This window comes from Ursus americanus, chromosome 9 (genome assembly GCF_024610735.1).
Source record: "Ursus americanus isolate L20-20 chromosome 9, mUrsAme1.1.p, whole genome shotgun sequence".
Taxonomy (NCBI): domain Eukaryota; kingdom Metazoa; phylum Chordata; class Mammalia; order Carnivora; family Ursidae; genus Ursus; species Ursus americanus.
This window is the reverse complement of record NC_142135.1, coordinates 14,751,471-15,020,180: the sequence shown is the minus strand read 5'-3', so window position 1 is coordinate 15,020,180 and position 268,710 is coordinate 14,751,471. Positions and strand designations below refer to the sequence as shown.

Below are 268,710 nucleotides of genomic sequence, written 5' to 3'. Positions count from 1 at the left end.
CGGCGAATCTTATGGTGCATAAATGATACAAACGAGCTGATTGGGGATTGCTTTACAGGACAGGGAGGAGAGAGCCTTTCTTCATGGTTGTGGTCACGGTCATGGTCATGGTCCGGAAAGAGCGAGCAGCCGAAAGAGCTATTGGTGCCCTAAATTCAACCGGTCATCAAACCTCTATCAATACTCTCAGAAGTGCTTTTGAAGCTTAATCTTAAAGATTAGAGTGAAATAAGAACTCTATTCAAGCCTCAATCCCTAATCAGAGGGTTAAAAGTAGCAGTTACTAACCAAGTGTTAAGGGGCGCCTGGCTGGCTCGGTCCGTAGAGCACACACCCGTCGCTATCACGGTGGTGAGTTCAAACCCCACACTGGGTGCGGAGCCTACTTGAAACAATTTTAAAAATAAAGAACTGTTCAGGGTTGATGAGAAGATAAGATTAAATAGTGACTGATAGCTCTAACGAACTTAATTTTACCTATTTCTATTTCTTTATGGCCCGCTTGTACGTGCATTTGCTATGCAGTGATCACCAATAGTTCTAATTAACTACTTGTGGTTGTTGTTGTTAAGTATGATGGGGTGAAAATTCTGGCCATTTCTTGTCTCTGTTCATCCTGCTATTGGGAAGGAAGAAATTCAGTCCCTAAAGATGACCTCGTAATGATTCAGTGGACGGCAGAACGACCCAATAGAACAGTAGAACAATATCGTAAACATTCATGACCACAGAAAGGAGCGTTTAGTGGGGACTTTGTTTTTTTTAAGATTTTATTTATTTATTCAACAGAGATAGAGACAGCCAGTGAGAGAGGGAACACAAGCAGTGGGAGTGGGAGAGGAAGAAGCAGGCTCCTAGCCGAGGAGCCTGATGTGGGGCTTGATCTCATAACGCCGGGATCACGCCCTGAGCCGAAGGCAGATGCTTAACCACTGTGCCACCCAGGCGCCCCTAGTGGGGACTTTTTTTAATGGACAAATTCAGAATCGGTCTTAAAAACAAAAAGAAAAAGCAAGATACGGTTATGAAAGGAAGCAACGCAAAGACCACCCTTCGTCATAAACAGAATACAAACCAGAAGTGGAGTGTCGTTAAGAAGGGAGTCTGACTGCTGCCGGAATGTACGGGAAAGGCTGGCGTTCGCAGTCCGGGGTCCTGGGGCCATCAGGCTCCGAGTGGGGGCCTCGAGCTGAGCTTCTAGGCTACTTATGGTCACCACGGCTCCCAAAGAATGCGGAGACTCTGATTCGCCCAGAGAACAGCAGCAACAAGGCTAAGGGTGATGAAACATGGATGCTATGCTGAAAGGAATTGGAATGTTCTCGCCACAGAAAAAAAACGGAGCCTTCTGTTTTGTACAAAACATGGGAACTCTGTGAGAAGACGCTGCAAGGCCGTTGGCCGTCAGAGCCACAGGGGGGCCAAGTGGAGGATCTTCGATACTCAGAAGAAAAATTACTGTTAGCGTCTTAGCGCAAAGCTCTTATCCGGGAAACCATGGGCCCGCAGGGGACTATGGATAAAATTCAGAAGGTTTATGAATTCGTATGGGGGAAAAAATCGCATCGTTGCTTTTACTAATCTCTAATTGGAACTTAGTATTTCCTACAGTTATAAATGTGGGCAACAAACTACAGCCAGATTAGCAGTCCTGCGACTTTGTCAGCTGTAAAAATGATAAATATTTTCATGTTGCATTCCTGTTGCTGTAAAGGTAAATTTACACTCGCCTCTGAAAGTACAGGCTTCCTTCCCTTCTGGCAACGATGGACTGACAGGAATGGGATTTGCCCTCTCACCTTTAACGAGTAAAAATCTGGACAACATGTATGAAACGGTGGTTCTCAGACATTAGACACCAGGAGATTGGACATGGCCCTTGCTTAGCACCTGGAGAGTTCTCAGGTGTCCTTAGAGGGTGGGGGCCGAGCAGGAACCTGGTGGTCAGTCTGAATCAAGAAGACAGAGCTGAAGATTCAGGGAGGCAGAATTTGCAGAGCAGAGGACTGGGAAGGAGACAGCTGCCCAGAGAGGGAGCTCTGGAGATGTGCAGAGGGTCCCTCCGGAGTCTTCAGTTAGTCATCACCCTCCAGCCAGTGAGGAAACTACCTGAGGCCAGGAAAGAACCTCCCAGATCAGAGGGAACAAAAATGTGAACTCACAGAGGCCCTAGAATGTTCCTTCTCCCACCAGCCAGAGTGGGGCAAAGTTAGCCCTGGACTAAAGGATGCTCTCATTCTGTGTAACCATACTTAAAAGCAAGTTTCAAAAGCAAGTGTAGGTCAATTTCTATGGGAAGGGGCAGCCATGGAATATTCTCAGCTTTGTGGAAAAGACATTCCTTGTTGCAAGTACGTAACCGTAGGGGTAGCGTGAGAACAGCACAGACAATATGGGAACAAACGATGGCAGCTGTGTTCCAATAAAGCTGTATTTACAGACACTGAAATTTTAATTTAACATAATTTTCACATGCCACAAAATACTATTCTTCCCCCCGCCCCAGTACCCCTCACCAGAATGAAAGGTAAGATCCTCCATCATTGAGGGGTGCCGGGGTGGCGCGGTCAGTTAAGGAACCCGTTCTTGGTTTCAGCTCAGGTCATGATCTCAGGGTCGTGCGGTGGAGCCCCACGTTGAGCTCCCTGCTCAGCGGGGAGCCTGCTTCTCCCTCTCCCTCTGCCTCTCCCCCCTGCTTATGCTTTCTTGCTCTCTTTCTGTGTTAAATAAATAAATAAATAAACTCTTATTAAAAATGCAGATGCCCAGGCCCTACTCCAGACCCCCTGAGTCAGAATCCTGGGAGGCAGATCCAGCAGTCTGCATTTAACTAGTTCTCCAGCTGATTCTGATTCACACTCCGTGTGAAGACTGTATGCACCTGGCATGCAAAGAAAAGCCCAAAGGAATTAATGTTGAGTTCATAAAGCCAAACAGAACAACATATATATATATGTGTGTGTGTGTGTGTATACACACACACACACTAGAGTTACAGCTGTCTACATATCATATTCTTAGGTCAAAAGCTCCAAAAGATTGTAGATAATACAAAGAGTTGCACATCTTTTTCTTTTCTTTTTAAACAATATTCTGATGAGTCAAAACCTGATGACCCACTTCATCCCAATTCCATTCATCATTCCCTCCCCGCCTTTTCAGATTTCACTTCATGGATTGTTTTTAATTACCCCATTTGGCAGCATCTCTTCATCTCCAATCCCCCAGGGCCTTGGATATGCTAAAGTCTCAATTAAAATAAACCAGAATAAAAAACCTCTCATGCACCTTTCCCTTTCCAAAAGTTCATACACATTGGAGGCATGGAAATGGACTGGTGTGATTCCCGAGAGATCTCTAAGAATCCCCCTTAGCTGGATCTAGGTTCAGTAGATATTTTTGGCATGAATATTGGATTCTCCAAGAAAGTAGTGTTTCTCAAACTCCAATGGTTCAAACTCCCTCATCCGAGTTTTTGCCGTATCGACTTGTGGCCTGTGTTATTATTTGCCTAGTTTTTTACTTTAATCAAGTCACTTTAAAAAAATGTTTAGTCTTCTCCTAATTATGAAATTACATAATTACATGAAATTATAGGTTAGATGGGCTAAGTATATTTTAAGCATATTAAAGTAAATGTGTAATTACTAAAATAAAAGAAATAGATGTTCTTGAGGCACCTACAATCCTATTGGGTGGCCTTTTGGGAAACTCCTGCATGGAGTCCTGCTAGGGGTCCAGGCCAGCACCCAAAGCCTTCCCACACTCACCAGGTTCTCTTAAGAACCTCCCTCCGCACACTGTCGGCAGTGAAATAAAGAAGTCCCTTGAGAGTGCCTTGACACCAGCATGAAGCTGTGGCTATTAATCATCAAGGCACACCCGCCCGCCCCTGTGGTTGGGATTTCAGCACGGATTGGCAGAGAGAACAGGCCCAGGAGGGGGTTTGTGCTGACCAACGATCCAAGTTTCACTTGGGAAGTGTGAGCTGGGGAATATTCCTCAGCCTCCGGGGCTGTCTGTCCCGGTTCACGCCCACAGCACTTGGCCAGGCATTCCTCTTCTCCCCTGGGTCAGTAACCCTGAGCTCACCAGCATGTCCCATCTGTTTCCTTGAGGCAGGTGACATCTTTGTCAGCCATGGGAGCTTCCCAGGGAGAAGTCAGCTCTTGGCATGCCACAAATCGATTTTTCCTGTGGGTCTGTGTTTGCCTTTGAGGCAGTGTCCTGCTTCTAACCACGTGTCCCAGGTGACTATTTTATGCCAGCAAAAGAAAACAAGCTTCACACCCCACGGAGCTAAAGGTGAGGTGACAGCTGGCTGATGGTTTATGATTCACCCAAGTGGATACCGAACCACAGGTGTGAAAGGGGCTGCCACCCAGGGCACGTATCAAGTCACGGAGGAGCACCGGGTTTGGCTACTTGGAGCGTAACAAGGGATTGCGACATGTTTTTAGCCAACCTCAGCTCTGCAGAGCCGGGCACTCGGCAAGGAAGGTTTAGGGAAGTCAAGCGTCCTTCGCTGCTTTTCCCAGAACAGCTGGGCATGTCAGAAGACAAGCGTTCCAATTTCACTCTCTTTCTTACTAGCTCTGTGACCCGACGTGACCCCATTACTGTCTCCGCACCTCTGCAACTTCACCTGTGGAAAGGAGGGATCACCCCCTACTCTGTCTGCCTCCTGGGGCTGCCCAGATCCAGGGGGACAAAACATGAGGAAGAAACTGAGCACTGAGAGCAGAAGCCGGGCTGGGCGCCTCGGCCCAGGTTCCTGCTCTCGAGGCAACTGCATGTTATTTGCATACGTGCGAATACGTGGGAATTAAATAACCCAGCAACGGCAGCGGAACTCAGAGTGAGCTACCTTGGGGGTCGGCGGTGGGAGGTACCAGGTTTGAGGGTGGGGCAGTTCATTTTCCTAAAATGCCTATTCACATCTTTACAGTTAATTTCATCTTTTTGAAAGTGATCACACAGGGGTGAATGACCCAACCAGATGGTGAGGCAGGCTCAGTCCTTCAGGAGGGAGGAGGGATGAGAGGGGTGATGGTGCTCAGAAAAGATTTTTATTGCCTGAGGATACTTGCCTTGGGCAAGGAAGAGACCAATTTGGGCAAATGGGAGGGAGAAAAGCCATTCTCCCAGGGGACCAGTGTGAGCAAAGATCCTGAGGCCAGTATGCAAAGGAAGGAGTGAAGGAGAGGGGCAGTCAGGCAGAGGAGAACCCAGGTTCATACTGGGGATTCAAACACACAGAGACACACTGGTTGCCAGGTCACCATGTACTTACTGTCCGAGTATGCAAGACCTGTAGAAAATACTAGAAACGTTAGCACTTGTTTCACTTAAGAGACAATTAAGAAAGAAAGTGCTCAGATTTAAAGAGGGGGAGAAAAGCCAAAACCATAAGCAAAAAGACCCAGGGAGTGTTAAGCCACAGAAAATGTAGAAAGAAGCTGTACTCAGGGATTTAATAAAATTTCCACACCTTCAAAGTGCACTGGGTGGAGTCTGGGAAGTGAAAGAGGGAGTCATTTGTATCATCCTTTTCTTCCCCAAGGAAGTCAACCAAGAGCCACTCAAACTGTGGGCTTTGGCTGATGGAGGAGGCAGTGGGGGAGCCGCACCTGTGCCGGGGATGAACTCTGACCTCTCCCCACCCAGACGGAGGAGCTTCACAGGAGACACACTTGGAGCTCAAGACCAACAGCTTCTCACCTTCTCTGGATGCCACTCCCTCCCAAACTGCTAGGGGACAGACAGGGTTGAGGGCTGGCTCTCTGGGCCACAGCCTCCCTCTGCCCCTCAACTCCGGAGCCCCAAGACTCTCCGTGGGGTGAGTCCCTGACCCCTCTCAGCCTTGGGCCTCCATCCCTTGGATGAAGGGACAGGGTCTCTTGGACCTTGGAGTCCTGGTGGGGAGGGTGAATGAGACCGAGCCTCAGGCAGGGTACTACTCTTTCTCTGTCCGGGCTGTTCGTTCACAGCGTGAATAAGAAACTCGGGGGACGCCTGGGTGGCTCAGTCGGTTAAGCATCTGCCTTCAGCTCAGGTCATGATCCCAGGGTCCTGGGATCCGGCCCCACATCGGGCTCCCTGCTCAGCAGCCTGCTTCTCCCTCTCCCTCTGCTGCTCCCCCTGCTTGTGCTCTGTGTTAAATAAACAAATAAAATCTGTAATAAAAAGAAGAAGAAGAAGAAGAAACTCGAATGTGGCAGCAGCCAGGAGAGCGGGTTCCTAGGGAGAAAGGAGGCTTCCTTTGTCAGGTCCCCGGCAAGCAGCCTCCCATCTGGCTCTCCCGGACTCCTGGCCCCACCAGGCAAAGTGTGAAACTCCAAGAGCGATGCAGGGGTTAACACGCTCCCCAGGCTGGCCCACCCCACATGGGCTGGGGGAAAGGGCACCCATTTCCAGGAGCTCCCCCCCAACAGATTTACTGACACACTCAGGATCCACGTGTGTGAGATGGAGGTTTATGCCAGTAACTCAGCCAATGCCATCACTTTGGATTTGCAAATTTGTCCTGTGAATTTGAGCATGCAGTTGTTGGAATTTGTTTTTTCCAAATGTGTGTGTGCACGTGCGCATGGGGTGGGGGGCAGAAATATCTCCCCTTCTTAGATACCGTCAACTCTTGCAAATGCTGAAGCAGTTTCCAGAAGAGACCTGGCGGCAGCAATTCCCAATCCAGGGGTTGAAACCCCAGCTTTGCCACTGGCTAGATGTCTGCTTGGGTTTCTTTGTGTCCCTTGGCCTCAGTTTGCTCATCTGTAAAGTGGGGGTCATTGTGAAGATAAAGGAGAGAACGGACGTTAAGTATGAAGGCAGGGCTGCGTAAGGAGGAGTTGTGAGCAGTTTCGTCCCATAAACACGCACCGAGGAGCTACGAGGTGCCCAGCATCTAGGCTGTAGGGGATACAGCAGTGAACAAGACAGATAAGAAGTGAGGGGAAACAGATAACAAACAGACAGATGAGAGAATGCAGGGGCGTGGGTGGTGACAAGGGCCAAGGAGAAAAACAGAGCAGGCAGGAGAAAGAGTAGACATTGCAAATCGAGTAATGGGGGTGGGGGCGATGCTTGCAAGCAAGCTGTTTAGGCCAAGACCTGAAGGGGGTGAGGAAGCCCTGGCCATGAGCATACGAGGCTAGCAGGTTCCATGGAGAGAACCCCCCAGCCCCCCAAATGCTATTGCTGTTGACTCTGGGCCTCCATTCCCACTGGGGCTGGGGGAGACTGAGTGCTGCTCTGGACTCTTCCCGAAAGGGCTTTGTCTTAGCTAATATTTTATTCCCCACACTCTCAGGGCCCCTGATTGTGCCTGAAGACGTCTCTGGTCTTGGCCAGCACCAGGGGCTCCCGACCCAGGCCCTGCCATTCTGTCCACTCCATCCCATCAGCCTCGATGTCCCCTATCGCTCTGCCCACGGGCCTGACGCAGCACCCAGCCTCCCCCAGAGCTCTGGGTCCCTAGCCTGCCTATGGCTTTTGCAGGTGCCATTCCCTTGGCCTGAACTGTTCCTTGTGCCCTCAGCTCCTCCTTTGACAGGGCTAGGTCCCCCTCCTCATTCAGGGTGTCAGCTTAGCCCTCTTCTCCTCCTCCAGGCCTTGCGGACCCGCCAGCCCCCACCCCACAGTCTGCCTTAAGCTCTTGGTCTCTTGGGCTCGCACCACAGCCTACGGGAGCCCCATCACAGCACAGAAGATGACACGTCCTTCGGCGCATAGCAGGTGCACCACGGGTTTGCATTAAAGGAACAGGTGGGAGTGGAAAAGCTCTCCTCCCTGAGGTCCGTTCTCCCTCCAGCCTCTCTTGGGATCTCTCTCCTGACCACCCCGGCCGGGGCCACTGATGGCATACTGTGGGGTACTTCCTCTTTCTTGGGAGTCTTCCTGCTAGCACGGGTGAAGGAGGAAGCCAACCTTCCTCACGGGGCCAGGCGGGCAGGGCAGGAGAGGGGTCTTTCCTGGGGCTGATCAATTATCTGGGCCACAAGTCCGCCGAGGGGTTCTGTCAATCACTGAGGGTGACATGAAGGAAATCACCGAGTTCTGGCATTAGCTGGTCTTTCACTAATGTCAACAGGAACCCTGAGATTGGTGAAAATGGAAGCATACGCTCAGAGCGCATCAAGTGAGAAATGAGAGGAAGCCCTTGGGAGAGCCTGTGAGCTCGGAGCTGGAGCATTTCTTCATCTTTTGATCACGTGTGTGCTGGCGACCTGCCTCGTGCCAGACCCTGTCAAGGCCCTGGAGACATGGAAAGGTCCCTGTCCTACGGGGGTGGGGTGGGGGTGGGGGGGGAGGGTTGAAGCGTGGATCCAAGTGGGTGCTGGCAAGTCTTGTAAAGGGCCCAGAAGGAGAGCTTCTAGATGGCGATGTTGCACTGACAAGATCTTACTCTGTCCTGCCGGGGGAAGCCAACAGTGAATGGACTCGCAGCCTCACAAGGGACATCTGGAGGTATGTTCCTGGTGTTCTAGGTTGGAACATTCCATGGAACAGTGAAGAACGCAGGGAGGGTCCAGAACAATCTTAGACCTAGCCGTGGCTGTCTGGTGCACCTGCCGCGCACACCCTGTCCGGGACCAAGGCGCTCCTTTCCCCAGCTGCCAGGAGTGCTGGCCGCTGGGAGCTCACAGCTGAGTCCCTCTGCCTTCCTGAGGGGCACCTCCCAAAGAATGACTGCTTGACAGGAGATTACCATGGGGCCAACGCTGGAGGGCCAGGCCAGCCCAGAGCCGAGATGGGCTGAGGCCTCCGTTGTGGCTGCACTGCTGATCAATGTTCCAATCTGCTTCCTTCCCCCCACCCCTCCGATGCTGCCCCAAGAGCGCTCTCAACACCTTCATGCCCATCTCCATCTCAGAAACTGTTTTCAGAGAACCCAACACACAAAAAACCCCTCTATTTCAGATCTGCTATGTACGCTGTACATCAACTCCTTTGTGGGTCCCCCTGGCAGCGTGGGCTCACCTGGAAACCCCCTGTGACAGTCATCGTGCACTGGGAGAATGCATTCAGAGGAAAGAGAGAGTCAAGGCCATCGCTATTCCTTGCGGAGGTGTGGACCTCAGGATTTCCAGGCTGGAAATGTTCTCATTCTTTTTGGCAATTTCACCCAGGGCTTGGTTGCCTCCACCATCTGGAAGTTCTTTCTTACTTCAAACTGGAATCCTTCCTTCTGTGATGTATCCCCATTTCCTCTCCCCTTTCCTCCGTGGAGCTGTATCCTTGCCAAGAAAGAAAGTTAAAAGGGAACAGAGACATATGGTTTTCCTATTAAGATTGACGCCCACATTTTAGGAGGAGGGAGGAAAGCATTCAAATGAGGGCAACGGAAATACATTTGCATGGCACCAACATTTGGAATTGTTTTTTCTTTTTTTTTTTTTAAAGGCAACCCAAACAATGAGTGCCTCTTTTTGTCCAGCTCACTAAACTTTCAGAGTATTAAGGAGATCCTGGAGACCCCTCCTCGGAGGCAGGGTAGTATGGAGAGCCCTGGATTTGGAAACCTGACATCAGGCATTCACAACCTGCTTCTGCCACTCACTAGCAGGGCGACAATGACAGTGTGACTCTGGGGAATGCACTTGGCCTTCAAGGCTCAGCTCTCTTTATCATACGAAGGGGAACACTGGCCACCCCTGGCTCCGTCCCAGGGTTACTGAGAGTTAATGGGCAGACATGAAGAAGCCCAGCAAACCATGAAGCACTGTCCATAACACGTTCCGAGCAACCACCAGGTCCAGAGTCCCACCACGTTTTTTTCTTTTAGAGAAATTGACACACCGATGCTAAAATTCATCTGGAAATGCAAAGGACCTAGAACCGCCAAACAACTTTGAAAAAGAACCAAGTCGGAGAGCTAATGCCACCTGGTTTCAAGTCCTGTGGTAAAGCTTGGTTTGGTATTGGCATAATGATAGGCAAAAAGAGAGTCTAGAAACAGACCTACACATCTATGGATAATTGATTTTTTTTTTTTTAACAGAGGTGCAAAGTCTGTGGAGAAAGGACGGGCTATTAATAATGCCCAGACATTTGGCTATCCCCTATGCTCAAAAAATGAGCTTGGACCATATGATGTGCCGGATACAAAATTTAACTCAAAATAGATTATAAGTATAAGCACAAAACCTAAAGCTATGAAATTTCTAGAATGAAAAACATAGGTGGAAAATTTTGTGACCTTGGGTTAGGCAAAGATTCTCAGGTATGACTTCAAAAGTGTCACCCATCAAGTAAGTGGGTTAATTGAACTTCATCGAAATTTTAAAACTTCTGCTTTTTAAAAGTTACTATTAAATGACGGATAAGCTAAGCTACAGACTTGGGGAAAATATTTGAAAAACATATATCTGCTAAAGGACTTGCTTCCATTATATATAAAGAACTCTCAACACTCAAGAAGAAGAAAACATGCAACACATGTATAAAAAATGGGCAAAAGATTTGAACGGACATTTCGCCAACAAAAGATAAACAGATACCCAGCGAGCACATTGAAAGATGCCCAATGTCATCAATCATTAGAGAAGTGCCAACAATGTGATACCTCGACACATATTTTAGAGTGGCTGTAGTAGGCCGACTGTTCATGTTCCCTGCAAATTCATATGTCGAAGACCTAATCCCCGTGTGGTGGTATTTGGAGGTGGGGTCTTTGGGAGGTGATTTAAGTTGGATGAGGTCATGAGAGTGGAACCCCATTGTGGGATCAGTGCTCTTATTAAGAGGATGAAGAGACCATTGGTTCCCCCCCCACCACCACTGTTTCCCTCTCCCCTTCCCCACCCCTCCAACCAGGTGAGGACACAGAAGGCGTCAGTCTGCAAACCAGAAAGAGAGTCCTTACCAGAACTGGACCATGCTGGCACCCTGATCTCAGACTTCCAGCCTCCGGAAGTGTAAGAAAACAAATTTCTGTTGCTTATGCCACCTGGTCTGCGGCATTTTTTATGGCAGCTTGAGCAGACTATGACAATGGCTAAAATTAAAGACTGCTGATACCAAGTGTTGTCAAGGAAATGGAGTAACTGGAACATTCATGCAGTGTGAGACTGTAAATGGTACAACCTCTTTGCGAAACACTTTAACAGTTTCTCACAAATTTACCTTATACCTACCATGGTCCACCCGTTCTCCTTCTAGGAATCTGCCCAAGAGAAATGAAAACATATCCCCACACAAAGACTTGTAAACAAATACTCACAGCAACTTTATCTGTAATAACCACACACTGGAAACAACCTAACTATCCACCAGCATGGGAATGGATAAACGAACTGAGGTACCTCTAACACACAGAGTACCAGGCCCGGACCAAGGCCAGGGCCCCCTTGGCCGTGGGTTGAATGCCCAGCACCCAAGCTGGAGGCTTGCAGGTTCCAAGTGGGCTGACTCTCTGACCTAGAGCTGATCCAATCCTGCACAACTGGGCCTTCAGAGATGGCCGAGGCCCTAGAATGGAGGTGGCGGCCAGTGGGGGTCTGAAGCATGGGTCTGAGTGTGAACCTGGCCACTACTTCTCCTATGACCTCAAGCTGCTCCCTGAATCCTTCTGGACCAACAGGAATATGATTCCAACTTCAACTTAACTTCCTGTGGCATTCCCCTTGACCCCTGACCCTCCCATCAAAGCCCCCCGACTCGGGGCTGTGTCTGCCTCGTTATCTGGTTGCTCAATGAGGGTGGCCACTTGCTTGTTCATCAGTCCCTAGCAGGTGGCACACAGCAGGTGTTCAATACATGTTGCCAATTGATCAAAAACATCTACTATGTGCCAGGCACTTAGCGTATGACAGCTCATTTAATTTTCTAAACAATCCTACAGTGTGGGTGTAATCATCCCCACTTTAGAGATGAGGAAACTGAGGCGGAGTGAGATGACTTGAGGGATCCAGGCACACAGGACTATGAAGAGGCAGTGCTGGAATCTGAACCCAGTTCGTTATACTCTGAAGCCACTGAGTTTGCTGCCACACTGGGCTCCCCAGCCTCTAATGAGGGGACAACTTTGCCTGACCTTTCCCCCTCACCCCTGGGCCCCCTGAGACAGAGCCTCCAAGAGTGCTTGGCAAGGCTCACCTTGCTCCCAGCAGTGCTGCTCCTGAGAGGGCTTTGTGGACGACGAGAGGGTGAGCTCACCACGTGGAGCAGAATGTGTCAGGCTGGAGGCTGGCGAGTGGCCTCCGGTTCACCTGACTGGCTCATGTTTGGGGTGTGTCACCTGTGAGCCTGGTCGGGTTTCTCGTAGGTTCCCACGGAGATCGGCCTCTTCTGGGAGGCATCTGATGTGCCCTTCCTCCCTGACCAGGCGGCGACTCCCCTCACTCTTCCCAAGGCCTCAGCCTTCAGCCCCACCGAGTCACTCAGGGGAAGTCAGGGCTCATAATTATTTGACTAATCCTCGTGTGGCAACACACTGGAGATTGTTTTTTTAGCACAAGGCAGGGCCCGGGTGGAAGCTTTTCTCCCTGCAGCCTTGCCTTGTCTGGGTCTGCAGGCTGGGAGCTGGGCGCCTCCTTCCCTGAGGCCCAGAGATGTGGAAATGTGGTGCCGGGTCCCCCGACCCCGGGAACCCACAGCACCCGTGTATTATCAGTCTCCCGGGGCTGCTGAAACAAATTACCATAAAACTGGTGGCTTAAAACAACAAAAATTTATTTCCTCACCATCCTGGAGACCAGAAGCCCGAAATCAAGGGCCTGTCGGGATGATCCTGGATAAGATCACCTCAAGACACTTAATAACATCTGCAAAGACCCTTAAGTTGCATTCACAGGTTCCCAGTGGGCAAATATTTTGGGGGGGGCCACCCTTCAGCCCCTACCTCCCAGAAGTTGCCTCCGCCAGTGCCAAATAATGGCACAGACACTTTCCTCCTTGCTAGAGGCCCCTCCCATTTGTTCTTCCCTCTCCATCCCGAGAGCCATTGTCCTATTCAGGCCTTCTCTTCTATTGCTGGGAATGGTGCAGTAGACTTCCAACCTGCTCCACTTTCATCTCTTATTCTTCTTACTGCTCCAGAGGGATTTTGCTAACCACCAAATTACCCCGTGTCATTCCTGCCTCAGACACTTCAAAGGAGCAAGTCTGATCTTCCAGGTGTGGTGTTTGAGGTCCTGACCAGCTGCTCAGCTTTTTGTCCCAGCCTCTGCCTCTACCCTCCACCAGACCCACCAACACTGTAAGGCCTTGAAATGGATATACTCCCACTTCAAAATGCCTTTTGCTTATGCTCACTGGTCATTTCCCAGCCCACTGGCCAGAAGCTCTGGGAGGTCTTCTCCAGCCCTGCCATGTGTCCTCAGCACCTTCCTCGGTCCCAGCACTTGTCACTCACCAGTGTTGTTCACTGCCATGCCCAGGGCCTTCTTCAGCAGAGTTGGAGCTCCTTGAGATCAAGATGGCACAGCCTTTACCTTTGTGGTCAGCCTCATGCCCAGCACAGGGCTCAGCACATAGCACGTGCCGGAAAATGTTCAAGGTGTGAATGGCCAAGTAAAGGTAAGTCACTCAGAAACAGAGATTCTGCTTAATTCATTGGCTTAACTCTGACAGCATCTCCCCGCTCCCCTCACCCCTGCACCTATCTTAAAGTTGTAGGAATTGAGCTCCTATGATGCACAGTGAGTACATTGACAAGCTTGGCTTTTGAAATTGGATGCACTCTAAGCGAAGCCTTCCTTGGCCACTTGGGCTCTGCACAACTTGGGCAGGCCACTGGGTTTTTTTGGAGTCTCTATTTCCTTATCTGCAAACAGACTGATTTTGTTTCCCTCAAAACAGTTGGCCGTGTACACGCAGTTATGATTTGGCCCAGAAATTCTGCTCCTAGGTATCTGCCCAAGAGAAATGTTTCCACCAAAAACCATGTACGTGAATACTCATAGCAGCCTCATTCGTCACAGGCAAATGGTAGAAACAAACCAAAGGCCCATCAGGGGGTGAACAGATACAGAAAATGTGGCGTATCCGTACAACGGAGGATGACTGAGCAGCGGATCGGAACGAAGGAGAGATCCACGCTACCATCTGGATGAGGTCTGAAAACATCGTGCGAAGGAAAGGCAGCCAGCCGCAAAAGATCACGTGGTGTATGATTCCATTTACGTGAAATACGCAGAACAGGCAAAGCTATGGAGACAGACAGTAGAGTAGTGGTCGCGTGGGGCTGGGAGGGGACGGTGGGGGTGGCGGAGGGGGTATCTAACGGGTCCGAGGTTTCTTTGGGGGATGATGAAAATGCTCTCCGATTAACTGTGGGGACGGCTGTGTGACCCTATGAACCATCGCATTATGCACTTTGAAGGGTGAACTCTGTGGTATGTGAATGGTATCTCAACAAGGCCGTTCCAGAAATAACAGTGACAGTGCGGCAGAAGGGTCAAGCGCCGGGATTCTGGTGTCCGTCAGATGAATCTGAGTTTAAATCCTGGCTCCACGGCTAAGCAGACACGGGAGCCTGCGGACTATTAACTTTTCACAACTTCAGTGTTTTCACCTATAAAATGCAGACAATCCACATACCTACTTTCCGGGGCTGTTTGGGGGATAAATTCGATGAGGCTCGTGAAGTCCTTGGCGCAGAAAGACAAGGCTTGACGTGGGCTATTATGAGCTTGGTGTGCGTGGGACGCTGCGTGTTCTCAGGGCCAGGGGCTCCTCCGCGGCTCTGGGCAGGTGGTCTGCACCTTCCCAGGAAGCAGAAGAGTGGGTGCTAAGCAGGTTCGCAGCCCCATCTCCGCGGCGCCTAAACCACACTATCTTTCTACAGTGATGCCAAGCACCCACGGGAAAGGCGGCCGTGGCTGCTGTCCACTTCTTCCCCATGATTCTTTCATCGGGATGGCATACCCAAGGATGGTCCAGGGCATCCGAGGACTCTTGGGATGTCGTGAGGTCATCGCTCACTGTTGCCATCCACACCCGCAGTCCAGGCTCTCGGCTTGCCCTTTGCCAGCCTGAGAGGCTGAGCTGGCTCCCTTCCCACCGGCTGACCCAAGCCCGCACCTGTCCACGGGGCCCGTGAGCGGAGTCGCGAGGAGCTGAGAACACACAGTGTGCCATCCGTGGGCCGGGCCGGGCCGGGGTGGTCAGGAGAGAGATCCCAAGAGAGGCTGGAGGGAGAAAAAAGAGCTTTTCCGCTCCCACATGTTCCTTTAATACAGCCTCCTCCAGGGTAGCCCTGCCCCCCCCCATTTCCTCCTATTCCCCTCCCCCTCAGCAAACTACCCAGCATTCCATGGTCCACAGTACCTCTGAGCCTCTGCTCAGGCTGAGCCCTTTGCCTGGAACGCCTTTCACCCGTGGCATCGAAAATGCAGCTCCGCTGCCACCTTCACCAGGAAGCCTTCCCTGATCTCACCCCACCTACGCCTATCTCAACTGGGTTTGATTACGTGGTCCTGCTCGGTGCTTCCACCGCCCCCTGCTCCTCTCCATGCTCAGCTGAGCTCGTCTGCAAACGACTCCAGGGTCCTGACTGCGTCCAGTCTCTACACCCCAGAGTCTGGTATGTGTGCAGCAGTCAGGAGCTCTTTGAATTGAACTGACTTTTCATAGGGCCCCAAGACTGCGGCAGGAAACAGGTTGTCACCACGGCTAAGGTACACTGGGGCCAGCTGGGAGGAGAGTGGTTTCCAGGGCGGGGGGAACCTTCTCACGTCCTTAGCAGTGGGTGGAAATGGCTTTGGGTGCATGGAGGAAATGTGACTAACACGCAGGCCCCACGCTGCTGCCCGCTGGCCCGCCCCAGCGCTCTTGCCCCTCAGCTCACACAGGCCAGGGCCGGCCCACACACCCCAGACAGGGGCTCGCAGGGGCAAGAGCCCCAATTTCTCATGTTCTCATGTGCTCAGAATATCTGTCCTACGTTGGTCTGAGGCAATGGGCCACATGTTTCACCATGGAGGCCACGTGAAGACGGCCAGGAACAGGGCAGGGGACGGGCTTTTGTGGTCAGCATGGCCCCCGTGATGGTCCACGTGGGTCTTGAGCAGATAAACATGGACAAGAAGAGTCCGGACCGTGAGCACCTCGGAGCCCGGAGCACGCCTTTGAGCAACGGGCTGAACACTTGTGACCTCTTTCCTCAGTTCATCCCCACAAAGGGGCCCCAGGAGGTGGGTGACCCCCGGCTCATTCCAGATTCACGAAACTGGGTCCGAGCGGCTGAATCCGTTTCTCTGGGAGAAGATGGCACAAGAGACGGGGCTGTCTGGCTTTGGACTGTGTTCTTTCTGTTGTGTTCTCCAAGTAAAGAGTGGTAATATCATAACCTTGGTTTTTTGGGTTTTTTTAAAGGTTTTATTTATTTATTTTGAGAGAGAGAGAACATGAGCAGGGGGCAAAGGCAGAGGGAAAGAGAGAATCTCAAGCCGACTCCACACTGAGCACTGAGCCCGATGTGGGGTTCGATCCCATGACCCTGAGCTGAAATCAAGAGGCAGACGCTTAACCGACTAGACACCCAGGCGCCCCACTAATGACATAACCTTGTCAAAAACAACAGACCAGCATGCACGTATGGGAAGAAGCAAAAAGCAGGCTCTGATTTTGAAGAGCTGCATAGCCCCCCAGAATCTGAAGAACCGCCCAGCCCTCCCCCACCCCAAATACTCACGGCTTCTGTGGCTGTCTGGGAACCTGCTCGCGCTAACCCGGCCGGGCCTGTCCTTTGAGGCAGGACCTCCTTCAGGGGCGCAGGAAGCTTCTACTGCTCGGGCTGTGGTCGCAGTCATCGCCTCCAGGGTCAGCTCATGTGGGCCTCACATGGTGTCAGCGAGCTAGCCGGTACGCTCTTCCAAAGAGCCCACCACTAAAAGGGCAAGTCGTTCTACATCGCCGAGCCTCGGGGTCTGTCTCCGTGAAAGGGTGGGTAGAACCACTTGCCGCACGTACCTCGGAGTTGGCTGTGAGGCTCATAGGCAGGGAAATGGGGGAAAGCCCTCGGCCGCCCATAAAGCGATCCACCAGAGGGAAGGCTCCCTGATGTTATTATCACCATCGGAGCCCTGGATGCCCTTCCTGGTCTCAGCTGGCTTCCATGAGTTTCCCTAGAAATGGAGTCATGGCCCATCACTTAAGGAAGGGCAAAGTACCCGTGTCCTTATAGGGGATTTGGAACACAGTTCATTAGGGAAATATGTAACTCATTCCGAGGACACCTGCCCCTCCCTCTGTCACCCTGAACAGTTCTTAGGTTGCTGAGCAGTGGCTGGGACTCTGAACCACTTGGGCTGGGGTGTCCTGTGCTCGATCAGCCACAAAACGCAGGACCGACTTCTCCACGTGGCCCATAAGACACAGAGCCTTGTGTCCGGGATGCTTACGGGGACCCACAAAAAGGGCTCAATTTTCATTTTTTTTGAAATCAGAAAAAAAGAGAACATAATAATAATGAATATGTAACAACGAATCCAGCCTCGATTACGTTCATCATAAAGTATTATCTCTATTTGTCTGTCTGTTGTCTGTCTGTCAATCTTAGGGGTGCAGGGGCCCATGAAGGGAAAAGTGCTGAGCATCCAGGAAAGTCCCAGCGAGGGCCTGACAAAGCCAGGGTGCAGGGAGCAGACAAGTCCGTTCCTTGTTTGGGGCCACGGAGCAGGAGAAAGGAGCTTGTCCAGTGGCCACAGTCCCCGGCAGCCCTTCTTACTACAGACACAGTCCGTTTGCCCGGCCCTGGACTCTAGGCTGGCTCTCTCACTTGCTTTGGACAATACATGTGGCAGAGGTGACTCTGGGTGAGTTCTGAGCCTCGGCCTCCAGAGTCTGACAGCTTCCACTCTCTTGCTTTAATTTTTTAATTTTTTAAAAGATTTTATTTATTTATTTGACAGAGAGAGAGCGAGCACAAGCAGGGGGAGCAGCAGGCAGAGGGAGAAGCAGACTCCCCGCCGAGCAAGGAACCCAATGCGGGACTCGATCCCAGGACCCCAGGATCATGACCTGAGCCGACTGAGCCACCCAGGCGCCCCTTGGGGTGATTCTGTTTGCAGCAAAAGCCTGACTGACTCCACTGCTATCTGTCCTGAGGAAGGACTTGTGAATGAAGAGGGACAGGATGTCACCTCCTCTTTGTATCCAAGGCCTGAAGAGTTCACTTGGGCAGTGTTTTCCTGTGGAAATGGAATGCAAGCCACAGATGTGAGTACGTGTAATTTTACTTTATTTTTTAAAGATTTTTAAAATTTATTTGAGAGAGAGAGAGCTTGTGAGAGAGAGAGCACGAACAGGGGGAGAGGCAGAGGGTGAGGGAGAAGCAGACTGCCACTGAGTAAGGAGCCCAATGTGGGGCTCGATGCCAGGACCCCGGGATCATGACCTGAGCTGAAGGCAGATGCTTCACTGAGCCACCCAGGAGCCCTGTATATAACTTTAAATTGTCAAGGGCCTATATTTCTAAAAAGTGCAAAGAAACTGGGGAGATCAATTTTAATAATATATTTTATCCAACCCAATGTGTCCAAGATATTAACATTTCAACCCCTGATTGATGTAAAAATTATCAATGAGCTGCCATGCATTCTTTTATTCATAGGACGTCTTCAACACGTGGTGTGTATCTTACTCTGCTGGCACCACTCAGCCTGGGCCAGCCACGTTTCACGGGTTCCACGGCCTCTTACGCCTAGTCGCTACTGTATTGGACAGCACGGACCTAGGCGAGAGTTTCTGAATGTTTGGATTTCTCTAGCCAGGAAATAGTTCCCTCATAATTTTGGAAGCCAATATTGCCAAATTTTTATTTGGTTAAAAAGGATGTTTAAAAAAAAAAAAAGCTAGGACCATCTGTTGTCATCAGATCATCCCAAGAGAAAGGACTTAAACTGTCCAGAGCATAGAAAGGATATAATGTCGGATAAAGAATATCTTTAAATTGAACACACTCTTCTCTAAGGAAAACTAAATGCACTCTGGTCGTTTTCTCATTTTGCCACGGATAACAGAACATTTTACTCTGCTCCTGCAACCACAAGTCTTGTCCATTGGCTCTTAGAATCACCTGGACGAAGTCCTGATGGTACTGATGGCCCACTCTAGATCACTTCGTCTGAATCTCGGGTGGGGAGATGGAGACAGACATAGGTATTTAAACAATCTCCCCACACTGGGTTCGAGCTCCACATTGGGTGTAGAGATTACTTAAAAATAAAATCTTAAAAAAAGAATTGGGGCGGCGCCTGGCTGGCTCAGTTGGGGGAGCGTGTGGCTCTTGATCTCGGGGTTGTTAGAGCCCCATATTGGGTGTAGAGATTGCTTAAAAATAAAATCTTAAAAAAATAAATCTCCCCCCAAGTAATCCTAATATGTAGTTTGGGGGGAAGACTGCTCCTTTAGCAGTTTAACCCCTTACTTTCAGAGATGAGGGAGCTAGGTTAAAAGAAGGGAAGAGGTTAGGGCCAGCACAGGGAAGGGGCTCAGGACTTCCAGGCTCTCCAGCCAAAGCCCCCCTCCCCAAACCTTTACCCACCCAACAAGGGAACAAGGAATGGGAGCCAGGGACTCCCTAGGTTCGCAGGGCATTAACGCTAAGGGAGCCAGCTGCAAAGAGGAAAGAAGGCAGCACTCCTTGAGTCAAAGCATCGGCTCTTCTGCGGAAATACAAAATCCTGACACAGAGCATACAGCTAACCTCCACCTTGATCGCCCAAGTGACTTTGTTCCTGGTATCTCTTCGGGCTCGTGCACAGTGACGACTGAGACGGAGGGATGGAGCAAGGCTGTGTTAGGATACCCTTGGCTGTAGCTTGAAATAAAAAAGAATTCAACTGACTGTTTGCATCGGGAACCCAGGCTCTAGCCAGCAGTGACCTTGAGCAAGTCACTTTACCTCTGTGGATGGGTCCTGGTGTCCGAGACTTCTTGGGAGACAGAAATAATGCAGGAAAATGCTCTCCAGAGCCGGGCAGGAGGCGAAGGCAATAAATGATAGCTATTATGATGTTAATTATTTTATAAACACGGCTCATTATGTGCCAAGCACTGTTTTAAGACCTTTATAAATATCAACTCATTCAATCCTCATTACAAGCCCATGAGATGAGCTCTTCTGTCATCTTCATTTTATAGATGGGAAAACTGAGACACAGAGTGGGTAAATCGCTTGCTACAGTCACACAGCCGGAGAATGGATGAGTCATGATTCCAACATAGGCAGGACTCGAACCTCCGAGCTCTTGGATGCTCCCTACCCACGTTCTTTCCTTCCCTTCTTGTCTCCCTCTTGGCTCTGCCTGAGTGCACACACTGGTCTGCGGGAGGTGGTGACTACGGGCAAGACTGAGAAGGAGCCAGAAGATGGTGAAGCCACAGGACCTGGGAGAAGCTCGCTGTTGCTGAACACTTCTGCTGGGCCCAGTAAGATGCCAGGGCCTCTGGGCCACCATCTCAGTCCATCTCCTAGCGCCCAGCGTCAGTGGAAGTTTGGTGCGTAATCTCACTTTACAGAAGAGCCAGGGGAGGCTCTGAGAAGTGAAGGGTCTTGCCCAGCACCCCGAACTGCTGTAGGGCGGAGTTCAAGCTGCCTGGAAGGGGCTACATAGGCCAGGGGCTCTACATGGGTCTCTGGGGGAGGTGGACCTGCCTTTCTCTACGTGTCCTTCCCACCCAAGGAACTGCCTGGTGCGCCCAGCCACGCCTGCTCCCTGTGGGGAGGGAGGACAGCAGACGGGGTAGGGGCTTTGTGGGGGGCCTATGCCATTCCCCCAGAGGGCTGGCCCCCGTTCTGCTGCTGCTGGGCAGGGAGCTCGCCCTCTTCCCTCCCTCCTTCTCTCCTTCTTTTCAACCACCCGCCATTCCATTTAGCCTGCCTGCTTTCCTCTCACCTTTCCTTCCTTCCTCCCTTTCTCCCTCTTTTTTCCTTCTTTCTTTCCTTCTGTCTACCCACCATTTCACTTAGCCTGCTACCCTTCCTCCCTCCCTTCCTCCCTCCCTCCCTCCCTCCCTCCCTCCCTCCCTCCCTCCCTCCCTCCCTCTCCCTTTTCCTATCAACAAAGGATGGCTGAGGTACAAACTGGTAAGTGAAATAGATACGGTTGCTGGCCTGCTGGCTCCTGAGATCTAGTAGGGTGGGGGTAGGGGCAGGCATTGAACAAATAATTGCACAAATATTTCCCTGTGATGGTCAGTGAAATAAAGGAAGCACCATTGCATGCTGGGAGCAGGAGTAACAGAGTGACCCAGTTAATTTAGTTCGGGGTTCAGAGAAGGTATCTCTGGGGAAGGGGTATTTCAGCTAAAACCTGAACAATGGGTGGGAGTTGGTGGGGAGAAGAAATGGGATGAGTGGTGAGGAAGAGGCTTCTAGAGGAGGATTTAGCATGTGCAAAGGCCCTGGGACAGAAAGCGTCTGCCACTTTTATATAAAGAAAAAGGGGTGGCTGGAACATGATGAGGAGATGAAGTTCCAGTAGGCAGGGGCAGGGCCAAGCAGCCTTGGAGGGGTTTGAATTTTATTACCCTTGATCAAGATTTTACATGTTTGATAAATATTCTAAGAAGTAGCGTTTGGCCACCCATGGAGCCATCTCCTACTCCCCTCAGGCTTTACTCTGAGCCATTGGCCATTGAGGTCCAGCCAAGCATGCTGCCCTCGAGGTCTATTTTCTGCACCTACAGAGCGTGCACTGGCTGGCTCAAGGTCCCCCGGCTCCCACCACCAGCGCCAGCACGTGGTAACACCCGAGCTGGAGCCCAGGCTCCCTTGTTGCAGCCCCGAGACCATGCACATGAGTCCTGCCTGTGGGAGCAATCCGGCAGAGCGGCTGCAAATCCAGGCCCCAAATGCAGCCCCATCGTCTATCCCCTCCGGCACTCGTTTGTCCCACGCACCTAGGGTCGCCAACACACCTGTTTCACAACCCTGCCTGCAGCCTCCTCGGCTTCCCAAGTCCCCTCTCCTCTGCCCACAGAAGCCAGGGTCCTCGGGGTCCAGCGTCATCTTCACGCCAGTGCCCCCCTCCCACGCCAGTGCCCCCCTCCCGCACCAGCGCCGTGTCTGCTCGTACATACTTGGCACCCCCGAGTGGTACGCAGAGGCCCTCCTGGCTCTGCCCCTCCTGCCTCCTTTCTGCCCCAGAGGAGATGGGGCTCAGCCCCCCCCCCACGGCTCCGGAAAGGGGCCCCTCATGCTCCCCAGAATGCTCCCCCCCCACACTGGTGCCCCCTACCCAGGAACGGCCTCCTTTCTGTTCTCCAGCTACTCACATTTACTCATGTGCAGGGAGAGCGACAATGGACCACAATCAACCTAGTGTTTCCTGAGAGGACATGGCAAAGGGCCGGCTCTGAGTCACCCTGGGCCTCCCGGCCGCCCCTTCCGGGAAGCGCGTTCAGATCCCACATCCTGCCTGTCTAGGGGAAGAGAGGCAATAGGGCCCCGGGGACCAGAAGGGCTCTGTAGTCAGATGGGTACTGATAGCACAGGGCAAGCCCTAACTCTGTCCCTTAGCAGCTGTGTGACCTTGGCCACTTAGTTGAGTCACGCTGAGCTGGCTCAGGAGGGAGGGAGCAGTGAGCCCACCTTGCAGGGCATTGTGAGGTCTGGGGGCCCTCGTGCCTGCCAGCAGCCGGCCACATCTCGGGGGCTCACGGGCAGTGGGAGGACACGGAGAGCCCTGCTCTGCAGCTGCGGGAGGTCTTCAGATGGTCCCGGGGCACTCTGGGAAGGCTCTCAATGTCCCCTCTGCAAAATCAGGGGACACATTGGTAGCAATGGCTGCTTGGAGGCAGGTGACTCAGGCCTCCAGGGCACTGCCCTTGTCAGGGATGGCGCCTGCCTGGGGCACGTGAAACCACCAGATGGACTCCGTGGGCTGGTCAGAGGCAAAGGGGAAAGAGGCCTTGTGGAGGGAGATTCCTGCCCAGCCCCCAAAGACACGGTGCGGTGGCAACCCCTCCACCAATCTCCCCAGGCTGTTCACGATCTCCCCCAGTTCCCTCTGAGGCACCCACCCACCCTGGCCCCTCAATGTCACCTGTTGTTCAGGGGACACTCTCCCTGGGGCAACGACAGCTAAATCTCACCTCAGAGGGTGCATTTTGGGGGGAAGATTTAGTTGGCTCCTTACAGTAGGCTCAGGGTCTGAGAAGGAAGGAGAAGTCAACAAGAAGGTGGGCAAAAGACATTTTTGAGCAGTTCAACTAAAAGTATTCATTGAGGGACACCTGGGTGGCTCAGTTGGTTAAGCATCTGACTCTTGATCTCAGCTCAGGTTTTGATCTCAGCGTGGTGAGTTTAAGCCCCGCATGGGGCTCGCTGATGGGCATGAAGCCTACTGGGGGGAAAAAAGTGTTTATTGAAAACCTACGTCCATTTCCCATTTCTTACTTGGACAACTCTGCAAATGGGACAAGCCCATTTTATAGATGAGGAAACTGAGGCTTAGAATGAAGAATTTGCATGGAGGAACTTGGGCTGACCTCTGGCCCTCCCCACTCTAATCCTGACGGCAAAATTCAGCTCTCAAAGACAAACACAAAAGCTCATATTCAGTGGCCTCGTCCCTTTGAAATCCTGCTAGGTTATAAGCTATCCTGCTTCTGGGGCCTTATCCAAGCTGTCCCCTCTCCCTCTAATTCCCTCCCAAAGCAGGAAAATCCTACCTGGCCTCCAAGATTGTCGTTAGGTGTCTTTTCCTCCCCCAAAGAAGCCTCTGGAAAAAGTGGCAAATTGCATCATCTGAATTTGGAAACTCTGTCTTTCACAACATAGAGGTGAAAAGGTGGCGGATGGTCTCAGAACTCCTGGGCTCCTAGCTGCCCCCCTCACCCTCCGACGCTGAGTGCTCCTTACAGGCTGACTCTGTTGGCATCACTGTCCTCCAGGCCTACCTCCTGGTGCCCCGCATGAAATGTCTGTGGAATGAATCCATGGGTGGGTGGGCTGGATGAGAACCATCTCCTCAGCTCCGCTCCTGGGTACCCACCCCGCCGTGGACTTTTCTCGAAGCGCAGAGGATAGTGCTGGTATGTTGTAAATAAAGCAAGCTCATGCTGCCTTGTGAAGACTGGATTACCAAAGGCCCCCATGGAAGCCGAGAGAAACCCCTGCAGACAAATCAGTGGAAACCCTCAGTTTACACAGACTGGGGCCCACACATTCCTCCCAGGCCTGTGGGGCTCCTACACCCTCGATGTTTTCCACTTCCCTCAGCAACCCCGTGAGGGAGGCAGGCCAAGGGTTTTGATACCCATTTTACTGATGAGAAAACTGAGGCTCTAGGGAGGTAACGCAAGAGTTGTATTGTTGCACCGCTTAGGACTGGCAGAATTCAGGGCCCCGCCCCAGGCCTGGTGATTCCAAGCTTCTGTACTGGCCAGCATCCTCAGCTGTCATGACTCAGAGCAAGTAGTCTCCTCAGGGAGGAGAAGAAGCTGTGTGAGGGGACACTGCTGGTCCTGCCAGCCTCAGGCCACAGCCCTTTCTCCAGCCTAGGCCCCCAGGGAACCCCTTTTTCTGCACTCCTGGGACAATTGAGTTTTCGCCTTTCACTTAAGTTTCCATGTGCCAGGGCCTCCCCAAAAACTTGACACAAGGACTTCCACTGAATGACTAGCCTCTGGCCCAGGGTGGGGAGCACTGAGAATGACACAGGGCAGGCTTGCCCTACAGACAGCCCTTGACTCGTTCCCTAATTCTTTCATGTTTGATAGTCACAGCTCCTCAACTAGTTGGTAGGTTTAAAAAATTTTTATATTATGAAATATTTCATGTACACACACATACACAGACACACGCACATGCTTATATTCACACACAGGGAATAATATAACCCATTTACAACCATTGCAATGTATCTTTCTAATCGCTCTTTTTTTTTTCTTTTTAAGATCTTACCTATCTATTTGAGAGCGAGAGCGAAAGAGCCAGGGGGAGGGGCAGAGGGTGAGGGAGAAACACCACCAAGCGGGGAGCACTACACAGGACTTGATCCCAGGACCCCAGGACCACAACCCAAGCCGAAGGCAGATGCTCAACCGACTGAGCCACCCAGGTGCCCTCTCTCTAGTTTTTTTAAAGGGTAAAATATTAGCACTTCAGCTGTATTCCCATCTCCTCCTCCTCCCCTCCCATATTTATGTCTTTTGACCACCTGCTATTTTTTCAAAAGCAATTTTTTTTTAAAGATTTTATTTATTTATTTGACAGAGATAGAGACAGCCAGTGAGAGAGGGAACACAAGCAGGGGGAGTGGGAGAGGAAGAAGCAGGCTCATAGCGGAGGAGCCTGATGTGGGGCTCGATCCCGTAACACCGGGATCATGCCTTGAGTCGAAGGCAGACGCTTAACCACTGTGCCACCCAGGCGCCCCCAAAAGCAATTTATACCATTGTTTTATGTTTCGCAATTCACATCAATGATATTATGCAGCACACGCTACTTTGCACCTTGCTTTTCTCACTTCAGATGCATTCGTGAATTACTCAGATTGATGTATGAGGGTTTGGTTCATGTATTTTAATTACTATAAATGTGCCCATCATATAATGAGTTTCTTTACCCTCTTCTGTTGGAGTGTGCTTCCCCTTACTCACTTCTAAAAATAGGGTTGCAGTGAAAATCCTTGTGCAGACCTTTCTTGGCCATGGAGGAGAGTTTCTCCGGGGCCTTGTGGCCCCTGTGAGGATGGGGATTACACCACCTTCCCGTGCACCAACCCTGTTCAGAAACGCGCACAGAGCAGTTCTTGATATCTGGCTGTGTATTTGTGGAATGAGTGAATTTGGCACATCCAGGACCACCCAGACAGCCCAGGGAGGACCACCTTTGCTAACAGCCTCCTCAGCCTCTACTCCCCTTCCTGGCTAATGGAGCATGGCTGCCAAGCGGTGGATTGCTCTTGGCCTAACCAGTCATGATAAAGCCCTGTTGCTGCTTCCCCAGTCCCCCGTGCAGCCCCGTTCTGGCCGCTGAGATTGAAGGGATGTCTGGTGAGGAGTCTCTGGGGAGGCTTTGATCCCCTGATAAAAAGGGGCTCTGAGACGGACCGCAAAGACAGCCACCATGAGATCTCCCGGAAACACACTCCTTTGCAATGTGACCCTGCTGCTCCTCCATTAAGAGGTGGAATTTATTCCTGACCTCTGTGACCAGCCTTGGGACTTGCTTTGTTTGACCAAAATGGAGAGGGGTGACATTGTGGGCCTTCCAAGCCTTTGGACTTGCAAGAACTTTGAAGCAAACTCTTGTTCTCTTGCTAGCCCGAACCCACCATGCAAGGAGGCCCCGGCTAGCTTCCTCAAGCAGGGGCTGGCAAACGTTCTTTGTAAAGGGCCAGAGAGTAAATATTTCAGGCTTCATGGGTCATACAGCGTCCAGCACAACTACTAGTAGTGTTGCCATCGGACGAAAGCAGACATAGATCATACGGAAAGGAATGGGTGGCCGTGTTCCAATATATCTTTACAAAATCAGGCAGTGAGACCTTCGAGAATGAGAGAGCATCAGAGGGAGATAGTTGGCTCTTGCTGCCGTAACTCGATTCCACAAAGGCAGCGACTTAACACAAATGTACTATCTTACGGTTCTGGAGGTCAGAGATCCAAAATGGTCCTTCCGGGAAGGAAGGTGTCCCCAGGTAAAATCAAGGTGTCCCCAGGATTCTTTCTTTCTGGAAGTTTTAGGGAAGTGTCCATTCCTTGACAATTCCAACTTGTAGAGGCCACCCACATTCCTTGGCTAGCGGTCCCCTTCCAGCAGTGACATTACTCTGACCTCTGGTCTGCCATTGTATCCCCAGTAGCCAGCATCATGTAGCAGACATGTGAGCGAGGCTGTCTTGGACAACAGAGCCCCTCCTGAGCCATCACCTGACTGCTGTCACACGAGGAAGCCCACAAGACCAGTAGAAGAACTGCCACCTGAACCCAGCCCAAACTCCAACCCTGAGTCATGAACTAATAAATAATTGTTCTTTTGAGGCACTAAGTTTTGCAGTGGTATTTTATGACTGACTGATACAGGAATAGATGTTAATAATGCCACTATTTTATGCCCTTCTCTCCTCTTCTGCCTTGAGCATAGATACGATTATCTGGAGCTGTAGCAGCCATTTTGCAACCTCGAGGGAAAACAAGCAGAATCATGATATGATTGGCTTTGACTTCACTGTGCTGCCAAAATCACAACAGTTTTGGGCCGTTTTGAATTTCTTTTTATGTGAGAAAATCAACCCCTATTTATCATAATACGATAATTCTAGTTCTTTTCGAACTAAAGATTTTCTAACGAGGGTGATATATGAAACTGTTAAATCGTTATATTGTACACCTGAAACTAATATTACACTGTATGTTAACTAACTGGAATTTAAATAAAACTGAAGAAAAAAAAAAGAGAACTTCTAATGAATACACAGGACATTGCCAGGCCTCTGAGGCCACCAGGAAAGGATCGGGAACAGCCGAGAATTAAGAAGACAGAAACAATATTTGACCTGGTCATGTTCTGCTTCCCCTCCCTAGCCTGACATGGCATCAGTGGGACATCGAGGGGACATGCTTCCACTGAGAGAGAGCATGGGAAGGACCCAGATGAGGAATGCCTGAAAGGCACTTGGGCCCAGCCTCACTGATAAGACCTTGGAGCTCTTGTCCCTTTGCCATGTCTTCTGTGAAGAGGGGTGACTCACGGCAGTTATGAAACTCTGAGGCCCATGTGTATTTACATTTTGCCCTTTCACTACTCTGGCCAGGAAGGTTTCCAGCTTGAGGTAGTTCTCCCCAGGGAATCGTTGCTGGAATGAGGAGTGGCTGTAAGGACATAGCACTTGACTCATAGGGAAGAGTCGATAGAGCACACAGGTGAAGGCCAGGTGGTTGTTTCAGAGGGAAACATCCCAAAGCAGGCACAGGGCCAGCCTGGGGCCCCTTCTCCTGCTTTCTAGAGGGTTCCAATTCAATCTGTGGAGAAATCCCCCATGCTTCCTTACACAGACACACACAGAAACTCACACAGACACACACTCGCAGACACACAGAGACACACACAGACATACACACCCCAGGAACATGCTCTCTCCTTTAATCACCAAAAGGTCTTTTGTTCTCCATTCTGCAGGTGGTACTAATGGCTAATATCGACTGACTGCTTACCATCACGCAGGCCTGTGCTAAGAGCTTTACTTGCATTATTAGCAAAGAGAACTCTGACAGGAAGCCGTAGGTGGGTTTTTAAATGCTCATTTGACAGACAAGTAAACTGCATTCAGAGAGGTGTGAACACAGAGACTTGTCCAAGGTCACACAGGTTGTAAGCAGGGCAGCCGGGACGAAAAATCAGGCGCTCTGACTCCAGGGCTCAAGCTCTTAACCACAAGCCCCTCGCCTGCAGAGGAGGAAAGTCAGGCTCGGAGAAGTTAAGCGACTTGCCCCATGCTGCAGCCCCGTGGTTTGCACTTGGGTCAGTCTGGCTACGGGTTCCTTGGTCTTCTCCCTCTGATGCCTCTGCTGGCCTCCGAACCCTCTTGACAGCATCACCCATTGTCCCCAGCACAGGCCCCAGCTGTGGCGAAGGGAGGACTAGACCACGAGTGTGAAAGTCAGATTTGTGCCTCATTTCTGCCCTTTACTCATTCCGTGACCTTGGGCAAATCAGTTTTGTCATCTGTAAATGGAGACTTGGTTTTGCCCCTCCTGGTCGGGAGGACTTTGTCAATTGAATATAGTTAGGGGTGTGGACGAGTTCGATCAACCGTGGGGTTGTCGGTGGCGTTCCTGCTGCTCTTCCACCACCCAGCCTTGGGGTAACTATTCTTCTGGACTGAGCACTTGACCTCCAGGGCCTTGTTCTGGTAGCCGAGTGAGTTTGGGGTTTCCTGCTCCCGCTCAAAATCCCCACCCTCCATAAAACGCTCAGGGATGCAAGGGTTTAGCAATGGTATTGCGTCAGGAAAACCGTCTGAATAGCCCCATTCTATCCTCTTCCCCGCCCAGGTGCTGGCTTGGCGGCCGACAGGAGGTAGGACACCCAGGGGGAAGGATAGGTATTTCCTTTCCCACCACCCAGAAGTGCCTGTGGCAGGGACGGTGGGACCTCGGGTCTATCCTAAATGCCCCCTGCAAAGTGCTAGTCCTCTGGGGGATGTGAAGAGACTCAAAGCCAAAGCCAGACTGGGGAGTGGGGGAGGGGGCAGGAATGGATTGGGCAGCAGTCCCCCCACCCCACTCCAACCCACCCCAAGGAGCTCACAGTCCTGCCCTGCCACGAATCTGCTGTAACACAGGGCAAGCCGCACACCCTCTCTGAGCCCAAGAGGAGCCGTATTTCCGCCCCAATCCCACAAGGAGGTCAATGTGCAAACGGACCTGCACCTTTAAATGAAGTCCTCAGTAAAGGGTTAGCCATTGCTGTTGTTATTACTACTCTGTGACTCTGTCTGGCCTGTTTGACCCCAGAAGCACTGTGGAAAATCCACAGTCTCAGTCACTTGGGTCCTGCCACCATGACCTTGAAACGGTTCCTCTGACCTCCGTGAACCTCCTTTTTGGGACGGAACTACGCCCATCAAGTCTGTGGGGGCAGTGGTGTGAATTCAATGAGAAAATGGGTCTGCAGGACCCAGCCCAGTGCCTGGTGCAGAGGAAGTGCCCATCAATGGTGGCCTTTATTATGACTCGGGCTTGGATGGGACCCTGAGGGAAGTGGAGCTCAGGCAACAGAGGAAGGATTGTGCAGAGGTGAATGGGGGAGGGGGCCTGGGGCCGTGAGTGTCCTCGCCCTCCTGGGCCGGCTGAGCCCTACTTGCACTCTATTCTTTAGGGTGGTATTTATTCTCACAGCCTGGGAACAGCGAAGGAGAGGGACCCCTCCAGGATGCAGCACCCTCGAGATTTTCCCATGCCCTCTGTTTGTTCCTATGGCGGGGGTGGGGGGTGGGGGGGTTGCAAAACATTTTTAACCCTTTCCTACCCTACGAATCATTTTCCCACAAGCATCATTTGGGATGTGGAGTCTCAGATGATTGTCATCCCTGAAGGCAAGGGGGGAGGTGTCCCTGAGCAGCAGTGTGCTTCCCCATTCCACGCTCAGTGACCTCCTGTGGGTTCTTGAGAACCCTCCTTACATCATGGAGATCCACAAATATTACAACCCAGAACCGATGGTCAAAGGTTTACCAGCACCCCACTGTCCCCCGAGAACTTGGAAATGAGGTTGTCAGAATTAAAGAAGGACCGGTCATCTGTGGTTGAGACCGGAGGACAGACCGTGCAGCGCCCCCAACTCTTAGCAAAGTGGACTGGAGAGTGAGGCTACTTCGCTGGGCAGGAATCTAGTCAGACGGTTGGCCTGATGTCTATTTGGAGAAAGATAGGAATGGGCTGGTGTGAGCAGAAAGGGAGCTGGCCAGAGGAGAAGAGTCGAGCAGCATCCATGGGATGAGGGGCAGCCATACCGTCAATCATTGGCATCGCCTCCCGAGTGTTTGGCATCCATCCTGTCGACTGCCTTCTCCAGAACCCTGACTGGCCTCTCCCATGCACTGACTGCACCCCAGGAGTGGCCTGGTTTGATCCATTCCGATTATCAGTCGTATCAGTTAGCTAGGACTGCCATAGCAAAATACCACAGACCGGGTGCCTCAGACCATGGACATTTATTTTCTTAGGGTTCCGGCCCAGAAGTCCAAGACCAAAGCGCTGGCAGGGTTGGCTTCTCTTGAGACTTCCCTTTGGCCTCCAGATGGTCACCATGTCCCCACATGGTTGTCTCTTGGAGTGTTTGTTATCTGTGTCCTACTCTCCTCTTCCTAAAGGACACCAGCCGTATTGGGTTAGGACCCACCCATGTGACTTCCTTTTAATTTAAATACTTCTTTAAAGGCCCTATCTCCAGATACAGTCACAGTTCTAGGTACTGGGAGTTATGATTTCAACATAGGAATTTGGAGGTAACACAGTTCAGCCCATAACATCGGTCACTGGTTAAGACGTGGCCATGTGACCTGTGTCTGGCCAATGGTAAGAGAGGATGTCCGCTGGAGGTGGAGAAGGGGCCCCTGAGGAAACTCTCTTTTCCCCTAAAGGATAGCCCAGGGAGAGATGCTTTCTTCTTCCTTTGACAATTGTCATACTGGGATGTGGTATCTGGGCTTGCTGCTGCAGCCATGCTAAAGCCAGCCTGAGGGTTCAGCCAACACGGGGGGTGGAGACATGGAGCTCTCCATGGTTGAGTTGGCGAATCAGCCAACCCTGCAATCTGCCCAAAGTTGTCCGTTGGGTTTAAGATGATGTAAGTGGAGGTTTTGGTTACACCTGACAACTTCCTGATTGCCATTTGAAGCAGAGATGGGCAGGGGTCCACCTATACCTCCTCTTCTCAACGACCCGTGTGCCTGGCTGGACACATTTCCCAGGTTCCCCGGATGTTGGGTGTGGCCATGTGACCAAATGCTCACCAGTGGCATGTGAATATGAGTGGAGGGCACACGCGCCATTTCCAGGCTGAGGTAGGTGTGTCTTCTTGACGCTCTTGTCTTCTTCCAACCAGCTGGAACCTGACGTGGCAGAGACCAGGAACCTCATGTGGACGAGGTGTCTGAACCCCAACATGGAGAGAGCCAGTGTCCCTAAACTCTGTCAGTCGGGAATACTCACCTCAGGAAGGTACAGGGCAGAGAAACAGACTCTGGGCTCTTTAAACCACTTCGGGCTGTCTTTGTCATAGCTGCAGAGCATTGCCCTAACTAGCAGCCTCACTCCGGAGGCTGGAAGGAGTTTTGCCAGAGCAAACTTGATGACCAATGTTTCCTGAAGAAGACTCTCCCTGTCGGGTCAGAGATGGCTTCAAGCTACCGGCCCGAAATAGACTTCTTGATATCTGCCAAGTCCTCTTCATGGCTTCTGCTAGTGCACACGGCTTTCCGATAAGGTGGCTTCCTGTGGGCGGCTCATCTAGGAAAGCGAAGGTTTTCACTGATCTGCTGATGCATACATCCTGGTCTCTGGATGCCTGCCTTTATCAACGTCATTCTCACATATATCAAGTTCCGGGAACCCTGCTCGAGTGAGATCGCCTCTGCTGTGTACCTACCCTCTCCAAGGACAAGTTCGGGTTCCAGAGTCGGGTCCATGCGGGACTTTCTGCAGAACTGACCTCTCACCCTCCTGCATGTCCCTCTTCTAGTACTGACTTCATTCTGCTCGTGTTCAGTGCTCTGTACCATGGCCTTCCTCCCCATTCTGCTGGGGGTTCGCTGGGGCTAGGGCTGCTCCCTACTTCTGGTGTCTAAGCTGACACTGGGCCCATAGCAGGAGCTCGGGGAATGTAGGCCCACTGATGAACAACCCTGGCCAAGGATAAAGACCCCTTCGAGGGCCCCAGTCCAGGTTCGTCCCAATGTACAAAACAGGAGTGTTTTTCAAAGGTCTTAAAACAAGTTTTGATAAACTGAAAGGTGTTTTACATGAGCTAGGTCAGGCGCCCCCTCAAACCTACAGGGGAGGCCCCAGGTAATCTCACCCCACAGTTTAAGCAGAGGCACTGATTCTGCAGTTTCTTAAAGAGAAGGAATGGAGAGAGAGAGCGAGTGAGCACAAAAAAGCCTGAGGAAGGAGGTGGAGAGAAGGAAGAGGAGCATAAGTGCCCTGACATGGGCCACCCTGGGGTTTGAATCCTGGCTCCCATCTTTCTAGCTGTGTGATCTTGGGTAAGTTACTTAGCTTCTCTGATCCTCTCTTCCCTCAGCTGGCAAAGGGAGGTGATAATATGGATTTGTGGGGCTGGTGTGAGGATCGGTGAGATAATGCTTGCAGAGCACGGTGAGGGACACAGAGTGGGTACCATCAGCACAGGTGGCTTCCCTTCCCCAACGAAGCAAATCCTCTCTGACCAGACATTCTCCCGAGGAAGGAGGTGGCCTCCCTGCCTCCCTGCTGATGTTGGCCTTCCCACCTTCTCTGCAGTTCCCCTGAACTGGCCCATGGAGATGGGCCGCTGGCATTGGCGATCCGATGTGATGCACCCCCAGACCTCTTCACCCTTCAGTTCACGGTCTGCAACATCCTCAGGAACGTGGAAGAGGAGCCACAGATCTACAGGGCTGTTTTGTTTTTGTTTTTTCAATGGAAAGCCCAGAATCCAAACGGCCCTGTGCACAGGGCCAGCTTCCTTTGAGAATGAAGGGAGATGGGCTTGGCTGGCTGCCAGGGGCTAGCTCACGCCGAGAGAGGGAAAATGGTATGTTCGAAGAGGCAAGATGAATGACCTCAAAACAGCCTGCAGACCTCAGATTAGATCACGGTAGGGTAAGAACTTTTTTTAATGAGAAAAGAGAAAAAGGCTGTAGGATCTGTGTGGGCGTGCGTGTGCATGTATAAATGTATCTTTGTATATATGTTTTAATATACATATTTGTATATATTTTAATATATATTTTAAATTTTTTTGTAGATTTTATTTATTTATTTGAGAGAGAGAGAGAGAAGGAGCCGGGGAAGGGGCAGAGGAAGAAGGAGAAGCAGAATCCCCGCTGAGCATGGAGCCCAACGTAGGGCTCGATCCCAGGACTCCAGGATCATGACCTGAGCTGAAGGCAGATGCTCAACTGACTGAGCCACCCGGGAGCCCCGTATATTTTTTAAATGATTGCTTCATGTGGTAAGATGATCACTGGTGAGGCAGAAGTAGTAAGGTCTGAGCACAGGGGCCCCCCCCAAATCCTGGGAGATGTTCAAGGGACTATAGGGCTATTATATGAGTGTTTAGAAAATGCCTCCATTCCCATCAGCATAGCTTACACTGATCCTGGCAGAACAGAAGGCGTCTCTGGTCACATGGTTGTGACATCCAGCCTGCACTCTGCTGGCCGAGCCCTCTGCCCCAGTGTGGGGGTGGTACCCAACCAGAGGACAGGGCATCCTTTTCTAGAAAGGTGTCCTGTGGGCTGGTGGGGCCCTGTCTCATAGACCTCCTGATTTATCCAGAATGCTTCCAGAATGTTGTTCCCATCGTCTATTGCTGTGTAACGAACCACCCTAATACTGAGGTCAAGAATTCAGAAAGGGCATGGTGGGGATGGCTCTTGCTTGTTCTGGGGGCGTCAGCTGGGAAGGCACAGACGACTGAGGCTGGAGGACCATTCTCAAGCTGGCTTCCTCACTCACCTGTCTGGCAGCTGGGCTGGGACTGCTGCAGGACAGGCTTGGCTGGGTCCATCATCTGGAAGGCCTACTTGTGGCCTCTCCAGCACAGTGTTCTCAGGGGAGACAGAATTCTTACCTGGCCACACAGGGCTCCGATGGCCAGTGTCCCAGTGAACAACGCAGGTGCCACGTGGCCTTTTATTAGAAGTCTCAGAGAGGCATCTTCACCGTACCTGATTGGTCAAAGCGGTCATCAGCCTGCCCAGATTTGAGACACGCTGCCTCTCAAAGGGCAAAGAGGCAGAGAAGTTGCAGTGATATTTTTCAAACTGCCACAGTGGTCTTCTGGGCTGGGCGGATAGGAAGAAAGAGCTAGACCACCCTGCTCCCTCTAGACTGGGGACATCTGCTTCCAGGCTCTGAAGCCCTCTCTTTTCTGCCATCAGTGGTGGGTCTCATGGGAAGAGAGGATCTCAGGGGAGCATTTCTGAAGAAGCAAACTCAAACACCTCCGGGGCCAGGCTGCTAATGTAAATGTGAGGTGGCAGGTGTTCTGCAAAAAGGAGCAGTGGGGACTGTGATGAACTAGACAGGGCATGCCTCACTCCCCAAGGAGGCATCATCACTGCAGGGGCCTCTCACGAAACATGGCTGCAGATTGGATCTGCCCTGTGAGCTCCTGACTCCTAACAGTGAATAAAAGAATCAGTGTTAGAGATGGGTGAGGCCTCAGAGATCATCAGACCAGTGATTTTCAAATTTGTTTTCTCTAAAGCAGTGGAAAACTTTTCTCAAACAAGATCTTACAGAAGAAGCATAATGTAGAACATCTGATAAAACCTGGAATGGGTAGCCTGGAATCCCACATTGCGCCCTGTGCTCTTCCTAAGGTGCCAACCTGAAGCCCTGGGGTTCCCAGGAACCCAGCTTGAAAACCACCAGTTTACATCTTCATGCAAAAAAGGAGAAGAGTGATTCCAAAGAGGGGAAATGACCTGCCCAAATTCAGACTGGGAGTTAATGGCAGAAATTATTTTGAATGTCAAACAAGAGACTAGGCCAAGGTTTAGCATATGGAAGGAACTTAGTAAATGGTTTTTTTGCCTGGCTTTTGGGACCTTGCCTTTTTTTTTTTTTTTTTTTAGTAGGCTCCACGCCCAGTATGGAGTCCCCTGTGGGGCTTGAACTCATGACCCTGAGATCAAGATCTGAGCTGAGATCACGAGTCAGAGGCTTAACCTACTTAGCCACCCAGGCGCCCCAGGACCTTGTCTTAAGCACTATATTGTCTTCCTTCGATGTGTCCTGATTTTTTGTTGCTGTTCATTTGTTGGGTCAGGGAGCATCATGCATCCTGTGCGTGGCCGCGAAGCCTTGTATGCCGTGAAGCAGGGGGTCTCAGCTCCAGGGATCTCCCGGCATTTTTGAATAAGCAGACTGCTTAGCACCTTCCTCATAGTACTGCCGGGCACTTACCTGGGCATGAATGAAAACGAATCGAGCCTGAGTCCATGAGTCCAACCCTGTCCAGAGAAATCAATGCAGCTTTCCCCATATTACGTAATATGTGAGTTCCTGAAAAGTTGGAGGCAAATCAGTTTTTCCCCAGTTCACCATGTACCGAGCATCTGGTATCCGCTTGGCGCTGTGCTGAGGCAAGGGGTGGGCACACACGTGTACTCACGCACAGCCGTGATTCTTGCTTCTAGGTGCCTACATTGTTACCAAGCCACATAAAAAGTACAGCAAAGGAGTTTGCTAATGGCATCACGTGGTAGACCCTCCTATAACATGGGAAGAATTGCTTCCTAAGGAACATCTTGTTTACTTATCTACAAATATTTGTATTTGTCAATTTGGATTCTCATAGTAGAGGCCCTTTTTCAGTTCCGGCATCTGGCAAACCTTTAATGAACATCTGTTGACTAAAGGAACATAGTTCAGTCAAGGAATACCCATACCTGATAATCACGTTCGTGGATGGGTAGATACCTCAAAAGTACTTTTCAAATCTTGGTCCCTATTTGTTTCCATAAGAACCTCATTGAAGAGCAAAAGCTGGCCTTTACTATGCCATTTCAAAGGTGAGATAACTGAGGTCCCAGAATGAGCTTCCTCAAATCAGTATCTGAAAAAGGTCTGTTCAGGCTTTGCCAGCAGAGAAAGCCCCAGCAATGAAATCAAGACAATTTTAGCTCACTTGTCCCCTTGGCTGACCTGATCTCAGCCCTGCCAAGGGTACCTGTCCATCCTCCCAGACATCCGGGTTTGGAGGCCCCAAAAACTTAAGCCCTTTTTTCTTTCCCCAACCACATCCTGTTGCTTTCCGGAGCTGGACATTCAACTCTGAAATCTGGGCCCTACTCCTCAGCCCCCATCTCTGCCCAAATGCCTGTTCTCCCTCCGCAACCTCCCTGTGCGTGACCCTCTGCCCTGAGTGCGTTTATTTGCTTGACACTTACGAAGCTCCTCCTTTACCATGGACGCTAGGCTGGGGACTGGAGATCTAGGGCTGAATAAAACATGGCCCCTGCCCTCTGGGAACACAGTTGAGTGGAAGGTGCCATGAAAGAAACCTGGATGGAGTACTCAACAGCACCCAGGAGGACATTTAAATCTGATGGTCATCCTGGGGGAAATCTGAGTGGTGTTTTGAAGGATGAATAGGAGTTCATCAGATTGACAGGGGGAGTGGGGAGAGTCCAGTGAGAGGAATCAGCCCAGGCAAAAAAGTGCAGAGGTGTGAATTGGCATGGCATGTTTAGGACCCTGGCAGGAGCTGACAAGGGGAGGGTGGAGGTAAGGAGACAAAAAAGGTGTGGCTGGGAGGAGAAGCGGGGCCAGAGAAGAGGGCTTCCATTTCCACGCATTTGGATTTTATGAGGGTCCCTGCAAAGTTTTAGGCCGGGACCTGATATGATCAGTTTCAAGTTGTAGAAAAAGTACTGATAGGTGTACAGAGAATGGATGAGGCGGCAAAGGGCACATTTTGTTTTGTACCCCACTGTATCAACACCTCATAGGTGTGCTGGCAGAGCGGGGGCTCGCTGTTGAAGGGATGAATGAATGACCCAGTAGGCAGCTTACTGCAGAAACCCATGGGGGAGGTCCTGAACAAAGATCGTGAGAGTGGAGAGGAGGGGATGGACATGGGACAAGTATAGGGTTGGTCTCCATCGGGGTCTAGTTGGGAAATGCAACAGGCCAGGAAGAATTGAAAAAATGAACAGCGGAGAATTATTTACAAAAGTTTTGAAAGAACAGAACAACATGGTTTGTGTGTGTTGTGGGGGCAACCCAGAGATTAGCAACATCAGGAAGCTGCTGCCACGGGAGGGCCTAGAGGGACAAAAGAGGTGTCACTTGATCCCAGGAGCCAGAGTCCCTACAATAAAGCAGGACAGTGAAGAGGGAGGGATGCCAAGGTTGGGTTCCTGGAGAACCAGAGTCAGAGATGGAGACCAGCATGCAGAGGCTTCTCAGGAAATGCTCTTGGAGGGGAAGGGAATGAACAGGATTGGGCAGAGGGAAAAACTGGGCTGAGTGCAGTCTCAAGGAGGGCCTCCGGTGACCGTCAGTTGGGAGGTCTGAAGCTGGGAGGCCCTTCAGAGTCCAACCATGTTGGGGCAAGAAGGCTGGACCCTTTTACTCCAACCACTGGACATAGACCTCTTGGGAACGGAGTGTGACCTTGGGCAAGGCAGCTCTTCTCAGTCAGGGCAATTCTCAAGAAAGGCTCCCAAAAGGCAATCCCAGCAACTGGAGGAATAAATTCTTTGATCCAGAAGAGGGATCTGGCAGCATATCCCAATAGCCATACAGAGAGAGGCTGCCTAGGTGGGGCTAGGGCCACAAAAGGGGTGCGGCCAGTGCCCTGAGCAGAGACAAAGGGAAGAAGTAGCAGCTACCCACCTTCCGGTCTCCCTCTACGACCTCCCACTGGAAAACTCAGCTGGAAGCTAGTGGGCAAAAGAGCATGGGAAACAGTTTGCCAGGGGCAGCCCCAGAGAGCTGCACAGGGGAGGGCAGGGGGTGGCTCAGAGAGGTCTAGAATGGCCCCAGAGACTGGCTGGGGGGAATGGGAAAAGGGCAGATTCAAGGGGAAATGAGTGCCCCGGAGGGTGAATGGGGTGGGTGGTGGTGATGCCTTTCTCTCCCAAGACAGAGAAGGAAGCGTACCCCTTGGAGGAAGGTGTTGATGGCTCCTGTCAAGTTGCCATCCAAGCGCAGGTGCCCAGCGGGCAGCTCAATGGATCTTAAATACTGGCGCAGAAAGAACTGAAAGAAGGAAAAGCTCAGGTAGGCTCTGTCTTGGCCACAGGACCAAGGGCAACCTTCCTCAGTATGGCCCTGGAGCCCATCGGGACTTCGGTCTCAGCTCCCACCACCCTTGAAAGCGCCGAGGCCTCTGAGCCAACCTGCCTTCCCTTGATAGCCACCATTCCTGCCCCCTTCCTCAACTCCCCGGCCCCAGCAAGGATCTCACAATCCCTCATGTCCCCAGGTCAGATGCTGCCTTCTAGCTGGCACTCCTACCTAGTCCTCTTTTCTCCCAAACACACTGTCATGTCTCCCTGAGTCCCCATGACTGCTTAGGAGCCTGAAAGCTCCACCACTCACTAGCTATTGGACTCCAGCAAGGAACTTAAATCTTTGAAGACTTCTTCTGTGAAATAGGGCAAAAAATAACCCCACAGGCTGGTTGTAAAACCAAAGCGAGGTATTATGTGTAAAGTGCCAAGAACAGTGCCTGGCACATTCTAGACCTCAATTAATGTGAGCATTATTTGCATTTCCATCTTCTAATCCCCAGCATCTGGCCCTTAGTAGATGCTTAATTGGTGTTTGTTGAATGAATGGAGATTTAATATGTAAAAGGATTTATCCTTGGGGCTCCACCTCATTTTAGAAAATTAAGTGTTTAGCAGGCGTGCAGAGCCTCTCTGAAATAGTTATCTATGTTCGGTGTCCAGAGACTCCAAATTGACCTCGTTCTCTCAAGAGAGAAAAACGGCAGATGTAAGTTATTTTCTTATGGAGGTTTCTTGGTGCAGGGTCTGGCACACATTTCATGCTCACCCAAATCACGTTGCACGAATGTACGTACACAACCTGGTAGGGATGTCCGCGTGTAGGCAGTATCACAGTCGGTGGCCAGAATGACTTCTACTCCCCTACCCGCCCACCAGGGAACCGGGGCTGGCACCGGGGCCCCAGACCCTGCTGCGCGTGCAGAGGCCGGGGAAGGGGCAGGAATCCGGCGGCAGCCACGTGGGCCCCTTCCGCCAGCTCCCCACATCCTTTGTTTCCCACCGGCCTCGGCTCAGGAAGCTTTCTGCGAGTCACCGCGAAGGGGCGGCCGGGGAGCCTGGAGAAGCTATTTCCGTGCAATCCGGGAGGGCGGCAGGCGCGGGAGGGGCGTGGAGGTGGAGGCAGCGCAGAAGGCCCAGTGTTTGCTTTTATTTCATCGAACAGAAGGTTCTATTTGTGGAAGCGAATAGACGCTGGGGATTAGAGCTGGGAGGGGGAAGGAAAAGGAAAAAAAAAAAAAAGCCACATCCACTACCACGCACAGGTCTTCCCCGGAACTACCGCGTGGGGGTGAATGACTGATTCTGGAATTCATCACCTTTCCTATCCTCCCTTCCTCCGGCTGCAGCCGGGCCTGGGCGGCGCCTACAGCTCCAATACGAGGTCTCAAGGCGCGCGGCGGTGGAGGGATCTCTGGGGCGAACGGCGTAACCGTCCCGCGGCAGCGAGCGGCTGGTGCCGAGAACCGTGATGCGCGTGCCCGCAGCCCATTGTGCTCGGTGTGAATGAGGAGCGCGCACCAATCAGCTTTCGCTTCGCCCCCCGCGGCCCCGCCCCTCCCGCCCACTTCCCCGGGACCCTGACGTCACGGGAACTTTTCCTCCGCCCCCTCCCCCGGCTGCTAGCGCGGAGCTCCGGGCTTGCGGGAGGGCGCGCGCCGCCTCCTGCCAGTCCCAGCCTGGGGGGCGTGTGCGCGCGTCCCAGCCGGCTCGGGACACACCACCTGCGCCGAAGCGCGCGCACCCCGGAGCATCCCCAGCCTTCGGGCCACCCCCGTTGCCCCCGCGGACCCAGCTCCACCTCCTCTCCCCCCTCCTCTCGCCTTGCCCCGGCCTCCTCCCTCCGCTTCGGTGACTGCTCGCCGGGCGGCAGGGCCCGAGTCGTCGCAGCCATCTCATTGCTCAACCCGGCTTCCCAACTGTTTACACAGCCCGGCCTGTGAGTGTGTGTGTGTATACAGCGTGAGTCACCAAGAGGCGGAGGAGGTGGAGGAAAAGGAGAAGGAGGAGTGCACTGGCCGGGATCGGTGCGGCGCACACACTCACTCACACTCAGTCACTCTCTCCGAGCGCGTCTCGCTCGCTCACACACACGCCGGGAGCCCAGGAGCGCGCAGGATCCCGAGCGCCGCGGAAAAGTTGCTCCGGCTTTCTCTCCGGGACTTCGGGCTTTGGGAAGTGCATTGGCTCCGCGGCTCCGCCGAGCCTGTGGAATCCTGCCCTCGCGGCTCCGGACCTCGGGAACACCAGCCTCCGCCGCCTCTGCCTCCGGGACTGTCGGCGGCCTCGACAACAATAGCGGCGGCCGCCTCCGGCCAGGCGCCCCGAGCCGGTGCCCGCGGAGGTCCCGGGACCCGAGCCGGCCTCTGCTCCCGCCGGACACGCCGCCAGCGTGCTTCCCGCGTGCAACGCGAGCGCCCGGGAGCGGCTCTTGCCTTGCCCCCCGTGGGGGCTGAGCCGAACTCCGTCTGCAAAGTCCATCCCGCCCGCTGGAGTAGGTCGCGGCGCCTGCACCGAGCCCGCAGCGCCTTCCCGCGCGGATCCCGGGACCTACAAAGCCGGGGCCGTCCCGGCCCGGGACGGGATGCGGGTCGGTCCTGTGCGCTCTGCCATGAGCGGCGCCTCGCAGCCCCGCGGCCCGGCCTTGCTGCTCCCGGCCGCCCGGGGCGCCCCGGCCAAACGCCTGCTGGACGCGGACGACGGGGCGGCGGTGGCGGCCAAGTGCCCGCGCCTCTCCGAGTGCTCGAACCCCCCGGACTACCTCAGCCCCCCCGGCTCGCCCTGCAGTCCACAGCCGCCGCCCGCCGCGCCGGGGGCTGGCGGCGCCTCCGGGAGCGCGCCGGGGCCCAGCCGCATCGCAGACTACCTGCTGCTGCCCCTGGCGGAGCGCGAGCATGTGTCCCGCGCGCTGTGCATCCACACCGGCCGGGAGCTGCGCTGCAAGGTAGGCGCTCGGGGGGTCGGGACCCCCCTGTGGGGTTGCGGGACGCGGTGGTCGGCAAAGGTGCTTGGAGTCTCGCCCGCCGGCGCCGGGGGCCTGGGTGCCACCTGCGGTGACTTGAGCGTGGCGGGCTGCATTTGGCCAGGTTCACCTTTTGAGGGATTGAGGGATTTCGGATGGAGTGGTATAATGGGGGCTCGGCAGGCAAGAGGAAGTGCGGTGTTCAGTGGCTTTATCTCTGTTCTTTGCTTAGCTCCCAGTTTAGCGCACGGCGTTCCAAATAAGTTGTGGAATTGAAATGGATTCCAGGGCCATGCCATTCCCCTTCTCTCATTCTCCTGGCTCCCCCCGCCCCTTGTCCTGGAAGGACGCCCTGCAGTGGGTGCCTCCTTGGAGCTTGGAGCAGCTGGCAGCGCTCTTGCCCGGGCTCCAAGGCACCTGGGCTCAGCTGTGGGTGTGAGGGGGTGGGAAGACCGTGTCAGGCTCGGGGCTTGGGGATTCCGGCTTGAACGCGCGCGGGGATGAGAACCTCGTCCTCCCCAGAGAGCCGTCCGAGGCGGTCTTCCAGCCGGGGCGGGGGATTTGCCCGGCGCAGAAATGTTGGAAAGCCCGCCCCGGCTAGGAACCCTCGCTTCCATTCATGTCTGTATTTTCCGGCCAGCGATTTTCTTTTGAACCTGAGAGATTCCATTCCGGAGGAGACACAACTCCTGGAAACAGGCTCCTCCGCGTGCTCCCCCAGCGCCCACAGACGCACAACATTCCCACAGCCTTTGCGAGCCTGACACCCGTCTCAGACATCCCTGAGGAGCCTCCGGGCTGCTCCTTTTCAACCGAAAGACAGGGTCACCCCTCAGTTAAAGTCGCTCTTGGGTTTTCCGCAACTCACCTGAACTCCAGCCGCCACCCCCCACCCCGGGCTAGCTGCTGCCACCTACTGTCCGACCTGAATGAAATTGCAAATGCATGCTCAGCCCAGTTTAAAGCGGGGCGGGGGGGGCGGGGAGGGTGGATCTTTTCTTCTCCGTCGCTGGGGCTAAGAGCGGTTTGGGGGAAGATATGTCTGTGGGGCGGGGTGGGGGGGGCCGGCAGAGAGATTTTTCTAGCTGGGGCCAGGGCAGCCAGACCTCAGAGGTGGGGTGGGTCTGGCCATTGTGCAACCCCTTCCAGTTCCTCTGAGCAGATAATAGCTGAATCCAGATGGTGACAGCCCATGTGTCACCGTTTCCAGTTGAGTCTAGGATATGAGTAACCGGACTAAACAAAAGGCCCTTAAAGAGACCAGCTAGTTTCTGAGAGGAGGTACTACCCATTTCCCTGGTAAAGGTGGGGGTGGGAGCTGCCCGCCCCCTCCCCGGGGCAGGGGAGGGGAAGGGTGATAAACAAACAAATGTAAAAACCGTGGAGAACATCCCATGTCCCTCCTGTGACAATTTTAACTCAAGGCTGCTTATACCTGAGTCAGACTGTAGGCAGGTTGTTTAAGGCTGTGTTGTCACAGTCTTTCTGCGAGTCATCTGTTCCTTCTGACTAATGACAGATCTGCATGTTCCCCAGCCCCTGCTTCCCCTCGGAGGCTGCAGAGTCACCTCATTCTGTGCTCTCTGTGCTGAGAGCTTTGGGTCTGCCGGAGGTCATGCATTTTCAGCTCCTGGAGATCCCAGGGGGGGAACCTTCCGTCAGCTGCTTCCAGCAGCCTCGCCTGAAAACAAGGAAGGGCCACAGAGGGTGGGGGCTTTAGGGCCTAGCTCTCCTGGGGGGGAGGGTGGCCTCATGAAAGGAGATAACGTATATAGAAGACAGTTCTTTTAAACCATCTGTATAGTAACCCGTGGGTATTTGCTACCCCAGACCCCTGGATGTGGCTGGCTTGGGGTGTTAGAGGCAGCTGGGGCGGCAGAGAAAAGGGGGAGTCAGTGAAGGGAGCCTTACTGTCAACCGAAGGCCAAAGATTGAGGGCTGCCGTCTGGGATTCAGGAGGTAGCCTCCGCTTTCCTAGCCTCCTAAGTGGGGGGGGGGTTGCCTTCTCTCTGCAGGTGTTTCCCATTAAACACTACCAGGACAGAATCAGGCCTTACACCCAGCTGCCGTCACACAGGAACATCACCGGCATCGTGGAAGTGATCCTTGGGGAAACCAAGGCCTACGTCTTCTTTGAGAAGGACTTTGGGGACATGCACTCCTACGTGCGCAGCCGCAAGAGGCTGCGGGAAGAGGAGGCTGCCAGGCTCTTCAAGCAGATTGTTTCCGCCGTTGCCCACTGCCACCAGTCGGCCATCGTGCTTGGGGACCTGAAACTTAGGAAATTCGTCTTCTCCACGGAGGAGAGGTGAGCAGCCTCCGCAGCTCCTCCTGGGGCCTTTCGGGGCAGGTTAAGTGGTTAGGTGCAGAGTGTGGGTTCAAACCAAAGCCAAGGGCTCAGTTGTCCCACAATTAGTATTTAGAAGTCCTCTCCCGAGGAGCCACGGCCAAGGATGGTTTATTCTGCACCCTCGTGGATGTGGCCTGGGGACACCTTGGTGCTTCTTTCTGTGGGATGTCACATGATGACAGGATGCCCTCCCCACTTCCACTCCAGGATCAAGTTTATTTCCCATTGTTGTCAGAAAGGTCAGTTCTTCTGCAGTACAAATGGTCAACCTGTCCTTCACAACATTGACGCCTAAAGGAAGATTTCAAATCCTTGGCTATACCAAGTGGGGGGCTTTTTTTTTTTTTTTTGTACGTAGATAGTATCACAGAGCTAAGCTGTTGTATTTGCATTCTGCTGCCCTCCTCCTTTGTACCATATTTCTGTCCCACTTCAGGCTGGCCCCCAGTACTTTCTTCACATTCTCTGGTGACTTTTTAGACCTCTTGTTTGGATACATCTTCAGAAAATAGCCACATTGAATAATACATGGATGTTGGCTGGAATTGGTTGCTAAATATAGATCATGACTTCCCTCATAGAGGACAGGATGAGCTTGATAAGAGAATAATGAGACATTAAGATTCAGAGTTGAGGTTTCAGGCAAGGGAATTCAGAAAGCCATAGGAAATAAAACGTACCTGATTTTAAGAGGTGGGCCATATCCCTTATGGGAAGATTAAGAGCAAGAAACCCTTGTGGAATTGTGGAGGGGTGTGCATTATTTTGTTGCAGTTACTCACGCGGGGCTGCCCTGACCCGTGCATTTTTCCCCTTACCTCCACATCGGAGGAAAGAGTACAGGGTTGAACTGCCATAAAGCCTCGCTTTATATCTGACCTTGCAATACTTGTTGGAACATACCGATTAGCAAAGAAAAGCAAAGTGTTTGCAATGGAGAAGTTTCCAATTCTTGGAACATGCTCCTTTGATATGTTGATGTATTTTCTGAAACATGCCTTACACACCTCCTTACTAGCTTTTGAAATCAGCATTGCACAGGCGAATGTCATGTGCACGGAGTTTGGCAACCCGAGGGTTAAGCAATGGCAGGCTGACGCTAGTCGTGTAACCAGCACAGGTGCAGGGTTTTAGTACTACAGCAGCCAATCAGGGGCAGACAGTGTGGGTTGAGTCATATTTTCCGTTTACAGAACCAATGGGTATTTTACATAACGACGGGGAGGTCAGGCTGAGGACATACTGAAGTTAGCACATGTATACTACACTCCAGGGAACAGGAAGGCAGGAAGAAAAAAAAAACACAACCAGACCTTTGAGAGGAAAAGAAATTGACCCATTAGCCAGTACCAAATGTTTGCATTCGACTTAACAACAAGTGACTTACTGAAACAGGGCTATTTCAGAGAAGCAGGGAGGAGCACAGTCTGCCACCAGATGATAGAGGTTCCCCAACGTGGCTCTGGGCTTTGGGGGATCCATGACCTGTGGGTGGCTGGGTCCAAGTGAGGAGACACCTGCAGCTTCAGAAGAGAGCCTTTGCCTAAAGATGTTTTTCAGACTTGAGCAGTTACCTGAATAGATAACCCCCCACGTAGAAGAACTAGGCTCAGGTGCTGGTGGGCCGTCCGTGGGTACAGATGGGCCCTGCACCCTTGAAATCCAGCGGCTGCTTCTGTTCGCTTATATAACCTCTTGGTCCAGGCTAAGTGTTCCTTGCAATTAAACACCCCATTCGGTGTAATTAACATTCCTGGCGCCTTTCCCATCACAGTTATCCCGGCCTGAGCCCAGGTGGACAGGGTTCCCTCTGTGGGTATGTGTCTGCGCGAGCAGGAGTGCTGACGACATGAGCATGCTAGCAGTGACTTTGGGCCCCATGTTCTGTAGGGCAGAGTGTGGGCCGGAGTAGCGCTGGCAGTCAGTGGCGTGATAAGAATAAGATGGGCCTGTCGGATGCTCAGGCCCCCTACCCCTCCATCCCGAAGAAGTAGGGATATACTGTTCTTCCCTGATAGCTTTGTAGAAAATGTCAGCATTCCCCTAAGACAAGCTCCCACTTCTGCAATGTGAACTTTGTAAATTGTGTAACCCTATTAGGATATCTCTTCTAAGCTCTAGCATAATGAATAGTATTTGGGGCTTTGCATCATACCCTCCGCCCCGGGCGCTCTCTCGATACTTTGCAAATGTTTATTGCAGTTTGTATTGGTTTGTGAAATCCTGAGTCCTCGGTGGTTAACAGGGCACTGCTTACTGGATGAAGGGGTAAATGGCATTCCTTAGGCCTTTGCCTTTAGTGCCTGTGGGTGCCGTTATAGAGAAGGCTTTGTTTTTCATAGCAGCTGATCTGGAAGTAATAGCTTGTTTCCTCTCCTGCAGAAGCCAGCTCAGACTGGAAAGTCTAGAAGACACACACATAATCAAGGGGGAAGACGATGCTCTGTCAGACAAACATGGCTGCCCGGCCTACGTGAGCCCTGAGATTCTGAACACCACGGGGACCTACTCCGGAAAGGCGGCCGACGTTTGGAGCCTAGGGGTGATGCTCTACACCCTGTTGGTGGGCCGCTACCCCTTCCATGACTCAGACCCCAGTGCCCTCTTCTCCAAAATCCGCCGTGGACAGTTCTGCATTCCTGACCACATTTCCCCCAAAGCTAGGTGCCTCATTCGCAGCCTCCTGAGACGGGAGCCCTCCGAGAGACTCACTGCTCCTGAGATCTTACTCCATCCCTGGTTCGAGTCTGTCTTGCAACCTGGCTACGTCGACTCAGAAATAGGAACTTCAGACCAGATTGTCCCAGAATACCAGGAGGACAGTGACATTAGTTCCTTCTTCTGCTAATCCCCAAACCTCAGAAACCTCATAATTCTCACACATGGCATTTCCATTTCTAAAGATGGACAGGCCTTTCGGCGTGCTGCCAGCCAGATACGTGATGGCATAAAGATGGTAGCTGCTGAACTCAACATGGCACCCTCCTGTTGGTTGTGATGCATGACTATACGGATCTGAGGAGCACACGCTCTGATCGGCTGCCCTGCAAAGTTGTTTCCCTTCTGAACGATCCCTCGCCAACTGTCCCGCTGTCAGATGTGGGGCGGTTCCTCGTCTCCTGAGGTGACAAAGAGTATGGATATCCTGCAGCACGTGGTCAAGTGAAAGGAACGCGAACATTGTAAAGGGAGAGGAAGTGAGTCGCACGGTGGCATTTTGGGGCAATAACCATATTTTAACAGGGTGACAAATCATTTGGGCCAATAAACCTGCCATCTTCGAACTTGTCTTTGGGAGCTAGACTGTCGCTACCCCAGCTTCTCTATTGGAAAGTTCTTTTTTGGGTTTGGTTTAACACACACCCGTTCTTCACACTCACAGTTACCAATGACCCTGCTCCGTTGTGGGAGCAGACTGTTTGAGGAGCATAGGAGCCTGCCCGAACCACGAACCCAGACTCTCTCCTCCATTTCCTGCCAAGACCTCATTTGCACTAATGCCTTCTTTCTGACCTTGAAACATCCCCTTCTTTGCTAGAAAAGCACTTACCAGCTGACCGTGGAGAAGCATCACAAAAGATCTGAACTCCTGGCTATTTCAGAACTCTGAGCTCAGACAGAGAGACTGCAGATTTTGTAAAGTCAACTTGAGCACTTGGAAACTGGTAGCTTTGTTGGTTCCCCTCAAACGTTGTCAACATTTAGCCTTTGTTCCCAAGACCATCTCAGGGTGGAGCATTTTGTCTAGCAGGAGAAAGATAAGCAGAGGCTCTCCTCGCCTCTCCCAAGAGCAAATGTTAAACATCTTCGTGCTTTAGAGAAAGTGAATTTTGGATAGTCTTAGACGATTCTCAGACCCACTTCCAGGATTGTACTTTAACCCTTCATGGATATGGTCTGCCTCTGGCATTGTGCGTGCGTTTGGAGTTTTGCATGATGGGTTGTTCGTATTTTAAATTTGGTGTGGTTTACGAATACGTCTCTGTAATCAGCATCTAGAGTGAAATGGCCCCAAAACTTTAAAGTCAGAAGAGGCTTTAAAAGTTAATCTCCTCCGACTTCTTTCCTCTTTCTGCCACCTCCCAAAGCAGAAATCCTCCGCCGCCCGCCCTTCAGCTTCCCTCAGGTGGGAATCCAGCCTCTGTTTGAATGCTTCCAGAGATGGGAGCTCACTACCTACAAAAGCTAGAGCTTAATGGAGAAAACTGCAACTCGCATTAAAAAAACAAGAACACACAAAATATCAGTAAATGTCTCAGTACTGAAATCAGGTGGTTAAACGGGTAAACCAAACATACTGTATTCTGAGAAAATGGCACAAAACCAGGCAGTCATCTTTAAGGGCTACGCCTAGGCAAACAACTAACATGCATTGTGAGAATGCTGTGTATACCTCACGTACTGTGTACTTTGTACATATATATTTTACCTTTTATACCTATCGTCCGATACGTTTTGTTGTTTTGGCTCTGAGGCTTGTTTTGTTGTCTGTGTCTGTCTGAATAACCTGCGTGTCTAAAACCACGTGAAATGTGAATGATTATTGGCAATATTACCTTGACAGAATCATGGGACTCGGAGAAGAGAGAGGACAGAGCCTCTGTCGTACTAACGTGCTCGTGGTTGCTCGACTGTTGTATCTGTGATACATTACCCGGCTGAGGACTCTGGGCTGGCTGGGGCTTCTGCCGGGAAAGCTCGAAACACTAGATCCTTCCTGTACATGTGTATATATGTGAACAGTGAGACGACCGTTTCTGACTTGTAGAGAAATTTTAATAAATCTGGTTTCGTAAATAGGCGCAGTGCATTCCTTTTGAGTCCAATCTGCCTTTGCCTTGTGCAACTTCGTGCTGGGGATGCAAAGGTCTCTGGCCTCAGGGTTTGGAATATCACAGGGAAAGGCAGAAGTAAACAGCTGATGATTATTATGTATGACCTTTGGCAGAGTTGAACCCATTCACTTTTTCCATTGAAGTGGGCAAATTCATTTTGATGGGTGAAGACAGTTTGGTGAAATCGGGTTGGTGAGGGCTGTGGGTTGGTACAGAGCCGAGAAACATTCCAAGAGGAGAATACAACAATCACTCTGGCTTTTGGTCTTTTTTAGGTCAGGGGCCCTTGAGAATTTGATGAAAGCTATGGCTACTTAGAAAAGTGGACACAGACAAATTCAACAGAATTTTGTTACAACTGTTAGAAGTCTGCATGTGTCCCTGAGGGCACCCCAGACTTCCTGCTGAGAACGACCCTCTCCCTCCCCCCCATTAGATGTCATTAAAAAGGCTAATTGAAGCATTTCCTTTTTTCCCTGTAAGAGTAAAAATGGAAATAAAGGAAGGAAAAACTAAAGCGACATTATTTTGAATCACAAAGGTAAAGAGAAAGAAAGGATTCTTATATAATTAGGTTTATAGCTTCTGGGTTACATCAGAATCTATTTTAAATGAAGTAAATTAGCATGGAGAGTGATTTAAAAAAAGACTTTACACTGGAAAACGTTGTAACAAATATACAGACAAATGCACAAAAAAGTGTTTAGCTCTGAATTTTCACAAGCCCAGCACTGGAAGGCACTGGCATGACCAGCCCCGGGATCTGGAACACTTGCCAGGATCCCAGGATCCCCTGTCCCTTTCAATCCTTGTCTGACAACCCCCCTCCAAGGGTCACTCCCATGGGGTAGAATTTTAACTCGTTTTCACAGTGAGAATTAGAATGGAATAAATCAACTCCGGGTTTACATGAAGAGGCAAATAGATGTCACCGATGACAGACTGCCTTTTTCTAGGACTCAGGCTGAGATCACCCAGGAAAGTAGACCTATGACACCAAAGTAAATTGCAACTCAGGCCTCGTGACCCAGGAACTTAAAAGAAATGGAAAAAACACATCAGAAGCAGCGTGGGGAAATGGCCAAATGCCTGAGCAGCTTAGAAACTAGGAAGCTGGGTCATCCCATGAATAGGACCTTTAAAGCCCAAAGTTTCTGGGGCCTCAGAATATGCACTGTACTGTCTCCTTGTTCCAACAAATCTAGACCAGTCTCCGTGTAACTCCTTGGGCATACGGAAGGCTAATACTTTGGACTTCCCTGAGCTTTTTAATCTAAGGATTTCAAAACACTTTGCAAGCAATTAAGGTTACAACATATCTTAGTACTGTTGTTACATGTACCAAGGGAAGAGAAATACGGGTCAGGATTGGCTGGGATGGCATGTGATACCACAGATACATAAATGTAATCTCTTCCACGGTAGGAACAAGTCTGGGGCAATTTCACCCCGTTACACTATAGAAGTTTGGAATGAGAGTGTGTGAGCAGCGGCTGGAAAGCCGATCGCGTTTATTCTACTCGTTGTGGGATTAAATCATGCAAGTAACATCTCCATAACCTTTTGTTCATAGCATACTTTCTAGAAGGTTTACTCTTGCCCTCCCCCTTCCGCTCCCCCCTTTTATATTCACAGAAGCTGAGTGAACTAGGCAAGCCAAATATTATTTGCTCCATTCTGTAGATGAGAAAACTGAGTCACAAGTGTCTTTCAGTAGCTACTCAGGGGTAAGCAGCTCAGAGCTGGGACTTGAACTTGGGTCTTTGGACTCCTTGCTCAATGTTGTTGCTGTGTCTGCACGCTGCAGCATAAAGTCTTCTGGTAGGATGATGATTGAAGGAGGTGGTTTGAGATAAATACAAACACTGAGCCTTTAGCCCAGTTAACCTCTTCAAAACGACCCAGTACATCAGTCATAAAGGTGGGAGCGTTACGCAAGGTGAGAGATACGTGATTGAATAAACAGTGCACCCACCATGTGCCAGGCCCCGTAGGCCTTTGGGAAACAGATGACCCAGACTCGGTCCTAGCTCACTGAATGGGAAGCTCCACGGGGTCAGGGACTGTGACAGGCGTATTCACCCTTGGCTCCCCAGTGCCCAGCTCAGTGCTTGCCTCAAGCAAGGTGTCCAGTGTCAACATGGATGGACAGACAGATGGATGGATGTCTTCCAGCACCTCAGAGAGCCACAAGCAAGGAAACAGAAATCTTGTGAGCTGGGTCTTGTCCTAGCTCTGAACCCCTTCTGCTGTATGACCTTGAACAAACAGATCTGCCACCGTGGGTCTTATTTGTTCATCTTTAAACGGGAGTGATGCTCCTTGATTTCTTTCCTCCGTCCCTTCAGCTGCCATTCTGGGAAAACAGAATGATTCTGTGATTCTGTCAAAATAGGTCCTATAATGATCTTGGTCAGACTGACCATGGGAATAGTTTTGTGCTTCCTTTTAAAACGGCACAGCCGAGTGATTGGTTTCCTTGTCTAATTTCACTCCGGGCAAAGAAAGGCCTTGCAGCAATGAAGATTACGGAATTGACTTGTCAACAGGCCTTTGGCGGGGAAAGGGAGGGCAGGTGTTTAGTTAATCGCCCCCTCCTGCCCCTCAAAAAAAAAAAAAAAAAAGAGAGAGAGAGCGGGATCTCATTACCAACCCCATGGAACCGCCCACATCAGGTTTTCATGGATTCTGTAACGATCCCAACTGCAGTCAATGACTTGTGGTTCTTAGGGGAGGTAGGAGGGCAAGATGTCTCCAAACAGCACACCTCAGTCTTCCTAGAGGTTTGACGGCACGTACCTCCTTCTATCTTCTCAGCAACCCTGTAAGGTGGGTGACCTGTTCCCATTTAACAGATGTGGTTGCTGAGACCCAGAGGCAGGACTGTGTGCTGGAGTTCCTGCAGCCAGCGGGGGGAGGGGTGGACTCCAACCCAGGCCTGGTAACTGCAGGCCTTTGCCCATTCCTGTCTTGTGCTTTGCAGACTGGCTCTGACAGGTGCTAGACCAGCGACACAAAGTCTTCTATTTGGAGCAGCCATTTTGCTGGGACATTTTTTTGCCAGGAAGTGTAGGTATGCTGGATTAGTTCTGTTTCCGGGCTATGATTTCTACCAGCTGAGATTTATCAACAGGGTGCTTACGGTGTACTAAGAAGATTAGCAAAGGATTACCTCCCAGCACCCCTGTAAAGCACGCAGTACTGCTATTATCCCCTTTGGACAGATGAAGAGCCTGAGGTTCAGAGAAGGTAAGGGATTTGCCCAAAGTCACACAGCACAGCATTCATTTGCTAATTAACACACCCACAGCCCCTAAGGCCTATTGTCCCTTTGTTTTTGCAACTGGGAGGGGACTTTCTAAACTTCAGAAACTATTTATTTAGTCTTAAATGTGGTGTGGTGTCCTGAAACAGAAAGAAACTATTGATGGAAAAATGAGTGAAATCCACACAAAGGCTGGAGTTGAATCGATAATGACGTGCCTGCGTTGGTTTCCTGGTTGTGACAACTGTGCCACGGGAAGGTAACGTGGTAACATTGGAGCAAACCGAGTGAGGGACTCTGAAACTTTTCTGTAAATCTAAAATTATTCCAAAATGACAAGCTTCTTAGTAAACATTAAGTCCACACTGCCCCCATTTTCAGCAAGGGGAAATCGAGGCTGAGACCTGGAGGCCACAGCCAGAGAGCGGCAAGGACCCTGCAGACCCAGCCTCCCCAGGCCCTGGGGTGCGGGCTGGTGTGACCTTCCAGAACGCGTCTAGAGCAGAAGGAGGTGAATGTGAGGCGTTTCCATGGAATGTGTCAGAGACTTTTCTTGCCACAGGACATGACATTTTGAAAAATCAGTTGTCTCGGTCTGACCTTTAGACCAGTGACTCCGCGAGTGTCTCTGTCAGTTTCCTCATCTGCTCGTGGCTCTCGCTCAGCCGTAGCAGCGGAGCCAGGCAGGGGGCTGTGCTCCCTCCGAACTTTAATTCCACGCCTCATTAGCTCCATGGCCCCGGGGGTGAGCTGGGGAAATATCTGTGCAAGGAAGGCTTGCCCTCTGTCTGAAGAGGAAGGCCTGTGGGAATCGGGGCTCTGTACGCTCCAGACACATTTCTCATCCGGGCTCCGAGTCAAGAGGGTGTCTGGTCTCTGGGAGGTGAAGAGCCAGCGGGCCTGCTCCCCGCCTTCCCGGGGACGGTTGCTCAGTCTGTGCCCTGCGCCCGGGCTGGCAGGTGCCACAGCCCCCAGCAGCAAGGAAGCAGGTTAGTCCAGCATCACCCCTGTGCTACAGCTGGCAAAGCCGTGCCCGAGAGGGGAATGAACAGCCAGTTCCCAGTCGATGCTTGTCTTGTATCTGGAAATTTCTTTCTCCATAGCCAGAGTTAGAGTTGGTTTCCCAAGTTCCTGCTGATAAGCATCTTTCTTACTTCTTCGCTGGGGAAGTGAATCTGTGGATGACATTTCCCCCGGCAGCCCCCCAACGCTCAGTATTTCTCAGACATATTGCTCCACAGCCGGTGTCTTCCATGAGCACAGAAAAGGAATAATGAGAGTAACGGTGAGGGAAGGAAGCCACATGTACAGAGTTCGTGGTATTTGCCCAGCGCTGCTGCTGTAGCCCTTTACAAGCGTGGTCCCATTTCATTCTTAGGACAACTCTGTGAGGCAGGCATTCTTATTTGTCCCGTCTTACAGGTGAGTCCGTGAAAGCCCAGAGAGGTGAAGTAACTTGCTCAAGGTCACACAGAGAGTGAATGGGATCTGGAACACGGGGAGTCTCACTCCAAAGAATGTGCCTTTAACATGTGGCTGACCTGCCCCCATTTTGACAGGGGTTCACCTTTTATATTTTATTCTCACAGTTAAAGTCCTATCATGTCAGTACACCCTGACCTCCATTGAGGGAAAACGCTTTGCAGTTGACACTTTGCAAAGCTAGGGGTGAAGAGGAAAAAGTTTGAACATCAGCGTTAGAGGGACCTGGCAGCAAATCCTAGCTCTGTAGCTCATCAGCCTTGGGAATGAGACAAGTCACCGGACCTCTTCCTGCCTCAGTCACAGCAACAACTACTCCCGAGGCTGTGGCAGTGCGGGTGACATGAAGTAATGCATGTCCCGGGCCAGCCCCAAGGTGCCACGCGGCTGCCTTGAAAGTCAGGCCCATCCCTTGGAAATGGAAAGAACCCAGGCAGGGAGGTCAGACAGACCTGGATTTGGATCCCAGCCTAGCTACTTATTTGCTCTGTGACCTTCAGCAAATTGCAAAACCTCTCTGACCCAGAATGTCCTCATCCATAAAATGGTACATAACAATGGTGTTTTGCAGAGTTGCAGCTCTGCCGGCAGTGTTGGCGATAAATCACACCAAGGACCTGGCCTGGGATTGTGGTCAGAGATTAGCGTTCCCCTTGTCATTCTTCAGTGTTTCCCCCTCCCTCCTTGGCCTTCCCTACTCTTTCCCTTCCGGTTTACAGGCTTGCTGAAGTTAGAGTGTTGACTGTCCTGGGGGACAGCTTGGAGGGGAGGGTCAGTGGCAGGGAGCAGGGCAGTGCCCTGGGGGTCAGCCTTCCCACCACCTGCTGCCTGGGGGCCTGCCGACCTTGACCTTAGGCAGTGCAGGGGCAAGCAGTCTGGCTTCTCTGACCTTGTCTAGCAGTCCTGCTCCTCTAGGGTGTCAGAAACTCACCGTGGGCAGGGGGTGGGGGTGTGTGACTTGAAACCGCCATTTTGGGGCTACCATCTTGTTTCCCAGGACAGAGGTCTCACTGGATCCCACAAGGAGAGAAGGGATTAAACAAATGTACATGTGGCCAGTTCCTGCGGAGGGAGGGGTGGCTTAGTCCCGGCCAGGAGGCTGGCAAAGAGAGGAGGCTGGAGTCACGGAGGCCCGGGGTTTAAAGTGGGGCCCAAGTACCTACCCACCTCAGCCTCAATTGCCTTATTTGTGAAATGGGGTTAGTAAGAATTCTCACCTCCTGAGATTGTGTGGTTGAAACGAGATCCTGCCTGTAAAGCATTTCCCTGACATACACAAAATGCTCAGCAAATGTTGGCTACCAATAACCGGTGTGAAAGATAGACAAAAGCAGCAAGTCAATCCATCAAAAAAAAATATATCCTCAGCAACGCTTCTCATGAGTGGGCCTGGAGGACCTTGTCAAAATGCGGATTCTATTCATCAGGGCCGGAGCCGGGCCTGCGACACTGCATTTCCCACCAGTTTCCAGGTGTAGTCGATGCTGCTAGCCTACCTACCAACCACAGTCAGAGCAGCATGGGGTTGAAACCCATGTACAGAGACCTGGCAGGTCTCAGTTAAGATGAGCTAATTTCTGAAAATGGGTCAGTTTTGGGTAAATCTGGGAGGAGGGGAGGGAGAGAAAGGACTATTTTGAGTAGCGATTGGCATCGGGCGTGTTGAATGAATTATCTCTTGGGATCCTTGCAGCATTGCTGAGGGACGGTCTCATGTCCACTGTGCAGGTGGGGAACGGAGACTCAGTTCTTCAGCGCTCAAGGTCCCAAAGCTTAGCAAAAAATGGGACTGAGACATGGCCTTGCGTCACCTTGCCTCCAATCCATCACCCATCCTGTCACTTTGGACCTCGGAGGCAATGGCAGCAGCCTAAGAACGTAGCCGAGATGATCCTACACCAGCCACCCCTTGCCTTTGGACCTCAGTTTCCCTGCCGACAGTGAGTGGCCTGGGTGTAAATGACCTCTAGCGCCCCCCTTACCTGCTGTCGGAAGAGTTTTTCTGTCCCTGTGTGTGCCACTTGTACTCAGCATTCCCTTGGCTGCGTCCCCACTCTGCTTCCTAACTCGGTGCTGATGTTCTAATTGCAGACATACCGACGTCACCCGTCTGCTTAGGAACACTGGCAGAGCTGCTGGCCCCGGGCGTCTTCACCATAGCAGGCCAAGCGATGCCGCGGTCACCAGAATAAACTCAGCACCTGGTCCAGAGAGAACATTCTTCTATACCCCAGAGATGGGCCTCTCAGCGTCGCTGCAGGTAGAGAAGGCCACTTGCGTCAACTTGAAGTCATGCGGGATCTAGTTTCACCAGGAGCCTAGGCTCAGAGTCTTAACCCCATAGGGCCCGAGTGCTACAGAGATAGATTTGAGCCTACACGGGGAGAGGCAGACAGACCCGCATGGACTCCCGCGTACGTCCTGGGCTCGTAGAGAACTGGGCAGAATTTCAGAAGAGCATGTTGCCAGAGCTATCATATCTGGGTTAAACCTTGGGGTATGACATTAGGCAAGTTATTTATTCTCCTTGGGCCTCTTCTGTAAAAGAAGACAAATGTTGGTAGTTGTTTGGTGGGGTTCTGGTGAGAATTAAACGAGCTAATACGGGAGCGCCGGGTGGCTCAGTTGGTTCAGCGTCCGACTCTTGGTTTTGGCTCAGGTCATGATCTCAAGGTTGTGAGATCTGGCCCCGTGTTGGGCTCTGCACTCAGCACAGAGTCTGCTTGAGAGTCTTTCTCTTCTTCTCCCTCTGCCCCTCCCCTGCTTGCACGTGCACACACTCTCTCTAAATAAATAAGCTTTAAAAAAAAAAAAAGGTAAATGAGCTAATACATGCAAACCATCCCATGCCAGCCATCCTCGTAAATGTGAAATATGTGAGAGTAGAGATTTTTCTGTTCTGTTTGTTATTGGATACCCAGATCTGGAACAATGCCTAACACATAGTAAATGTTCACAAATATTTATGCAATGATTAAATTAGGGAGCCTCTAGAGTGGTGGTTTTCGAACTGTGTTCCAATGAACCCTAGGGTGTCTGGGACCGCTGAATGATGGGATGGAGGGAGTGTGAGAGTAAGAAGTTGAAGAGGAACCAGCATCATTCTGCTCCCTTCCCCTGCCCAGATCCTCTCTGATTTATATGTTATAAATGTGGTTTTCTGGGTAAAATTTTATTTGGAGGGTTTTTGCAGCTGAAAAGCAGTTGGGACATCATTAATATCCAAAATTTATTTCCTAGACCACCTACCTTATATTGTCCTGGGGAAGGGTTAAGAATCCTGGTTCTCTGACCCCACACATGATCTACTGAATCATATTTTCTGGGGAAGGAGCATGCATTTTTAATCAGTTTCTTAAGGCATTCCCATTCATACTATCGTTTGAAAAACACATGTCTAAATCATGTTACAAGTGGGGAAATTGAGGCCTTGTTAGGTGAGGTGCCTGGATCAGGGTCTCCAGGGGGATGTTGGAAGGACTGGTTGGTGTAAAGGTGTCTTAACTCCTAGACCAGTGCTCTTCCCAGGCTACAGCTTCTATGACCCTAAAACAGGAAAGCCCCTTGTGGGCCCAGGTGCTGAGAGGAGTTGTGGCAGGGAGACAGGAAGCTGGTCAACATTCTCTTGGCCTTGGGGCAACTGTCTGCCTCTTGGAGCTTGGGCTTTGCCCACACATGCCCCAGGGTGGGCACTCAGTGGGTGTTGGTCCAATGCAAGGAGTAAGTGAAAGAATGATATTCTTATGGAGTGATATAAACAAACAGTATATGATATAAGGGCAGGTAGTACTAAGCTCTGCAAAGAAAATAAAACTAGGTAAGAGATAGAGAGTGATGTGTTGAGGGGCACCTGGGTGGCTCAGTCATTAAGGGTCTGCCTTCGGCTTAGGGCGTGTTCCCGGCGTTCTGTGATCGAGCCCCACATCGGGCTCCCTGCTCAGAGGGAAGCCTGCTTCTTCCTCTCCCACTCCCCCTGCTTGTGTTCCCTCTCTCGCTGGCTGTCTCTCTGTCAAATAAATAAATAAATAAAATCTTTAAAAAAAAAAAAAAGAGAGTGATGTGTTGAGGGACCATTTTAGATAGACTATGTAGATACTGTTTTGGAGGAAAGGCCTCTTCTGAGGAGGTGACATTTGAATAGAGACCAGAGGGTTGTGGGAGATGGAGTTGTCCGATGGAAGGTAAAGGAGACAGTGAGTGCAAAGGCCCCGAGACAGGAAAGTGCTTGGTGTGCTTGAGAACCTGCAAGGATCATTTGAAGTTGACATGAGACAATGTGGGAAAATTTCTTAGGACAATGTCTGCCGTACATATTGGCTGTTAATATTAGTAATGTCATTTTATCCTCATGATGTAAAGGACAAGTACCATCAGATTTACCTTTTATTTTACTTTATTCTATTTGCTGTTATTTAAAAATCATTTTCATTAAGATGTAATATCCCTACAATAAAAGTCACCTTTGTCTGGTGAATAGATGGATGAGACTTGCCAAATGCTTGGATATCAAACATCAGATATCAAACATTTCCATCGCAGAAAGTTCCCTTGTGCCCTTTGTAGCAAATCTCATTGACCCACAGCCCCTAGCAATCACTGACCTGATTTCGGTCTCTTGAGTTTGTGAATCAAATGGATATAATCTTTCGTGTCTGTGTTCTTTCACTTAGCAGAATGCTTTTGAGAATCCTCTGTGCTGTTGAATGTATACCAGGGTGTTCTTTTTTTATTGCTGAGTAATATTCCATTGTGTGGATATACCACATGTTTATCCTATCATCACTTGAAGAACAACTGCATTGTTTCCAATTTGGGGTTATGAATAAAGCTGCCACAAACATTCATGTACCTATCTTTGGGTGGATACATGTTTTCATTTCTCTTGGCTAAATACCTAGAAGTGGGATCGCAGGATCATATGTTTAACTTGATGAGGAATCAATTGGTATTTTAGCCATCCTGGTAAATGTGTCATGGTATCTCATGATGGTTCTGGATTCCATTTCCCTAGTGACTAAGGAGGCCCAGCATCTTCCGTGCTCGTCTGCCCTCTCCTTCTCTTCTTTGGTAAAATCTCTGCTCAAGTATTTTGCCTACTTTTCAACTGGGATGTTTGTTTTCTTATTGAGTTGTGGGAAACTTTTTAAATTTTCCAGATGCAAGTTTTTCACCTAAGATGCATTTTGCAAATAGTTCTTCCTCTTCTATAACTTGTCTTTTCATGTTTGAAGAGTACCTTTGGAGGAAGCAAAGTTCTACATTTAAAAAAAGGATTTATAAAATTCCAGTATAATCAGTATATAGTGTTATATTAGTTTTGAGTGTACAACATAGTGATTCAACAATCCCATATATTACTCGGTGCTTATAATGACAAGTGTACCCTTCATCCCCATCACCTATTTCCCCATCCCCAAACCCACCTCCCCTCTGATTACCATCAGTTTGTTCTCCTTAGCTAAAAGTCTGTTTTTTCGTTTGTCTGCATAAAGAAGATGGGATTTCTATATTATATTCTATTATATATAATATTTCATTCCATTATGTATGATATGATATGATAGGATATATAATGGAATATTACTCAACTGTGAAAGAGTGAAATCTTGCCATTTGCAACAACATGGATGGAACTAGAGGTTATAATGCTAAGTGAAATAAGTCAGTCAGAGAAAGTCAAATACCATATGATTTCACTCATATGTGGAATTTAAGAAACAAGACAAACAGACAAAGAAAAACGTTTTACATTTTTATTAAGCCCAATTTACCACTTTTACCCTTTATGGTTTACATATTTTCTGTTATAAGAAAAGGCCTGCCTAACCCAAGGCTACAAAAATTGTATCTATCCTACATTTACTTTTTTCTAAAAGCTTTGGTGTTTTAGGTTTTATATTTAGGTCAATGATCCATTTTGAGATCTTGAGTTAACTTTTATATGTGATATGAACTAAGTTATAGATATATAAACAATCGATTGTCTAATTGTTCCAGGGGCATTTGTTGAAAGATCTACTTTCTCGTAGCAAGACAGAAAGATGTAAGGCTTTGCCCACCATTCCCTATAGAATAGAATTTCCAATCCTTTACGGGAGATGGCAGAGAAGGGGTGAGGTCACAGATTAGGATGGGAGGGAAGGGGTGAAGCCTCGCATGAGAATTGGAGCTCTGAGTGACCCACAAGTGGCCCACATGGGAATGGACAGTGAGCCCCTCTATGACGAAACCACTAGTGCAGAAGTGGGGTGCAGGCCTGCCCGGGAGGTGCCTGGTGGGCTGTTTCTCTCGGTGTTCTCAGAGATTTGTACTCGTCTTGCGTAAACTGCAGATTAGGAAAGCATTAGGTAACGAGAGGGTGGCCAGAGCCTATTACACACCAGCCTGGCGTGGGGCCACGGAACGCAGCCTGCAGGGGTGGCCTTGCCTCGCAAATCAAATAGAGCTGGAGCCAGGACAGGGATGGCTTCCTCTCTCCGTCCTGTAGCCAGAAGGGAGGTACTGCCGGGTCTGGCTGTGTCTGCAGCCTCCGTCGTGTCTCATGGCCTCTGGAGGTGGCAGTGGGAGGGGACACTGGGAGCCCCCCTGGGAGTGACGTCATTTATCCCCCCCTTTAGAAGGAGGCAGGTTGCAGGGGTTTTTCCCAGAGACAAGTGAGCGAGAAATAAAATTCATTCTAGTCCTCCTGCCTCCTCCAGCCCCCACCGTGCCTGCCCTCCCCCAGGGTCACTTAGAGGTTGACCCTTGCCACCCTGACACAGGGACCGAGGAGGGACTGCACAGGAAGCTGCTTCTTTCAAGCCTAGTACTGTTGTGGTTCACGTGTTTACCGAGCATCTCCTATGCGTGCACATATCCTCTCGTTTATAGGACTGAGACATGGGCCCTGCCCTCTGGGTGCTTCCATTCGAGCTGTAGAAGACCTCTATTCAGCACGTAGTAAAGGCGGAAAGGAAACTGACCTTGGGCGAGGGCCTCCTCTGTGCCACACACCACATCAGGGTCTCCAGCCATTACCGGATTTGTTCCCACAGCAACTCGGTGAGAGTGCGATGGACATCAGTAGAAATCGGGGCTCAGAAAGGTTCAGTAACTTACCCGAGTGTGCACAGCTAGTTAGTGTCGGAACCAAGGTATGACCTTGATACTGTCAGACTCCACTTCCGCTAATCATGCCGCCACGCGTGTCCTGGACCTCTGCTGGGGGACGTGGGGGGTCCCAGAAGGGAACGGGCCGCAGGGTCTAACCACAGGATCTTAGTGTCTGCTGACGGGTGAGCAGAAATCACTGTGGTCCTGTGATAATGCAGACAGTGCCGCGGGTCTCCAGGGGCGGGGGACGGGGGGGGGGTGAGTGGCATCTGTGGAGGGGGCGGCATGTCAGAGGGGTCTTCAAGGACAAAGGCTGGTACTCTGCAAATGTCGGTGCTGGGGAAGGAGATGCTGGAAAGAGGGAATAGTGGTGCCAATAATGACCACAGACGCAGCGTTATGAGCCTAGCCCCATTACGCTTTGTAAACGTGAACTCATTTCGTCCTTGCAACAGTCCTAGAGGTAGATACCGTTACTACCTTTATTCCACTGAGGTCCAGAAAACTTTGAGAACTCGCCACGGTGACATGGCTGGTAGATGACAGAGGCAGGCCTGGAGGGGATGTGAAACCAGCCAGAGAGTCAGTTTTGCAGGGACCGCAGAGCAGAGAGTCAGACTGAAAGCATAGGTTGGGGCTAGCTCAAGGAATGTTCATAGGCCAGGCCAAGGAGTCTGGCTTTTGTCCTGTGGCCTTGCTGAACTCTAGGAAGTTTTCGGGTAGGGGAGGGATGTCAGCAGACCTGTGTTCAGGCACATGACTTTGGCAGATGGGCTGGAGATGCACTAGATTGATTTGGGGAGGAGGCAAGATTATAGGTGGGAGATGGGTTGGGGGCTGCAGTCCTTACCCCTGAGGGCAGTGGGGCAGTAGACAGCCCTGCCACAGCCTCTTGCCTCGCGTGCAGTAGGCACTCAGTGGGAGACGGATGAGCTGTGACGCATGCCCAAACCCAAAGGAACACCACTATCGCGTGAAAGGGCACAGTGTGGGTGTCCATGCAAATGCCACAGGAATCTAGGACCTGGAGGTCAGACCTCTGAGGGCTGGGCTGGCAGGAGGCAGCTCCAGGACAGAGGAAAGGTGTGGGGGCATTCTGGAGGCCAAGCAGATGGAAGGATGGAAGGAAGAAGCCAAGCATGGCTCCTGCTTTGAGGAGGAAAGAGTGTGGCCAGAGGCCGAGAGGCCGAATCCACAAGGGCTGGTGTGTACTGCCTCCTCTGGGATTTTTCCAGGGGGAGGATGCTAGCAGAGTCCCTACTACGCCCCCCCTAGTTTGAAAAGGAAATTTGGCCCCAATGGTAAAGGCTACTGTTCCCAGATGAAATGCATCTCTCCAGCCCAGATCTCGCCTCCCAACTCTGATCTGTAAGTCCAGTGCCGTCCGGGTGCCTGTCACCTCCACCTGGACGATCAACCGTTGCACCCGAGACGTGGAGAGCCCCAAGCTGCAAGCATCATTGTCCAGCCTAACACTGCTCTCACTTCCACATTCCCGTCTTGACGAGACACGGCCTTCAGCCTAGTTGGTTGCTCAGCTCGAAACCCTGGGGGTCATTCTAAAGTCTGCTTTTCCGTAATTCCTCACTCGTTCCATGTCCATCCACTCACTCAAAGTCCTGCTTCCTGTGCATCTGAGTTGTCTCTGGTGTTAGCCATTCAACAAATGTTTATCGGTCACTCAGTCAATGGTTATAAGAACCCGCTGTGTGCCAGGGAATGAGCACAGAGCAGTGAACCACAGAAGAAGCTCCGTCCTGTGGCGCTGACATCCCAGTTGGCTACATCTCTTCATCGCCATTGCCATCTTCTGGTTCAGGCCTTTCTTGCCAATGTTGTTGTTGTGCTCCCTGCCTCTGGCCTGGACTCCCTATAAGCTGTTCTATATAGTTTTTCTAAAATGCAACTCTGATCATGCCATTCCCTTGTTTAACCCGGCAGTGGCTCCCCACTGCCCATAAGAAGAAAGTGAGACTCTTTATTCTGACATAGCAGGTCCTCCGTGATGTGATGTGGTCCCTGCAAACTTCTCAACTTCCCCAGTATCTGTCTTGGCCTCAATGACTTGGGATTCCTCAGCCATCTGTTCTGTCTTGTCGCTGTGACTTTGTACCCACTGCTCCCTCCATATGGAATATGTTTCTCCTTCTCCTCCTGGAAAACTCCTGCTTCTGTTCCAAGGCTCAGATCAAATGTCTTCTCCCCTTGAAAGCCTTCCCTGATGTCTCCAGCAGAGTCAAGAGCCTCCTCCTCTGCATTTCTGTATCTTCCTGCTGACCCCTATTTTCCAGGACTTTGTGCACAGACAGTGTCTGGCCTGGAGAGCTAGGACTAGGCTCTGTTCATCCCCGACACCTAGAGCATAGGGAAAGCCTGATGCATAGCCAGTGTTCCAATACTGTTTGCCAAAGGAATGAATGAAGGAATGAATGAATGAACGAATGAGTGAATCAGTGACATAGGACACTATGTTCTAGCTACCAGGACTAGGTCTAGGTAAGGGAGTTATCCCATAATCAGGTGCTGAGGGAACTGAGGGAGGCAGGATACGCAGTTTGGCACAGAGACGGAGCCTGGGACAGTGCTAAGCCATGTGATATTGGAAGATACGCTCTGGCCTCCAATTCCTAAGCCCCAAGTCTTCCTTTTCCTGCCTGTGTGCCCTTGGGCAAGTTACTTGACTCTGTCCTTTCATTATTACTATCATTGTGGTAAAATATACATGACATAAAATTTACCATCGTAACCATTTTTTAAGCGTACATTTCAGGGGCATTAACTCTATTCCCACTGTCGCACAACCATCACCACCGTCTAGCTCCAGAATATTTTTCATCTTCCCAAACTGAAACTCTGTACCCTTTAAGCACCAACTTTCCATTCCCCCCTCCCCCAGCTGCTGGGAGCCACCATTCTGCCTTCTGTCTCTGTGAATTGGGCTACACCGGGTACCTCATAGAAGTGGGATCGTGCAGTATTTGTCTTTTTGTGGCTCGTTTATTTCACTCAGCATGATGTCTTCAGGCTCTTCCCCGTGGTAGCAGGTGACAGGATTTCCTTCCATCCTAAGACTGAATAAATACCCCATTGTAGGTATAAACCACATTTTGTTTCTCCATTCATCTGTCAAGGAACACTTGGGTTGCGTCTACCTTTTGGCTATTGTGAATAATGCGGCTATGCACACTGGTGTGTAAATACTGGTTTGAGTCCCTGCTTCCACCTCTTTTGGATATTTACCCTGACGTGGAATTGCTGGATCATATAGTCATTGTATGTTTAGTTTTTGGAAGAACCACCATCCTGTTCTCCACAGTGGCTACACTGTTTTGTATTTTTACCAGCAATGCACAAGGATTTCCACGGTCTCAATGGCCCCATCTGCCCACTGGGGGGATGCTGCTACCTGCCTGCCTCATATGGTTCCCAGGCATGTTTGGAAGATCCAATGCAACAATGCTTGTGGAGCACTTGCTGAATTAGTGTTCTTGTGCCCACATACGAAAGGTGTTCGGTCCCCTGGGAAGCAGCAGGCACCTGTGGGAGTTTCCTTACCCGCCAGCAGACACACCGCCTTCTGGTGACTTGGAAAGGAGACTTTTCCTTTGATGATAGCAGGCTCATTCACTTTTCTATAGGAGCAGTGACTACAGGAGGACTTTCCATCTTGGGGCCAAGTAAACCTATGTGCTCCAGGGCAGATTAAAGAACGCTCAGTCTTGCTTCATTCATCAAACCTCAGGGGCCTGATGCCAAGCAAGAGAGTATAGCTGTGACTCGTGCTCAGTGCTTCCTTCCAGATGCTCCCAGCTGAGTGGCAGATGCAGCCCCTTTGTGATCAAGTACTATTGTCCCTCTTTTAGGAAGATGGCACATTGTCGTCATGGTCAACCCCCATGCAGTCATTTAACTTGTTTTGAACAATGAAATGGGAAAAGAATGGATGTGTATTACTTCTGGGTAGAAGCTGTCAACACCTTTTTAAACAGATTTTTCGCTTCCCTCTCTTATCACAACCAGCAATATTGCCCAAACTGGCTGCCACTATCCAGTTGGGTTCCAGAGCGAAGTTGAACAGAGAAGCAACCAATCTGTGCTAGACACATAGGCTAGGATGAGAAATAAGCCTGTGCTGTTGTAAGCAACTGAGAATTTGGGCTATTTGTTACTGTAGCGTAACCTCGTCCATCCTGACTAATACATCAGCAAGCAGTTTGTCCTAGTGGTGAGGAAAGTGCTTGAAAGGACATGAATAGTGTTCCATGGGAACATAGAGGAGGGGAGGAGGAAACAAAGATGAACCCTGGAGGGAGAGGTCTCTGGTGGTTTCTACTTTTCATCTTGTACTCATTTACTCCTTCCAATCAGTTCCCTCTTAACGAGGTAACAGTTATTATCCTCATTTTTCAGGTAAGGGACTTTCAGCTCAGAGATATTAAATTTCTTTTCTTTTTTAAAAAATTATTTATTTGAGATAGAGAAAGAGAGCAAGAGAGAGCGAGCATGAGCTCGGGGGGGCAGAGGGAGAAGCAGACTCCCTGCTGAGCAGAGAGCCTGATGTAGGGCTAGATCCCAGAACCCTGGGATCATGACCTGAGCTGAAGGCAGACACTTAACTGACTGAGCCACCCGGGCACCCCAAGATGTGACATTTCTCAGTGTCTTTCAGCTTGCCATGAATGGAGCATGGCATTCAAATTTAGGTCTGTCTGATACTTACTTTCTGGATTTTTTGTATTAATAGTAGCTGAACCTTACGTAGCACTTTTTATGTGCCGGTGTCTGATGATGTTCCAGAGCTAGGAATGAATAAGCTCAGTTAACCCTTATATCAACCCTATGATAGGTCTATTATAATCCACTTTATGGATAAGGAAACAGACCAAGTGACTTGCCCCATGTCACAGAGTCGGCATTTGAAGCCCAAAAGTCTGGATCCAGAGTTCATGCTCTTAACCACTGCACTATGCTCAGCTTGGTTCCCATGCTCGTGGGAGAGACAGATGAGCACCCAATGACTCCTCACTCTATGTGCTTTGCCTGCTTGATCTCACCAACACCCATGGCTTCACCCATTATATACCAACTGTTAATTTAGCACAGCTCTTTTCCCACTTCTCATTAAATCTCCCTACCTGGATGTCTGGCAGGCATCACCAACAACCAGTTCCAACCCTCAGGAGGTCATTGTCAGACTCCAATCTGATCCTCCTGCTGAAAATCTTTCTATGTCTTACCATCGCCTTCCCTTAGCCCTGGTGCCTTGCTGTTCCTTCTGTCTCTCCAGCCTCATCTTCCTCATCCTCCCTTTGCTGATGTCCCCTTCTAGAACATTCTTCCCTGACTGACTAACCTCCACTGTCCTTTAAGACTGAGCTGAATAGCAGCTTTATTCACAATAGCCCCCAACTGGAAACAGTCCAAGTGCCCATCAACTGGTGGATGGATAAACCAGCTGTGGTATACCCTCCCGATAGAATACCGTCCCACAGTAAACAGGAATGCACTGACACACCCAACAACATGGATGATCTCAGACACGTTAGGCTAAATGAAAGAAGCCAGAAAGGAAAGACTGCATACTGTATGATTCCGGAAAGTTCTAGGAAAGGCAAAGGTATAGAAACAGAAATCTGATCAGTGGTTTCCAGTGTTTGGGAGTGAGGAGGGCAGGGATTGAGTATAAAGACATACTAAGGAAATCGTTAAGGTGATGGGAATATTCTACATCACGATGGTGGTGGTGGTTACACAGGTATACACAGTTGTCGGACTTAGAACAGATGCATTTGACGGATGGAAATGATTTCTCAATAGAGGTGATTTTTAAAGAAGCCTCCACTCAGGGGATCAGGCTCTGGGATGCCTTGCGGGTCTCCGCTCTCTATTTTAGCACTCCCCACCCCGAATTTTCACGGTCTGTTTTCTGGTTTATGTCTGATGCTAAACTCTGAGCTCCCTGGGTCTTTTCTCACAATAGAAGCATCTTCTAGCAGGGCAGCAGGTACTCCCTAGTTACTCAAGACAAATTTTTCTGATGAAGAGTTCTTAATGACTTGTCGAAGCAATGGAACCTCCATAAGAAATCTTCTCCTGCCTTCAGGATGAGATCCAGGCCCCAAATCACTAGGGCTGGAAGAACCTGAATGCCACAGGCTGTATCAAACCTCAGTTAACCGTCTTTTTGGTCCAAAAAGAGGTGGAGCCAAAGGGTGCGATTGGCTCCTGACTACCCACCCCTGCACTTGGAGCAAACCCGGAGCAGAAGTTCTCCTTCACTGTCACACCCTCATCCCTGTATTGGCTCACTTGTCTACCATGCATCCTAGGCTGTAGCTATAAGCCCCAGGAGGGAAGGGACCCTGTTTGTCTCTCTCTTGGATATTTCTCGATGCTTGGCATGCAATAAAATAGCAATAGATTTTTTACATGATTAAATTGTCCAGTCTGGATACCTGAAATAGGCAAATTGTTAGTTTGCCGCTAAAAATTTTAGAATCATTTTGATTCTTGAAATAATGAAATGGAAGGTGGCTCGGGCATTGATCATTTCCCTAAACCCCTCCCAGCTGTCTTTAACCTTAAGTGGTACATTTTGGAGGGGGTGGTGAGTGGGACAAGGTTGTTGACATTTTGAAGAATGTTCTGCAATGGTTTTTGTAAAAAAATTAAAATAACCTTTATTTTTTAGAATAGTTTTAGAGTTGCAAAAAAATTGCAAAGATAGTAGAGTTCCCATATACCGAGCAACCAGTTTTCCCTAGTATTGTCTTATATTAGAATGGTACTTGTTTCTTTTTCTTTTTCTTTTTTTACAATTAATGAACCAATATTGATATATTATTAATAACTAGAATTCACATGTTATTTAAATCTCCTTGTTTTTTGTCTAATGCCCTCTTATCATTCCCGGATTCCATCTAGAATAGTACATTACATTTTGTGTTGTGGCTCCTTAGGCTCTTCTTGGCTGTGATAGTTTCTTGGACTTTGTTTTGGATGACCTTGACAGTCTTGAGGAGTACTGGGCAGGTATTTTATAGAATATTCCTCAGGTGGGATTTGTCTGATGCTTCTTTCATCATTAGTCTGGAGGTATGGGCTCTGGGGAGGAAGACCCAGGAGGTAAAGAGTTGCATTTATTTTTAAGATCTAAATTCAGTTAGTCTAGATGAAAATGTGTTGTGGTTGGCATTGTATGCTTGCAAAGGCACCATGCTGATAAGCGGTGAGACCTGAACCCATGCTGGAAACAAAAAACATCATAGAACCATGGTTTCTGCACCTAACTACGTTCTCCCCTCTAACCCCAAGCCAACAGTTACTGCAATTTCTGGACCTTGATAATCCTTTCTAAACGGAATTAAATGGACTCAGAATGAGCCAGGAAGCTTGTGCTGGCCTCTTTCTGCTTCAGTGTTTCCTTCCTGAACAGATCTTCTCAGCGTCAGAGGTAGGGAAATATTCTGTTCTCAAGGGTCTGCCCCATCAGGGAGCCCCTCCCACTCTCCCTCCAGTCCTCACATAGGTATTAATTCTCTGTGATGTTCTGGGAGCTAAGCTTGGGCTGAAAAGGTGGTGGGCACAGGGCTGCTGCCTGCAAGGAGCTGGGGTTTGGAAGGAGACACACACAATTGAGTGAAAGCTGTCACACCTCATATCCAGGGAAGTGAGTATGTATGTCCCTGGGACAGTGTGGCCCAACGGGGAGGAGCCCATTCTTTTGGATTTGCATGAAGCTTGCCAATCAAATGCAATTGGGCAATGTAGGATGTCAATCAAAAGAGCGTATTAGGGACGCCTGGGTGGCTCAGTCGGTTGGGCATCTGACTTCAGCTCAGATCATGATCCTGATGCCCTGGGATCGAGCCCCAGGTTGGGCTCCCTGCTCAGCGGGGAGTCTGCTTCTCCCTCTCCCTCTGCCCCTCCCCGTGCCCGAGTTCTCTCCATCACTCAAATAAATAAATAAAATCTTAAAAAAGAAAGGAGCATATTAATGAGCCAAGTGGGTTCCACCTGTCAGCAGGATTTAGCAAGGACAGTCTTTCCCCAGAGGTGACTTTTCCCTTTCAAATTCTGCCTGTGTGAGGGTAAATGGTTTGCTCTGTACCCAGGCGGCCTGTGGGAGGTAACCCAGCTTATCCGGAGGCTCTGCTATGTTTTACCAACCTCTAATCCTTAAATCCTTGGCTCTTTTCCCCAAAGCTTATGTCAAACCAACCTCTTGAGTGGGCAGGATGGTGCTTTGCAAAGTGCTCTGAATCTTGAGCCAGAAGATTTGGGTCCAGTTTAATATGCATGAAAATTGCTTCTATTTGGGGGATGTGTATGAAAAGCCAGCTCCTATACTAAATGTCTTATGTGCGTTATCTCATTCAGTCCTCCAAACATATGAGAAAATAATCATCCTAACGATTGTTACTAATTATTGACCATTTATTTTTTGAAATAATGATCATATTCTTATTTTATTTTACTTATTTTTATTTTTTTCCAGTTTTATTGAGAAATACTTTACTTAAATCACTGCACAAGTTTCAGGCATAGAGCACAGTAGTTTAACTTACATATACTGTGAAATGATCACCACAGGAGGCTCAGCTAACACCCACCTTCTCATACAGAAAGACTATGAAGCATCGGGGCGCCTGGGTGGCAGTTAGTTAAGCGTCTGACTCTGGATTTCGGCTCAAGTCATGATCCCGGGGTCCCCGCGTTGGGCTCCACACCAGTGGGGAGTCTGCTTGAGGATTCTCTCTCCCTCTGCCCCTCTCCCTGCTCATGCACACACACATACACACACACACACACACACACATACACACACACACACACACATACTCGCTCTCAAAATAAATAAATAAATCTTTAAAAAAAAAAAAGAATTTTGAGCACCTACGTGCCAGGACTGATTTAAAGAGCTTGCCATGGATTACCTCATTTCATGATCATGACAACCCTCTAAGTGAGTAAATCTCAGGCATGGAACTCGATTAATTTTTACTCATGTGACCACCCACCACCTAGATTAAGATACAGAGCATCTCCCGGACAGCTCCCTTGTGCCCCTTTCCAGTTATTACCATCTTTTCCCAACCTCAAGTAACCACTCTTTCGGCTTCTAGCTTGTTGGGTGATTTTGGCCCATTGAATAAATAAGTAAGTAAGTAAATTGATAAAATTTTACTAAGGTGAGATTCACATAACAAAATTAACCATTTTATGTATTTGTTTATTTATTTTCAAAGATTTTATTTTTAAGTAATCTCTACACCCAGTGTGGGGCTCGAACTCACGACCCTGAGATCAAGAGTTGCAAGCTCTACAGACTGAGCCAGCCAGGCACCCTCCCCCCAATTATTCATTTCAAAATAAACAATGCAGTGGGATTTAGTACAGTCTCAATGTTATGCAACCATCACCTCTGTCTAGTTCCAAAGCATTTTCAGCACCCCACAAGGAAACCCCATATTCATGAAGCAGCTGGCCCGTTTTCGAACATCGAATAAATGAGTCACGCAGTGTGGCCCTTTACATCTGGCGTCTTTCTCTCTGCGTGCGTGGGTGAGTTCCCATGTCACGTGTGCAGTGCGTACCAATATCCTTCCCAGTTTACAGACGAGGTAGGAAGGCACAGAGGGATTAAAGGACCTGCCCACAGTCATTCAACTGGCAAGTGGTTGAACTGTGAAGCCTGGCAGGCTGGCCCTGGGACCCTGTTCCTGGAGGGTACTCCGTACCGCAGAGGAGGAAGCGAGCTCCAGCGAGCGAGCGAGTGAGCTGAAGGCAGCTGGCTAAGATTTCGGAGAGATTCCTCTGACTGCAAAGCCCCAGCTGCTGGCCACTTGGCTCTTTTCCCCTTGACTACCTGTGGGACGTGGGGCCTTTTTCTGGGCCTGGGTTTCCCAATCTCAGCAAAGCCATTGGACCTTCCTCTGTTGGGCCGTGGGAAGCTTGGTGGAGAGCCCTTGGAAACCGTGAGGGGCCGTACACACACAGTCGTCAGGATGTAGTTGACTATGGTATCTCTGTTCTTTGGAAACTCGCATGGGCCGGATGGGCCCTCGGGGGAGCTGGCACTGCTTGGGGGTGGAGGCGGGGTAGGGGCCGGTGGGAGCCCAGCCCTCCTGTTCCCTCTGTTTGTACAGCTTTAGTATTTCCTGTGCTTTGCCCCATCCAGAATTATCATGTCCAATGTCCTACAATCCAGGAGCTCTGCATTTAAGGAAGGCTTCCCCCTGGGGAGGTAACCCTTCCCAGCCTCGTGGCCTAGAACATGCGTCCTCTGGACAGGCCCTGTGGGAGGTCTACAGGGTGGCACTTGTTATCATTTATGAAATTAGTTCTCTGTTAGCGCGGAAGTCAGATTAGAGGAAAAAGAGAGTCATGTGGCCAGAGGCTGAACAGGTGTGCTCTCTGAGGGGCTGGCGCTTTGTGGCTATTGTCCCGATTTATCTACCCAGAGCCAGAAAGCAGATTGTCGTCTTCAGTAGCAATGACTTTGTAGTTTCAAACCTATGAATGAATGAGAAGTAAGGTCACGGTGTGGAACGTTCTCGTCCCGAGTAATGGCTCTCGTCTCTGCCAGGCGCTGGGATTTGCATGGAGGTCTTAGCTTTCCTCTCAGTGCGGGAGCCGTTCTGTGTGTACAGACAGTGACCTGGGGCGGGGGTCCTCCTAGTACAGCTCTCCTCTCCCTTTAGGCATCCCGTCTTCCACTCTAGCCTTGTTTAAATGCCAAGGTTTCCCTTTCCAGATGGTTTCTAAGGGGACAAATAAAAAGAATGTTCCAGAATGCTGGCCCAGGGATGATTTGTCAGAGCAGTTTCCTGGATTACGGCCTCTTCCCCATCAGCAAATCATGTGAAACAAAGTCCTGTCAGCTGTAAACCCTGAATGTGGGAAAAAGAGCTGACACACAGGACTCGTTTTCGTAAAGTTGACATTTCTCATGAATAGCAAATTCCTGAGTGTGGGCAGTTGACCAAGGCCAGGAATTCTCATTAGCTGGTGATAATCAGGCATGACTCGGACTGCGGAACGCAGCTGGGAGGAGAGGTCATCCGTGTGGGCAGGGACGCCCCGCAGCTGATAATTGAGCACAGTCGTGCCAGAGTGGTGGCTAAGAGACCCAAGTGCTCCGTGTGGGCTAGTAATCCCCTCCTCCCCAGGAGCGCCATGCAATCTGGGGACCCCCGCCGCCCCTCAATCCAGCCGCGAAAGGGGTCGCGCTGACCGGGCAAAGACCTTCCAGAAAAGGTCCAGCTGGGGTCTGGCCCTCGTCTGGCTGGATCGTGGCGAACTGGTAGGTAAAGAAACAACATGCCTCTCCTGGCTCTGGGGCAAGTGTTCCTTCCCGCCGCCCCGCAGAGACGCAGGCTCCGGCCCAGCCTTCTTCCTGCTTCCTGAGACCACGACCTCTTTGGAGTTGAAGGGCATCTAGGAAATGAGTTAAGCTGATTGTTTCCCCTCCAGGAGCCCAATCCCCCTCCTCGCACATCCACACTCCCCACACAGCCAGCATTAGCTCTTTCTTTTCCCTGCCCTCATCTCTGTAGCATTTCCTGGTTTTCCCAAACAGAATTAGTCATTTCCTTCTCTGTGTTCCCATAATACTTCCAAGCCACCATATCTCTGCGATGCAACTTTATTTTATGAGCACTGTGATGTTCTCTGGTGGACATATGAAAGCTTGTCAACATTTCTTTTTCTTTTTTTGCTTTGGCTTCTGGGATGCTCAGCCCCAATTTGCAGCATCCAGCAATCAAGTGATCAGTGTGGGCTTTGCGAGTTGACTTTCTCCTGGCTTTATCTCATGTTCAGCCGCTCTTTCCTCCATCTCCTTCTTTATATATATTTAGATTATATCCACCTATGTGACCCACTTCAAAATAAAAATATATTTTTTTGCATTTTCAATTTTTTAAAAGATTTGATTTATTTATTTGAGAGAGAGAGAGAGAGAGAGAGCACAAGCAGGGGTGAGGAGTGGCGGAGGGAGAGGGAGAAGCAGACTCCCCGCTGAGCAGGGAGCCCAATGCGGGGCTCGATCCCAGAACCCTGGGATCATGACCTGAGCTGAGGGCAGATGCCTAACTGAATGAGCCACCCAGGTGCCCCTGAATTTTCAATTTTTATTAGGTGAAATTTACCTAAGTACAATGCATCCATTTTAAGTATATAGTTTGATGAGTTTCACAAATTATACACCCATGTAACTACCACCATAATGATGATATGGAACACATTTCTGTCACCCCAATGTTCCTCTTTTTTTTTTTTTTTAAGATTTTATTTATTTATGTGACAGAGAGACAGCCAGCGAGAGAGGGAACACAAGCAGGGGGAGTGGGAGAGGAAGAAGCAGGCTCCCAGTGGAGGAGCCTGATGTGGGGCTCGATCCTGGAACGCCGGGATCACGCCCTGAGCCGAAGGCAGACGCTTAATGACTGTGCCACCGAGGCGCCCCACACCCCAATGTTCTTATACCTGGTCCCAGCTACCACTGCTATGTTCTCAGCCACTATATAACAGATTCACCTTTTTCTACAGTTCCATATAAATGGAACCTTGCAATAAGTGGTCTTTTGTGTCTGGCTTTGTTCGCAGGGCATAATATTTTGAGATTTATCCATGTTCTTGTGTATACCAGCAGTGGCTCCTTTTTACTGCTTAGTAGAATTTCATTGTATAGATAGATCATAATTTGTTTCTCTATCCTCCATAGATGGACATATGAGTTATTTCCATTTCTGGGCTAATATGAATATAGCTGCTCTCACCATTTATATACAGTTTGTGTGTAGGAAAAAGAAGGCAACTGTATTAACCAGGCTTCACCAGAGAAACAGAACCAATAGGATCTATGTATGTATGTATGTATCATCTATCTACATATCCTTTACTTATTGGAGTTGGCTTACATGATTATGAAGGCTGACAAGTTCCCAGTTCTGTAGTTGGAAATCTGGAGACCCAGGAAAGCTGAAGATTGTAGCTCCAGTCTGAGTCTGAAGGCTTGAGAACCAGGAGAGTTGATGGTGTGGTGCCTGTCCAAAGCCTGGCAGGCTCGAGACCCAAAAAGAGCTGATGTTTCAGTTTGAGTTTGAAAGCAGGAAAAAAAGTTGATGTCCCCGATCAAAGGCAGTCAAGCAGGAGGAATTTCCTTTTATTAGGTTGATGATCTGTGTTTTGTTCCGTTCAGGCTTTCAACTGATTGGATAAGGCCCACCACATTAGGGAGAGCAATCTGTTTTACTTTTTTACAAGTTAATTTCATCTGAAAACATCCTTACAGAAACAACCAGAATAATGTTTGACCAAATATCTGTGGCCCAATCAAGCGGACACTTAAAATTAACCATCATAGCTAGGAATCAGTAAACACACAAATGAATGTATAACTGAATTGGATTATTGATTTTTGGCTGCAGGACTTGCCTCCTCCCTGGAGTGGGCCTGTTTGTCAATTAGGAATTAACCATGTATTTATGTATTTATCTGCATGCAATAAAAAGTCTAATATCAATGGCTGGGGCAAATAGATTTTTTTTTTCCTTACGCGGCTAGAAGTCTGGAGGTGGGTGGATGCTGGTATTAGTTCGGTTGCTCCACGGTGCTGCCAGAGATGTGAGCTTTTTGTCTTTTTCATCTTCCATATCCTGGTGCTGTAGACTCATGATTGTAGAATGCAAGGTCACCGTCCCCAGGCCTTGGGTCACAAGTGAATCCCCAGGTCCCAGGTCACAAGCAAGGCAGGGGAAGGAGCATAGAGAAGCAGGACCAGGAGAGATAGCTGAGTCTGTCCCTTTTTATCAAGAAAGCAGAATCCTCCCAGAAACCCGCACCTGGCAGATTTCTCCTTACAGCTCATTGGCCAGAACAGGGTCATGTTACGACCCTGAAGTTGTGAGGACACTGGGGAGCAGGATTGTCACGTCTGGGTTAGTCCAAAGGTACATTGTTCCCCCAAGTGAAATCACAGTTCTGTAGCAATAAAGGAATGTGGGGTGGGTGTTGGGCAGACAGCTAACTCCACTACCCCTCACAAAATTCGTCCTTCATGCCTTAGCATGGCGCCTAGGACACAAGGGTGCTTAAGAAGTGTGTTTGCTTGGGTTGATTTCAGAAGTTCCCTGGGTGGGGAGATGAAGTTTGACCATGAATCCCAGAAATAGGGGGCTGGGTCCCAGCCCTGCCATCCCCAGCTGCATGACCTTGAACAAGCCACTGAATTTTTCAGAACTTACTTCTCAATTCTGTCACATGGGACGAATTCTTTCCCAAATTCAGATACTGTCCGTGAAAGCACTTTGCAAAGGACAAGACAGATATTCGTCAAAGTCACTATGGCCACGGAAGCCCAGAGGAGTGAGCTTTTGCCTCCAGTCTCAGGTTCTCTGTTCCTCCTCCTAACACTGCCATCCCTAATGGCCCCCATGGTATTTGACAGATCCCAGGGGAGAACTGAGATAGTGTCCCCCCTCCTGACTGGACTTCAGCCTCACTGTCCTCTAAGAATCATGTGGCCAATGTAGTGATTCTCCCACTTTCCGTTCCCCTGCTCTGAGCACACTGCTAGAGACTGGGACTCCAGGAGGAATCCATGCATTGCCTGATAGTCCCGGGGCCAGCACTGTGTCACAGGGTTGCTAGAGCTGTTTACTGCCCTGACCTTGCTCTCCATCACTCATGAGTCAAAGCTGTGCCAGCTCATCCAACAGCCCCTGGGAAGGATTGCACCGAACACCACGATGGCCTGGACATTGGCTTCCACACGTGGATCTAACAAAACTGCTGGTTCCCGATGGCCTTCTGTCACTCTCTGGTCTCCCCTTTTCCTGCAACATTTTAACATTCTAAGATCTTCCCCGTCTTGACATTATCACTTGACCCCATTGGCTTTGGCTTTTGAACTGTTGTCCTTTTTCTCTCCCCATGTTCTGAACTCACTCATCCGCCTACCTCAATGTTTCCACCACCTTCAGTCCCATGACTTGCCCTGAAATACATGACCCCCCAAAAGCCAAGTGTCCTGAGCATGTGCTAGATCTTCTCTTCCTCGTGCCCTTTGTGGTGTCCATACTCTCCCTGTTGCTTTAGCCACTCCCTCTGGTCTTCAACTGTTGTCTCCCGTCCGCCAGTTGACCCTTGAATGCTGGTGTGTCCACTAGGCTGACCACTGTGGCCACTCTTTTTTCTCACTCCACCTGAATGGTGGCTTCTACTTCCACTTGGTGACGTTGCCTAGATCAGTATTTCCAGCTCCAGGTCTCTTGCTTCAAAGCATTCTTTACCAATATGGAAGCTGAGATGCACAGATGTGGAGAAATAGGTCCGTTTCCACGTTAATCCCGGCGGTTGATTTCACAGACTTGCTGTCAGACCGTCTGTCGGGGGAAGAAGAAGAAAGTGCTTGCTTGAGAGCTCACAATGTGTCAGGTTATTTTATGAGTCCCTGTTTTATAGATGGGGAAACAGAGGACCAGAGAGGGGGAGCGAATTGCCCGCGGTCACACAGCTGGGACATGGTGCACCAGGGGCTTTAAGCTCAGGCATTCTGACACCAAAGTGAAGGCACTCTTCTCATGATCCTGGGTGTATCTCTCTTTCTTGAAAAATCCAGATTTGGACAGATGGCCTAAAAATCCAATTAGTCCAGACCGTGTGACCTTTTATGCCATCTCGGAGCTGCGGAATGGGCCCATATGCCAGCCCTAGGCACGGACATGGGCTCGAATTAGACTGGGTCAGCAGTTGCAGGCTTGGACGTTAGCAGCCATGTAATATCATGCTCTGTCAGCCCTGAAATACCTCGGGCTGGCACCAGTGAGCTCCGGGGCCAATGGGACACGGAGAAAGCCATGGAAAATATGCTATCTACACTCGTCCCTTCCTGGTAAGCTGGGAGTCGGATTGTTCCGGAATTACCTCGTTGGTTATAACTGCAGGGGAAGGAAGGGCCATTTACAAGAAGCCTTATGCTTTGGTTATTAGAGTCTGCCCCATATGGGAGGTAATAAACGGGCCCTTGCAGGAGTCCAGCTAAGCAGTAGAATAGTTTTCTCTTGGACAAGCCCAGGTTTGGGGGTTGGCCTGTCCACAGGTTTAAGGTGGCTGGTGCCAGGCCCATGGGTCTTGTCTGTCACATTCTCCTACTCATTTGGCAAGACTCCTTCCTCTGGTATTTTTTGCATCGGGCTTCTGCCAAGATAGTCTCGGGCTCACAAAACTTCTGAGCTGCCTTTTCAAATTGCCTTAACTTTTTTCTTTCTCATTTGGTGGCCCTTCTCATAAACAAAGATTTCAAAAAGTCACAACATGCCAAATGAAAACCTAGTACACCCCCCATCCCCACCGACAAAGTAATTTTGATATGTAAATGTAACCTTCTAAAATCACCCAGTGATTTCTGCAAATCTACTTCCCAGTGTCATCCTGCAAAGAAAGCTCTCTCTAGGTGAGGCATAAACATAATTTTAAATCATTAAAAGACAAAATGACAGCATAAAAAAAACTCAACCCACAAAAGAAAAAGATGATCAATTTTACTTTATCAAAATGAAAACTTGTGCTTTTTGGAAGACACTGTTAAGGAAGTAAGAAGACAAGCCACAAGTGGGGAGAAAATATTTGCAAGAGAAACAATTTAAGTAAGAATTGGTCAAAAGATTTTTTTATAAACACTTTGTCAAAGAATATATATGAATGGCCAGTAAGTCTGTGAAAAGATGCTTGGTATTATTAGCCATCAGAAAAATGGAAATGAAAACCACAGTGAAATTCCAGTATGTAGCCACTGGAATGGCTAAAATTAAAAAGACTGATAATGCCAACTACTGGTGAGGATTCGGAGCAACTGGAACTCATGCCCATTACGGGGGGGAAGACAAAGTGGGATAACTGCTTTTCTTTAAGATGGTTAAAAAAAAAAAGTTATTATATTTGGAATTAGCCAACGGGGCTCTGTTTAACTGATCCCAATTCTTTGGCAACACCCAAAGTATTTAGTTGTCAGAGATCAAATACGCACTTTCTCACCATGAGGGCTGGTTAGAGTACTGGCTTTGGCCAGTCAAGGTCGCAGAGCTCCTTCACAGCCTGTTTGATCTGGTGCTTGTTGGCCTCAATGTCCATGACGAACACCAGTGTGACTTGATCATCGTGGCCAATTTCCTGGTTGGGAGTCCTGGATGGTGGCATAATGGTCGGACTTGTTTCTCCTAGGGATGCTCTTGTAAGATTACTTGTATTGCCTTTGGAGCCATAGCATAATGGGCTGAAAGTGGTGACATGTGCATCTTCACTGTTTTGGTGGCCGTGGACACCTTTCAACACTGTCTTCCTACTCTTCGAAGCCTTTGCCTTGGGTTAAGTTTTTGGTAGAGACAAGGGTTTCCGTTTTCACTTCCGTTGTCATCTTCATGAAAACATGGGAAACCACTTTGGAAAATGGTTGCAGTTTTTCGTGAAGTTCAACCTATACTTTCTGTATGACCCATCATTCCCTAGAGAAATGAAAATATAAGTCCATACATATACCTGGATGTGAATGTTTATAACAACTTTACTTGTAATAGCCCCAACCTGGAAACAACCCAGATGTTCATCAGCTAGTGAACAGACAAATAAATAGTGGTACCTCCATGCACTGGAATACTACCCAGAAAAGAATAAAATACTGATATATGCAACAGTGTGGGTGAATCTTAATAATTGCTGTGCTTAGTGGAGCACCTGGGTGGCTCAGTTGGTTAAGTGTCCGACTCTTAATTTTGGCTCAGGTCATGCATGATCTCAGGGTCCTGAGATCGAGCCCCGCGTCAGCCTCCACACTCAGCATGGAGTCTGTTTAAGTATTCTCTCTCTCTCTTTCTCTGCCCCTACCCCGCTTATGCTCCCTTTCTCTCCCTCCTTCCCCCAAAAACACCAAAAAAACCACCTTAAAAAAAAATTATTATGCTTCGTGAAAGAAGCCAGACTTGAAAGGCCATATACATATACTATGTGATCCCAAAAGTATAGAGACAGAAGTCAGGTCAGTGGTTGCCAAGGGCTGGGGGAAGGGGAGACACAGGGGTTCACTGCCAAAAAGCACAGGCGACCTTTTGGGGGATGATAGAAATATTCATATCTTGATTGTGCAGAGGGGTACGTGACTGCATTCATCAAAAGTCATGAAACTTTACTCTTAAAAGGATCAACTGTATTGCTGTAGATAATACCTCAATAAGCCTGCCTAAAAAACAAGTCATAAGAATAATTTTGAGCCCAGGCTTTGGAATTGGTGGGTTTGAATTCCTGAGTCCCACATATTATCTTTGCGACACTGAGCAGATGTCTTGACCTCTCAGTGTGTCTGTTGCTCTATTTGTAAGATGGAGTGTGTTGGTTAGGGTAGGCAAGCTGCTGTAACAAATAGACCCCACATGTATCATGGGTCAAGAAGGGTGTTTTCTGTTACCTAACGGTCTAAGGTGATTCCAGGTTCGCGGTGGCTGTGCTCCCTGCAGTCATTTGGGGACACTGGCTTCCAGTGGCTTTGCCGTCTTAAGTATGTAGCTTGCGTGGTCATCTGGGGTCTCATTTCAGCCATCTATTCAACCCGTAGTTAAAGAGCGCATGGAGGTTTTATGCGTCCGGCCTCAGTATCCCCTCCATTCATATTGCATCGCGGAGAACTCAGTCACGTGGCCGTACCTCACTGCAGGAGAGGCTGGGAATTATAGTCTAGCTGGGAAATAAAGTTTAGTCTAGCTGTGTGCTGAGGATGAAGAGAAGAGCATGGGTTTGGTGAACAGGAAATGAAAGCAAATGGGAATAAAAAGATATGACACATAATAGAGTGTAGTAAGTGGTAAGATGGTTGGTATGCATCTCAGGCATAATGTCTCAATAATATTCCCAGCCTCAATAGTTATTATTATAAGTGATATTATAGAACAAGGGCCCTAGGCCGGTGGCCAAGAATATGAGACAACTATGCAAATTTGGCCAGCGTTATGAAAATAGGGAGTGGTGAGCTCTGTGGCTGAGGTGGAGAGAATACTCTGCCTAATGGCCCATCAGTTCCCTCAAACTGTGAACCCCTGTGTTGGGTAAATAAAATGCATCTGAGAAACACCAATGGTGACTTACGACAAAGTCTCGTATCCTGTAGATGGTTGATGGCAGCCCGTGATGCAGTTGCTGTCTGTGAGTTGGTTATCAAAATCCATTCTTCTATTTTTTCTATTGTGTGAGTTGTAGGTGGGCTTGTGGGTGGACACTTAGACTACATTCCCATTGTTCGCAGCAATTGGGCTGGCCCACGTGCCCGAGTTCCTGCCCGTACCCCTAGCAGCTCTGAGACTTCAGTCATCGGGCAAACTTCTTCCTTGCTCTGACAACTGGGACCCAGCCGTGGTGGTGGCCCAACTTCAACCATGCAGACAGCAGTAATATTCTAGTCTAGGGAATGGTAGAGAAAATGGATGTGGGAAGGACCACGTGGAACAGAGCCTCATTGATGACCTGGCTGGCTCATCTGGGGTCTGTCTCATGAAAGAGAACCTCAGTGTTGTTTAAGCCATTGCATTCTGGGACCCCTTGGTTTTGGCAGCTCAGTGTCCACCTACGTCATTATGGTGAGACTTTCTCACTAGCTGAAAGATTTGTTCCTCTTACCAGTTTTATTGCTTCTGCCGTTCTCAGCCAGGCCTCAGCTAAATTCCAAACCACTACATGTCAGGCCTTCTGGGTTGCTCATGAATAGTCAAAACTAGTCCATATGGAAAATAATAAAGGTCCGATCAATCCGTCAGTCATCGGGGCAAAGAACATGTCTGTGGATTGTTTATTTTCAGCGTAGGAACAAGAAGGATGCCTCTCAGGAAAAGGAGAAGGGAAGGCAGCTCCTTGATTGAGCGTGTCTGCTGTGCTGGGTGCTGGAGTAGGCATTTACAGATGCAATCCCAGGTTCCTGCTCGTAAGAGTGCAACCACAGGGCTGCTGTTACTTTACAATGCAGATGAAGAAATTGTGGTTCAGAGAGATAAAGTAGCTGGGCCAGTATGTAGTGTGGAGTCAAAGGAATGGGCTGGCTGTGGTGGCCTAAAGGAAAGGGGCCTTTTGCTGTCTGAGAGGTGCCCCTAGACTTTTGCAGACTTCCTCTTGGAGATGGGAGCCTGAGGAAGCCCGGATGTTTATGGGAGCCGGTGAGCAGAGCTTCTAGAATTATAAATCCGATCTGTTTTTCTCTTGTTTAGAACCCTTCAATGGGCCCTCATTGCCTTCTATATAAAACCCCCAGTTCTTAGCTTGGCAGCAAAGCCTTTAGCCACCTGACCTCTATCTTCCTGCTTTACATGGTCATATTCCTTTTGTATTGTTCGCAGTCTCTTTGTTCCTTGGCTCTTGCCCTTGCTGTCCCTTCTTTTTATACATCTGCCCCTTTGCTGACTCCTTATGTTCCAAGATGCAGACACCACCTCCTCCAGGAAGTCTTCTCTCCTGACAAACCCTCTGCTCCTGCTAGGGTCCTCCTCTGTGCTCGCCTCTCTGGGAGCAGTTGATTAGCTGTGTGACTCTGTGTACCGTATGTAACCTCTCTGAGCCTCAGTGTCCGCAGCTGTAAAATGGCTAGGATAGCAACCGTACTTACAATAGAGAGATGTAGCAATGTGGAAAGAGATCATGTCTGAACAGCTCTTTGCCTAGTGCCTTCTGCCCTGAGTACTCAATGCACATTAGCCTCTCAGCACCTCTAGTGGAGCTTTCTGTCTGAGCCTCTGCCTCCTGTAGGAGATTGGAAACTTCTAGAAGCCCCCCCTCCCCAGCACTGCATCTCCAGCATCCAGCCCAGTGATCAATAAATGTTTGTGTAGGGACCCATGCTTAAGGAGCTTCTCTGGCTATTTCCTTTGGGGAAGGCCCAGGTAGTCTAATTATGTGAATGACTTAATTGGTGTGGTGTTTTACCAGCAACTGTGGTTTGGGGATATGCGGTGACCTGCCCAAGGCCACACACATAGTACTTGGCAGAGCAAGGACTTTTGTCCTCTGTGCACTAAGGCTACCCCTCCCACAGCTACCTAACTGACTAAGGGAAGGAAAGTTTTGTTTTGGTGTGGGAGGGGGAGCCGACGAAGACACCAGACCCGCCCCTTTCGTCATTTTGAGCCTTAGCTCCAACCGGACACGCTGACCCTTCAGAGAGCAAGTGTCTGCGAGCGAGAGCAGTGGCAGCCCTCCCTGGGTCCCAGCCCCTGTGTTCTGGTGAGGCCTTCGTGCCTTGTCTTGCTGATCTGCCGAGGAATCCTTTCGGGTGGGAGCTCTTTTAATCTTCATTTTACAGAGAAGGGAACTGAGGTTGGATCACTTGCCAAAGCCACGCTTTGTAATTCCCAGGTCTGGAATTCACGCACGGGCTGTGGGACCTCGGAACCCACCCACGAACCTCTACGCCATGCTGTCTCTGACTTTCCAATTTAAGTCTCCTCAATGACTTAGCCCATCTTTTCTGGCACCTCCTGGAAAAGGTGTTATGCCAGTGCAGAAACACAGTGATTCCCAGGGGAGGGAATAAAGGAAAACCACATGCAATAATTAGGCACTGCTCACACTGATGCAGTACTCACGAGGTGTTGGGTGCTGTTCTGGAGACAGTACGTGTACTGGACTTACTTAAGACTCACAATGAACCTTTGTGATACTGCCCATTTTACAGTCTGGGAAACTGAGGGGCTTGGCTCCTACACGGTAGAGCCCGGATTTGAACGCAGAGCCACCGCCCCATGCGGCTGGTCAGGTGGTGGTATGCCAGGGGTAGCATTTGGAATGGGCTTTGAAAGAGAAAAGTCAAGGGGAGATGGGGACAGCTGGATGAGACACCCATGACAAGGTATCCCGCGAGTCTTTCCTGGCTTGAGCTCGATCCACGCGCTCATCCACAACCACGGCCGATATCCTCTCGGGAACGCGCCTGGGGCCCCCGTGAGCGGCTGAGCACAAGAGCTGAGCAGTGCAGCTTTATCTCCCAGGAAGTGGACAATTCTAGAAAGGAAGGTTCTGGGAGTTTGGAGAGGCAGAGCCACAGGTGTGAGGGCCCCTTTCGTTGTCTTACTCTTCCCTAAACTTCCCCTGCCTGTTTCTCCACATCTGAGCCTTTCCTGTTTCTTAGACCCTATAAAACCTAATTCTACCTCCTCCTTTTCTTCCCTTCAGGGTCCTTCATTGCCTGTGTCCCCCACTCTGTCCCCAGGGCAGAGCCAGCCAGCCCCCCCTTCATCCCCAGGGCCCAGTGGCTGTGGGCACCATTACCAGCATCGTTCTGGAAAGTCCAGGTGAGCCTGGGTGCCGTCTGGTCCCTGCAAGCACACCCACCTGTACTGAAGCTGGCGGAATAATTAGTTAGTTTTAGGACTAACTAGTCCTGGGTTAATCAGGATTGAAGTTTCAGAGAGGTCAAGCAAATCACTTCCGGCCACATGGAGTATTCTTAGAGTATTCCGGTCCTGGTTCTGCTGAACAAATCTGAGCCTTTAAAATGGGGAGAGTGATAATTTCGGAGGCAGCGTTTCCCTCCTTGCTCAGTGTAGACATCAGCCCTGCTCCCCACCCACCCCATTAGTATTTTCTGATACATGGGTCTTATTTTATGAACAGTAGGAAATTGGACCAGAGGACCTTCCTTAGAGTAGTTTAATAACCCCTATAGGGCTTTGCCCATAAAAAAATCTCAAAAGATGTTGGTTAAGAAAAAATGTCTAGAGCCAAAGCAAGGTCCAGAATCCCTGGAGTTGTTTCAGGATTTTGGCTGCCATGTCCAAATACTGCTCTTCTGGCTCATAGGGGTCAACTTTCTAGAAAAACCTGTCCTGCACAGTAGGGTGCTAGGCAGCCATTCCAAAGTGAGACCCCATTTTTCTACTCAGCTGGTTGGAAGGGCGCTGAATAATCATTAAAGTGTTCATTGCAGCAGGCGCCCAGGCCCTGCGTTGAGACAGGCGGCCTCAGACAGCCCTGGTATTAATGTGGCTAATTATGTGGATTGCTTCACTGGGAGATGGCAGATAGGATCGGGCTCCGGGAGCCCTTGTGGGAAGGTGCTGTGGGACCCAGCCCTCGGTGTGCTCATCGATGTGCTGTCTGGGAAAACTGAGCTGCCCCAGCCAGTTCCTGGGGTGGCGGGTCCCTCACAGCTGCTCCCTAGGACAGCCCGTGTCTCCCAGAGGATCTTGGTGTGGCTGGAGAGGGAGAGATGGGCCCTGGGGGGAGGGGAAGCTCCGGGGCCAGCTAGAGCGGCTGCTGACCGAGGGCTTGATAATGATCAAAAGGTGCCCCTCCCAGCTAAGGAGGGAAATGCAGCCCCCTGGAAGTAGAGAAAAGAATGGAAAACTGCCAAGGACATGTCCTTGAGGGGCTTTGGATCCCAGAGAAGGGCAAGGCAAGTCTGGTTTCACCCTTGATCTTGGTTTCACCATATTTCTGGTTCTGTAGAGGGTAAAGGTTTAGGCTCTATTTCCTGTTCCTCTGGCTGGAATTGGTCTATTAAGAGACCTATTGACACCTATTAAAAGGTAGAAAGGAAGAAAGGAAGACAGGAAGGGAGGAAGGCAGGAAGGGAAAGCCCAAGATCAGTGTGTCATTCACAAAGCTCCATTTTATAGTGAGCACTGGCAAGTACACATTAGCAAAACAAAGCCAGTCCATTTCCCTGCATCTCTGCCCTCTTTGCAGGTGCTCAAAGCCCAGAGGACCTTCTATTCAAAGAGAGCAGATTTGAGGTTTGAGCAAACCCAGCTCACCAGCAAGTCAACGTAGCTTGGTCAAGCAGAGATGAGCCAAAACTTTGGAAAGAATCATCTCAGAAAACCAAGTGCTGTATCTCCTACCCATTTAAAAAATATGTCTCCCAGTTTTTGTAAACACTCATAACCAGGAAACATTTGCTGTGCTTATATATGTTAAAAGCTTTTTACAAATTCTGAGAAAACACTGGATTTGGTCAGACTGTCTTTTCTTCGGTGATGTTTGGGAGGGGGAGGGGGCTCTTGGGATGTGCAAAGTAAACAGAAATAAATTTGGCTTTTCCTCTTTTCCAGCTGGAGGGCCTGTTGCTTTTCAGGAATAAGGCTCTGGTCCTCTCTCATGCTAAACTCGAAAAATGTTTCTCCTTCCCTTATAAATTCCTTCCCCCGCTCCTGATGTTTGATGAGGACCACCTCTCTTCTGGAGCCTTCCTCCCCTTGTTATCATGACAACCTACCCCCCCCCATTGATTGTAAGATGCTGTATTGATTTAGTAAGACCCTTTATTTATTTATCTGTTGGCAAGGTTGGTGTGTGGTGGGGACAAATGCTGGTAGCGAGGGGTACCCTGATTTCCGCAATGTCAGAATTCTAAAAAGAAAAGCGAATCTTAGAGTTGAGGGGATTTAATAGCTTGTTTGAATAGGGGCCACGTTACTCAGGAAAAGAGGCGCTGGTCAAGGCACTTGGCAACATTTGGTCAGGCTGACCACACCTGTCGTCTGGAGATGTTCGCTTCTCTTGGTTTCCAGCAGGACACACTTCGCTCTCTCTCTTCAAAGATATTTCCCCCCAGCTTTATTGAGAGATAATTGACATCTAACGTTGTGTAAGCTTAAGATGTACCACGTGACGATCTGATGCGTGTGTGTGTGTGTGTGTGTGTGTGTAATGCAAAATGATTTCCACAATGAGATTAGTTACATACATCCATCACCTCACGTAATTACTTTTTTTTTTTTTTTTGTAAGAACTTTCAAGATTTACTCTCTCAGCATCCTTCAAGTGTACGAGGCAGTCTGCTGGCCATCGTCATAGTTCCCCACAATACATTCCTCTCACAACTGGAAGTTTGTACCTTTTGGGCACCTTCACCCCTTTTCCCTACTTTCCCACCCTGGCAACCATTAATCTGGTCTGTTTCTGTGAGTTCATTTCTTTTATTTATTTATTTATTTATTTATTTATTTATTTATTTATTTATTTAAAAGATTATCTAAAAGAGAGAGCACAAGCAGGGAGGAGAGGCAGAGGCAGAGGGAGAGGCAGGCTCCCCACTGAGCAGGGAGCCCAATGCAGAACTCGATCCCAGGACCCTGGGATCAGGACCTGAGCTGAAGGCAGACGCCTCACCGACTGAGCCGCGCAGGCGCCCTGAGTCCATTTGTTTCAGATTCCACACAGACGTGAGATCATACGGTACTTGTCTTTCTCTCTCTGATTGATCTCACCTGGCATTTTTAGACACTTTGTGCATTTTTTAGAGTTCATACAGTATTATTTAGGATTAATTATTCTTGACAAATATCTGCTTATTTGAACCAAAGACTCCTTGATCCCTGGAACTACATAGTAGGTGTGCGATAAATACTGAAGGAATGGATGTGCGATCCCGACCCAGATACCCGGACAGAATTTGCTGTGACCTTGGGGTGTGCTTTTTGTTCTCTGGGCCTCAGTTTTCCCCTTGGGCCAAAGCTATAGCTGCGTTCCGATGATGCCGTCTTGATGTTTTCTATTACCTTCTATTTTATATAGAGCATTGCTAATCATAAACCCCTGAAATGGTTTCCTGACTGGTTAATGGGTTGAGACTCCCTGTTGGAAAAACAGCATGCAGTGATGTCAGAGCTGCAAGGTTCTGCTGGTTGCTGGGAGCGGGCCACCTGCTCTGCAGATGGAGGAAGTGGGGGCCGGCCATGGTACCAGTTAGGGACCATCGTGATCCTCCCCGGGTGGGGGTGAGCGGGGGATGGTGCTGGGGAGAGGAGGGCCCATGTCAGGAGCCAGGAGCAAGGAGAACACACACACACACACACACACACACACACACACACACACACACACACATGCTGCTTTCATCATCCGGCTGAGGGGTTGATGGCGTGGGCATGGCACTTTCTTCCTTTAACTTGGCATTTCATTCATTTCCTGATTAGGATTTTTTGAACAACCCACCATGTATTACTTTTATATTAATAACAGTAATCAGGTTTTTAAAAGTCCTGCCAACCTCAGTGACGTTTTGGGGAAAAAGGTAATGTAATATGTATGTAAATTCCCTGATAGCAGGCTCATAGAAACTTCTAGATCAATATCCAGAAATTCTGAATCTATCCCTCCTTCTCATGTCCAAAGAAGAAAAAATGGCACATGGCAAGGGAGGCAGCAATCAGCCACACCACGTAGCTCCTTTTCTCAGCAGAGGCCCTGACCGGTCTTACCTCTCTGCTTTTCCTTAGCCACGTCCTTGACTTTTTAAGGCAATCGCACAGAGCAGTTCAAGGGAAGGGGCCCGAGGGCCTTCTGGAGAGAGGTGGTGGGGAATGCTACAGAGCGGGCTCTGGCTTTCCCATCTCCATACCTTTGTTGACTTAATTTCCTTTACCTAGAATGCCCTTCCTGCACTCCCCCTTGCTGCAATCCGTTCCTGCACGCACGCACACATGCAAGGAGCATGCAAGCCTCTACGGAGGGCCAGACGTCCTTGTGTTAGAGCAGTCCAGGCGCTTGGGGAGACAGGGGGAAGGTGGATGGGGCCCACAGGAGGCGTGGATGGGTTCCAGCGGGCCTTAGGCATCTTTCTCTTCTCTTCGGAACTCAGGGTTGCTGGAAGGCGGGAACATTCAGAGCGGGGTCTGGTCCTGGAGGTTCCTTACCTGGTGCCTCGGGCAAATCATCTGCTCTTTTCTAGGCTCCCCCAAAGTCTCCCATCTCCTGAGCACAGACCTGTAGGTACTTATCAAGCATTGGGTGGAGGTAATAAGCCTGTCTGTGCCTCCGTTTCCTCAACTGCACTGTGAGGAAGATCTAGGACTCCTTGTATACCCCACAGCCTCTCATGGGAATAAAATGAGAGAAGTATGGCCTCTTGGTGAGGCAAACGGCTCATATGACTCCTTGTAAAGAATCATTAATCCTGTGAAGCAGAAGGAGGGCCAGGATTATGTACTACCTTCCTGAAGGGAAAATGGTTCAGAGATGTTTAGAGACTTGCCTAAGGTTGCACAGCAAGCAGGAGGCAGTGAGAAATATTTCTCTGAACTTTGACGCACAGCCCCCCCCCCTCCCCGCTCCTCCACATAAAACCATGGCAACAGAGTGCTGTCCACTTTCCTCTCCAGTGATGCCCTTTCTTGCCTGAGTTTGGGCCAGTCTGGAAGTTCTGGCAAGGTGCTTGGGCTGCCCGACCAACACCCGCTGGCCTTCTCCTGGCTTCCTGTCTGATGGCTGGGGCACCTCCTCCCCTCAAAACCCCCCTCCCCCGGCTCTTCTCTGAAACACATAGAAAAGGGTCAGGAAAATGGGTTGTGCTCCAGCCGTGGATGTTTACTGGGTCAGACTAACTGATTGCAAAACGGAGATTGGGAAAGGGTGCGTGGGGGGCAGGGCCTGGGATTTAGGACTGTGGTTGGACCCCAGCAGCCCCTCTGACCACAGCCACATGCCCTGCCAGCCTCAGTGACAAGTGATCCTCGGTGCCCCTGCCTCTGAGGGCAGCGGACATCTAAGTGCTCTAAAGGGCCACAGCTCCCATGGATGCCAGGCTTCGAATCCTTAGGGCAATGCCTGGCCCATGTTAGCTATTGCTATTCCTGAGATCTCCGCGCTTGGCCTTGCTGGGCACTGGCTCCCTTAGAACACGGCGCCATCCATCCACATCCAGTCCCCTCCCTTGATGATGAGGCCCACCACCCACCCAGGAGGGTAGAACTGACTCTCCGGACGTTTCGAGAGGGGCAGGTGAAGGAGTTGGCACTCTGGACATCTTAAGCCCTAAGATCGCGAGCAGCTAAGACTTGACTTCTTCCCTCTGGGAGCGAGCATCCATTGGGCCATCTGGAGGTATTGGACTCAGCATGGAGCAGGTTTCAGCAGGTTAAGGTGTGCTTCCCCATTCCAGAAACGGAGGGATGAAATGGCTGGCAACAGACACAGACCAGTGGTGGGAGCAGGAGGAGGAAGAGTTAACTGTCAGAAGTTAAGAGGCTGAACTGTCATACTTATCCCATGACCTTGATCTTAGTTTTCCCATGAAGGTGGCTGCAGTTCCTGGCGAATCCCTTTGACAGTCCTGGAAAGAATCGAATGAAGCAAGGGGCAGAAGCTGAGGGCTTCTTTCAAGCTCTGCCATTTATCAGCTTTGTGACTTTGAGCAAGTCACACGTGTCCTCTCTCAGCCTCAGTGTTCCCTCCTGGACAATGGGGTATTACCGTGCCAGCAGCTGGGGCTGGCACGGGCTGTGGGCAGACTCCAAGCACAGCAGTGCATGAGAAGGAAGGTGGAAAGCAATAGCCAGGTCCTGAAACGGGCATCTGTGTGGACCCCCAAGCATTTCAACAGCCCTTGAAAATGCTTAGTCTTTGCACTGTCTCCTTCTAGATTTAAGAACCTGTGGGCTGTGAGGTCTTGCTTTGCCTTGTGCTCAGAACCACTACCAGAAACCCATGCAAGTGTTGCTCGGTAAACTGTGGTAATCCTAACATGGATTCTGGAGTCAAATCCTGGGTTCAAATCCCGGCTCTACCTCTTCTTAGCTGTGTGCTGTTGAGCAAGTCAGTTAACCTCTCTGTGCCTCATTTGCTAATTTCTAAAGTGGGGATACAGCAGTGTCCTCCTCATAGAGCTGTTGTGACAACTGAAATGAGTAAATATTTCAGAGCGCCCAGGGGAGAATTACATCAGTGCCTATAAGCAAAACAAATAAGCACCCATCCTGGGCCCTTCCTGAAGATACAGCTTCCTGTCTGGCCACTGTCAGGAGGTGTGGACGAGAGGAAAGCAGGCCTTTAATCTCCCTCATCCTCCATTGGTCAGACTAGAAGCAGGGAGAAATCACCTTCCCCTAAAGTCAAAAGTGAGATCTGGCTTCTGCACCTACCACTTTGGGGACTGTTTGTCTTTTGGCGACGAGTAACCAGAAACCAGGACTGTCAGATGGGAGCCCCAGCCCTCCCACCTCCCCACCCCCGTCCCTGAGCACTGGTTCTGTGCAACTCCTGCCCCCTGTTCAGGCTGCGGCAGAACTCCACAAAGCACAAGGCAGGTGAACCCAGGCCCAGGGCTCAGGGCCTGGCCTCAAGTGGCCTGGGCACTGGACTGGGAGCCCATGGAGCCAGTTCTGGGTCTGGGTCTGGCTTTGGTTCTGGGGCAAAGTTCTGAAAGCTCTCTGAGCCTCAGTCTGCCCTTTGGTAAAATGGGGCTTGTCATTAATACATCTTGGAAGCAATAGATGCAAACACATTATAAACGGGCAAGTTCAGTGTGTTTCGAACAGGGGGTCAGGGATGACCACTGAGTTGAGCTTCCCACGCACCTGGCGGCTGTCCACCGATTTCTGCACAGCTTGTCCTCGGGCATGTACAAATCTTCGGTTCATGGTGTGGAGGCTCAGGAGAAGCCCGCATGCTGGTGGAACTTGACAGGTAGAAGGCTGGTCTCGGGCTTCTAGAAGTGTGGCCATATCCCTGATCTGCCGTCAGGAGACCTGAGCTCTTCTCTGGTTTCTTACTGGCTGGCTTGGGGCAGGTGATGTTCCTTCTTTGGGCCCTCTTTCTTTTGGGCCTTCTTTCATCTTCTGTGAAATGAGAGGATGGTGACAGGAAGCAACACAGTGTGGCAAGGTATAGACCAAGTAGGTAACATGTATGAAATACTTTTGCAAACTCGAAGGGGCAACAGCATGAAGAGAGCACTGGTCGGGAGCTTTGGCCTCTAGTTCTGCCACTAGAGCGAGCGGGCTGTGGGACCTCCGGCAAGTCACTTCTCTCCGAGCCTTGTTTTCTTCGTCTGTAAAGGGAGTGTCTAGGGCTGGATCAGTCGTTTCCAAACTGGGTGCACATTAGAATCAACGTGGGGGGATGAGTATGAGAGACAAAGACGCCCCACCCCGTCCCAGACCAGCTCAATCAGAATATCTGGGGTGGGGCGTCTGGGTCATTTCCAAGCTACCCATTTATCGCCACTGCACAACGTCGTGTGGGGACATCTGTCCACTTCATCCAGAGGCCCCCTTTTCGCGTCAGCTTGTTTGATTTTTAGGAAGTTCAGGAGCTGTGGTGGTCACAGGTGTTGCTGACGCGGGGACCGCCATCCTCCCTGCCGGGAATAAGCCATTCCCAGACCCTTTGTTCTCAACTCTGTGCACTGGAGTTCCCTTGGGGAGATTAAAAGACAAAACCAAACCGATGACTGGGCCACACCCAGAGCAGGTAGATAAGATCTTTGGGGGAGCAGGGCATCTCTATTTTAAAAGAGCTCCCCAGGTGATTCTACTGTGCAGAGTTGAGAGCCACTGGTTTAAGAACTGTGAGTGCCATATGTGGAATTTAAGAAACAAAACAGAGGAGCGTAGAAGAAGGGAGGGAAAAATAAAACAAGACGTAATCAGAGAGGGAGACAAACCATAAGAGACTCTTTTTTTTTTTTTTTTTTACGATTTTATTTATTTATTTGAGAGAGAGAGAGACAGAGCATGAGCCAGGGGGGAGGAGGCAGAGGAAGAGGGAGAAGCAGACTCCCCTCTGAGCAGGGGCTCCATCCCAGGACCCTGAGATCATGACCTGAGCCGAAGGCAGACACTTAACCGACTGAGCCACCCAGGCGCCCCGCCATAAGACACCCTTAAATATAGGAAACAAACTGAGGGTTGCTGGAGGGCGAGGGGTGGAAGTATGGGGTAGCAGGGTGATGGGGATTACATGACATAATGAGCACTGGGTGTTATATACAACGGATGAATCACTAAAGTCTACCTCTGAAACTAATAATACACTGTATGTTAATTAATTGAATTAAAAAATAAAAAAACAGTGAGTGAACCAGAGAAAGCAGAGACCCCAAACTCCTCGTGCCTTTTTTCCTTCCTGCCCCGCATGCTCATAGCCTGACCTAGTGGATTCTCAGCCTCCTTGTCCTGGACGATGTGCTCTGAGCAGTACAGGTGGTCCAGAGGTTAAGGGCAAGGACTCTGAAGCCAGGTGGCCTGGGTTTGAATTCCACTTCTCCCTCTTTACTGGTTGTGTGACTTGGGACAAACCACATAACCTCTCTGAACCTTGGCTTCCCTGTTTGTAAAATGGGGCTCATGATAGTACCCATCTCCAGGAGCGGTGGGGATTAAATGAGGTGATGCATGGACAGTCTACAGAACAGAGCTTGGCAGACGGAGAGTGTCAGCTCTCATTTGAGAGCAGGGACGCACCTCGTTTCATTCCAGACCCCAGCGTTAGACTCTGCTAGCTCCAACAATAACCTCTTAGGCTGGATTCAAGAGAAGCCTGTGTATAAAAGTTAGGCGTATGTCCCATTCGTCTAGATACCCTGTCTCGATCTTCTTTCCCATAAAGCTTGTTTGCTAATCCAGCTAATCCTGGTTGTGGATCAGAATCACTGAGAGAGCTCTTGAAAATGCACATCACCAGGCCCAGCACCCCCTTCGGGCCCTATCCCTAATCACAGTTCCCAGCCAGGAGTCTTGGGTGGGACCCAGGGAGCTGGGATTTGGAAATACCTCTCAAGCGACTTTAATGTTCAGCCAGGGCTGAAGAACTCAATGCGATAAGTTAGAACTCGAGTATAACTCCATGGATACCTCGGTGTGAGCCCATCGGCTTGTCTTCGCACACGTATTCATGAATCAGACGAAAGTTCTTTGTCCATCTGGGAGCGTTGGTTTTTGAATCAGACAATATAACTTTGCCAAATAATTTTCTGGGGGTGGGGAAAGTTTTCCATGAAGACATTCATAGTTTCTCCCCTTGTGGTAGACTGAAAAACGTATTTTGCTGCAACTCCAACCAGGAGGCACAGTCTAATCTGCGACCCCTTGAACCTGCGTTGGCCTGTGAGTGTCTCTGGCCGGCAGAATGTGGTGGAAGCGAGGTTGTGTGAATTCTGGCGCCCAGGTCTCCACATGCCTTGTGGCTTTCACCTTTGCCCCTTGGGACACTCTCCTGAGACCACCGTGTGAGGAAACCACTTAGCCAACTGGAAGACGAGAAGCCATGTGGAAGAGAACTGGGGTGCCCCAGCTAGTGGCCCAGAGCCACCTTTGAGACTCGCAAGGGTGGCCATCTTGGACTTTCCACGTCAACTGACCTCCCACTGAACACAGCGGCCTGAAGCCCAGACGCAACCAGCAGAGAAACTGTCTAGCCAGCTAGCAGAACTGTGAGGAATCATTAGTCATTATTGTTTCACGCCTCTATGTTTGAAGCTGGTTTGTTATGTAGTAATAGATGCCTGGAGTATGTCTTATCCTCTCCTTTCAACTCAGGATCTCCATCAGTAGGAAAGATTTCCAGAATAAGGGGCAAAACTGATGGACTGGAATGAACAACCCCATAGAGGTTGAACCTGGGTCTCAGGTTTAGCCCAATGAGCTAAACAGCCCCAGAGGCACACGTGGGGGTTCCAGGGGCCAAGGTGATATAGACCCCAACTGGCCTGTTCATCCTGTATGTGGCCTGAGTCTCCAACTGTCTCCACCATCCTCTGACTACATTGTGGCAGGATCCATTCTGTGGCCCCAGGGCCTTGGAAAACCTGGCGCAACCATGAATGAGTTAAACGCTATCTGATCATAAGCCAGAGGGCCTGTTTTCATTTTCAAAACTCTGTGTGTCAGTGACTCTAATGCAATGTCCAGCAATGTCTTGAGCAAGTGACCGGCAGGGGACATAGGATGCTGTTTACTCAAGATAGCCCCATCACGCAAAAGCAGCTTGCCTAACCCGGTTTGTAAGCGATTGTTACGAGACCACCGTTGCAACAGGGATGGCCCTGGGTGATGGTCCCAGGAAGGGGCTGGTCCCCCCAGGCCAAGTTTGGGGTCATCTCCCTCTTTTTAGAACCCTTGGGACCCTGGGTCTCTGTGAAAGAACAGAGAAAAAGCATAGTTGGGAAATCCCACTCAGATGACAAATGGTCCTTTTAAGAATGAATGCCCTGGGGAGGAAAGCTTCATGCTGCCCTTGGAGAGAGACAGCCGGAGATCAGAGGAGGCTGGAGGGGTAGTTGAGACTTGTGGAGGGTGAGGATAATGTGGTCTGGCTCATAGGCAAGTTGCTGAAAGGACTTTTGAAAGGGTTGGTCAGGGTAATGGGTCTATGGGGTGTGATCGGGGCTGGAAGGTCATTCATTGTCTAGCACCAAAACCATGGTGAGCAGATAGCCATACGCCCTGCCTACTCTAAGGGCTGGTCTTGGTGTTTGCCTGAAGGTCAAACTATCCAATCTTTTATCCATTCTAACCCTTTCTCTGGGCCATGAATTACCACCACCACCCACCCCCTCATCTGAAGAGTTCTTTAGGATTTAAAAGTGCTTTCATTTGTCCTCTCTGTGAATACTCACTACACCTCCAAGAGATAGGCATTATCACACCCATTGTGCCGTTGGGAAAATTGAGGCTCCGAGAAGTTAAATGTCTGGTACAAGATTCTGTGTGTCCTATAGAAATAGAAAGTGAATCAGAAATGGGATCTGCATACACAATTTGATTCTCGTAGTCACGTTTAAAGAAAGTGAAAATAAATAGGTAGTGTTAACTTTAATAATATATTTTAACCCAATATACCCCCAATATAATCATTTTAACATGCAATCAATATAAAAATTATTGAGCAATTTTACATTCTTCAATCATATTAAGTCTTTTAAATATGTGGTGTATTTTATACTACAGCACTTCTCAGTTTGGACTTGCCACATTTCTAGGGCTAACTGGTCTCAATGACTCGTGGCTGCTGTATTGGAGAGCTCAGTTCTAGAACTTCTGACTCCGTTCTCTTTCTCCTTCTCCATAGCTTCTCTGCCCTCCTGTAATACGCATCCTGTTTACCCCATTTCAATATTCTTGGGCCAACATATTTCCAAGGTCTTTCCAGCTCTGATTCCAGAGGGAAGCCAGGATTCTGCCCAGGCTTCTCTTAATCCCGTGACACAGGACCCAGGAAACACAGAGCATGAACCCTGGAACCTGCCACAGGTGGCTGTGTTTCTTCCTTCGTGGCCTGCAGGGGTGGACAGTGACAGCCACACAGATAGAGGGACCCATAGACACAGAGGCACGCAGACACAAATTCCCCCAGACTCCCAGCAACAGATACATGGCGAAGGGTTACACACACAGAGACACAGCCCTCAGGGGGCGGTTGAGGGAGAGCTGGGAGTGTCTTCTTTCTGTTCTTGCACACGAAACCCACTTGTCACCAGGGGCCATCCTGCTGCTTGAGATCCAGATGAAACTACCACAGACATCCCAAACCCAAACTCCAGTCCATCTCTTCCGTTTTTTTTCCTGTGCATATATGTGTGCGTGTGTGTATGTGTGCATGTGTGTGTGTGCGCACACGTGCACACACATGCAGGTCACTCTGTACACGTGGCTACTGGGTTACTGTGTTAGAAGTATTTCTGACCACGGGCTGTGATGCCACTGAGTTTGACAGCCACCATCAAGAGGTTCCCATGGGCCCTCCCAGCCTCACCCTGCCTCCCACGTACCCAGCAAGGTATTTATAATTCTCCTCCCCCCACACCCTGAACAAAGACAGTTGTTTCTCTCAGAGGAATCCTGGTGTGAGCTCTTAATTCCTACACGTTTTCTGTCGTTAATCTGCGAGTGTAAGTGGGCGAGACATTTTAACCTGGTGACTCCGGCTCCCCAGCCGTCTGCCTGTCTCAGCCCTCAGAAGGCTGAAGGCAGGTGTCTCCTGGGGAGGAGGAGACCCTTCTGCCTGCCGCCCCCGGTGCCTGTCCCCCATCCCAGCATCTAGGTACCCACATGCACGAGGTGCTCTTTGCAGGGTCTCTTCTAATCCCATTGCATTTTCAAACTATAGTTTTAGGAAGTACCTACTATGCGCATTATCCCAATTCTAGAAAAGGTACAGCTGAGCCAGGGAGGTTAGTAACCTGCCCAAGATCATGCAACTTGGAAGGGATGTCACTGGGATTCTGTCCCGGTTCTGTCCTGGTCTCCATCCCCCTCTTCAGGGCTTCCTGGCCTGGGTCTGCGCCCACAAGCCAGTTCTGCATTAGCAGGCAGAGCTGTGGGTGCGTAACAAAATCACAGCATAGACGGCTAGCGGTTCAGGATCTGGATCTGGAGCGATGGGGTGTGTAGGTGAGCCTCCGTGGTCAGGTGAGGCTGGCGCCAACCTCCCGCCATCATACCCTGAGGGCAGCAGCACTTCCTGCTCTCCTCAGGGCAGTGGCCTTGGAGCGAAAGGTGTTGAGTCTGAGTGTGTGGACCCTTCCTCCTCTTTCTTCTCCAGTTCCTCTGTCTCCCGCCTACCTAAGTGAGTGACCCTGGCTTGGCCACTTCCAAGCCCTTTGTAACTCTGGTTGCTCCCCCTACATGGAAGGACCTTCCCCGAGTGTCTCTCGTGGCCCCTGGAGATATTGCCCAATGCCATGTTTGTCAAATGATGGACATGGTCCAGTGTTTTGAAGTAAAGTTCTTAAAGAGAAGGCAAAAGGTTTTTTTATTTTTTTATTTTGTTTTGTTTTTTGTTTTTCACACAGAGAGGAGTTTTTCTGCACTGTGGGTTGGGAGGGGTACGTGATCTCAGGTGGACAAGGAAATCTGTCCTGACTCAGAAAATAGAAACCTGACCTGACTCTTACTGGCCTTTGGGAGAAATCAGTTCTCTTCCCAAAGGAACTGCAGGATGGTGGAGGTAGTCAATGAGACCCAGCGAGGGGGGAGGTTGAGGGAGGATGGGATAGCTCCAGGCCGGAAGGTGGGGTGGGTGTCATGGGGGGTGGATGACGGAAGGAGCCCCTCCACTCCCTGTGGAGAAGGGTGTTTGGTTTGGGGGCACGTGCAGGTGCTGGGATTAGGGTGGGCCGTTTGGGTGGTTCGGGAGGTAGGGAAGGGCTTGCCTAGGTTAATGGCATTAAGGGACAGTGCTGGGGTGGGACTTGGGTTTGTCTGTGTGTTTTGGTTGGAGCGTAGATTACAATTTGAATAATGTATTAAGAGTGTGTCTCAGGACAAGTAATAGAAAACTTACTGCAGTTTAAATCAATGAGGGAATTACTTTTTTCTCACAAGGCAAGAGGTCCGGAGATGGGCAGGCAAGAGCTGGTGCAGAAACTCAACAACAATGTGATCCAGATCCGAGCTTTTTGTGATCTTTGCGCTCTGCCATCTTGGTGTGTTGACTTGTCGGCCCTTCTGGTTGAGAGACGACTGTTGGGCCTCGAGGCACCATGCCCATGGGCCATGCAGGAGGAAGGAGGGAGCCATCACACCAGCTGGGGCTGCTGACTTTTTATTGGGAAAGTCATAAACTTTCCCAGATGCCTCCCCCTTCCCGGCCGACTTCTGCTTAGATTTCGCTGGTCATGACTGTGCCATATGGTAACCCCTGAGCTGCAGAGAAGATGGGGAAGTTGATTACTTGCCTTTCCCACCTTTCTACTAAAGGAGGACATGGGAGAAGGAGGTGGGGGTCAGTGTGGGTCGGCCAAACTCTAGTGCTGCCCCAAGTGGGAGAAGGGCCACGTGCACCACTGTGTATAAACGCTCAGCACAGGGCCCGGGCTCAGGAGGGACGTGGCGAAGGGGGTTTTGTTATTATACGTGTGTATGTGTGCGAGGTGTGGTAGGTTCAACAAGGAGGGGAGGGATATTCAAAGTCGGCTTCCCTCATTGCTGCCTTGACCAGAAACTTGATCTTGTATAAGCTTTTAAGTCTTGGGTCGCTTCTTTTTGTGTTTCAGGCAGGATTTCTCAAAAGAGCATGTAGGGTGGGGCTTGGCATTTGTCCCCCTGCAAGGCAGAAACCCCTGAAAGCAGAGAGGAGGCCGCCCGGAAGGGGTGGGGGTGTGGGAAGGAGGCTGGTCGCACTCTTCCTTAAGAAGGAGTGGGTTTAGGCAGGGTGTCTAGCACTTTCCTCATGGTTCCTTCCAACTGCCCTTGAAGGTGAATGTCATCGGAGAGGGGAGGGGAGGTGTCCAGGAGGGCACAGCTTGCGGTGTGTGTGGGCCTTGGTGGGCAGAGGAGGGCCCAGGGCCTGCTGGGTGGGAGGTAGAGAATCCCCAGGGCTGGAGCCTCCTGGAGGGGGTGGGCATGGGGCGCTGTGAGTGTGAGAAAGAGAACACCCTGCTTCCCGGCGGTAGGCCATGAACCAGCTGAGGGTATGGCGGTGAGGAAACTTTGGGGACTCATTTCCACCTGGCCCACTGGCTTTTCTACCTGAGAGTTTGGAGCCCAGGCAGCTCTGGGAGGACCTTGCTCAGAGTGATCTTCCAAGGCCTTCCCAGGGTGGGTCTCCTTGGGGCTGCTGTCCCTGAGCCTTGGCACATGACATCCCATCCCTCAGGTGGCCTTCCCTCTTCCCCACTGAGGCCGGCTTTCACAAATGTGGCTCAGATCTTGCCTCCTCCAGGAAGTCTTCTCTGACTGTCCCCACCCACCACACGTACCTGCTACCCGTCATCAACACTTAGAGGGCACCTGGCTTCTGCAGGAGGGTCCAGCTTTATACAAAATGAAATGCAGATGCCCAGGGCAGACGCATAAAGGGTACTATTCTCCACTTTACAAAAGATCCAGCACCTGCCTTTGCGATGCGTAGAAAATGATTCGAAGTACGGATATTAGATTTTTGCCCAGACCACCGTGAAGGCCTAAGATGAAGGGCACTTGTGTTCATATTCAATCCTTTACATGTTTTATTTTTTAAAAAACAAGTTGAATTCTTTCCCCATCCCTTCTTTCTCCTTTTGATGGGAAAACAACATAAAAATAACATTAAAGATTTCTTTTTTTGGAAAAAAGAGAAAAAAAACCTTTCCGCCCATAAACATTCTTATTTTTGGACATTCCAGTCTCTGTTCACATGCTTGCCGACTTAAATAGCTGCAATCGTGGAACTTTCCTTGGCTGCCGGGCCCTGAGCTTCCTGAGAGGAAGCAGAGACCGATGCCATTCACCAGGCAGCCAGCAGAGTGCCAGCCAGTGAGAGACTCTGGGTACCAGGTTGTTACTGTCACTGTGACCACTAGCTTGCTTGAGTAGAGGGACGGCAACTGTCCTCTGGCGAGGGCAGGCACTCCCCTGGTTTATCCTCACAACCGTCGTGCAGGGTAGGTATTCCTCCTCCATTTCCCAGAAGACGACAGCCGGTTAAGGGACCCACCCCTACTTACGGAATGAGATAGTGGCCGAGCTGGGATTCGAACCCAGGACCTCCGAGCTCAGAACCCGTATTTTCATTGCAGTATGTTTTCTCAGCCTCAGTGCTATTCACATTTCGGGTGGATATTCTTGGCTGGTGGGGCTGTCCTGTGCATTGCAGGATGTTGAGACGTGTCCTCAGGCCCCGCTCGCTAGATGCCAGTAGCACTCCTTGTCCCCCCCCCGCTCCCTGCCCCACCAAGCTGTGACAACAACATGTTTCCAGACATTGGCAATTAATACCCCAGGGTTGAGAACCCCTGCAGTACCAGAAAGGCTAGCAGCCTGCTAGTTCCTTGATGTCCTTTTCTCGTGTTCAGGGCTGCATGGACAGTGGGTGCCGATCTGTGTGGGTACCTACCAGAGCCCCTGGCTGTGTGGGTTTGTCGTGAGTTCAGAGGGAGTTCCATGCTATGTAAGAGATGCTAAAATAAGGATTCATGTCCAGTCTCTGTAGTCCTACCTGCCTGGCTACAGAATCACCTGCCACCCTCGCTAAGAACTGGGGACTTACCCACCCCTTGCTATATCTGGATGTGTTTGGGGGGGCTCACACCTATGGGATGAGGCCTTGGCTGTGGTTGGCCCACTCAGCGGCACTGCGCAATTTAGAAAAATGCTACCCTTCCTCAGCCCTGCTCCAGGGCATAAGGATTGGTGAACAGAACATGGTCTGGACTCCTGCTTCCACTTACCATCTCTGATGTTCTTGCAGAGTCCACAACCTGCACAACCATTCACAGCAACTCTGACTCAGAAAGTTTTGTCAACTCTTCTTTCTCCTTCTTCACCCCTTGGCAAAGCAGGGCCTGGGTCATGGAAGCCCACAGAGAAAGCCTAAACCTGCTTTTGGACCTAAGACTCCACTTTTTCGTCACTCAGCTTTGCCCTGGACTTACTCATTTATTCATTCAACAGACATAATAAACATCTACCGTGTGCAAGCCCCATTTTAGGAACTTGAGTTTGGAGCATCAGAAACGAGGCAGGATACATAGTGTAGTGATTCTCAAAGTCTTGTTTAGGGACACTTCAGGGCTTTTGTGAGGTCCTAGGATTTTCTTCCTCGACTCTAACTCATATGGCATGTTGTAGAATACTGAATGCGGAAGCAGATACGGGAATCCAGCTGTCTTCTCTCAAGTTCAACATTGAGGTTTACCAAATGTTTATTATTGTTATTTTAAGTGAGTTAATAAACATTTCCTTATTTTTAATTGCTAATAGAGCAAATATGAATGGATATAACCTACAAAAATGAAAGCTTGCTGGGGACCGCAGTCATTTTTAATAGCGCAAAGTGTGCCTGAGGCTGAAAGTCTGAGAACCACTGATGCGGTGGGCAGAGCCCTGGGCCTGGAGGCCGTCTGGCCTGGACTCCAATACCAGCCCCGTGCTTCACTAGCTTGTTGTGAACCTTGGGCAAGTTCTTTAACTTTTCAGAGCCTCAGTTTTCTCGTCTGTATAATGGGAGCCCGATCCCCCTCAGAGGGCGATGGTGAGAATTTCTGCTCACTCTTTGGCACCGTGTTCTGCTGGAGGGGTTGCTGGCTCTTGAGGAGAGCTGAGGGTGGCTGTCAGGGGGACGTGTCGAGTGGAGCACTGCCACAGGGCTGGGGGGTTTAGCAGCCTCCCCCGCAAGGTAAATATGTGAGGATTGGGAAAGTTGGTCAAAGGGAAGGAATTCAGTTTGTGAAATCGCTTCAAAGGGGAATTGGAGACGACCTGCTTTGCCCTTGATTATTTTGATGGTAACCACTTTTAAGTTCTATAAAACTCTGCTGACTGTCTCTGTCTCCCTCTCTTTTTCCTGGAGAGAGAGGCCTTCTCAGGGTACAGAGGAGCTGGGCCTTGCTGGGGTCACTCAGGGGAGCTGGCGGCTATGGCCGCTGGGCTTGCAGTCCTGGGAGTAGCTTTGGAGAAGTCCGCTAAAGGGACCACGTATTAGTCACTGGAGGGAGCACTTCTTAGTCGTGACCAGGGCAACCGAGGTGGGGCCTCGCTACCGTGTATGCCGCCCTGGGGCAGCCAGATGGTTCCTCCGTCAGCCTGTTATGATACTGAATTTCCAGCACGTGAGATTTCTTCCTTGGGCTAAGGTTCTTGTTTACCAGAAAACGCCTACCAAAGTCTGAATAACAGAACAACTTGTCACCAGCCACTAACACCTTACGGTGGCCTTATTTATTTGATAACAGACAGCAGGGCTTTGGGGCCGTGGGATGGAGGACAGCTAAATTTTGAGTGTCACAGGCTCTAAGAGTTCCCAGCCTCTATGTTTTTGCTGTTCCTTCTTCTGGGGCCCCTGGGACCTATCCTTGGTGTGACGACCACTCCCAACCCGGAGGAGGTGGGTCTCATATTTTAAGTCTCCTGCATCTGTTCTCCCTGTCCCTCAGCTCTCTTTTGCCTTATTTGTCCCAATTCTGGGTTCAAGTCTTTTATGACTTGAGCTAACTTGGTTAGATCCTGGGAAATGCCAAAGTGGAAATTTGCATTATAATATTTAGGAACCTGGATTGACCCTGAGGTCTCTCTTCTAATTTAATGCTGTTGAACTACTGTCCTTCTAATGCATTTCTGGCTGCTTAACTTGGGGCTCTAGTTGGTGGGGTAGGCAGAATCGTCTGCCCCCAATGTCCGCATCCTAATCCCTGGAACCTGTGAATATGTGACCTCACATGGTAAAAGGGAGTTTGCAGCTGTGATTAAGTTAAGGCTCTTGAGATGGAGAGATTATCCCGGATGATCGTGTGGGCTTGATGTAATCACAGAGGTTCTAATATGAGGGAGGCAGGAGGGTCTGAGTCAGAGAAGGTGTGATGCTGAAAGCAGAGGTTGGGTTGATGTCACTGATGGTACCGAAGATGGAGGAAGGAATCCTGAGCCAAGGAATGCATGTGATCTTGAGCTGGAAAAGGCAAGGAAACAGATTCTGTCCTGGAATCTCTAGGAAGGAGCCCAGTCCTGCCCAGGGAAGCCTGTTTCAGACTTCTGACTTCCAGAACTGTGATATAATAACTTTGTGTTTTTTTCAGCTGCTAAATCTGTGATAACTTGTTATGGTAGGAAAAGGAAATGAGCACAGTTAGGAATAGGGGTCAGCAGAAGCTGGTAGCTACCTCTCAGGGTGCTGTGAGGGCTCCCAGTATAAATAATGCGTGGGCTCTATCCTCTCGGGGCTCACAGTCTAGCTGTGGCCACCAGGCTCAAGGCGAATGACTCCAATGACAGGTGCAGAGCGATACGCACCAGGGCAAAGCTGCAGGTCACGTGCTGACGACGGAGATGCTGCTTCTGGTCAGTGGGTTCGAGGCAGGATCAGAAGTGGCATTTGAGTTGGTCCTTAGGGGAGGGGCGAGGTCTCACAAACGGGCAGAGGGAACAGGATGAGGGATGGCGTGGAAGCGGAAGGCACAGTATGAGTCTAGAAGCAGGAAGGGACTTGGGTTTGTATCAGGATCTACCGACAAGCAATAGAAAACTCCAGCTCATTGCATCTGGAAAGAAGTCCTGGGGCGGGTCGCTTCTAGGTTGGCCGATACGATGGCTCCACGACCTCGCCAGGGACGCAAGTTCTTTCCCTCCCCTGTTCTGCCATCCTCGCCTCCCAGATTTTGCCAAGGCCTGTCCCTCCATGGCCACAGGAGGGCTGCTGCAGATTCAGGTGCCACATGTAAATATGACAGTGTCTAGCAGAGGACGAGGAACTATCCCTTCACAGGAACATCTGTGTATCAGCAAAGAAGCCTCCCCTCGGGCATCTGGGGGGCTCAGTCGGTGATGCGTCTGCCTCCAGCTCAGGTCATGATCCTGGGGTTCTGGGATTGAGCCCTGCATCGGACTCCTTGCTCAGGGAGAAGCCTGCTTCTCCTTCCTCTGCCTGCAGCTCCTTCTCCCTGCTCATGCCCCCCCCCCAAATTAAATAAAAACTTAAAAAAAAAAAAACAAAAAACCTTCCCTGGAGTTCTCACTCCTCTTCTTCTCTGCATGTTTCCAAGGCTGGAATTGGACTGGCCCAGGGAAGCATGTGTGAGGACAGGGATAGATGACCAAACAACACTGGGGTTCTGTTAGCCAGGAAAATGAGGAGATGGATTTTGGATAAGCAACCAAAAATGTATGCCACGAGAGATGTGGGATTGGGGATGGGTAAGGGAGGATGGGTAGGACTTGAATGCCAAGCAGGTCTTGTCAGTTAATTTTCTCTGGCTTGGGGAGCTACAGAAGGTTCCAGAACAAGGGTGTGACTGACCAGAGGTGAGCATCTGAGAGATCACTCTGGCATCGTTATGGAGTGGAAGTGAGTCCCTGGAGGCCAGAGATGCCAGCTGGGGGCTCCTGCATGTGTCCACAGGAGAGGACAGTGGGAATGAAAAAGACAAAACAGAAGTGAGAAGACTTATGGGGATAGGATGGATGGGACTGGGCGCCGGCTCCTTCCTTCCTTCTGCACATGGAACCCATCACCAAGTCCTACTGGCTCGGATCTGTCTGCTCTCTCTGTTGTCACAGCTGATACCCTCGTTGGTGCCCCGTGTTCTCCTGCTAGGCTCACTGCACTAACGTCCACAGCACTCCCCCTGCTGCCATTTTTGCTTTCCCGTGATCTAGGGTGTCTCCAGCTGGGCACCATCAACGTTTTGGGTCAGATAATTGCTTGCTGGGGCGGAGGGGGACTATTCTGGGCCTTGCAGGGTGTTTCGCAGAAGCCTGGCCTCCACCTGGGATGGTGATGGATGCCCATAGTACCCCCACACCCAGTTTTGACAACCAGAAATGTCCGTGGATATGACCACGTGTTTCCTGGGGGCAGAATCATCCCGGGGTGAGAACTGCTGCCCCAGTCCTTTCCTCCATAGCTGTCCAAAGGATCTTTACATGGCAAATCTGATGGGGTCACTCCTCTGCCTCCCATCTTAAACGTCTGCAAAGCCTTTGACTTTTACAGCCAGCTACTCTTCTTCCCTCTCTCCAAGCCTGCCCCAGTCACACTGGTCTTCTCTCCATTCCTCTAGGCTTCCCCATGGAGTTGTTTCCTCTGCCTGAAACATCTCCCATCTCTTTGGCTACTTCCAAGCATCCCTCACACCTTGGATCCAAGGTGACTTCTTCCAGGAAGCCTTCTGCGATTCCTCTAAGTCTCTCACTTTAGGCCCTGTGTCTTCCCTTTCTGCCTGGAGCTCCTTCAGTGGTGCCCGGGGGGCAGGGGGGAGGGAGGCACGTGGGGAGGGGGCCGCCAGGACCCTTGATCCTCGGCCTCAGGGAGTCAGGGCCATGCTGACAGCTCGGTGGCCCTGCTTGCCCACATCTTGGCACCTCACCCCAGGTGGCTGGAGGCAGCCCGTTGGGAGTCGTTGGGTTTTTCACAATGAGTTTCCTGAAAGTCACCCCAACTCGGGCCGGGGATAGCTGGGTGCAGGCCAAGGGGGGAAGCATAGAAAGAGAAAGGCACTTCCTGTTAGAAAGCGGAGGCCTGGGAGGTGGGGCTGGCGCACCCAGGCCTAGAGCCAAAGGCACTGTTGGGGGGCCTCCGCAGACCCTCGGGACCCTCACAGTCCTGCAGACAGAGGCTGGCCTGATCTCCCGTGGTCAGGTCTGGCAGAGTCTGCCCACGCTGGCTTGCACACCTCGCTCCTGTCCCTCTCCTGGCCCTGTCTGGGTTGGGATACTGCCCTCTGTCCAACATGTTGGAGGTGACTGCTTCTCTCAGCTCCCCCTTTTGCCCTTAAGACCCCGGAGTGGTTGCTTTCAAATCTGCTTAGGAGAAAAAGGAAGGAAGCAGAGGACTTCCTTCTCGCAGAGGCCGCCACCCAGGGAGGCCAAGCCACAGGCGGCGGCTCCTTCTAGCTCCCCTGTAGCTCCAGGAATGAGGGGCCTATGCACGAGCCCTTCCCTGCCCCGGCCCCCATCGCACAGAGCATTCTGCTGTCCTGGGCCACCCGTGGTCTCCTTTCTCGGTGGGGAGGGGGGAGATCAGATATACTTAGTAACCAGCTTGCCATGGCTACTGCCCATCATGATGGACACACGGCAGCCATAACTCCTCCCCCAGGTGGCCAGACTGAGTGACTAGGGCCTGCTTTCTGTCTTCCCTCAGGCCCCAAATCTTACACACTCATCCCTCTTTCACAGCTGCCTGCCAGCTCTGGGATCTTTATTCAGCCCCCGAGCCTTAATTTCTGAACCTGTCCAGAGGAGATCTAAAACCAGCATCCACTTTTCAGGGTTGATGTGGGGATTCCGTGACACCAAAAGCTGCTCTCACTGTGGCTGGCCCGTCACAGGCTCGTGGGTCCTGTGACCACACATCCTCGTTTGCCTGGGACAATCTGGTGTAGGCCTGCTTTCCCGGTGTAATTATTAATAGCATCCCCTTTCGCTCTCGAAATTGTCTTGGTTTGGACACTCAATGACACAGTCACTGTCCGTTCTGTTCCCCGTCTTCATTGCTGGAGTCTCTTTTCCGTTGGCCAATGGCCGCCTGTGGAAAGGAAAAACACTGGGTCTGCTCTGAGTTCTTGTTCCAGCTCTGCCACCAAGCACAGTGTGGCCTCGGACAAGTTGCCTCCCTGAGCTTCTATTTCCCCAGTGGCAGGGAAAATGTCACCCACCAGCCTGCAGGGCAGGGCCCTGTGTTCTGGGCTGCGCCCCCCAAGGCCTGGCACACACCTGGAGCGGAGCTGGGAGGATGCCTGAGTGAAGCCGCTTTAGCTGTGACCGGAGAGGCCGCTCCTGCCCCTGCTTCGCACTCACGGGGATTCCTGGTCCCGGAGTCAGGGCCAGCGTGTCCCTGTGATGGTGCGCGCCTGAGCCACCCCAAGCCAGGCGAGGCAGAAGAGGAGGCCCGAGGCACAGGCCCCAGCTTGATTCCAGTTGCTCCGGACTGTCTCTCGGCCTTCTCCGAGCGTTCTCGTTTCTTCAGCCTCAGGCTGAGAGATTGGGCAAGACGGTCTCACGCGGCTGCTGAGCGGAGCTGTGCTTCTAGCTTCAGGGGACATACATTATAATGAGCCTACCGACACCAAGAACTGGGTTTGGATCCTGACTCTGCCTCTCCGTGACCGTGGGACCTCAGGCAAGTACCTTAACCTCCCTGGCCACCATTTTCTCAAGTGAACGAGAGGCACTTAATATATTAACCTCTGTCCCGCCTGCCAGGCTCTGCTGGTGACAGAAACGCTGCTCTCCTCCATCCCCCTTTGCCTGATGTCTCCCCCTGCGGGAAAGGCAGGACCAGTGTCCTCGGGAGGCTGATGGGAACCAGGTCACCCAACACCACTCCGTATCTGAGTCCACAGAGGTGTGGCCTGTGGCCTAATGAAGATGTCATATGCAATTTTCCCAAGAGGAGAAGTTTCAACAAACCACTGTCCCCAAAAGCGGCAAGGGAGGACGGGAAATTGGGCGAGTCCCGCGCCTCAGACTCCTTATTCCAGAACGCACATTTCTTGAGCACTTATTAGGTGCCCCAGTGGCTCTTGCATGGCTCCATTTCATCCTTACCACGACTCCGAGAAGTGGGCCTTATTACTCCTTCAGGAGGCATGCAGAGGGGGGCGCCCACACATATTCTCGGCTGAGGGGAGACTGGCACCTTCCCCATTGGGGCTGTGCAGTTCATTCCCCCCTCCCCCCACAGGTGCTGGCTGCTTGGGACTGCCGCTCTTTCCCTCCTCCCCATAACCTGAGACTTGCCTCCCACCTACTTCTCAGGGATGCTTTGAAGACGGACGAGAGTGTGTTTTCCCAAAGCTCCCAAGGCCTCCTGGGGCCTTACCAGGGCAGTGTATTATTAGCTAAGGCACAATGACAGCCGCACACCGGCCTTAATGAATGCTCTCTAAACATCCTGTCACTGAGGCCAGAGGCAGGCATCATTAGCTCCATTTTAGAGATGAGAAAGCTGAGGCCAGGATCATCATTTGTGACCTGCCCACAGTGTCACGATGAGTCAGTGGAGGCCTAATGCAGCCTTTCTCTCCGTTTGTTCTCCTTCCCTCCTGAGAAAAGGAGGGTGAGGAAGAATTGGCATCCATGGGAACCTCTGGGCTTTCCTTAGAGAGGGAAGGACAGCCAGACTCAGTGGCCCCAGCCTGCCAGAGCCGGGCCTAGCCGGAGTGGAGACTAATAAGGAGGGGGAGTCCAGAGCCCCCTCCCTCCCTGGACAGCAGCCCCCCACAGTGCTGGAACAGCATCCCCCAACCTTCTCCAGCTGTTATTTTGAGACTCAGACCATGGACAAGGTGGGGCTGTGTGTGTGTGTGTGTGTCCTGGTTCTTCCAGCCTGAAAGGGAACAAACTGATAGGGAGGAGGGAGGTGGCGAGGAGGGCAAAGGACTCACATTTGTTTAATGCCTTTCATGTTCCCTGTACTTTACGTGCAGTTTGCCATCTCGTTCCCATTCTAATGATGAGGCAACTGAGGCCCAGGGGCGTAAGCAATTCATATCAATTGCACAACAGGTGAGAGGCAAAGTTGAGATTCCAACCCAGGCTTCTCTGGCTGGGAAGCTGTTGTTTTGGAAGCAGCCCACCCTGCCCCCTTGGAATTTCTCCGGGAGAGGTGTGGCCTACACAGTGTGAGCGAGTATGCCACCTGCACGTCATCCAGGCCTGCATCCAGAGGGACTCTGCGCTTGGTTTAATTGGCTCTGCTGTTACTATCTGGAAATTCTTACTAATTTTTGAACAGGGGGCCCTGCATTTTCATTTTGCCCTGGGCCCTGCAAATTCTGTGGCTAGTCCTGGGTCTATGCACCAAAGGCTGTAGGACCAGATGCTTCTAACTTGCCAAGGGCTTTGGGCCAATCACCTGAGCCCAGTGTCCCCATTTGCACCACAAGGAGTCCGGGTGAAAGGGCCAGGTCGGGCTAGCATCATGGCCATGGGGCCTGGGCTACAAGGGCCTGGTGAGGACCTCTTGTGGGAAGAAGGGCCCTGATGAAGAGAGATCCTGGGGTTCATCTTGGGAAGACCTGGTACCTTGTTGAGCTTTAGAGTGACTGACAAGTGCTGGAGAGCAAAGAAAGGGGGACTCATGAGTCCTCTGGGCTGCGGCAGGCTGGTGGAGGGCCCTAGTCCAGCTCTTAGTTTAGGGAGTTGCTGAGAAATTGTTGACCTATATAATTCTGACTCACCTTTTTCTTTCAAATAAACACACTTGGACTACTTTCAAAGCGGTCACCAGAAGAGACTGTGGCTGAAGATGTCGCTGTAGGGGGTGCTTTGGTGCCCTGAGCTGCACTTGTGGGGCGTGGAGGGTTCTGGGTGAGTTCTGACACTCGCTCACAGCTTTCCACCTCAGGCACCAGACACGCGACTCTGATTTTCTGCCTCGGGCCCAGGTGTGAGAGCCCAGTCAGCTTTGTTCAAGGGTAGCCTGGAAGTCCGAGGTCCGGGAAGAATCTAGCTCCCGGGCCTACAAGGGCAATTTTAAGAGCACACGATTATATTGACTTTTCCTCCTTCTCTAACTTAAGCTCCCCCTGCTTCTCATTCCTGCTTCTTGGGGTCATCTCCTAAATAATCTGTGTGAACCCTAATCCTTGTCTTAGGCTTTTTTTTTTTGGAGGACACAAATAGTTGAGTCACTTACAGCCTTGGTATTCTCTCTTCTGGACTGACCTTGGGAAGCTGACGCCTGATCTGTTGTATCTCTTTGAGTGTGGCAAACCTTTCGTCTTCCAGGAGTGGGGAGATTTCTGGCAACAGCCACACATGATCCAGAGTGAAGCTTGGGACTGGGGTAGGTGACCAATCACACTTGGTGTGGAATGGCAGCTAGAGCAGAGGCCAGAGTGGAAGACTGGCCTTTGCCAAGACGCGGCTTCAAGTCTGATTCGGGTTGTGTCCTTCGCTGTGAGATTTTAGACCAGAGACTTGGCTTTTCTGGGCTTCACGGGCATCGTCTGTAAAATGCAGGGCAGGAGCACCCAGCTCCCGGGTTTGCTGGGAGGATCGAGCATATTTGTGAAATCATTTTGTGGTCACTAAACAGCTAGACACGCAAGGGTTCTGAGTGGTTGAAAACAAGATGGTGACAGTAAAGAGTTTGGGGCCGGTAAATTGTGAAGGCTAGTATGCCACCGGAGTCTGAACACATTTGATCAGTGGGAGCATCATTAGAAGGGCCCCCCAAGAGGCTTCTGGCCAGAGACAACTGTTTTCTGGTTGTGGTCACCCTGGTGTGCTGGTCATGAAGCAGCCCTTGGTCCTCCATGGACATGCCTTGGAGACACAGAGAAATGGTCTCGGTTCTGAGCTTGTTTTGTGGGCATTCATGAGGGCTTGGCGGACAGCTGGTGCAGTGGCCTGGTGGGTGTGGGCTGGGGGCATTGGTGTCAGTGTGCACCCTGTGCTGGGGCCCTCCATCCCTCCGATAAATATAGTTATTGAGCAATTGCTGTGTTCCGGTCACTGTGCGAGTACGAGGGGTACAGCAGACAGCCCTGGCCCTTTTGGGACCACATTCTAATGGGAGAAAAGCTGATAAACAAATACAGACATGAGATCAGGTTAAGTGAGGGGAGAGGATGGAGGGGCACAGAGGGCTGCCGACTTAGAATCATGAAGGATTTGGGGGTAAAGGCAGGGGCGATGGGCAGTGCAAAGGCCCTGACGTGGGAGAGAGAACAGAGAAGGGGCAAAGTCACAGAATGCAGAGAGGTGAGGAGGCAGTGGGGAGGCCAGCTCATGCTGGACTTTGTAGGCCAAGGTAACATTCAAGTCCAATCTTTGCCACTAGTGTTGTGTGACCTTGGCTATGTCCCTTTGGCTCTCTGGGCCTTGTCGTCTCAAATGGCAAGTGAGGGCTTGGCAAGTAGTTCCCAACTCTAACATAACTGCTTTTAAAACCCACCGATTCCCGGGCCCACCCCAGCCAGTTGAGTCAGAATCTCTGGAGATGGGTCCGAGCACCTGTGTTTATCACACCCTCCCTTCCGGCCCTCCAGGTGACTATGGGCAGCCAGACCCAGAAAACACCAGACTGGGTCTTGGGGGCCAGTGGCAGGAGCTCCTGACGGGCACATCTCCATCCCTCCGTCTATGCTGCTGTTTCTGCTAAGCTCAGACCAGCTTCGGCCCAGGCCAGCAGCCTGCCTCACCGCCAAACATCCAGATCTGCAGAGAGAGCGGGCCGGCCCCGCCCGGACCCTTCTTCCTGTGCCCGGACCCCAGGGCCAGAGGGCACATGGCCGCGGCCATCGTGGGCCCCGGGGGAGATTTTGTTTACGGTGCACATTTCACTTCTACAGCAGCCGCACAGCTGCGATCTTGCCTCAGAGCAGTTGCCAACATCGGGGGGCGGCCTTCGCCCCGCCTGCTAATTTCCCAAGTTCCTCTTTTGGGCATGTGCCTGTCCCTCCGCGTTCCCGTGGCTGCGTGGAAGTGGACCGAGGCCCAGAGGGTGACTAAGAGGGGAAGCCCCTGCGCCGCGAGGCTCCCAGCGGCTCCGGGATTGTGTAAGGCTTCTTTCTGAGACGGTTGCAGACGATGTGATGAATCATAGCAAACGCACATGGCTCCGGCGGGGGACAGTCCTTCCTCATGCTGCTGTGGAAAGAGGAGCTTCTGAAAATGAATCAGCAGCAGCCGAACCCCGGGTCCGTGGGTGGAGGATGAGGGTGCGAATTACACATTTCCAAAGTATTGGGGTGCGGCCTCCAGAGCCTGGGTGCGGGGGCTGCGGGGACTCCGGTCTTTGGCTTCCTCAGTGACTCAAAGGGCCTCCCTCACCCACTCGAGCCCAGCACCTGGAACCTAGTGACACTCCATCATGGAACAGAATCCCGTGCCCTCGCCAGGGCCTTGAAGACTGAGGAAGGCCCGAGGAAGGGAGACCTGGTGTAGCTGCTTGATGGCCACACATGGGCTCTGAATCCAGAAGTCCCCAGACACCTGCCCTTGACTGGGTGGCCCCGGGTGAGAAATTCCTGACCATGAGGAGAAGGTCCGAACCACTGCTCTTAAGGGAGATGAAAGGCCTCTCCTGCTCCCCAAACTCACAGGCGTGTGAGCTGAAGGGCAGAGCTGAGTGGTGGTTGGGAGCCCCCCCTGACTTTGGAATTAGACAATTCTGGGTTTGAGGTAGAAATCCAATATGGCCCTGTGGAGCAAATGGTGCGACATAGCAGAACCTCAACGTTCTCAGTTGTAAACTCAGGAAATAACACCTGCCTGGTGAGACTGTTATTAAGAACACACAGGGAATGTGTGAGGCAGCAGGATATACATGCTGAGAACCCAGATTCTATAGCCAGAGGTGTAAATCCTCGCTCGGCTACTCTTTAGCTGTGTGTCTTTAGGCCGGTTCCTTAACTGTTCTGTGCCCCAGTTTCCTCGTCTTTAAATGGGGATGATATAATTGTGCTTACCTCATAGAGTGGATAAATAAGCTAATATGTATAAAATTGAAAGAAGGAGGCTTGGTACATAATGAGCTCTCGGTGCGTGCTGGCTATTGTTACATAAACTGAGTATCATTGCAAGTTATCATGCATAGATTAACGACAGCCAGAGCTCGAGAAGGAATAGTTGTCATCATTATTGTCGTTACTGTTTTTTTCCTGGAGAGCTGGAGTGGATTTGGATAAAAGCTGGGGCCGGAATTGGCATTGGAGAGAGGAAAATCTGAAGTCAGAAACAAACAATCCTAAAATGTGTGTGAAACTGCAAAAGACCCCAAAGAGCCAGAGCCATCTTGAGAAAGAACAACAAAGCTGGAGGCATCATGCTCCCTGATTTCAAACCATACTACCAAGGCATAGTAATGAAAACAGCATGGTATTGGCATAAAAACAGACACATAGATCAGTGACACCGAACAGAGAGCCCAGAATAAACCCACACATATATGGTCAATTAATTTACTACAAAGGAGCCAAGAATACACAACGGGGAAAGGAGAGACTCTTCAATACACGGTGTTAGGAAAACTGGACAGTCACATGCAAAAGAATGAAGCTGGACCACTATATTACACCATACAGAAAAAATTAATTCAACATGGATCAGGAGCGCCTGGGTGACTCAGTCAGCTAAGCATCTGCCTTCGGTTCAGGTCATGATCTCGGGGTCCTGGGATCCAGCCCTGAGTCGGGCTCCCTGCTCAGCAGGGAGTCTGCTTCTCCCTCTTCCCCTGCTCCCTAACCCACCGTGCTCTCTCCCTTTCTCTCTCAAGTAAATAAATAAAATCTTTCAAAAAATGGATCGAAAACTTGAATATGAGATCTGAAACCATAAAACTCCTAGAAGAAAACATAGGTGATCGTTGACATCAGTCTTGGTGATGATTTTTTGAATCTGACCCCAAAAGCAAAAGCAATTAAAGCAAAAATAACCAAGTGGGATTACATCAATCTAAAAAGCTCTTGCACAGCAAAGGAGACCCTCAACAAAGCAGGAAGGTAACTTGCGCAGTGGGAAAAATATTTGCAAATCATGGATCTGGTAAGGGGCTAATATCCAAAATATGCAAAGAATTAATACAACTCAATAGCAGAAAAACAAAACAACAACAACAACAAAACCCACAAAACTCCCCAAAACTTACCAAAAAATTTAAAAAGCCCAAACCAAAAAACCCCACCCCAAACAATATGATTCAAAAATGGGCAGAGGATCTGAATAGACATTTTCCCAAAGACACGCAGATGGCCAACAGACACATGAGAAGATGCTCAACATCACTCATCATCAGAGAAATGCAAATCAGAACCACAATGAGCTCTCACCTCACACCTGTCAGGAGGGCTAGTATCAAAAATAACAAGTGTTGGTAAGGGTGTGGGAAAGGGAGGCCTTGGGCACTGTTGGTGGGAATGTAAATTGAAGCAGCCGCTATGGAAAACAGTATGGAGGTTCCTCAAAGAATTAAAAATAGAACTGCCATACGATCCAGCAATTCCACTTCTGGGTGTTTATCTGATGGAAACGAACACACTCATTCGAAAAGACATATGCACCCCATGTTCATATCTGCATTATTTACACGAGGCAGGAAATGGGAACAACCGAAGTGTCCATCGATGGATGAATAGAAAAGAAATTATATAATGCAATATTATTCAGCCAAAGAAGAAAGTCTTGCCATTTACTATAACCTAGATGACGCTTGAGGGCATTGTGCTAAGTGAAATGAGTCAGACAGAAAGAGACAAATGCTGTGTGCTCTCTCTTAAATGCAGAATCTTTAAAAAACAAAACACAAACCCTCCCCCTCCTCAAACCCAAGCTTATAGATACAGAAAATGGATTCGTGGTTGCAAGAGGCAAGGGTGGGAGGCAGGGGAAATGGGTAAACCTTTTTTGTGTTTCTTTTTTCATGTAAATAAATTGAATAAAAATTTTTTAAAAATCTGAAGTCAGGAAGACAGTGGAAGTCAGACTTTGGGCCTTCTTTATAATTCTGCTTGGTTTGGTCCAAAGCGGAAGGAGACTTTGCAATTAGCTGGGCAATGGGAGGAAGATAAGGGGGAGAGCCTGCCTTGGAGGAGACTGGAGTTCCAGGGTGACCCCGTTTATCTTCCTGCAAAGATGGAATGCCTTTGCAGATGGCCCAATCCATATCGTGCAGAGAAGACCCCTGGAGATACCCCGGCAGACCGCCCGGCCCCACAGAAGAATCAGGCTGCTCTCGTAGAGATGAAAGTTTCCATTGACACATTTGTCAGAACAACATGCTCTATTGGGCAATAGCTGAAAATTCGAGAGATTTTCTGTGGCTGCTGCTGCTGGCGAACATGTTCCCTTACCAACGTGCTGTTGGTAGGGTTCAAGGTTCTAGCTGGTAGCTCTTCTGTGCATAAGCCTTACAGCTGGGCTTGAGGTTAACCTAATTTCTGTAACCAGAATGTCCTAATAGAGTGGTTCTCACCCTTGGCTGCAAATTTGGATCACATGGAGAGCTGTAAGAAATAATGGTGCTTGGGCCCCACCCCAGACTAATTGAATCTGAATGGGTTGATCCAGGCATTGTATGATTTAAAAGCTCCCCAGATGGTGCCCGTGTGCATCAAGGATTGAAAAGCCATGGCTCCACTCCATCCTGCTGTTCTGAATTTAGTTTTGTTCTGCTCTCTTTCATCCGGAGCTACCTGCCCCTCCCTACGCCATTCTACCCTGGCTCGCTCCATTCCATTTTCACCCTTTTGTGTTCTACTCCCCTCCACTGTGTTCTTCTGTGACCCATTCTATTTGTATGCGTTCCAACAAGATTGATTTGTTGAATGATTCAATCATTCAAATAGTATTTATTAAACGCCTGCTGTATACCAGATATCGATCTAGGAAGGGCAGGCAACAGCAGGGAGCAGGCAAAGACAAAGTTTCTGCTCTCATGGAATTAGAAGAGGAAGATAGAAATAAGCCAATATATAGAGAATGTTTACAAACGGAGATTAGAAAATTAAGTCAGGGGAAGAGGTGTGAGAGTGGTGGGTGGTCAGAAGAGGTGACATTTGAGCAGAGACCTGAATGAAGTGAAGGAGGTGCTGTAAGGTTATGTGGGGGTAGAACATTCCAGAAAAAGAAAAGAAATTATGAAGGCTTGAGCAGGGAGCATGCCGAGCACATTTTCTTCCAGTTTATTCCACTCCACACATTATATCTCATCCTTTTATTGATTATCCACCCCACCCCGATCCCTTACGAGCTCTGCTATTTTATTATGTTCACTCCTAACTAGTTTCTTTTGACTTGGCTCAACCAACTAGGTTACTAGTCTAATATGAGATAACAGGTGGAGACACAATAAATGCTAATCCAGAGGTCAGCTGATAAAGACAGGGCTGTCTCATCGGGCTCAGCTCAAATCTGGAGAGCCGTTCTGCCCGACAGCCACCTGTTAAACCAAGAGCAGTTTTAGAGAGAAAATGGGAATTGGTCGCCTCACATATATTTCCCCACTGTAGCCCTGCCAATCTCATGGATTTTTTAATTTGATGATATACTCCAAATATAGGGCCTCAGTAGACATTAGAAACCCAACCGGATTCAAAATATATTCTCTTATCTCTTTTTTTTACCTGCCGGAGTGTCTGAAATTGCCTTCTTCGGGTCACTCAGTTAAAGGCCTTTTCGAGATGAGCATGTTCAACGGGGACCTTGCCCAATACCCTTCATTTGAGAAGCTAGAGGAAGTGACTTTTCTCAGTTATTTTTTTATCAGGATCTCTTGGAATCATATATAGGCTGGGATCTTGAGCGAATAGGACGGGGACAGGTGTCTTAGTCTGCCTGGGCTTCTATAACTAAATGCCACAGATGGGGGCGACTTAAACAATGGAGACTCATTTCTCACAGTTCTGGAGGCTCAAAGTCCAAGATCAAGGCTCTGGCAGATTTGGTGTCTGGCCAGTGCTCTCTTCCCAGCTTGGAGAGGGCTGTCTTCTTGCTGTGTCCTCACATGGTGGAGAGGGAAAGAGCTCTGGTCTCTCTAACTCTTCTTATAAGGACCCTAATCCCATCATGGGGGCCCCACCTTGATGAAACTCATCGAAATCTAATCACCTTCCAAAGGCCCCACATACTGACACCATCACACTGGGGATTAGGACTTCAACATAGGAATGTTGGGAAGGGAGAAACAGTCAGTCCGTAACAATAGGCAAGGTTTGATCGAGAAGAGGGGAACTAATAGGAAAAGATCTGGTGAAGTAGGGGGCATCAGGATACGTGTGCATATTCCAGGATAGTAAAAAGGGCACTGAGTCCATAGAGGTGGAGTGGACAAGGAAGGCCAAGGCCACGCATGACCTCATCGGTGTTCTGTGCCAGACTGGCAACTTGTGTGGCAATTTTAAGACCTGTCTGCAAATTCATTGACACATCTGCCATTGAGAGGTGAGGTCTATATCCCCTCCCCATAAATCTGAGCTGGCCTTAGTGACTCTCTTGTAAGCCATAAAATGTGGTAGAGGTTTTGCTGCATGACTTTCATAAACTAGGCCGTAAAAGCCTGTGGAACTTCTGTGTGGTCCTCTGGGGTCACTCGCTCTAGAGGAAGCTCACCGGCATGTAATAAGTCCATCTACCCTGACATCACCACACTGAAGAGGCACATCTGAGCACCTAGCCAAAAAACTGGCTTCCACTGCCAAACCATCTGGGACTGGGACTGGATGGGATTGAATAACCTCAGGGGTCCAGCCCAACCGAGCCTTCAGATGAGTGCAGCCCAAATCGGCATAGACTCCAGTCTCATGAGAGAACTCAGTAAGGACTGCCCAATTGAGCCCTTTCTGAATTCTCATTCACAGAATCATTAGCAACATAAAACGGTGATTGTTTCACACTACTAAGTATTGGGTAATTTATTTCATAGCAGTAGTAACCAGAACACCTTGTACCCAGCCAGTTCTTTGTGGCCTATGCTTATGGGCCAAACATCCAGGAAGATGACAACAGCAACACACAGTGGGCTGCCCTGGGGTAGTTGGAAGGGAGAGAGGGGAAGAAAAAGGGCCTCTAGAGCAAAGAGCTTATAGACTTGGAAATGATTTTAGAGAGTATCTTGCCCAATACCCTTTATTTGAGAGGCTAGGGGAAGTGACTTTTCCCAGGATCATATGCCAGCGACCCAGGGTTGGGAAACAAGTTCCCACACCTAGACTCCTGTTTTCCTTCTTCAGTTTTTCTCAGGCAATACAGGGCTATGGGGAGAGGGGTGGTAGGGAGGTTGGTTCTGGTTCCCTGGGTGGGTTCAGCTTTCATTCATTCAACACCATCCTTGACCTCCCTGGAAGTGACTCCTCATGGAATTCCTTACCTAGAATGTCCTCCCTCTGTCCTTCTGTGTACATCTGGATCCTCCCCTGAACATTTTTTTTTGATGCATTCACTGATTTCATACATAAATATTTATAAGGCACTTCTTATATGCCAAGAGCTGCACTAGGATCAGAGGCTCCCTTGTTGAGCGAGGTAAACACAGACCCTGCCACTCCAATCGCCTCATTTGGAAGAAACAACTCTTACCTTGAACTCCAGGCCTGTGGCCTTTACTCTGCGTAAGATGCCACCCCTTTGTGTAATAATGGGGTTTGTGACTCATCTCTGGAATCTAAGGTCCTCCAGGGCAGGATTAGTGTCCGATTTGCTTTGCGGCTGTCTCTTCTAAAGCATGTGGCTAAAGCACCTGACCCAGCTGCCTTTGTGAGGTCGTGAGTTCCCTGTGGCTTTCAGATTGGGGGTGGGAGGACTAAGGTGTTGGAGGCTTAGACAAGGCATCCTCACTCCCCCAACTGACAGTGTCAGTTCCTCATGTGACATCATAATGACACCTGACATTTACTGGGTGCTCACGATGGCACGGTATGCTGCTTTGGCTTTATATATATACAATCCTTATAGTCACCTTCTCTGGAGTGAGTATTGAAATCTCCAGGTTACCGGCTGGGAATCAGAGGCTGAAAAATATGCTCAGTGGTACTCAGCTTGGAAGTAGCCGCTAATGAATTCAAACACAGATTAATTTCTATGCCTGTATTTTTCAAACTGGAGATTGTTAATTATTAGTGGGTCATGAAATCAATTTGGTGGATCATGATTAGCATTTAAAAAGGAAATAGAAGAGAAAACATGGGTATCTTGTTTGTAGTATGCTTTGGATTAATTTCTGAAAATATTTTGTTTCAGATACACACATACACACTGGATACCTGTGTGTGTGTGTGTGTGTGTGTGTGTGTGTGTGTGTGTGTGTGTTTTCTGTGTCATAATGCAAAATGCATTTCTTGGTCAAAAATACATGAAAGCCACTGCTCTTAGGCTCTATTGCCTTGAACACACCGGTCACAAATAACATTTTATTGAGCTCCTACTGTGTGCTAGGAATTACTCTTGAAACTGTGACTGGTTCCTTCTCAGGAGTGGCAGTGAAGTCACTTTGACAATGCTTCCTGTCCTCTTTCCCCACCCCAGTGAATTCACATCCCAGGCTGCCCCCCACCCAGGCTGTGGCAAGGTTGGTGCCCAATGGTCTCCCAGCGAGACTGCCGCAGAAGGTACTGGGCTGAGTCTGAAGGGCTCTCTCACCGGAATGTGTCCTGTATAGACAGCCAACCCTCCATGTGTGACACGGTAGGGTGAGGAATGAAGGCTATGCATCACTGAGCTGCTCGGGGTCTGGCCCCCATCCCCACACCTGCCCCAGCTGGGAGGTTGCGTAATCTACCAGGCCTCTTGTTATTTCAGGGTGCATTTTTTCATTTATTTCCATTCTTGAAGTACAAACACATTGACACATATCCAAGACTGAAGGCAGGTGGTGATTGTAACAGGAGCCACAGATGAAGAGGAGAGGAGAGATAGCTCTTTCCCCGCGTTTTCAAGTTGTGGGTCAGAGAACATCAGGACAGGCAGAGTGTCTAGCCCCCTCATTTTATAATGGGGAAACTGAGGCCCAGAGAGGGGAAGGGGTTTCCCAGACAACAAAGCCATGATGGACTTAGACCAGCCATTCTCCTTCCGCTGGGTTCTGTTGGTGGGTGAAAGGGCACCGGCCGTTGTCAAAGGAAGGTGCCTTCCGACAAGTTCTCCCTGCATGGCTCCGGGATCCCCTGGGCCAGAGTCTCTCTCTCAGCCTCCTCCCCGACCCTGTACGTCCAGAGGAGGCAAGGTTCAGGGCAAGGTGACTAAACTGCAGTCTGGGATTGACACACGCCACAGCCACGTGCAAAAAGGAAAAATACTAGGTTTTGCAAACCAACACATTTGGCTTCTGCACTTAATGCAAAGGCAGAGTCACGGGCAGATCCACAGCTCTTATTCTGACTAGAAACACTTTGGCAGTATCCCTCCCTGGCTGGCACTCTCAGCCCATTCTGAGCCAGAACTTCTCGGATGAGAGCAGTAGGGAGCCTTTTCCTGGGCAGCGTGTTGGCCAGGCATGCAGGCAGAATTGGCCCCCAAGCAAAGAAGACCTACATAGACCTGGGCTTGAGCAAACCCAGGGTAAGAAGGACCTGTAGAAAGTCTGAGTTGGAGGGAGTCTTGAGAGCCCCTTACTCAGTGGTTCCCAAATGTGTTCCCTGGCGCCTTAGGGGTTCCCATCCCCCATTCACCCGCACAGATCCGCAGCAGGAATATACATTGTGAGTCTCCTACTAAGGCTTGCCATAAACTCCACGTAGCATCTTTCCCCCTCAGATTTGCCTCGAATGCCATAACCAGGACCTGCTGCATAGTGCTTTTCTCCTCGGGGCTCCATTCAAAGCTGGCAGTCTTGCTGTTACTTGGGAATTGGCTTGGAACAATAACCTCATTCGTGGGCTATGTGCAGTCCGGAACCTGAAGAGGCTTTCCAGGTGTTGTGTCCTCATGTTCGTGGTGTGAGGCGGAGGACGCAATAATTTGCCCTTTACTTTGGAGGGGACGTCCTGGCCTTTCCCAGAACCCATTAAAACTGTTGTGGCGGGACCCTGAATCTTCATGGGGTCTGTCCCCATCCCCTGGAACGCTTGTGTCTTATCAAGACCTCCAAGGTACTTGCCGCTTCTTACTCATTACCTACTGATTCCCAGGAAGTCATTAACTGAGTTGACCAATGTAACGTTCTGTGGAATGTCCAGATGAATGTCCGGGTCTCTTCAGACTGTATTGTGACAGGGCAGAGAAGAGTCAGTGTAGCCCTGGGGAAGACTGTAAATGTATAATGTTGTCCATTCTACCTGAGTGGGCTGCTTCTGGTCCTTCCTCCTGAGAGAGATGTAGAGAAACACATTCATCACTTCAGTGGCCGCGCCCCATCCTGGGCTCGTAGACGTTATGTAGAGTCCGGCAATTGCAACTTAGCGCTACTGCTTGCTTGTGCTGACATCCGTGTCAGCCTCTAGATCCTTCTAGTCATTTTTCATGGCCAGACTGGCAACTTACCTGAAGACATGGTGGGAAGTACTATTCCTGTATCTTTTAGATCTTTAAGGGTGGCATTTATCTCTGTCATGATGCAATACTGATTTTGAGTTACTATCTCAGCTGGTGGGGGATGGGTGGAGGCAGTTTCAGAAGTTTCTGCTTGCCCTTCCCCACTAGGAGAGCTCTTAGCTCACAGGCCAAGGAAACAATGTGGAAGTTCTGCCAACTGTCAAGTATGTCCATTCCACTTGTAGTTCAGGCACTGAGGAAATGACCAGTGGGGGAGTGTGTGGACCTACTGTGAGCTAAGTCTGAGCCGAGACTCCAAATGGGACCTGACTCCCAGATGTTCTTGTTCCAACAGGGGCCAAGAGAGTATTTTGAGTATCGCGTATTAGCTGAGACCCTGTATCTAACAGTGCTCAAATTGAAAATGGGCTGAGGTCTGGAAACTTGGCCAGAGATCCTGATCCTTGATAGATTCTGATTGTATAGATTGAGCAATTCCCTCGCTGGCTACTCATCTAGTCTGCCACTAGGAATGTCGTGTCCTATTACCATCTCCATAGCCGGCCGGGGCTCAGGCCCCTAGCTGCCTCAGTGACTTTGCTGCTTATCACAGTATTTGCACTCATCTTGCTTCTGATGGGTCAGGGCCATCTGGCATCTATTACTTTGAGATCCTATCACTCTCATTCCTATCCGGGAAGGCTGGCAGGCCCAGCGTTTTCTGGCTGAATGAGAACAACTTGGCCTTGGTTAAGAGTTTGGCAGTCGGGAGGTGATATGTGTGTGTGTGTGTGTGTGTGTGTGTGTGTGTGTGTGTGTGTGTGTAGGGGGGTGTGTCTACGGGGGGCATCATCTTCAAGCTAGGTGGGAGCCTTAGAGTTTACTAGAAGTCCTAGGCTGCCACCTCAGGCTTAGAGAGTTCTGGATGTTCTGGGGCTTCCAGGTTCTTGAACGCATCCACACTCATGTCCCCATCCCAAGTCACAGGGCCTTGCTGCTTTCTAATTAAAGCTCTGAGCTTGACGTCACAGAATTGCCCGGGTGGAGAATTTTCTGGTGAACTGTTACTCCTACAGTGAAGACCTGGGCCTGCTTCTCAGCCTTTCCTATCTTCTGACTGTGCAAGATGAGAGCGCTTCAGATGGCGCCGAAGAGGCCCTCTGACTTTGACACTTTGCCTTCTAGAGGGGATTTTCATTATCCTTCTTTAATGGCATTCAGTGACAGCCATCCGATTTTATGGTCATTATAATTGATACCTCGTCCAAGCCCCTCAAGAGCCTGAGATCGTGCACCCACCGATTCATTCTCTTGCACAGATAACCCAGTCCCGTTTGCCACAGTAGAGGCTTCCCGTTTACACTGGGTGGGGGGGGCTGTGTCACCCCGAGTGCTGGAGCACTCACTGTCAGCCAGCCAGCCAGTGGCTGATTCAGCTCCCAAATCCCAGGTCATTGGCTTCCTTAGAGCACCCCACTTCTGGTACTAACTCCCCACAGTCAGACACTCTGAGAAACAGATTCTGGGATGGACATTTGAATTCAGGGTGTTTCATGGGAAGTATTTTTGGAAAGAACACCTGCAAGGGAATTACGAATGCGGGATTTTGCAGGAGGAGAAGTTGAACTCTGACATTGTCACAGTCGAGGCCTTCGGGCCTGTCCCACAGGGAGCTTTGAAGCTGAGCTGGCCCTGTAGAGCTGTCCCGAACGGAGCCCTTGGGACGTCTCCACTGACCAGTCGGCTGCGGGCACGAAAGGGAGATGGCTCTGGGTAAGGCAGGGCCCTTCCATTATGAGCAGTTCCTGTGGAGGGACAGTCCCTGGGTGAATGAGGGCCTTGGTCCTAAAGGAGATCTGGACAGAGACCACCGTGTAGTGCTATAGCAGTGGTTCTCAAAGTGGGGTTCCCAAGCCGGCATCGCCTGGGAACTTGTTAGACATGCAAAATCTTGGGCCCCACCCCAGACCTGTTGACTCAGAACTCTGGGTCTAAGCTCCAGCAGCCTGTGTTTTAACAAACCCTCCTGGTTGGTTTGATGCCGTGGAAGTGTGAGTTCTGCAGTCTTGCACGGAACAAGATCCAGTGGATCATTTATGAAGAAAATCGTCGTGGAAAGTGTATGCCCAGTGAGAACTATTTATCAATGGTTTCCTTGATCTATTCGAGAAAAAAAAAATGCGTTAATGTCAGGGACTAATGCATGAGGGGACCTGGCTCATTTGTTTTACCTGCTTGGGCCCTGAGGCGTTTCCCAAACAAGGTTCCAGCCACCATCAGGAAGAACCTAAATCCCAAATGGCCATCTGGAAAGGGTGTGGGCATTGGCATCCGGAGAACCTGGGTTTGGAGCCTCGCTCCCCGCCTCCTCCGACCGTGTGACCCGAGGAGACCATGTTCCCTTTCTTCTCGGAAAAAGAATGGGTTTGCTGGGAAAAGTGAAAGGAAATCACAACACTAACTGTGAAAACTGTGGGCTCCACTTTCACTTCCAGTGTCCTGGATTCTAGTTCTGCTCTGGCCACACGGTGTGATTGTGGGCATACCCCTTCCCATCCCGGGGCTGTCCCCCCATCTAGAGCGAGGAAGGGCATGGATCTCAACAGATCCTGAGGTTCCTTGCGTTCCACTGTCTGAGTGTGCCTGTGTGTGGGAGTCTTGTTGGTCACCTTCGTCCCCCAGGCTTTTGGGGCCCCAGGAAGGGAAGGGTCCTCCAGGGTATTTCAAATCTCTCTTTGAATACAGTCCTAGCTCCTGCTGTGGTCCAGGTGGTTCGTCTCTCATGATCTGGTGTCTGGAGGCCTCTCAGATCTTACCCTTCCCTTCCTCTTACACGCTCCCTCCACTCTGTCCCTCCCTCTTCTTAGAGCAAGCCAGCCTTTTCCCATCTTATGGCCTCTGCATTTCTGATTCACTCTCCTGGAACAGTCCCCCCCAGCTCCTCACGTGGCTGGCTCCTCCTCATCTTTTGGGTCTCAGCTCATCGTCACCTCCTCAGAGAAGCCTTCCTGAATCACTCCACTCAATTAGCACCCACTCCTGGGACTCAGCTGCTGTCATATCAGCCCATCTGTTTCCCTCAAGGCTCTTCTCACCATTTGTTTTGTTACGAGTTTCCTTGGCTGTTGTCTGTGCGATCCACTACCACGTACAGCCCTGTGAGCCTGGAACCTCTGATCTGGCCTTTCTCCCGACGGTGTCTCCAGCTAGTGACCCTAGCACACAGTCAGTGCCCCAAAACTATTTTTGAATGGGTGAGAGAGTGGAGACACATTTCTGGGAACTGGGGCTGGAGCTCTCCCTCTCCGTCTTTGGCTCTCATCTCTGAGAAATGGGTTTCATCAGGCAGGCCCGTTTCTTCACACTGCTGAGTTACTGCCTCCACGGCTCCTGCCATCATGCCTCAGGAACTTCGTGGCTGGGCCTGGGCTCTGCTGCCCTAAGTGCCCCCTCCCAGCTCCTGGCTCCCAGCAGCCTCCTCAGGGCTCTGAGAACAAAGAGGAAAAGGGGCTGGACTTGGCTTTGCCCTGCAACAACCCAGCAAACCAACACAGTCTCTAGTTTTGAATTTCAGCGAGGATGTGTCAGCAGCGCCTGGGTTACGCCAGCCTGGGGTGGGTGGGGAGGGCAATGGAGGGGGTTATGTCACTGGTGAGGTGTGGTGGTGTAATGTAGGGTGACAACACGCGGCCGGATGTGGTGTCAACAAACAGGGGCAGGAGCTGGGCTGCTGGCTGGGAGGTGGGGAAGTGTCGGGGTGACCCCTCAGGGAAGGAAAGAGAAACGGTCATTTCCTGAGCAGGTCGACCAGGCGCCAGGTGGCTTTCACGTGAGAGTTCCATGAGGCAGGGCCGTATTACTGATGTCACTTTTACCTGTGAGGAAATCGAGTTGAAGTGTTGAAGTCACATGCCCAAGACCATTTGGCCCAGGAGTAGAGCGGGATGCAGAGGGAGCTCTGTCCCAGCTTTGTTTCCTCTTCCTCTGGTCTCTAGGTAGACATGGTGGCTCAACTGCTTCCTAGACACATGAGGTCGGACAGGCTCCTCAGCCTCTGTGTCTCAATTTTCTTAGTTGCAACGGGGGTGTCATTACCCTCCCTGACCCAGTTGGGGTGAGGGTTGAAAGAATGGCGCTCTGTGTCCCAGCAAATCTTCCTTCCTGGGAGCACGGAAGTCCCAGCCCACTGTCCTGGGGAGCATCGGGAGGGGAGGAGACTGAGAGGGAGGGAACGTAGAGGTGGGAAATGAGGTGTAATCCGACTGGAAGCTGCCTTTGGATCCCTGGTGCTGACAGAAGGGGATGTTCTGTTTCTTTGAGGGCCTGCTCTGCAGATGACTGTCCCCACAGGTCAGTCTGCCTGCCACCTTGTCACTCTGTTGACAATGAGAGCAGAGGGAGGTGGCAGGGGGAGCAGTGGTCGACAGTCCAGACAAAAGGAATAGGATGGGGAGTGGGCATCCACCATGGACTAGGCCCTGGGAGTGGCACTTGAGGTCCTCAGTCTCCATGGCCTCACCAAAGATGTGAAGAACGAGACAGTGTCATCTCTGCTTTCTTTGCTCTCCTTTTACCGGCCAGCAAGATGAAGATGGAAGGGGTGAGGTCAGCCGACCCTCATATGTGTGCTCCAGTGATACAGCCGCGTTTGAACTCATGTCCGCTAGGCAAAAACTTGCATGGCTTCTGGCTCTGCTGTGATTGACCAGCTCTGTGGGCCTGTGCTTCTCCTCTTGGGGACTCGATTCCTCCATCTCTAAAATGAGAGGGTTGGACCAGAGGAGATTCAAGAGTCCCTACGGCTCTGACACTCCCTGGACCACCATCTTGGAAATTCTGGCCCAGTGCCTGCTTTGTGAAGCTGTTTGTTTGCTTGTCTTCCTCTTACTGCAGAGCTTGGAGGTCCCTTAGGTAGGACCCAAATGGCAGCACCTGGCAAGTTATGCTGGGACAAAGACTTAGTGTCATTTGGGGTCTCTGGGTCTAAGAAGGATTCCTAAAATCCCCACTCCACAAAGGACATGGTGTCTTTTTTCCCATCCTCCCATTCAACCAAGAGATGAGTGTGTTTTTTCAGTTGTTTACTTTTTTTCGGGGGTGGGGTCCCATCTTCTTTCTTTCTTGATTGTGGTAAAATACACATAACATAAAATTTACTTTTTTTCTTTTTTAGAGAAAGAGCACACGTGAGTAGTGAGGGCACGGGGAGAGAGAGAGGGAGAGAGAGAGAATCTTAAGCAGGCTCCACACCTGGCATGGGGCCAATGGGAGGCTCGATCTCACAACCCTGAGATCATGACCAGAGCTGAAATCAAGAGTCGGACACTTAACCTACTGAGCCACCCCAGGCACCCCTAAAATTGACTATTTTAACCATTTTAAAGTGTACAGCTCGGTGGCATTAAGTACATTCACATTATTGTACAACCATTACCACTGTCCATCTCCAGAACTTTCTCATCACCCCAACTGAAATTCTGCATTATACAGTAACTCCAAAATACAATATAATACAATACCACTGCATCCCCCTCCCCCTAGCTCCTGGTTGCAGTGCTCTTTTACACCAAGATTCCATGATCCTTAAGAGTCCCTAGGTTCGGGGGGAAGGAAACGCACCCCAAAATCTGACCGATTCCCAAAGGGTCAGGCACACTGGTAAGCACAGGGCAAGATGGTGTGTGTTAGGTTCCATGGTTTGAGCAGCACAACAGAATCTTACAGCTTCGAGATATCTCTGCTCAAAAGGCATACCAAGTGTCTCCAGTTGCACTATTAATCTTCATTTCTTTCCTTTCCCGGGGGTTCTCTCTTTCGATGTCACTCCCTCTGTTCTTTGGTTCTTGGAAGCATAGCTGGTGTTATGAGAGCATTGGGCCGCTGTGGGTCAGGAGACCCGCTTTCTAGTTCTGGCACTGCCTCTGACTGTATGATCTTGAGTAACCAGCATGGCCTCTGTAAGCCTCGGAAAGCCAAGTGGGGCAAAGAACACCCTCATCTGTCAAGTGGGGTAAGAATATCAACTCTTTCAGGGCTGGGAGCATCAAATGAGGGACTTGGTGTAAAGGTGTTAAGTGGAGTTCAAGTAAAAGGAAGACTAGATTCCAGCTCTTTGTTTAGCTTACTACTTTCTCCTCATTTCGGGAAGCCGCTCTGAGGGGGATGGGGAGGCCACCTCTGACCCTGATGGCTGTGGGAGGCCCCAAAGCCCACAGGTTCTGGAGATGTCTCATGGGGAAGTTTTCCAAAAGTCAGAGCTGGCTGTCCGCCTCCCTTATGACCCACCTTCCTCATGGGCTTGGGAGTTGGCCAATTTTAGGCAATATTTTTTCTTATGCCTTTGAGGTAGCAGATCCCCCAGCCCAGGAATCTGTCAGAGTAGTGAGCTGTTTTTACCTACAACACTTCTGACTCCAACTGTGTGGGCTTTTTTTCTCCTACAAACCAGTTCTCCAACTCCCCAGACGGCAATCTGGTGTCCTAAATTCAATTCAGTTGACACTAACTACTCGGAGTTGGTGCCAGACTGCACCGGTTTCAGGGCTCAGTCTCGTAAGATGGCCTTTCCTTCAGAGGCTGGTCACACATATTGGGTCCCTGGGTTAGCCACACTGCCGTCTGACTTGGTTCCAAAGTCAGGGGGTTCCCCACACCTTCTCCTTTTCAGGTTTGATAATTTACTAGAATGGCTCACAAAACCCTAGGAACTATTTTTCTTACTTCTGTTGGTTTATTATAAAGGGTATAAATGAACAACCAGCTGAAGAGCTACATAGAGCAAGGTCTGGAAGGGTCCTGGGCCCAGGAGCTTCTGTCCTCGTGGAGTTGGCGTGTGCCACCCTCCGGCCACATGAATGTGTTCACAGCTCAGATGCTCTCTGAACCCTGTTGTTCAGGGTTTTTTATGGATGTTTCATGAGGTAGGCACAACTGATGAAATCATTGACGATTCTGATTAACTCAATCTCTAGCCCCTCTCCCTTCCCCCAGGGTTGGAGGGTGGGGCTGAAAGTTCTAAGCTTCTAATCAAGATTGGTCTTTCTAGTGCCCAGTCCCCACCCTGAAGTTATTTAGGAGCCCACCAAGAGTCACCTCATTGGAACAGAAAGGCTCCCATCACCTCATCACACAAGAAACTCCAAATGCTTTGGGAGCTCTGTGCTAGGAACTACGGACAGAGACAAAAAGTCTTCGTATGATCCCACAGGCAGTGAGAAGGGCTCTGCTCTGCCAAACATGAGGTTTAGCAAAATAGGGCTGGGATGTCATCCTATATCATGTTTCTTATTTAAACCACCATTCACTGAGGGTGTAAGCTACAGGGAGGCTGAGTTTTCACTTCCCTTCCCCGTGTGTAAAACAGAGATGTATTAGTTAACTATTGCTACCTAACAAATTACCCCACAACTTAGTGTTTGAAAACAACATTTATTATCTCACTACTTGTGGGGGCCAGGAATCTGGGTGCAGCTTAGGTGGGTCCTCTGGCAGCTGCTAGGGAAGGGGGGCCCTTGAGTGGAGAAAGCATCAAGGGGCCCTGGAGCTGGTGGGTTTGGATGGATAGAGGGAAGAAAATGTGCTTGGGAGAGAAAGAAAGGAAATGTTCGTTCATCAGGTGTTTTCCTATATGCAAGATACACGTACTCTTCTTTAATCTCTATGAAAATACTATGATGTAGGCATGATTGCCTCCACTTTATAGAAGAGGAAGCTGAAGTTCCAGGAGGTTAAGTGTCTTTTAATGAACCACAGAGCTTAGGAAACGGTAGACCTGGGTTTAAGACCAGGCCGATCCAACTCAAGAGCAGAGCTCCTTTCACACGAAGAATCTGGAAATTTGAAGCTCTCCATCAAGTGCAAATTTTAGTACCGTGCACTGGGAGGAGGATATCTAATTATCTGTCTTCTTATCTATTTCACAAATACTTAGAATTCTGACTATGTGTAGGACACTGTATAGGGTTGGGGATAGTACAAGGACTAAAACAGACCTGTCACTGGCCTCATAGAGTCTATCATTTAGCCCCCTAGTCTTCCTCTGAGAAGTTGTGACTATTCATTATTCATCTGATCCATCCATCCATCCATCCATCCATCCATCCATCCATCCGTTATCCATGTATTCATTCCATTGACTCTCGGATATGCCTTAATTTTTCACATGCTCACTCATGTACTCATTTAATCATTTTGCTACTCTTTTCCCTCAGATTCATTCAAGCACTTAGAAGTTTATTCTTTCATTCACTCATTCATTTATGCATTCTGATTCATTCTGCTATTCTCTTGTTCCCTTCATTGACCACTTTAATGCTATGCTAATTCATTTATTCATTCACTCTCACATTCATTCATTGTTTTCCAATCATTTACTCATCAAACATTTATTAGGCATTTCTAAACTCATCTGCGAGTTCCATGGAAAGGCTGTTGCTGTCCCTGTCCTCTCTGATAAGCCAGCGAAGAAGACTCCTCCGTGTTATCCGTCTAGAGGGAGCCTCCAGGGAGCCGTGGAAGGCAGGGGCAAGCACGTCAGCCCACCCTCACTCTTCCTCAGGCTGGGGAGCCTCTCAGCTGGGGCAGCCATCTTCCCACAGAGAGTTGCCTGTTGCCACCTCCTGAGAAGTGATCAGTGGGAGAAGCTGCCACTTTCAACTGCCTTTCCTCCTTTCCCCTCAGGGAAGGCTCCCCTGAAGCTCTTGGTCTTCCTGGCTCTGGGGGGAGGGCGGTCGGTGGTGCCGAGGAGTGACTGGCAGCGGACAGGCAATGTCCAGGGAGATAGGAAGCCTGTTCTGTGAGGCTTATCTCAGGCCTGTGTGGCAACTAAAGACAGAAGCCACAATTGGAGGAGAAGCCTGAGATCTTATCAGCAACTGCTGTTTTTGTGTTTATCTGGGGATAGGGGTGAGGCAGGGGGGTGGGAATGGGATTGAGTTGTAGCAAAAGGAATTTAGATTAGACACCTGGAAGAACTTCCCAGCATCACCGCCGTCGGGTCAAAGGGAGATCCGGCAGTTGCCTTTTATCTTGAATCCTTGGTTCAATACTCCTTCTGCACAGGTGTTCAATAAATGCTTACTGAACACTCAGGCCTAGGAGTCTGGAGACTTGGGTCAGAAGCCCTTCTCGTGTGTTCCCCGTGAGGGCCATTTCTTCTCTATATTTCACTCCTTTCAGGCTCTGTGTCTTTATCAGCCTTGTAGGGATGTGGTGAGGATTAAGTGCCACAATTTGTCAATGCCTGGCACCATGGTACCAACTAGAGATGTCCACGGCATTTGAATTCTGGGAGCTCTGTGCCCCGTGGTAGTCTAATAAAAGTAGATCCAATAAATCCCTCACATGATTTAATTTATGGGGGCACAGAATGTTCATTCATCCTGGTTCACAGCCAGCGGCTTTTGGAGTGAGACAGATCTGAACAATATTTAGAGCTGTGTGTGTGGGGGGGCAGTTAATTAGGCAGTGGGGAGGGAGAATGGACTGGAAGAGTCAATGAAGAAGTCAGGAGGACCCTGACCGCACCTCCCAGCCTTGTGATAGGAGAGGTTTGGGAGGGGAAAAAAGAGCCATTGAAGAATTTTACATAGGAAAAGTGTGTGTTCAGATTTTGCTGTGGCTGCTGGGGGAGGATGCACTGGAGGGGGGTCAGAAGCGGATGCAAGGTGTTCAGTCTAAAGCAAGGCGCTGTGATCCAGGGGGAGAGCGAGGTGAGCTGGGTCTTAGCTGCCTTATCTCTTGGTGAAGGGCCTGCAGAGAGCATTAGAAGTTGTTCTAGGTGCTCGCTACAGTACTCGGACCAGAATGACCTGTGCGCTCCTTTTGAAGAGGATTTGTTACTACGGATCCAAGGTCTTACTCATCTCCACTCTCTTGGATCCAGTAATTTCTCTGGAAGACAGTGTAAGGAGATAATCTAAACTATGGAGAAAGGTTTTTGCCTGTCAGGGATTCTTCACGGACACTTACTATGGGCCGGGGCCCTGAGAATACACCAGGGAATGTTCAGGGGGACACACCTGGGAGAGATTCTGAAGGGCTACTGAGGTCTTTTGCCTAGTCGTTCAACCAAATATTATTTACTAAGCACCTGTTATGTGTCTGTATCCTTCAAGGCTCAGGGTTTACCACAAGGAACAAGACAGACAAGGTGTCTGCCTTCTTGGAGCTCAGACAGGTGTCAAGCAAGGGCTAGTGGGCCAGCAAAGTTTGAATGTTTGAATCAGGCTTCCCTGACCCCCCAAAATTATATTTGGTTCTTCCCTCATATGTTTTCCTTGTCCGCCACACTCATACAGGTAGGGAGCTCAACTTTCTTTCCCAAATCCCACTAAAAGTCATCACACGAGGCCTTTGTATGTGCAGCAAACATTACTGGAGGTTTAGGGAGATAGAAGGAGGTACGTAATGAGAGGGCAAATATATTAATTTTGAATAAATTAGCCATCATGTCCCAGAAAATAGTTTGGCCGCCATCTTTCCCTCACTTTCTGTATCTCTGCTTCCTTTTTTTTTTTTTTAAAGATTATTTATTTATTTATTTGACAGAGATAGAGACAGCCAGCGAGAGAGGGAACACAAGCAGGGGGAGTAGGAGAGGAAGAAGCAGGCTCCCAGCGGAGGAGCCTGATGTGGGGCTCGATCCCAGAACGCCTGGATCAGGCCCTGAGCCGAAGGCAGACGCTTAACGACTGCGCTACCCAGGCGCCCCTCTGTATCTCTGCTTCCTGCACCATCCTACTCAGTGGCAGAAGACTTCCAGTTGTCCAGGTCACTTCTCTCCTCTTGGCCATGCTTACAATCGCTTGAACAAAGTCCAGTATTCCTGGTACATTGTAAGCTCCGTGGAGCACTTAGTTCAGGGCCTTGGCCACAATGGACATTTTGGAGAGAGTTATTCAGCGAACAAACAAACGGATGAGTGAGACCTCCTTCGGATCACTGAAAGGAATTTGTGCTCCCACTTCTTTGAAAGAAAGGACAGCAAGCTATATTTTATCAAACTGATAGCACGTGGATTTCTGAAGTTACAAGATGAACTCGAAATATCTCGGTTTACCATTTGCCCTTTTGTCTTCCCTATGGGCTTGAGAGTTGGGTGGTGTGCGTTTGAAGCTTGGCCCTTGCAATGTGTATCTTTGGGCAAGGTTATTTATCTCTTCTGTGCCTCAATTCCCTTATCTGTATAATGGGCACATTAATAGAACCACATCTAGTGGGGTGGTTAAGTGAAGACTCGAGAACTGGACTTCAGACTTCAGATCCCAGTTTTACCACTCCCAAGCCGTGCGATCTTGTGTAAATAACTTATTCTCACCATCATCTTCTTCAAAATAGAAATAATAACAGTATTTACCTCCTAGGGCTGCTGGCACAATTACATGAGTGGATAGACATAAGGCGCTCAAACAGGGTCTGGCGCCTGAGAGAGGTTACGTAAGGTTAGCTCGCGTTACTACTTACTCAGAGAGAAGACGGAAGACAACACATAGAAGGTACCTGCTTAGCACAGTTCCTGGGGTGTTCGTATTAGCTGCCACCATTCCCTGTTCTATCAATTTAAAGGCATATTCTCTTTCTTTCTATCACCTCTGAAAACGGGATGCATTTATTAGTCACTTTTGTGATGGAGGCGTTCGCAATGCATTTCTCATGTTGTGGAGTGATGTCAGCAGACTGGAGAACCACCCGGCAGACAGGAGTGGGGGACTCCCTGAAGAAGGGCTGCATCCCTCCTGTGACCCTGCCTGTGCTCCTCATGGCACAGAGGACACCGACGTGGGCAAAACCATAGACGTGGACAGCTCTGCCCCAAAAAGTGATTCCCAGGATGTGGATTCTGACTGTGATGGCTTTAGGGTTACCTTCGGCAGTGTGCCTTGCTGACGTTTTCCCTTTCATGCATGTATGAGATGGATGGATAGACAGTACAGACCCGTTCGAAACAAATCTAAAAAAGCTTTTAGTAAATATAAAATACAGCTTGTAAGTAATGAAGACCCGCTGCGTCATCATTTAGCAGGTAGCATTTTTTTCTGCCTTATAGGTGATTCAAACAGCAGCACACCTACACTGTGGCCATGTGCAAAGCCACCTGCCAGCCCCTGTGGTCTGAGCACTGTGGGTGTAGCCCGTGCTGTGGGCAGAGAGTCGGGCAGGGGCGGGGGTGGAGGAGAAACAGTTGCTGAGGTTCCTGCCTTGGATGACCGTATAGACTCTTCCTGTGGCCTGGGGGCATTGCCTGGGGGCAGCCTAGGCCTCCAGAGTTCTCCCCTTATAGCGTCCTGCTGCCACACTGACCTGCTCTGGGTTCCCTTGGGTGGCTTGGTCTTGGCTCACCATTAGCTCTCAGGCAAGTCAGCTTGCTTCCCCTGAGTGGGGTGGAATTGCCTGGGCTGAGCCTCTCCCGTGACTGCACCAGAGACAGGTCTGGGTCGGGCAGGAAAGTAGGTGTGATAAGGAGGATGGGGCAATTTCTGGCCGGCACCACCTTGTAGGGAATCTGGGCTTTTCCTCCAGGGCTCAGGGCATGGGCAAGGGAAAGAAGGGTGGGGACTTGTACCCAGTGAAAGTGACAAGCCTCTCTGAACCTCATTGGGACAGGGCAGGACCTGTTTCCATGTGCCCAGGGCTTATGAGAAATCAGGCAGTGGCCTTTGCTTCCCACCCCCTAAAATGAAATTCTCTAGGCTTTCCCCTTTGGTTTCCAGAGAGTTCTGTGGGGAGAGGAAATTTTGTTTGTCAAGAAGAATAGGCGATGATCACTTTGTTTGGTGACGTTGGGTACAGGTGGTGGCATGTGGATGGCAGGGAGGGAAGGGCCCGGGATGGGGTAAGAGGATGAATGAGGTGGCTGATTGTAGCCACTGCTTCCATTACACATGGGGGAGAATGACAAACACCCACTCTTTTCTGAAAATCATTCCCAGGGTGTGAGCACATATGAGTGTGTTTTTACTCCCAAGTCCAAGCTCTCTGGCTAAGTAATGATTGTTTGAACACACCGTGTGCTGTGAACTCACTTCCCAGGAAAGGGATGGTTGATTTTTTTGGCCGTTCCTAATCTGAGAACAATTTAAAAAGAGAGAGAGAAAGAAGGAAAAAAGGGAAAAAAGGAAGGAAGAAGGAAGGAAGGAAGGAAGGAAGGAAGGAAGGAAGGAAGGAAGGAAGGAAGGAAGGAAGGAAGGAGAAAATCCCACAAGAATGATTCCTTTCTGTGTTATAGCTGTAGGATATTGCTACCCTGTTCTATTTTTGTATTTCTTGATTGGTTTTTGATTGATTAATCCATTGAGCAAATACTTATTGAATGCCTAATCCGAGTCAGGTGCTGTGATAAGAGTAAGGGGCGTATAGTGATGGAACAGAGGGGCCCTGACTTTGAGGAACTTCCAAGATAGTAAATAAGCAAATGCTTATGATATGAAACATTTGCTCGAGGAACCCGATCTTCACAACCTCCCTTTGAAGTAGGCCTTGTTATCTCTCTTACAGATAATGAAACTGAGACTCCCAGAGGTGAAGAAACACGGGTAGATAGAGGACTTTGGGAGTTCGGAGTGGTGAGAAATGATTTCCATTTAGGAGTAGTCTGGAAAAGCTCGGGGCGGGGGGGCTTGGAGTGTGGTAATGAAGGCAGAATTGGCCCAAAGCAGGTGGAGAGCAGGAACAGCCAGCTCCAGGCCTTGGGGCACAGCCAGGGCGATGGCAAGGGGAGGTTGAGCTCCTCAGAGAGCAGCCAGGGAGGCTGTTGGCTGGGTCTGAGCCCCTGGGACCTTCCAATGGGGGAAGTCCTGTTGCAGGAAAACAGGTCAACACCCCAGGCAGACAAGGAGTCGTCATTGCAAAGCTGAGTTGCCTGGGATTGCACAACTCCAGTGGGATGAGCAGCTGTGTTTGGAGGGAGAGCTCAGAGTTGGGAAGAGCAAAGGCAAAGCTCCTCTGCCTCGCCACTGTCTCCCCGGAGCAGATCAGCTCAGCCACTTGGGCCCCGAGCCTAAGCAAACCAAGGTGAGCCCGAAGAAGGTCAACTGCAGGCAGAGGGTTCAACAGAGGCTGTGGCCTCTACGGCTCATTCATTCATTCGGAAAATACTTACTGAGTCCCTACTATGTGCCAGTTGCTTTGGTAAGAGAAAATGAAGCCCCCGTCTCTGTAATCAAGGCCTCAGTCTAGCGAAGGAGTGGAGCAGAAGAACAATGGATGACTGTACTGATAAGTAACAGACACTTGCTATGTGTCAGGCATTGTTTTCAGGGCCTTGTATGTACGAACTCTTGGAATCTTCACAACAGGTTGGTTACATTCTTATTCTTGTTTTAGGGAGGGAAAAACAGGAGCATGGAGAGATTAAGTGACTTGCTCCAGGTCACAGAGGTAGTAAGAGGCCGAGCCAGGATTTAAACCTAGGCAGACTGGCTCCAGAGCCCAGGCCCTTAACCACAGTGCAACACCACCTCCCGTCCATACAACCAAATCAGTAGTTTATTCATTGTGGGGTGACTAGAGGCCACAGGGGAGACCCCAAGAGCGCCAAGGAGGGGTCTGCAATCCAGTTGGTAGGGGAGTCAAGGAGCACTTCCTGGAAGAGAGGAGATTACTGGAAGTGTGAGGGATGAGTGGTGGGCACTCAGGCCAAGGGGAGGTGGGGGGAATGTTTGAGGCAGTGGAAGGAGCCAGAAAGAGGTGCTGGTGATAGAGAGCACAGGAGCTGGGAGGAGCCCACGGTGGCTGGAGGGGAGGCGGCGGAAGAGTGGGATGAGAGCGGAGATAGGCAGGGGTCATGTCTGAGGGAAGCTGGAAGTAGGTCCCACTGGCCCATGTTTCCCTGGGTTCCCAAGAACCCAGGGCCATAAACACACGAGTCATGCACGGGGCCCACTCTGAGGGCTGATTGCCTTGGTGTAAATAAACAACCCCTTGCATAAATTGCTGCACAAGTGACAAAGGGACCGACTGAGGCCATCCCCTTAGGCTGACTTGGGAAAGCAGAAATGCAGTGACTTAGCCTTTCCGTACTTCAATTTCATCATCCATAAAATGGGGTTTTGAAATAATCTCAGCCAAGGTGGAGCCTGATGGGATGTTTGTGGAGGACCCAGATTCCTTAATCTTGTGTTCAGCAGATTTCCATACAAGGGACCAAAGTAGGCGCTTTGTGGGAGATTTTAGAGCACCGGGCTTTCAAGTGGAGTTTTCAAAGATCTTTGAATATGCAGGAATATGCTAATAAAAACAACATGATTATTTCTAGTATGTCACCATCCTCTCCAGGAACAGTGTCCAATTGTTACCAGGGGAGTGTGCCTTAAAACTCAGAATTCAGATTTGGATGTCAGCCATGGCAACGGACCAGCCCGAGTGGGTAATTCTGACAGGTGAAATTGCATCAGTAAAACACAGTCAGCCTCTCAGCCCTCTTGGTCATCTTCTCCAAACCCCACTGTTTCCTTCCTTCGAGGTCTATCAGTTTGGTTATGAAGTCATTCTTTTTTTTTTTTTTTTTAATATCTTACGTATTTATTTGACAGAGAGACAGGCAGCGAGAGAGGGAACACAAGAGGGGGAGTGAGAGCGGGAGAAGCAGGCTTCCTGCTGAGCGGGGAGCCCGATGAGGGGCTCGATCCCAGGACCCTGGGATCGTGACCCGAGCCGAAGGCAGACGCTTAACCACTGAGCCACCCAGGCGCCCCGCATCAGAGTATTCTTGTGAAGACTGTGTGGAATACCCCAGATTGGCGATATTGATGGCAGTTGTAAGGGAACTTAAACTTTGCATCATGTTTAGGCAAATGAAGTTAGGGGACCCTATGTACACCATATGTACATCTATGTTCTTGAACATTTTTGTCTGTTTCCTTTAATGGTATATTCCATATATGTTCATATCCGCGTATGGACGTATGCAAAATCTCAAAAAAATTCTTTTTTTTTTTTTCTGTTCTGAAAACGTAGATTTAAATTTAGTAAGTGTCCCATCCTTAGTAACAAACATCATGGTTATATTGTTTTCTGAAAGCGAAGAAAAACAAAGGACTATCTAAAGTCCCAAGACTTTTTTTTTCTTCTAGGGTTTTTTGGCTACTCATTTGAAAGGAGGATTTCTTAACTATGAAAACTTCCCTGATTATTTTTGGCATGATTCTACGCTGTCCTAAATAGTTTTGAAATGTTTATTGCTTTACTCAGATGATAAATAATGAAGAAAGAAAAAAAAAGCGTCTATAATGATAATTTCATTTTGCAGTCCTTTGAAAGAATTCCTGAAATACTTCCTATGTGATACATTTCAAACAAAAGATAAACTCCAAGTTGGGAATTAATCCCAGCGCCCTGCTCCATTTATCAGACACTTGATCTTTTAAGAATCATCGAATACAATCTCCTAATTTCTATAATCTCTGAAAGGATGTTAAACCCAGGTGAACACCACTTACCATACAGGGTAGCTCAACCACATTTTCCAGAAACAACACACCTTCCTGCCTGTTGCAACTTCACTGTGCATGGGATGCTTTGAAAAATTGTCAGCTTTTTCTCAGATGCATGCCTTGATAGTATTGAGAGCTTTTTGGAGTTCTTTTATTTCTTCACTCACAAATCAAAGCTTACTACTAACGAATCATGGGGCGCCTGGGTGGCGTAGCGGTTAAGCGCCTGCCTTCGGCTCAGGGCGTGATCCCGGCGTTCTGGGATCGAGCCCCACATCAGGCTCCTCCGCTATGAGCCTGCTTCTTCCTCTCCCACTCCCCCTGCTTGTGTTCCCTCTCTCGCTGGCTGTCTCTCTCTCTGTCGAATAAATAAATAAAATCTTAAAAAAAAAACAAAACTACTAACGAATCACAAACCTCAGTGTCACCGTGTGTGGGTGGAATGCTTAGCTGCCTTTTCATCCGTGTCGCTGTGAATCCGTTCAGTTTTCTGCTCCTGTTAGCCACACTACGCTAGGCCCAGCCAAGAATTTTACTGAGAGCAACTCCATCCTGCAAATCCGTTTTTGCAACCGTGGGCAAATTGGTTCCAGTTTTCCCTTCAACCTCGATGAGCCTAACAGCCTTTCTTTGTTGACGCTGGGCCTTGAGGTCTTCTCAGAGCTCTTTTGCCCAAGTTGACAAGCCTTCTTTCATTACACTGTCAGTGGGTTCATCCCATAGTATTGACTAAGCCAGGGAAACACTGATCTCATTCTTAAGGCCCTGAAATATTTCATTCTTCATTGTTCTTGTAAAGATTTCATTAAAAAACGATGTGCATGTTTATAGTGATTAACTGGTAAGTCCCTCAGTCCAGGTAAGTTCTGTGAGGATGAGAGGACTTTTGTCTGTGTGTTTTGCTTTTTATTGTTTGCACAGCAAGACGGACAGTAGGTCCTAATTAAATGTTCATGGAATGAACAGATGAAGTTCTTTTCTTTTGTGCTTTGCTCTGATTTCAAACACACTCCTAAATACACTTTTGCTTTCCAGAGAACATAGCTCCATGTTTCAAACTTGGGGCTGGCAAAGTTTTTCTGTAAAGTGCTGGAGAGTAAATATTTTAGGCTTCGTGGGCCATAACCTCTCTGTCCCAAGTACTCACCTGTCGTCGTAGCACAACGGTAACCAAAGATAATGCATAAATGAATGAGCGTGGCTGTGTGACAATAGAACTTCATCTACAAAAATGGGGGGGTGTTTGATGTGACCTATGGGTCATAATTTGTTGACCCCTATTTTAAACTATTAATTTAAAAAAAACCAAAACCCTGTTCTCTATCCTACGACTTATTTTGGCTGAGGTAGTAATACTTTTCCCCCAATGGTTTCACTACATATAAATCGTTACTAACTATAATTTGCACGTTATTTCTCTCATGTTTTCTGAAAGTTTTCAGTTTTTTCCCTAATAGAAATAGAAAGTCCCCTTTCCCACTGCTCAGTTTTCCTGGCTGCACAATGAGTCTCAGGAATAGACTGCTGCTGAACTCCCGCCTTCAAAAATCTGTTCTCCAGATTCTTTACGCTTTGTAATTTGCCCTGATCTTTCTGTACTTTGAAGGCACATTTGGGTTGATACAGGGCAGCTGTTTCCTAGGTTATGAATTTTGAATCATGTGAAGGATCTCAACCTGAGATAGCACTGTCTCCTGCTCCTGTGCGGGTCCCAGATGTCCCCAGATGCAATGTCCGTGGGGATGAAATAGGCTGTCATTCAACAGTGCCATGACCGGCCATAGCATTTGACTTGCCTGGGAAGCACTTAGCAAGTTTTGTGAAGAGTGATCATACAGGCCTTCAAATAATTACCGGCATCAGGGAGGAAACCACAATTTGTCACAAGTAAAATAGCAGAAGTCTATAGAGTAAATTTTTTTTAAAGATTTTATTTATTTGAGAGAAGGAGAGAGAGAGAGAGAGCGTGAGCGCATGAGCAGAGGGGAGGGGCAGAGGCAGAGGGAGAAGCAGACTCTCCGCTGAGCAGGGAGCCTGATGTGGGACTCGATCCCAGGGCCCTGGGATCATGACCTGAGCCCAAGGCTGATGCTTAATGGACTGAGCCACCCAGGCGCCCCTAGAGTGTACATTTTTTTAATTTTTAAAATTTTTGCTAAGAGAGGCAGAGTACTGACAGGAACTAAAAAAAGCATAATAGGCAACGGGCAGGACAACACTGAGGCCTGGTGAAATGTCACCAGGAGTTGACTGGTAGCAATATGCTCATAGTTTTGCTATGATGACGAAAGGCAAGGTTAGTACTGTCGTGGATCAAAGAAAACTGTGACGTACATTTCACAATTGGGAACTGATTTCATATAACAAGAGCAACAACAAAATAGTTCCATTTATTGAGTGATTACTATGTGCCAGGAACTGTACTAGACTCTTGGCCTGGATTATCTTACTTAGCCCGTACTACAGCCCTACCGGATGGGCACTCTGACTGTTCCCAGGTAGCTGTGCTTTACAGACGTGATGCATCCTGCTGAAGCGTACAGAGTTAGCGAGTGCAGAGCTGGTATGTGCGTTTCTGATGGGCGCCATTTTCCTTTCCTCTGAAAAGTGTGATTGGGGGAGCTAGACGGGTGAAGAATAGAGAACGGCCAACTCTAAATGGACTCTCTACCACATCTTGTAATCCAGCCTCTCGTTATGCCCAGAATCTTCCCCCTCTCTGCAAAGATGAAAAAACTAGAAGAGAAAGTTCTAACTTGGTTTTAGGGGTGAAGGATTGGTGGGGGCAGGAGTGGCATCAAAAGGCCCCCAGTTACACCCAGAGCAGCCCAGCCACCCTAATGGGAAGGGAAGAGAAGGGAGAGGAAGACACTGGAAGAGCCACGAGGACTGTGACATGTTCATCTAGGTCTGGACAGGCTGAGGGATTTAGAGGTTGGCTTGTTTAGGACATATCAGTAGAGTGCCCAGCCATGCTCTGGGAATGAGTATATCTTCAGTGGGAAGACAGCACCCAGAAAATATGTTCTCTGAGTGTGTCAGTTGGGTTTTTCTAGAGAAACAGAACCATTTGGATGTATATATATATAGAGAAAAAAAATTGTTATGAGGGGATTGGCTCATGTGATCTGGAGGCTGACAAGTCCCACAGTCAGCCATCTGTGAACTGGGATGCAGGAAAGCTGGGGTGTAGTTCTGAGAGGTCTGAGAGCCAGAGAGGCCAGTGGTGTGTATCATAGTCTGAGTTGGAAGGCTTGAAAGCCAGGAGCGTCGATGCCCGAGGCAGGAGGGGACAAATGTCCCAGCGTAAGCAGAGAGAGCAAAATTGCCCTTTCTCTGCCTTTTTGCTCTGTTTGCGTCCTCAACAGTTTGGATGATGCCCACCTGTCCTGGTGAGGACCACCCTCCTTACTCAGGCTACCAATTCATAGGATACTCTGAGAAATACCATCACAGACATACCCGCCATAATGTTTTACCAGCTCTTGGGCGTTCCTTAGCCCAGTCAACTTGACACATAAAATTAACCATCACAAAGAGCAGGATGCTGACCAGGTGCTTGGTGCTTCAGAGGGGATCTTGTATGTATGAGAATTTTTCTAAGAATAATGCCAACCAAGACTTCCTGAGTACTATGGTAGGCACCCTACAACCACACTGCACGCAACTATCGTCATCGACCCCACTTTGCAGAAGAGAAACCCAACGCTCAGAGAGGTAAAGTGATTTGCCCAAGGCCACACAGCCAAGAAGTGGCAGAATGAAGATATCAGGACAGTGCTAAAGAGATCCTGGTGATTCACAAGGATGCAGCTTGTTCAGTTCTTTCCTGACCAGTGATTGGCCAGGGTGTGGCTGGCTTTGGATTAGACTGGAGTATAGGGGGTGAGAGCTAATGACCTTTGTTTCCTCTGCACCGTGATTAACAAGCCTCAGCTTCACTGCTGGTGATTAATAGAGGTAACTGCTTGGGCCTGTAGATTGTTAAAAAGCACTTTGACCTCTTGCATTCCGTTTAATTCCGGCACGTCTGTGATGTGAGGTCTATTTATTGCTTCCATTTTACAGCTGAAGAAGCTGAGGCCAGAGTTCCTTCCAAGCCCCTGTTCCTGTGAGTTGAGACATCCAAACCAGGCCCAAACAAGGAGAACAAATATATCAAATGCGTTTAAGAACAGTGCTCTGAGGCAGACTGCCTGGGTTGGAACCTTGGTTCTATCGCTTCTCAGCTACACGACTGGAGGAGAGGTAAGGTGGGGGTGGGGACAGGATTTGGGGAGAGGGGAGAGAGCTTTCCAGGCAGAGAGAAAGACAGCCTGCCCCAACAGTGAGGGGGCAGTAGGGGCCGTTGGTTAGGAACAAGGGGTTTGGAATGATTTATTTGTACTTGATCTTGCCTCTTATTAACTGGGATGCTTAAAATGGGGTCAAAAAAACCAAAACCAAACCCAGAAACAAACCCAACCCATCCCACAGGGCAGTGGTTGTGAGCAGCAAATGTAGACAAGGGCTTCGTCCGGTGCTCGGCCTGCGACCACACTGGTCACCAGCAGCCCAGTGCTTGAAATGGGGCATGGGTGGAGTGTGTCTGGTGCAGCTCTTAGGCAGGGGTGAGGAGACTCAGTGGCCCTCCAGGAGGCACGCCAGGGTGGGATTGCTGAACCTGGGCCCCACCGCTGGAATGCTGGCCACCACCAAAGTTTCGCTCCCGGAGGCCAGGGACACACTGCTCCTTGGACACACTATCCTCTGCCTCTCCTTTCCCATAGGCATCTTCGTGGGCTTTATTCCCTCTTGGCAGGACGGGCTATGTGATGTGTGGGGCCCAGTGTAAACTAAAAACAGGAAGCCCCTTTGTTCAAAAATTAAGAATTTCAAGATGGTGACTGTAGAACATTGAACCGAGTTGGGGGAACTTTCTGCGCATGGGATCCTGTACCCAGGTCACATGGCCTCACGTGAAGCTGGCCCCGACTCTTGGCCATGCCCGTCTCTTCCTGGACATCTGAGGAAACTCTGAAAACCTCAGTCAGATGCCTGGGTACTCTGGATCACATACCAAACATGTGGGCATTTAGAAACATCCATTCTTCAATACATTCTCCCTTGAGCCATTTATTAAATACATTGGAAGGCATTGGCCAGACCCACACCCAATATTTTCTTGAGAAATTCAGTGTCTGGTGGGAGACACACACACACACACACACACACACACACGCGCGCGCGCGCGCACAGTACTGAATAAATTAATTATTCCTTTCATTCAGTCAACACGGTTACTATTGCCTATCCCATGGCAGGCTCTGTGCTGGGCATCAGAGACACAGAAATGAATTGAGTACCATTCAGAGCACAGAATCTGAGGCCACACTGCTGGGGTTAGAATCCTGATTCTACAACGTTAGGGCTGTATGACCTCGGGTGAGTTTCTTAACTTCTCTGGGCCTCAGTCTCCTCACTTGTAAATAAGGATCATCATAGAACTTTCCTCATAGAATTGCTATGAGCACTAAATGAGTTTCTGCTCATATTTAATGAGCTCATAGGGGCAGATTTTTAGAACAGTGCCTAGCACATAGGGTGATCCATATAAATGATTATTTCCTCAAGGAATTAAGGTCTAGCGGCAGAGAATGACACACACGTACGCAAAATGCACATGGTGATTCATTTATTTAACCAATCGTTGCTCACGCTTACCCTGTCCCGGGCTTTGTATGTGGTCCGAGGGGGATATGAGGAAAAGCAAGGTGTGGTCTCTTTCCTCCCCACCTCCCCTCGGCCTGCAGTCCCGTGGGTACAGGACAGCAGAGCAGGACCTTGTTATGACAAAACCACCGTTTCAAAATGTGTTATTACTTCTCTATTTTATGCTTCATATGATGATGTGGGGCGAGCAGATGTGCCGCGCAGGGCTTGACGAGGTAGTCGAAGAGGACAAAGCCAAGGGCCACCCTGCGGGCAGGGAGGAGGAGAGGGGTCGGTGGAGTGTGGAACAGTTTCCCCCCTTCATCAGGAACCTTGCCGTCATGCGGAGCAGACCCAGCCTTTGGCCGCTGGCAGCGTGAATGGCAAGACGAAGCAAAGCAGAGCCCCATATTTGGCCAGGGAGAAGCTCACTACACACCCTCTGACTCACCCTCCCAGCCCAGCGGCCCGGGGGCTGAGCTCACAGGCCCTCTGACTCAGGCGCCATGGGGTGTCCTCATCTGGGCCTGGGGAGGAGACTGTCCTGTGCCCCTGAGCTCCGGCTCCTCTGTGTGCTCCCCTCCCTTCATCAGCCTCCGCTCTCTCGGTGGCATGCGTGCTGGGTACTTGACCCCAGAGCCCCTTGCACCTCGGACTGCCGCCCGCACACAGGTTCGGCCAGAGCTGACTTCTCCGTGGGGAACTGCACCCTAGCTTCTCCTCACAAAGCGAGCTAGGAGGTGCTCCGATTGGGATGGGTAGGGGAAGTCACCCAGGGGAGAGGGAAGGCAGCACCGTGTGGCGGGAAACAACAGAGATCAGGGCATCCGTGCAGCTCTGTGTGACCTTGGGCTGCTCACTGCCCCTCTCTGGTCCTTGCTGCCGAAGGCACTGCTGAGTCTCCGAGGAGACGGGAGCTGTGGAGGCCAGCCCGCTCGCACGCTAAGGAGATGCTATCTCCTGGACCCTTGCCTCTCCAAGTGTGGTCTCTGGAAATGCACATCCACATCAGCCTGGAGCTTGTTAGAAATGCAGACTCTCGGGCCCTACCCTGACCTACTGAATCAGAATCTGCATTTGAACAGGGTCTCCTGATGATTCACGGGCACGTTGAATTTTGAGATGTGTGCGAACTTGGCTGCACAATGGAATCTTGGGAGTTTTAAAGAACTCCGCTGTCTGAGACCCACTCCCAGAAGCTCTGCTTCTGTTAGGCTGAGGTGTGCGGTGGGCACGCGCACAGCTCCCCGGGCGATTGAAAGGCGCGGAAGCTCTGACCTAGCACATCAGGGCGATGCCATGAGGCCGGGTCCCACACTCAGAGAGATGTACGCCCTGTCCGGTCAGGCACAGAAGCGAGCCGGGCCGGCTGAGGTCAGGGCATGTGACACCATGTGTGCATGGTGGGGGCCGCAGAGGAGGAGGAGGGCTGTTGCCGGGACAACAGGGCCCCGTGGCTGTTGAGCTGCATGCAGCTGATTTTTGCTGTGCCTACATGCACACCCGTGTGGGGCCGGATCTCCCCCAAATACAGCTGTTCATGTGATGCCTTCTGATTTTTCAGTGTCGGCTCAATTTTCCTTCAAAATACCGTGTGGTCCGCTCGGAACGGGTGCGAGGCGGCCTGGGACCGGCTGGTTTGCAACCTCTGTTCGAGATGGAGTGTTCCTCTGTCCTGCTTTGCCTGGAACTGCCCGGCTTTGGCGCTGAAAGTCCAGCATCCATGCGAACGTCTCAGTCCCAGGCAAAGAAGGACGGTGGGCCCCGGTGCAATGTAGCTTACTGGTTTAGGAGTATCGATTTCGGAGCTCTGTTTCCCAGGTTCGAATCCTGGCTCTGTCACTTACTCACTATGTGATCTCGGTCACATCACTTAATCTCTATATACCTTAGTTCCTTCATTATTAAAATGCAGATCATCAGAATACCTACCTCTAGGCCTGTGAGGATAAAATGAATTCATGTACACAAAGCGCTCAGAGTCCTATCTGGCATTCAGCAAACACTCCGTGACTGTTATCATTCAATTATTGGGGGCTCGGGGTAAACCCATCTCACTTCCCCAATGACACCAAAGTATCTCAGAGCAGGTGTGGTGAAGTGATAAAAAGGAGAGATCTGAATGCAGAAGACCCGTCCCTGAGGCCCAGCACGGCCTGTTTGCTGTGTGGACTTGGGCAGGTCCCTTAACTTCTCTGGGCCTCACTGCCTCAGTTGGTAGGTTGACATAATCACACCTTTCTTTAGGAACACCACGAGGAACAAATGAGGAGATGTGTGTGAACGTGAAACCCGCCTGGGAGAGGTGTGTTCTTGCTAGTGGGTTGACTCTGCCTGTTCATGCTTCAGGAATGTCCAGAGAGAAAGGTTCAGGGTGATTTTTAAGAAATGACTTCATCGTGAAGATACATAAAGGTTTCGAGAAATTTAATCAATCCCTTTACTACGTGTTGTATCATCTCGAAAGGAAGTCAGACATATATTATGCCAGGGTGAGATTCGGCTGTTCTTAGGACCAGAGAGTTAGAGCCCTTAATGTGTTCTAATATTATATAATATGTAAAAATATTATATATAAGAATATAATATAAAATATTATGTATAAGAATATTATATATCATTACATAATATATACACTATTACCATATTCTTGTATCTGTTGCCCTTCTCAGAAGGCAGCCCTCAATTTGATATGGTCTCACTTAGAACAAAGGGTCCTTTGCAAATACTTGGTGGTGATTTTGCTACGGGATTTTTACTTTTTTTTTTTCCATTTGAAAAATCACATACGGTTGATCACTTTGTTTAGAAGCCATGTGACTAAAATAATTTGTATCGGTTACCTGTTGTTGTGAGACAAGACCACAAACCACCCCAGAATTTAGCGGCCTGGAATAATAGCTGTCTGTTTAGCTCATGATTCTGCCAGGTGCTTCTCTGGCCTAGGTTGAGCTTGGATGATCTTGGCTGTCTGTGCTGGCTCACGTGTCTGCGGTTGGTGGGGGCTGTCCAGTCTCAGATGGCTTCACTCCTATGTCTGGTCGTTGGGTGGCTGTTGGCTGGTAGTGGGAGTGAACTTCCTGTCTCTCATCACTCAGGGGGCTAGCCTGGGTTCTTCAGATGGTGGCAGGGCTCTGACCCCCAAGCCCTTCATTTGGTCACATACGTTACTTTTCCAAAGCTAGCCATAGGGCCCAATCCAGAGGCAGTGCAAGGAGAATGTCACTACTATTGCTTTTTCTTGCTTTTTCCAAGGTATCAGGCTCCTTGTAAAAATATTTGTTACAGAAAAGTATGATTGAAGAAGGGTGACTCCTTCGTAATCCTGCCATTCCAGAGATAACACCATTAATAGTTTGGTATATATCTTTTGAGTTTCTTTTTCTATGTCTATGCTAGCAAATGCCACACACAATTTTTTTTTTACAGGAATGAATTCATTCAACAGCCACTTACTGGATGCCACCCATATACTGAAGGGCACATATGAGTGAACACGACAGCAAAATCCCTGCTGAAATAAGATAATAGCATAAAGATAAAAGGCAATTTGCCTCCCCCCCACTTTAATATAAGCTAGATACTAGACCATGGGAGTACACCTGTCACTTACCGAATACAATGCTTAGTTTGTGGCAGGCACAGGGGTAAGGATAGTATATACATCATTTCATTCTACTGCTCTCTAGCATCCAGTGGGGAACATATTGTCATTATTTTCTTTTTATGGGGAGGAAATCAGGCAGAGAGAAGATAAAGAACATGACACAACCTACAAATGGTAGAGCCAGGATCTGAAGCAGATCTAATATCTGGCTCCGAAGTCCACACTCCTAACCACTACCCAACTGACTCTTGGTTCCAGCAGACCTACCTTTTCTTTTTAGTGGTTGCATACTATTCCATTACAAGAGCATTTTTAAATCCCAAGTATTCAAAGTATGTCTTTGTCGTGATTAAAACTATCCACCCATCCTGGGGTGTCTGGGTAGCTCAGTCGGTTGAGTGACCAACTCTTGATATCGGCTCAGGTTGTGATCTCAGGGTGGTGGGATTGAGCCCCGCATTCAGCTTCATGCTCAGCAGGGAGTCTGCTTGAGATTGTCTCCCTTTGCCCCTCTCTCCTCTCTAAAATAAATAAATATATCTTAAAAAAAACCCTACCCACCTATCTTTCCATATTGTCCAGTGTGCTGGATGTGTTTTGTTCTTTATGCCTGAAAAGCTCTTCCCCTTCCTTCTTCCTTGTAATTCTATTCTATTCATCTCTCAAAACCGTCTGCAGGCAACACCTCCTCCAGAAAGCCCTCCTTAATATACCGTCTATGTCAGGTATCGTATTCCACGGTCCCATGGTTTTCAGGGCTTTTCTCACTCACGACACTGATTTTTTCCTGTTACAAATTTATTTGACTGGCTCCCCCTCTTGATGATGAGCTATGAGAAGGCAGGATCTCTATCTTGATTTTCTTTTGTGGATATCCATAATCCCAGGACCTGACACTTGCTCGGGGCACGATAAACCCTAATTCAATGTCAACTGAGTGAATTTATAAATGGACTTTGTATACATGGCACATGTTCTATTAAAATTAATTAATAGAGCTAATTTACAGGTGAATAGACCTGCACATTAATTTTCATTACGGAAATAATGCACTTAGTAAAAATTTAAAAGCAAAGGACACACCAAGGAAAAAGTAATTTTCCCCCCACTTTAGACCGTCAATTCTACTTCCTAGAGCTAACACCTTCAACACCTATCACTGCTCCAATTTCCCATGTGTATAATCTGTATCTGCGTAAAGAGTCTCAAAAAAACCACGAATGGTAGCATGCTGTAACATTGCTCGGCATCTTGATTTTTCACACTTAGTTTACTGTGGGTGTCTTTCCATATCAATGAAACTGGGCTACTCTTTTAAAGTAGCCCCCGTAAGATTCCGTTGTAGAAATTGTACCATATTGAGTTTAATTGACGCTTACAAGCAGGCCTTTCGTTTGTTTTTAGCTTTTGCTTGTTGATTTTTACTAACACAACATGCTACATCGAACGTTCTTGTGGGTCTGTTTGCTTTCATGTTTGAGTTTATCTGTAGGGCGAATTCCTAGAAACGGAATAGTTTAAAAAATTTTAAAAATAACCTCATACAAAGGTGATAGAAACAATGACTGTAAAAAGGAATCGCACAGAGGCCTGATGGGGAGCTCCATTCTTGAATTTTCCACTGCACCTTTGCAGAGGACACAGGTGGGGACCTTTCAGCTGCCCAGTGTCTGAACCGCTTCTAAATTTCGGTTGTTATGTGGCACGTGGTGGGAGCAAGGCCCTGTTGCAAAAAACTAAAGGGGACGGTAATTCCTTCCTGCCTCTTGGCAATGCTGCTCTTAGACACTGGGGGTTAGGATCCGCAGGTTATGGAATAAAGACGCGAAGATGACTGGGAGTGACTCCCTGGGCGATGAGAGCCCTCTTGTCCAGGCAATCAGAACCGCTTTGACTTTCCAGAACCTTCCACTGTCCTGCCTTTGCTATGATCTCTGCCCAGAATGGTGGCTCCATCTTCCCATCTGGGGAAGCTTCTACTACTTATCCTTCCTGACTGATGTTATTATTATTATTTTTCTTTTTTTTAAAGATTTTATTTATTTATCACAGAGTGAGGGAGAGAGAGTGAGAGCGCACAAGCAAGGGGAGCGGCAGGCAGAGGGAGAAGCAGGCTCCCCGCTGAGCAAGGAGCCCGATGAGGGACTCGATCCCAGGACCCTGGGATCATGACCTGAGCCGAAGGCAGATGCTTAACAAACTGAGCCACCCAGGCACCCCCCAGCCTTACTTTAAATATCACCTCCTCCACAAAGCCTCCTGTACTTTCACACTAAATCATTCATTCCTAACTTTCTGCATTCAACCTACAGGTATTTTTATTTTATTTATTATTTATTTTTTTAATAATATTTTTTTATTATATTATGTTAGTCACCATACAGTATATTCCTAGTTTTTGATGTAAAGTTCCATGATTCATTACTTGCGTATAATACCCAGTGCACCATGCAATACGTGCCCTCCTTACTACCCATCACCGGCCTATTCCGAACCCCTCCCCTCCCCTCCGAAGCCCTCAGTTTGTTTCCCACAGTCCACAGTCTCTCATGGTTCATTCCCTCTTCTGTTTACCACCCCTTCATTCTTCCCTTCCTTCCCCTACTGATCATCCTACTTCTTATGTTCCATAAATGAGTGAAACCATATGATAATTGTCTTTCTCTGCTTGACTTATTTCGCTTAGCGTAATCTCCTCCAGTGCCGTCCATGTTGCAGCAAATGTTGAGAACTCGTTCTTTCTGATAGCTGAGTAATATTCCATTGTATATATGGACCACAACTTCTTAATCCAGTCATCTGTTGAAGGGCATCTCGGCTCCTTCCACGATTTGGCTATTGTGGACAATGCTGCTATGAACACTGGGGTGCATATGTATTTTAAACACCCGCTATATTCCAAGTCCTATTTGAGACACCTTGGACCACTTTGGATTTTTGCCTTCATTCTGTGTGAACGTGCCAGCGCACAGCCCTGTGATTAAGAGCTTGGGTTCAAATGCTAGCAGGATTGCTGGCTCCAGGACAAAGATTTCCCAGCTAAAAGCAGAGCTGCTAGCTAAGAAAGAAGGCTGGGGCCTGGGTCCCCACCTCCTTGCCCTTCCCTCTCCGGGCAGTGGCCCTTGAGGGGTTGTCACGGAACCCGGGGTTCTGGAAAGACCAGTTTGCAAACAACTCCTTCACCCCCTTTGCTGGTACACACATGAGGAATGTCTGGCCTGTTGAAGTCTGGTGACCTCCCCAAGGTCCTAAAACGAAGGTCGCGCTGGACCATAAAACCCGGGTCTCCTCACACCCAGTGGAATCCTTATCCCAGTGTGTCACAACTTCCCTGGAGCAAAGCAAGGAGGTGAAAGGGATCTAAATGACCCTTTAGTGAACGGAGAAGAGTCAATGTAGTCATGCATTTGTGCCTTCCCCTGTTGCTTGTGTGGAATGGTTCCTGTGCTCCACGTGTCGTGCCGGGTACTGGGGATGCAGCCGTGACAACACACAGGATCCCTGCTTACAGAAAACAAACAACTATTCACACATCACATATGTTTACACAGACAGGGATGAGTCTTTTGAAGGACAGGAACGGGGCGAGGGGCGAGGACATTGGCCGTGCCCTGCTGCCCTCTTCTTCCTGCCTGTGGGAGGTGCTCTGTGGGTGGCCACGACTACCAAGAACAGGTGCAGGGGAGAGGCCGCCAGTTCACTGGAGGAGTGCAGGGGAGAGGCCGCCAGTTCACTCCATTCCCCAGACAGGGTCTGGGTGGTGGAACAAGGTGGGGTGTAAGAAACAAACTTAGAGATAAATCCATCATATTCATTCAGGGTCACGTTGCCAGAATGCTCTTTTTAAGCTCCAATTTAGGAATGTCGTGAGCTCTACCGTGCCTGTGTGATTTCAGGCATGCCCATAATTAATTATTCCGTACGCAGGGCAGTCCTGAGAACTTGGGCCAGGCCTGGATATGAGCAAGGCAGTCGGGAGTGTTAACACTGGCAAAAGGGAGGGGGCATGGGCAGAAAGTGGCAGATGGAGAAGGAAGCTGGTACCAGAGAGAGGTCCTGTGGTCTCTTAGGAGGGTCTGTGATGCAGCAGGTGCCAGAAGAAGCTCCGTCTAGACAAAGAATTGGCAAAGTTTGCTGTTCTCCAGGAACTCCATCCTAGAGGGATACACAGGACTTTTTGCTCAGAGTGGTAGACCCCTAGACATCCAGATATTTGACCTTTGACTTTGCCTTTCAGATCATGGCAACTGCCAAGTTCAGAGAGTTCAAGTGTTCTTCTGATCTACCAGTCTTACCTTAAAACTAAAAACGAAGCTCATTCATTCATTCATTCATTCATTCGCAGAGTGTATTTTTTATGGATAACTGTTGAGCAACTACATGGCACCAAGCTAGGCAGTGGAGATACAGAGATGGGGTCCCTGTCCTTGAGAATGTTCCTACCCAGTGGGGGGACAAAAGGTACCCCAAATTTTCTGTTTGGGGCAATGAAGGGGTTGGAGTGAAGAAGCAAGTGAGTTGTCCAAGTCCTCAATGGTACCATGGGTCTGGGAGCACTTTTAAATAATCTCTTTTTAAGCTGTTAATTCATCCCATGAGAGGGGAAACTAAACTCCTGCTTTCTTTGCTTTGGCTGGAATTAAATCATTCACTCAGGGTGCCCAGTGCTTAGAATGGCTGTTGATTACATTCTAGGCATTTTTGAAATATGATTAGCAGACCAAAAACATGGTAGTCATTGTGCCCAAAGTGAGGATGTCTGATTGTAGACACACACACACACACACACACACACACACACACACACACACAACCTTGATGAAGAAGAAGTGGGGAAATGTATTTGTTATTACTCAATCAGTGCAGTTTGTTTGTTAGACAAAATCTTTCAAAACATGAAGTCCAAAGGGAAAAATTATGAAAGGGTCTCTTGAGAGTAAAAAGTGTGGGAACCGCGCTCATCGTCTGATGAAAAATGACTCTTCATATCTCCACCAAGTGATCGGCTTCTGTTTGCCTCCTTCCAGTGACAGGGAACTCACTACTCCCTGGAGCAGGGCAGATGTCTCACCTGGGCTCAGGCCCTCAGTTTCCCCCCTCCCTGCTACACACACACACACACACACACACACACACACACACACCGTTTAGTGTCCCCAGTTTCCTTCCCAGCTCTGTTGCTAAATGGCTGTGTGCTTTCGGCAACTTAGTCCCATGCTTTGATTCTAAAAATCGTCATCTTCGTGATGAAGGGCTTAGACCATGCTGGGGTGTGGTGAGAATGCTAAAGTTCGCCACCGACCAGTTCCCCTCTCTCCTCTGGCATGTGAACAAGCCACACTTCCCAGCCTCTTTCACATCTAAGAGGTGCCATATGATTGACTTTGCCTCCTGGAGCATAAGTAGAAGTGATCTATGACATTTCCAGGCCGGGCTGTTCACACTAGAAAACACCCTGTAGCATGATCTTCCAGGCTTTCCTCATCTCTTGGGACTGGAAGATTCCAGGTTGACTTGGAAGACACGTAATGGTGACAACAAAATGTGAAGCAAGCTGGGTCCCCAAGTTCCCCTTGTAACACAAAGTCTCTTGACCAGAAACACCATCCTTGCACTGTGTGAAATGAGAAATACAACTTTTGTGGTGGTAAGACAGTGAGATGTGGGGGTCTTTCATAACAGCTGTCAGCATGAATTATTCCGAGGGGCCCAAGATAACGCATTCCTTCACTTCCTGATCTCCGAACTCAGAACCAAAAGACAGATGGACTTGATTTTTCTATGGATAAAAGTTGACATGAAGTTATGTGATCACAATGAATGAGCTTCATATGCTGCTTCCCAGAGTTCAACAGACTTGATCATCCCGTCAGTGGGTACTCTGGGTGTCTCTGGGTTTCCCCACATGGACGTGACCCTACTGGCAGATCTTAAGGCAGATCCTAAAGAGAGAGAACCCACAAGCGCTGCTCTGTCTCTTCCCTCAAACTCATTGGTCAGATTAGTGGCTCCATCTCTCGTGAGAAGCGAGCCTCGTGTGGAAATGAGGCCGAAAGTGTTACCCGGGATAAGGTCCCTCCACACGGAGACGTGAGGCCAGGAAACCAAGGTGGTTTGTGAGAATCTGTGAGTGTAAGCTCTCTGAGGCCAGAAGTCCTCTTCTCCCCACGGTGCCTTCCCACACAGATCCTGGCATGGTGTTAGCACAGACATGGCGCTGAGATCATGCTTGCCGATGGACTGGTGACCCCTCATGGGCCTCTGTGACATTTCCCCCACTGGGTCACTCCAGAAGGAGCAGAAATTGCTGCGGTTTGACCCCTCACACTACCAGTCCTTGCCTAACCCAACAATTTGGGAGTGTGGAAGCCAAGCTGATGACCCAATCCTTCCTTGGGGAGATACCAGTGCTCTCCTTCTGCACAAGTCCCATGCTGGGCAAAACACTTGACCCTGGTTAGACTGTTGCCCGGCGGTGTGTGTGTGTGTGTGTGTGTGTGTGTGTGTGTGTGTGTGTGTGAATTTTTTAAAGATTTTATTTATTTATTTGACAGAGAGAGAGACAGCCAGCAAGAGAGGGAACGCAAGCTGGGGGAGTGGGAGAGGAAGAAGCAGGCTCCCAGCAGAGGAGTGTGTCTGAATCCCATTGTTGGTTGTACGTTCCTGAAGTCAGAGACTTGATCATACTTATGGTATCCATTGAGGAGTACCTTCAGTAGATAGTGACTGAAAAAAGTCACTAGGGTAAGAAGATAGGTCTGGAATGACAGGTGTGACATCATTGATGTCCTAGTTTCCTTTTATCTGTCTGTTTTACCATCCTCAGCTCATGGCTCCCATCCTCAAGGCTGACTTATGGTTGTAAAATGGCCATGGCAGTCCCAGTCCTTATGTCCACAGTCCGGATAGCAAGAAAGAGAAGAGAGAAAGAAATATAAGGTCCCCTGGTTGAGTGTACTCAACCTCTTTAGGGATTTTCTGGAAGCAAGAGACAACAAAAAATGCCTGTACTACAGAGGCCAGAATATAGCCAGGGTCACCTCTCTCTACAAACATACCTGGAAAACAGAGGTTTTCAGATGGCCCCATTGCTTTCCTGACAAAATCAGGGTTGTGTTATTAAGGGAGAAATGAAGGATAGATAATGGGAGGTGACCCAGAGTCTCTGTCTCACCCATCTCTATCCTGTGCAGCACTGACCACACAGTAGGCATATATACATTTCATTCATTCACTCATTCACTCACTCATTCATTCTTTCTTTCAAAAAAATATTCACCATCTATTCAGGGCAAGGCATCTGTCTATATATTGGAGGGAGGAGAAATAATACAAAATAAACAAATAAAAGTATAATATGTTAGGGGGCGCCTCGGTGGCTCAGTCGTTCAGCGTCTGCCTTTGGCTCAGGGCGTGATCCCGGCGTTCTGGGATCGAGCCCCGCATCAGGCTCCTCTGCTGGGAGCCTGCTTCTTCCTCTCCCACTCCCCCTGCTTGTGTTCCCTCTCTTTTGGCTGTCTCTCTCTCTCTGTCAAATAAATAAATAAAATCTTTTAAAAAAAAATATATATATATACACAATGTTAGGTAATGATACATGCTAAAAAGCAAAATAAAGCTGGGCCGGGGTCGGGGTGGAGAACAATGTTAGATTGGGTGGTCACGGGTGACCTTACAGCTGAATGAATCAGAATGGAGCAAGGAAGTAAGGCATGCAGGGTCCTGGGGGAGGGGTACTCCCCGAAGAAGCGCGGGTGTGGAAGTATGTTTGGTAGGTTCCAGAGCAGATGGCCGGCCTGGAGAAGTAGTTGGGATCTGGGTCATGTTCAGCTTTGTACGTAGGAGCTTTGTAATTTCCCTCCAAATGAGGGAACCTATTGAAGGTTTTGAGCAGGGGGTTGATGTGTTCAAATTCAACTGCTTCCTTAATCTCTCTCGCTTCTTCTTCTGTCCACCCAATTAGACCTACGTTAGACCCCTCATTCTATCCACCATGTTTGTTTGTTTGTTTCTCTTAGGAAGTGCAGCGTGGATAATTTCGTTAGATTTGTTTTCACACATTTTCCCTTCAGATGTGTTAATATTTTATTTAAGCAGTCTGCTGGGTTTCTAATTTTAATTATTATACTTTCTTATGTCTTATTTCTAGAAGTTCTATTTGGTTCTTTTTCAAATATGCCTACTTGGTTTCTAATTCCTTTATTGCGTGTTCAGTTCGTTCTGCTATTTCATTACCTGCATCAAGCGTGATTGATTTACATGTTGTGTGTGTTCATTCCAACATCTGCCGTGTGTATGAGGTTGATGCCACACTTTGTCGATCCTGCTTCCTCTCGCTTAGGAGGGTTTGTTTATTTGCGTGTTTATGATTCTCGATTGTGAGCTTATGCTCCCTCGAACAATATTGTGGTAATTCTTTGAGGCTTAGCTTTACAGTGTCCACACCTCCAGGGAATATTTGTGGTATTTTTGCTAGGTCCTGGATCTATTTGGGTTGTTTTGGGCCACATAGGAGAATAAATAATGACCCCCAAACACTGTGAATTTGGGCTTGTGGTTAGGAATTGTCTAGGGAATCGTTTTTTCTTTTCTTTGTGTCGGCTTCATTCAGAGCCAAAGCCTAGACTGGCAAGTTTCGTTCTGTGGAGTGAGTCTTTGTTCTTCATTCATCAAACTGAGGTTGCCATTTTTGAGGGTACTTTTTAAAAATGGGAATGTCCAGTCTAACCTCGCACCTTGCTAGGGCCCCAGGCCTTGTCTCCTGTTCCCCACCATACCTCCCCCCACCCCGCACACTGCACAAGATCCATTAAGACCTCCTTTCTGCCCGGGGTCATGCATACCTCAGGCACACGTCAACTCCACTGTTTGCTCACGCCTATGGATTCCAGCCTTCTTGCTTCTGGCCCTTAAGAGATCCATTTTCTGTTCTGCTAGCTCAGCCATTCATTAATGAATATATATATCTATATATATCTATATAATATATTGAATATATTGAATATATATATATTTAACCCATCCCCCCATCATCCTCCCCTCTGATAACCATCAGTTTGTTCTCTAAATTAAGAGTTTGTTTCTTGATTTCTCTCTCTCTCTTTCCCTTTGCTCATTTGTTTTGTTTCTTAAATTCCACATATGAGTGGAATCATACGATGCTTGTCTTTCTCTGACTTATTTCACTTCGCATTATCCTAGCTCCATCCATGTCATTGAGAAAGGCAAGATTTCATCCCTTTTTATGGCTGAGTAAGAGCTATATATATATCTGCATATATATGTGTGTACACCCCCCCCCCCCCACATTTTCCTTATCCGTTCATCGGTTGATAGACACTTGGGCTGCTTCCATAATTTGGGTATCGTAAATGATGCTGCTATATACACAGGGGTGCATGTATCCCTTTGAATTTGTGTTTTGTGTTCTTTGGCTAAATACCCAGTAGTATAATTGCTGGATTCTAGGAGGTTCTATTTTTAACCGTTTGAAAAACCTCCATACTGACTTCCAGAGCGGTTGCACCAGTTTGCATTCCCACCAACAGTGCAAGACGGTTCCTTTTTCTCCGCATCCTGGCCAACACTTGTTGTTTCCTGTGTTGTTCATTTTAGCCATTCCGCGTGAGGTGTGAGGTGATATCTCATTGTAGTTTTGTTTCGCATTTCCCTGATGGTCAGTGATGATGAGCATCTTTTCAGGTGTCTGTTGGCCATCTGGATGTCTTCTTTGGAGAAATGTCTGTTCATGTCTTCTGCCCATTTTTAAATTGGATTATTTGGTTTTTGGGTGTTAAGTTGTATATGTTCTTTATATATTTTGGATACTAACCCTTTATCATATATGCCGTTTGCAAATATGTTTTCCCATTCAGGTTACCTTTTAGTTTTGTTGACTGTTTCCTTTGCTGTACAAAAGCTTTTCATTTTGATGGAGTCCCAGTATTTATTTTTGCTTCTGTTTCCCTTGCCTCAGGAGACCTATCTAGAGAAGAGTTGCTTTAGCCAATGTCAAAGAATTTACTGCCTGTGTTCTCTTCTAGGATTTTTATGGTTTCAGGTCTCACCTTTAGGTCTTTATTTTTTATTTATTAATTTTTAAAAAAGATTTTTAAATTTATTTAACAGAGAGAGAGAGACAGCCAGCGAGAGAGGGAACACAAGCAGGGGGAGTGGGAGAGGAAGAAGCAGGCTCCCAGCAGAGCAGGGAGCCCAATGCAGGACTCTATTCCAGAACCCTGGGATCACACCCTGAGCCAAAGGCAGATGCTTAACAACTGAGCCACCCAGGTGCCCCCTCACCTTCAGGTCTTTAAACCATTTTGAACTTATTTTTGTGTATGGTGTAAGAAGGTGGTCCAGTTTCTTTTTTTTGCGTGTTGCTGTCCAGTTTTCCCAACACCATTTGTTGAAGAGGCTGTCTTTTCCCCATTGGATATTTTTCCTGCTTTTTCAAAGATTAATTGATCATACAGTTGTGGGTTTATTTCTGGAATATGTTTTAAAAAGACCTCATCCATTACTTTTATTATGTTAACTTGGGCAGATTTCTGCCATATTCTAGGAAACTCACATGAGCACATTTACATTTTAGAAGGACATTCTGGCTGTGGGGAGGAGAAAGGATTGTAAGAAGAAAAAATCTGATACCGGGAGATCATCTAGGACACTCTTGCCATAGTCCTGGCACAAGTTGTGATGGCTTGGGCTGGGGAGGTGGTGGTGCAGTGAGAGGAGATTGAGCTGAGTTCTAGTTTGAAGTGGCTGATGACAAGATTCGGTGATGCTTGGATATAGGGTGTGAGATAAAGAGAGCAGTTGGAGGTAACTCCGAAGTGTGTGGTCTGAGTATCTGAGTTCAGGGTACATCCCAGCAATTGAGGGAATGAACAAAGAAAGTGGCCATGGTTGTAGGTGGATGGAGTCCCTCTTCTAATGTCTGGTCATTCCTGGATAAGTTGAACAATGAGGTTCTAGACCCCCAAAGAGGAGGATCAAATCTTGAAGTGTAGTGAAGTCTGCCCAGGCCTGAAAATCATTCTCTATCCTGTTACCACATTCCTCCTCGGTTAAATCTGCTCTTCCCTTGTCATCCAGGCTTCAGTCGAAACCACAAAACGAAGTCCTGGGTAGGGTGGGGAGTGAGTGCCCCATCACTTAAGTATGCGTGCACACGGGATCAGTTGTGCCAGGGTTTTGGACTATGGTGACGTGTAAAATTAAACCAAGCACCATCGATAGATGAACGGATAAACAAAATGTGGCATATACAGACAGTGGAATATTATTTAGCCTTGAAAAGATGGGAAATTCTGACACATGCTACACCATGAATGAAATTTGGGGAAATTGCGTCAAGTGAAATAAACCAATACGAAAGAACAAATACTGTCTGATTCCACTTCTAGCGGTATCTACAGTAGATAAATTATTAGTGACAGAAGGTAGAATGGGGGTTATCAGGAGCTGGGGGAGGGGGAGTTACTGTTTAATGGGGACAGAGTTTCAGCTTGGGATGATGGAAAAGTTGGGCACATTCATGGTGGTGATGGCTGCAGAATGGTGTGAATGTACTTAATACCACTGACCTGTACACTTAAAAAATGGAAAAAAAAAAAAAAAGCCAAGCAAGCTAACATCATAAAGTTGTCACCTTTTAATTTTGGCTATTGAAGGTATTAAAAATCAAACTTCAATTTATTATAGCCTTCCTGTCATCCAAAGAAAGACCATTTTTAAGCCTCAAGAAAGTAAGAAAGATATGTTCTCAAGGCACAGGCTCATTCTTCGAATGGGATAGCACTGGTTTCACAAAAAAGCCAAATACAAAAATGCATCGCTCTAATTTCTTTTATGTTCCCCAGTGGACAGCGTGATCAGTGTCTGGGAGACCCTGGAGTGGCTGGGTGACCCTTTGTTGGGGAGGGTGAGAGGACTTAAGGATCATTCAGTAGAGTTGAATTCCACTTCTTCGAACATATTTGCTCAGGGGGCTGGGTGGGTGGTGGGAAGGTGGGCTACAGTCAGGGTGACCCATGAGACCGTGTCATGTGTACTTGCTGCTCCGCACAATTATTAATGGTGCTCCTGGCCACGCTGAGCTCTGCTCTGCTTTGGATGCTGGATGCTATGGTCACGCGGACTCTTGCCTCCTGGGCGGGACAAGCACCTGGGCAGGGGCTGCTCTGCGCGGAGAATGTGCTTGGAGAGAATCTCCGTGTGACACTGTGTTTGTAAAGAGCCTTCCCAGGACTTGGCAAGTAGCGGGTTCTTAATAAATGGCAGTTATTTTTATCCAAGCCGTCTAGAAAAAGCACTGGCTTCTGAGTCTTCAGATTTTGGACCGAATCCCTGTTTACTAGGCGTTTGACCTTCAGCAAGTTACTTCATTTTCTGAGTTTCAGTTTCTTATCTATAAAGTAGAGTCAATGAAGCCTTTCTCACAGGGTGTTTGGAGCAGCAATTAAATACACCAGCAGTTAATAATGTGCGTAACGTAGGTCATTTGGTGCCGTGCACGTAGTAGGTGCTTGAAAAATAGCCACTCTTCCTTCTTAATTTCCTTTCTTCCTATCTTCCATTTTTTCTGCACCCCCTCCCTCCTCTCCTTCTTTCTGTTCCACCTTCTGCCGATGGATAGCACGTCTAAGCTTACTGATCCCGATCCCCTGAGTGTCTCCCCAGACCAGGCAAAGGGGAGCCATCTAGATTGACCGGGAGAGCTTCAGCTCTGTCGAGATGTCTGCCTTTCCTGTTCAGAACGGCTTCTTTGGGTGCTGTCTCAGTCTTTCCAGACTGCTATAACAAAGTACCCCAGACTGGGTAGTCTAGAAAGAACAGACATGTATTACTTACAGTTCTGGAGGATGGGAAGCCCAAGGTCACAGTGCCAGCAGATTCGGTGAGGTGGTTATTGAGGGACCACGTCCAAATTCACGGATGGTGCCTCCTTCTGTGTCCTCACATGCTGGAAGGGACTTGGGATTGCTCTGGGCCTCTCTTACAAGACCCTGATTCCATTCACGAGGGCTCCATCCTCATGACGTAAGCACCTCCCAAAGGTGCTTACCTCTCCTGCTTACCTCCCATACGATCCACTTTGGGTGTTAGGATTTCAACATTTGGATTTTGAGGAGACACAACATTCAGACCAAAGCAAGTACATTCAGCCCTATAGATGTCCCTGCTAGGAAGTTAAGTATGAGCGTCGGGGAGGAGACACATGGCTACCCACACTCAGAAAACACGAACCTTCCTTCTCAAGGGGCTTGCAGCTTCCCTGAGTTCAAACACCTGCTCCCACTTGAGACAACCCAAGACTCTTTTCAACTGGCATTCTCAGGGAGGAGACATTTTCTCTTCATCCCTCATTCCATCTCTAATTTTCTATGAACTTCCAAATAGGACCAGTGGGGCACCCAACCGAGGACAGGAACACTGCCTCTCTTCTTGGAGCCTCGTCCCAGCTGGGGGGTCTCTTAGGGCTCTTACCTCCTCTGAGCTACTCTTGGGCCTCTTTACATGACTTTTGGTTGGCCCATGAAAAGGCTGAACTCGGTTCATGGGTCCGGGGGAGATGGTGAGTTAGGGGTTGGAGGAAACTGGAAAATGATTCCTGCCAGAGAGATACTTTTGAGTTGGCGTTTGCAAGACTGGCAGGCAGGCCGGGTAGGGAGGGTGGGAACAGAGCTCGGCTGGAATCCCCCAACATCTGGGGCACTGTCCCTGGCCAGCTTTGGCGTTCTGCCGGGTACCCAGCAGGCACCTCACCAACCCTAGTGAAGCAGAGCTCACCCTTCAAGGCCTGGCTCACATTTCACCTCTTCTGAATTCTCCTGGGATTGTCCAGACAGCACAGTCACTCCTCCCTCCGGGCTCCTGGAACTCTGCTGTTGTGGCATTTGTCATACTGTATTGTAATTCTCCGTGGGCTCCGCGCAGAGAAGTCCTTGAGGGCAGAGGCCGTGTCATTGCACCTCTTGCCGCGGCTCCTGCCAGTCACAGGGACTCAGCACATGCCGAGTGACTGAGCAACACGGGTCAGCCTGTCTGGCACTAGTAGTGGTCAGGGGGGTCCTGAGGAGTGGGGGGCTGGCTGCACACCAAGGGCCGCTGAATCTCAGGCTCCCGGGCTATGATCTGCTTGGCAAGAACTCTAGTCCACATTTTCCAGAGATGGTTCTCGTAATACACAGGCAGCGTGCCCAAGCCAGGCTCTGACTAGTTCCTAAAACAAGTTAAATCTTTCCTTTTGGGACAATTCCATCAGCGGGCCGATGAGCAGCCTTCTCTGACAACTGTGGCTTTCACGGTCCCAACTGTTGGGCCATTTCCCACGTGGTTCCTCACGGCCCCTAGCAGCAGCCCTATTATACTTGGCTGGGCTTCTGGCTGGTGAGGAGATGAGCTCTGTCTTCCCAGATCTTGGGGTGGAAGAGAATTACATCCACACCCCCACCCACGGCCGCCTGTGCATGGCTGTGATGGAAACTGGCTCTTCATCCAACAGATCTCAGTGGAGATTGGAAAATGCTCGTTGGAGGAGCCTGTTGTGTCATTGTTGGTCCGTGGAGGGAAGCCAGGCTGCAAATGAGACCGTAGTCTTCCTATCGCCTTTGCTTTCCACTCCCATGGAAGGATGATGCCAGCTGCGGAGAGCCTGGACACCCTCTGCCTTGGATGGCCAAGTTTCATCAGAGGAGGGTCCCGGAGGTAGACCCGGGGGTGGCCGGACAATGGAAGGTGGGAATATCTGTGGACAAGTCCTAGGCTGTCCCTATCTGCAGGATGGTGCCTGTTGACCCTTCAAGTCCCAGTCGGCGTGGCTGGGTCGAGAGCATAATTTCCGGCGTTTGTAAATTAGCCTCCACCTGAGTCAGGTCAACAGCCTCCACCCCTCACACGTTCCCCAGGAGGCTGGGATTGCAACCTTGGAGTCCTTTCTGCTGAACCCTTTGACGAGGGGACGTGCCAGGGTCTTCCTGTAACATGTGGGTTTGAAGGGAGCACACAGATGATTTAAATCTCTCACTGAAAATGGAAGGACAGATTTATTTGAGAAGCAGAATAGAGAGGTGTGGAAGGAGCACCAGATCGGGGGTCAGTTCCAACCGACATCTCCCCGGTTCTGTAGAACTTGGGCCAGTCATATGTCTGTCTTTTGCTTTGTTTCTAAAATTCATTTAACAATCATTAATGTAGTGTTTAAAGAAGTGTCGTGAATTATTTTACGTGCTTTACAAATATCACTTATTTAATCATCATAGTAGTCTATGATGTAGGTAGAATTATTAAACTCATTTCATAGATGATGAAAGTGAAGGAGAGAAATGTTAAGAAATTGGCTCAAGGTCGCACAGCTTACAAGTGGTGGAGTAAGGCTGAGCTCTCCCGGATCTCAGAATCATTATCTGTAAAATGGGGATAAAATTTGTTACCCCGCCCAGCCCAGCATTTAGTTCCTTTGTGTTCCCACAGAGTTTCACTTGTACCTCTGTGATTATTGGAATGAAATACCCCTAAAATGTAAGCAGGAAGAGGGCTTGGTTCACTAGCACAGAGGGTAGCGCAGTCCCTAATGTGGGTAATGGGCACTCGATAGATATTCGATGAATGAACGAATTGACCCCATTCCTCTGTGTTGTGTTGAAAGGGTCCCAGCTCTCCCCAAAACATGGTTTTCTGAAAGCGTAGACTGTGTCTGATTTATGCCTGGGTCTTTAGACCCAAGGATGTTCCTGGCCGATAGATGCTCACTGAATGAAGGAAGCCACATTACCGCCCTTTGCCTTAGGTAGTCAGTCATCCCTAATCACGATGGCATGAGCACACTTCACGTGCCATCAGCCAGTGGACATTGACCCCTGTGAGTTACGGAGTAATTGTTCGTGGTGAACAAAAGATAAGGTGGAGGAAATGGGGTTCTTTCAATTGCCGTGTAAGAAACTACTCCATAGTGTAGTGGTTTAGAACAACAAGGGTTTATTATTTCTCCGAAGTTGGGCGGTTGTTTGTTCCAGGTGAAGGAGCCAGGGATGATGAAGTAGCTGCACTTGGCTGGGAGCCTTCCAGGGCTGGGACATCCAAGACGGCTTCGCATCTGGGCCTCTCTCCTCCATGCAGTCGGCCATCATTTGTGGTCTAGCAGCTGGCTTCTAAGAAACTGGTGTCACGGGACATCATTGCTACCACACTTGTTGGGCAAAGTAAATCACAAGGCCAGACCAGGATTCAAGGGTAGGGAAAATAGGCTCCACCTCCTGCTGTGAGGAGCAGGATGTATGAACAGAGGTGGGAGAAACCGTTGGCAGCCATATTGGACACTCTGCCACAGGGCTGGACCAGGACTGGCGACAGGAACTCCAAATTATCTGTGTGCAAATGAGTAGCTATAGAGAGTTAGGCTGTGGTTTGCCTGCCAGAGAGTTACTGGTTTCCTACTCAGGTGATCCCCTGAAATGTTCAAACTTCCCACCGGTCCTGGGAGGTCTGCGCTGACCAGGCTCTTGGAAAAGATCAAGTTTTTTCTTCTTCCTTTCCAGGTGATGAAACAGAGGTGTAGAGAAAAGTGATGTGTGAGCATCAGGCCATAGGTCAGGGCAGGTGGAGGGCTGCTATTGCCATGTGGTTAAGAGTGTGGTTGTTGGGTTCAAATGTTGGTTTTGCCACCGAAAAGACTGGGTGATGCGTATACTCTTGCTGAACCTCTACCTCTTCGTTTATTTGATGTGGATAATAGTGCCTACTTTATAGGGCAGAATAGATAGTGATGAAGGGCATGAGTTCTCGAGCCAGACTACCCGAGTTCAAATCCAGGTTCTTCGATTTATCACCCATATTATCTTCGGATAAATCCTTAATTGTTCTACGCCTCAGTTTCCTCTTCTGTAAAATGGGGATAATAATACTACTGATTGTATAGAGTTGTTGTGAGGATCCAGTGAGTTTAAAAATATAGAAGCATCTAGAACAATGCCTGGCACATGATTCACAATCGGTAGATATTATCTATGATTATTAGAGTGTTTCTGTGAAAATTATAATGAGACAATGCTTACAAAAGCCGCATATATGCCATGCCCACAGTAAGTGATAAGCTCTGATTAGTGGGACATAAGCCTTCAATCCATTCCCCCTCTTACCATGCTCACACTTGGGGAAGTTTGGAGCCAACAACCCCAATTTCTCTCTAATTGTTGTGCAAGCAGCCAGTGTCTTATTTCATTTATTATAGTTTGCTGTTCGCTGTGCTGCTGTTTCCTAGTGGGCAGCAAGACTCTGCCTCTCAGACAGGAGAAGGCTAGTCATGTCTCCTGGCCTGTGCTCACTTCCTGCCTCCCTGTGGGAAGCCCACTCCAGAGGAGTCCTTCTGCTGGAGGAGGCACACATTTCTCCCTCTCTGTACCAGCCTCGCCCCGATCTGGTAGGTAAGTCCCAGATAAATCTGGGATTCAACCCCTGCTTCGACCATTACTGGTTTGTCCTTACTGGATCTCAGTGTCCTTATCCGCATAGTGTAAATAACAACAGTACCTGCCTCGTAGATTTATTGGAAGAATTAAATGAGACAATATAAATGAGAAGGGCTTACCTTATCTGCCACATAGCAAGTGGTCAAGAGTGGGTAATGGATTATTGTCATCGTCATTGTTATGTACGTTCCAAGGCCCAGCTAAAATGCTCACTCTTCCAGGAAGCCTTCCTGAGCTTCTCCAGAAGGAAGTTAGCATTTTTCTCCCCCTGGGCTTTCTTCTTATTCTTTCTCTAGTTTATTGATATCATATTTCTCCTCTACTATTGAACTAGAATAATTGAGAAATGAGTCTTCTCCTTCATGGTAGGCTCAGAGATGAGGTTTTGTGCGGGAATCGGCCCTTAGGCTCCACTGGTCTGCTCCCATCTGGGCACAGAGCACCTGCTTAAGAAGCGTTCAGGGCAGATATCTATCATTTGCAACTATAATGTATTTTTAAAAATATAGATGTTATATATAAATGATATAGAAACATAAACAGAGCACCTACTATGTGCTAGGCTGAGTTTTAGGGGCTATATGAACCCACTCTTTCCCTATCTTCCACCAAGGTAACAGCCCCTCCTTGGCCTCACACAACCCTTTGGGATGCCCTTTTGGGATTCCTTTATCTCTTTCAGGCTGCAGGCTGTTTCTTTCAGTGTGACCTCATCCACAGTAACCCTCTGCAGGTGGGGGCCAGCTGTGGTCTCTCCAGGCAAGGAGAGAGCGCTCAAGCCCCTTACAGTTGTCTAGCTTTGGGCCCCTCGGCACTCTGCCTCATTTTCCTCCATTGGAAAATGCTGCTCTCAATGCTTTGCCCTGTGTTGTGAGATTAAACAGGATCATATGTGTCAAAGTGCCTGGCAGACCCTAGGCCCTTCCCAAATATAATTACTATCCTCTGGCTGTGCCCTGCGGGAAATTTAACTTGGGCTTTTGTTCTCTTCTTTCATTAGGAGGTTGCCAGTCACATCAGGGTTCAGGCAGGAGAAGAAAAGCACAGAGGCCAGCTTCTCTGAGAAGGGCAGGTGCACAGCAAGGAGCCCTCATGCTCTTGAGAGAAGGATACAAGCAGGTGTTTTCCATTCTGGATATTTAAAAGAGAGTTCCCTGTGGTGCTCATGGGCCAGGGGAAAAGGATTTGTTTGGGGTGGAAAGTAGAATCAGTCCGCTTGGGGGTTCCTGCTGTGTTCTTGTGCCCTGGGAAATAACTAAGTATGAGAAAATGAATGAGAAGAATCATACTTGAAGAGCTCTACATGGGGCTCCTGGCTGCTGGTCAGGGGCTTGGTTTCCGCCTTTGCATGTATCCAAGAAATTGTGTAGGCGTGAGTTCAACAGTGACACTGTGTGGTGGCAGGAATCCGTGGCCGAGAGAATCCCTGGCGGTTCTAAACTGAACAGACTCCAGTTCCTCTATGCCTGGTATGTGCGAGGCTCATTTCTGTTTTTACTTGGCCTGTCCCCAGGGCTTTGGGACAGTTTGTTGGGAAGGGAGGAAACCTCCAGAGGGAGATGCTGGACTTTTCATGTAGATGTGTGCTTGGGAGATTAATTGGAAAAATAAGTGGAATGTGACCATATTTGTGCTCTGAGTTTATGGAGCAGTTCATACCAGTTATATTAATTATCCCAGAGGGCATTGTGAAATGCTAAGAGAGATTTGGTCTTAATTAACTTTTGTTTTTAGGATTACAAGATGAATAGTTCTTTTGAGGGCAGGGGATAGTCTGTTTCCTGGGCATGGAGGTGGTGGGGCAAAAGGTATGTTTGGGATCCAGTCAGAAGGCTGGTGAGCCTGGGTCTTCGCATCTGTCAAAGAGAGTAGCTAGAGAAGATGGAAATACAGGTGATTTCTGGACCATGGAAGGCCACGGGTGCCTCGCTAAGGGGTCTGGAGTAGCTCTGGGCACTTTGGAAGGAGCAGTTCCATCTGGCTATAACTGTCAGGGGTTTAGGGACTGAAAAGCTGCCTCCTGAGGGCTGATGCAGTCTCCAAGATGGCCACCCACCTAAGAGTCCTAGCGCCCTCAGCCCTCAAGCCCTCAAACTCCTTATCCACAGTCCCTGCTCAAAAAACAGCCAACGCGGCAGCTCCGGGTGGCCAGGATTGCGACACCAATGTGTTTGTTCCCCGTGTTTGTGAAATACCTCAGAGGCACTGTTCCAGTCCCACCTGACTAGTTTTCTGATTGCCACATGGCCCTGGCTCTATCTGCCAATACTCAACCAGGGCTGACTAGTCAGAGATTTTGAGATGTTTATGGGTTCAGCACTGAAGAGACCTCATTTCTGTTTGCCTGAGTGAGGAGATCTTACCTTCCAGAAGCTTCTGAATATCACTTGTTGGGCTGGGAGACAGCTCTGGAACCCTGGAGTGAGTAGAGTGACCTTGGGGCAGTCACTTGACCTCTCCAAGCTTTTGTCCCTTTAAATGCATAATGAAGATAATTATTCCTATCTTGCAAGATTGTGACCCACAAGTATACCACCAGATGGAAGGTCAGGTACCAGGTCACTTACTAGGCTTCCTTTCCTTAAAGGTCACTGAAAGCAAAGTTGGTATCAAATTTCTGAGTCATTAAAATTCAGTCTTGCATTTAATTCTTGCAAATGAATTGCTGTCAATCTTTGACTAAGAGCAGGGAGAAGAGGCCTAGCTAATATATAACATAATGGGAACTCAGAAGCCTCTGGAAATTAGCTTAAGAATATGGTCAGTGGTCTGAAACCATAAAAATCCTAGAAGAGAGCACAGGTAGTAATTTCTCTGACATTGGCTGCAGCAACATTTTTCTGGATAGGTCTCCTGAGGCAAGGGACACAGAAGCAAAAATAAATACTGGGACTACATCAAAATAAAAAGCTTTTGCACAGCAAAGGAAACAGTCAACAAAACTAAAAGGTAACCTGAATGGGAGAAGATATTTGCAAATGACATAGCCGATAAAGGGTTAGTATCCAAAATATATAAAGAACATGTACAACTCGACCCCCCAAAAACAAATACTCCAATTTAAAAATGGGCGGAATACATGAACAGGCATTTCTCCAAAGAAGACATCCAGATGGCCAACAGACACATGAAAAGATGCTCATCATCACTGACCATCAGGGAAATGCGAAACAAAACTACAGTAAGATATCACCTCACACCTGTCAGAATGGCTAAAATCAACAACACAGGAAACAACAAGTGTTGGCCAGGATGCGGAGAAAAAGGAACCGTCTTGCACTGTTGGTGGGAATGCAAACTGGTGCAACCGCTCTGGAAGTCAGTATGGAGGTTTTTCAAAAAGTTAAAAATAGAACCTCCTAGAATCCAGCAATTGTCGTACTGGGTATTTAGCCAAGGAACACAAAAACACTAATTCAAAGGGATACATGCACCCCTGTGTATATAGCAGCATCATTTACGATACCCAAATTATGGAAGCAGCCCAAGTGTCTATCAACCGATGAACGGATAAGGAAAATGTGGCAGGCGCATATATATATATGCTAAGTGAAATAAGTTAGAGAAAGACAAATATCGTAGGATTTCACTCTTACGTGAAATTAAAGAAACAAAATAAACTAACACAGAAAAAAAAAGAGACAAACCAAAAAACAGACTCTTAACTATAGAGAACAGATGGTTACCAGAGGGGAGGTGGGTGGGGGGAAGGGAAAACAGGTGAAGGGGATTAAGAGTACACTTATGGGGCACCTTGGGGCACCTGGTGGCTCAGGGTCGGCTCAGGTCATGATCCTGGAGTCCCAGGATGGAGCCCCGCATTGCATCGGGCTCCCTGCTCAGCCAGGAGTCTGCTTCTCCCTCTCCCTCTGCCCCTCCCCTTGCTCATGCGCATTCTTGTGCTCTCTCTCTCTCAAATAAATAAAGTCTTAAAAAAAAAGGGTACACTTATCAAGATGAACACTGAGTAATGCATAGAATTGCTGAATCACTGTATCGTACATCTGAAACTAATATAACACTGTATGTTAACTATACAGGAATTAAAATTTAAAAATAAAAAGGAATATGGTCAGTGGTATTCAGCCCACGGAAGCGGGCTGTAGGAGACGTGTGACTTTATGCATCATTTCCTTCATCGACCTCCTTCTACCAAGGGGATAAAAACTGAAGTTGGGGAGGGGTAGGGCTAACAATAATTGGGCTTCTATTACGTGCGAAGCATGAAGATAGTAAGAGAGTAGTTATGCAAGTGTTTTCTCATCTTTTCATTTCTTCAACCCAAAAAAATAGGCAGCATTATCCTTAAGTAACAAGTGCTCATTTAATCAATACTTATTGAGTGATTATTTTGTACCAGGCATTGCTTGGGGAGTTAGAACATGGGAGAAAATAGGCCCAGCGTGGTGCTATGCCTTGCTCAAGGTCACCCAGCGGGTCCACAGGGGATCAGGGTAAGATTCCTCCTTTACTGGGGTTTTATTTCAGAGCTGTTTTCAACCTGAGATGCTGCACAGATGGACACACAAATATGCACACACGTACATACACACATGCACACACTTGCATGCATTCTCACACGCAAACACACACGCCCCACAAATACACACATTCTCACACATGCACTTGTGCTCACACACACACACAAATATACCCACAGGTGCACACACACACACACACACACACAAATATACCCACAGGTGCACACACACACACACACAAATATACCCACCGGTGCGCACACACACACACACACACACACGCCATTCTAGCACACACACCAGATACGTATATACTTGCACATACATTCACACACACCATTCCATTCATTGGGAAAAATTTTTCAAACTGCTGGAATCTCTGAATATTTCAGATTAGAAATACTATAGATAGAATCTCAAAGGTTTCATTCTGTTTGCTTCCCTCCCTTCCGCCCCCCACCTTCTTTTTTCCTGCTCCCTCCCCATTCTGCGACCAGACCTCTCTTCCTGATTTTTCCTAGTGGTGCCATCTTCGGGAATGATCAGGACTCCCAGGCTTGAGTTGCAGTACTCAACTAGAAAGCAAAGACTCTATGGCCACCGAAGTCGGACTCTATTTGCCAAATTGGGCTTTCCCCACGCAGCTGTACTCATCTCCTGAAGTTCCCCTCCCGCCCCATCCTCTGCCTCTCTGCCACAAGGTGTGGCATGCTCAAGTTCTGGTGCAAACCTTGAGGGCGAAGGGTGTCCTCAGCCCCAGTGCCCACCTCCCTTGCTCTCTCAGGCATGAGCCAAGTGCCTGTGGAGGCCTCTTCCAAGGGTTTCATCACGCCTCGGGGTGGGGATGCATTGAGGTTTGTTTCGACACTGTGCTTCCACCTGGCATTTCATTTACTCGCTAATAAGTGAAGGAGCTCCTCCCGATGATGCCGGTGGCATTGGAGGAGGGGAGCTGTGCTCTGGTCTGTGGAGTGTTGGTGGGGGCACAGCGGGTCCCACTCCTTGTCCTTTGTGACCACCCAGGAGGTCGGCTGGGGTGCTGGGTTTTAGATCAGCTCATGGGTGTAAGCAACTCAAGCTCTTCAGAATATTTCATCATCCAGGCAGCTCAAGGTGGGGGTTGTAGACTCGGAGAAACTTTGGCAACTCCCGAGTCCCAGTCCCCGAAGAGTGCCAAGAGTCACCTTCCCCGCCTCATCTGTAGTCTTCTGATTTCAGGGATCTCTCTTTGCATATTTAGCTAAAATACCTTTGCCTTCACCATTAAAGGATCTCGATAGTGTGCTTACCAACTCCAAGTATACTCATGGCAACCTTTGGACTCCAGGGGCTAGCATTTACCCTCTCCACAGCCGTTTGGCCACTTTGCCCAACTGGGTGAACTTGCTGGAGGCAGGCTGTTGAGTGCAAGCTTTCATTAACAATTCCAAGGCACAGGACGCAGCGTAGTCTGCAGCCAGCCCAGGAATGGTTTTGGCAACATGCACTTTGTCTGGGGCAAGCTCCCTGTTATCTCTCGCTTTCTCTCTCTCTCTCTCTCTCTCTCTCTCTCTCTCTCTCTCCACCAGAGGAATAAAATGGGCAATGCAAATAGGAGATCCAGTGGGGATGGCGCTGTGGAAGTGAACACCCCCCAGTGAGAAAGGAACTGAGCACCCAGGTGCTCTTGGGCATGGGGCCAGATTTGGGGATTATTCCCTGATAAAGACATGGCGTTCTGGAGGTGGGGTTCTCTCGGGCCCTTAGCTGATCGTCTTCTACGGTGATTGCTTATGAGCAGATCTTATGTTGCAACTAGCTCATAAACACTTAGTGCCCAGGGATCAGAGCTCCGGTTTCTCTTCTCTCTCCTGTACTGCCGAACTCAGACCCTTATGTGTAGGGAGTGTGTGATCAGTGCAGGAAAGGAACGGAGGCTAGGCTGCATTTATATGATGCTATGTCATGTTCAAAACGCTTTACGGTGAGTCATCCCCTTCTGGTGGCTGAGCTCACTTTCAGGCACGTGAACCCCTCACCTCCCTTCTCTGGTGCCCATTTTTGTGTACAGCGACGTCAGGACTTGGTGACCTGTCTTGCGGCAGGGGAGGCATGATTTACGCGGACAGACAGAGCGGAATCACGAGCTGTGGTAGATTTACTGAAGCATCACGATGTTCTGACAACATGTCCTTCCGTGGACATTAAGAGGAGGGTCCTCTTGTGTCATGTGTTACGGATACCAAGGAGACCTTCTCTAAGCCAGTGGGACTAAGGGGGGCTGGGGGCAAGAAAAGAGGAGATGGTCCAGGCCGGAGGAACAGCACAAGCTAACGAATGTACAACATGGGGCTTGCACATTCTTTCTCTCGTTTACTCACTCATTCACCCGCAGACTACTTCATGAGCCCTGCTCTGGGCCAGGCACTGTTTCAGCCTTGGGGAGCAGACCAGTGAACAAGTCTGGCTGATGAAGTTGTGTGGTGCCAGATCACCAGCAAACATTACAAGCAAGAATAGCATCAGCTGGAAAAAAACAGAGCGTCATGGGAGTGTGGGACAGGCAGGGGGCAGGAGGAGGGTCGGTGAGGGCTGAAACCTAAAGGATAAGGGGAGGGGTCAGCCTGGGTGGGAGGAATGGCAAGCACTATTTCAAACATGAAGTTCCTGGAACAGAAAGAGCCAGGCGCTGGTGAGACACTTGAGAAAGTCCTGTGCGGCCAGAGTACAGGAAGTCAAGGTGGGGAGAGGGGCCAAGGGCAGAGGGAGTGAAGGAGACAGGGGTGGGGAGGTGAGGAGCAGGCCAGGAAGAGGTCACGCAGAACCTTCTGGGCCCTAGGAGGGATTTTGGACTTATCTAAGGCAGTCTAAGCAAGAGATGCTATTGACTTGCTTGAGGGTGCCGGAAACCGAACAACGTGGCAGCTTGGAAGGTGATTTAGGAGCGGAGCGTCCTACGCCACCAGTAGATTTTCTGGAAGGTTGTTTCCAGCTGGGCCCTTTGTGATTGCACTCTGTGCCGCGCTGGGGTGCCTGGGGAGGCAGAGGCTCTCCCTGGGGAGCCGCCTGCTCCCTGCGGGGGAAGGGGTTTGGGGGGGCACCTCTTGTACTTTCTTCCTCCATTGCCCTCGTCAAGTGGTCAATGCCCCCCAGTTACCCTGTGTTCCCAGTTACCCCATCACTTTACCCCAAAGAGCCTGAGGCTCCCCTTCCCTTTGACTAAATTCCCCTTCCATCCTCAAAAAGTCCTTATTTGGCATTAAACGCTAGGGTGCCCCTGAGCCTGCTTTTCCTCCTCCTTGCTGGGCAGCCTGTGTCTTCACCGGAGAGAGGCCGATCACTGTGTCGCCTAGGTAGGGCGGCCGTGAGGGTTTACACAGCTGCCACTGGGAAAGTGCCTTGCCCTGGCCTGGCTCCTGGTTCGTTCTGTAAACGCTGCCTCTTGGTATAGTCATGGCAGACCAGGCCCTTCCCGATCACCCCCACTCCACGTTAACGTCATTTCCATCCCTCTTCCCAAATGCCTCACTTCCCCAGCCCCAGTGGACTCCCCCACCCTGCCCCAGAACACCAATATCTGTCTTGCTCATGCTGTTCCCTCAGCCTGTGATGCCCTTCCTTCTCTGAGCACCCTGAGGCCTAGCGTGGGTCTTGTTCCCTCTGGAGAAGCTGCGGGCATGCTCCTACCGGTCCTACTCTAAGATTTAATTACTCTGTGGAGTCTCCCCAGCACTTGGGAGCATGGCTTTATTACAGCACACATTGGTAGGTATTTCTGTGGGTGTTTGGGGGGCCTGTCTCCCCTCCCAGGTGTATTTCCTTGGGCAGAGACATGTGTCATTCACCTGCCGTTCTGAGTACTGGGCCCAGGGCCCAATGCTCAGAGCTGCCTGGGTAAACGAATGAACCAGCCTAGTGTGCTTACTTGCTTCAAGGCCAGGACTGTGTCTAACTGCTCTTTGGTCCCCCACTGCCTGGCCCCCAGTAGTTCATTAATCCTCCTTGCCCACCATGGAAGGGTAAATCGGGCAGGGGTTGGGAGATGTGTGAAGCAGGGAAAAGTATGGAAGGCCAAGAGGAAGGGCAATTTGAATGATGGGCTCAGGGGCCAAGAGATGGTTCCAGACTTCTTGGAGGAGGACCTGGGGCTGGGGAGCTGGAGTTCCAAGGGAGGCTCAGCCTCTTTTCCCTGGGATGGACTCTTTCCTAGCCCTGTGGGAGGGAGGACACCCCACCCAGGCCAAAGGGAGAGTATTAACAAGTCAGAATGACTCGCAGGATATTTCACAGTCTTATCTGTTAATAATAAAAATGAAATTATATTAAAAATACAACCATGTGTGGGTTGCAGAACGAGTTAATGATTCCTCATGTAGTTAGATGCGTACCCCTTTAATTGAGACAGGTAATGACTGTGGTAATAATACCCTGGATCTGTTTATGGGTTCTTTCTTCCGAGAAGCTCAAAGCACTTTCTCTTCCTATCTCATCTCTCTCCCCAGCTTCCCAGGGAAGTGTGTCTTATTATCCCCATTGCCTAGGTGTCTGTGAACCGTGACTCACTCTGTGGCTCTGAAGCTCACCTCCTTGTCCCCCGGCCTGGGCAGGGCCCACGTGCCTCTCTCCTCCCTGGCTCTGGGCCTGGAGCACCCCATTTCCTGGATGACCCAGAAGGCCAGGCTCACTGTGCAGGGCCAAGGGGATCTGAGGCATCAAAGGAAGCAGAGAGATGGGGACGGGGGAGGGGGAGGGAGGGGAGGAGGGAGGGCTGGCAGAGAAAAATGGGAGACTCAGAGAAGGCAGAGCGCTAGACTCCCAGCGTCGTGAGGGCAAGGACCAAGTCCTGCGCTAGACTCCCAGCGTCGTGAGGGCAAGGACCAAGTCCTGCGCTAGACTCCCAGCGTCGTGAGGGCAAGGACCAAGTCCTGTTTACCTTTCTTTCTTTTGGATCAGGTGTAGAGCTTGGCACATTGTATGATAGATGGCAACACCTATGGTATCATTCAAAACCTAGCTCAAACGTCACCTTTTCCAAGAAGCTTTCCTTGGTTCTCCACCCCCACAGTGTCCACCTACCGCCGGGCCCTCATAGCCCTTGGAACCTCTGTTCTTCTCAGGCAGCTCTGTGTGTAAGTTCACTGTTTACGTATCAGCCACCCCCACTCGGGTGTGGGCTCCTAGACCAGGCGTGAGTCTGACTCATCCCCTCTCCCTGGGGTCTGTTAGCACAGGGCTCTCACACAGTAGGACTGCACATAAGGGGTACAGGCAAGCGTGGGCTTTGAGATCAGAAAGACCCCGTTTCAAACCCCGGTTCTGCCTCTCCCCCACTGGGTGTCTCGGGAAGCCCCGTGACGGCTTGCCGCTTTCCCTTCCTTACAGAAAGTGCCGTTGAGAAAGCCCAATGTGCCGGGCCGCGGCGGAGCCAGCCACGGGGACACTGCTTGGCACCTAGTAGGTGCACGTTATTCATTTCCTATGATTAATTTTAGATGCGGTGGTTCCCGGCCCTGGCTCCGCATCAGAACCGCCCTTCTCAGGAAGAGACATGCTTGGAAGCCCCCTGGGAAATTCTCAGCCTGTGGGTCTGGGGTGGGGCCAAGGCATCACCTTTTAAAAAAGCTTCTTTGGTTCTTCTGATGTCAAGGGTCTCAAGGTTTGTCAAATGGCGCATAAGATAAGAATGTAAAATAGTACAAAAGGCATTGACTTCTCTGGTGTCCCGGGTCCAGTGAGGGGACAGTAAAATCTCGGAGGCAAGATGGGACCACAGGTGGGTTGCCTGTGGAGGCAGATGGAATGGAGAGGGGAAACTCACCCTGACTTTACCTCACACTAGCTCTGTGACCCCAGTAAGCTATTCATCTTCTCTGAACTCTGTCTTTCTGATTCCTTTGGGGTGGAGTCTGAAGGGCTGGTTTCTTCAGCTAGTCTTCTCCCCGTTTTTACATGTGAGGACCAGATCTGGTGGGGAGAAGAACCCTATGGACTCCATGACCATCGGTCAATGGGGTCATGAGGTGTTGTGCGGGCTTTGTCAGAATTGGCCAAGTTTATGAATTAGAGGTGGAAATAAAAATACGTAACCATTTGTCCCAGGGATGACAGATGAAGGGGCCAACAACAGAAGTCCAGAAGGACATACCCACAGTTCAAGGTGGGAGTCAGGGGGCCCTGGGGATGCTGAGTCCGAGTGCCGGGCTCGTAGGAGGCCACAGGGTCACATAACAACGTGGCCGCAGAGAGCGGGCAATGGGGATTGAACAGAGTGCCAGGCATTTTCTTCTGTGCCGTTCGTTTCGGTTTCACACAGCCCTGAGAGGCGTTACTGCATCGACATTCAACACTCGTGATGACCACAGAGGCTCAGAGGGGGAGGGTCCCCAAGGTCCCCAGCACCTCGCTGGCGTCAGAATTTGAATCTACATCTGTCCTCCTCTGGTATCTGTTTGTTTGCTTCCCCCCACTACACTTTACTACTCGGAGAGCCGCCCCAAAGCATTTGGGTTTATTTAGATACTCTCTGGAATGGTTCCCAGGTGTTTCCCGGGTGAGGCAGACACCCTTCCCTTTCCTGGGAAGAGGCCACTCGCAGTGCGGGGAAGGTGGGGAGGTGTTTGGTGAAAAGCGGCAAGGTGCTGGCTTCCTGTCATTACGGGTGGGAGGTGGGGCTGGTCCTCAGGATCCAGAGTGGGGACCGAAAGCGACTCTCTGCAGGCAGGACCTGGGGGATGGCCCTGGGCTGTGATGGTTGTTGCTACCGGGCAGGTGAGTAGACAGGGTTGAAGTCTCAAAAGGCACAGATTTCCAGACTGGGTATCACCCAGGAGACCCAAAGGGCAGGGATACACAAAGGTGACCTTGATTTGGGTCCAGAAAACAAGAAAGTCTGCTGCTTTTCTGTGAAAGGTGAATGAATCACTTTTCCAAGAAGCCAGCCCTTCCTTTGTCCACCGCATGCCTCACTCGGGCTCAGAGGGCAGCCTTGCCAGGGCGGAGTGAGCCGGGAAGGGGTGTAGGGGTTAGTACTTGCCATGCCCATCTTCCTCCTTCTTCCCTTTCTCCACCGAGAGCAAGGAGGTCTGAGGATGAGACTGGGAACGGCCCCCTTGCAGTGGGGTGGGGGTGAGGGGGAGCTATGCTGAAGGTGCAAAAGTGGGGTGTGTGTGGGTGTGGGTGTGTGTAAAAGCCACAGAGGCCATGGCACAACTGAAGGACAGAGAAAGGCCTGCAAAGTTGAGAAAATTCAAGCAGATTAAGCAGAAGGAGTAGCCTGGGTGTAAATCATAACCTGGGCATCAGTCGTGACCCCCTGGGCAACCCTTACTCTCTCCAGGTCTCAATCTGCTCCTCCGTAGCATACGCCCCTGCCAGGAGTTGTTGTAAGGACCCAATAGGACAACGTTCCTGGCTTATACACGGTGCCCAGGACAAGTGTTCATTGCCTTCTCCTTCCATGCTCGTTCTTTCATAATTTTGCCAAGAAGAGAGATTTGCATCTGAAGATGCCCAGTTATTCCCGAGATTGATCTTTTCTGGGTCCCTTGTTCATAAAGTGAGAGAGGAATAGCACATATCTCATTGAGCTGTCGTAGGGCCAAGGTGATGAAAGTACCATGCTAGAACAGCGCCATCTGCACAGGAAGTAGCCCATAAAGGTCAGCTTCGTGGCCGCCTCTAGATAATTCTTCCTGCTAGTGATAGTGCCCTGGCTGGTGCCTTGGCCTCAGTGGTTAGGCAGAGCTGAGCTGACTCACCTAGGAGTGACAGGTCTGGGCAGTGACACCCCAGCCTGGTGGGGTGAGAGCTGCTGGGCCCCTTAGGAAGCCCCCAGGAACAACTTGGCTATTATTTTGCAACAGAGATTGCCTTTGGCCTTGACCAATCCTAGCGATAGTGGGAAAGAGGGATGTCCATGACTATTGGATGCACCTACATTTTCTCATGGCTACGGAGGCAGATGAGGGCAGTGGCAGGTCAGACTGTGGCCTTTTACTGGATGCTGACCTGATGTGTAGGAGGCCACACAACTGGATAGCAACTGGAGGGGCACCCTTCCATAGTATGTGGCAGTGAGCACTAGACAGGGTCTCAGAATCTGTTCTTGACCAAGTCAGAGAAGATGTGTTTCTTTCTCAGGAACTTGGAGGAGGTAGGCTGGATGGCTTTTCAGGCTTTGCGGCCATGTTTTTAGGCTCTAAGTTCAGTGCTCTTTCCATGACATTAGGTATGTCCAGAGTCATGGACCCTGCCCCTGGGAGCTCAGCCATGATGTGGCAGATGGCCAACTGGATGCTTAGAGAGCACAGAAGAAGACAGAGGTTCAGAGAAAGTTTGTGGAGGAGGTGACATTTGAGCCGGGCTTTTTAGGGGGGAGATGTGGGAGAAAGCACTTGTCTCCACTTCCTCATCTCCCACTCATTTCTCCATCTCCACCCATTGCAATCTGGCTTCTCTCACAATATGGAACTGCTCTCACCAAGGTCATCAGTGACCTTCTTGTGGCAAATCCAATGGATGTCTCATAGCCCTTTTCTTAACTAATGTGGGGGTTACATTTGACACGGAGCTCACTTCTCCTTTGACTTGTGGTTCTCCTCCTACCTCCCCTACTGTCGCTTCCCAGTTTCTCTTGTGATCTCATCTTCCTTGCAACCTGTCTACCTACCATCCATCCAATCCATCCATCCATCCATCCAATCCATCCATCCATCCATCCATCCACCCATTCATCATCTATCATCTATCTATCTATCTATCTATCTATCTATCTATCTATCTATCTATCTACCTATGTAATTAAGGAGAGTATACTGAAGGCACTCCTTACAAAAGTATGAAAGGATTAGGCGAATGTGCCAGGAAATTGTGCAGTGCTCTAGTGTGAATACTATCAGGGAGACATTACCCAATCTCGGCCTGATGGGAAGGCCAAGTGGTTGTCAGAACCCAGAGAGTATAGCTACAAGAGTGGCCTTCCACATAGGGGCATAGCCAACCAGGGGCATAAATATCCCTGACTTGCCTCCTGCCCACTGATGCAGTTCACGAAGGCCGGCTTCCCATGCTCCTTACACCCTGATGTCAGCCTGTGGTGCTGTATGTGCCCCTTTCCCCCTTTCTCTGTGCCCTCACTCTGAGTGCTCCTCTGCGCCAATGGCTAATGCCTCTAAATTGCTGTCTCATGCCAAGACTTCTGTCCTGACCACCTGGTCACCCAACTGTCTACTTACTGGACATCTCTAGACATCCTTCTGGCATCACAGACTCAGCATGACCACAGAGGACCTCATGGCCTATCTTCCCATATTTTCTTCCTGCATGGATGGCACCTCCACTCACCTTGTCATCCAAGTCAGGGCCTGGGATTCATTCCTGACTCCTGCCCTTCCTGTCCTCTCTACACCCCTCACCTAGTCCTGCCAAATCCACCCCCAGATATTTGACACATGCAGCCCCTCTCCATCCACCCCCCACTGCTCCCTTTGTTTGGACCCTTCTCCTCTGTCCCTGGATTATGACAATGCTTCCGAATTAACCAGCTGCAAGCTGCCTCTTAAGTCCCATTCTCTCTCCCTTCTTAGCTAAAGAGTTCCCACTTTTAGTTAGGTCCATAGCCAATGATCTAAAAGACAACACTTGCCAGCCTCTCTTGCAGCTAGGAATGACTATGTACCTAAGTTCTGGCCAAGAAGAGGTAAGTGGAAGTGTCATGTGGAAGGTGCTAGAAAGTTTTCTTAAAAGGGAGAGGGTGCATTCCTCTTCCTCCTGGCTCTGTGTTGCTGGCTGGAACATGGTTGTGATGGTTGGAGCTCTAACAGCTACACTGGGCCATTTGAAGAATGGCCTTCCACAGCTGGAAGAATGCCCTTCACAAAGTGTACCAGCCATAAGCCACTATTTCTGGATGTCTTCAGTACAAGGGTGAATTAAGTATCTAACTTGATTCAGCTACTGTTATTTTTCGTTTTTCTGTTATTGGCAACAGAACGTAATTCTCACCCGGGGGGATAGTGCAGATGTTTCTGTGCCCCACACGCCTCCCTTAGACCACCTGATTTCAGCACAGCAGCAAGGACAGTGCTCCCAAGGACTGTGCTATTGCAAACATGCAAGGCTTGTTCAAAACCAGTCAGTGGAAGGCCAGTTAGCCTCTGTGCCTAGAAGAGCAATGGGTGGAGAGAGAGTTAACGCCTCCCGAGGCCACCTTCGAGCAGTGGGGACTGAAAGTTGGTGACAATGGGGAGGTCATTAATGGTTTCTCAGAGGATCCCCAGCAGGACTGAGTTCTGCTGTTCCCAGAGGTAACCAGCTCAGTAACACACCGCTTCTAGTCTTACCCCCAAACCCCAACTCACACTCCTCACTGTCACCGCTGCTACCATGAACCACCCCCACTCACTTTCTTGTCTCAGGCTCTCACGCTGGGGGAGCCGACAGGGTTTGCTCTAAAATGTAGCTCTGTTTATGCCCTTCCCCTCTCAAAGTCCACCTCTAGAGCCCATTAACTCCTGGATGATGGTACAATTCCTTGTCCCATCCCGCAAGGCTCCACTGGCTCTGGTCGCTTCCTCCTCCAAAGCCCTGTCCCTTCCCTCTTGGCCCCTATGTGCCCTTTGTTCCTGCCATGTCAGGCTGCATTTCACGCTCTGGTGCCTTCTCACAGACTGGAACATTCCTAACCTTACCCTATTGCAAAGGCTCAGGTGCCCTTCACCACTGTGCTCCTGTGTCCCGTCTTCTGGGAAGTCCTTCCTGACCTCCCCTATTCAGCTAGAGCTGTTCCAGGTCCACAGTCTCATTCTTCCTTTATGCCACTCTCGAATTGGCTAATAAGCTGCCCCCCTCTCCCTCTTGACTTAGTGCTTGTTTCTGGAACAGAGACCACATACCTCTTATGCAGTTTTGTATCCCAAGCCCAGGGCTGAGCTGGAACAGAGGTGAAACAGGGACAGGACCAGCAGAAGCCAAGCCCAGCGAGGGGGACATGTGCAGAGCTTTCCTGGATTAAGTGCTCCACATGCCCGAGGCCTGTCACCCTGGCATCCCACTTTTCCAAGATCCGGTCTCTTGTCCTTTCAGCCTCAGGTCCTACAACCTCCCCCTTCTGTTCAGAGCCTTAGCCACACCCAGCGTTTGCCCAACACCACGGGCTCTTAAGCCCGCTGACCCTACTCATGATCTTCCCTTAACTTGCATGACTCCAGCTCCCCCCACACCCCACGACTTTCTCCCTGTCCTTCCAGGCCCCCATCAAGTACACCTGCATCCATAAACCCTTTCCTGCCAGGAACTGTGTTTTGTACATTGTAGGTCCTTAAGGAAGCTTCTTGTTGCTGTGTTGGGTGTGTTGGGTGGAGTGGGGAGCATGTATATGTGTATTTAAGAAATACTCACATAGGGCTGAATATATTCTAGGCACTACTCCGCGTGCTGTACGCATATGAACTAATTTAATATACATAATTCTATAAGGAAGGTCTTGCTCTTCTCCCCCACAGAGAGGCTATTTAACTTTTCTGCTATTGCAAAGCTCGAAAATGCCAGAGAAAGGATTTGAACCCAAGCAGTCTGGGGAGGACAAACTTTCTTTTGCAGGCCCATGGAGCCGTGGCAAGGCTCTCAGTGTAGACGCTGAGGGTGGCTCTGGAAAGGACCAGACCAGCCCTGGCCTGGGCTGTGCAAGCTTAAAGTGGCTATAGGACAAGGGGCGCGGGGGATGTTCCTCAGACCCTAGGGGCAATGGCGGTGGCTCTCAGGTCCTGGGAAGCATATGGGCTGGCAAGAGGGCCCTTTATTTTATTATTTTTTTTAATGTTTTTTTATTACATTATGTTAGTCACTATACAGTACATCCCTGGTTTCTGATGCAAGGTTTGATGATTCATTAGTTGCGTATAACACCCAGTACACCATGCAATATGTGCCCTCCTTACTACCCATCGCCAGTCTATCCCATTCCCCGCCCCCCCCGAAGCCCTCAGTTTGTTTCTCAGAGTCCATAGTCTCCCATGAGAGGGCCCTTTAAATGGACGCTCTCTGAACTGGAAAGGAAGAAAAGCAAACGCTTGATACTTCAATCAAATTCCCTTTCTGGGAGCTCTGAGGTCAAGCTGGGTGACCAGGGAATCTTGTGGACACCTCACAGGTGGCTGGGGACAACTTTAGAGGCCTGGCCTTCACTGAGCAGGACCAGGGAGGAGAGTGACTGGCAGGAAATCTGCTCCTGACTCCCCTCAGCCTACCTTCTGCTCTGCAGGTGAGAGGGGTTCTCAAAATAGCAAAAATCGTGTTTATAAATGGATGTGGGGGTCACAGGAAGACCCCTGGGCCGATCGTCAGAAGCTTTGATGTAATTTTCTGGGTGATTTTGGTGGCAAGCTACTTTACTTCTGTGGGGCTCAGTTTCCCCATTTGTGAAATGCAAAGTTTGGGCTGGAAGCCCATAAAGGGCTCTTCTAGACTGATTGTTAATGATTCTAGCCGCATATGGATTACCTTGGGAAGCAGGAGGAAGGAGGGAAATTGAGGTCTGTTAGGGCCTGAATTGTGTCTTCCCCCACCACCCCAATCCAGATGTTGACGTCTTAACTTCAGAATGTGACTGTATTTGGAGATAGGTCCTTTAAAGAGGTCATTAAGGTGAATGAGGTCATTGGGATGGGTCTTAATCAAACCTGACTAGTGTCCTTATATGAAGAGGAGTCTAGGACACAGACGTACACAGAAGGAAAACCATGGAGACACCGGAAGCCAAGGGGGGAGGCCTCAGAGGAAATCCACCTGCCAACACCTTGATCTTGGACTACAAGCTTCTAGAATCGTGAGAAAATAGATTTCTGTGGCTTAAGCCACTCAGTGTATAGTCCTGTGTTGTGACACTCCTGGTAAGCTTATATAGGGTGACGCCATTGGTGGACACAATGGCAATGTCTCCCAGCCATGGTATCTGGGTCCCTCTGGGGTCAGGCGAACCCCAGCATGAAAGGAGTGCAGGCAGGGAAAGGGGAGGGGTTCAGAGTAGGTCTCCCTGGACAGCATGTGTTGAGCCTGCTGTGTTGTCAGGGCTAGTTGAGTAAGCCCTAGCCCTGCCCTCAAGGAGCTTCTAGTCCCATGAAGGAGACGAATATACAGCGTGGTGCTTGTCCAATGGGAGCCCTGCAATGATGAAATATATGTGCCATGCAGATGTGGGGAGCCCAGGACTTCACAGAGAGGATGCCTTGAAGGGTCAGCCAGGGACCTTGCCAATCAGGGAATGGAGGGAAAAGCATCTTAGGCAGAGACGTCAGAATGTACAAAGGCACAGAGGCACACATGATTCCACGAAGGGAGGGAGGCATGACGCCCATGAGCAGGGCTGGATCAGATCAGACAGACCCAACCATGGAGGCTGGACTTCCTCCTGACTGGGCTGGGGAGTCTGTGGAGGGTTAGGAGGGGGCTGACCATGCATTTCAGCATCAGCGGGGACACAACTTATAAGCATGGGGTTCTGGAGCCAGACCCCCCTGGGTCTCTGTCCTGCCACCTACTAGCTGGCTGACCTCGCGCAGGCTATTCATCCTCCTGAACCTCTGTTTTCACCTGCAAAATGATGATAATAGCACATACCTTATAGGTTCGCCACAAAGATTAAGTAGGTGAACACCTACCCCATGCTTTCCACAGCTCAGCCTTGGTTTTCACACCTGTTCTGCTGTGTTGGGGCCGAAATGATGATTTCATCAACCCTTTCCATTTGGTGAAGTGGGGAGTGAGGTCAGTGTAGGAAATCAGTCGTCACAAACTGGAACTGGGAACTGAGAGGTGCAGAGGCTTCTGGAAATGCAAGGAGAACTTGCTAGGACGCATTTCTGTAGGGTTCTAGGGTGTCCTGGGCCTCAGCGGGGCACCCTTTGAGGCCTCATAGGTTTGTGACGCACGTGGGGGAAGGAACTGAAAAGGGGACCTGAAAATGTGTTTTCTCAGAAACAGGCAAAGGGGGCAGCGGAGTTGGGGTGGGGATGGGGGGCAGAATTGCTGCCCATCAGGGCCAAGAGGCCCTGAGAGGTTATCCGGCCTGCGGGTACCAAAATGGCAGCCATTGGATTAGCCTTGGCTTGAAGACCCGCTTTGTTTAACTTTATGGTGTTTGTGAAGATTAAAAGCTGCAAATAGTTACTTTTTTTTATACTTCAAGATTCTTTATAAAAAATCCAGATGTGCAGCTTCTGATGAAAATCAGAAAATCTGGGAACAGTGACTTGGTATTCCCATCTGGCAACTGTCTGCAGGGACTGAATGGTAGGTTCTCCTATGTTAGGCTTCCCTTAGCTCATTTCTGTTTTATCCCTGCCCTGTTCCAGTAGGCTTTTGCTCGTAAGATCACCAAGTCTAGGCTAGTAGCCTCATTTTACAGATGAGGAAACTGAGACCCGGAGTAGGGCTAGAACCCATCCAATTTTACACAATTGAGTGATCAAGTTCAGACAGGACTCAGGTCTCCACAGACTCAGTCACTTTCCAACTCTGGTTTTCCTCCTTTGCCTCAGTGCCCTGGTGGGAAGGACTGGGGAGTAAGGGGACATGGTCTACTTTTAGCTTTAATCAATAATTGTCTTCATAATAATAGTAGCCATCTATTAAAAGCCTACAAAATATCAGGGGCTTCATACATATTTAATCCTCATAATAAACCTGGAAAATAAATATTATTATCCCAGCTTTTCCAATAAGAAAACTGAGGCTCAGTTTTCTACAGAAATCTACAGAAAGCTTGCCTAGGGTCACCAGGCCACTGTGTGGTGGAGCTGGGATTTGAACAGGGTCTAGCTCATGCTAAAGCTCCACACCTTTGTTGCAGGCCCGTTCTTGAGTGCTAGGTTAGGCTCTGGAAGATGCAAATCTTGGAAAGTTCTGGAAGCCACACTCTGAATGGTTTACCAATGGGCAATTTGGACAGATGAAGGCATGTCACAGGAGGTTTTGAGTTGCTGAGTGTCCCATGAGCTTCATAAGACAGGGGTGACCTTATCCCTCCTCCCTGGGTCTGCCCACCTCTTTCCTCTCAGGCAGTCCTCATCCTGGGGAGAGGATGCCCGGAAAGGAGTGAGGGGACCTGGCCAGGGCTTCTGTTTGTGAATACAGAAGTCCTACTCATCTTCAAGAGTCTCCCATCCCCAACATCCCTCTGTTGGGTCAACGGTCCCAGCTGAGGGCTCCCCAGCACTGTGAGTTGACCTTGAACATGGTATGTGTCTCTTGGTGTGAAGGTTTCCTTTAGTTTGTCTGTCTTCCTCTTTAGATTGCCTGCTCCTCCTGGCCAAGGGCCCCATCCCATTTATGTCTATATACCCACCACATCGCACGGTCCATGACTCAAAAAGGATACAACTTTGTGTCTCTGGAATGAATGAATGAATGAATGAATGAATGAATGAATGAATGAATGAATCAATCAATCAATCAATCAATGAATATACAATGAAGGAACTATTTCTTCTTTCCAGGCTTCAAATCTGGGATTTGAATCTTGGCTCTACACTTACTAACTGAGTGACTTGGACAAATTATCTAACCTCTCTGGACCTCAGTTTCTACATCTGTAGAATGGAGATGACAATCACGTTTATCTCATTGTTCATTGTTAGAATTAATTAATTTTTATAACATTTTAAAATTTAAATTCAATTAATTAACATATAATGTATTATTAGTTTCAGAGGTACAGGCCTGTGCTTCATCAGTCTTATATAATACCCAGTGCTCATTATATCACATGCCCTCCTTAATGTCCATCACCCAGTTACCCTATCCCTTCACCCCCCCCCCCCTTCCAGCAACTCTCAGTTTGTTTCCTATGATTGAGAGTCTCTTATTTATGGTTTTTCTCCCTTTCTGGTTTCATCTTGTTTTATTTTTTCCTCTCTTCCCCTATGATCCACTTTTTTGTTTCTTAAATTCTACATATGAGCAAAATCATATGATAATTGTCTTTCTCTGATTGACTTATTTCATTTAGCGTAATACCCTCTAGTTCCCTCCACGTCATTGCAAATGGCAAGAGTTCATTTTTGATGGCCGTATAATATTCCGTTGCATATACATATGTACCACATCTTCTTTATCCAGTCGTCTGTTGATGGACATCTGGGCTCTTTCCATAGTTTGGCTGTTGTGGACATTGCTGCTATAAACATTGGGGTGCATGTGACCCTTTGGATTACTACATTTGTATCTTTGGGGAAAAATCCCCAGTAGTACAATTGCTGGGTTGTAGGTGAGCTCTATTTTCAACTTTTTGAGGAACCTCCATATTGTTTTCTAGAGTGGCTGCACCAGCTTGCATTCCCACCAACAGTAGAGTTAATTTATAATATAAAGTACTTAGCACAATATCTTATACTGTGCTGTCTAATACAGCAGCAACTAGTCACAGGTGGCTATTTAAATGAACTAAAATTTAAAAAAAACAACAGTTCATCAGTTGCACTAGCCACTTTCAAGTGCACGCTGGCCACATGGGGCTAGTGGCTGGCGTACCGGACAGCATAGATATACAGTGTCTCCGTCATCACAGAAAATCCTATCTGGGCAGAACAGGTGTAGAACATAGTCAGTTACTATGATTTTTACTGTTGCTGTTACTCTCTCAGCTCAAGATGGAGCAGAGCACCAGGTTCTCTTTGGCACTAATGGAGGAGATCTGCCCTCAAGGCAGAGCAGGTCCAGAAGGCACCTTGTGTGCGCTCTCTTTCTGGAATGCCTTCCCCCGACCATCACCTGGTGATGTTCTACTCATGCCAGTACCTGGGTGTCAGGCTTTGAGAAGTCTTCAAAAGGGAGTGAGCCCAATGGAAGAGCTCTCCCCTCTTCTATGAGGCTAGGCTCCCTTCACGGGCAGGAATGGGTCTTATCCATCCCTGTCTTTCCAGTGCCCCGCATTTGGCAGGCACTCAAAATAAGCTTGTCGGGGAAATGGACGGGCTGTGCCTGCAGGTTCCCAAGGATCTAAGGCAGCACGTTTGCTCAGCTTGGCGGCTGCATCCAAGGGCTTCCAGTACCAGATGCCCGGCGGTGTGGCAGAGAGCGGGCTAGGAAGCCAGCCGGGTCCGTGGATGGGGGGCAAGCGCACGGGCCATCCCAGCAGGGTGAGCCACCCTGTGACTGATGGAAGCCACCAGGGACGGGACTGAAGCACAATGTGAGTGGCAAAGGGAAGGTGAATGGACATCAGCGGATTAAGGGGAGAACCATCTTGTGCCGGGAGGCAGGCCCAGGCCTCCTTGGATCTGAGAGGAGGGACAGAGCTTTTGGCCTTCCCTGGTGGGGGCGGGGCAAGCCCCTGGCATCACTTAGGTTCCCAAAGGTGACCCCCTGGGTCTTCCGTTTCGTCCTGTCCTGATGGGAGTCGGGCAAATGAAAGTGAACTAGAAACACAACACGAATCTTCTAGTCTGTGATCGTAGAGACTCTTTAGTTTGGCTTCTCTCATCGCTGGAGATTATTTCTGTTATGGGCGTGTTTTCTCTGCCAAGTCTGTATTGTTTCAAGGAGAAGCAGGACGCCTGAGGCAAACTGTTATATTTAACTTGCGGTGATCAGACGCAGTCTTCTGCCATCAACCCACAGATCTAGAGGCCCAGTTTAGAGGGAGAGACGGGTCTTTCATTCCTGACAGTCACTGGAAGCCTGCCTGTAGGTTCTCTCCTGCTCACAGTTCTCCTGGGTCCTCCCTGCCTTAAAGACCCCTCAAGCCTCCCCTGGTCTACACCACTTTGACTTCACGGTAAGCCTCAATGCTGCGTTAGGGGCCACATGGCCCTGTGGTATCCGGCCATGCTGGCTGTCCGCCTTCAGCCCCCACCCTCTCCTCACACCCCCCCACCAGCCTCACTCAGCTTTCTGTTTTCCCAGCTATCCTGTTCTCCATCATTACTGGGACTTTGTATAAGCTCTCCCTGCATGGTTCATTCTGACCCTGCCTCCTCGTCTGGCTGACTCCTGCTCATTTGTGAGGGCTCAGCATCGATGTCATTTCTCTAAACCTTCCCCTCTGCATCCTGGGACTCCTCGAGTGAGCTGGCCCACACCTGCCACGTGCCATCCATATTGCAATTACCAGCTGAGGCCTGAGTGCTGTCCAGATGGTAAGCTCTGAGCAGGTGGGGCCATGACCGTCTTACTAATGATTGTCTACTCGGTGTCCGGCCGAAGGCATAAAGGCTGCTTGGTAATACCTGTTGAATGAGTCAAAAAGATGAGTTAGTCAATGTCATCATTAATTTCATAAGCCACTCTCTGATTACTGGTTCTGACAGTCTTGATGATGCCTTTCAAGTTGAATGTTGAAATGACTTACTCATCACAGGAGTTTACTCATTTACTTGCCCCCAAAATAAAATAAAATTACACCAATGGCTTTGTGTCCCTTTGCTTTTACAGCTTAGATGTTAATGGCATGGACTTTGGGCCCAAACTGCCTGGATTTGAATTCCAGCTCTGCCCCTCAGAAGCTGTGTGATGTCCTGCAAGTTACTCAATTTTTCTGTACCTCAGTTTCCCCATCTGTCATATGGGGATAGCAATGATACCAATGTGGTTGTTGTGAGGATTCAATTAGTTTACATTTGTAAAGACACAGCCCCTAACACACAGATGTGCTATATAAAATTTGTTAGATAACGTAAATAAAGATAAATCTCATACACAATATGGAGTTCTCTTTGATGTTAACCTCCTTTCACAGTAAAGCTGTGGCATGGTCCCAGCACAAGGCAAATTCCTTGACGAGGTGAAGTTCATTTGCAGCGTCTGACAATCCTCTGTTCCTACCCCCTTTCCCACCCTCTGTGGTATTTCATCCCATTTGTAACTCCAAGAAGTCTCATCCTTTCCAACTTCTCCATCTAGCAACTGCTTTCAGATCTGTTATAAAGGCCAATTCATACTCTAGTGTAAATGACTTCTAGCGTTGAATGTATCTCCTCTCCAAAATATTGTCTTACTATAAAGTGTCCTAATTCCAGGAATCCAGGAGGATCAAAAACCCATGTTTGCATACTATACACCAGCAGACTTTGGCCAACCTTATTTTTAACATCTCCCAGAATAAGGAATCAAGAGTGGGAGACTTAGACCCATGGAGTCTAACATGGAGAATCTTGGACACTCATTGGGAAGAAAGAGAAAAATGTATCACTGGGCATTTAATAACAATAGATGAGTTTAAAATAGGAAATCAGAGTTCTGGCTAGCCTGCACTGTCACTGCAAGGCTACTGAGCCCTCAGATGCCACGTGACCCAACCTCAGAGGAGAGCTGTGGTTTCAGGGTCGGAGTGGCAGCAGCCAATGATTTAGACAGCAGAGCTCAGCATGGGACTCATGGCAGGAGGCCGCCTGGAGCCTGTAAATGACGCCATTGTTTGAAGTTGCATGCAATCAAAAAAAAAAAAAAAAATCGGGAAAAAGAAAGACAGGAAACCAAACCTCTGAAAGTTTTTGGGACAACATCCCTTGCCAAACTCTTTTTATTTATTTTTTTTTTAAAGAAAAAACCAACCTGAAGCCAGTGAAACGAGGAAAGTAGCATCTGGGCCTGCTCTGAGGGCAGATGGCAGCCTCTTGAGTTTTCAACATGAGTCGATCTTTGCATAAACAAGGTGGCCTCTGGGCAGGGGCAGTCCACTCCGCGGGAGCCAGCCCCTCAGTGAGCACTGGGGTCTTCAGGGTGCGTGTTCTTTCAGCTGGAAGTGCTTTGTCCCGTAGCCCATTTGACTGAGGCATTACCGGGTAACTCGCAATGTGTGGTCACGTTTTTCTTATTCCCGGTGTTGATCTGCTAGGGTGGCACGAATGATTAGACCCATTTTATGGAAAGAGTAAGCACTGAGTTTCAGAAGAGTGACCTTGCTTGCTCAAGGTCAGGAGGTGAGGAAGTGGCAGAGGCAAGCGCGGGACATGGGCCTCTCTTTTGCCATTTGGCCAGGCACATGTAGACAGGAAGGGAAGAGGAAGGCATGCCTGACCTTGGGGACGGCTGAGAGCCTTTATAATAATGTCACCTGGAGTTCGTTGAGCGTCGTTGAGCATAGGATCTGGAACAAAAGAAGGTGAACTCCGATCCCAGATCCACGTCCTACTAACTGTGCAACCTGGGGCAAGTTATCAAACATTTCCGAGCCTCTGCTTCCTCGTCTGTACACTGGGGCTAATAGCAGGGCCTGCCTTATGAGGTCGTGGTGAGGAGTAAATGAGCTACAGCACGTGAAATGTGTCCCAGCGCCCCATGAGCGGCCGCTCTGATCGCAACATCCTTTACATAAACTCTTTCAATTTGAGTTTTATATTGATGATGAGAGGGAGTTATTTGTTTTTATTTCCATTTTGCAGATGATGAAATAAGGCACGGAAAGGTTAAGCTATTTGCAAAGTGAAGAAGCCGATCTGGGTGTTGATTTCAGTGCTGAAGCCGTGTTGCTCCTGGCTGGCCATGTGGGTTCCCTGTGTAAGTTCTTGGACTTTCCTGCAGTGGTTGACCCCAGGTGTCTTGATAGGAGCTGCACTGGGACCAACACGGAGCAGAGTCATGACCAGAGCACCGGCATCCCCAAACTTCCCTTTCTCCCCTACTTCCCTATATTAGTTAGTAGAAGCCTCCAACCCTCCCTGCCATGTGCCTGGTACTCTTCTGCACTTGCCTTGTTTTCTGGCTCCGGTGGATGTAAACTCTTTCCCAGTGCCTAGTAAATGTTAACCATCCCCTGCCAGCAATCAGGAGACAGTGGCAGTGGGCCAGGTGAGAGCTGACAATACCTTGAACCAGAGTGAGGTGTGATGATGGAGATGGATGGCTTCGAGATCTCTTTACGGTGAAATAGACTTGTTCCAGGCCGTGTGATAGGCACCGGAGACACACAGATGAATAAGATATGGAAACCCGTCTTTAAGGGGCTTATAGTCTAAAGAGAGGGAGGCGTACATGTAACACACACACACACACACACACACACACACACACACTCACAGGTGCACCTGACTATGGTGGAATGACTGGTCACAATTCCTTGCTATAGTCACACTCTTTGTGATGTGAGTTCCTAGTTTCTCCTATTAAGCGGCTGAAGCTATTTTCCTACCCCTTGGACCTGGGCTGGTCCTATGATATGTTTTATCAAAGACGATGTAGTAGGAGTAGTGGTGTGCCAATTTTGAGCTTAGGTCTCAACTGACCTTGTGTGCTTCCACCATCTTTAGGGATTTTGCAGAGTTTCTAAGAGAACAAACCCAGGATAGCCTCCTTGATGACAAGACACTCATGGCCCAGTCCTCTCTATCACCTTTGCTGAGAGCAGGCCAACTACCAGGTATGCAAATGAGCATCTTAAGCCAGCTAACCCCCAGGCATCTGGACAATTGACCACAGATCCATGAATGAGCTCAGGCAAGATCAGCTGAGCCTGGCCCCGATGAGTAGATTGGTTTAGTCTACTCATAGACTCATGAGCAATGATAAATGCTTATTGCTCAATGCATGGATTAGCAAGTGAAGGCTTGTGGACCAGTCAGCTACCAGTTTTTGTAAATAAAGTTTTATTAGAATACAGTTGTGCCCATTTATGTATGTGTTGTTTAGAGTTTCTTGGAGCTATAAAGGAAGAGCTCAGGAGTTGAGACAGAGACCATATAATCTGCAAGGCCCAAAATATTTGTTATCTGGGCCTTTACAAAAATGTTTTCTGACCACTAGCTTGAAGCCATTGAGTTTGGGAATGCTTTGTTACCCAGTGATAGCTAACTGAGGCACAGGTGCTGGGACAGAGAGGCTGGTAGGAACAGTAAGGAAGGATTGGTTAGTGTCCTTGACTATGACATGGAGTGGTCGGGAGAGGCTCTATTGAGGAAGTGATGTTAAGTGTGTCTTGAGCCAAGTGTAACTTCTTACAGGGAAATGATGAGGAAATCAAGAGCCAGAGTGATTATGACCAAGCCAAAGTCACATGACGGGTCTCCTGGTTCCTGTTTGGAGAATTTTCTCTCATTCAAGTAAGCAGTTTAACTTTTTAGGTAAAAGAAAGGGCCATGGGGCCAACCAGAGTTGAGTTTGGATTCTAGTTCTACTTTCTGAGATGTGTGATCTTGGGCAACTTAATTTTTCTCTACTTAAGTTTTCTCATTCATAGAAGGGGGAAAATGATACCAATCTCATAGAGTTGCTATGAAATTAATTAGATGATGGACACAGGTCCTGGTAGAGCAGAACCTTTATGGTTATAAAGAAAGCCGTAGGAATAAAGATAGCTTTGCATACTTGCCCAGGGCTTTCCTTTTTAACCGGGGTGAGGTTTCAGCTGAAGGAAAGTTCCTGCACTGCTGGAATTTCTGGTGGAATGGATGGTGCGGAAGCACCCACCACATGGGACCACCTGCTTCCCTGCTCGAATCATCTTGCCCTGGGGCCTCCCACCACTGACAGCTTCCTGGGGCCCCCGCTCTGGGCTGCCTGCTCGGTTTCTCACCCCACACATGGTGGGCTAGGGGATTTGGTCACTTTGCACTTATCTCGAAGTTCCTGTTTCTCTGGGCCCAGGTTGGGCCAATTCACACGCCCATTTAAAGGATGAGGGTGAATGAAGGGCACTGAGCCACATTCTACAAAGTGCTCCTCGGCGCACCCACGCTATGCCAGTCCCGGTGCTGGGCGGCTCCGGGAATCAGGATGAAGCCAGACGTGGCTTCTCTGTCTTCCCAGAACTCAGAAGTAAGAGGTAGACCAGAGGCCAGATGTTCTCAACACGACGTGGTAAATGTCGAAGCAGAGGGAAGCTTGGGGCTCCGAGGCAGGACCGTGTAGCTTGGGGGGGGGCGGTGCTGAGTCGAGCGTGAGGAGGATCTTGCCGGATAAAACCTGAGGGGGAAAGCCATCCCAGGCAAAGAAAATACCATGAGGCAAAGACGGTACAGACTGTGGAAGGCATGGCAGGCGCCTCGTGCTGCCCAGCCGTGGAGTCTGAGTGAAGGAGAAATCAGGCGAGGCTGGCAAGGCGAGCGGGAGCTCACACCCTGTCGTCATCAGCAGGACCGATGCCCAGAGGGGCCTGGCAGATGGGTGACGGGCACATGTGCAGCGTAAGGGATCGGAGGGACCCAGCCGACGGGCCGCCATAAGGGGTGATAGTTTCTGTTTTCTTGGTCTCCGAGAAGGGCAGGAAGTAAGGAAGCTTCCAGCATCGACGTGTTCCCCTTCAGCTCTGAAGCCCATTACTGTTTCACCATCGGGTTACATTCTATTTCTTACCAAACCTAACAGGAGATTTTATCATGTTGCTTCATAACGTATGGTGGGACATGGAGGGTGCTGATAAACCGTGCAGGGTGCGTGAGTAGGGGTCAGGGGAGAGGAACAGGAGGTGGAGACATCCCGTCTTGTGCCACGTGGTCCCAAGAGGTGACAGTCAGGGTCTGGGGACAAGGCCCATCTTCGGCACTCAGAGGAGACATTCTGTAAGCATTTGGAAATCCTTTGTGCTCTTCCAGATGAATGAAGAAGTGAATCCAAACCTAGAAGTGGAAATTAAAAAAAAAAAAGTCCCATCATCACTTTGGGAGCTGAGATGTCCAAGTGTCACAAAAGAGAATTTCTCAATGAGGAACTGGCCAGCAAGGGAGAAAAATACCCTTTAAAAATACTTCCTGCTAGAAGTCAAATGGTAGGCAAACAAGAGTTGCACCATCCAGCCAGCGTTCTTTCTGGGTTCATTTTCTGAATTTGGAGTCGGTTGGTTTCCACAAATCCAGCCTTCTGCCCCTGTTGCCAATACCCCTCCAAAGTGTAGGCACAGAAGTGAAACTTCCAGCTGATTGGCTCGTGCAGACCTGGGTGGGCATGAGCGGGGTCCTCCATGGTCAACGTGCCGCGGGGAAGGAGGGAGGCTGGTGCTCCCCGAGGGACCCTGGAGTCAGGGCGACCCAGGATGTCAGGAGGCCTGTGTTCCCTCCCTCGGTCCTCCCACGGGCTTGTCTCAGATCCGCCAGAGCAATTCCGTTTGGATTGGAGGCAAATGGTGTTCAGAACCAGGCTCATAATCTTCCACCGTCACGGAGGCTGCCGGGGCAAGTTCCCTGTGACCACCGTTCGTGAACCTCTCCAGCTGGCAGGCCCCGTGCTAGGCTCAGCCATGCAAACGCGGTGTTGGGAGGCATGGACATTTGCACTAAGCTCTGCCCCTCACTACTCGAGTTATCTTGGGAAAAGCTATTCACCTTTTGGGGCCTCCGTTTTCCTATCTGAAAAATAGGGACACCCACACTCACCTCGTGGGGAGTACTGTAAGTGACACCATGCATGCGAAGGACTTGAGACAAGCGCGGGAGGTAGGAGCTCCGCAGGAGCGGCCTCTCATGCTCCCCCCAGCACTGCGCTCCCCTGCTGAGTTTGTGTTAACACAGGCCGGTAAGAAGGAGACCCAGCTCCTGCCTCAGGTTGCTCGGTGTCCGGGGAGAGGGAGACAAGAGCGAGATTACTCATGGGGTGTTCTGAGAACATAGTGGAAGGGGGTTACGGACTCACTCTCAGAAGTGTGTAAATGTGTGGGGCTGTTTGTGGAGGTGTGCATGTGCCTGGTGTGTGAGAATGAATCTGGACCTGTGTGTGTGTGTGCCTGTGTGTAAATGCAAGTGTGAGAGTTGTGCGTGTGAAGGTATAGATGAGTTGACTGTGATTGTGTGAGAATGTGAGCATGCATGTGCATGTGAACATTTGTGTGTATCTGTGGGGGTGTGTGTGATGAGTGTGAGTGAGGTTGAGTGTACGTGGTGTGTGCATGTGTGTGTGCGAGTATGTAGGTGTATGTGACAGCTGTGTATGTGTTGTGTGTGTGTGAGAGTTGCATGGGAATGCGTGAAGGCTTTCTCGGGGCCTGTGGTGCTTGTGCTGAGCGCTGAGGGTGAAGCAGTTTGCAGAGGACGCTGGGAGTTGGGCTGGGGACGCCTGGCAACAGTCAGCGAATAGGGACCGAGGGTCTTGTGTGTGCTCTGCTCTCCGCCCAGGGCTGGTTCTTCCCCCTGGTTCACAGGGTACCTTCCTGCCCTGCTCTGTGCCCTGAGGGCTGGCCCTGCCCACTGCGTCCCCTGCTCTGCTGGTCGGTCTTCTGGTGGAGCTCAGCCATGGAGGGTCCAGGCGGGAGACCAGGGGGTGAAAGGAGAGGCTCGCATCTTAGGCTGCGCTCCCCCATGATGTCTTCCCATCCCCCTTTCCATGTCCTCTCCCTCTGCTTCTCAGGGGGGTGCGATGGCCGCCAGCCCCCATCTGTAAGTGGTCCCTTCGAGAAACGCTCTTCACTTGCGCCGTCTGGGGCAAATTCTGTAAATCCGTCAGGGGAACGCACCTACAGCTCTTGTTATCCTCCATACTCGGGTAGGCCCGAGTTGCCTTTCCTTGGCATGAGCTCCCAGCCCCTCCTTGGTTCTATCTTTTGGTCCTAAATAAAGCAGTGGGTCAGCAAACTAGAGACCCTGGGGTTTGCTTCAACTCTGAAGATCATAGGTTTGGCTTTCAGTTCTCCTGCCTGGGCAGGGCTCAGCTCTCCGTGGTTCCAGGGTGCTCTTGCACTTTGGGGAGCAGAAGGGGGAAGAGGAGCATCCGTACCCAGCTGTGCCCTGCTAGGGCCCCCCCGTGCCCCCAGCAGCTGTCAGCAGCCCTGGCAGTTCCTCCTTCAGAATGGCTCTGCCTTCCCCAGCCCTTCCCCTCCCCACTTGGCACAGCTTGCTGCCTTCTGCCTTCTCCGCCCCTCTGCCCGGGATGCCCGAGGAGCCCAAGAGGTCATTCTCTCGTGCAACAAATATGCATAGAGCACCTACTATGTGCCTGGCCCTGTTCTCAGGAACAAGGCTCCAGCAAGGAAGGCTCAGAGTCTCAGGGAAAGAGACAGACAAGAAACAAAATGATGCCTCATCCTGATTGGTCAGGTGGGGGGTGCTTGTTTAGATGAGCAAACAGAATGAGGAGGTAAAAAGAGAAAGGGTGTTATTTTATAAAGGGTGGTCGTAGAGGGTGTTACCGAGAAGATGACACTGGAGCAGAGACTGGGAGGAGGTGAGGGCAGGATCCCTGCCAATATAAGGGGGAAGGTGCACTGGGCAGAGGGGACAGCAAGGGCAAAGGCCCTGGGGCAGGAGCACATGGGTGGGTCCCAGGAAAGAAGGCCGGGGAGGCAGCTGAGCTGGTCTAGTAAGCATTCAAAGCCTCGGGGGTGGCTTTGGATTGTCTCTGAGTGAAATGGGAAGCCTTTGGAGGAAGGAGGTGTGACAAAGATTTAAGGATCACTCTGGCTTGGAAGGGACCACGGTGATGGCAATCAAGCCCAGCCCCCTGCCACCACCACTACCACATCCAGAACACTGGACAGCTTGCAGAATTTGCCCAAGGGCCACCCAGGGTGCCCTTGCTATAGTTCTCATAATCCGCGGCATCACTGTGACCCCACCAGCTGAGCCGGCTAACGGAAGTCAAGTTTTTGTCCGAGGCTCAGTCTCCTCATCCCTAAAATGGGGATCACACTATCTACCTTTGAGGACTGTCTCAGGGTTTATATTGCTCACCTATATCACCCTCATAGAACGTGAACGAGGGGACCATCATCCCCATTTCAGGGATGCGACACAGAGACTCAGGTACTTAACCGAGGCCATAACCTGCCCACCTGATTCTAAGCATTTAGGCCTTTGGAAAAGGAACAGCCTCAAATCTGGGGCCTAACCTAGGTATGCCTCAGGTCTGCACTGCACGCTCCCCTGGGGCTGAGGTGACCCCATAACCCTGTTCTCCCCATCCAGTGAGATTCCAGGCTCCTATGCCCTCCAACCAATGACAGCCTGGGCTCCCGCTCTCCTTGAGCACCACACTTCCTAATCCTTTCTTGTTGGCTCATGACACCCGGAGGGGTGATCCACCTTCCCTGGGCTCCGTTCCTGGTGTGGGCATCATGGGGCGTGAGCCGTCTCTGTAATGACAGCTTCTATTCCTTCCACATTTCCTGGGTATCAGGCACTCTGCAACAGCTTTTATATACACTCTCTCATTTAAATCCCCAGGACAACCGTGCAGGATTACTATTCTCATCTGTACATTTCGGACGAAGAAATGGAGGTTGAGAAAGGTTAAGTAGTTTTCCCGAGATCACGTCCTCGGGGCAGAGCCAGAGCTTGACTCCAGTGCTTCATAGCTTCAAAATTGGTGCTCTTTCTACTGATCTCCTCTGTCTATTATTCTATGGAATAGCCTGGCTTGGTCAGACACAGATTAGTTAATTAATCAGTTAATTAGTGAATTTGTTCAATTGCATGAATAAACTTTGCTGACTCGGTGTCACGGGGAGAGTGGAATGGAGCTGGGAGAGAATGGCTGATGGAAATGAGCTGGGGCTAGGGGGGACCGGGGATCCTGTACTTGTTAGTGATGTGGTCCCAGCCAAAAGGGACTCTGCAGACACGATTAAGGCTATGAAATTTGAGATGAGGAGATTATCCTGGATTATCCTCATGGGCCCAATCTCACCATAGGAGTTCTTCAAAATGAAAAACCTTTCCTGGCTGTGGTTGGAGGGAGCGTTGTCAAGAGAGGAGGGTCACAGAGATGCAACGTGAGAAGGGGCTGAACCCACCGTGGCTGGCTTTGGAAACGGAGGCAGGGGCCATGAGCCAAGGAATGGGAAGGCCCCGAGCAGTGGGAAAAGGCAAGGAGATGGATTCTCCCTAGAGCCTCCAGGGAGGATTCCGGCTCTGCTGACACCTTGAATTTAGCCCCCTGAGACCCAGGTCAAACTTTTGATCTACAAAACTGTAAGATAATAAATTTGTGTCATGTAGGTTGCTGAGTGGTAGTGTCTAAGGGCCACAAGAGAAAACAAATACGGCACCTCATGTCAGGCCTTGGAGCCTCTGCTCTCCCCTTGGCCAAACGGGGACCACAGCCCCTGCACCCTTGCGTGGTTGTAAGAATGAAGTGATACGGAGTGCGGGAGTTATCCAACGCCGAGCCGGGCACGCAGTAGGTGCACAGGGCCTGCTAGCTAAGCTGAAATTGGAACGATGAAACCAGGCGGTGATTGACAGGTGTCCATCAGGGTGTGTCTGGAGGAGGGGGGGCGGCTCAGTGGACAGGCTAGTCAGAGGAGGTCCCTCACAGGGGGTGAGACTGAGACATGCGTTGCAATGAGTCACTGGAGAATTATTCTGCGGCTTCTAAGAATGTAAGGCTGTGTCAAATCCAAGTGTTAGAGTTAGGGGCCCTGCACGTGGGGGTGGGTGGCGCACTGCGGCAGGGGCTGGAGTCGGGCGTCGCTGACTTTGGGTCCTCACTGAGCTGCTTACTGGCTTGTCATTACCTTCTCTGAAAGTCTTTTTTTTTTTTTAATTTTATTTATTTTTTTGAGACAGAGCATGAGAGAGAGAGAGAGAGAGAAAGAGCACAAGCAGGGGGGAGGGGTAGAGGGAGAAGCAGAGTCTCTGCTGAGCAGGGAGCCAGATATGAGGCTCCATCCCAGGACCCCAGGATCATGACCTGAGCCAAAGGCAGACGCTTAACTGAGCCACCCAGGCGCCCCTTGAAAGTCTTTAGAAATAAGGATAGCAACACCCAGCATAGGAATTTGATGGAGGATGAAATCAGGTGAGGTGTTGATTGTAACGTTCTGCAGGTGCAGGAGGGAATCGTGGTGATTCTTTTCCATTGCCTTTTCCATTCTTGCGCTGCCGGGTCGAAAATCAACCATGCTTCATGTGGCCCACGGCCCAACGGAACCCTGTGTGATTTGGGACCGTTTTCCCCTGCTCCTGGGGAATGGGAATGCGTGCCCACTTCCTGCCATGCTTGCGCCTCTCTCTAGAGACCCACTTCCTCCCCCGGACGCTGTGCAGCCAGGAAAGGTGACCCATCTTTGTCTGCGTCTCATGGAAGGAAGGTCCCTCCTTCCCTTCACCTCCCACTTGCCACGTGACCTGAGGAAAAGGACTTTTTTTTCCCCCTGGGCCTTGTTTCTGTGTCAGCAAAATAAAGATGTTCTGGACCCTTTTTTAACTCTAAGAGTCTGTGAGGCTGTGTGTTTCCAAGAAAAAAACAAAACTAAACGAAAAGCAAAAACATTGACATCACCACCGTAGGACTAGAATAATCAGGGCTATACTTTACTTTCGAGAAGCCAGACACTGTTCACCTCACTGTTGGTTTAATCCTCACGAGAATTCTGAAAGGTCGGTGTTATTCTTATTTCCAGGGATGGAGAGGTGAGGTTTCTTGCCTTGGATCACACAGCGTGCGTGGGGTGTAACAGGGCTTTACCCTCAGCAGCCGTCCCCCACAGGCCATGCTAGTAACCAAGAGCCTTGGACCATCTCCATTCTCTCCTCCACTGTTTGGAGGTCCTCATGGATCACTGCTAAGACCCGGTCATCTCTTCCTTACACTCCATCTATTCTTGGCTGTTTTCACCTAATATAGATAGGTTATATTTTACTGTCCCCCGGAAATCTGGGGCCAAGCGGGAGGAATGTTCCAAGATGTGTCATAACTGTGTTTTCATGCCATTGGACAATATATGTGTTTACATTCTAAATAACTGGTATTTATTGAGCACTTACTGTTAAAGGATCCGTTCCAAGAATTGTATATCTTAGAGTACTTTTAGTTCTCACATCCACCCTGTCTAATGAGGTAGGTCCTCTTATGATCCACGTTTTCCAGATGAGGAAATGAAAGCACAGAGCATGGGTAGAGTAGTGAGTGTGCTTATGTCACACAGAGAGTGAGGGGCATTGCTGGGATCCAGACCCAGGCTGTCTGGCCGCAGACACCAGCCTCTTACCCACTTCACTTTATTGTCTTTCTCAAGATTACCTCCTCTGGAAAGGAATTCTATAGCTTATTTTTAGAAATTCTATAGTAATAAGGCTACATAAAAATGAAACAAGCTACTTTACTTTTGTATTCCTCATAGTCTTGAATAACCAAATGATGATCGGGATCTTTAAAGGCAAGACAGAGCATGTACACTTGTTAAACTCTTTTAATTATGGGGACTCTTTACTTCTGATGGATCAGCTCAAGGCACATATGTTTTGAAAATCAACTCTAGAGGCATTGCAGATGGTTTTGGGGGGAAGGAGCCAAGTTCCAGATTCTCATTAGCCCTCCCCATTCAAGTTCTCCCCAAATTTTCCATCCTCACTCCACCAATGCCTTTGCTGACCCCATAGCACACCTGACATGTGTTCAGGGAAAAACAAACTATGTATTGAGCCTCTGAAAATTAAAGTGCACTCTCAATGTACCATGTTGGTAGTTTGCCAATTAAAGAGTCTTTTTTTTTTTTTTTAAGTAAGTGATTTCAGGTAGAGTACATCATTACTCCTAACTGATTTATACTCTTGGTAAATCTGGATTTTTATGAAATAGGTTTGAAAGCAAGGCACATTTAGCTTTCCCTGTGGATGGGAGGAAAATGTTGAATGGGGAGAGAATGACAGAAGAGGGTGTGGAAGCCAAAGGAGTTGAAGCTGTGGTTTTCCCTAAAAGTTGCACAAGATAATAATATGACTTCTGTTTTTCATCTACTCTGGATGACAACTGGGGGATCTAGCAGCTTGCTTGAGAGGACAGAGCTGGTTATGTTGAAGGGTGGTCTAATTGTTAAATCTTAGAAGGGCTGGTTGTCTAACCTGTTGGCATTCTTGCTCGAAGCACGTGCTGACATCCCTTCAGCATGCTTCCACTCTGGGAGGCAAGGGTTTCTTCTCGCACTGCCATTCTGTCAATTTCCACATTCAATTCCATCCTGTCTGTGGTTGCTGAGCACCTACCAAGGCTTGTGATGAGCTGGGGTCTATGGGTTTAGGACCGCTTTAATCCACATATGAATGCCAAGCTCTGGAGATAGAGAGTTGACTAAGGCATGGTCCCTGCTTTGGGGGGAAACTCATTAAACAGAGACAAATAAGCCAAATACACAGCCCATCATAACTTTTGGCAGAACTCAAAGGTCAACAGAGATGGACCAACACAGAGGTTTGAGAGGTCCTAGCTAGGTGGTGTGTGTGGGGGATTCTGGAAAGTTCTCTGGATGGGGTGGCAGTGGAGCTGGACTTTGAAAGATGAATAAGTTGTAGCTACACAGAGAAGTTGGTGGGAAAGAACTTCTCAGGGAGAGAGCAGCCTGGTCATGGAGAGGAACTTGTCTGGGGGTGTTATTAGCTTGCCAGCAGCAAAGTGGGACTAGATTCATGTTCTTTCGCTGTTTCTATGACAACTGCTGACCCCTCATCTGTTAGATATCCCCCACCACTGGGGGGTGGGGAGGAATAATGGAAAGCTTTCCAGATAGTTTCTAAAGGACCCAGATAAGTTATTTCACTCTTGATATACCCCTCTGTTTTCATCAGCAGAATGGGCATAAAGTAATTACCTCATGAGGTTAAGGTCAAGATGAAAAGTAAATGATGTATGTAAAGCTTTGGAACTGTAGATGGCACCTAACAAATGCTCAATAAAAATAATAGTATTTATTATGTATTATTATTATTGGATGCTTGAAGATTTCAACAAATAGCTTTATCATGAGATCTCCAGGGGCAGGCACACCTAATTACTTCTGTCTCTGCTGTGTTTACTAGTTTCTGAGTTGGTAGCTTTCAATAAATGTCTTTCAGATAACTTGAATAGTTGAATGAAGATACATAAGAACAATACCCCTTTTCCTAGGATGAATAACATACCATTTGCCTTACATCCTTGAGGCTCCAGACCCCAGTCTGGGTGGGAAGACCCCCGCACTCGTGGGCCAGCTCTTTCTCTTCGTGTACATCTTCTGTGAGTTACTCTGGGGTAAAGAAAAACATTTGACCCCTGTTTAGAAAGATTGCCTTTCACAATCTCCCAGTTCCCTAGATGGGGATTGCTGAGCTGACAGAATGTACAGAGAAGAGCTAACTATTTTTAGGATGAACTAGAAAGATTAGAACTTTGCTCTCTCCTCAAATATCAAACCTGCAATCTGTAGGAATGCAAACAGGAATTATTGGGGAATTGGATATAGGGGGTTATTCATCGCACTCTTACTCCTACATAAAACGCTAACGGGCCTCTGATGCTGGAGGGTGTACTTTGTGCCCGGCACTGTGCTGAGGGCTTTAAGGCACTGCGTTGTTTAAGTCTTCCTATTTTGAAGATAGGAACACTGAGGCATAGACATGTCAGGTATCTTGAGCAGAGCCAGAGAGAGAGAGTTCGGGGAGCTGGAATTCCACCCCTGGTCTGTCCGGCTTCAAGACCCATGCTCTCTCTGAGGACGAGGATAACAATGACACAAACCAAAACAGAGAGGAGGAAAAAGCTGGCGCATGGGCTGAAGAGTGCAGTCACCCCAGTCATGCTGGATTTGGTGAGCGTATCATTTGGCCGCGTAGAGTGGCAGATTCACAGATAAGAGTCAGAGGACTGTGTCTCTGGGGAGCTCATGCCCTGATAGGGGAAATGGAAGAGGACTGGTTTTCTTCTGCTCAGCCCCAACATTTCCTTTTTGGGGTCTCCCGTTCCCTCCTTGCATGCCACACTGGGGTCTTTCCAGTCAAGTCTCCTGTACTCTCCCAGCCAAGGGGTGGCCATTTGTCTCAAACTGGAAAACTGGACACTGGGAAAGTACATCGTGACCCCAGAACTAAACGTGGCAAGAGCTGAGTGATTCGGTTAGCAGCACCCTGAAGGTAACTGCCTGCTAGTTCCTGCCATCTGGCTCTTCAGCTTTTCTTTCTTTCTGAGGGCTTCCTTGTGGTAGGTACTCTAGGTTGGTTCACTCAACACACGTCCCAAGTCTCTTCCAGCTGTACTTTCTGTATTCTAGGAAGTGGAAGGCTCAAAGCTCACTTGCCCAGACTTCCTTGCAATTAGGGGTGGCCATGTGGCTTAGCCAATGAGCTGCAAGTGTCCATTTGCCGGTGACAGTCTCTCCCCTTTCTCCTTCCTGTTGGGATGTGGACACGATGGCTGGGGCTGTGGCAGAAACCTTGTAAGCATGAGGGAAAGATTACAAGTGCTGCATAGATATCAGCACGGCTCAGTGACCTCAGGCAGCAACTTCCCTTTTGGCTTCTTGCTCAGAATCCTTTACGCTTCAGACAGCTGTGTTGGGGGGTTCCATTACTTGTAACCAGACACACCTCTTCACTGCTACCCCCACCTATTTATTTCCTTTGCATTTTTTCTTATAGGGAGGGTGCCTGAGGTAGGCGGAATTTCTTTATGCAACCAGAACCATCGTAATAGATGCAAGGGAGGGAGGAAGGCGCACAGCAAACCGCAAGTCCAGCCAGAATGAAACATGCTCCTGCAGGGGAGAACAGTCACAGGACAGATTTATGTTGACACATTCTGTTACATTTTTCTAAGGGGTTTTCTCACGCAGTATTTCCTTTGGCTCCCTCAGCCACCTTGTAAAGTAAGAATTATTACTGTACTTGTCTTAGAGGTAAAAATAAAACAAAACAGAACAACTTGGAGAAACAGTGGCAGCCTCAGGAAAGGAGTGTTTTGAATGGGGGTTTGAAGGACAAATGGCCTTTTATTAAGCAGAGGAGGCAGCAGGAAGAGTGGTCCTGGCTAAAGCAAGAACTATGAAGCCTAGAGGCATGAGAGGGCTGGGTGACTTCAGCAAATGTGGCTGGCGCTTGGGGCTGGGGCTTGGGGGACTTGGGAACCAAGTGGAGGAGATAGGGTTGGAAAAGTCAGCAGGGGCCAGATCATAAAGGTCTGGTGTGTTGGCAGCCTCTTTGGGTTGCAGAGGCGTTCGGGTAACTTCAACTAATAGAGTAATTGTGAAGATACATGTGGGAATAAAAGAGCTTCCAGAATTAGGGCCAAGCTTCTTAGGGAACCAGTCATATACCATAACCAGCATCACAGGATGAACAAGATCCTTGGGAGAGCCAGGACTCCTGGAGGTGGGAAGGTACATTTTTTTTTTTTTTTTTAGATTTTATTTGTTTATTTGAAAGAGAGAGTGAGAGAGAGCAGGAGCAGGGGGAGAGGCAGAGAGAGAAACAGACTCCCCACTGAGCAGGGAGTCCAATGCAGGACTTGATCCCAGGACTCTGGGATCACGACCTGAGCCAAAGGCAGACACTTAACCAACTGAGCTACCCAGGTGTCCCGGCTGAAAGGTACTTGGACAACCTAAAATTGTTCAGGACCGAATCTTCTTTTTGTAACTGAATTATCTCATCTTCTGCACAGTAGCAAAACTCATTGGTTGCCAGCCTAGAGCTCTGACATTAACACAAAACCCTCTTGGCTTCAAGTCTCTATGTGTATCTTTAGTTAAAACTCTTGAGTGTTCATTAGGATTGATTACGCTCTGCTGTGATAACAGATAGACCCTGAAACCCTGATGGCTTTACACAACGACACAAAGTATCCCCTGGAACGTGTGGCCTCCAAAGTCTCTCATGGCAAGAGAAGAGACGGATAGAGGAGGCCCACTAGTTCTTAATATTCTTGATACTTATCTTCACAACCCATTGATGAGAAGTAGCCAGTTGGCCCCACCTAACTGCCAGGGAGGTTGGGAGAGGAGGGGGAGAGCGCAGAGTATTTGAGAAGCATGATCGCCCCCCGCCCCCAACCCAGAGGATCTGATGGATCCACAAGCTCACCCTCACCTCCACTGACAAAGTGTATTAGTCAGTTCGAGCTGCTGTAACAAAAACACCCCAGACCATGTGGCTTCAACAGCAAGCATACATTTCTCAGTTTGGAGGCTGGGAAGTCTAAGATCAGGGAAACAGGAGATTTGTGGCTGGTGAAGGACTTTCTGGTTCATAGCCATTTTTCTCCCATGGCAGAGAGGGCAAGAGAGCCAAGGCCCCACCTCCAGATGCCATCACAGTGGGGGTGAGGATTTCAATATCGAATTCTGGGGGGATACAAACATTCCGTCCACAACACCACAGTCACTTGGTAGGCCCCTTTCCGGCCATCAATTGGCTGCCCTTTGGTCGGGTGCCTTCCCATGGTCCCAAGAGCTGGTGGGGAAGAAGAGGCAGTAGTCTCTCTGGTGTAGGCAGGACAATTTCCATGTCAGGACTTACCAGAGCCCCTTCAGTATATTACATGAAGGCTGAGAGCTTATTCTGGGGGCAGAGGGGAGCCACTGAGGGTGTTCACGGGCAACAACGTTGCCAGTTTGCATTTTGCACAGGTCCCTCTGGGGCTGGGCTAAGCATGATGGATAGAGGTACAGGATAGATTGGAGGGATAGACTGGCTGGGAGGCTGCTGGGATTGTCCAAAGAAGACACTTGACAGGAGAGTGGAGTTGAAGCAGAAGATGAATCGAGCACTCTGCAGACAGGATCCTGGGACACGAGGATAATACACAGAGTGTCTCATGTGCGTGGTGGTGAGTGGTGGTGAGAAGTAAATGAGATCCCATCTGTAGAGTGCTTAGCCCAGACATAGTATCTGCTATTATTCTCCACTCAAAATGCCTCTGCTTGAATGCTTCCAGAGATGGGAAGCTCACCACTTTCTGAGGCAACCTGACTTTAATGAGGTAAATAACACTTGCCTGGCTAATATAACAGCTGAGACATGGCCTATGAAGGAGCTTTATTACCCTGAACACCTAAACCACTATATCACGTTTTGGAACTAGAGGGGGGTGGTATCAGTAACCAAACTACTTTTGGTTGAAAGTAGTGAAACCTAGTTCAAGCTGACCTCTATATAATGCAGAGAATTTGTTGGCTCATGTAAATAGAAAGTCTAGAATGTATGCTTCAGGCACTGCTTGATCCAGCAGCTCAAAGATGCCTCCAAAGACCTGGTTTTTCTCTATTTCTTCACTCGGCCTCCTCTGATGTCAATTTCATTTAAAGCTGGTTCTCTTAATTGGTTCAAGGTGATCCACACTTAGCACTTCCTCAGTTATGCACTTCTTCATTTATATCCAGAAAAAGACAGAAAATGATTTTTCTCCTATGTTTTCAGCAAATATCCTAAAATTCACTGTCATCAGGCCAGCGCCTACTCTTGGACCAATCACTGTTTGCAGGAAATGGACCTCAGTGTGGGCTTAGCCAAGGTCCCCCTCCTGGAGCGGGAGGTAGAGTCAGCTTCTTCCGACCCCTGGGATGGAAATCAGCAGGAAGGAGTACAGGAATGAGCACTGAGAGGTACCACACTTGCCCTTGTCCTGCCTTCCCTCATCGTCCTTTTTCTTCCTCTGTCTTCTATGCCTGTTTTGAGAATGAGGAATCTCAAGGCTTTGGGGTGGGACTGTGAAAGCTTGGTCTCTGTTCCATTGAAGAAGGACTCTGAAGAATTGTTCTTTAGGGGGCTCTGCCTCCTCCATGTGAGACTCTGCTGGGCTCTAGGGGACCAAGGCTGGACTTACACCTTGTAGAGCAGATTGTCAGCTAGAAGGGACTTAAAAGTGACATTGTTGGGACCCCTGGGTGGCTCGGTCGATGAAGCATCTGCCTTCGGCTCAGGTCATGATTCCGGGGTCCTGGGATCAAGTCCTGCATCAGCGTGGAGTCTGCCTCTCCCTCTCCATCTCCCTCTGCCTGCTGCTCCTCCTGCTTGTGCCCTCACTCTTTCTCGCTCTCTCTGACAAATAAATAAAATCTTTTTAAAAAAAAAATGACATTGTCCTAGGGTGGGAACTGAGGCTCAGAGTGAAGAGTCCCTGGTCCTGGGCCAGAGTCATAGAGCCCCAATTTCCTTTGAAACACACGCTGACACTCCTGCCCAGCATTTCTCCTCTCTGGGACTCTGCCTCCCTCATCGGAAAATGAAGCACCTTCTTTGGCTCCGGGTTCTGTGGTGAAGCCAGTAGGAGTTAGCTGGAGAGCTTGTCCCAAATACACCACCCAGCTCACTCCGACACGGTGATGTGAAGGAAAGCGTGTAGGGTATGCACATGTTGCAGGAGCTCCTCAATTAACACTGAACCCTGATCTGCTTCACGTCAGGTGCCTTCCACTCTGGCCCCAAGACCTCGGAACTTGGCCTCAGTCTCAGGGCTCTGGGACTGAGAGAAAGGGAAAGGCAGTGGATGCCCCAGGGGAACCTGCCTCCCTTGACCCAACCACAGAGGGAAGACAAGAGACCTGGGTGTGCTGGCGAGGCCCAGAGTGTCCGTCCACGAGTTCACAAGGGTGCCGCTGGATGAGCCCGGCTGTTCTGATGCCCCGGGGCAATGCCGTCATGCAGTGAGGCCTCAAGTCTGCCAGAGCCCTTTGGCTGACCAGAGGAGTCTGCAAGGCAAGGGGCATTGCAAGCCCTGCCCTGCCTTAAAGGGCTCAGGTTGTTCGATGTTTCTAGAAGGAAAGGCATTTAGAAGGAGAACTGGAGGGGCGCCTGGGTGGCACAGCGGTTAAGCGCCTGCCTTCGGCTCAGGGAGTGATCCCGGCGTTATGGGATCGAGCCCCACATCAGGCTCTTCCGCTATGAGCCTGCTTCTTCCTCTCCCACTCCCACTGCTGTGTTCCCTCTCTCGCTGGCTGTCTCTGTCTCTGTCAAATAAATAAATAAAATCTTTAAAAAAAAAAAAAAGAAGGAGAACTGGAGTCAGAGTGAAAACCCTAGGTGCCAGTCCAGGTGCTTCTTCCTGCGCGCTCTGGGACCCCCAGCAACTGGGGGCTAATGGCCCCTGCCCGGCCTTCTTCTTCCCCAAGACACGAGATTTAAAAGGCAGTAAAACAATGTAGCAAAAGTCACGGCTGCACAATGCACCTGTTAGAGGACTATTATTACTGTTAAAGAGAAAAGACAGCTCTGACAACAAGGGCTTCTGCAGGGGCTGTTATCAGATCAGGCCAAAGATACGGGATGCAGGAGAGGAAAAGCCACTCCTGGAGGCTTCTGCCTGTGACATCGTTGTCTCTTTTTACTCTTTGAGGCTTGCAGGGAATCTGGGAGGCTTCCAACACATACAGGGCTACCAGGTAGAATACTTGGTGCTGCTGAGGCACCTGTCATCACCTCCAGAAAGACAGCGACCAGAGATGGGGAGAGCACAAGGTGCCTAGAGAGGGTGGCTCCTCCCTGCCCTCCCCTTTAAGTGTGCTCTGCCTCCTCGCTGGGACTCTCCTTGGCTCTCTGCTTGTCAGGCTCCTGAGCTGCGGATGCTCAGAGGCTCCCGCACTGTGTTGGCTGCCTCTGTTTCCCATCTGCCACCTGGCTTTTTGAGATGAAGTCAACCCCCTTTTCATCCTTAAATCGAGATCTTTAGCAGAAACGGGGTCGTGCATGTAAACCCAACCCCGTTGTGAGACAGGGCAAGCTGCTGTAAGTTTAAAGGCACAGTTATTAAGGTAAAAAGGGGACATCCTCATAAAAGTGATCTCTGGCCCTTCTAGTGGTTTCCACATTGGACCGTGGAGAGCCCTGGGAGAGCAGAGGCCATCAGTGCTTTGAGAGCATGTGCGGGCCTCGAGCCCTGAAGAGTGTTGACGTTTGTAGGCAATTGACTCTGATTCAATGTGAGCCTTGGGGCCATTTTGCGGATGAAGCAGCCGAGGCTCAGGGATGGACTGAGTGACTTCCCCAAGGTTCTCAGCCAGAAAACGGTAGGACTGGGGACCAACATGGGTCCGTGGACCCTCGGCCCAACATATTTGGCATCCTTGACAGCATTTAGCAGAGTGCTTGACACAGAAATGACCGAGAGGGAGCTTTTGAATGAGGGAGGTAACCTCAGGGAGGTGGGGTGCTATGGTTGAAAGAACATGGGATTTGAACATAGACCTAGCCATTCTAGAATGTTTATTTGGACCCATGGTTCTCCAATGGTGCTCATAACCCCTCTCCTTTCCCTCTTGAGGCTAGGCCGAGTAGCTGGGCTGAGGGGTATTCAATTTTTCTGTTTTTCCTTCATCAAGAGCAGGTCCTATTCATATTATGATTTTGAATAAGATTTCATTAGGGAAAGAAGAAAAAAACAAAACCAAAGATTCCCTGGCTAAAAACAAGTTAAAGAATTCTGTGTGTGGTTTTTTTTTTTTTTTTAAGATTTTATTTATTTATTTGAGAGAAAGAGAGTACGTACAAGCAGGGGGAGTGGGAGAGGGAGAAGCCGGCTCCCCACTGAGCAGGGAGTCTGATGTGGGGCTCGATCCCAGGACCCTGGGATTATGACCTGAGCCGAAGGCAGATGCTTAACCGACTGAGCCACTCAGGCGCCCCAAGAATTCTGTTTTAGGTGGCCTTCCAGGTCTTCCCCAAACCGCACTGTCTGTGATTTTGTGATTTGAGTGTGGGCTCTCCCCCTTCCTGGCTGTGCGGTGGTCGGTAGGTCAGTCTGCACCGTGACTCTTAGCATCCTCATCTTAAAAATGGGCATAAGGAGAGAAATACCGCCGAGTTCTAAGGTTACCATGTGGTGGAAGCACATGGATGTGCCCTGAGAAGAGCCAAGAACACTGCAGGAGTACGGAATGGGTGACGGTGTGCGATCATCAAACGTTTCTCGAGGGACAGCTCTGGGCTGCATCTGGTTAAGTGTTGGAGATGCGAAGAGCCGTCGGGCACAGAGGGGAGCCGTGAACAGACACACAAACGTGGGTGCACCGTCTCCTGGCTGACGGGTACACGAGCAGGCAGTTTCACTGCAAATGTCACATGTGCCCCGACGGTCATCCAGCCCGGCTCAGCCTGGGCATGGAGGTGACAGGAAGGGGGTGGGGGCAGTAGGAAAGTGACATCTAGCATGAGTCTCAAAGCGGAAGCAAAAACCAATAGTGATACTGGGTGGGCGTGATATATCTCATTCACACAGGATTTTAGTCACAGAGCATTAAGACTTCTGAGTTTCCACTTCTCCTTTGTGCAAGGATCTAACAGAGACAAAAGTAAATGGGAAGAACACCATTGGGCCAAAGTTACAAACTCTTTGGAGTTTGGCTCCACCTTTATTAATTAATTAATTAATTAATTATTTTTTTTTTTGCAAAAAAATATTATTCAACCAACCAATGTGCTTGACCCTGTCTTCTTGAGAAAACTCAACATATGTTCAGAGCCTTCATCTGTGAGAGCCCGGGGGCCCCTCGGGTTATCTCCTGCCCGGCAGCCTGTTTTGTGCAAATGAGAAAGCTGGAACCGAGATGGGTGAGGTGCCTTCACCATGCTGGGAATAAAGCAGTCAAGTTTAGATCCGAGGTTCCTCGGGGACCACAAGCTCTGATGGCTCTGGAATGGGAGTGGTGGTGTGGATAGAGGGGACACGTCCAGGTTTGCAGTCTGAGGGCCAGAGGTGGAGTTCACCCCTGCCTTTATCCAGCAGTGGTTGCATGTGTATATCACCCTGGGAGCCGTGTGCTAGGCTGCAGAAATGAGCAAACCACGCTCCTTGCTTTAAAGAGCTCACAGGACAAAGATACTTCAACTGTCCATTAAAATCCATGATGCTAAGGGGCGCCTGGCTGGCTCCATCGGTGAAGCGTCCGACTTTTGATTTTGACTCAGGTCATGGTCTCAGGGTCGTGAGATCGAGCCCTGTGTCGGGCCCTGTCTTGCGAGGGGAGCCTGTTTGTTATTATCTCTCTCTCTGCCCCTCCTCCCCCATTTCCGCTCGCATGTGCTCTCTCTCTATCTCTGAAAAGAGAAAAAGAAAAAAAAAAAAATCCATCGTGTTAAGTACCAGCAGAGAAAGGTGCCCAGTGCTTTGAGAGCAGTCTTTGTCTAGGATGCATTAGAAGACATAAGCACTGACACCAAGCCCACTTGCATTCAGTTCCAGTGCTGACCTTCACTGTGTGATCTTGAGCAAGTTAGTTAACCCCTCTGAGCCTCAGTTTCTCCATCTAGAAAATGGCCAGAATAATACCCTTCCTGTTGGCACTGATGAATAAAAGGTCTACCCTCAAGGTACCACTGCTACAGTGCCTGGCCCCAGAAGCAGAGACCATCATCACGGTAAGAACTGGGGCAAGACATTCAATTTCTCCAAGCTTCCGGGAGCTTCAGTTGTTCTCATCTCTGCACGAGGCGTTGGAGGTGAAGTGGGCTTTGTACAGCTGTGACGTGTGAAAAAAAATGGCAGGTACCTCTCTTGGGATTCTTAGCCAGTTCTAATCAGGATGGCGAAGGCACTGTAGCAGGGTGGTTTGTCCAACCCCAGCGAGTCACTGCAGGTCAGAAGCTGGGGCAGCCTCTCTGAGCTCAGGGCGCCTCACCCGCTGCCCTCCAGAGCCTTGGGACAGTTTCCTCCCATCATCTGCAACCTCAATGTGCTCTGGAGCAGGACCTGTGGATCTCGAGCTTGGGTTCTTTGTCTCTCAGCAAAGTCCTGCGGGGGGGGGGGGGGGGGGCTTGCCATCAGGCCTGAGAAAGAAGTCAGGCGTGCTTGGAATGCAATTGCAAAAGAGGTTACAAGAGCCTGGCGAGAATGCTGAAATCAAGTGATGTCGAGAGGTTTTGTTATTTTTGAAAAAATGACTCATTCTGAGAAACCCTAACGGGCCTCCCAGAACGTTCACCTAGTTGCCTGTATGTATAACCCAGAGCCCACTGGAGAGAAAAACAAACCCTGTTGTCACAGCTGAAGGAATGGGTGGCAAGGTTGGGGGTGGGGGGACTGGGGACGGGAAGGGGGGAAAGAGGGGAACGGCGGGGGCGGGGGGGGGAGCAAGGATTACAACTGGATGAAGAGTTTCGAGATAAAACTCCAGCGCTTGGAGTGGACTGCTTGAATTTCCCTGTCCCTTTCTCCAACCATCATGAAAACTTCCCCTTGCAAGGAACGTGTTCTTTGGATTGACCGGAGCTGGCCAGGGGACACAGGGTTAGTTCTGTGTGACATGCAAGGTGAACAGGTGCCCAGAGAGAATAAGCTATTCCCCCCCCCCCACCATGAGAGAGAGAAGGGAGGGTCAGGGAAGTGGGGAGGGACAAAGGGAGAGAGGGAGAGAGACAGAAAGAGAAAAAGGAGGAGGAGGAGGAAGAGGGAATAAGAGAAGAGCAGAGAAGGGAAGCCCTGTGAATGAGAACCAACATGAGAGCCGTGCTTGTCTTGAGGGGAAGCCCTGTGAAGGGCTGCCTTCAGCGAGGCACCTGTTGGCTTCCTCCCCGTGAGATGCCTTTAACGAAATGTGTGACTTTGGGGAAATAGATTCCTTCACCAAGTCTCCACGGGGATGGGGGAGCAGAACAGATTCAGAGCTTCCAAAATTTACTAGGCATAAGAATATTCCAGAATACTTGTTACGATACAGCTTGCTGGGCCCCATCCCAGAAATTCCATTTTTGACAAGGTCTGGGGAGGAGCCAGGGAAGCTGCATTTCTTTTTTTTTTTTTTAAGATTTTATTTATTTATTCGACAGAGATAGAGACAGCCAGCGAGAGAGGGAACACAAGCAGGGGGAGTGGGAGAGAAGGAAGCAGGCTCATAGCGGAAGAGCCTGATGTGGGGCTCGATCCCGTAACGCCGGGATCACGCCCTGAGCCGAAGGCAGACGCTTAACCGCTGTGCCACCCAGGTGCCCCGGGAATCTGCATTTCTAACAAGCTCCCAGGTGAGGCTGCTGCTGCCACTTGGTCACAGACACACCACCCCCCCCCCCCCCCACACACACACTTTGAGTGTCCTGGGGCTGGCTGATCGTGAATGACCCTGCCGTTTCTGGCATCCACGATTCAAGGAACTCCACAGCTGCTGGTCCTGGAGAGCTGTGCCAGGTGCTAGGGGTATAAAGATGCACAGGGCAGGGTTCCTGCCTGCTGGGTCTAGCAGTCTCGGTGAGGAAACAGGCAATACAGGGAATTTCATTACCACGCAGGATACACAGGCGGCTGCCTGCGTGGAAGTCGGGTAGGGCTTCAAGGACAACGGGGCTGGGTGCAACTTTGGGCCTAAATTGTCACTAACCAAGAGGTCATGTGAGGGCATGACTTCTGGGCAGAGGGCAGCATACGCTGCTTTCAAGAGTCCACAGAGAAAGCTTTGGCTCCGTGCTCACTGCACGAGGTGTGGCGTTAGTGCTGCTCAGAGTGACATTCCTGCTCTGCTATCCCAGAGCTGCCAAGCATAGCTGTAGCTCGGCCATCCCCCTGGAGGGCCCTGGCGAAGCAGGGAGGGAGCTCCGGCGGCTGGTGCTCCTGGGGACCACAGTGAAGTACGATATATACATGTAATATATATATTACACACAATATTATATGCACGTGGAATATATACACACGTGCACTGAGTGGAACCTCATTATTTGTGGATTCGGTATTTGTACATTTGCCTACTGGCTAATATTTGCTTGTAACCCTCAAATCAATACTCGTGGCCCTTTCAGCCATTCAAGGACATGTGCGGAGCCGTGACAAAACTGTGGGAGGATGCTCTGACTTTGTCTTTCAGCTCTTGTCCTGGAAACCAGGGTCCTTTTTGTAGCCTGTCAGTACCATGTTTTGAGCATCTTGGTGCCTTCCCCTCCCTCTCCGCCTGTGATTTCGCCGTTTAGAATGGCTCCCAAGCCGGTGCCTGAGCGCTGTCCGTGTTCGGGGGCACAGAGGCTGTGATGTGCCTTCTGGAGAAAGCAGGTGTGTGAGATAAGCTGCTCTCAGATCATGAGATACAGTGCTGTTGGCCGTGAGTTCGGTGCTGATGAATCAACAGCATGTATTGAATAAGGTGCCTTTAAACAGAAACACACACAACAAGGTTTATGTCCGGATGGGTTGATGAAAGTGTTGTGGCCGGAGGCTCCCAGACCCTAACCTTTCATTTCCTCTGGGAGCAACGATGCGGCATTCACTAATTCAGTGTTCGTGGCAACTTTATAGAACATAATTACCATGAATAATGAGAACTGGTGTGTGTGTGTGTGTGTGTGTGTGTGCGCGCGTGCCCACACGCTTGCGCACTTGCTTGCTTCTGAGCAACAGTAAAGCCCCTGCCAAGTATTTCTGTTGCTCAATATTACAAGTTATTATATTTAACAAGATAATTCAGAGTTGCAGCAAGAGTTTAGTAAAATCCAAGCCTAGACAGGTAAACTCTGGAAGCTCTCTTACCAATCCCATCTGCTGGCCATCCTCATCCAATTTAACCATTGCCTCTTCTGCCGAGATTTGAGCAAAAGGCGTTTTTCTATTCCTCCTGAAGGAGCTTCCATACGCACTTGAATTCGCAACCTCTCACCAACTTGGTTTAGACACCGATGTGCATCTAATGAAATTGGTGTCGCAGCATCCCTGGATGTGACTTCGGTACGGACTATAGGAAAATTTTATACTGGAGATTATTTTGCTTTCATCACTATGATTCTGACACCAACTTAGATGTTTTTTCTGACACCATCAAGCAATTCTCTGAGACACCAGGGTGTCCTAGAGTCTAAATTCTGACACTATCTGCTGCTCTCTGAGGTCGTGTCAGACTCCACAGACTGAGGGTTCAGTCCCACAAGACTGTCCCCAGTTCAGACGCCCGTTGCAAGTCCAGGCTGTCCCTGTGCTCTGACCGACTGGTTATAAATCAGAAGTTCCCATAATCCCCTCCTCGAGTTCTATAAATTTGCCAGGGCAGCTCACGTGACTCAGGAAACTGGGTTATTCACTGGATTGCTGGTTTATTACAAAGGATATTAAAGGATATGAATTAAGAGCCAGATGAAGAGACGCATTGGGTGAGGTCCCAAATGCAGGAAATTCTGTCCCCATAGAGTTTCTTGGGCCAGCAGTGTGTCCAGTGTTCTGGTTTACCAATCTGGAAGCTCTCCTACACCCTTTTTTTGGGGCGGTTTTATGGAGGCTTCGTTATATAGGCACGATTGATTCAATAATTGGCCATTGGCCACAGAACTCAACCTTCAGGCCGGGTCTCTTCTCGGGAGGTCAGAGGGTGGAGCTGAAGTTTCCAACCCTGGCAACCAGCCCCCAGCCTTAGGTGTGACTTAGGGGCTTTCCAAAAGTTACCTCATTTAACATAACAAAAGACACCTCGATCACCCTCTCACTTAGGAAATTCCAAGGGTTTTAGGAGATCTGTGCCTGGAACAGGGACGGAGACAAAAGTCTTTTTCTTATGAATCTCAATCACATTTGTGATGACTGTGTTTGGTAGACTGATTTAATTTTTGCCATGGAGGGAGAGATGGTACCTAGGCTTTGGGGTGCTCTGGGACCTGCTCCGTGGGCAGGGAGGGAAATAGGGCGCAGTGACTGCCCTTGCTGAAGCCGCTGGTGACCAAGCTGGGCAGGGACCCCTGCACCCTACGGCAGCCCTGTGCACCATGCCTCTGCCACCCTGCCTCTCACGTCTGGGTCCTGCCCTCAGCCCTGGCCCCTTGGCCATATCAGACCTTTCTGGCCTGCTTCTGAGAAATGTGCTGAGAACACACAAGGCCTCATCAGGCCTTCACGGCATTGGACTTGGATGTCATTTCTCTGGGAACCAGGGCCGGGGGGCTCTGCAGCCTTCTTGGACTGTGAAAGCTCTGCCTCCCCAGGGACGGGCCTTGCTGGAGGGAGTCTTTGGGTGCTCCCAGGCCTCCGGACTCCTCCCCGTGGGTCCTTGCTGGCCAGCCTAGCGAGAGGAAGCACTGAGGCTGAAGGAGCGAGGCGGCTGGCTGCCATCCCACATAAACACGCTCCGTCACTGTAAATTATTTACGCACCATATGGAGGCTGGACAGGCTCCTTGATGGGGTGCGTTAATTAGAAGCCTGCGGATCCTGCCTTGGCCCAGATTCCTGGGGGCTGGGGGTGGGGGGTACAGAACAGTGGGGGGAGGCTGCTTCCTTCAGCTCAGCATCCCCCTGATAGAAACTTCAGTGATTCCTGCTTTTCCAGGATCACAGCTGAATGCTGTACTCGGCGTTCAAGGTCTCTTTTGGGCCAGACCTCCCACTCTTGCCCTCTGCTTCTACAAATGACAGCACTATTCCCACCGCTAGAACTTGCGTCACGGGCTCCCGGAAACTCTTCTCTTTCTCAGCATCCTTTAAATCACAGATCCTTTAAATATGGCATCCTCCGCATGGCCTCCCCACTCACCCCCTGGCGGACAAGCGTTTTCCTCCTCACACCTGCCAGCAGAGCTCTGCACACTGTGTTACAAGTGCAACCTCTGGTTTGAATCAAGACTCCAGCTTCATCCCTTGCTGAGGGACCTTGGTTCCTTAAGGAGACCCTACAACCTAGGGGGTCTCCCTGAAGCTCTGGGGGTTAGATAGAGTTGATGCTGGCTTTTCATGGTACCGGGCACCCACAAATTCCACCACGGACACTCTCCCTTCTTCATTATTATTAATGTAGTATTTAGTTCCCTCTGCTGTAATCACTTCTTTTGTAAGCCTCACTCTTTCTAGACTCTGACCCACTGGAGTGCTGGGGCTTGGTCTTACTCATCATGAAACCTGCTTCTAGCCCCATGCCTGGCACTTCGTAGGTGTCACATACAGAGTGTATACTCAGTAGCAGCACACGTGTGTAGTGACCAACATGTACTCAGTGCTTACTCTTTGCCGGGCTATGTCCTCGGCCCTTTACAGGCATTATTAACTCATTTACGATGATGGTCTTACATGAGAGCTGTGATCGGTAGTCTCATTGAACAGATGAGGAAACTGAGCATAGAGGAATAACTTGTGCAAGGTGACATATGCGTCCTGGACTAGAGATTCAAGCCCAGAGAGGTTTGAAACTCAGTTGTTCCACTGCGTCTCCTAGTTCGAGAACAGCGGTGCAGACTGGGGGTTCAGTGTTTGGTGCTCGGCACACAGCAGGTGTTTAGTGAATGGTGCATAAGTGTTTGGGGCCTTTGTACGTTGACTGCCCTGGCTAAAGGCAGGCAAGTCACACAGATCAGCTACTAAAAAACGCTGACAGTTCCTATTTGTTAAACTATGTCTAGAAAATGTTTTTCTAGCGTCTCCAGTCCTGCGTATCTTTTTTCCAGCTGGCCTGCTCTAGACCCAGCTCTTGACTTTCCAGAGAAGAGGAGCAGCCTGTGTTTCCCAAACCAGCTCCGGGTCACTCCCTCATTGCCATCTTTTCTTCAGGCTGCTATATCTCTTCCCTCTGTCTAGAACATTCTTTCTCCCTCTCTTCTGCCCTTCCCCACCGCCACTGTGATCCTATCTGGAAAACTCCTCCCATCCTTCAAGGTCCAGTTCACGCCTACTGACCTCTGGGAACTCTTGCCCAATTGTCATCCCCGTTCCTTGGTTCTCTCAAACTGAACACATGTCTAAATAATATATACCCAACAAAGTGCTGACTGGCATGGGGTTTAGCTTCAGACACCTGGCTTTCCGGCTGGCTCTGCCACCCTGTGCAAGTCTCCCTGCCAGGGCCTTAGTTTCCCCATCTGTGAAATGGTGCAATCATAGCACCTACCTTGCAGAGCTTCATGAGGTGTTCGTGGAAGAGCACATAGTTGTGAGATGTGGACTGAGTACGTGCCCCTGTACTTTTATTCTTCTAGAAGGACCCTCCATGCATCTTCCCGTCTCCAGTGCTCACTATAGTGCCTGGCACACAGTAGGTGCTCACTAAATAAAAATGCAATCCAAGTTCAACAAAGTAAGCATTTATTGGGCGCCCACCATGTACCAAGTGCAAAATATGCAAAGATGGGTGGCAGCTAAAGGTCAGGGTGCATATACACAAACATAGCCAGTGAGAGACTTGGAATGAAGACCAATGCGGCCCTTCCATTGGTTCATTTGTTCATCAAAGCATTTGTTGTTCCAGGCTCTGGGGAGACAGAGATGAATGGAATCCACTCTTGGTCCTCAAAGAGACATGACCGGGTCCATAAAACATACAACCGGGCAGATGATTGCTGTCCTAGAGTGTGCCTCGGGTCTCTGAGGACAGAGCCGCTGGACTGAGGCTCAGGGTGTAAGGGACAGGGGAGGGGAAGCTGGATGAGATGGGCAGTGCCTTTGCACCTGCTGGTTCTTTTGCCTGGGACACCTTTTCCCTCATCCTTCCTGTCTCAGATGGCGTGTCCTCTCCTCTGGCAGCCCTTTCGGAAAGCTGACTCCTCATCGCTCTATCACTGCACCCTGTTCATTTCTTCTCCAGCACTGACCATGGTCCCTAGGGAATGAAAAGTGGGCAAGGAAAAGGAACTAGCATTTTTTTGAATACCTACTATGTGCTAGACACAGTGCTCTTTACTTGACAAACACTATTTAATTAATTTCCCCCAACGTTCCAGGGGTAATGGTATTCTTATCCTCATTTTGCAGACTACAAAAGGGGCTCCGAGAAGGCAAATGCGTTTGCCCAAGGTCCCTGGCCGGAGGTAGTGCAACGGGACTTGGAATCCAGCACCAGCTGCCTCCCCACACCCATGCTGCTTTCATGGCACCGGGAGAGGCCAAGTGCAAGAAAGGAAATGGAATGACTCGCTTACTGCTTCAGGCATTTTCAGCCAACAAGTAAGTGATTTCCCTAATTCCCAGTCTGCTGTTAATACAGAAACTGGGCAGCTGGAAACCAGGCTGCAGAAAAACAGATTTCCTTCTTAACTCAGCAGCACCACCTGCAGGATATGAGGGAACACTGCAGAAATAATCAGAAGCAGGAGCTCAACTCTCTGCGGGAGGGGATCTTGAAGAAGGGACCTGAGACAGTATCTCATGCCTTTATTAAAAAGGAGCACATTGAGACTGAGAAAGGAACTTACTCAAAGTCACGGTGTTAGTGATGGCAAATGGGAAGCTGTACCTCTTCTGATTCCCAGTTCAGTATCCTCTCCCCACCCACTTCTTCCTTCTCTCCCTTTTCCCCATTCAATAAACATTAATTTAGCACCTACTATGCCTTGGGCATATTTCTTCTTGTGGGTTATAAATATTGATGGCTAAAATTTGCCTTCTGGAATTATTGTTGCATTGATTAATCACCATTAACAACATACCTCATCATTACAACTAGGATATATTGACCATTACTATATAACAGGCTAAGATGTGATCTCAACTGATCCTCACAGGTGAGGAAATTAAGGCTTAGGGAGGGTTGGGAACGTGCCTGGCATGGTTTAGTAAGTTGTGCAGCTGGGATTCAAACCCAGATCTTTCTGACCCCGGAGCTAATGATCTTAACCACTATGTTCTATTTATTCTTTAAAGTATCTAAGGTTAGTTTAAGGAGTATCCATACTCTAATTAGGATTTTGCTCCCATTTCAAATAATTACTTTTTTTTTTTTTTTTTTTTTTTTGTCTAAGAGTGGTGCTGACTCTCTCCTTGAATTCGTTGCTTCTTAAATCCCTGGGATTTTTATATTAAGGTTCTTTTATATTAAGGTTCTACTCTGTACCAGGCACTGTTGTAGGGGCCAGGGACACAGAAGCGACTGTAACTCAGCTAAAAGCTCATGGCTTTGTAGGTGTCAGCCTCAATACAAGGCAATTGGCAAGCTTTGTTCTAATAGTAGCACTGCACAACTCCAGGGGGCACCATTCACATGCAAATGGTGGAAAATGGCACCTTTTGAATTGTGCAGCGCACTGCCTGTGTGGCCATATATGATGGCCTTGACCTAGTGAGATGGGAACAAGGGGCCGGGGCAAGGGGTGAGGGATGGGGAACAATCACTTCTGCCTCTGCAGAGTGTGGACACTTCACCGTCAAGGGCACTGGCATGTGAATGTGTATAGACTTTGATTTCCTGTCCTCTTCAACTGGGAGGTAGTAGAAGGTTTGAGGAAATACATCTCTGCGTTTCAACTAACGGAGCAGAAAATGTATTTCAGTTTCCATTTCTCCATTAGCTACCAAGTTGCATTTCATTTTAAGTTCCCAGGAATTTTGCCCTTGTTCTAATTTTTGGCTGGATGGGTAGTTCTTCTCTTTCGGGTGGTCGGTTCCTGGAATTGGAGCTCACCAGCTGCAGGTGGCATGTGTAAGCCAGACGATCGAGTGTGGGCAACCTGACAACCATTTGAGGAAATCTCTGCCCAACCGGAAGGGAATGAACTCGCTGCAGCCCCTGAGCAGGGAGTACTCATTTCACAGAAAGCAGCACTGTCTTCTCTTCCCCAGTCCCTAGCGCCCTCACCGCCTAAGAGCCCTTTGTCCGCCTTTCTTGCACATTTCACTTTAACTGACAGTATGAAAACAAAAGGATTTTTTTTCATTTTCTAAATAGAAAATCATTCTAGAATGACTATACTTTTCCCCAGTGCCCCTCCTGAAGTTGTTAATTCAGACCCCACTAGGGAGAGCATGGTTGGGGGGGGGGGCGGTGAGAAACACAGGATTGAGTTGGCTCCAAGGGCGCAAAGGTGTAAGGGACAAAAAAAGAAAGAAGACGATGTACTTTCAGCCCTCGGGAAGCCCCTCGTCCCATTGTTGCTGGCCCTGCAGACACAGGAAAAACACTACGGGAAAAGGACAGGGTGGTGAAGGAGAAGGCCCTGCTCACCAGACAGGCAGAAGGCAATGGCGGAACAAGGAGAAACATCAGCTGGTGTGGCAGAGGGAGGAGATGAGGGAGAGCTCTCTCTGCTGCTCTGCCCTGGGAGGAGAAAGATGCTGATCAGCTTTTGGATTTCTCATTAATTCCAAGGAGGAGGGTTCCTTTCTTTCGTGTCCTGAGTTAACTAGGCATTCAATAGCCAGTCTGGGAACAGAATCAGCCAAGATAACCTTGTTTCTGTGGGGAAATGAATTCTATGGTCCACACAACTGTCTTAGAAATCAACTATTGGAACACATCTCTTCGTCGAGTTGAAGGGCCTCTGCTGTTCGTCATTGTAAAGTTTCATGTTGTGAAAAGAGCTACGAATTCAGATGATGGGGTTCTCGGCTGCCCCATGCCAGCTGTGTCATGTTCTTGGTCAAGTCACATCATTTTCTTCTTTGGGATCTTGCCTGTAGAATGAGCGCCTGGACCAGATGAATTCCCATGCTCTTTTGGGATCTGAGTCTTTGGGACTGTGAGTCTCTCATTATGTAACTTCCATTTCTAGCATATTATTGCATTTCTCGCTGAATAGAGAGCTTCTCTGGCCCAGGGTTTGTTGGCTCCAGATCCATTTGTCACTCCCGTGTCCATTGGTTTCTGGCTTGGCCCAGCCAATGGGGGGCAGCGGACCATTGTTGAGGGGAGTCAGGAAAGGAGAAACCAGGGTATTTCTCCTTCCCTCTGCCTTCAGAGGTTGCGTTTCTTTCCTTGACTCTGGATCCCACCAGGGTTATAGGGTGACCTCAGGACTTGGTTTCCTATGACCCTGTCTCCTCCTCTGTCCCTCCAGCTATGGGGCAGTAGTGACTTCCTGCTGCTATTAATTTCTGGGTTGCCTCATTTTTTCCTGGTGGGTTTTCAGCCCTGTGTCACCTGTGTAACCCACTCCCCACATTAATTTCCTCTTGTTCCAAATACGTAGAGTGGTTTCTGTTTTCCTTGGTTGGACTTTGAGACATTCAAACTTTTGTTGGTTTTACCTTACAACAGCCAGCAATAAAGATGATAATGATACTGTGGAAGATTATAACCCCTTACTTGGTATATAACCTCACATATTACAAAGCTTTTACTCGGGTTCTATAATTTTAGCCTCATAATAACAGTGTGATGTAAGAAAGGCATTTATCATTAATTCCACTTTGCAGAAGAGGAAATGATCTCACTGAGTAACACAGCTGGTAGGTCTTGGGACAGCTGAAACTAAAACCCAAGGCTTTGGTGTCTCATCTAACCCCCCCCCCCTTGTCCTACTTTTCATCATTATCCCACCTACCCCATTGGAATGGTGTCTTAATGCTGCTTCTTTAGGATGGCATTTTCTGAGTGTGAGGCACAAACCATCCATTGAGGTTGTATTCGTTATCTATTGCTGTGTAACAAATTACCCCATCACTTAATGGTTTAAAACAGTATGATTTGTTATTTTGGAAATGTAGGCATTAATGCTCCCCTCTATCCCACATTTTTTGGGCTGATTGCTCCCCCCAGGACTGGAGGAGTGGGTTCAGCCTGGGAGGGCTTTGAGGTTGTACTTTTCAACAATTTGAGCTGGAGTCTGGCTGCGATGTGATGAGGAGGAAGGTGGGTGGCTGATATTTGCACTGTGCAGCACTGGACATATAGGCTTCTGCCCTTGGCAAACCCTGCAGAAAAAAAAGAAAAAAAAAAAAGAAGCTTCTAGCCAAGGGACAAGGCCCAGGGGTTGAAGCATAAAGTAATTTTATTAGAATCATTAAACAGGAAGGACCACTGTGTCTTTCCCTCCATCTGTATCCTTCACCGAGTGTCTGGTGTACAACATCGCACTAGAACACAAGAGGATCCCTGCACCGTGGGGCTTACAATATCATCAGAAAGAAAAAACTAGTTTGTCTTCTTGAGCCCCCAGGGATGCCAGCCTTTGGGGAGGCTCAGGGTCTGCCCAGCCATCACACCCGCTGTGTCATCAGTCGTCAATAAATATTTATATTTCCCCAATGCTCACCTTGTGTCTCTTACCCCACTGTCTAGGGTTCCCTGCCTAGGACCTCACCTCCGTTATTTCTGGAAGTCCCAGGGGCCGGTTCCTGTGTACATTTGAACTCTGTACTTCTGGCTCCAGTCTTCTGTTTACTCTCCTTCTTCTCAGCTGTAGCTTTCTGCTCTGATGAGCACGGCCAAGCTTCAGAGGTCCTTGCCAAGGCCATGCTGGCAGGTATCTGTGGTGGGCCACTGTCTCTCTCTAGCGTCACAGTGTTCCAGGCTGACCCAAGGAGAATGCCCATCTCTGTTTGCATCTTGTCTGCTCACCTGTGCCCAAGAGGGGCCACCCTGCCTCTCAGTAGCTCACTGAGATTTTTAGGAAATCATTCTGGTTTTTTGTTTTGTTTTGTTTTCTACTGTTTCAGCTTCTCCTCTCGTGGGTTCTTATCTGAGCTCCAAGGCAGGTGTAAAGAGGCATATCGGGAAGCTTCTGAGCCACTCACTCGGGTTGTCTCTACTTTCCCCCGTTGCTCCACCTCCCCCACTGGAACAGTGCTTAACACGTTCCCTTGGGATTATATTTTCAAAGTGTGGGTGCATTGTTTGAGGGTGTACTAGTCACCTATTGCTGTGCAACAAGTTACCCCAACACCGAGTGGCTTACAGCAGCATCAGTTAGTACCTTACAGTTTTCCTGGGTCAGCAATCCAGGAGAGGCTTAACCGAGCCCTCTGGCTCTGGGTCTCTCAGATGGCCGGCTGGACTCATCCTAAGGCTCGACCGGGAAGGACCTGCTTTCTAGCTCACTCATATGGCTGTTCGTAGGATTCGGTTCCTTGTTGGCTCTTGTGCTGGGGGCCTCCGTGCCCCAGGAGTTGCTGGCTGGAAGGCCTCCTTGGTGCCTTGCCACATGGCCCCTCCACAGAGTATCTCCCAACAAGGTATTGGCTGCATCATAGTGAGCAAGTGAGAGACCAAGAAAGAACACACACAAGGTAGAAGTCAGTCTTTTGTGACCTTCGCTTGGAGGTGACATCCGTCATTTTTGCCAAGGTGTGTTAATTAGACACAAGTAACTAGATACAGGTGACACTCAGGAGGGGATTACACCAGGGTTGAATAGCCGGAAAGGAGAAGCACTGAGGACCATCTCAGAGCCTGTGTACCATGGACGACAGGGGTGGGGTGAAATTAATTTTGCTGTTGAGCATATTATGATTAAAAACAATCCGTCATTAGCCATTTATTTTAAAGTGTCATAAAAAAATGTTACTACTGGATGTTATTGCCAAAGAAGAGCTAAGTGAAAAAAAGGGGGTAGTCAATTAAAGGAAAAATATGAATTACAGGTGGTTTTCAAGTGTGATCGACAGCAGGAACTGCGACTTGCTCCTAAGTGAGAGGATATGGCGATGGTGATGGGATGTCACTCTCATGATTAGGTCATATCATATAAAACTCTGTCATAACATAGATTCTCCCATGGGGCTCGATGAAGTAGATAAGCCAACATGGCAAGGAACTCAGGGTGGGCCCAAGGACCTGAGGATAGCCTCTAGCTGACAGCCAGCAAAAGACCAGGACCCTCAGTGTGAAAACCACAGGAAATGAATTCTGCCAACAACCTGACTGAGCTTGGAGGTCGGTTCTTTCCCAGTTGAGTCTCCAGATGAGAATGCAGCCCAACTGGCATGTGGATTGCAGCCCAGTGAGACCCTCAGCACAGAACCCAGTTAAGCTGTGACTGAACTTCTGGCCACAGAAACTGTGAGGACACAGGTGTGTGTTGTTTTAAGCCTCTACATTTGTGGTAATGTGTTGCACAGCAACAGAAAACTAATGCACCACTCTAAGACACATGCGAAAATCTACGAAAACATTTCAGGGCATGGCAAATTTAACTACATAATTTTATTTTCAAATTGTCATGAGGTTTCACATATTTATGAAGTCTCCTCAAGGCCAAATTTAATAAGTCTCGATGGAAAAGAGAGACCTGTGAGCAGCATCTGTGGAGTGGAGTGAAAGGCACCTTTCTGATGGGGGCGCAGTATACAACCAGGAGAAGGTGGCTAATCAGAGATCATCGAGAAGGCACCTCGCATCAGCCGAGTGAAGACTTTCTGAGGACTGGGCAGGAAAAGGACTAGAGAATGTATTTATATTTTCCTTTCGAGTTTGTGATCTGGAAGGAGAAGGATAAAAGGGAATGGTGGGAAGTTGACATTGAGTGAGTCCAAGAGCAGCCGTGGGAAGTCTAATTAATTCACTTGTGAGCGCTTAGCACCAGCTGGCCAAGGCTCTGGGAGCACTCACATCACATCCGTGGCTGGGCCTAATATGACTAGGGAGTGAGGCCCTAGCCTTCAGTTAACTAGTAGCTGGTATTGAGGAGTCTGTGAAGACAGCCCCATGTTGCAATTGGGGATTTTATTCTCAGAGGTCTTCTGTATCATGTGTCATTGCCAATGTCTATTTAACGAGGTGGTAATCATTAAGTAATTTGTGTTATTTTAATGTAAAAACTATTTTTCATTGAAGAATTTGTCTTGGTTTGGGTTCCTCCAATGCGGACTCCAAGCAGGGATTTGGATGAGAGCAGTCAATTTGGAGGTGATCTGAGGAAGCTCCGTTTGGAGTGAGGAATGAGCCAGGGAAGGGAGGAAGCCAGTGAAGGAGCATGAGTGAGTCTGTTGCCATTGTGGGCACCTGTGACTCAGTTGTGCTGGGGAGGCTTTAAGAGGCAGTATTGGCTTATCTCAGAATTGCCCCACTGAGGGGTGAGGCAACTGGGGTATTTATTTACAAATTCTTGTCCTGTATTAGTTGAGGGTTACTCATGGAAGCTCTGTCTCCCTGGCCTGACCCGAGAGAGGGCCAAGTGCCCTCCTGTGGCCGAGAAAGAGCTCAGATCAAGAGAAACAAGGTTTTGGAGTAAGAAGGCAGAGGAGTGTATGAGAACTGTCACCACACCGCAGGTGGCCCGTGGGATGGGCTGATGGGGTGAGGGCAGGACATTGGTGTGTATGAAGTGTAACCATAATATCCAAAGGGACTAACAACCAATAACAGGCCATGCTTTCTCAAACACATTGAACAACCAGGGCTCATTTAGAGAGATAGTCTTCTAGGTCACGAGACACTGTAAAACTGACTCAAACAAAGCCACTGTTGGAGCCAGGGACCACAGAGGCACATGCCTCCTGGTGTCAGCGTACCAACCTTGGGCCTTTCTTTGTGGGTTGCCTTTAATGGGTTGGACGCTGGGCCCAATAATGACTAGGTAGCAATGGCAAGACCAGGGAGCTACAAGGCAGGACCCCAGAGAGAATTTTGAAGCTATGACAAGCTAGACCCGTCTCCGTGAGTCTTAGAATATTCTCACTATAGCAAGTATCCTTTGTATGAAGAGTTCTAAATCACTTCTCATTTAAAAACATGGCACGTCATTGAGATCATTAAGAGTAAAAATGAACTTCCTCGGTCCAGAAGGGAGGGCTTTGGCCAAATACTAAGATTTGGGCTTATGTCCTTAATATCCAGCTGATGAACAAATAGAGAACGAATTACTTTTTGAACTCAAGTCATTCATAGGATCAATGCTGTTAGTAATTGCTAACATTTATTGAGCGATATGCTGGGTTCTGGGTGACGTTCTTTATATGCCAGACCTCACTGAGTCCTCACAACCACCCAGGTAGAGAGGTAATCTGCAACCTCCAATCCACAGGTGTGGGGATGAGACAGTTAAGGAACTTGGAAGCCAGGTATGACTCTAGGAACTTCAGAAGAAGTTCTCTAAGACGGCTGCTACCATCGTGTGTGTCCTCTGAGATGGTTTGCGTCTCGGTGGGCCACGGAGTAACTGGGTTGTTATTGTCAGATCGGGGTCCCGGGTTTTAGAAAACGCTAGTGTGAGAAGACTGTCAAACTTCTGATGTTGCGTATGATAGATGCCAAGTGATTGTGTGCACCTGGAAATATCTGTGTGTGCTGAGTTGGTTTGGCCCCTGTGGACCATGTCACACTCTAGTGCTCAAGTGCGAAACTTCCCAGAAACAGTCCATCTTCCACAGAATGGGAGACTCTGCAGCAACAGTGTCCTGGGAGCAGGGTGACCAGGACGCTTACCTTGGGTTCCCCACCCTTTGCTGGCTGTTTGACTTGAGGCAAGGGACTTAGTCACCAGGGAACCTACTTTTCTCATCTGTAAAATGAGGATAATGAGACCTGACTCCTGCCTTCCTCTCAGGGAGGGCAGGAAGCTTCCTGAGATCACCTCATCAGAGCCTTTTGATCTGCTTGAAAGAATCCTCCTTAATTGCCCAGCCAGGCACTCGAGCAGCTGGGCGAAAGTTTTATGACCCAAGATTCCCACAGCCCATCATCCACACGCTCCCAGAAGCCCTCTGAGGTTTTCGATGAGAGATTCGGCTGGCAAACGTTCTGCCAGGCCATCAGCAGAGATTTCTCAGAGACTGACTGATGTAATAGGCGGTTTCCCAGGGGTGTCCTTGCCAATGCTTCCACTTATTTGTGTCGTATTTCTAAAGAGTTCCTATGTGCACATGGCAATTTCTCACCCTCCCCTGACGTGTCCACACAGTCACCTCTGGCATCACTGAGAGCGCAGTGTACCCACAAGGGCAGCTCTTGGCTACTCGGGCGATACAGCCTGGAGGTGCGCTCTGCTCTGTGGGTCCCGTTTTGAAAAGGCTTCTTCAAGTGAATAGCATGTCCGCCTTCTCATTTCTCGTCCGGACCATCACAAAAGCTTCCTAAAGGGCCTCCCTGTCCCCAGTCCGGCTCTGTCTGTCACGCTGCAACCTGATCTGTAGGACACGCTGCTTCCCTCCTTGGGACCCATCAGCACTTCCCCCTTGGCCACCCAGGAGAAATGCAACGCATTAGCCTGGCATGGAAAGCCCTGCCCACACTCCCAACTCAAAACCTGGCCCTCGGTCTCCTTTCTTGTTTCATTTCTCATTTCTTCCTTGGTTGGCTCATTGATTCAGTTAACCATTCCACTTTATTTGCTTGCTGCCTCGTGTGCACTCTGGGGAGCCCAGTGAGACCCCAGTTCCCACGGAGCTCACAGCCTCGTGGCGGAGAGAGACACGCACACACTGGTGAGTGCTGTGCACTTTGATAAGCATCGTAATATGGGAAATGGGGGGTCTACAAGAACCTGTTCAAGGGCAGCCTACTTCTACCTGGGGTGAGGCTACTGTGTCTAGCAGTCAAGGGTGATTAAGGGTGGCCACTGGAAGTGGAAATATGTGTCATCAAGAATGACTTAGATGTGAAAGAGGGTGTGGGGAGTTTGGGAGACTGACACCACCAGGGCGATTCGTGGCTTGGCAAGAAGCCCAGTTCCTGAAGGTTCTGATGAGTCTTGTCCAGAAGCCTGGACCTCACTCTGGAAGGAAAGGAACAAGCAGCAGGGAGGTGATGTGGTCACCACCCTCCTGACTCGGCAACCTGTCAGGTGTTCTCAGACTCCCGGGCTTTCACCAGGCCTCGTCTTTCTTCCTGATGCCCCTCCCTCTCCCACCCCATTCTCCTCCTGCTAGGGATCTTTTGTGGTCCCCTCCAAATGCCATCTCTTCTTCGAAGACTTCCTGAGTCCTGGGCTCAGAATTGTTCCTTCCTTTGACACCTAGAGTCCATGACTTGTATGTTGCCATTTTTCACATTCTACCTTGTATTTTATGTTAGTTGCACCTGTTTGTCCCCTCACTGGACCGAAAGCTCCTTAAAGGTGTATTTACCCCAGAATATTTACCTCTGCATTTCCCACAGCACTTACAGTGTTGTGATCCAGGCCTCTCCCAAACTTTAGTTCCACTGTTTATTAGCAGTGTGATCTTGGATAAGTCACTTTATCTCTGAGACCTGGAGTTGTTTCATCTATAAAATGGGGTAATGATTTTTATTGCATAGGATAATTGTGAGGATTAAGTAAAGTACCTTGTTAGCACTCAATAAACATTAGTTGCCTTCCTCCCTCCTCTGGTCTCTGGTTCAGAGAGATTGTTGCAACATCGTGGGAGAGCATCACCAAGGGAGGAGTGCGGCAGTTTTCCCATGGGTCCAGAGGAAGTACTGGGTGCACGTGGGAGATCCCATCTGTGCTGGTTTGCTGTGCGCGCCTGCGGAGAGGCAGGATATCAGCGTTATTGCATGGAGCCTTGGGTATCAGTGGTCGTCACTGCCACCCATTCCTATCCGAGCATTTTTGACAACTTCCACGGAGTACTCATCCTTAATGTAAACAAAAAGAAAATGCTGAAAATGATTTGCAAAAACAAACTCAATTGTATGAATCTCCTTGTTTAAGATTACGCCCTAGGAGTGCCTGGGTGGCACAGCGGTTAAGAGTCTGCCTTCGGCTCAGGGCGTGATCCCAGTGTTCTGGGATCGAGCCCCACATCAGGCTCCTCCGATGGGAGCCTGCTTCTTCCTCTCCCACTCCCCCTGCTTGTGTTCCCTCTCTCGCTGGCTGTCTCTATCTCTGTCGAATAAATAAATAAATAAATCTTTAAAAAAAAAAAAAAAGATTACGCCCTAAACCAAGGTGCGCTTGCAGGGAGAGAAGAAGCAGTGGTCTGCCAATGAGTCTTTTCCTTTCTGACCTGTCACTGCTCAGTCTATGTACAGAATCTATAGTATGAGATTATAAGGGTCATTGTGATGGCTATGGTCATCCCGGTCATCACTGGCAGCAGCAGCCTCTTCCCCCTCATCGTCGTCACTGTCTTTTGGGCACATCCCCACCTCCTTACCTCTCATGCCATTCTATATAGACCCTGTCTGCGTGCATAGCCTCGCAGCTCACTGTACTGCTTTTATCCATACTTGATTCTTCCAGCAGCCCCGTGAGGCAGGTGGAGAGACTGCCATCATGTGAGTGGGCAAGGAATTGGGGTGCAGAGAACTTGGGTGACTTGTTCAAGTCACAGCCCAGGCTGGGAGTAGAAGCGGGATGGGCAGGGCTGGGGCGGAATCTCAGGGGGTTTGAAGCCTGCGGAGGGCTGTTTGACAGAGAGGACAGCCTTGTTTCTTGGCAGAATGTCACCGTGATATCTGAGGATTTTTTACAGCATTGCTGAAAGTCAGTCCCTTTTTCTACTTCATTTTGGTTCTTGGAGTACTTACTGTGTGCCTGGGTCTGTACGTGCTGGCCTCATGAATAAAGATTACAGGAGCATGTGAGGAGTAGTAAGGAGATTGCCCTTGGGGTTATGCGGCTGGTGTGATTTCTGGAATATTCTACAGATGCCCCCCCTTCTTGCCTTGGCATACAGGTGTGTAAAATTGCAGGAACATATATGTTTGTCCTCTGTGGAAGTGCTAGGGACAGAACTTTTCTGTCTCTACTCATGTTTCCATGCGAAGAGCAGAAATGTCATCCTACTGGGGATACTGGGAAGGACTGGTGTTTATTGGGTCACATCTGTTTGTTGAGCAGGGTTAACATCCTAAGCCTTTGTGTTGCTTGCTTTCTTCTGGACCCACCTTGATTCTGACCTGGTTCCTTGCACTTTTACTTTTTCATGCTTTAAACTGTCCTCTCTCTGGAGGTGTTTGGGGGAAAATTCTTGTCCAAAGAACAGAGGTGTTTTCCCTTTCTGTGCCAGCCTCTTAATGAATTTAAAAAACTAGCCAGGCTGGGTGTGAAAGGTTTAGAATTCCAAGAGACATATATCAGCAAACGGATTTTTCAACAAGACCCCTTCCATTCTCTACTCAAGATACTATTGGGATATAATCAGGCATCACCCGCATTGCATTTTCTGCTCTCTGCTGCAGAGATTTCTTTTCTGGGATTGTTTCCTGGACAGTGAAGACCACCCCCTCCCTGCTTCCCCACTCCCACCCACCCTCACCTTAGGAGGGGAGAGGAGGCGGCTCCTTCATGGTCGAGGACCTAAGGCATACCTTGGTCACTGTTTGCTTAGGGGCAAGGTGACCTGGCTTCCTCTTTTATACTTGAGACATTTATGCTTCGACAACAATGGCATTCAATTGCTATTTCTTCTTTCACATTGGGGGCCCTGGGAGCCGGGTTTCCTCTAATCTCTAATGGGTTTATTACAGAGTAGCAGGCAAGGAGGGGAAAAAATCTCATGATGTACAACAAGATATAGAGACTTTGAAGAACACCTCGTCTTTTATTCCCTTCTCTTTATTGTAATATCCACAAATTATCTCTTGGGAAAGGAGGAGTCCCAGGCTTGATGTACTGTATTCTCTTAGAGTTTGTCAAATCCATATTTTTCTCAAGAAAAGGATGGAAAGTCTCGTGGCAGGTGGCCATGGTTGAACTTCTAAGTCTGGGTACCTGTGGGGAGCCCCATCAACGTTAGCACTCTGATCTGGGGGTGCTGTGTGTGTGGGGTCCCTTTGGTGGGAGGTAGGGGTGCAGGGGCCATGTGCTCAAACCCAGCTGCAGGTCATAGTCACCCTGACCACTTGCACCAGAATCCCTGGACGTGGGCCCAGACACTGGGATTTTTAAAAAAAGCTTCCCATATCCCAAATACGGATGTGATTGCTTATCCATAGTCTAATATGTAATATGAACCACTGCGCTGAAGCAGTCTCCCGTTCTAAAGATTGTTACAAAACATTTAAATAAAGTGAGTATTTTTTGTTGCTACAGTTCCTTCTACCTATCATCCAGTAGGAATAAGAACCTAGTGGAAGAAGTACCTAGTATCTACCAGAAGTACCTGGTACCTTGTGGGAGAAGTACTTGGCATCTCGAAGGAGAAGAAAGGGTGAGCAATGGTACTCCCCCGCTCCAACACCTCCTCAGAGCCTGGAGTTTATAGAGCGTCATTCACCATGTGATCCTCACCCCAAGTCTTCAAAGTAGGCGCCGCAGGTCCAGTAGAATTCACATGAAGTTTAGCGACACGCCCAAGGTTCACATGGTAGCTAAAGGTCGAACCAGGATTTGAATGCAGGCTTGCTTGGCCCCCAAGTCCAATTTCTTTGCTCCCTACCTGGATAGTACCCAGCAGGTCGGGTCCTTCACTCCCCCTACAGCCCTTACAGTGCCTTTCCTTCTCTGAGGCCCTGGAGGACAGGATCTGTTATAACCTCTCTCTCCAGATTGCCTTGGGAACCCCCAGGGCCAAGAGTGCTTTCCTTCTAATTCGAAGGACTGCCAATATTCCCCCAATTCCTCAATGTCAGCCTCCAAAAGAATCCCCCAGCGGGCCCCACACAGAAGCAGCATAACATTTTTTAAAAAAAATCTGTATCCTGATTTTCAGCTCGGAAAGAACAGTCCCCATTACCACAGCTCCCCCTGAACTGTCATTTCTCAGAATCCCTCGAGAACGTGGGACTGTGATCTTCCTGAGACACAGAACTGCAGATATTTGCAATGCTTTCCAACTGTTCCCCCTGGGTTGCCCTGTTCTCCTCGGCTGGGTGACCACGTCAAGGGGCGAGGCAGCCTAAGGAGGAAAGGTAACAGGGCTTCTTGGTCTCCGTGAAAAGCCAATTATACAGAAACTGTGCAAGAAGGTGGGCTCAGGGGCGCCTGGGTGGCTCAGTCATTGAGCGTCGGCCTTCGGCTCAGGGCGTGATCCCAGAGTCCTGGGATCGAGCCCCGCATCGGGCTCCCTGCCCCGCTGGGAGCCTGCTTCTTCCTCTCCCACTCCCCATTTGTGTTCCCTCTCTCACTGGCTGTCTCTCTCTCTCTGTCAAATAAATAAAATCTTAAAAAAAAAAAGAAGGTGGGCTCAGCACAAGCATAGTGACATACACTCAAGGGTTTCGAGTCACAGGAAACGCCGTCTGTATCAATAGTATGATCTGACCTCCCTCTCCCACGCACACCTGATGTGACCCTAGGGCGTATTCCTGCAGGTGGTCCTGTTGTGCTGAAAGTCCATTCCATCTGGGAATCATGGTCCATGAGGATGGGCTTCGAGAAGGAGGCGTACAGATTGGAAGGTGCTCGGAAGACAGCAGCCGGCGTGGTAGAGGGATTTGAGATGGTGTATGGCAACGGAAAGAAAACTAGGGCAGTGTGCAAAACTCAGAGCGGACTCAGGAGAGAACAGCAGGTGCCTTCTCAGGGCCCCCGGGGCTGCTGACAGCGTGTCAGGCGAGGCCAGGCTGTGCTGCCGTCAGTAAAGGAGCCGCACAGGTTGCAGGGGCTTAATACACACAATAGTTGACTTCTCGCTCTGCTAAAGCGCCCTGCAGATTCCGAGCTCTCTTCCATTTAGCGGTAACACCATCCGGGACGTGGAGCCTTGGTGACAGCTGCCGTGAGGACAGAGAGAGAGAGAGAGGGAGGAGGGTATCAGCTTCAAGTTCCCTCAGTCTGGATGTGACAAAACCATATGACCAGTGAAACCAAAAACATTTACTATCTGGCATTTTGGAGACAAAGTTGGCCAGTCTGACATAGAAAATCAGCCGGCTTCCGAAATCTTTCCTTTTCTTTATTTAACAGGATTTCTGGAACACCATATGGCAAACACTGTTTTAAGTGTTTTATGAATATAAACTCCTTGAATCCTTATAATAACTCCATGAGGTGGATATTATTATCCCCATTTTTCAGATCAGCATGTTGATGCCTGGAGACATTAAATGAGTTGTCCAAAGTCCCATAATTCGTGTGTGGCCGACCCAGGATTCAAAACCAGGCACGGGGTTCCAGAATCCTTGCTCTACCCACTGCCCTCTGCGTGCCCTGAAAGCTAGCTACAAAAACACAGGCCTGAGGTGCTTGGGGGTGCGGAGAGGTCAGGATGCATGGGGATCATCAGCTCACGGGGAAATAGAGCTGGAAATGGCTCTGAGAGCAGTAAAGCCAATGCCCTCCTTTATCAGAGGACATGGTAGGGAAGGGAGGTGTTCAAACTTTCCCAGCAAGCCCTGCTCGCTCTAGGAGGTTAAAGGCTAGTGAGGGGTGGCTGGACGGAAACTCTTAAGTGACAACAATGAAGGTTTTCTTATCATGGAGATTGCAGAACAGACACACAAGTAGAGAGAACAGTTTCGCGGACCCCCACGTCCTTCCCCCAGGTTAACGATTCCTGACGTTTGGCCAATCTCCTTTCACCTGTCACCTGTCAAGAATGTTAGAGTGGGGGGTGGAAGTTTTAAAATAAATCCCAGACATCCTGTTACTGTACACACAGATACCTCCGTGTCCAAATTCATTTTGGTGGAGGCTTTGGGAGAGAAAGTGAGGCGTAGATCAGTCCTACGGGCAGAGTCGGCCCCTGTGACTGGGGAGGGCACTGCTGTTTTCCACTACTGTCAAAGGAAGGTTTGCACACACGCATTCCTCCCTGCCCCTCGATTCCCTCCTCTGTGAGTAATGCCAATGCCTGCCAGACACAGGGTTCCTGGTGGAAAAAAACACCGTGGGGGATGCTGTCTGCAACCAGGATGAGAAAGAAAGAATCTTGAGTGGATCCCTTACTCACAACCGTCCTCCTTTTCTGAAAGCAGCCTCCTGCCTGTGTGGGGTCTCTGAGCCCTGCCGGGTGGGTACCCATGTCAGCTGAGTCACGAGTGTCCTTCCTATTATCTTAGTTAGCTGAGTGTGTCATTTTCCAGCAGTGTGACTCACCCCTTGAAAGGAAAACAAAGAGGCTGGAGAGGGGAGCCTCTCATCAAACCCTCACAGCCCCTCCTTTGGAAGTGAAATGTTTCCCTTTGGACTCCCATCTAAGCACCCAAAAGAGGGGGTGTGGCAGGTCGAGGTGTGTTTGGCCTCTTGGGAGAACCACTGGGCAGAAAGTGCCAGAGTCTGGGTGGGGGCTAGGCAGCCTCACAGAATTCTGGGAACTCTGCTCCCACTCTCCGACCAGCCTGCTGGGTCTTCCCAGAGAGTGTGTTCTTCATCGCACTGGACTGGGTCCTTCAACAGCCCAGGACAGAAAGCTCTCTACCCGGCTCCCAAAGAGACCTCCTCCAGAGAAGCCAAGGTGGGAAGCAGGAGGCAGACCACTTCCTTGGGCCCTGGAGCACGCCCACGCTTTGTCCACCCCACGCTTGATAATAACAGCCACCCCTATATAGGTTGGCCCCCTGTGTTGGGCACGGGTGCTGCGCTTGGTCCCCCGTGACCATACCAGATTGGAAGGGAGCCAGGGAATCTATCTACATCATCTCCGGGCCAGGACAGACACTGGACCTCCCACTTCCTCTGTAGACCCCCACCTTCCTATCACCCCTTCCTTAGCTACATTTTCCTGTTGATTTTTAGTTTAACAAATGCTCATAGAGCACTAACCTGCCAGACACTATTTAAATACTTTATAACTACGAGCTTATTCTAACCTTCATACTGAGCCTTGGAGGCAAGTAGCATGATCCCCGTTGTACAGGTAAGGACACTCAGGCACAGAGAGGTAATCGCCCAAAGACTACAGCTAATATTGTAGAGGCGAGAGTCTACAGGCCTAGCTACAGATTCTACGTCAGAATCGCTAGGCTCTGCAATCTCATTTAAGTCTTACAACCGCCCTGCAAGATAGGGATTATTCCCATTTACTCAGGATGCTGAGACTCAGAGAAGTTAATTTCCTCGAGGTCGCACAGATAGAAGCGATAGGGTGGCAGGTGGAATTTGCTTTTGTCTGACTGCAAGGCGACACGGACTCTGCTAACTGCTCAGAGCGTGAAGGAAGAATGTTCTCCCTTTATGGGTGTGTATGGCACCAGTGTTTTCCTTAAATCTCCTGTAACCAGTCAGGAGCCCCGCCCCCCCACCCCCATTACCTGAATTCTTTCTCTTTCATTTTCTTCCTTTATCACTACCTGTCGCAGTGTTTGGACCCTCTAGTTGAGTGTCGAACGGCCATGCTACTCGTCAAGAGTGTATTGTATTGTCTTTGACTATAATGGGAGTGCTGCTAATGTTTTCGTCTTTCTTTTCCAAGGACAGTGGTTTATTGTGCCTCTTTGGGGTCCAGGCAGAGCCCTGCATTGGGAGGAAGATGGTGGAGCTGACTATGGCTCTGCCTCTAGCTTCCAAGAGAACTTGGACAAGTTCTTAACTTCTCTGATCTTCAGTGTTGACATGTAGAGTTGGACAAAATTTAGGGTTGGCTGATAAAATTTTTTAATTTCTTTTTTTTTTATCCTCTTGTTGGATATACCCTTTAAGAATAATATAGTGTCCTTCTGTAACTCTAACTACAGTCTTTAGCTTAAAATCTAATTTGTCTGATATGAGAATTGCTACCCCAGCTTTCTTTTGAGGTCCGTTGGCATGAAAAATGGTTCTCCATCCTTTCACTTTCAGTCTGGATGTATCTCTAGGTTCAAAGTGAGTCTCTTGTAGACAATGTATGGATGGGTCATGTCTTTTTGTCCAATCTGCAACCCTGTGGCATTATAGGAGCATTTAGGCCATTCACATTGAGAGTGATTATTGAGAAATACGATTTTAATGTCGTTATGTTGCCTGTGAAGTCCTTGTAATTTGTTGGTTTTTTTTTTTAAGCTGCGGGATATTTTAGTTATAAGCAATCTTAAAAGTACCTCCAAATACAAAATAGGTACCATACTTACTAGTGTACCATGAGGGCCATGGAGGGCTCTGCAGAACTTCAGTTTGGAAATCACCGGATCAGGTAATAACAAACTGCATGGTTATGTGAAGCCAAGAGGATTAGTATATTAGTTTCTGAGGTAAAATATTACCACACATTTGGTGGCTTAGAACAACAGAAATGCGGGGCGCCTGGGTAGCGCAGTCGTTAAAGCGTCTGCCTTCGGCTCAGGGCGTGATCCCGGCGTTCCGGGATCGAGTCCCATATCGGGCTCCTCCGCTGGGAGCCTGCTTTTTCCTCTCTCACTCGCCTGCTGTGTTCCCTCTCTAGCTGGCTGTCTCTCTGTCACATAAATAAATAAAAAATCTTAAAAAAAAAAAAAAAAAAAGAACAACAGAAATGCATTCTCTTACAGTTCTGGAGACCAGAAGTTCAAAATCAAAGTTTCGGCAGAGTCATATTCACTCCAAAGACCATAGGGGAGAAACCCTCTGCCTCTTTCTGAACTTCTGACGGCTCTGGTAGTCCTCGGCATTCCTTGGCTTGTGGTTGTCTCATTCCAATCTCTGCTTCTGACCTTCTCCTTCACATGACCTTCTCATGACCGTCATGTGACCTTCACATGACCTCTGTGTTCTCTATCTTCTCTTTTCTCTCTTACAGGGACACTTGTCATTGGCTTTAGGGTCCGCTTGGATAATCCAGGATGTTCTCAACTCAAGATCCTTAACTTACATGTGCAAAGAACCTTTCCCCAATAAGATCATAGTCCTAGGTTCTAGGGATTTGGATAAGGACATATCTTTTGGGGCCACCATTCAATCCACTGCAATCCGTAAAAATTTTAAGTATCCACTATGTGCCTGGCACCGTGCTAAGCATGCCAGACCACAGAGATCATTAAGACAAAAGTACTACTCCCTGGAAGCCTCTAGGCTCATTTGAGAATCTCTATTTAATTTTAGGTCTAAGCAGTGAGGCTTGGATGCCTCCTTCTTCCTTTTAAAACCAGGTTTGTGGAGATATAATTTACATACAGTAACCTTCACCCTTTTTAGGTGTACAGCTGACGAAGCAGGCTTAGAGAGGTAAAATAATTTGCTCCAGGGTACACAGAGAGGACGTGGTAGAGGCTGGGATTTGAACCTACGTTCCCGATCACCGGGGCCTGCGTACCAACCCATCAGACTACCTGGCCTCCCCTCTTCCTCTTGGTGCCTCCAACTCCTCACCTGTCAGACAAAGAGCCTGGCAAGGTGCTTTCTAGAAGATCTTAGAGCTCTGACATTGGACACTGCCGTGGCAAAGTGCAGAGAACCCTTCAGTGCGAGGAGAATCTTCCCAAAATGGAAATTTGTATGGCTCCTAGAAGCAGCTAGCTGATTTGTGTCTCTGTGCCCGTTAAATGGATTTATAGCTCATGATACCTCATTTCGATTTAACGAATCCTCACAAAATGGACAAGTGATTTGAGTGATTCCATGAAGGGACTACAAGCTGAAGATCATATTAATGAGGCCAGCCCAAGGGAACGGCAGGAGGATGGCTAGGTTGCTACTTCTGCAAGTCTGAGCACTTGATGCTCTTTAGCGAATGGCTGGATAAAAATAATGGCAGGCGAATCACATCAATCACAGAATTGGTCAAAGACTCAAAAAATTATTAAGAAGACTCTTTGAAATACGGTCTTTCATCCACTGCGGTTAATGACGAGTCTGTCCTTGTGTCTTGACATAATCGATGAAGGTGCGAAGCCATTGTAATTAGCAAGACATTAAGAATTTTTTCCCAAATGGTTAAAGTCATGATATACTCAGCCCAGCCCTTTACACTTTTTGGTGACATTTGATAATTTTGAATTTGTTACTTAAGAGTGAAAGTGAGAAGCTGTAATCCATTGGTCAAATGCTTGCTTCTCTTGCTACGGTAATAACGGCTAAAGAAGTATCTGAACACGACCTAGTGACACATTCAAATGGACTCCTTGGTCGTTGAATATTGTTGGAAGATGCATAGCATCTGTGGCCGAAAAGTTGAAGGAACATTAAAAAAATAATTCAGTGTGAGAGATTTGCTATGCAATTGGTGGAAAGTACAGATCTTTCCAACACATTTCAGCTTATGCTCTTTCTAGATTGTTCATTTCGATAATGAAATACATTGAAGGACACTTTCTTGTGAGCTCTTAAAGGAAAGATGTACCAGAAGAAATTACATTCTCGACAGTAAATGAGTTTCTTAACAAACTCAATGTTCTGGGTATTTATATTGGGTTGGAGGGGAAAAAAATAGACACATTTCATGAGCCAGCCCCTTATGTGAAATTTTTTGCTGCATTGTCCATAGCAAACTATTTAAGTCAGGAAGTTAAAGCCACAAAAGCACGGAACACAGTAGGATCTCACGGATGTGGATCATTACACAGAGGCAAGAAGTTTAAAACATAGCAGAATCTTTATATTACTGAATAATTAGACAGGGAGTATGCCTGGAAATGCTTTATTCAAACAGGGCTTCCCTTAGTGTCTTCTGGCCAAGTATTTGAATAGCGAGTCAATAAAATCAAGCGTTCAAATTATTTGATCTTTTCCAGGCTGATAAGTGGCTGTCAGGAATAAGCTATAGCAGATACATTGGGGGGAAAAAACCCCACAAACCTGCACGTAAGTTGTCCCCTCAGGGTAAATGTCACAACTTAATAATGAGACAGTAACTGCCTTTCCAAGAAATGGGTAAACCACAATGAGAGACCATCATACATGCACCAAAATGGCTAAAATGAAAAAAGACAGACAATACCAAGAGGAGGCAAGAATGCAGAGCACCCCAGAATTCCCTCAGTGGTGGGAGTGTCAGTTGATGGAACGAGTCAGACAACTGTTTGGTAGTATCTAAAAAGCAGAACATAAGCAAAACCCAGTGACCTAGCAACTGCACTCCAGGCATACACCTGACAGAAGTACAAACACGTTGTCCAGCAGACAGGCACTGAAATGCACATAGCAACAGTGTTGCTAATAGGCTGGAATTTATCCAAATGCCCTTGAAAAGCCAAAGGGATAAACTTATTGTTGTGCATTCACACAAGACAATACTCTATGCAATGAGAGTAAGTGATCCTGATACAGGGAATCTCACAAATCAAAATTTGAGCAAAATGAGCCAGACACGCAAAAAGCTGCCTCCTGTATGATTCTACTTACGTGAAGTTTAAACAAACAAATAAACGAACAGGCCAAACGAACCTGAAAGCTAAGATAATGGTTACCTTTGGGAGGGTGGAAATAACTGGAAAAGCCACCAACGGGCTTTTGATAACGTGCCTGCAGGTACTGTTCTGTTTCTAGTTCTGCGTCTTTAACTGGGTGTGCTAGTTAAATGCAAATACACTGATCTGTACACTTGTGATGTGTACATTTTCCTGTGTGTATTTTGCCCTTGAATACAAAGAAAAAAATGATACCTTTCCCCTGAAGACGGGGTTTGAGCACTAACGATTTAAAACATTTCCAGCGTTATCATTATTAAAGGTGGCGTATGTAATGGAGGTCTCCATTCCTGGAAAGACTGGAACAGAATATCGTAGTCTGTTTTAAGTTTCCAAATGTTATTGATGTTGAAGGAGTTTTGTTTGTTCCCTTTTGTTTTTAATTCCAATAAATTGTGGGGAAAATGGATTGTTATCAGGGAGTTATCAGGTAGTGTGGAAATTTACTAGCCAAATTTCACCAAGAATCTTTGCATAATTGGTAGATAGAATTGAAAAATGAGCATCATGACTGAGTAAGGTAACAATGCTGCGTTTCTTTCATTTAAATTAATGCATCTTCATGAGGCGTCTTTTCTAGCAATGACAGGCACTAAAAGCAAGTGTCAGAACAGACTGAATTTAGGACCAAACTGTTAGCCCACCACGTCATACAGATTAATCCAAGGTTGAAAAAACGTAGAAAAGCCTATTCAAAATCACATTGATCTCACTAAAAGCATTTTTATTATATCAGTAATTTTCTGAAAGCAAAAAGTAGAATAAAAATTACTAAACATTGTTTAATTCATCTTGATTTCCACCTTTTAAATAGCCATTTTATGTATATTTTATAATACTGATGATATATTAGAATAATAGTATGTATATATAAATTAAAAATACATACGCGTACACTGAAGGTCCATGCTTGAAATTTTGTCGTTGACAGGGTGCTCCATCCAAAAAAGCTCAGGGACTGCTGGACTACACCAGCATTTAGCCTTTAGAAATAAGTTATTTTAGTTCATGTGGGTCAGGAACCAAGGAGATGAAGTTTTGAATCCTAACTGTGCCACTTACTAACCATGTGATTTTGAGGAATTAGTCAATGTTTCCGGATCTAGGTGTTCTTGTTAGTAGAATAGGAAGTTACTACCTGTCTGGAAAAGTTTGTCACGGTAATAAAATGAGTCAATATACGTAAATTTCTTAGTACCTTGATTGGCTTCTGAAGGTTTAATCAACGGCCAGTACTCCTGTCATGTAGACATGTACTAGTGTTTTGCAAACTTGCCTCCTGATAAGGGTCTCCAGCGTGCTTAGGAAAAGGTTTGGGTCTCACCTCAGATTTTCTGAATGAGAATCTTCATGGGTAGAACCTTGGAAGTTGCATCTGTAGAAGGTCTCTCTTAGGATGAAGCCAGCTTGAGAAACACTGATTTAGAAGACGCTAAAGCTCTCTTCCCTCTAACGATCAGCTCCATGTATGAGTCTTACCTCCTAAGAGCCAGGAACTCCCACAGGACCATCTCTGTCCTGCACAGCGTCCAGCAGGGAGCTCTATAAACCCCTGCAGGGAGAAGGCCAGGGTGAAAGCTCCATGTCTGGGATGATAAGCAAAAAATGGGTCCTAGTTGGTGGAGCATAGCAATGGAGAGACTGGGAGAGGCAACATGCCGAGATCTCCACAGGAGAGAGGCAGCATGAAGAAGCAGGAGAAACTTCCCCCTTGGGCTTGGGTGCAGAAGTAGGACTAGCTCCTTGGGGTGCTAAGTGGGAGACGTTGGAGGCAAACCATGGTGCCCAGGCACACTGGGAAGGCTCTGTGTCCTAAGTCCTATGTCCAAGGTGGGAGCTGACCCCAACTGACCAATAAAATTACCCAGGTCTGGGGTAAGATAGACTTGGTGCTTTACTATTTGACCTTCTTGATGAAGATCCATACATTCTTTTCCCATTGATTTAGGAGAGATTGGTCCTTGAGGGGGGGCTTGTCCTGTGCATGAGGAGAAAGTGGGCTAGAAGCATGGGAGGTGCCTGCCTATTCGGGTTTACCCATACTAGGTGCTTAATGAATGCATGCACATTCTGGGTGCCGTTGGGTCGTCACTCTGAATCTTGTCATTTTGTCTCCCGCACACCCACTGATTTCCCCTGTTCCCCTCCTTGCTCCTGCAAGGAAGGCTGTCCGGTTGGGCAGCACTGAGCCGGCGCTCTTCCCCAGCACAAATGCTCTGCTGTGTCCTGACAGCCCTGAGTTGCCCTCGGTTTGAAGGTGTGGATAATTAAGCTAATGAACACTTTTCCACTGGCTGCTCAAAGCCTCATTAATCTACACACATGTTGCCACAGGCAAATTATGGCATCAAGGGTGGGAGGATCCACAAAAATAACTTCAGAAATTCATTAATCAGACTTAGTCAAGCACGCTGTTCGGAACTGGGAGTTCTTCTCCAGCAGTGGCCAGAGGATTAGATTTTTTTTCCAGCTACATGAAAGGGACTTCTTAAGCAATATTTCGGAACATCTAGGTTATTGTGCTGGTATTTATGACTCTAGTGGTTGATACTAATGAAATCCGTCCAAAGACTTCCATGTGGAGGGTTCTAGAAATCCTGAGTGGATGATCGGGTTTCCAAGCACACAAGAGGGAAAGTATGATCATGGGATCACACGCCGAAACCTACCCAGCTACACCAGAAGTGGTTCGTGCTACCATATAGTCATCTTCTCCCCAACATTTCACAGGTGTCCTTGGAGTCAGTTTGGAGCTACATGACTCCTGTTAATGGATGGTGAGGGGGCGGGGGCAGGAGCAGGCATGGCTCCAAAGGCCCCTTTTCTGCCATGGCAGCCTCAGAGGCCACCCTTCCAGCTGGCAAAATAGCAAGATGGAAGAGAACTGTTTGACCCATATTAGATTTACATGTGTGAAGAATAAAGTATATGATAAGCCATGGAGATTTCCTTATTTGCTAACATAACAGAGTCGGTTGCATCCTGGCCAATATGGCGACCACTTAAGGCTAAGGGGTGTTTTTTGGAATATGGTGATTAGGTGAGTTGTCTCGTAATGTCCTCATGAGTAGAGTGTCTGAATTTCAGTATGGCCTTCGACGGGATCTTCTGTGGTAAGTTGGGGTTGTTTAACAGTTTAGTCCGTGGCTTGGGCGAAGGTAGAGATGCCCTGCTTTTTCGGTTTGTGTGTCTCACGGAAGAGGGAGACGCACTGAGGATCTTGATTTATAGACTCAGAACTCAAACTCCGGCAGTCTAGAACAATGCGCTTCAAACGACGAGATGGGAGGAAAGCACCACCTAGGGATATGTGACGTGAGATTTGAACTACAGAATCTCAGGAGAGGCGGGATGAGGTCGAAGAGCAATCTGAAAATAGCTGTGAGTGGGCCAGTAACCAGGGCTAGAGACCAACAAAGTACCCTCTAAACTCTAATAATCTCTTATTCCCCAAGTCTCTCCACCTACAGACCTATGCAGGAGGCTGGGGAGTGGGTGGAATGGTGGAGAGAATCAGGAAAGAACACATGGTCTGGAATTCAGTTGAAAAGTCTCCAAATCCTTTAATAAACTTGAAGCCAGGTCCTGCAAAGTTGGCAATAAAAAGGAGAATCTTCGTGAAGAATCTTCATGGCTGACCTCAGATGACACGGATTTGATCTATTAAGATGGCCAGGAGCTCCTCCTACTGATGAGGTAATGCAAAACCGCAAGCTCAAAGTTACTTTTGGGGATTTAGGAGATCACGTCTGTACGTAAAAATGTCGCCAACTTGGAGGCGCTGTAGACATGAAGAGGATCTGAATTCATTGGAGGTCTTGATCCTGGTTGAAATTTCTGGTGGCTTTCCTCAGACACAATCACTTAGGGACATTCTATCTCACACAACCACAACACTAATAAATGAGTAGGGACTCAGCCTTTTTTCTCTTAGAATTTTATTTTTATTTATTTATTATTTTTTTAAAGATTTTATTCATTTATTCGACAGAGATAGAGACAGCCAGCGACAGAGGGAACACAAGCAGGGGGAGTGGGAGAGGAAGAAGCAGGCTCCAGCGGAGGAGCCTGATGTGGGGCTCGATCCCATAACGCCGGGATCACGCCCTGAGCTGAAGGCAGACGCTTAACTGCTGTGCCACCCAGGCGCCCCTCTTAGAATTTTAAAGGTTACATTTCCCCCTTCCACGCTGATAAATTGTTTGACGCTGTGGTGGGCATGCGCCGTTCAGAAGAAAGCACGCTCTCGGCAAAGGTGTGAAGAATCAGGAACCAAAGCGCAGGGTCCCAGCCGTAGCTTGGGTGTGGCCCCGTCTCCCCGGGCTCCACAACCAGGGCCAGAGACTAAGTGTGTGCACGGGTTTAAACAGGGAGCTCAGAGGGGGACAGAGAAATTCTAGACCACAAATACAACGACCCATAACACAACTGGACGACCTCCAAAAAAATCACCAGCCTACAAAACATCAGGAAAATAAACCTCTAAGTCAGAGACAGAGCGACAGGAAATTGTTCTAATTCCTCCATGAAATTTGGCACCACTGATTGAGTCCCAGTGTAAAAGCAACACTGGGGTCAGGAGCATTTTGGAGGGCCATTGGTTCCCTTTTTTGTTCAAATGATGGACAGGGATGGAAAAAAGGGTGTTTCCCCTTTTAATGGAGATCTTGGGAAAATTCTCAACTGAGTGGCACCCGTGGCAATGTGTTGGAAGGGTGGGGATGTATTTTTCCTTCTTAGGGACCGCAAATGAGATGAGAGATCGTGGCCATTGCTCTGCAGCCAGGAACCATTTCCTGAAGATGGGCTGTGTCCCTGCACCAGGGACCAAGGAAAGCCAGACAGGGAGCCCTGCCTTAAGGCCCTTCTGTTCGGAATCCTGTTTGATATGTATATTTCCATCAGTAGATCGACGCAAAAACATCCCTTTGTTTTCCAAATGAGGTGAAAGAAAATTGTGATTGGATTTTTCATGAGCTCACAATTTATGCTTCAGGAAAGTGACTAAATCTTTATGCCATCTATCTCCTCCATCCGCCGACCCCCCACCCTGTGCCTGTGCTGGAGCATGTCCAGTAATTCCTCTACGTCCTCCTCTGCAGCTACAGGCATCCCTATCCCCCATCCTGGGGCGGCCCAGAGTCAGGCGTCGCTGGGGCTCAGGACCACATGGGCATCAAGTATCCTGCCTTTAGCGAGAGGGCTGGAAGCAGTGAGGGAAATATTAAGCACTACATTTGAGAGGGAACAAAGGGCATGTGACATGTGTGACTGGTATCTTTTACTTGGTGTCCTATCATTGTCATTTCCAAGATTGGGGACCTTACAAAAATGCTTCAACAGGTAAAGAGAGCAGCCTGAGTGGTGTGGCCACAAGCAGAGAGGTAGCTACTATCCACACCACGGAACAAGGGACTGGGATCGTGCCCTTGACCTCTGGTCTTTAGTGGGGTCAGTGTGATGCACTTGTCATGCTCGAGTTCCTATTTCAGTTCTGCCACTTCCCAGCAGTAACTTTGGACATTATTGTTTTTAGCCTCACTTTCCTTACCTGTAAAATGGGAATGTTATCGGGGGGCAGGTGTTGAGAACGTCATCTGTTGTCATACATATGAAGCACCTGGCATGGGTTAGAACTCCCTTTCTCTTACTCCCAGCTCCGAAGATTTGTTTTATCCTGCTCAGTGACAATGTATAGAGTTTGAATTTGAAGAAAGTTAAGGCAAGTTAAGGAAGTCCAACCTTCTCCTTCTATAAACGAGGAAGCTGAGGTCAAAGCGGTTAAGCCATTTTTTCCAATGTCATGGCACTGACGTCTTGACTTTTTAACCAGTGATGGTTTTATGGTTTGACGTTTCTGTTGAGATCATGGGAGCCACTCACACACGAGCGTTTGTGAGCAAGACAATGGTACAAAGTAGAAAAGACCAGTCACAAGTATTCATCCATGTTCCAGCACAGCTATGTGCACACCCGTGGTGGGGGTGGGGGTGGGTTGTCAGTAAATTAACTACTGGAGCTGCTTCAGAAGCATGACTTCCTGGGGACAAAAGTGGACAGGAAACCTCTGGGTATTCTTCAGGGCTTGACAATATGTGTAGTGCAGAATAATTGTGTAGACACAAAGAATATTTACTACGCAGTCGAGGCTTACACAGGAGCTTTCCACAGGAAGACGAAGCTCCTGGTTCTGCCCAAATGTGTGTAAGCAGGTGAATATGAGTAACGTCCGTCAAAGTAACCAATACGTTCCACCACCCGCCACCAGTGGCTCTCTCATGTTAATCCAGTTGATTCTGCCATGGATGGCATACTTCAGCTAATCAAGACAGCCTGGCTCACCAGGAGTCACGCTGGTGAACATAGATGCTAATACGTTTCCAACGATTCCACTCCTGATTTAGTATTTCTTGGATGATCCAGAAGCTTTTCCAGGAGCTAAATGTGTCTGGAAGGTGGCAACTGTGAACACCTGTTCCCAGTGGGTGGCCGACAGAGGGAGTAGGTAGACACGGACGGGCAGACCTTACCAAGGGGGCCTCTGAGGTTGTTCATTGGCTCAAGGTCTCGGATGCTATATGTTACATCTCCATTGGGATGGCAACTCCCACTTGAGCATGCTTTTTTACAAACCGTGCTACTGTGGGATTGTCAAGCCATGCCCTGTTGTTCCCATTTTAAATGAGGAACCTGAGGTGGAGAGCTTTGCTCAAGTTCGTGGAGTGGGTAAGCAGCTCACCTGGGACAACCAGCTGGGTCTCTTGATTCCTGATACAGGGCTCCCTCCCAGGCCCTGGGATCCCTTTCATAAACGCAGGGGGCTGGAAGCATCTTGACTCTTTGGATCCCATGAGGTATCCAGGCAACAGATATCATCTTGAGTCCGTGGACCTGTTGTAGAAACCCACAGCCATCCAAGTGGGGCAAGACTCTAACTAAAGCCCCAACATTATTCACAGTAAAAGTGAAAAAACTTAACATTTTGAAATTACAGTGACACAGATGTATGGTTGACATTTTGGTAAATACATACATACAAAAACATATTTACAAAATTCAAGTCACACATAATTCTACAGCCCCAATTATCCACACACTTTTGTGGTATTTCTTTCCTAATTTTTTTCTTAAGTGTAGAACTCTGTTTCCTTTTATATCTTTGTGGTCGTGTTTATTATTTTGTATTCTGAAGTTTCATTTATATATGATGAACTTTTCTTCATATAATTCAATATCCTTCAATATATTTTAAATGACTGCATAGTGTAGACAAGCCATAACCTCTGTGAAACGATTCCTGATTTTGAATGTTTAGATGATTTCTAATTTTTGTTAATTTAAATTACACTGTTGCCAACAAGGTCGCTTATAGATATGTTCGCATACTTTTATAGAAATCTTTATATTGCTGTCTTATTACTTGCTTTAGACAAATTTCTGAAACAAGCATTTTGAAGGTTATACATTTTTTTTTTAAAGATTTTATTTATTTATTTGAGAGAGAGAGAGACAGCCAGCAAGAGAGGGAACACAAGCAGGGGGAGTGGGAGAGGAAGAAGCCCAGCAGAAGAGCCCGATGCGGGGCTCGATCCCAGAACGCCGAGGGCAGACGCTTAACCGCTGTGCCACCCAGGCGCCCCTGAAGGTTATACATCTTGCCGGAGTAAGTTTTGAACGTCGTCCGGAGCTCCTGAGCTGTCCCCACCCTTCATCTTGTTCCCTGGACCTGATGCCCGCCATGCGCTGGGCCTCCTTAAAGGTCACGACCTTTGTCAGGCTGGGTCACAGCTCTCCCAGCCAAATCTGCCCTATTCTCTGGACCCTGCTGACTCTATCTTCCCTCTCTGGTGGGGAACTGGGCGGGAAGGGAAATCGGACTCCTGGAAAACCCCTCTGCCCATTAATCCAGCAGCACTTTGCGCTACACCCGCAGCAAGGCCGGCGCTCGTCACACTCTCCAGAAATCCTGTCCCGTGCCCACCCCGTGGACAGCAAAGGGACACCTCCTTCACCCTCGCACATCTCCGTCCGGGCCACCACCCGGTCTGTGGGGCAGCCTGCCTGCTTTCTAGAGTCATTACTTTCTTGCCCCAGCTCCTTGTTTGCTCAGCAGGCGCTTCGGAGCTCAGCCTCTTAACAGCCCTTTCTCTCAGTTTCCCCATCTGCAGAGTGGGGGCTGGGATTCTGGGCTGACAGCGTGGTGTGGTGAGCAGTGATGAATGTTTTGAGGCGCGTCGAGATCTGTCGATACGCACGGGGAGCTAATGAGGCTGCTGTTGGGCAACCCGCTTTGTTTCCCACAGAGGAGGGATCAGTTCCTAATCCCCGGGCAGACGGTGTCTCCAGGCTGCTTCCTGATGAACCCAAACAGTGGATTCCCAAGGAGATTTTTTCCTAGTGCTATGCAAGCTCTCAGCTTAACTGGAAAACTCGAAATTCCATTGGAAGCAACTCCAAAATAGGGCCCGAGTCCATCCGTCCACCGGGTAGGGCCACTTGGCAGCTTCCGGAGTAATGTTTGCTTGAACAGAGAATTTACACAGCCTGGGATCCTCAGAGGACGTTCTACGGTTCACGGATGAACTTTCGAGAACGTCTCCCAGTTGTGCCTGTAAGTTGGTGGGTATTTTCTCTTTGTAGCAAGGGATACATTGGGGAAAAAAAATTAGTCACCATAAGAATAACTACATGTGAGAAGTCCTTACGATGTGCCGGCACCGTGGCAACTGCTTTCCTGGAAGTCAAAAGGTTCATCACGACAATGGCCTTGGGATGTTTCTACTTTTATTACCCGCTTTGGACACACAGCATGTGGAGACACAGAGACTTTAAATAGCCTGTCTAAACTTACACAGCCGGGAAGCAGCAGAGATGGGATTTCAATCAGGCAGTTTTGGCTCTGGGGCCCACGCTCCTGTTAACCGCCTGTCATATTTCCTTTCAATACATTTGCGTTTAAGGTACTCATGTGAAGTATGTGTTAAAAATAGATTTATTTAAAGTTATGGAAGCATGATGATGGGAATAAAAATGATGAATAAAAAAGTCAGCCCAAAATAGTGAGATGGTAGGAGGAGTTGATGGGCACTAATGATGAAATCAGGTGACCCCCCGGGGAATGTCCCCCAGAGGGTGGTCTGGGGACCCCCCTGTGTCAGCATGTCCTATAAGCTGGTCAAAAAATCCAGATTCATTCAATCAGAATCTCTATTTCTAACCAATTCCTCAGAGCATTCTTACAGATCACGACACATTCCTATGTATCGCCCACACCCCACACCCCTACCCACCAACAACTATAGCCACCACGCCTTGATGTCTGGCTGTCCCACTGGGCTGTCACTCTTTTGGCCTAATGTCAGGGAAAGCCACAGGTAAAGGAACAGAGAGCTAGGACGCATCTATAGTGCTTGGGCCTGTGCTGGGTTGGTACCCAATCTTCACAGCCTACTGTGGGGTACAAATATGTTCATTTTCCAGTTAAGGACATTGAAGCCCACTGAGGTTAAGTGACTTGGTAAGTGGTGGGGCCAGGAGTCAGGCCTGGGAGCATGGGGTTTTTCAGCTGTGCCTTTTCCATCACACTAGCCCACTGAGGCTAGACCTTTAGGGTCAGTGCATCCCACAGACCAGCTGGAAGATGCCGAGTCAAGAAAATGGGCTTGTATTTGGATAACTGCACTAATGCATATATCCAGCCCTTAATGCTAGAGTTTAAAGTTAAAAAGAGGGGGCATCTAAGGCAAGGAAATGTGTCTGCTGCTAGATGTACCCAGTGTTAGGGGAGAGGTTCATGGCTACAGGAGAGAGGAGAGTAGACGCCACTTCTTAGCTGTTGGTTTTGACAAGTTACTCAAATCTCTAAAATCCATTGTCCTTGCAGGGACCACAATAGATCCAATCTTGGCTGGTTATATTCAGCATGAAATAGGCTAGTGAATGTGGAGTGCCTGACACTCAGTGAATGGTCACCAGCTGGAGAACCAGGCTGCGAATTCAGGGAGACCAGACAGGAGCAACCACAGCCAAGGTCAGCCCCGGACAGCACCGCCAGGATGTTGCTGCTGGCACTGTGGACAACTCCTCTGACTTCATGCCATTGCTGGGCTCTCGACACCACTACCTTCTTGAAAAAAGACTAAACCCTTCCTGCATCTTTGTTCCAGCATCTTCGTTCCACAGCTGTCTTTTAGGTCCTTACCAATGTCCTAGATTCAAGGGACAGATGAGGTATTATCTCTCTTGATGGGCTTCCAAAGTGTGAGGTGACTATGGGAAACCCTAATCCCATGGAATTTTCCTCGAAAGGCAGGGAGGGCAGAGTTGATTGTTGGGAAGGAGGGAGGGAGGGAAGGAAAGAGGGAGAGAGAGAGATCCCCTGCATTTCATAAAGCTCACAAAGTCCTTTCTTGTCCAAATTCGCATAATGGAATTGAGGGCGAAGACTGGTAGGAAGTGGCCAAACCCGCTCATAGTGAGGCTCTGAGTGTAGAGTGCCCAAGGGACTGGATATATTAATTTGTTTGTTTATTTGTTCCTTTATTTACCGAGCATACATTGAGTTCACCATGTCTGGGGTTCTAGTGCTGGGCTCCAGGAACATGACGGTGAATATGGCAAGGTTCTTGTCCTATAGGAGGTCCTAGGCTGGTGACATTCAAACATGGAATCCCAAGAGGCAGGAGAGGGATTGAGGAGAGGGGATAGCCTGACTCTGAGAGCTGCACCAGGACAGGATTTACAAATGATGCTTTTGGCCTGAATCTCCAGAGGGTGAGGTGACCTTCTCAAGTTCTGCTAGTTGATCATTGACCAGGGACTTGGGCTGAAGTCTTCACGCTCAATTGCTGACGCCTTTTTTTCACTCTGGGTGCAGCTCTGTGCAAGGTAGAGGGGCAGACAAAGCTTGGAGCAAGGGGTGGGGACTGGGAGGCTTTGGGGTCCTGCCTATTCTACTCACTAGCTAGCTGATATTCATTGGTCTAGAGTCATGTAATTCCAAGACTTACTCTTCCATCTGTATAATGTGGGTGACATGACTTCCTTCCCAGAATTACCGTGAAGACGAATGGAGGACAAATTTAAAGAACAAAAGTGCCCCTGATAATGGTAGACACACGAGGTGCTTAATAAATGGTAGCTACATCGAAAGAAGCTGAGCTAGGGTGATTGCCTTCAAGGAACTCACTCTCTGGAAGGCGATAGGGTGGGGATAGGATAGGACAGTCAAATGTAGCCGGGCGTGAGAGAGAGAAGAAATAAGCACAAATCTTTTCATTGGATCGGCTGTAAGTAGGATCAGAATTTGGAGAAGAGAGAGCAGAGCGTGGCCACAAGTCAAAGGGTTTCTGGAAGGATCAGTGGGGTGGCCAGGGTGCTGCTTTTGTTCTATAATCAGACTCCATGGGTTCCTATCTGAGTTCTATCCCCCTTAGTAGATCTGTGTTCTTGGGCAAGGAAGTTATTTAATTTCATTAAACCTCAGTCTCTTTTGCTATAAAATGGGTGTAACAGTAGTATCTACTTACTGGGTAGTTATGAGAATTAAATGAGCTAATCCACATAAAGCGGATTAGTGCAATGCCTGGCACTTAGTAATCATGCCGTGAATATTATCCCTGTTGAACCGAGCCCTGAACAATGAATATACAAAACCTTCCTCATCATGGCTGTTGTAAGGATTAAGTGAGACAATTTATGTTAGGCTGGTACACAGCGAGCATTCCTTACGTGCCCTTGCTCTCAAGGGTAAGGGCAATGCCTCCTAGGTCTTTGTATCCCACGTGACCCCTAACACAAGTGTCAGTTTGAATACGAGGAGTTCGGCCGGGAAGTTGACAACGCGTCCAAGGGTAAAGGGAGGCCATATTAAGTCTGGGAAATGGCATGACTGAAAGCAAAGCAGTGGGAAATAGCCTGCATCCCCAAGGAACTGAAGAAGCCCCTTCAGTCGGTTAAGTCCCCTTTGTCTCCCCCTGGTGGCCATCTGGAGCACACGCAGTGCCCCTCTCAGGGAAGGGAGTCCGTGCTTGAACAAGAAGTGACCATCCAGCCCCACCTGAAGATCCCCAGAACCTGTGCCTTGGCTGTGATTCAGCCCTGCAGGGTGATTCACGACCGGTCTCGACGGCACCGACTGGCTCTTGGTGACATTTCCCAAGCAATAACAAACAGTCGCTTAAGAACCAGCCCCGAAACTAAAGGAAGAACTGTTATTTAATCTCTTCTCACTTTATCCACCCAGAGCCTCTGGGACTCTGCCCTTTGACCTCCTCCATCAGGAACTAGAGTGTCATATATTCTCCTTTTTCCTGCGTCCCTTTGGGCAATTAATCATGTAACGATGACAGCAATATTTTGGTTGCTTGCTCCGTGGCAGGCGGGGTTCTAAACTCTCTGAACAGTTACCTCATTCAATCCCTCAGACATCCCTATAGGTTTGTCTATTTTGAGCCCGGTATTTCAGATGAGGAAACTGAGGCACCGGGAAGAACGTGACCTGCCAGAGGTCACACAGCTCATATTTGGCAGAGCCAGCTTTCAAACCCACATGATCGTGCCGAGACCATGTTCCCAACTGCGGTGCCATCAGTCTCCCGGTGAAAAATCTTGGCCCGTTGTCCCTTATCACTGGGTTTGCCTCATACCACTGGGTTTTTGACGCTCCAGCTCGGGGTTAGCTGGCATCAGACAGCTTCTCACAGTTTCCCAACCTCAAAATCGTGGAGAGAAATGGTTTTCAAAGCGTCTCGTTGGGTGCCACCAGCAGAGCTGCTGATGCGGCCGGTCTGGGGGTGGGCCCAGGAATCCGCACGGTACACAGTGGCGATCTCTGGTGCGGCACAAAGAACCCAGGTTTGGGGACCACATCTTTTAGTTACCACTTCTCAGATCTTTGGCGAATCACTTTTAGCTTTCCTGTGTCTTTGCTTCCTTGTCTGCAGAAAAAGGACAGGAACCCCAACCTTGCTGGAGTTGTTCTAAGGATTAAATACGTGATTCGTGCTGGACAGCCAGCGCAGTGCCCGATGCGCAGCACACATTTCTTAAATGAACTTGCCCTTGAAGATAAGGGCAGCGCTTCCCATTTCTTTGTACCTCTGTGGCCCCCAGCACAGGGTGGTGTCCCCTGGGAGCCTCTTTACTCATACATGCCATGCAAAAATGCGGCATTTGGGACCAGGAATGCACACCTCCCCCTCAGGAAAGCAGTAAGGGGGCGGGGACACTGACTTGGTACAAACAAGCCTTTATACAATGAGGTCAAACCTCAGTTTCTCATCCGAGCAGGGTAGATAAACATGCCCTCCACAAGGATTGCTGGGAGAATCCTCACGGAGGATTTTACACGAGGCTGGCATGTTTTGTTTTTCCAAACATCATCCTTATTACCTAGCCCATTTCTACATGGGGGCTGAGCCGAATTCCGGCCGGGCCAGGGGCTGAGTGGGTGAGCAGGTCCAAGAAGTTGTGAACTGTGTCCTGGATTTCTGGAAGGCAGCTCCCAGGGTGGCAGGGCAGGGCAGGGATGGCTCTCAGAGAACGCAAAGCTATGTAGGGAACGCAAATACTCTACAGTAGGGGATGCTTCAGTTCTGATGTACAAGAAAAGGCAGGAACATCCAGGGAGGCGCTGTGAACATTCCACTTGACCTCTGGGGTTGACATAGCCGTGGGATCGAGATTCTCCATTCTGGGGGGCAGGCAACGAGGCAGAGAGCCTGGCTCTCATGTGGTCTCTAAAAATGGAATTAATAACACTCACTTCTCTTTTGCTTGACCCACATCTCCCTCTTCCTGCTTTGAGCACTCTGATATTTTCTCACTTTCTATCTGTAAAGCCTGTCTGTCTCATTACTCACCAGCAAGGACTCCAAATGCAGAAGCTGCCCCCATGAAAAACCACTGGGGAGCCCACAGCTGTCCTACGTCATGCTCTGAGTCACCCTGGAAAGTGAAACTCAGGCTTGCCACTCTGTCTTGAAGGCTGGCGGGGTTCTCCTGGGGTGATGGCTCCCCCCAGGTGTTGCTCTGTGGTTTGCAGCGGGTGAGCCTTGCTGGATCCCTGCGCTGAGTTTCAACCCACACCTTCTTGCCTCTGCACTTTGGGCTTTGCCTGGGACTCTTTCTCCACTCTTATTTTTCTGGATAACTCTCATCTACCCATTAGGATCAAGCTCAAAAGTCTCCTCTATGAAAACTTCCCTGATTCTCCTTTAGTTTCCTACTGGAGAGACCATATATATCTCTACTCCTATGTCCCTGGAACCTCAAACATTTCTGTTGTAACGCAGACCCCACGGGGTGCTCTCAGCTGCTCTCAGACCGTGAGCCACTTGAGGGCAGGGACCACATCTTAGCTCCCCTGTAGTCCCAGCACCTGGCCCCTGGTAGGTGTTTAGGGAATATAGTTTGCATGAATCATTCATGATATGGTTGATGACTGTCATGGCTCCTTCCATGCACATTGGTTTCATGCCCATTGGACTACTGATCCTTGGAATCTAGCTGGTGGAAGATTCGATTCTGTAATAACCTTAACAGAAGTTTGTATGGTATTTCCTTGAATATTATTGGTGGCAGGACTTGACTTTCTTACTCATCCATTCCATTGTACTGTACGATGCCCATTGTACAAGTCATGATAGCGAACTGTATTTCTATAGGTTAGAATTAGATTAAGCTGTGAATGATAGAACACTCAACATGACAGTGGCTTGCATAGATAATTATTTTTCTCTCATGTAAGCAACCGCAGACAATCCAATTCAGGACAGCTGTGATAGCTCTTTCCGAAAAGTCCTCAGGACTGTGGCCACTCTAACTTCCTACTCTGCTCTCCTTAGAGTTTCGCCACTGTCTTCATGGCCCAACACAAAGCTTCCATAGTCATGTCTATATTCTAAACACAGCATGAGGGAAGGTGGGAAGAAGGGGCAGAGTGGGTGGGGCAGCTGTCTCTAAGGAACTCTTCCAGAATCTACCATATGACATTTTGTTCACATCCTACTGGCAGAACTTAGTCACGTGACCACACTTCCCTGCAAGGAAGTCTGGGAAGTGTAGTCTTTATTTTGAGCAGCCATGTTCCTAGCTATGGAAAAAGGGGGAAATGACATTGAGAAAAATGGTAGAGGTCTTTACCGCAATATTTGCTTGGCACTTTGTTGTTTAGATATAATTTTTATTTTCATTGATTATCTGGGCAGATACTCGAATGGTAGACAAGACAAGTAGCTTGTTCGAGGACACTCGGCGTGTATGTGGTGGAGTCCGAGGAGCCGAGAGTTTTCACGCTCTGTCCCTGCTGAGCAGGAGGTGGCCTTTTTTGCAGATTTACATCAGTCTTTGTTGGGTCAGTTTCGGAGAAGTGGAAGGAGTACAGTCTCCCTGCTGAGTGGTGGCTGCCTTAAGCCCGGGGCCGCGGGGCCTTCTGAATGCCCCCCTCCCCGGGCACGGAGCCTGGAGCACAGACGCCCTCAGTAAACTGTGGGATTGGTGAGTCGTCGTGGAACACCCACTCTCCTTGTCTAAAAATGATACTAATGCACATTCTTCCGTCACATGACGGTTAGTCTTTCCATCTCTGTGGTTTCCAGCTGGCTTCACCGTTCATGGAGGCATTGCAGTTCTCAAAGCCGGATTGTTCAGGAAGGGGCGTGGCTGGAGGAGGCACATTCGGGTGTGATGCCCCTTGAACTCTCGCTGAGCTTTCCCGAACTTGGGGGTACCACCCTCCCGTGAGAGGTGAGGAAGGTAAAGTTCGAAGAGGCAACAGTAACTTTCTGTGAAGGGCGGAGCTGCGCCCTGACCCTGCGCCCGACTCTGAACGGCTGTGGTCTTGGGGTTCCGCCCCCTCGGTCACTCCTTGGACGTCAGTGAGTCACCAGCAAGGTGTGCAAAGTGTGGTTTGGGAGGCACGGAGAAGGATTAGCTGTGGGAGTTTTGGGGGAGTCAGGGAAAGCTAACTGCTGAGTCGGCCAGTGCGAGAGAAAGAGAGAGAGAGAGAGAGAGAGAGAGAGAGAGAGAGAGAGAAGAGGGTGGCCTGCTTATAGGCCGAGGGTCTGAGCCGTTCCTCACCCCAGCGGGCACTGGGGAACCAGGAGGGCCTGGCTGTGGAAGGCATAAGGGGCCGTGCGGGGAATATGCGGGAAGGGTCCTCTTTCTGGCTGACGTCCGCTTCAGTTGTCGGATCTCTTGCTCCTGGGAACTTTCAGAAAGCAACATTTTAAAAAATCTGTTTTTTAAAAGATGGGGCCTGGTCCTGTTAGACCCTCGGGAGGGGAGGTGAAATCTGATGAAAATGCCCTTTCTTCTCTATCGCTTGTGGGGGGACGGGACGGCAGCATCCCGAGGTGGGCATCACCTGGGATTCAGTCGGCAGACCGAGGCTCAAGTCCTGTTTCTGCTCTGAGGGTGACACTTGGGTGGGACTCAACCCTTCCGCAAGAATTTCTTCAGGAGGAGAATGACACAGCTTCTCCGGTGAGGTGTTTGAGAGGACTGCACAAGGTTTGGTACCTGGGTGATCTTTGCAAACCGTGACTCATTCTATGTACTGGAAAAACGTCTTCTCTGTTTGCTTTGGTTAAGCTTATTACACAACATCGAGGCAGAATAGAAGGCTGGCCCATGGGGGCTCCAGCCTTGGCTCTGTGCCACCTACTTCCTGGGCAAGTCACTTCCCCCTCTGTGCTTTCATTTCCTAATCTGTAAAATGTGCAGAACAACGGAATCCAACAAAGATGGTTGTCATGAAGATTTAATGAGATTACATATATATAACATATATATAATATGTATAATATATATAATGTAATATATAATATATAATAAGTTATTACTGAGTGTTAGCTATAATATTCATGACAAATATTTTAGAATTAATTATGCTACGGGCATTAAAGGCACTTAGCAGAGGAATGCCTTAGGTACCTCAATGGCATTTCAAAATATTATTTTGAAATATACCATTATTTTTTTTTTTCACTATTAGTTTTATTAGTAGTAGAATTTTCACAGTTGAAACTGCAGGAACCAATGCAGATATTGCTCCTTTTAACCAGCAGGTGGCACTCATGTCGTGCTTAAATTCTAAAAAAGCTTAAAAATACATACATATTCATATTTTCTATTTTTACCATAAAGAGTAAGAAAAAAAATCTTAAGAAAGGCCATTGTCTGTGCCATGGGGAGATAATTAGGGTATGTAAAACAGCTGATACAGTAATTAATAAGAGCAGTGACTGGAGAGTCTTGAAAAGCTTTACCGTAAAACTGCGGGAGAGTAATTGACCTCACCGACATAAGAAAAAACATCACGAGCTCACACACGGCGGGGAAAGGCTGGGTCCTTACTTCTGTGGATTTAGAACCGAACCAGGGAATCCTGGAGCTGCACTTCTAAGCCACACCTGGGAAGGCTTTGAAGCCGCTACTTGCAAGACCAGGCAGGATCTCCGGTGCCTGGTCTCATCCACATTCCAGGGTGAAGACAACGATTGACACCCCGTAGGATGCTCAAGAAACACGTACCACAGCCCAAGCAGAGTCTCAAAACCCAGGTGTCAGCTCCTTACGGTCATAATCCTGGATAGATGTGGAAATTCTAGGGTCTTATCTCGAGGGTCTTACTGGATTGTGCAGCCCCGGGTATGGCCCTCCCCTTGCCTGGGTGTCATTGGCCTTCTTTGTGAAGTGAGGAGGTGGAAACAGGTATCATGACCCTGTATGGAATCTGTAAGGACACATCCTCTGTGTAGGGAGGAAATGGGTAAGCATGGGCAGGACCAGTCAAGTTCGTGCTGTTTTGGTTGGAGAATCTGCATAAGTCTCCTGGGAAGGACATGGGGACGGTATAGACATTGAGCATTGTCTGAATTCTAGATCTGCCTGTATAACCATGCTGTATAACCATGAGTGAGTGGCTTCACCTCTCTGGTGGAGCAGTAGTCCCTTCATATTTGCTTGTATGGTAATGGGAATGATACGGTTTCAAGTGTTCTATAGAGATAGAGATATATTCTAGGTGCTGAGTCCATTACATATGTTAGAAGTGGCCAGTAAGAGCTATGGGGGACACAAGCTTGGATTTTATTTCAAATTTATCCTTCGTCTGCCTCTCTTTCCATATCTCTCTGGGCCCCACAGAGCGTAGGTCTTTTCTTCGAACCTTCCCAATATGGTGGTCATGGAGACCCATTGCTCAGATTTCCTTCATGAGCACCTGCCGCAGGGAGCATCACTGACTGACAGCCTCCAGGCACCATCCCAGGAGCATGGAGGTCCTGCTTTCCCCAGGCTGCTCCCAGCCAATGACTGGGCCTGGGAGGGTTATCTGCTCACTGCGGGCTGCCCCCAATGAGTGGCTCTGGCGTCAAGACTCCTCATCACCCTGGTTGGCCATCCTGAGTTCCAGTCTGGGGCTTTCCTTCCCTACTCCTTCCTTTGTTGTCTCTCTCTTTTTTTTTTAAAGATTTTATCCATCCATTTGACAGAGAGAGACAGCCAGCAAAAGAGGGAACACAAGCAGGGGGAGTGGGAGAGGAAGAAGCAGGCTCCTAGCAGAGGAGCCTGATGTGGGGCTCGATCCCAGAACGCCGGGATGACGCCCTGAGCCGAAGGCAGCTGCTTAACGACTGAGCCACCCAGGCTCCCCCCTTTGCTGTCTCTTCTACAGGTTTCAGAGCCACCTCCCTGTCTGAAAGCCCTCCCAGGCTTCTCCTTTTCTGCCCTTTCTATCCTTCCCTGAATCCCACTGTGGCATCTGCTCTCTGCCAGGCCTGACTTGGCATAGCAGACTTCTGTGGGATCAAGTCCTGCTCTCTGTTTTGACCCATGCTCTGGAGGTCAACTTTTCCTCTTTATGGATTTGAAGAAAGCAAAAAGTAAAGTTCCAAACAGCCAATATTTAAGCAAAAGAGGATTACTACCTTTCACCAACAGTACAAGGTTACAGCAGGCTCTATCCATCCCATTGGGGTCCATATTAGTCTGCTTTTGCTTGGTTAGGTTATATTTTCAAACCTTAGATCTTAACGGCTTACAAACCCAGAGCGGATAGTTCTTGCTTACGTTACAGGTCGGCTGACATCCATGTGTCTTCTTTATCCCAGGATCCAGGCAGAAGGAGCTGCCTCATTTGGGACATGCTCTTCCCTTGGAAGAGGAAAAAGAGCAAGAAAGTGGATAAAACCATGAGACGGCTTTAGAGGCTCTCCTGGGATTGGCACATATCATTGCTACTTGCATTTCATTGGCCAAAGCGAGTCACACAGCCTTACCTGATGACAAATGGACAGGGGCATATACTCCCCCCACCCCACCCCACCCCAGGGAGGCACTGCAAGGCACATGATAGAGGGCAAGGATGTACAATCCCCTTACCATGAGGACAGTGAATAATCACGAGCAATAATATAATACACAGCTGATCTTCATTACTGACAGACTCTATATTTGCAGATTCATCCACTTGCTAAAATTTATTTGCGACCCCCCCAATCAACACTTCTAGCACTTTTGCAGTCATTTGTGGCCATGCGTCGAGCAGCACAAAGTTTGAGTCATCTGATGCCTATTTTCCCCGCTGAGGTGGCACAAGCCAACACTCAGCCTTCACGTATGAGCTCTGGTGCAGAGCCGAGCAGAGGACGGCGGCAGGCGGAGCGAGGCTGTGCAGGAGGCTGGGCGGGGTGAAATCCCAGCGCTGGCCCCGTGAGAGCCAAGGCCCCAGGCCAGTCCCTGAATGCTTCTGAACCTCGTTTTCTCTGTCGTAGGATACAAAATAATTCAATCTACCAGGATGAGTTGTTTTTAGGATTTAAAGTTGGAATCTATGTGAGGGATGCACGTGTGTGGGGCGGGGGGGGGGGGTTCCGTAGGAGCAGGGGTTTAGTATTTGCTAATTCAGTGTTTGCAATGACTTTATGGCACATAACTATCACATAAGTACCATGAATAATGAGATCAGGGTCATTGGGAGGCCCCCCAAATAGCACCTCTCTTCACCACCCACATTCTGAACCAATTGAAAAATCATAAGATGTCCAAGATATGGAGACTAAAATGCCGCTTTTCTTATTGATAATTAGCAGAGGCTCTATTGAAGGCCAAGTGGGCATGCTTACTCCCTGTCTAGCCTCCCCAAGGCAGATTTTCTATCTGCAGAGCAGACACACTTTCTTTTCTTCTCTTCTCTTTTCCCTTCTTTTCTTTTTTTTCTTTCCTTTCTTTCTTATTTTTTTTCTTCCTTATTTATTTATTTATTTATTTGGGAGAGAGAGAGCAAGCATGGGGTGGAGGGGCAGAGGGAGCAGAAGAGAAAGTTTTAAGCAGACTCTGTGCTGAGCACTGAGCACCATCCTGAGATCATGACCTGAGCCTAAACCAAGAGCTGGACGCACCTCAGACACACTTTCTCAGGTTACTGATACCCATCGGTCTAGGTAGAGAGCGAGAAAGAGACCAGACCCTCTGATGGATTAACTACCCCCTATTGAGAAATATGGACCAATGGCTGTTGTTCAAGGACCAGGACATTCATTCCACCTTCGTAGGGAGATGTAAGGGTGAAGGGGCTGGAAATGTTTGGGAAAGAATGGCCCCCCATGGTCAGCAGGTACAGGGAAGGGTATTCTCCTCTGATTAACAGAAGATGCAGACCCAGCTGCGGGCTTAGTGGATGAGTTGGGGTTTCCCTCCATCACTGTTACGTGTTGACTGTTGTTCTAGTCTCCGGTCTTAACATGCAATCATAAAAGGGAAAGCACAGTCTGGTACCCTGCTGGAAAGATGATGTGTGGCCACCCGATCCAAGACATCTGTTGGGTTCTACTTATGGGTCACTTGAACAGAGTCTGCTTATGTAGGGCTGCAAACAGAAGTCAGTTTGAACTACTCAGTTTGAACTGGGGATGGAATTGTTTCCCCAATGATTTGGAGTAAGGAGGAGGGTAAGCCAGATGTTGGTTGGGCCTTGCACAGCAGGGAAATCTGGGGTCGGCTGGTGCTGCTACAATCTTGGTTGGCATTATGGGCAGACAGGGAATTGGGGCATTAAGGTCAACAAGAATCATCCAAGGAGCAGGCAATTCAAGAGGAACAATTCATCTTTGTTCTTTATCTTTGGCTGAGACATCTCCCTGGTAGTTTTCTAAGGCTAAGTACTAGGGCTGTCTCCTTGGTTACAAAGGCTCCCTCACTAGGGCAAAGGTGTGGTGCATGTACCACCAGTAGGTACTCAAAGTGGCAAATTGCAAGTGTGTGTGTATTCGTGTCTTAGGGAGCTTAAAACAGCAGAAATTCATTCTCTCACAGTTCTGGAAGATGGAAGTCCAAAATCAAAGTGTGGGCCGGGTCATGCTCTCTCTGAAGGCTCTAGGAGAGGACCATTTTTTACCTCTTCCTAGCTTCTGGTGGCTTTCCAGCAGTCCTTGGCATTACTTACCCTGTAGATGCTTCACTCCACTCTCCGCCTCTGTTTTCCCATGGTCTGCTCCCCTGGGTCTCTGTCCAAATTTCCTTCTTTTTATAAATCCACCAGTCATTGGATGGGGGCCCACCCCAATTCAGCATGACCTCATCTTAACTTTTGATCACATCTACAAAGACCCTATTTCCAAAGATCACACTCCCAGGTTCCAGGTGGATGTGAATTTGAGGGGAACACTGTCCAACACAGTACAGTGCCGATGTATGGATATATGTGTGTGAAATTCATCCCAAACAGACTTTGTACATTTCCATTCCTTTCTGTTTCCCCTGTTGCTTTCTTCACTCAGACGCGATGAGTTCTCCAAGTGCTTTAAGATTTTATGAAGGGGCACCTGGGCGTCTCCGTTGGTTAAGTGTCTGCCTTCAGCTCAGGTCATGATCTCGGGGTCCTGAGACTGAACCCTGTGTCAGGCTCTCTGCTCAGTGGGGAGCTTGCTTCTCCCTCTGCCTCTGCCCCTACCGCCCCCCGCCTTGTGCTCTCTCTCTCTCTCAAATAAATAAATAAAATATTTAAAAAATAAGATTTTATAAAATACTCTCATATTCCTTATTTCATCTGATCCTATCAATAAGTCAAAAATATATTGTTTTCCCAATTGTCAGAAAGGAACTAAGGCTCCAAGGGGTTAAGTCACTTTCTGAAGATCACACAGGTCGTGTGTGTCAGGAACAGGTCTGTCTGGTTCCGAGCTTGGTCCACGTGGCTGCCTGTCACCTTCAGCTGTAAAAAGCAGCATGATTCTTCTATTATTTCCCAAACCTCTTTCCCTAATGAAGGAAAAGCCTTTCTTTTTTTTGCAATTTAAAGTTTCTTGGCGGTGTTCCCCTTTCACAGACTCATCAATCAATCAAAAATCCAATCAATCAAGCAATATTGAGCTCCTACTATATTAGAAGCAGCATTCCTAGGCTCTGAGAACAGAGTGGTGAAGAAAGTCTATAGTCGAGCAGTGAATGAGACAGATACACATACAAATACACAGATCAAAAGATACTTAGAAAGTGTGATGGTTATTCAGGGAGAGACTGGAGGGTCAGGGATCTCCTTCAGATTGGGAGGGGTCAGCGAGAACCCTGGGAAGGTGACATTAGAATAGAGATCTGAAGTGTGAGTAGGTGTAGCCAGCTGAAGAAGGGGCATGGAATGTTCCAGGCAGGGCATTGCTGCCAAGTTTGAAAAGAGCTTGGTGGGTTTGAGGGGATGAGGGGAAGTTGGTGTAGCCGGCAGCGCAAGAAGGAATCAGGGAGATAGGTGAGGATAGCTTACAAGTGTGGCAGAGAGGTGAGGGGGGCTTCGGTTTTGGAAGCGAGATGGTAAGAAAGGGTGGAGTTTGAGAGAGATTTTGGAGAGGGAACCATCCTGGCTTCTTGCACAGATGGGTGGGCTTCGGATCTGCTATAATGAATGTCCTTCTATCGATGACTCATATTCAATGACTTATCGATGACTCAGGGCTCACGTTCACATCTGCAGGTGAGGAATGACAGGTGGCATCAGGAAGGAGTGCCCTGAGTCCTGACCACCGCTTTGGGGACCTGTTCACCCTCATGCAGCACCTGTGAAGTCTGCCAACTGAGGTCGCTGTCTGTTGGGACTGCTGTCAAGTGGAACCAGCCAGAACCACAGCCTACAAACCCAGCACAGTCCATCCACATCCCCCACTCATTTCTTTTTCTTTTTTTTTTTAAAGATTTTATTTATTTATTTAAGAGAGAGCATATGAGTGGGGGGAGGGGCAGAGGGAGAAGCAGACTCCCTGTCAAACCCAGAGCCAGATTCGGGCGGGGCTCGATCCCAGGACCCCGGCATCATGACTTGAGCTGAAGGCAGACGCTCAACTGACTGAGCCACCCAGGTGCCCCCCCCCACTCATTTCTAAACACTGGCAAATTTCAGAACATTGTTTTAATTCAGGTTGAAAAGCTCCTCAATCCTATTCTATTTTTAAATATTTTATTTATTTATTTGTCAGAAAGAGAGAGAGAGCACACCCAGGGAGCAGCAGGCAGAGGGAGAAACAGGCTCTCCCCTGAGCAGGGAGCCCGATGCGGAACTGATCCCAGGACCCTGGGGTCATGACCTGAGCTGAAGGCAGATGCTTAACCGACTGAGCCACCCAGGAGCCCCAAAAGCCCCTCAATCCTGGTGAGAGAAAGTGCTGCCAATGAAGCCATTTGTTTCTTAGTTGTGTACCTCAGGGCACAGGGCGTTTACCCCAGTGGGATTTGGGGAGGGGGCCCTTTGGGCCACCACTGGGCACCATGCAGCAGAAGAAACTGTTGCTCCCCCTGACTGGGGGCAGTTTCGGTCTTTGCAGATGGGCTGGCATGGGGACCCAGGTACTTTTAGAAATGAGAGAACGTGACCACAAACACCTTTGAAGTTTAATATATGTTTCCTTCTGCTGTCTTAATCCAAGAAGCCATGACTCGTAGCGTGTGTGTCCGAGTGTGCATGCCTACATGTGAACAGGGACGGAGACAGTGTGAGAAGCTGCTGTCTGTGGGGCTTTCCTTGAGTATTTGTGTTGAGAATCAGATTTAAATACCATTTACTGAGTGCCTACTATGCCCCAGACACTCTGTGGGACATGCCCATGTATTTTATCTTTTGGGTAAGAAATATGATTCCCATTTTGCAGAAGGGAAAACTGAGGCTTAAAGAATTGAATGGGTTGCATCCTATGCCTATCTCTGTCATCACTCCGTTGCGGTGTGGCAATTCCTGCCCTGCTTACGCACCTAACTTCTGCACAGGAACCTACTGCCTCTTTGCATTCCCAGTGCCTCTAACCCTGTGCATGGCACGTAGTAGGTACTCATTGTATTTTTTCGGTAGACTTTTTGTTGAAGTTTAACATAGACAGAAAAGTGTGCAAATGAAGTGTACAGCTTGGTGAATTTTCACAAAGGAAACATACCCTGTGACCAGAACCAAGAGGCAGAGCTGTATGATCCCAGAAGCCTCCCTAGTGCCCTGTTCCAGTCACAACCCCTCCCCCTTCATCCTCATCGATGGTGACCCCTGTCCTGACTAATGCTACAGCTCCGTTCTGCCTTTTCTTGACCTCTTATGGATGAAGTCATACAGACCTCTCATATTATGGACGCTCATTTATTCTCACTGCTGTATAGTATTTCATTCTGTAGCACATTTTATCTGTCCATTCTTCTGTAGGAAGACCTTAGGTTGTTTCTAGGTTTTGGTGATAACGAATAGGGCTGGCATGAATATCCTGACGTAGGTCTTTAGGTGAGAGTGCTCAGTAAATATTTGATGAAAGGATAACTACTTGCTGCAGGAGAAATCACTCATTTTATCAAGTGCTTGATAAATGAAGCCTCTAAATCTGTCACATGAAGGGGATGTTCTTGGGGGTTTGGGGGAGAAGTTGGGTGTGCGGGAGGATTTCTGAGAAAGCAGTCCTGAAGGAACAAAGGAGGAGATGGTACCATGACCGAGTCCACAGAAAGGCCTAGAAGGCAAGGGTGGGAGCAGGGCAGGATGTGAGTAGGGAGCCACAGGCTTGAATGGCCAACAACACTTGGTCTTCATCTGAGAGGCAACAAGGAGATGTGGATGGCTCTGGAGCTTGAGAGCACGGTTAGGTTCGCCCTTCCTTCCTTCCTTCCTTCCTTCCTTCCTTCCTTCCTTCCTTCCTTCCTTCCTTTGATTTTATTTATTTATTTATTTGTTTATTTATTTATTTTAGAGGCAGGGGGAGGGGTAGAGGGGGAGGGCGAGGGACAAGCAGACTCTTCACTGGAATGCTGAGCCCTATGTGGGGCTCAATCTCACAACCCTGAGATCAAGACCTGAGCCAAAATCAAAGAGTCAGACGCTTAAGCTTAACTGACTGCACCATCCAGGTGCCCCTCTTTCTTTGTTTTCAAGTGAAATTAAGTTGTCCATGGTTGCCATGGTGAGTTGGGGGTGGGGGAGACAACAACCAGGAATCAGGGAGCCAGGGTAAGAGGTTGCTGCCCTAATTCAGCTGTGTGTTAATGAAGTTGGTGGTGGTGTGGAAAAGACCTGGTGGGAGGAACACTGAGCAGGAATAAGCTGAAATACTAGTGAGGGGCCATATTTAAACATGGTTGCCAGGGTTTGAGCTTGTAACAGAATGGGTCCAGGCCAGGAGGGTTAGTGAACTGGGGGATGTGAGTGGGGGAGGGGGTGGCTTTGTTTTCCTCAAGGACAGTTCAAGGAGGAGGTTATGGGTCAGGGAGGGGGACTTTCGGTGGAGCAGGAGAATCCAAGGGAGAAATCAGGTACAAAATAGTGGATTCTGAATAAAGCACAAAGAATCACAAGTTTCTGGGTAGAAAGCCGCAAACCTCCAGAATAAACCTTAATTATTTTCAATCAGTCATTAACAAAAAACACTAGCTTCCTTTCTAACCTTTCAAAGTCGTCATTTGTAGCATTTTTAATGTGAAATCTCTCGGTTCCCTTCGACCCAGCCTGTTTGAAGTGAGGGTGTCATCTGGTTTTCCTGCTGTGTCTGTTTTATTGTTTTTCTCAAATAGTCAGCTTTTGACTTTCCTTTTCTTTTATCATATACTTTTGTTTCCGATTTATTAACTTTTCCTCTTGTCTTTGGTTTTTATTCTGTTGTCCTTTCCCTAAATATTGCAAGCTTAGCTCATTAATTTCCACTATTTCTTCTTTTTTAATATAGTATTTAAAGCTGTAACGTCCCTCTAAAGGCCACGTTTGGTAAATTCCACACGTTTGACAAATAGTCGTTTTGTGATTGTGTGGTTATAAATATTTTCTCATTCCCATTTGATTCTTTCTTTGACATTTTTTGAAGTACATTCTATAATTTCTGATTACTATTTTCTTTTGCTACTTTTCTTCAATGAATTGCACTGTACTTGAACGCATGGTCAGTATGATTGTCTCTCTTTTTATGGATGTTAGCAAACGCTGATGATCAGGTCAGGGGTCAGCGCACTACAGTGGCCCCGTGAGCCAAATCCTGACTGCTCCTGTTTTTGTAATGAAAGTTTTACTGGAAAGCAGCCGCAACTATTCCTTTCTGTATTGTCTATTTCTGCTTTTGAGCTACGCCAGCAGAACTGAGTAGTTGTGACAAAAGTTCTATGACCTGTGAAGCCTAAAATACTTACTAGTGGGCCTTTTGAGAAAAAAATTGCCAGTGCTTGCACTAGATCCATTATTCTAGGAAAGCTGCAAAATGGTGATTCTGTATTCCTTTTTAAAATAATTCTAGTTCTATAACATTTTTCCATTGATGAGCTGGGGTTCCTCCATAAGGAGAAATTTCCCTACTCAAAATGGCAGGATAAAAGCTTGATTTTTTCCCCCTTTTATTCACTAGTTTAAACAAATTAAATTTATTTTCTTAAGTATGACCATTTGGAAGTTACCATCTTGATATAGTGGATGAGGTATTTCACTCCATTGCAATTATTAGCTGATATCAATTTGCTATTACATCTGATGTGTTTTGATATTGCGAAATTTTTTTTCTGTGTTTTCCTGGACTGCAGTTAACTATTCTTACTGATGCTCAAATCGTCCCATCTTTGAACAATGGGAGCCTCTTGGCGGGGGCTCCTGAATCCTTTTGAAGTGACTCCTGTCATCTTTGGTGAGTTCTCTGCTCTCTGGTAGAACAGTATGTCCCAGACGTATATGCTTCCTGCCCCAGACTTGATAACCATTTTTACTTTTATTGGAGGGCTTAGTCTATTATTTATTTGGGTTACTGACGTATTTGAATTTACTCCCATCACTTTATTTTATGGTTTCCATTTGACATTTTTTATGTTTCTTCCCTACATCCCTATTCCCATGTTTTAGTTTCCTGGAGGTTTCTTTTGGTCTCCCTTAATTTTAACGTGCATTGTAACCAAACAAGTCTAAAGTTAAATTATGTCTCTAAACTCCTGAAAAATGCAAGGATTACTTGGATTACTGTACCCTTGGTGTCCCTCCTTTGACCTCACATGTTACTCTTGTCCCTTATTCACATTCAACCTTGTTTTTATCCCCAATTAATCACCAGGGTTTATTGAATAATTGATTTATTATTGACTTGCAAATGCTGGCTTAGATTTGTCCACTTTTTTAAAAAAGACCAGTTTCCTTTTTTACTATTCTTTCTAGAACTTTCTTTCTGATTTCCATTTCCTTCCAGAGGAAACATGCATGTTAGTAACTTTTCTCAGTGAAAATGTGTTAGTGATAAACTTGGGTTTGCCTCCTTTTCTGTAAAAAGTCGTTTTAGCTTGACCTTAGGTCTCTGCCTCTCTCAGCTCTACTCCTTTCTGTTGCCTCGTCCTTGGGGACCCTCAGCACACGATGGCCAAGATATTGCCACGCTTGCTTTGTCGTGACAGCCAGTGATCCCAGAGACCCAGGAGCATCTGCTTCCTGATGGTTTTTCTGACAGGGCTTTGATTTTCCTGGCGATGGTCATGAGCTTCTCTCTCAACTTCCTGCTCAGCCTGAGGCTGAAATGTACTGCTTGGCCAGGCAGAGGGGACCTGCCTTCCTAAAGCCCTGGGGACAGTGTCACCAGAACAGCAGTGTCGAGAATGACAGAGAGGTGGCTCTCCAAGGAGGTGCCGTGGCCACTGCAGCATCTGTCCACCATGATTATCATATCAGATATAGTTAACATTATGGGGCAACAATGATGTTACATGTGCCACCCCTAAAAGTACATAAATAGTTTAGTATTTGGTCAGGCAAGCTTGTGGACCCATAAAAAGGAACAAAAGAGTGTGGATTCTGTGTCCATTCTCTGCTTAGCCTCCCCAACCAACTGGTCAAGTAGGGGAGCCCTGTGAGGGCTTGAGGCGGCCAGGTGGGTGTCATCTAAAACACCCCTTCAGGAGAGACCGGCCCTGAGCGGGGCAGTCAGCTGAGGGTGGCAGGGCCCTCGGGATCCACAGCAGCATTGGAGTAAAAGCCTGAACTGAGCTCCGGGGAGCTACAAGGACTGCCGTGTCTGCCCAGGGCTGGACCCTTCTCCAGGCCAGCTTTGCCCTGGAGCTCCCCACTGGGCTGGGTGAAAAGTTCTGAGCTGCACTGCAGTGTGAGGCTCTTCCACCCAGTTTTCTCTCTTCCCTCCTCTCCCTTCACCGATGTCAGACCAGCATCATGGTCTGGAGCCTTTCTCTGCCTACTCCCGCTGCCTCTACCTCCCGCATACACACCATTCCCTCCACAAGGGTCTCTCACACTGCTCACTCCATGTCGGTGTCGGTTTCCTGGAGGAGCTGAACTCAGACAGGTGTTTTTTTGGCCACCAGCTGCTTTCTTCCTTTTCCTTTTCTTCCTTTCTTTTGAAAAATCCTTTCTTCTCCCTCATTTTCTAATTCTGCATCCACTTAAAGTGAAACAATAGATCTTATGAGAAGACAAAGGGGCATTTCAACTCCTGCTCAAAAATTTCCTCTTGGAAGCTGTATTAGTCTAGAGAAACAGAACTAGTAGTGTGTGTGTGTGTGTGTGTGTGTGTGTGTGTGTGTACATACAGACACACACACATCCTATTGGTTACATATATAAAATATCCAGAGCTGGCCAGCAGGCTGGAGACCCAGGGATGGGTTGACGTTGCAGCTTGAGTTTGAAGGCACTCTGCTGGCAGAACTCCCACTTCCTCTGGGGATCTCAGTCTGTTTTCTCTTAAGACCTTCAACTGATGGGATGAGGCCCACCCACATTAGGAGGGTGAGGTGGTTGACTCAACCTCTACTGACCTAAATGCTTATCTTATCTAAAAACTACCTTCACCTCATTTAGACTGATGTCCAAGCAGAACTTGGCTACCATGAGCTAGCCGAGTTGACATATAAAATTAACCACCACAAGTACTGTCTGGTCTGAGTTCTGAATGCTTTCAGAGAACCTGGTAATGAGCCTGTAAGGGGCAGCTTAAGCTGCCCTGACTTTTACCCTTTGGTAGCTTCTGGGCTAGTATTATTTACCACAAAGAACCTCACAGTCGTGCATTTCTAAGTCCTCAGAAAACAAATGGTTGAGCCTTTCTACCGTCTCTGTCGCAACTACTCAGCTATGCCGCTGGATGTGAGATAGCCGCAGGATGCAGCTTAACAAATGAGTATGCTCTGTGCCAATAAAACCTTACTGATGGAAGAGGAAGTGCGAAGTGTATGTCATTCTCACTCGTGAAATTGTATTCTTCTCTGGATTCCTCTCCCCTCGCCTCCCCTCTCAACCATCTAAGAATGTCAAATGCTGTCTCGCTTTTAGGCCACACAAAGCAGGTGGTGGGAAGCTGTGATTTGCCAGCCTTGCTCTCTGCCATTGCTGTCTCCATGAAAATTCACCTGTCCTCTCATGCTCTCAGCATGCTGCTTATTTCCAGGTGGCAATTCAAGCCTTTTTTTTTTTTTTAAGATTTTATTTATTTTTTTGAGAGAGAGAGAGAATATGCATGAGCAGGGCGAAGGGTAGAGAGAGAGAATCTCAAGCAGACTCCCCACTGAGCAGGGAGCCCGATGTGGGGCTTGATCCCAGGACTCCAAGATCGTGACCTGAGCTGAAAGCAGACGCTTCACTGACTGAGCCACCCAGACATCTCTCAATTCAAGTCTTTAATAAAACAATCTGCTTCGGGAGCTCAAGACGTCAGCTTCCTCTGCAAACCTGCATTTTCACTGAGGCTTCTGGGAAGAATTTCTTCCTCAAAGAAGGCTATCATGGTAAAATTTCTTTTTGGGGTGTTGGGCGAGTCTTTGGTCTGGAAGGAGGTTTTGGTCTTGTACCATTGCGCCATGGACACGTAGGGTAGTACAAGTAGAAGATGCCTTAGACTGTCTCTTTCTGTTCGAGTCGTTTATGTATTCATCCACTCAGCATCCATCACGTGATCTCAGAGATAGACAGCTCTGCTCATAATAGAAAATTTTTAGCAAATGACAGAGCCTTGCCTTTCGTGTTTTCTGAAACAAAACTTCTGCCTTGCAACAGCCTTCCGGCTCCTCCAATCCTAGGAATGCTGTCTATCCTTCCAAACTCAGGGCAGGAGTCAGTCCCTTGGGAATCCTCTGATTTTTCCCTCCTCCTGAGAGAAGGAGCTAGTTCCCCCCTGAATTACCCCTGATCCCATCGTCCTTCCATTTCTACTCCTGTTTTATCGATTGGTGAGCTATATGTTCCCTTGTTTGTCTCTTCTGCTGGACACTTGGCATCTTGAGGAGTTGTCTTGTTCTGGGACATTTCTATGCCCCAGAGCCTGATACATGTAGGTGCTCAGGAAACATGTGCTGAAATTATTTACTTTTGAGCCCTTACAATGTGCCAGGCCCTGTTCTGAACAGTGAAAAAAACAGACAAAATCCCTGCCTCCTCGAGCTTCCACTGTAATGGAGTAGGAGGTGGGAGAGAGGCAAACTTAAGTGAGCAAATGGCATAATGTGTTAGAAGGTGGTAACTGCTGTGGAGAAAAATAAAACAGGAAGAAGAGACAGGACGCCCCAGGGAGTTGGGGGGGGGTGTCTGTAATTACAAGCAGGATGATCAGTGAGGAATGGAAGGCACGAGGAGAGAGCCACCTTGCTATCTGGGAGAAAGAAAGCCAGCACAAAAGTCCTGAGGTGTGTTCCTGGAATGTCCTAGAAACAGCACAAAGGCCCACGTAGCCAGGGCTGAGTGAGCAAGGGAAAGAAATAAATTGTACTGCAGAGATTTGAAAGATGTAAAGAACAAAGATGCGTTCCAGAGAGCTGGTGATGAAAAGGGAAACTGAGGCTCGGGGAAGTGGATGATTTTTCAGGATCCTATAATACAGCTGGTCAGTGTTGGAGCTGGGGCCCTGCGGCCGGACCCCGATCTTTGCCACAAAGGACACTGCAGAGCTCTGTCCACAGGAGACCAGCAGCCTGTCAACAGAGCCCAAAGACTGCTTCTTCTTGCAAGGATCTTGTCCTTACACCCCGTCCTGAAAGACAGAGGAGAATAAGATTCAACCAGACACTGTGTCCAGGGAGACAGTGGCAGTCAGGGCTTCACCGCTGCCAGCAATTTTGAAGTTGCCCATATTTCTCTCATCTGGGATGTTTTCTTGCTCTGAAACCTTTTAGCAGATGACAAGGTAATGCCCTGGGTATATTCCAGAACACAGGTCTTTGCTGAAGTGGTCAGACAGCCACTTCCCTTCAAAGCCAGGGACTGCCCCCGGGGATGAAACCATTCAGAGAGCATTTTATAATTGCAAAACATTGCTCTGACATGCTATCAAGTATTTCTCTCCACTGATCAGTGAGGTTGGAAAGCTTTCTCGGGTGTACCGTACATCCGGGAGAGAGATGAGGGCCAAGACACTGCTGATTCAGGGGCGGCATTCTCACGTGTGCGTGGAGCGACATGATCAGATATGGTTTTGGGGAAGACCTCTCTGATTGCAGCACAGAGAACAAGCAGAGAGGAGCGGCAAGTCAGAGTGGTCCCTCTGGACACAACTTGAAGCAAGATGCATGGGACGAGCAGTGTGATGGAGACGCAGAGCTAGACACACAGCTTGGGAACAGTGTGTTGGGAGGTGAAGGTCGGCAGGGGCAGAGCGTGCGTGGACCTGGAGCCTGCTTCAGTCATGAAGCTGAATGGGGAAGTCTAATTCTGGGCCATGGGATTGGGAATCCCGCTTGCTCAAATTTGTAGTATATATTCTCCAGTGTCAGTTTTTATCAGTAAAAGCATTATGTATTGATTTTCTACAAGTTATTTCTCCATTAATCCAGGCGGGGAAGAGAGTATTACTAGTGGACCTCCTCAAAGAGTCAAGAGAACAGCGTGCTGCTGGCCCTGGCGTTATCGAGCCATTGAATGAGTGCCAGCAACCTCCTACCTCCAGATT

The 268,710-nt window shown here is 49.0% G+C and overlaps 1 protein-coding gene and 2 long non-coding RNA genes across 4 annotated transcripts; all 3 read left to right on the top strand.

Moving 5' to 3' along the window:
* Nucleotides 1–40,030: 40,030 nt before the first annotated feature.
* Nucleotides 40,031–48,548, top strand: TRIB1 (tribbles pseudokinase 1). 2 transcript variants are annotated; one of them, XM_045805645.2, is made up of 3 exons: nucleotides 40,031–41,355; nucleotides 43,389–43,681; nucleotides 46,106–48,548. In XM_045805645.2, the coding sequence occupies exons 1-3, from the start codon at nucleotides 40,996–40,998 to the stop codon at nucleotides 46,569–46,571; spliced, it is 1,119 nt and encodes a 372-aa protein (XP_045661601.1). In that variant the 5' UTR covers nucleotides 40,031–40,995; the 3' UTR covers nucleotides 46,572–48,548. The 2 variants fall into 2 exon arrangements, with proteins under 2 accessions (XP_045661601.1, XP_045661602.1); XM_045805646.2 differs by lacking the exon at nucleotides 40,031–41,355 and adding an exon at nucleotides 41,373–42,654 and having other exon boundaries at nucleotides 46,106–48,546.
* Nucleotides 48,549–53,467: 4,919 nt separating this feature from the next.
* Nucleotides 53,468–215,544, top strand: LOC123797706 (uncharacterized). The gene is made up of 4 exons (XR_006781036.2): nucleotides 53,468–55,245; nucleotides 55,397–55,565; nucleotides 139,968–140,147; nucleotides 215,353–215,544. It is a non-coding gene; the product is annotated as an uncharacterized LOC123797706 (long non-coding RNA).
* LOC148109419 (uncharacterized) lies at nucleotides 76,140–84,532 on the top strand. The gene is made up of 3 exons (XR_015725708.1): nucleotides 76,140–76,295; nucleotides 82,601–82,719; nucleotides 84,116–84,532. It is a non-coding gene; the product is annotated as an uncharacterized LOC148109419 (long non-coding RNA).
* Nucleotides 215,545–268,710: the final 53,166 nt, after the last annotated feature.

Bases quoted from the DNA above. Each gene is read 5' to 3' on its own strand.
- TRIB1 (XM_045805645.2), top strand. From the start codon at position 40,996: ATGCGGGTCGGTCCTGTGCGCTCTGCCATGAGCGGCGCCTCGCAGCCC. The intron at 41,356-43,388 runs GTAGGCGCTCGG...TTCTCTCTGCAG, and splicing joins GCCGGGAGCTGCGCTGCAAG to GTGTTTCCCATTAAACACTA. The intron at 43,682-46,105 runs GTGAGCAGCCTC...CCTCTCCTGCAG, and splicing joins GTCTTCTCCACGGAGGAGAG to AAGCCAGCTCAGACTGGAAA.